A 288,358-nucleotide genomic window follows, 5' to 3' on the forward strand; every position below is an offset into this window, starting at 1 on the left:
TTGTGCGGCTCTGCCTTTGTTCCTAAAACAATACATTTTGTGTAAAAGGAGTGATCCTGACAAATCCTTTGGGTGCTAGAATGTGTGTGCCTACAGGCTCCAGACTACTAATGTACCTAATTTATCTTCTAAATTCTGGCATAAAATAAGATTAAGGTTCCTTCCCTAACTAGTAATTTTAACTTGTTTCGGACAGCTTTGGATGTTAACAAATTTATGAGATCTGCTAAATTACTGAAGCATTTTGCATCCCCTGAGGGTACCTAAGAAACAAACGTATTGGATGCCAATGTTTTGAATGTGGAATCCCCTAATAATGAAATTGAGGGATTATCCTTGCAGGCAAAATTGTCCCTAATTAAACTGTAGAGACTACACGAAGAATCTATTTCTGAGTGTATATTCAGAACAGTGGGGTTTCCAGACAACTTTGTAATTATGAATAGGGAATTTTATCTTGTAATGGTTGCTAATGGGTTTCAGGAAATTAAAGAACTGGAATTGATTTTTGAATCCATGTCAAATTTCTGTAAATCCAACGTTACATCTTTATAAAGAAATTATGTATAACGGCTGAAATATCTTTCCCTGAAAGATATCTTTTCAATGTTGAATACCATTCGTAGATAAGGGTTTGGTATGGATTTTGGGGGAATTTCACATCTTTTTTTTCCTGAGGACCCCCTCAAAATCCATAACAGATACCAATCAAGGATATGGATCTGGTTTTTAGTAGGTTTTGGGGGTAGCCAAGTTGTTTTGTTTTTTCCAGACAAGAAAAAAAGGACATTAATTCCCTCTCAAAATTCTCGATAAGGCCTCACTCTCATGATGATGGGGAAAGGGATCTGTGGATGGGACTTATCAAAATCTTGAAGTCCCTTTTAAAGTAAGAAGCCCCAAGTTACCCTGCTTCCCCAGGTGAATGAGTAAGGGGTACATAGTTCCCTTTGTTACTTAGGGGTTGATTTACTAAAAGTTGAAAGCACAAAATCTGGTGCAGCCATGCTTGTAGCCAATCAGCTTCTAACTTCAGCTTGTTCAATTAAGATTTGACAAAAAAACTGAAAGTTGATTGGTTTCTATGCAGAGCTGCACCAGATTTTGCACTCTCAACTTTTAGTAAATCAACCCCTTTGCCACAAAAAAAGGCAAATACTAAATTTAAAAAAAATACTGTCAAAAACATTGTCCCCCAATGTCAATCATTTCATCCAGTGACATACTGTAGATCCAAAGTCAATCACAGTGAATAAGGCCCCAAAGAATTTGCTAGAAGGTAAACACATCATTGGGGAACCTGAGTGACCATATTTGCTCATTAATGTCACCAGGGATTCCCTAAAGCTTGCTCACAATGTAAAACAAGTCAGCAAGCATAAGGCTGTGTATAACAAAGGAAGGGTTGTCAAGGTCTTGTGATTAAATTTGATGGGTGGTTATGTATGCAACAAAATTGTGTGACAATTTGTGAATGACCCTTGTGAACCATGTCTGAATTTACCAAGATGCTGTAGAAGCTGCCTCCAGTCAGCTGTATAGTATGATATAGTATGTAGTCTTATTATTTTCAGGTTCAGTAAATTTGGCTTTTACTTGCTATCAATTCTATTGGATCTTGAGAAAACTAGGTTTGATTAAATTATTCCCATCCTTGACAAAAATACCTCCAGTCCTTTGTTAAAGTGTCTTTTTAAAGCTTTATTGTAGTACTTGAGGTGATGATAAGAATACCCAAAAGCACAATACCTGCTGCTTCTGAGGTTGACAATCCCTGCGGATTCCTTTGCTAATTAGCAAATTGTTAAACCAGCCATAGACGGTTCAAATCTTGGCTGGTTCAGCAGGAACTGGCTGAGATTTGAACTATCCATGTATGGTCAGGCTGAATGCACCTAAGTTGATAGATCGAGCAACTTGGGTACAACCAGCCTGTTGGATTTTACGTGTGATTATTGCCAGCTGTTATAGCCACTAGCAATAATCACTGTGTTCTCCTGGCAGGGATAGCTTTCCATGCCCCCCCCGCCAGGAGAACACAGTGGCTCAGCGGGAGGGATTCCACCATCAACACTGAAATACTCCATTGTCCCCTAGCTCTGGTGTACCACGCATGAATGCCTTAAGTTAGTTTTTTTGTGATCACTTTCTGTTATGACTACGACCCCTGGTGGGTGATGCAGACTTACCCAAGGTGCAGAGGCTAAGCACCAGCAGATTTTCACCAGAAGCACCGATGTTGCAGATGGGTTTTGCTATGTGCTTGCATCAGGTCACAGCCCTCAGCATAGCCCCAACAAGGGGTGAGCGAGGAGGAGGTGGCTACAGTGCAGTGACCAGAGACTAGATCATGGTTTGGATCAAGCAAATGGTCTTGACAAACAGAAAATAATCAGTCAGGTTGCCAACAAGTAAGCAGTACACTAGGTTGAGAATGAGCAAGTAGACAAGTTCAGGCAGGGATCTTGGAAGGTAGCAAGCAGCGAGTCGGACATTCTGGGTCAATAACAAAAGAGGCAGAAGGCAAGACAGGAGATGAGAGAACTGTCAGGCATCTGAGTAAACAACAACAGGAAACAAACTTCAGTATTATAGCTCTTGCTCTCAGGGAGGTGGTTTGAAGACACAGCACCAGCCTGTTCAGAAGCTGGTGTTTAACTACCCCCAGGCTTCATCCAGTGTAGTTAGCATGTGCCAGGCATGTTGGAAAATCGGGACTGAATTGTAAGAAGTGGTGCAAAAAAAACAATGCTGTACCATGGCAGAAAGAGCTGGAGCAAGCCTGGAAGTGAACAATACCTGAGTTGAGCTGGATACATCTGTAATGAACAGTGTCTGAAAAGAGCTGGACAGAGTTGTAATGAATAATGCCTGAACAGAGATGGACATAAGCAATGCCGAAACCAAGCTGAAAATGTGCAATTTTTGACGAGGGCTGGACAGAGTTATAATAGTTTTTGTCCCAGCACAGAGCCCTCATCTCAGGCTTTAGGAAAAATACTCTCTTTCTCAGAACGTTTGTTAATGTCTGGTTCAGTCGACTGATGACAAGCTTTTTCACCGAGACATGCAGAGTTACAATATGCTGTATCTGTAATGTAGCACCTTGGATCACTCAACAGAGTCTGACAGATGATACAGTATAGAAAACGCAACAGCACAGAATTATGAAAGAGACATTTGCATAAAGCAAAACATTCAGGCCTTAGAGAATACACTCCTACACTCTTAAACCTTTGATTGTTCCAGGTCTTTGACTACATATTAACTCATATCATATAAGTAATTGTTATATTAAATGAACCTTCCTTCCTTTTTGCAGACCACAATTCCTCTGTATTGTGCATTTATATATCCTCTAGCACAATTGAAAGCTCAACTGTAATCTGGAGGGGCTGAACAAAGCCCATCAGTCACTATAGACAGTTGTAAGTTTGGAGATAGCTGCAGGCTATCAACAGATAATACATCAGTATTTCTTTTATTTTCATTATAGACTATCTTCATTCATCTAATTTAACAGCTCATAAGCCCAGCGGTGGGGGATAGAGGAAAAGTCTTCCAACACTTCTGAAATTTAAAGCTATCCATCAGCAAATCGAAGCTGGCCTTCTAAATCCTTCTTGTGTTTGTTTTTGTGTACGGATAGCACATACAGAATTTAAGAATATATGAATCTCTTGCTTTATTTTCATTGATGTTTATCATTTAGGCTGACCATCTTTTCAGTTTCATTTACAGGTGGGCAAGCTAGAAATTTGAAGTAATTCTAAGGGCAGATGTGTTGTCTTTACCATGAAGCATTCTATGCATTAAGGTAAAAAACCTTCTGAAACACCCCCCTCCACCACCCAGTCATTGGCACCCGCTGTCAATCACAGACAGTGACGAGGGGGGCGGGGCTGAGTCCCACTGTCCGTGTCAATAGACGCAGACAGTTTCTGTGTTAATAGACGCAGACAGTAATGCTCGGGATTAAGCCCACACGAGTGTCCCTATAGAAAGCAGCATTCTATGGGGGCACTTGTGTGGGGGAGGAGCCAGGAGTGTCTGCGAGGGACCCAAAAAAAGGAAGATCAGGGCTGCTCTATACAATTTTTTTGCACCGAGCAGGTAAGTTTGATATGTTTGTTATTTAAAGAAAATAATGTATAATCCCTTTAAATAAATGAGCAATAGTGATCATTTACTATGTGTGGCGATCATTTACTTTAGAAATCCATTTGATATGTGTTCTAGCTTTACTATAATGGCTTGATCAAATGTGAAAAATGTAAAAAGTCTTCTTTTTGAAACCTAAAATCGAAAGTTGATTTATTTATTATAAGGGAGATACTGTATGTTGTTTAAATTATTAAAGCTCAGCAGTAGTTTCAGAAAAATATTGCACTTAACCTGAAGGTGCATAAAATCTCTAATATTGAAATATGTTATTGTTGTCTTATTTAAAGCAAAACAACCTGAACCCCAGCATTATACTGCAGAGAGGGCTGCTGTTGTGTGTATGACACCTTTCACTGCTGAGCCAGAGCTAGAGTTGTGCAATCAGCAAAGCCCATTCTCCCTGCAGATTTCACAGCTTCAACTTTGGCACAGCAGGGGAGTTTCAGAACGATGCAGAGACACTGCTGCTCACTTACAGAAATAAAATGCTTGGGGTCAAGGTGCTTTGCTGCTGATGGCAATTTAATTATAAACAAGATAACAGTAGCCTTGTAATGCAGCCTCAGATTAAATACATGTATTTTGCAGCAGTAACAATTTGGCTTTAATAATGTATAATTATTTTTAATTATATTACCTCTATACCAGTGTTTCTCAACTCCAGTCCTCAAGAAGCCCAAACAGGTCATGTTTTCAGGCTTTCCATTATTTTACACAGGTGATTTGATCAGTTTCAACGCCTCAGTAATTAGAACAGCCCTTTCATCTGAGGGAAATCCTGAAAACATGACCTGTTGGGGCGCCTTGAGGACTGGAGTTGAAAAACACTGCTCTATATGTAGCGCCCACCAACTTGGGTGTGTGCTAAAAGGTTAGAGAGGTTTAGAGTTAAGTGTAAATTTCAGGCATTACACTGTTTGGTATAAGCCTGGCTGAGTTTGATTTATTGGGGAGGAATGATAGTGTAGGATGGGGGGGGTGTGACTACCTGCATTCTGCTGAAGTGACGCCTAGTCTGACCAGTGAGAGGTGCTGGAGGACAGGTTGATTTGATACAGGATGTAGTTAGTGGTATAGGTCACCCTTAGCCTATCATTAATTTGTATGGGCAGTGGCTAACAGGCCTATATAACTGTGGGTCACATGCTTCCTTGTCGTGCTTGCTGATGGGAAGAGAACAGCAAAGGAGTACAGAATGTAGCCGATGATTCAGCTAAAGAACTCTCTCCTTTTGGGGAGAGGAACCTTCCTTAACAGGAGGAGGGATGGAGGAAACAAATGCGGGAACCTGCAACATCTAAAAGGAGAGGCTGCTACCCCCAACAGAGGTAAAGAATTGGGAGAGGACCTTCTTTTGGCAAACATGGATGGTCGCTCAAATGTACACGTGAGTGCATACCCATAGAAGAAGTTATCTTCATAGGCTGAACTCTATTCAGAGTATTATTCTTGGGACTTAAATTGAAGATTCTGTGTCGGTTGGGAAGTAGTGGTTAACAGGAGGAAGAAGATGTGCAGTCCATTACAGGAACCAAGTGAATAAGGCAGATAATATTTCTAAAAGACTTTGTTTTACATTCTTTCTGCAATGTGCTATGGGAAAGAATAAGGTTATCGTTCATTTTGTTCAAGACTGTTTGCTGTGTGATCAATGCGGGGAAGTGGGGGATAATGGAACCAACCGGGAGAAAGGATCGAACTATTAGCAGCTCCTACGGGAGTAGTGCGCTTCATATACAATGTAGGCAATTCTAAAAAAAGAACAACAACATTTACGCAGACTAATAAAACGATAAAAGAGAAAATTGAGCATTTCTTATATAAGGTTTTAATCTAGATACAAAAATGGTAAAAACAAGACGTAAGACAATTAAGTATATAAAATTACAGTATACACTTTATAGCCAAAAGTATTGGGATACCTGCATTTACATGCACATGAACTTTAATGGCATCCCAGTCTTAGTTCGTAGGGTTTAATATTGAGTTGGCTAACCCCTTTCAGATATAATAGCTTCAACTCTTCTAGGAAGGCTGTCCACAAGGTTTAGGAGTGTGTCTATGGGTCCAAATCATTTGGTGGATGGAGGATTATGGTGTGGGGTTCTTTTTCAGGGGTTGGGCTTGGCCCCTTCCTGTTCCAACATGACTGTGCACCAATGCACAAGGCAAGGTCCATAAAGACATGGATGAGCGAGTTTGGGGTTGAGGAACTTGACTGGTCTGCACAAAAACCTGACCTCAACCTGATAGAACACCTTGGGATGAATTAGAGCGGAGACTGCAAGCCAGGCCTTCCTCACAAATGCGCTTCTGGAAGAATGGTCAAACATTCCCATAGACACACTCCTAAAGCTTGTGAACAGCCTTCCCAGAAGAGTTGAAGCTGTTATAGCTGCAAATGGTCGGCCAACTCAATAGTAATCCCTACGGATTAAGACTGGGCTGCCATTAAAGTTCATGTGCGTGTAAAGGCAGGTGTCCCAATACTTTTGGTAATATAGTATATGTGCTTTGCCAGTAGATAAGGTAAGAAGTAGTGTTGGCTCAGCAACTGAAGAGAATAGGTCAAAATATGTGCTTTGTGATTTAAGGCATAGAGTACCTACTCTAATATTCCTAAAAGTGAGGATCAGCAATGGCAGCAGTAGGCACATTTAAAGGTATAAATGTTGTAGAATTCTAAAAGGTACCTGGGGGTCATTTTAGGGTGGGTTTGGTAAACTTTACTGAAGTTCGAATGTCGCATCCAACCCCACTGTAGTCAATGGGAGCTGAATATTAGAAATCAGTAATGGCCATATTTTAAGCTAATTGACAATGTATTCTCAAACAAATGACACAAGCAGTTGGGCACTGCCCTGGGGGACATGTATCAAAGCAAAAAAAAAAAAAAAAATCCTTTAAATAACATGCTTGGAGGATTTATGGCATATACACATGATCAGAAAATTGTACAAAAAATACCACTTTTGAAGCAATTGTACAATAATCTCATCGTTAGTACAGCTTTCGAGAGCCGATTATGATAATTCATGCAAAATTATGGGTGGGGCGAGCATGAAAAATGTTCTCGTACAATACAAGATTGTACAATTTTAGTTTAATTAGTACAGTTGTTGTTTGAAAATACAATACTAATACACTACAACCCATTACAACACTTCCAAATTTTAATTGTCATACAAGAATTTTCATAACTTTAGTAAACTCTTCATTTTCGATATGAGACTAACATGCAAAAATAAAAACCACACGATCATTCATAATAATCTCATCATGTGTCTGCCTATGAAGAGGTGCATCTGTATAATGTATATGTCCTACTGTAGCAAAACTGACATTTGCAAAAAAATAAAAAACTGTTTAAATTGCTGGTAAATGATAGCTTCTGACAGCTTCCTTCTTTTTGTAAGCAAGTAGCTGGGGATTTTCTTTATCTTTTCCAGACCCTTATCCTAGAAGAGGGTCTGGTATAGATGTTAATTGGGGGCCCTACATACAAAGAAAAAAAACTGGTGTGGGGTTGCCCATAGAATGCATCCCAGAGCCTCATCCTTGATGAGCCACAAGGGAAAATGTTGTTATTTTTTTAAAGATGTACACCAAATAGATATAAAAGATATGAATTTGAAAATGTATTTTAATAAACTTTAAAGATAAAAAAAAAAAGTTTAATGTGAATTGAAAGAAATTTAGATAAGACCATCCTACATGAAACAAAATGAGTTAACTTACGAAAACTGGAACAATTTTTAATAGGCAAGTATTTTAGGGCAGCAAACAGTTTAAAAATATGTTAACCTTCTGCTACAGAATATTAATTAGAATAACACAGCTATTGACATTGCTTGCAATCATATGAACTCCATGGGGCAAAATGAATAAATGTGTATTTAAATGGACATGTATGACTGAATATGTCAATTATGTAACAATAAGAAATGTATTGCTTGAAAGCACACAAGATTAACACTAAATGCAACATATTGATTTACGCAAATTGGTCTTCTAACTTAAATCAGAAACCCTTTTCAGTAATCAATAGGCCTTCAGAAATAATTCCACAATAAAAAATATTTAAAAAAGAAGAATTTTAATAAATGTTCAGTAACTAACCAATACTGCTAAACTAGCTATTTTCATACCATTTTATATTTCAGTGAGTTATATCTCTAACTAGATTTTATTTTATTTTATACAGTATCTCAGAAAGTCTAATGGTAAGGCTAAACGTTCCCATCCTACTTTTCTGGGCATCCTTCTGTCAGCTTAGGAAAGCAGGGTCAGTTCCACCTCCTCACCCTCTATGGCACCCTCACATGATCATGAACCTAAACTGGACTCATACCCAGTGTTCTTCTTTCACCCTCGTCCAGAGCAACCCTGTTTTGTCATATGTGAAGATACTTCATCCTGCCCAGGTTCACCCTCTCCTAGGCAAATGGCTTAATGTGTTAATAGCAAACCTACTAGAATATTTATTTGACTTTAATGAAAATGGAGCTGGAATAGTAAAAGTTTATTGCGGGTTTCTTAAATAGAGCTCTGAACATTGCAATGTAGAACCCACCAACATCCATCCAATCCTGGTGGATCATTTTGGGTCAGAGCAACCCTCCAAAAATTATCTGAGCCAAAACCTTTCTTAGATCTTGGTTGCAAATCCAATTTTATCTTATCTTATACAGAAATATACTTTATGGAGCATTTAGATTTGAGTTATGCCATTGTTTTCACAGTGATAACATGCTTCTCACAAGGATCTCTAACAACCTACTTAGGTGTCATGAAATTGATTGGAATGTTATGTTTGTGGCAACAAGTGCAATTTGGTTGGTGAAGGGCTAGTAGGTTTTGGTGCTAATACTTGAGGCACTTCATAAGGAAATTGTTGACCTTTATGGATAAACATAGGATTAGGGATTTGGCTAAGGACTAGTTAGTGTTATGCCGCGTACACATGGTCGGATTTTCCGTCAGGAAATGTTCGATGGGAAATTCCGACCGTGTGTAGGCTCCATCGGACATTTTCCGTCTGAGTTACCGACAAACAAAATTTGAGATCTGGATCTCAAATTTTCCAACAACAAAATCTGTTGTCGTAAATTCCGATCGTGTGTACACAATTCTGACGCACAAAGTTCCATGCATGCTCGGAATCAAGCAGAAGAGCCGCACTGACTATTGAACTTCATTTTTCTCCACTCATCGTACGTGTTGTACGTCACCGCGTTCTTGACGTTCGGAATTTCCAACAAGATTTGTGTGACCATGTGTATGCAAGACAAGTTCGAGCCAACATCCGTTGGAAAAAAAACATGGATTTTGTTGTCAGAATGTGCGATCGTGTGTATTACAGTTATTAGGTTGAATTAAACCTGTAGCCGGACTATGGACATTCAAATATTTACACATTATTAACAAGCAGTAAATGAGCTGTAAAACAAGTTCAAGTGTATGTTTCTGCACTTCAGCTCACCCTGCTCTTCCAGTCTTCCTGCCCTGTGTCTACATTTGAGATTGCAAGGATGGAAGGCTGCTGAGTCATAGCTGGGTGGGAGCTGGGCTTAGCGAATAACATGAATGACTTTAAGGCTGGGTTTACACTGGTCCGGTGCGACTGCCAGCGCTATTTTCTCTGCCAAGAGAAAAAGCAGCTGTTCAGCAGTGCCTCTCCGTTGTATCTGCGGATCATCTGAGCAGAGAGAGGGGGAGGTGTAGTGAGGAGGGGGAGAGAATGCCTGTTCACAACGGAATGCATATGCGAATCAGATGCATTCCCATAGAAGAATATGTGCCTGCAATTCGCACCACGCTGCCTAGAAAACACACGTTTTTGGACAATGCGGAGTGCAAACGCAATGCACATATGTGAACCAGACTGATTGAAACCAATAGATTTTAAAATGTTTTGCAAATTGGATGTGGTGTAATCCGCATCCAGTTTGCATAGGTGTGAACCCGGCCTAATACTTCTGCTGAGAATTTTGAGGATACATTGCTCTACAGTTACAGAGGTCAAGGAGAGCTTGTTTATGGGTTATTGGTTATGTTGGTTAAGACTATGTAAATATTTAAATTTCTATAACCTGGCTACAGTTTCACTTAAAAGTTAAGCGTTAACATAAGGCTTTATGAGGTTTAGTCATACAAATAGTTTTTTATAACAGCTTATCTGTAAAATCCTTTTTCTTGGAGTACATCACGGGACACAGAGAACCATAGTACTAACTATATGGGTTATAGGTCACCTTTAGGTGAATGGACACTGGTATAACCAAAAAGGAAACAGGAAGTGCCCCTCCCTATACAACCCCTCCCATACTGGGAGTATCTCCGTTTTTGTAGCAAAGCAATATATACATATCCCAATAAGAGCGGAGTTACCTGTGTGTCCCGTGATGTACTCCAAGAAAAGGATTTTACAGGTAAGCTGTTATAAAAATCCTATTTTCTTTATCGTACATGATGGGACACAGAGCACCATAGTAATAACTATATGGGATGTCCCAAAGCAATGCCACCTGAGGGGAGGGAGACACAAAGCAAATAACTGCCGCCAGGCGTGAGGACCCTATACTGCTGCATGCAGCACACTGCACCCGAAGGCGGTGTCCTCCTGCCATCTTACACCCATTTGATAGAATCTTGTGAATGTATGTACTGACGACCAAGTAGCGGCCTTGCAAACCTGAGCCACAGAGGCTTGGTGATGCACTGCACCTGAAGCAATGACTGCCCTGGTAGAGTGCGCTTTAATCCGAAAGGGAGGACCTTTCTTTTCAGGCCATAGGGCTGAATAATCACCTGACAAATCCACTTAGCAACAGTAGATTTTGATGCTGCCTGACCTCTTCCAGGGGCCTTCCAGCAACACAAACAATACATCAGTTTTCTGTATCTGAGCAGTCGCTTTCAGATATGCTTTAATTGCTCTCACTACATCGAGAGGGTGTAATCATTTTTCTTCTGCAGAACGAGGTTCTGGGAAAAAAGAAGGTAAGGAAACATCTTGATTCAGATGAAAACCAGACACTACCTTTGGCAAAAATGTTGGGAGCGGATGCAGCACAACCTTTGCTTGTGAATGATTAAGTATGGCTCTTTACAGGAGAAAGCATCCAGTTCTGATACTCTTCTTGCAAAGGTTATCGCAACTAGGAATACCAATTTCCTTGTCATAAGGATCAAAGGAATATAGGTTCAAAGGGTTGTCTTTGCAACACCGATAAGACCAGATTCAAATCCCATGGGCACAAGGGTATTCTAACTGGCAGAGTTATCAGAGTTACCCCTTGTATGAATGCCCGGACTAAAGAATGCGAAGCAAGCGGTCTTTGGAAAAATACTGTCAAGGCTGAAATCTGACCCTTGATTGTACTCAAGGCCAGCTTAGAATTCTTCCTATGACATACTTACGAGGATGTCAACCCTTGGTTTCACACCAAGTGACATAGGCCTTCCAGACCCTGTAATAAATGGTGCTGAAGGCTGGCATTAATCAGGGTGGTTACTACTAAACCTGAAAGCTCCCTATTTTTTAGAATATGGGCTTCAATAGCCACACCATTAAATTTAGCTTTTGGAAGGCAGGATGGAATACCGTTCCCTGCGACAGCAGGCCCGGACGAGGTGGAAGAATCAAAGACTCCCCTACTGCCATTCTCATGATCCCTGCATACCAGTGTCTTCTGGGCCATGCCAGGGCCACTAGGATTACCGGCTTCCCTTCTTCCCTGATCCTGTGAAGCAGCCGTGGTAGCAGCTGAACTGGAGGGAATGCATAAATCAGTGAAAACTGATTCCAAGGAATCACTAACACATCTACTCCGAGTGCCAGTGGATCCCCTGTTCTCGCCAAAGTTGTCTAACTTCTTGTTGAACCTGGACACCAATAGATCTACATCCGGCGTCCCCCATCTTTGGCATATGGCCAAAAAGGCATCGGGATGTAGAGACCATTCTCCCGGCAACAACTGTTGACGGCTCAGAAAATCTGCCTGCCAGTTTTCCACTCCTGGAATGTAAACTGCAAATAGGCAAGGAACATGTTTCTTTGCCCAAGACAGAATATGGTCCACCTCCTTTAGGGTTGTGTGGCTTCTGGTGCCCCCTTGGTGATTAATATAGGCCACTGCTGTGGCATTGTCAGATTGTATCCTGACAGGAGCATTCCGCAACCTGGACGTCCAGGCTATTAGAACCAGACTTACTGCCCAAATCTCTATGATATTGATGGGTAAGGTCTTCTCGGACTCTGACCACTTCCCTAGTGGTCAACATGTACATTTTGTTGTCATAGTAGTCAACGCACAAGTTCACTATGTCTGCAAGCAGTTCTTCATAGCCTGGAATGACTTCCAGCTGCTGCTGTAATGACTGAGTTATCTTATTGTGATTTGCAAGAAACATGGAGAGATTCAGAGACTCCTGAATAGACTGAGGGTCTGTGCTGCCCTTTTGTAGGCCGAATGATCGTTTTGCACACTGCACTTCATGTTTTTCAGTTCATTCAAGACAGCAAACATGTTGATGAACTTGCCGAGGGTAAGTAAATAAGCTTCAGATACAGCTTCTAGAACTGCTCCCCAGCCCCATAAGCAGGCATCCATACTTACAACTTTCCAGGAAACTGGAATGAAGGATTTCCCCTTCTGTAAATTCCTGGTTATCAACCACCAGTTGAGACTCTGATGTACTTTTGGAGCCAGGTCCATTGGATAATCCAAGGCTTGGATCTGTTTGTTCCAAACAGACAGAATGCTGTGTTGTAATAGTCTAGAATGGAACTGGGCATAGGGAACCGCTTCGACAGAAGCTACCATCTTCCCTAGTAATCTCATGCAAAGACGAATGGAAGGACACTTCTTTGCCTTGACCGCCTGGACCAGCACTTTTAGAGCGTTTACCTTTGCCTGAGGCAAGAACACCCTTTCCTGGGCTGTGTCTATGACAAGGCCCAAATACTGCAGCTTTCTTACCGGCTGTAAAGATGATTTCTCTAGATTGAGAATCCAACCCAGGTGTCTCAGATGACTGACTGTTCTGGACACCCCTTGATTTAACCCTGCTATTGACTGATCTATCAGTAGCAGGTCATCTAGGTATGCTATTACTGTTATTCCCTGGCCCCTTAGTCTTGCTAGTACTGGGGATAACACTTTTGTAAACAGTCGGGGAGCGGTGGCTAACCCAAAACGCAAGGCCGCGAACTGAAAGTGGCGCTGCTCTACCGCAAATCGCAGAAACTTCTGTTGAGCCGGAAATATTGGCACATGTAGATACGCATCCTTGTTATCTATGGATGCTAGAACCTCTCTTCCCCGTAGGGAGGAAACAACTGACCGAATCAACTCCATTCGAAAGGAGCGGATGTTTAGGAAGTGATTCAGATTCCTGAGATCTAGAATGGGTCTGACATCTCCATTTGGTTTTGGTACCATAAAGAGATTTGAATAAAACCTCATGTCCCTCTCTTCTGAGGGAACCTCTGTTATCACTGCCTGATACAGTAATCGGTCCAGGGACAGAAATAAGGACTTTTTTTTTACTGGGTCCTTGGGAGCGTTTGATCTTAGAAAACTCTTGGAACTCTAGTTTGTAGCCTAGGGCTACTACAGAGAGGACCCACTTGTCTTGGATTTCCTCTTGCCAAGTTTCTGAAAACCACCCCAGTCTTTCCCCCACTCGATTGAACGCGGGCGCCCATTCACAAGGAAGCCTTGGGACTCTGTTTTGTGGACTTCTGACTCCAGGGCTTTTTGTAGACCTGTGTCTGGTTATGAGGCTTATCCTTTGCCCCTGGCGGTGGAGGCTGTCAAGACTGCCTGGAGGCTGTTGCCCCAGACATCTAAGGAGAAGGTTACAACCTTCCTCCATGAAATGGAAACCCAGCTAAGAGCTTCTTGCATGGTAACTCAGATGACTAGCTGTTTAGCCACAGAATCCTGTGCATATGTATCAACATGAGTGAGACGCCTGATGGATAAAATCCTTGATAGCATCCACTGCAAAGTATAGGGCCCTAGATAGCTCAGCTAAACTTTGGGCCTCTTCAGTTTGAGCGGGAACTTTTTTTTTTTTCTCTTAAAAACCTGCTTGAATTCATCCTGAAGGGATTTACAGAGGCCTATTGCTGCCACTGCAGGTTGTACTACCGCACCAGCTACAGCAAATGAGGCCTTAAGTAGAGATTCCAACTTCTTATCAGCTGGATCACTAAATGCTTGTACATTGTCCACTTGAACAAGTTAAACTCCTGTTCATAAAGGAGATAGCTGCATCTACTGCTGGCAAATCTCATCTCTTTTAGAACATTTTCTCCATAGGATAAAGAATTGAAACTCTTTTAGGAGAAAACTGCTTATCTGGGTAATCCCAATCAACATAAATCAGTTGCTCCAGTAATGATTGCATAGGGAAAGCATGAGAACCCTGTGGGGGTTTTAGCGAACCCAAGGAGGGGAAGGAAACACCCTCCACCTCTGCAGGAGGCAACTTGTATCCAGAATGAACCAAGTCCGTAAGGGATTGGATTAGCAATTTCTGCAATTGCAAAGCTGAGAAAGGTTCTTCAGACGCTGAATCCTCCGAAGAGGAGTCACCTGTACCTCCTTCTCTCAAAGATACCCCAATATCATCTGCCCATTGTTGCTCCAATACTGGAAGGTCAAGGGCAGGAGAGGGGGGTCTGCTGCATTTTCTCACCTCCTGGGAGGAAGACGCTAACATCTATTTTCCCTTCCAAACCAGCCATAGCCAAAGCCAAATCGTTATTAGTGACGTATGCAGAGGCTGGGACATTGGAGGTAGCCACAATGCCTGTGAGACAAAATGACTTTGATTTGCGAGATGCTCCAAGTCTTTCAGGGGAGGATGGAACTGTGGACATGCGACTAAGAGCCTCAGGCTCTGACCGCAGCAACTTTGCACTCCCCCCTGATGAATTACCCCTCCTGGAGGAAGACATAGTCCTAAGCACAAAAAAAGCAGAGGTACTAAACAAAGTGCATCTACTGCCAAGCTTTAGCCTAGCAATTACATAACATGCTGCTATAAATTCTCAGTCACAATGCTGCATAAAACGTTCCCCTTAAAAATGCCTTTATCCACACACCCATACAGCTTACATACCACTTGTATGCTCTGTGTCCCTCAGTCAGCCAACCAGACACTTCCACAGTGCAAACTTTTTAAGCCAGTGAGCCTTGCACCTGTGCCGTGTCTCACGTGCATTTCGCTCCATGTGCACGCCGGTGGCGTCTAAGTCACGCCCCCCGCATTCCATTAAAAAAAAAATCCCTTTCCCGCACTGTGTTCGGGGAGGGGGGGTGGGGGTCTCAGCAGGGGGGAACCTGACCTCTCTGATGGTGGATGGCTCCCCAAAAGCCTCTGATGGCTGACAGAGCAGGAGAAAAGAGCAATGCTGCAGCCTTTGCTGACGCTAAAGCACACACAGGGGAAGCATGGAATGTTGGAGCCAGGTATGTAGCTTTTACACAGCTTTTACACAGCTTTTACACCCGCTTTTAAACACAGGCAAGGCACGCACACTCACACCAGAAAGACCAAGTGAAATATAAAAAAATACATTACTTGTAATCTTTCTGACTTACCTGATCCTGCCGCAGGATTGCTGGAAATAATCACAGACAGATCCAGCCTAGACCCATCATGGCGGGCCGTGTCATGCCAGACCTTTAAGGACCGGGTCCCCTTTTACGGGTCCACTCCCTTGGACCTCTACAGCACCCTGCCGGAAAACTCTTTGGCTGTATCAACATGACCAGGTGGCTGGTCCCAGGGTCCAGCTCTCAAAAACCTTGTTTCTTCTCCCACGAGGCCTGGGTACCATCGGTTGGCTTTCAAGCATTTTAGATGGATCCGTTTGTACAGCTCCTTGATCCCATCAGGGATTGCTTAGTGGAGCTCTCTTAGAACTTCACCAACCGTGACCAACACCTTAGACACTGGTGAAAAAAAACTGAGATATTCCCGGTATGGGAGGGGTTATATAGGGAGGGGCACTTCCTGTTACTCTTTTGGTTATACCAGTGTCCATTCACCTAAAGGTGGCCTATAACCCATATAGTTATTACTATGGTGCTCTGTGTCCTGTGATGTACGATAAAGAAATACAGTTTCAGTCCAGGTTAAGTGTTACAAGCAAGCACAAATTAATTTTTTTCTGCTTCCCTACATCAAATGTCTTCTTCTACCTGTCCCTCTTTTGCCTCTTCACTGGTAAAGTAGCAAGAATGGACATCATAGCTGCACAAAGTATGCCAAGGCCAATAACTAGAAATGTGTCTCCTGGTTGTAAGAATGCAGTACATTTTTCCACCATCAAAAATACACAAACTGTGTAGTGACAGCAGCAATAGGGACAGAGAAGTAAGGAGTGAAGTTGCCTGAGTTTGATTTGTGGGGTTTGTAGAATCCTCCAAATTTAGCATCAAACCCCATTAAAGGCTATGGAAGGCAAATCCTGTTAATATGTTTTGACCTTTTTTAGGGAGGATGCAAACTGCTGTCAAACAGAAGCATGTGAAGCTAGAAACTGCCATGAAGGACATATATCAATGCAAAAAAAGTACAGAGGGGAGAAGAGTATTTTCATGTGTCTTAGAGGGTAACATTGAAAATACCAAAATCCTTTAAAAAATATGGTTGGGATTCCTTCAACCTGTTTGTGATGTTATGGAACTTTAATGAACAGATTCAGTGATTGTCTACTATGCATGTGCCCCCAACCTCTTCCTTTATCATACCAGGCTACATTCCTTTCAACAGCAAAACCTCAACAGTGGGACAAGGTCTTCTCCCCATCTTTGGTTCTACAGTAGGAGGTGGGGGTAATATAGGGGGACTCATTGTTGAATATGTGAGCTCTATTTATAATAAAGAGGTAAGCAGATATCCACCTTTGTCCCAATGTTGAAGCTTTGCTGCGCCCCCCCCCCCTGCAGTAGCAGGAAGGACAGCAGCATAGAACCATCTTTATAAAGGGAATGTACTTTATAACTGACAGACAGCACCATGAAGCATGTTTGCTATGTAGAATACCTGCCCTGGTAGGGGTTTATTTTAAAGGTTAGGTTAAGTGGTTTGGTGAGCGTTTATTGCTAGAGTAATGGTATGCAGTCCACCTAGTAGACTTATCTTTTTAATTTAAAACTGATAGTTTTACCGAGCTCTGGAAGTACAACTAGAGACGCTGCTTTCTCACACAACAAAAAAATTTAAAACCTTGTGAGCTGCCACACTAAACCTAAAATAACCTAAATCCCTATAAAAATAATAAATATTAAATGAAATCCGCTGCCCGCACTTCCCACACTTCCCCAAAATGTGATGATAACAATTTTTATGACACAATGTGCAGCGCTAATAAAATAAACAATACTAAATGCAAATGCATAAAACCTATATATAGCATCCTTTGTTTCCTTTATCCTATACAGATTTATGGAATATTGGTATGGACCACAAGGCACCTGCTCCTCCCGGTGATAGCCCAGCTCAAAAGCCACTATTTTTTCCTGGTATGTTCTACGAAGGAGCTTGATCGGCTGACACAGGAGGCACTAGGAAGTGTTACAGAGCAGGCACAGAACAGGGGGAACGCCGTGAAACCGGGGCTGCAGAACCGGACCACAGGTGACTCTATTACCCCTCAGCACTATAGCACTTTAAAGGCGTTTTTTATTTATTGGAAATGAGAGTTGTATGTATGTGGAGTTCTGTTTGGAATTAAATCTTTTTTAAACGTCATCACGCTATTGCATGCCTCTGTCATTTTTCACATGTAATATATATGAGGTCCCGGAACATACCAGGAGAAAATAGTGGCTTTTGAGCTGGGCTATCACCGGGAGGAGCAGGTGCCTCGTGGTCCATACCAATATTCCATAAATCTGTATAGGATGAAGGAAACAAAGGAGGATTACTGCAGGCTATTGTTATGAAATTACAGGCTTATTTTTAAGCCCTTAAGGTGAGGGTACACTTGGTGGGGGTCGTGTGCACACCGCATGAAGACACTATTATCGCATGTCAAATGTTATTTGGACTTTTGCTGAATAATTCAATACTCCAATAAGGACTGAGTGTGATTCACGGAGCACAAGCACTTTATATTTCATTATTTTTTATATATAGAATGTCATGTTATATATATTGATGCTATACATAGGTTTTATGCATTTGCATTTAGTATTTGTTTATTTTATTAGCGATGCACATTGTGTCATAAAAAATGTTTCTCACACAACAGCAACTCTGCACACCTTTCCTTCCACTGCCCAGTCACAGAAGGCTTTGTATTTTATGAATGGTTTACATAATACAAAGTGCTCTATGATTTGACAGGAGTAGAAGCATCAGGAGCAGCTGCCGGAGACACTGCAACTGCTGGAGCTGAGACCAGAAGGTCCAACATTGGAGCACTGGATATATAGTAATAGCTTTACTCCCAGCGCTCATTAAAATGGAAATTGTAAATTTAAAAGATATGTCCATGAGGTGGCATAAACTTTGTTGGACTTAACTTCTAGCAATTCTGCTCATTTTAGAAAGTGGCTATATTCATGGACCTCAGCTTTGATCACATTTGTAACAAAGCTGATATGAATACTGTCTTATACATGTACTTTACAATGAGGGTGGGGTAAGTATACAAATATTGACCTTAGGGGGCATGTGCTGTACAGAGCAGGATGGAAGCCTGAGCATGTAGTTTCACCACTCACTGGGACTTCAGCCAATCACTGGGGGTTACAACTGGCCTTCATTGGCTCCTTTTCAGTACCCCCCCCCCTGCACTAACAGCCTGTGCATGCCAACAAGCCATAAGGAGACCCAGAGCAGCGCTAAGAAATTTCTAACACACTATCTGCGCAGAACCAGAGAGCGGCTCAGCTTGGACCAAGATGGCACTGCCACTGACAATCCTGCTGTACCTGCAGCCAACCTATTCTCTCATCAGCAGCAGCCTGCTACCTCAGGGAGTGAGTACACTGCACCTCTAACAAAAGAGAACTTAGAGCACAGTCTGAAAGGCATGTATACTAAATTAGCTGCAAAATTCCAAACTGAGCTGCATAAGACAAGTAAAACTCTCTCTCAGGAACTTGGTACCTTAGGAAACCTTACTGATAGATTAGAAACCAAACACGATGAGCTTAGTATTGGCTTAAATGATCTCAGCAGAGAGTCCCTTGTCCCTGCTTTTGCACAAGTCCAATCTCTGGTGGAAGATCTTGATAACCGCAGTAAACACAACAACCCTAGAATCAGGGAGTTTCCAAAATCGGTCACAGATTTGATGGATACTGCTCTCAAGTTATTTAAATCTTTATTACCTGATCAAGAATCACTTTTACATGTGACCAGATCCACCGTACTAAACCTCCACTTGACTAACCACCTGAGGATGTCATTATATGTATGAAAGACTTCCTTCTCAAGGAGGACAACAACAAAATGGCAACAACATCCATATCTTCCTTGATGCTTCTCCAGCTGCTTTGGACAGGCATCACAAAATGAATGAGATTAATGCAGCTTTAACAACTGCATGGATCAGATATCACTGGGGTTTTCCCTTTTCTATTCTGGAGGCACAGGACATTCTAAATAAGCTCAACCTGACTGATGCAGAGGCTCTACCTAGGCCTCCCTCTACCTCATGTGCCTCTACTATCTGGAATATACCTTTCAATCTTAGAGATTTCTGAAGGATTCAACATGAAATCTGCTAATATTGTCGCACTCTCCTAACTTTTAAATAATTTCACTTGTTGCAAATGTTTTTGTTCTGTTTTTTTTTTGTCTTTTTTCTTCTCATGTTTGCAGTGCTCTGAATCCATATATTCACCCAATACATGCTAATAGCCACTACCATCTTATAGACACTCTCTGCAGTTTAACAAAACATCATTACCTATTCCATTGTTAACCATAATATACAGTTCTTCAAACTGTGAGTAATTGATGGGCTTGATATTTTTAACCACTTGCCACTAGGAATTATTTAGAGTCTTTACACCATGTGGAGTAATTTTTTTTGTTTTATTATTTTGTTTATTTATTTATTTATTGTTTGTTGTTTTTGTTTTGTTTTTCCTCTCTCTTTGGAAAAGCTGCACATTTTTTCAGGGGCTTTCTAGTATAACCTTTTTCATGTTAGCTGCTTTTTCTTACTGTATAAATATGTTAACAATTTACTCATGCAAAGACTTTACTATACACTTAACAGGCACTGTCTACTTGTGTCAAGGCAATGTTACCCCAATCATTCTATGTGCTTTGCGTTTGTGTCACGTACCTGATCCAAAGCCAATATGCAGAGAGGGGCTCCCCTTGCAGCTAGCTGCGGTATACCTCTGAAAGTGCCACAGAAGGTATACAGCCCGAAGTAGCACGGGTTGCCAGCAGGATCTGGATGGGTCCAGAAGAGCGTCACATTGTGAGGACTGCCAGGGCGTGGTGGTGCACAGGCGATCAGGAACTTCCCGCAGGATGGCCAGTGGACACCCGGCTGAGGGTCAAACACAGGATGACCAGTTAACACCTGGCTGAGGGTCAAACACAGGATGGGCAGAAGCAAGAGCAAGTCCTTGAAATAAGCTGAGGTCATAAACTGATAATCAAGCAGGAGCAAAGTCCATATAGCAAGCCAGGGTCACGCACAGGTAATCAGGCAAAGGCAAAGTACATATAGCAAAGATGGGGTCATGCACGGATAATCAGCAGAAGGAAGGTCAAGGAGCAAGCCAGGGGATGAGCCAGGAGAGGAGGTGAACGGGTCTGGAACAAGAACAGGAGATCCAAAAAGTAATACAGAGGTTCAGGAAGCTGATGACAATCCAGCAATTTGGGTCAGACAGTGGAACACATGGAATTGTAGGCTCATTCTAATAGCCTATGCTATTTTTTTGTTATTGGTAATTTTGTTTTTTGTCCCTTTGTAAAGAGTTTGTTATCAGGTTTTCCATTTTTTCCTGATCTAGATACTGTTTTTCTACAATCAATGTTAAATGTTTTTTTTGTATAGCATTCAATTTTTTCATTATTATTATTAATATTATTATTATTATTATTATTTTGATACAATTTAATGGTGATACTTGTGTATTCTGTATTCATGATGATGAATGCAAATTATTTTCTTCTTCTAATGTCCCGCTTGTGGATGTGGATGGTCAATTCTTTTTTGGGTGTCCTTGGAGTGTTTCATAATTGAATTTTTCAAATATGCCTTCTCCAGTTTTTACACTTTTCAATTCCTGTAAGAGGAAATGTTCTCCATGTTGCAAAAATGACTATTACCTGTATCATATTCAGGGATTCTACTCCGCACACAAAAGAAAAAAGACCGTTGTGCAATATAAACAGTGGGAAACTAAAATAATTTTGCTACAAAAGACACATTTTGCCAGTTCGAATAATCCTATATTTTCTCATTAAATACTGCAGTTAGGCTATTTATACATTGTTGTCCTCTGAATGCAGGGGTGTTACCATCTTTATCCACAATTCAGGGGTGTTACCATCTTTATCCACAATTTCCTCCCATGTGATGTACAACACTTGACAATAATAGTAGATTTTTTATTCTTAAAGGCCTTATAACTGGCTGTTCAGTGTTGAGTGCTAGTATCTACGCTCCTAACAAATCTCAAACTTCCTTCTTCAACCTTTGTTTTAATTTTAGATCAATACCATTCTCCCTACATGTTTGCGAGAGGTGATTTTATTATGGTAATGCATCCCTTTTTGGAAAGTAGTAATCCATCTCCAATCTCTAAAGCATTTTTAAAATCTGTAGTAAATTGTATACTCTCCTGCCAATTGATTAACACTCTCATTATATTGGGGTTAGAGAATTGAGCTTTATCTCACATCCTCATAAATCCTATGCCAGATTTCATTACATTTTTTGCACTTCAATTGTTTTATCCACTTGCAATTCTGCTATTATCCACCCTTGTCACTGGTCTGATCACCATATTACTTCATTTACCACTAGGTTCATAGGTCTTTCTACTACTCCATACTCTTGGAGACTCAAGTTAATTTACTAAAACTGGAGTGTAAACTCTGGTGCAACTCTGCAAAGAAACTAATCAGCTTCCAGGCTTTTTTGTCAAAGCTTAATTGAACAAGTTGAAGTTAGAAGCTGATTGGCTACCATGCACAGTTGCACCAGATTTTGCACTCTCCAGTAAGTCAACCCCAATGAGTCACTCCTTACAGACCCCTTAATTGAAACTGAGCTTTCCCAAGCTATCCCAGAATATTTATTTCTCAGTTCTTACAACATAGCAATACCGCTTTCACTATGTTTGCTAGGAAATTAAACCAAACTCTGAGACCCCTATAGATCTATAAACTCGCCAATGCTGCAGGCCAAACTACCAATCTCCTATGGGAAGTCTTTCAAAATTAACAATTTTATTCAACTTTACTTACCCCTCCACAATCATCTATCCTATAAGAAGCTTTATCCTGGTTTGCGGGGATTCCACATCCACCCTCTCTACAGCTCAATTATTTGCGCTCAATGCACTTTGTACAGAGGAGGAATTTCTGGCTATCATTAAATCCCTCAAAAAGGCCTGTACATCAGGTCCAAATGGATATTCATCTATATACTATAAAAAATATGCTCCTTTACTAACTCCTAAATTGGCACAGGTCTATTATCATGTTCTGCAAGGGAACACATTTCCAGTGTAGATGCTTTTAGCTAATATGTCATTACGCCCAAAATCAAACAAAGATCTCTCTCTGCCTCAGACGTATAGACCTATCTCAATTAATTAGAATCTAATATTTTTTAGTAGACTATTAGCTGACAGGTTAGTTTCTATTATTCTGATTTTTCTCACCAGATCATTCAGGCTTTATCCCTAACAGACAAATTACAGGAAATATTTGTTTGGAAACCAATGTCTTTCAGGATTCCAACATTCACTTCCATAAAGTTTTATAACCTAGACATTCACAAAGCCTTTGATAGCCTTACTTGGCAATATATGCCAGTACATTTACAACATTTAGAACTGAATTTCTTCATGGGTTTCAAAACCATGAATCAATATAACCAGGCTGTGAGTTCTTCCCACTAGGAAGGTTCTTGCCACTATTTGCATTGGCCATAGAACCGTTGGCGATAACCATAAATCTATATCATGGTATCATGAGATATACCAAGGGCAGTGCTGCATTTAAATATGTATGTACACTGATAACATGGTATTTTTTTTAACTCAGCCTTTGAACTCATTACCCAATCTTTTTACAGTTCTATCCACAAAATGCCACTTTTTTAGAACTATCTGTCTAAATCTATGGCTATGCCTATCAATATTTCCAGATCAACCTTTCCTTTTGTTTGGTTTGCCTTGTTTATCTCATACCTAGGGGCTACTTTTACTCCTCCCCTACAATCACTATTTCATCATAACTATCCTCCAATGTTAACCAAAATTTGTAACATACTTATAGGGCGTACACACGGTCGGACTTTGTTCGGACATTCCGACAACAAAATCCTAGGATTTTTTCGACGGATGTTGGCTCAAACTTGTCTTGCATACACATGGTCACACAAAGTTGTCGGAAAATCCGATCGTTCTAAACGCGGTGACGTAAAACACGTACGTCGGGACTATAAACGGGGCAGTGGCCAATAGCTTTCATCTCTTTATTTATTCTGAGCATGCATGGCACTTTGTCCGTCGGATTTGTGTACACACGATCGGAATTTCCGACAACGGATTTTGTTGTCGGAAAATTTTATCTCCTGCTCTCCAACTTTGTGTGTCAGAAAATCCGATGGAAAATGTCCGATGGAGCCCACACACGGTCGGAATTTCCGACAACACGCTCCGATCTGACATTTTCCATCGGAAAATCCGATCGTGTGTACGGGCCATTAGACTTTGGAAATTTTATCACATTTCTTTTTGTGGGCAGAATAACTGCCATCAAAATGAACATCCTTCCTAAGCTTCTCTACTTATTTCAGGTTCTTTCAATTACACTTTATAAATGCTATTTAATGCAGCTTCCAGATTTTCACAAATAGCTCAAGGGAACATAGTAGATTTCAAGGTACCTTGGCTTAAATGTGAAAGTTCCCATTTTTTCTTTGAGGGTTGTATCAATGTATCAATGCAAAATCACAACCAGTAAGGAGAGTTGGGGGGTGGGGCTGAGCCACACTCTGTGTGTCTTGATATGAGGGCACTTGACAAAGGTGAGGAGCCAGGAGCACTGGCGGGGGACCTGAGAAGTGTAGGATCAAGGCTACTCTCTTAATTTATATAGTATTGTCCTTTTTTTTTGTTAATACTTATGTTATATACAATACTTCAACTTTGGTATTGTTTCTCTGGCTACTACCCATTTTTGATGTGACATTTTTATAAGTCCTTTTTTAGTAAAAAGTTTGAAAACAAATATTTACCTTCTTAGATTGAAGTTTAGTTCAGGCAGTAACAGGGGCACTTTGACTGGATCCTACTCAAGTCTGTGGAAAGTATTCAAACAACTGCCAGTGAAGTAGCATGCAGTGAAATAGGTGGCAATCCCCTTAAAATATTTTATTGTCATCAAAAAGTACTAACCAAAAATACTGTAAATTCTCACATGATGTTACACCCTGCCTTTAATACAGTGTTTCTAATTCAAGCAGTTGGCTAACACCTTCATGTGTTCCCTAACAAAATAAAAAAAGTTAGTGGTTGTAAAGGCATAAAGTTGTAAAGACATAGATGAGCAAGTTTGGTGTGGAGGAACTTGACTGGCCTGCACAAAGTCATGACCTCAACCCAATAGAACATATTTGGGATGAATTAAAGTGGAGACTGCGAGCCAGACCTTCTTGCCCAACATCAGTGCCTGACCTCACAAATGTGCTTCTGGAAGAATGGTCAAACATCCCTGTAGACATACTCCTACACCTTGTGGACAGCCTTCCCAGAAGAGTTAAAGCTGTTATAGCTGCAAAGGGTGGGCCAACTCAATATTGAACCCTATGGACTAAGACTGGGATGCCATTAACCACTTCAATACCAGGCACTTTCGCCCCTTCCTGCCCAGGACAATTTTGAGCTTTCAGTGCTGTCACACGTTGAATGACACTTGCGCGGTCATACAACACTGTACCCAAACTAAATTTTTATCATTTTGTTCCCACAAATATAGCTTTCTTTTGGTGGTATTTGATCATCTCTGCGGTTTTTATTTTTTGCTAAACAAACTAAAAAAGACCAACATTTTTGAAAAAAAAAAAGTTTTTCTTAGTTTCTGTTATAAAATATTGTTTTCTCCTTCACTGGCAGGCACTGATGAGTTGGCACTGATGGGCACTGATGAGGCAGCACTGATGGGCACTGATGAGTTGGCACTGATAAGGTGGCACTGATGGGTGCTGATGAGGAGGCACTGATATGTAGAATTAATGGGCACTGATAGGCGGCACTGATATGCAGCACTGATGGGCACCAATAGATGGCACTGATATGCAGCACTGATGGGTACTGACAGGCGGCACTGATGGGCACTGACAGGCGGCACTGATGGGCACTGACCGGTGGCACTAATGGGCACTGACCGGCAGCACTGACTGGTTCTGATAGGCAGCACTGATTGGCACTGACAGGTGGGATTGATGGACACTAATAGATGGCACTGATGGGCAGGACTGATTGGGCAGGTACTGACAGATGTTAATGCTGGGCACTGATTGGCACTGTGATGGACACTGATTGGCACTATGGTGGTCACTGATTTGCACTGTGGTGGGCACTGATTGGCACTTTATTGGGCACTGGCAGGGGGTTATGATGGGGCACTGACTGGGCACCGATTGGCAGCTTATGGGTACATTTGATGGGGGCTGTGTTTATAATCAGTGTGCTGATTATTAGCACAGACCCCCTGACAGGGAGAGCCGTCGATCGGCTCTCCCTGTCAATGCGAATCAAGGAATGCCGTTTAACGCCACTTCCTGGTTCATGCGATGATCAGCTGTGATTGGTCACAGCTGATAACGTGGTAAGAAGCCTCTGTCTATTCATACACATCCAACCAAGTATTAGCTAATATTATTTATTTACAAACACTGTATGGTGCAAAATCTGATGCAGCTCTGCATATAAACCAATCAGCTCCCAGGTTTTATTGTCAAAGCTTAATTGAACAAGCTGCAGTTAGAAGCTGATTGGCTACCATGAACAGCTGCACCAGATTATGAGTGTTCCAGTTTTAGTAAATCTCCCCCACAGTGAGTGGGCTTTCTTAGACAAAACAGGCAAAGATCAATGAGATTTCTTATATTAGTGCCATAGTAGTATAATGGCCTAACCAAACTTTAGTTCTCAAAGACTTCAACATTTGAAATAAAACTTGCTTCTAATTAAAAAAAAAAAAAACAGAAGAATTGACTTGTGTAAATTATAAATAAAAATTGTTAGTCCTTAAAGCACTTTTCCAGCAGCTCTTTTAGTTTAGCACATTAATTGTTTATCATGCTGATTTTCCAGAAAAAACTCAGTCTCTAGGCTATGATTTTAACTACAGGGTTTACCTGATTTCAAGAACATTAAGAATAATTTCATTCCAAGAAGGGGTTGAGTAGACGTTTATCTCAGGTTATCTCAGGTTTTAATTTGTAGAGAGTTTCAGGTTTAGTATGTTAACAGCATTCCTGTTTATTTAAATTATACTGTAGCAAACAAAACACACAAAATGTTGCATCTTATTTTTAATTTCTGACTGTATTATCCATTAGTAATTTTTGCATACAGTATCTCACAAAAGTGAGTATACCCCTCACATTTTTGTAAATATTTTATTATATCTTTTCATGTGAAAACTCTGAGGAAATGACACTTTTCTACAATGTAAAGTAGTGAGTGTACAGCTTGTATAACAGTGTAAATTTGCTGTCCCCTCAAAATAACTCAACACACAGCCAATAATGTCTAAACCACTGGCAACAAAAGTGAATACACCCCTAAGTGAAAATGTCCAAATTGGGCCCAATTAGTCATTTTCCCTCCTTAGTGTCATGTGACTCATTAGTTTTAGGTCTCAGGTGTGATTGGGGATCAGGTGTATTAAATTTGGTGTTATTGCTCTCACTCTCTCATACTGGTCACTGGAAGTTCAACATGACACCTCATGGCAAATATCTCTGAGGATTTGAAAAAAAGAATTGTCGCTCTACATAAAGATGGCCTAGGCTATAAGAAGATTGCCAAGACCCTGAAACTGTAGACATATGAGTGCTGCCAGCATTTCTGCAGAGGTTGAAGGGGTGGGGGGGTCAGCCGGTCAGTGCTCAGACCATACGCCGCACACTGCATCAAATTGGTCTGCATGGCTGTCGTCCCAGAAGGAAGCCTCTTCTAAAGATGATGCACAAGAAAGCCCACAAACAGTTTGCTGAAGACAAGCAGACTAAGGACATGGCTTACTGGAACCATGTCCTGTGGTCTGATGAGACCAAGATAAACTTACTTGGTTCAGATGGTGTCAAGTGACAAGGTGAGGAATACAAAGACAAGTGTGTCTTGCCTACAGTCAAGCATGGTGGTGGGAGTGTCATGGTCTGGTTCTGAATGAGTGCTGCCGGCACTCGGAAGCTACAGTTCATTGAGGGAACCATGAATGCCAACATGTATTGTGACATACTGAAGCAGAGCATGAATCCCTGCCTTTGGAGACTGGGCTGCAGGGCAGTATTCCAACATAACAACCCCAAACACACCTCCAGGACAACTACTGCCTTGCTAAAGAAGCTAAGGGTAAAGGTGATGGACTGGCCAAGCATGTATCCAGACCTAAACCCTATTGATCATCTGTGGGGCATCCTCAAATAGAAGGTGGAGGAGCGCAAGGTCTCTAACATCCACCAGCTCTGTGACGTCATCATGGAGGAGTGGAAGAGGACTCCAGTCGCAATCTGTGAAGCTCTGGTGAACTCAATGCCCAAGAGGGTTAAAGCAGTGCTGGAAAATAAGGGTGGCCACACAAAATATTGACACTTTGGGCCCAATTTGGACATTTTCACTTAGGCGTGTACTCACTTTTGTTGCCAACGATTTAGACATTAATGGCTGTGTCTTTAGTTGTTTTGAGGGGACAGTAAATGTACACTGTTATACAAGCTGTACACTCACTACTTTACATTGTAGCAAAGTGTCATTTCTTTAGTGTTGTCACATGAAAAGATTTATTAATATATTTACAAAAATGTAGGGGTGTACTCACTTTTGTGAGATACTGTATATGGTGCTTACTTCCAAAGAGACCGCTTTATTCTTAGCTCCTCTGTTCCCAGTGCCCAGAACTCTTCAAGTAGTGTCACACTCTCTAACACTCCCAGGCTGAAGAGAGAATGTTTATTGTATCTATGTATATTTACTGTGCAAAAGGTTTGGGCAAGTGTGACGAAATGCTGTAACGTAAAAATGCTTTCAAAAATATTTATTTTATTTGTTTTATCAATTTACAAAATGCAAAGTGAGCGAACAGAAGAAAAATGTAAATCAGAACATTATCTGGTGTGACTACCCTTTGGCTTCAAACAAGCAACAATTCTTACACTTGCACACTTTGTACACTTGCGCTGTCCAGGGGCGGATCGAGGGGGGGCAACGGGGAGATTTGCTCCCCCCATTGAAAAAATATTACCGACTTTGAGGATCCCTCCCTCCTCCACCCAACCGCGGCAAAACTAAGACGACAGGCAGCAGCGCTTTCCCAGTGAGAAAGAAGTGGGCAGGGCTGTGAGTTCCACTGACGCTCTGAGCCAAACCTCATGGTACACAGGTGACAAGCAGCAGTGCTTTCCCAGTAAGCAAGGAGTGGGCAGGGCCGTGAGCTCCAGTGGCGCTCTGACCCTGCCCCATGGTACACAGGCAACGGGCAGCGGCGATTTCCCAGTGAGCAAGGAGTGGGCAGGGCCGTGAGCTCCACTGGCACTCTGAACCCGCCCCATGCCATGCTGCCTGTACATCGGGAGTCAGAAGGCCAGGGGGTGGAAGCAGTGGCACTGGTGAGCCCATGGATGGTGAGCAGAGCCCGGGTGGCAAGGAGCAGGTAGGTCAATATTTGAAAAAAATTAAGTGAAAACCCTGCACCTTGGTTGCTATGAATAATATGTGAATTATACAGTGGCAGCTTCAGTAACAATGTACACACATTAGCAATACAATTGAATTAGAAAAAAAATACATGCTAAATACTATAGTAACATATCACTTGTGCAATTAAATAAACAAACCTATTAAAAAGCAATCTGTTAATAAAATTCTAACATCAAAAAGATTTGCATCCATATCCAATCCACAATGCAAAGCCATATATACAAACTGCGTATGATCTTTATAATAATAAAGTTATATGTGGTTAAACATACCCTGTTTGTCTGTAATGTAATAATCTAATCTGGAATGATAAACGTGTCACTGTTTTAAGCAAGGTTAGGACTGTATGATACATTAAATACAGTTCTGTAAGCAACAACTTATGTTCTGGAAGTGCCCCTCCCGAGACTGGACTCTGGATCCACTCCTGGCGCAGTCAGAGATTTTGTAGGATTAAAGTCAGGTGTATGACTTGGCTGTAGCAGGAGGCAGTTTGTTTTCCAAAGGGCTGGAGAGCAGTACAATGAGGAGTATCTGCAGACGACAGTTAAAGCATGGAGGTGGAGGTTTCCTGCAAGTTTGGGGCTGCATTTCTGCAAATGAAGTTGGAGATTTGGTCTGGCTCAATGGTGTCCTAAATGCTGAGAAATGCAGGCATATACAGTGCCTTGAAAAAGTATTCATACCCCTTGAAATTTTCCATAGTTTGTCATGTTACAGCCAAAAACGTAAATGTATTTTATTGGGATTTTATGTGATAGACCAACAAAAAGTGGCACATAATTGTGAAGTGGAAAGAAAATGATAAATGTTTTCCACATTTTTTTTACAAATACATATGTGAAAAAAGTGCATTTGTATTCAGCCCCCTGAGTTAATACTTTGTAGAACCACCTTTCACTGCAATTACAGCTGCAAGTCTTTTTGTGTTTGTTTCTACCAGCTTTGCACATCTAGAGAGTGAAATTTTTGCTCCATCAGATTGGATAGAGAGTGTCTGTGAACAGCAATTTTTTAGTCTTGCCACAGATTCTCAACTGGATTTAGGTCTGGACTTTGACTGGGCTATTCTAACACATGAATATGCTTTGATCCAAACCATTCCATTGTAGTTCTGACTGTATGTTTAGGCTCGTTGTCCTACTTGAAGATGAACCTCCACCCCTGTCTCAAGTCTTTTGCAGACTCTAACATGTTTTCTACTAAAATTGCCCTGTATTTGGCTCCATCCATCTTCCCATCAACTCTGACCAGCTTCCCTGTCCCTTCTGAAGAAAAGCATCCCCACAATAGATTGCAATTCATTTCGTTCCAAATTTGTTTTTGAAAGAATTTCGACAAATTTGTTAATTCGGAAATATACAAATTAATGAAAATCCATTTGATGAATTTTTCCAGAATATTCGTAAATTTGCCTATTTGAAAATTCCTAACTTCCTAAATTCAAAAATCCATAAATTCGTAAATTCGAAAATTTAAAAATTCGGAAATGTTTTGCAGGCAAAGGGTGGTCACACCAAACATTGATTTGATTTGGATTTCTCTTCTGGTCATTTACCTTTTTTTTTTTTTTTTTACTTATTTTGTTATTTGATAAAAATAAACTATTAACACTTGTTGCAACTCATTTGTTTGTCATTTGTTGCAGCCTCTCATTCTTTTAAAGAAGCAATACATCTTTCTCTTGGTTTACATGTTTTTTCCAATGCATCCATTTTCTGTTCCTATGCACAATTCTCAGTTACCAATCGTTCATTCTCTTCTCTCTTTCGTATTGCGCTCCAGCTAAGAAACACAGCACTGTAGACGGACTTATATAACGTATCATTTCTGCTCTTTTGTTTTTTATGCTCTGTAATATTCTTTTAGATTTCTGTGATAGTGTTTCTTTGTAAATAAATAAGAACTTTGCTTCTTTGAGCAATGTGTTTATTTTTATAGCTAATATTGTTATTATGTCATCACAATTAATAATATTATCAGAGCTTTAACCACTTAAGGACCTGAAGGATTTGTCCCCCTAATGACCAGGCCATTTTTTTCCGATACGATACTGCGTCGCTTTAACTGACAATTGCACGGTTGCAAACAAAACAAAAAATGTCCTTTTTTCCCACAAATAGAGCCTTCTTTAGGTGGTATTTGATCACCTCTGCATTTTTTACTTTTTGCGCTATAAACTAAAAAAAGGGCAACAATTTTGAAAAAAAAACTATATTTTTTACTTTTTGCTATAATTAATATTCAAAAAAAAAAATGTCTTCATCAGTTTAAGCCAATATATATTCTTCTACATATTTTTGGTAAAAAAATCGCAATAAGCGTATATTGATTGGTTTGAGCAAAAATTATAGCATCTACAAAATAGGGGATAGATTTATGGCATTACTATTATTTATTTATTTTTTACTAGTAATAGTGGCAATCTGCAATTTTTTGTGGGACTTCGACATTGCGGCAGACAGTTCAGACACTTTTGACTTTTTTTGGGGACCAGTGACATTTACACAGCGATCAGAGCTAAAAATAGCCACAGATTACTGTATAAATGCCACTGGCAGAGAAGGGGTTGACACTAGGGGGTTAAGTGTTCCCTAGGGAGGTGTTTCTAACTGTGGGGGCAGTGTATTGACTGGAGGAGGAGAGAGATCGCTGTTCCTGATCACTAGGAACAGCAGATCTCTCTCTACTCCCCTGTCATAACAGGGATCTGTTTGTTTACATACACAGATCCCCGCTTTGGCTCTCTGTGGAGCGATCACGGATGGGCGGCGGACATTGTGGCCAACGGCCATGTGCATCGGCTCTGGCATCACACCTCCGGTGATGCGCGTGAGCCCCTATCGCTCTTAAAGTGCCGGATGTACACCTATGGCAGTTCACGCAGCTGTGCCAACCTGCCACAGTATAACAATGATGGCTAGTCGGCAAGCGGTTAATAGACAAGCGAAGTATAGAAATAGGCGAGATAGTACATATTTATAATTTAAGTAGGGGGAATCCAAAAGACCACCCCCTATTTATTGTAACACTATTTCTGAAAGCTTTGTTAATTTACAACATTTGTGCACTCCTGCCTAAAACATTTGTACAGTAATATATATATATATATATATATATATATATATATATATATATATATATATATATATATATATATATATTAGGGATGAGCTTCGAGTTCGAGTCGAACATCGGCTGTTCGTGGCAAATTCGAAAGCCACGGAACACCCTTTAAAAGTCTATGGGAGAAATCAAAAGTGCTATTTTTAAAGGCTTATATGCATGGTATTGTCATAAAAAGTGTTTGGGAACCTGGGTCCTTCCCCAGGGGACATGTATCAAAGCAAAAAAAAGTTTTAAAAATGGCCGTTTTATTGGGAGCAGTGATTTTAATAATGCTTAAAGTGAAACAATAAAAGTGTAATATTCCTTTAAATTTCATACCTGGGGGGTGTCTATAGTATGCCTGTAAAGGAGCGCATGTTTCCCGTGTTTAGAACAGTCTGACAGCAAAATGACATTTCAAAGGAAAAAAAGTCATTTAAAACTATTCGGGGCTATAATGAATTTTCGGTCCGATAATACACATAAATGTTAATTGATAAAAACAGCATGGGATTTCCCCAGAGGGGAACCTCGAACCAAAATTTAAAAAAAAATGGTGTGGGGGTCCCCCTAAATTCCATACCAGGCCCTTCAGGTCTGGTATGGATATTAAGGGGAACCCCACGCCAAAATTAAAAAAAAATGGCTTGGGAGTCCCCCTCAGAATCCATACCATATGGTATGGATTTTAAGGGGAACCCCACGCCAATTTTTTTTTTTTAAATGGCGTGGGGTCCCCTCAAAAATCCATACCAGACCCTTATCTGAGCACGCAACCTGGCAGGCCTCAGGAAAAGGGGGGGGCGCGAGAGCAGCCTTATTAAAATCGCTGCTCCCGCAAAAAGTTCCATTACAGCGATTGTTAAAAAGATGCCATTGTATCTCAAGGACCCTAAAGATACCATCCAATTGTTGAATCATATAATGTGGGATGGGAAGGGTCTACTAGTCACTGCTGATGTCACATCACTCTACACTCGTATATTCCATAAATTGGGTTTAGTGGCAGTCAATCATTTTTTATCTAGAGAGACTGACATGTTAAACATTAAAAAGGACTTCATTTTGACCTACTTATTTTTGCCACTATCCATAATTATTTTTGGTTCAATGACCAATTTTATATTCAAAAGAAGGGTGTGGCTATTAGGGCAAAATTTGCCCCTAGTTTGGCCAATTTGTTTTTGACCAAATGGGAGGAGGATGTTGTCTATGCCTGTGACCGTCCAGAATGTGTCCTGTGGGCAAGATATATAGATGACATCCTCCTCCTATGGAGGGGTGATTGTGATTCGCTGGATCAATTTATAGATTTTTTGAATTCCAACGATTGTGGTATAGCCCATACCTATGAGGCCCACTCTGAAATTATTCACTTTTTAGATCTCAAGATCCTTGCAGTGAATAATAAACTAATCACTAGTAATTTTTCTAAAACTATGGACCATAACTCTTATATACCCACTGATAGCTGCCATCACAAAACATGGCTTAAATCTGTGCCTCGTAGTCAATTTGTCAGACTTAGATGAAATTGTACTATGATAGAGGATTTTGATACTCAGGCATTTCTTTTAAAAGGTAGATTTGTGGAGAAGGGTTACAATATTGATGTTTTGAATGAAGAGATCAATCAGGTGAGGAGCCTATACAGAAAACCTCTACTTAACAATAAAGTTAAATTCATCTCAGAAATTCAAATCGTAATTTTTTACAACTTTTTTAGGACAACATTATAAAAAAATCAAAAAGTTTTAGGCTCTGTACTTCCTGATAAACCAGGGGTTATTTTTAGGGGCTGCCTTCCTTACAGCTTAGTGTGGCCCACAATTTTAGACCCACCGAAACGTACAACGTTCTTTGAAATTTTAGTGGGTTTTTATCCGTGTAAAAGTGTGCTGTGTATAGCATTCATGGAAGGAATAAAACATGTACTTTTTCTTCTACTGTTACTGGTAAGATTTATCCAATCAAGCATTTTATCACCTGTACCACAAAGAATATTGTTTACCTTATCACTTGTTCATGTGGTAAACAGTATGTGGGACGAACAATTAGGACCTTTTCTATATGGGTTAATGAACACATTAACAATATAAAAAAGATCAGAAAGCACCAAAAAGAACACACGGTTCCTAAACATTTTGCAAAATGCCATAACAGAGATTCCACCGGCACCTCTTTTGTGGCAATTGACAAATATATGCCACCTTGGAGAGGAGAGTCTATCAAAATGGAGGTTAGGTGGCGAATTAAAATCTTATGTTCCTTTCGGTATTAATGTTGATTGGGACATCAGTGCTTTTATTAATAATTTTTGATGTCCTGTTTTATATCCTTCTATTAATTGACTGCTGGATTTATTGTGGTATCAATGTACTGATAATTGATTTTGTTGGTCCATTGTGGAAAGATCATAGCTTCTTCTTTTTGAGATATATATATATATATATATATATATATATATATATATATATATATATATAGCAACAAGAGAAATGAAACAACCCCTCAAACAAGTATATATAAAAAATAAGGTATACCTAGCCCTGTACTGTTGATGGTCTTGCCTAAGGCGCAATGTTACAATAACAGTCTGTCAGACAGTATCAAATCCTTTGGAGCTCTCAGGATAAGTCCCTCCTAACTCATGTATATATGACTACACTGTGCAAACAATATTGTGCCTCTTTAATATGATGCAGTAGGGTTTGGCCAGCAGCTTCTCACTAACTCCTGGGGCAAAAGCTGGTCTCCTTCTGTTCTCCTTTGCTAGCTCAGTAAAGTCAGCCGACACAGCATCCTCCCCAATGATCAGGTGACAGCAACACTGTGACAGTGGCATTCTCATGTAGCAGGAGATGTCGGCTACTCCACTTCTCGGAATCTCTGATACAGAAGCAAAACATTCAGCTGTAATACTAGCTGCGGGTCCCAGAGGAAGTCACGAGATCTGTGACGAAACCGGTAGGAGGAGCCTGATTGTCTGATGTGTGGGAAGCAGGAAGTGGTCTGGAGAGGAGGCATAGGATAGACTGAATGCTGCAAAACCGGGGTGCAGATCCGAGATTCAGGTGACCCTATCCCCCTTTCACTACCACAGCACTACAGCACTTTACAAGCATTGTTTTACTATGTAAATGTGAGTTGAATGTATATTGAGCGTTTTTTAAGATTAAACATTTCTCAGACGTTATCACACCATTGTATGCCTCTATTATTTTTCCTTATGTGGCATATGTGAGGAGGCTTGTTGGAAGTGATCAAGAGATACTGGTATCCTTTTAACCTCCCTGGCGGTATGATTATTTCGGATTTTAGGTGCTGAAAGCGGTACAATTATTTTGCATGGAAATTTGGCGTTTTATATTGTAGGTCTGTAATTCTTAACAATAACACACTTAAATCTGTCCAAACAAGAGTCTAGTAGATATCCCCGGTATGATAAAGTTTGAAACACAAAAACATAAATTATAATATAATAAATAAAAATAAATAATTAAAAAAAATAAATAAATTAATAATAAAATAAATTTCCCCACGATTCACAAGTGTTCTAATTTACTATCGCTGTTTTCTAGCTGGTCTAAAGCCACTTTTGATGTAAAGGGACACTTTTTGGTTGCTATGGACAATCTCCAGTTTCCAGGCAGAAAGAACAGTATATATAACATAAAACTGCATGCAGGGCATAGGACAAAGCACTGGGGACAAAAGGGATGTGAAATAATTTCATACAGTACTGTAATCTGTAAGATTACAGTACTGTATGTGTTATGATTTTACACTTTTTTGAATTTGCTGCCAGGCTCCGCCCCGTGCGTCGCGCCGCTCGCAGGGAACAGAGCCTGGCACAGAGAGGCTTCGGAGGAGGACGGAGCCCGCAGACACAGCGGGGGACATCGCAGGATCCCGGGGACAAGGTAAGTAAAGCCACACCAGGATCCTGCGATGTAATCCCGAGTGTGGCTCGGGGTTACCGCTAATGGTCCTGAATTTTAACCCCGAGCCACACTCGGGAAAACCGCCAGGGAGGCTACAGCTGGGCTATTATCAGGAGCAGGAGGTGACCAGTGTGGAGTATCAGCATACAGCAGCCAGTATACTAATAGGAGACATAAGGATGGTCCAGGTTATCTGCTGAAAATATCTTTAGGCTTATTTTCTAAGCCCTTAAGGTGAGGGTACAACTGAAGGGGGAGGAGTGCACATTGCATGAAGACACCTTATCACTTTATTTATATGGACTGTGTTGATAATTTTTATACCATTATTGACTGTGTGTGATCCACGGAGCACAAGCACTTTATATTATTATTTTATTATTTTATTGTAATCCACTGTTTTATGGTACACATTTCATCTAGAGTGCTTTCCAGCATAGGTTGCATTGATTGTTGGTTAGGAGTAGCGCGGCACATTATATATACACATACCTTTTCCCGCAGATCCTTCGACAATTGCTTTCCCTATGACTCAGAATTCAAAAACGTCAGTGCAGCACTGGATGAAAGATGTAAGGGTCTGTCAGGAGTCCAGAAACTCATTGACCTTTTATTAACACACACTAATTACAAGCAAACAGATCACAGGTGAGGATGGTTACCTTTAATACTCATTCGAACCCCTTTGTGTCAACCTGTGTGCATGTTATCAGGCCAAAATAACCAGGGTATGTAAACTTTTGATCAGGGTCATTTGGGTAATTTCTGATGTGATTATGATTTAAAAAGAGTAAACACAGTTGATTGATAATAAATGGCTTCAGCTAAACACTAACCATGATTGAAAGAAAATTTTTGTGTTATTATTCTCTAAAAAATGGCCAAGAAATTCTGCCAGGGTATGTAAACTTATGAGCATAACAGTATATACAACACACCAAGTACATATATGTGATAAAACAGTAAATACGCTAAAAGATTGCTCTAATGTGTCAACAAATAAATCAAAAAAGCAGCAGCTTGAAGTGAGATACACAACAATTAGATAACAAATATAAGAAGCCGCGCTAGCAATAGTCCCAATTATTATAGGAGGAACCTTGATTGAATATCATCACAATGTATAATCATGCTTGGAGTGGTAAGATAAATCCCTTTCTCAATGGCACCACTGTGGTTAACATCAAAAAAAGTGCACCGTCAGACTTCCTTACCAGATAGTAAGCAAAATAGGCTTTATAGCTATAGCCCAGCCAAAGTCTTTGCTTGCACGGATGATCTTAGGAACGAATATCACAGGCTAAATGGCTATACCAGCTTTCACACACTGGCACCACTATGTAGTCTGTATGCATCTCTTTCAGCAAAAGACCCAGAAAGAAAGACTGGCCATAGTGTAATATTGTCTACCTTTTTTTAATTATATAAAAAGTAATGCACTTACATTTACTTGGTTTTAAAATTGCATATAAAACAGGGCCGGTCGGCTTTATAGCTATAGCCCAGCCAAGGCTTTTGCTTGCACGGATGATCTTAGGAACGAATATCACAGGCTAAATGGCTATACCAGCTTTCACACACTGCCACCACTATGTAGTCTGTATGCATCTCTTTCAGCAAAAAACCCAGAAAGAAAGACTGGCCATAGTGTAATATTGTCTACCTTTTTTTAATTATATAAAAAGTAATGCACTTACATTTACTTGGTTTTAAAATTGCATATAAAACAGAGCCGGTCGGCTTACAACAAATGCCCATCCTCCTAGTACAACAGTATGGTAAAGTCAACACATACCCTCCTCCAGACACGTTTCGTCATACGTGATGTTGTCAATGGGGAACAGGCAGCGTATTGACTCACCACCTTATAACAGAGCCAGACCTCGTTCTGAGTATCGAGTGTTTGGCCGTTAACGCCATATTGAATATGGGCAGCCTGTCCATAGTTGACTCAATTAATGTTACTCTATACTAATACATTTTTTGTATATTATTATTTATTAAATCTTTTATTTTATGGGGGTTACTGGTCTTATTATTAATTAAATGTATTCATCACATATTTAATTTACACTTAATGTTTGATTATTCAATTATATCTAATTCATATTTCATATTCTATAGAATTATTCACACTTGGATCCAATATTTGGTCTTCATATAAAATATTCACATTATGTTAGGGGTGTTTTATGTTACATTGGGTAATTGAAAAGTGTATTCATATTATTACAAGGTACATATCCACTTACCATGGTCCGTGAAAGGGTTAATGAGGTGGATTATTGCCCCTCATCGGACTATGTTTTCTTTTCTTTTTTGTTTTGTTCTATATTCATTTTATATATATATATATATATATATATATATATATATATATATATATTTTTTTTTTTTTATATATATATTTTTAAGGTTTGTTTCTAATCTTGCCTTGGGCCGTCTTTCCTGGTTTATGGTTAGGCTGCCCATATTCAATATACCGTTTACAGGCCAAACACTCAATACTGAGAATGATGTCTGGCTCTGTTATAAGGTGGTGAGTCAATAAGCTGCCTGTTCCCCAATGACAATGTCACGTATGACGTAATGCGTCTGGAGGAGGGTACGTGTTGACGTCACCACGCTGTTGTACTAGGAGGACGGATGTTTGTTGTAAGCCGGCTGACTCTGTTTTATATGCAATTTTAAAACTAAGTAAATGTAAGTGCATTACTTTTCATATCATTAAAAAAAAGCTAGACAACATTACACTATGGCCAGTCTTTCTTTCTGGGTCGTTTGCTGAAGAGATGCATACATACGACACAGTGTTATCATGTCATGATGTCATGTATAGAATACAAGAAAGCAACTCTTCATGGTGTAGTATTTAAAACCAGGATAAATTTATTTCTTAAATTTATCCTGGTTTTAAATACTACACCATGAGGAGTTGCTTTCTTGTATTCTATGCATGTACCTATGAATTCCCATTTGGTGGGACTACTAGACCCAGCCATCTATGATCCAATTGAAGTGGTTTCTTGGGCGCTGTGGACATATCATCATGTATGACCATCTGTAATTCAGTGGTCCATTTTCTTTGATAAGAGGCCCGATGTGTTGATGTTCGGTGGAGGATAATTTCATGCTCACCTAATTGTGTCTCTGTCTACACTGTGGGTGATTCCAGTGTTTTTTCCTGAACAAGGACTTTAGATATACTGTACTTAAAGATAAACTAAGTTCTATAATGACCCAAGACTTCCATGTAATAGTGGTGCCATGTTATCCCTTTGATTTCATTTATTTCCCAAGCAGGGGAAATTGCTGATTGACTAAGTTAAATGTAGCCTACAAAACTTGCATACTTGATGCTCTTCTGATCTCCCTGTGTGAACTTTTCCTCAGGGTCAACTCAGTGAGCTTCCAATGTTAGTACAACCGCAATGTTTCCAGAGGAGTCCTAAAGTTCTTTGATCATCCTTACTTGTTCTCTGGAATTACTCATGAGTGCAAAATGATCACACAAAAAGTATCATAATGCATAAAAAATCACCCAAAAATAAATAAATAATTTATTACAGAAAAATAAACAGAAAAATGTTATTTTGCTCAATGTGTTCATTCTCAGTTGGTGCTGAGAACACCCCATGGGTATAATCAATTTCATTCATCCTAGTCTATATCCCATCAATATTATCAAATTTAGCTTTGGAAAAACCTTTTCTTTGGCAGGCTTATCAGGAGAATTGCTGTTCTTGATTGCCATCAGTCTCATCTACTGTACACAAAGAAACAAAATGAGCCCTGGAAGATTACCCCAGTCACTCACGATGAACAGTTTCTTTCCTCTGAGCCTGGGGAATCTCAGGCAGTTGATCGGTTGAAGCAATTACTTCTACCAGTAGAAGAGCTTAAAAAATTCCCACAGCTAAAATTTTAGAGCTGAACCATAAGCTTGCGGCATCATCAAGCTTTTTCCTAATGAAAGTTATTTATAGTATTATTATTTTCTTCTATCAGGCTGTTGTTAATGCATAATATAGTAAAATGATAGAATTTACAAGTATGCAAGCAGTAGGATCTAGAAGATAAACTAATGGCTTTCAAGCATGCTGCTTTTTCAAAGTGTTCAAATGAGCATTAAAGTGTATGAAACCCAAAATCTATTTATCAGCATGTTTAGCACCATGCTTCACTGTATTTAGTTTTTTAAAGCAAATTACTTTTTTGTCATTTTTTTTTTTTTTTTTTTATTTCTTACCTGCCAGTAACAGTACTTCTGGTAGCACAGTGACAATGCTAAACCACTGCCTTGCAATCAATAGCAACATTGGGGTTGATTTGCTAAAACTCTGCATAGGAACCAATCAGATTCCAGGATTTATTGGCAAGCTTAATTGAACAAAGTGAAGTTAGAAGCTGATTGGCTACCATGCACAGCTGCACCAGAGTTTGCACTCTCCAGTTTTGGTAAATCAAACCCATTGTGCATCTACAGTATATATATATAAATATATACAGTGGGGACTCAAAGTATTCAGTCCCCGTTAAATTTTTCACTCTTTGTTATATTGCAGCCATTTGCTAAATTCATTTAAGTTCATTTTTTTCCTCATTAATGTACACACAGCACCCCATATTGACAGAAAAACACAGAATTGTTGACATTTTTGCAGATTTATTAAAAAAGAAAAACTGAAATATCACATGGTCCTAAGTATTCAGACCCTTTGCTTAGTATTTAGTAGAAGCACCCTTTTGATCTAATACAGCCATGAGTCTTTTTGGGAAAGATGCAACAAGTTTTTCACACCTGCATTTGGGGATCCTCTGCCATTCCTCCTTGTAGATCCTCTCCAGTTCTGTCAGGTTGGATGGTAAACGTTGGTGGACAGCCATTTTTAGGTCTCTCCAGAGATGCTCAATTGGATTTAAGTCAGGGCTCTGGCTGGACCATTCAAGAACAGTCACGGAGTTGTTGTGAAGCCACTCCTTCGTTATTTTAGCTGCGTGCTTAGGGTCATTGTCTTGTTGGAAGGTAAACCTTCGGCCCAGTCTGAGGTCCTGAGCACTTTGGAGAAGGTTTTCATCCAGGATATCCCTGTACTTGGCCGCATTCATCTTCCCTCGATTGCAACCAGTCGTCCTGTCCCTGCAGCTGAAAAACACCCCCACAGCATGATGCTGCCACCACCATGCTTCACTGTTGGGACTGTATTGGACAGGTGATGAGCAGTGCCTGGTTTTCTCCACACATACCGCTTAGAATTAAGGCCAAAAAGTTCTATCTTATTTCTCACCATCTTGGAGTCATTCAGGTGTTTTTTAGCAAACTCCCTGTGGGCTTTCATGTGTCTTGCACTGAGGAGAGGCTTCCGTCGGGCCACTCTGCCATAAAGTCCCGACTGGTAGAGGGCTGCAATTATGGTTGACTTTCTACAACTTTCTCCCATCTCCCGACTGCATCTCTGGAGCTCAGCTACAGTAATCTTTGGGTTCTTCTTTACCTCTCTCACCAAGGCTCTTCTCCCCCGATAGCTCAGTTTGGCCGGATGGCCAGCTCTAGGAAGGGTTCTGGTCATCCCAAATGTCTTCCATTTAAGGATTATGGAGGCCACTGTGCTCTTAGGAACCTTAAGTGCAGCAGAAATTTTTTGTAACCTTGGCCAGATCTGTGCCTTGCCATAATTCTGTCTCTGAGCTCTTCAGGCAGTTCCTTTGACCTCATGATTCTCATTTGCTCTGACATGCACTGTGAGCTGTAAGGTCTTATATAGACAGGTGTGTGGCTTTCCTAATCAAGTCCAATCGGTATAATAAAACACAGCTGGACTCAAATGAAGGTGTAGAACCATATCAAGGATGATCAGAAGAAATGGACAGCACCAGAGTTGAGTGTCACAGCAAAGGGTCTGAATACTTAGGACCATGTGATATTTCAGTTTTTCTTTTTTAATAAATCTGCAAAAGTGTCAACATTTCTGTGTTTTTCTGTCAGTATGGGGTGCTGTGTGTACATTAATGAGGAAAAAATGAACTTGAAAGATTTTAGCAAATGGCTGCAATATAACAAAGAGTGAAAAATTTAAGGGGGTCTGAATACTTTCCGTCCCCACTGTATATATATATATATATATATATATATATATATATATATATCTGCGCTTGAGTATGTAAGACCAATAAAGCTGCTGTGATATCATTACAAACATAAATATAAACAGTGCAGTGCTAAACCTTTATACACAATGAGTGAAAAAACTGTCCAAAAAAATCTGTGATAATAGTGACCAAAAGAAACAAATATATAGAAATAAAGTCCCAAATCTCCAGAATCTGAATGGTTAAGTAGAAGACTGACAATCCCACAAGAGGTGTTCAAGAGGTGGCTGTCAATAGGAAGAAAACCAGAGTGTCACCAGAGAGAGCTCCTATTGCGCTTACCAGAACTCGTGTGACCACTTAATTAAAAGTGGTCAGATCACACTCAAATTCAAGGGATATAGGTTCGCCATCCAGGTTGCAGAGAACTCCTATCCTCCTCCTCCTCCAGGCAACCAAATGCTATGGGGGGCTTGGTATCCGCTGTCACTATACCCACTATGAGTCAGGTGTCCAGATGTATTAGCAATCCATATGTCATAAAAAGAGAACACATAGTGTAGTATCATTGATTCAACTGATTTAATAAAAAGAGTAACACCCACAAAGGCAAAAACGATTCAGGCATGAAAACGCTGGAAGTAGTACTTCCTCCTGTAGCCAAAATGGCCGATGGTGATTTGCACATGCGTGGTTGTGTGTGTACATGGCTCCGTCCTACATGTTTTATCACATATGACGTCATAGGTATATCACTCATTGTGTATAACGGTTAAGCGATGAACTGTTTATATTTAAATCAAACCCATTGTCAGCTTGTTGCTCACGTTCCGTTAACTGGTGTTGTGCTGTCTATCTGATGGACCTGATTGGCAGCCCAATGACCAACTGAAGGAGCTCAAATGGAAGGTTGACATAGCAGGTGTGTAGTTTCTTCAGCAATCATGTTGCAAATTTCTGCCAGAGATAGGATTACTATTGTGACTAAAGGTAGGTTCACAGCAGAGCTGTTATGCTGCACTGGGCAATGCTGTCCAATGCAGTCACAACACAAAGAAATGGCAAAAGGCCTTGTTTTGAATGTTGCATGTTCACACCAACATGCTGCATTGGAACTTGGTTTAGGTGTTCTGCCACCCATATAATTCTTTTTTTTGTGTTGTATTGAACTTCATCAGGTATTATTGCTCTGTAGTAAGCTTACATCTAGTGGTAGTTAAGAGACACTGCAACTTATGTAATTTGATGTCTCCCTCCCCTGCTGTTTAGTGCTAATCAGTTCAGTCCTAGCTAGAAGCTATTTGTCTCTTCCATGTTCCCTCAGGGTTTAGGAAAATCATTGTCTTCTTAGGCCTCAAAAGACTGGGAAAAAAATCCCCTATACTGCAATTATCTGATGTAAAATTGCATTGGATTCAACTTCTGTGTCTTATGAAGAGTTAAGCTGCCAGTAGATGGTGCCAAGTCATCAGGTAACCATACTGTCCAGACAGACTGGGCCTAAGCAGGTATCTTGTTAAATAAATCAGCATTTGAAACAGAACAGCAGCATATTGCATGACACTGCACCACAGCACTTGACTGCTGAGGCACAATGGGCTTAGGTCCCACTTAACATAACACCAAGGGATCAAACCCCCCACCACTCTTGTCCTTTGCTCCATTAAATAAGACACTTACAACCATTAGGTTGGAAAGGGCAAGGCCACAGTTTTATTAAATTCCAACACATAAAATGTGAACATATTTAACCAGTACCAGTCACAGTTGTACTGTGAGCACTTAACCAAAAGAAGGAAATGGGGCCTGTCCTTACCATAAGTGCTGGACAGACAGCCTACTTCCAATTTTCCATCAAGGGCATAGCCCATTACAGCAACTTTAACTGCTGGCAAGGTCAAGAAAACCGCAGCAAGCTGTGAAATACCAAACATAGGAAAAAAGGGGCGGGAGGGAGGGCAGCTCTTCCAACGAATCTTCCGAAAGACCCAGAATTCCCTGGGGCACACAATTTCCTGAGCTCAGGCCCATCCCATCCCACATGTCCCAACCAATCGTTCCCCTTGTCACGCACCTACAGTAGCCATGCCCCCATCAGTCAAGGCTCTCTTTCCCTAGGGAGGGGCTCAAGAGGCCTTCATTTCTGCTGTGCAAAGACTTGAATCAAGTGTCATTTGTGACACTTCAAATAAAGTTACTGAAGAAGAAAAAAGTAAACTGTGGGGTTGATTTGGGGTTGATTTATTAAAACTGGAGTGCAAAATCTGGTGCGGTAGCAGTCACTAGAGTTGTTGGAGCTAAAGCTGTTTAACTAGCTATCACAATTTTTGATCATGAATGCTTTTCTGGAATAAGACCTTACATAGGACAATGTTTTAAGGGAAATAGGAGGTAATGCAGATGGTGTTCAAATAGACTTCTGCTAAGTGAATTAAATCAATTACAATGGAAACTATACAAAATAACATTCAAGTCAGTATTTAATAGATGAATCTTTGGCAGCATTTACAGCCTTGAATCAGTATGGAAAATACTTTATCACCTTGCACATCTGGATGCTGAAATTTTTCCCTACTCCGCTGCAGAACGTCTCCAGCTCTGTCATGTCGCATAGGGATCATGAGTGAACAACCTTTTCAAATACTGCTACAAATACTCTCATGGATTAATATTTGAAGTCCATTAGGCTTCTGACATTATTGAGCATGTTAATATTGACTTGATCAGTATAACAAAAAAAAAAGACAGTGGGGGTTATTTACGAAAGGCAAATCCACATTGCACTACAAGTGCAAACTGCAAGTGCAAAGTGCACTTGAAATTGCACTGAAAGTGCACTTGGAAGTGCAGTCCCTGTAAATCTGAGGGGTAGATCTGAAATGAGGGGAAGCTCTGCTGATTTTATTATCCAATCATGTGCAAACTAAAATGCTGTTTTTTATTTTCCTTGCATGTCCCCCTCAGATCTACAGCGACTGCACTTCCAAGTGCACTTTCAGTGCAATTTCAAGTGCACTTTGCACTTGTAGTTTGCACTTGTAGTGCAAAGTGGATTTGCCTTTAGTAAATAACCCCCTCTGTGCTTCAATGTTCTATGACAATTATACATGAAAACATTTAAGGGTAATATATATTTTTATGTAGTTCCACACTGAGTATTCCACCCAGATGTACAACCTTGTGCCATCCCGACCAAACAGGTTGCAGGAATAATGGGTATTAAAGGGAGATCTAATTTTTTTCTTTCTGCACAAGACCACTTTGCAGTCTATTTCAGCCACTCTAGCTACATACATAAACCGATCAATACCACTGTAGCTGTCAAAAACATTTACCAGTTACCTAGTAACAGTTGGCTAGTGGGGTGTCCCAGAAGAAGGTCAGTCCAGTAATTGATATGTGGTTCAGCAGCTGATCTGTGAAGTCTGACCAAGTGATAGGAACGCATGCTTCGAGAGCTACCATTTGTAGATTTGGGCTTCCCGCAAGCAGAAGAAGTACCAGGTGTTCTACAGAGCCATTGTATATGTGAATGTCATTACTGGACATTTTAGATGCAATCCCCAGGTTTACTCCACTGGAACTCACAGCAGCAGTTTAATGGATCTGCCCTAACTGAGTTAAAAAGTGTAGCGCATCACCACCTTAAAAGGTTGAATTATGATCAGGAACAAGCCTGGAGTCAGAACCAAAGATCTTAAAGTGATTATAAAGGCTAACTGATTTTTACCTTAATAAAAAAAAAAACACCCAACTAACTGTTCCCTCTAATCTCCAAACGCTTACCTAGTGTTCCAGTATAGATCCAGAAGACACACAGTTCAATTTTCTGCGCTGTGCAGTGGGCCTCTATACAATCATGAACTCTTTTTTCTGAAGCCTTAAATTGGATGATGCACTTCCCGCTGCCCTTCACAGACTGGGGAATCTGAAGCACCGTCACATGAAACAGACAGAAGGCACGTAGGCCTTGCGCATTATTCCCATAAAAGCATATCATAAAATTTCTCCACATGGGTCCATACAGCTGTCCACATCACATGGGACTATCCTGTAGAGGCTCTAATGTGTTTTTCGAGGAGTTCCTCTTTCTCAGAGCCTACCAAACAAGTCCAGCTTGCTTGCTTATATGTGGTGTGCTGACAGCCCTGGGGGTGCCCCCTGCCTGCCCTGTGGGCGTTGACAGATTGCCCTGCCAATCAGAACACATCACATCCACAATGCTGTAGTAGTTAAAACATGTTAAAGCATTTGTTAACCCAAAAAAAAGGATCCTGCTCCTTTAAAGCATGTTATATGACACAGTGCTTGTCCTGTGTCATTTAGCCCTAAAAAACCTGGCTAATCCTGCCAGTTTGCCCCACCCCTCTGTAAACTGACCACAGTGTATCTTGGCTGCTGAGACCAGACACCGTAGTCAGTTTACGTGCCTCTGTCATCAGCAGCCTGCTATCTGCGCTTTTCTCTGCTCCTGTGTCCTCCTCCCCCTCCCATCTCTGTCTGTGTGTGAGCCGCCCCTCCCCCCTCCTGCTGCTCTCATAACACTAACCTGTATACACCATCAGCACTGCCTCCTATTGTATTGTCCCCTCTGTAAATTATTTATAAATATACCTCATTTAAGAGCCGAGATTGCAATCACATGACCAGCCAGTTCTCTCCTCCTCTCCTCCTCCCCTCCAGACTTACATCAGCAGAGGAATCTCAGCCCGGCCCATTGCATCTCTCAGGGGAGGAAAGGAGAAAGCTGGCCAGTCATGTGATCACAATGCCGGCAGTGAAATTAGGTATTTGCAACATTTATTTTTGTAAATCACACACAGAGGGGGATACTACAATAGGAGGCAGTGCTGATGGTGTATACAGGTTATAGTGGCTAAACAACCAGTTTAATTACAATGTGTGGAGATGTCATCAGCACTATTATGCTAAATGGTTGCACACAGGTAAGGAGACTGGTATAGTTAATACAAGTGGTATAACTCGCAAGGGAAAGGGATATAGAGCCAGAGCTGTCCCAGGTGCAGCCCCGCTTTCCTCTCTTCGTGGTCTCACAGGAGCCACAGGCTCATGCTGCTGTCAGTCAAACTCCTATGAGGAGTGAGAAGGGGTTGAGTTTACTGGCACTGTGTGTGCCTATAGATGCACACAGCCCAGATTGGGATCCACAAAGCATATGGTTTGCTGAGGAGGCACCTGTAGGAAGTGAGAAGCGGACAGCATCAGCAGGGGACCCCAGAAGTAAAACTAAAGGACTGCTCTGTGCAGTATTAAGTAGGTAAGTAAAACATCTTTTATATTTGAATAAAAACAAAATAGCCTTTACTATCAATTTAAGTTCCACATCTTACTTTTAGTATAACAAAATTAAATAGGTCATTCTAACAAAATACTATATTCGTTTTAGTAAAAATCATTTTCTTTACTGTCGAAACTGCTCCTGATATTATCAAATGACTGGGTAGCTACTGCCTCTGCTTAGTGATTAGTCCAGTTTTTCAGAGTATATTGATGTTTCCATACACTTGTAGACTTCTCTTGGAGCACATTGGAAGGGATGGCTGGGTTGGAGTGTAGCCTTTGATCTAAAGGAAATAAAAAGCAAATTGTGCTCTCTGGCACTATCGGAAAATATTTTAGGGAAACAAATACAATGCATACTTTTGAAAATAGCCAATCAAAGACATTTTAAGCACTTGGGGACTGTATACAACAGATATATTACGGCAGAACGGCTCCCCTGTGCTGGATCATGTACATTTATGTGATCCGCTTCTTCCGGGTAGAGGGCACGTGAGCGCCCCATCCTGCCTGTGCTTGCATTTGCTGTTGCACAAGCTGATTTATGGCCGATACCTGCTGATCAGCTGAGCAAATGACAACACAGAGCTCTCTTCTGTCAACGGTGATGTGCTATTTTATTCTCCCTGCTAAGCAGGGAATAAAAACGGGCACGTCGCTTAGAGGAAACATTACACAGTACACACAGTAAACATTGTTAGTCACACAGTTAACCCTTTGATTGACCCTAAATGTTAACCCCTTCCCAGCCAATGTCATTATTACAGTGACAGTGTATATTATTAGCACTGTTCACAGTATTAATGTCACTGGTGATGTCATTGAAAGTTAAAAAAGAAGTATGGGTTTGGGCTGCATTTGTCCCCTGGTGCCTCTGCACTGAGAACCGAGCGATTGAACACCGCCGATCACTTGCTTTTGACAGCTCCCTGAGCAAAGAGCCGGTGACTGTCAGTCACAGCTCTCTGCTCTGCCCCCTCCTTGCTCACTGGAGAACTGGGCTGTGGAGGGGCGGAGAGGACTGCTTGCTGAGAGGCTGAGCAGGGTGTCAGTCCAGGCACATGGCAGATCCAGACTCCCATTGTCACGATGACGCAGTGCCTGGGCTGACTTGTGTGACATCAGCAGAGAGCAGACTTCAGCTCGCTCTTTGCTGAAAATTAATCATGATCATGAAGGGGGTCAAATCTTCCGGAGCTTAAAGCGGTGTAAACAGTGTAGCTGCTGACTTTTAATAAGGACATTTACCTGTCCAGGGAGCCCACGATGTCAGCTCCCCGAGGTTGATCCATCCATCAGATCGAGTGCAGGCGCCTCCATTCTAACTAAGGGAAACCAGCAGTGGAGCCCGTTTTCTACTGCGCATGCGTGAGTCACGCAGTACTTTGTGAATGGCCAGCTGTCTTCTGGGACACACATAGGTCCCAGAAGACAGCGGGGGGGCTCGCCGCACAAAAGAATATGATGTCCTGCGCCACGGACCGGATAGATCGGAAGTACACTATGTACTTCATAAAAAGATATGATAGAAGAAAAAAAAAATTTAATATCCAAAAACAAGGGGTGTAGAGGTGGTCTTTCATTTAAGACTACCTCTCAAAAGTGGGTGGAACTCCGCTTTAAGTGGTTAAAGTAATCCTGCAACAAAATATCTACTGTTGATAGTGATCATAGATATCCTAATAAGAAAGTATGAGATCAAGTTAAGCAAATTCCATAGAGAAGCCAGTCCAATATAAGAGCAGATACCTGTAAAGCAATGCAAAAAGCACCAGAAGACTAGTGATCCTTATTTACTGATGCTCAGATGCTGGTACTGTTGTATGAACATACACACGTGTCATGTAATTTAATGGTGATCATTATTTGCAAACACATTTGCTATGTATGTATATGCAGCAGCATGCACATGCAGGGGCCTGCATAAATTCAGTTTCTAACAGAAGCACACTATATGCTAATTCTTTTCTGGGATTCCAGAAACAAGAATGCCAAGCTTGTAGCCATCATGAATGATCAGCTAAACACGTTTATTGGCCTGCGCTCACCAGAGTTTATAATCTGTGTCTGCAAGAGGTGAAGTAGTGGCACTGGCATAAAAATACAATTTCTCCAAGCCCTTTGACATTGTTTTAAAGAGACAGTAGTTGACCTGTGAACCAGCTCTTCCTCAATGAAGCACATTAATTAAACTAGAAAATTAAACAGATTTTCTTAATATAATTTAGAATCAGATTGGCAAGCAAAGCCTTTGTTTAGTCCAGTATTCAATTTAAAGAAGGCAGAAGTCAAAGCACAGTGACACAATTATGTGCTGGCATGAAAAAGCTTTGATAGCAAGTTAGCAACTGTAGGTGCCTAGAATAAAAGTACCTTTGCATTGTAAGCTATGAAACTGAATGTGATATGAAACAAATTGATGGAATCACCCTGTTTTGTTGTAAATTTGTGTTTTAAATTAACTGACGCTTCTCTGCTTGTAACATGTATGCATATAATGGAATGTACAATTATAAACTTCAGCCAAAACATTTTTTCTAGTTTTGGATCAAGTGGGCTTCCCCAGAACTTCTGCCTGTTAGTGACGTCTGTAGCTTCACTGGGGAGATTTCCCTTCATATTTTGCTCCTGTGAAAGAAGGACAAGGAATAAGGGGAACAAACCCAGGCAGCAATTAAAGCTTACATCCTGACTCCCATGCCTTGGACTGTAAAGCTGGCCATACTACACTAATAGATTTTCGAACAAATGTTCTCAGCACATTCAATGACTTGACAAATGTCTTTTGATTGCACTTCAAATTTTTGCTTGCTTTTAACATTTCACTTTGGAATGAATAGACTATACAAAAAGGAAACCAACAAACAGTGTTGGAACTCAAAAATGTCCATGCTTCTCCTTCAAATTTTCTCATCACTGTAGTTGAAACAAAACATCAATTTGACCCTTGTGCACATAGTCCATGTCTGTATGATCTCTAGAGATTAAAGTACCCACTCAGTCACAGCTGTGATAATCCAAACAAAGTACTTTGGATGGCTGCATTCCCAGCGTAAGATCCAGAAAATGCCTTTATTTAAAACCCATAGTAGGAACACAATACACAGACATGCAGACAGAGGAGAGAAGAGGTTGATGCGTTCCATGTGGAAAATGTGCTTTCCCAAAATCAATTTGACTCTACTAACCATTAGAAAATAGAAGGAACCTTCTTAAAAATAAATATTTTGCCTGAAATTCTACTAGTTTATGGCCAGGTTAACTGCAAACTACTGCCCTCTCCCACCTTACTTTACACTACACAAGACCTTAAATCTCAACTCTGGTTTCCAGCTTTCCCCCTTGTCTGTCTACAGCCCACCCCACCCCCACTATACCCTTTTCTTTTTATTTTTTATACTTATGTAGCAGCCTCTAACCCCTTGAAAGCAGTAAGGGACCCTGAGAAGGCTTAGTGAGTTATCATTTTTCTTCTGCACAGAATCATTGAGGCTTTATGGAATGAAAAAAGGTGGGTCCTGATCTGGGACTATGAAAAGGAAAATTAATGTCACATTAAATGCAAGTAACAGCACAATGGTTTAGATTGCTTGGTATTCCCATACATCTGCTTTGAGAGAAAGAGCTGGATTCACAACATACTCTCAATTGTGTGGCTGAGTTGGTCAAAGCTATTCCATTGTTTTGTAATATCATTATTATTATTATTATTATTATTATTTTAATACATACAGTAGAAAATTATAAAAATATGGATGAATGAATGTACTATATGAAACAGCAATTAACCCATCAAAGCAGCGCTATTTTCAGTCCTCAATGCTGACTGATAAAACAAAGTCTTTGTAAATGCAAGCAAAACACATGCAGGCAGGCATATTCCAACAAAGACACAGCGGTTGGAGCTCGGTCTGGATTCCCTTATATGAATAGTAGATCTGATGAGTGCACCTTTCACCATCTATTGGGACACCTTGTGCTGCACACACCCCGTAGGGGTTCAAACTCACCGGAGCCAAGAGGTTAACAAGCCTTGGATCAAATCCTCTCTCTCTCTCAATTGGGCATTGAGCAAAAGGGAAGATCTGCCTCTGAGACAAAAAATATTTCTTAGAGATGCGTTAGACTTCTGTCTCTCTCACAATTACTTCTGGTTTGACCATCATTTCTTCACCCAAAAGAGGGGCGTTGCAATGGGTGCGAAATTCGTGCCCAGCATCGCTAACCTCTTTATGGGTGAATGGGAGGATAAAGAGATTTTTAGAGACAGAAGACCAGAACTCTTATATTACAAACGCTATATTGATGACTTGATATTGATATGGGCAGGTTCAGAACTGGCACTTCAAGATTATATGTCTCATTTGAACAGCAATACTCATAATATCAGACTTACGAGCCAGTGGAGCACTGAGGAAATACACTTTTTAGATGTGAACATCTACAGAGTTGGTGACAAAGTACAAACGAATGTGTTCTTCAAACCCACCGACAGAAATAGTTATCTTCCAGTGCATAGCGGCCACCATCCGCTATGGTTGAAAAATGTGCCCAAGGGCCAAATATTGAGGGTCAGGAGAAATTGCTCCGAATTAGAGGATTTTGACCAACAGGTTACAGTACTAAAAAATAGGTTTGTGGAAAAAGGGTATAAACCTGGGTTTTTAGACCCTATTATTGAGGAGATTAGGGCTCTCCCTCGAGATCATTGTTTAAGAGATGCACCCAGGATGGAAAGAAACTTAGATCACGAATGGAGTTTCATATCTCTCTTCCACTCACAGTACAAGGAGGTGGAGAATATTTTCCATAAGCATTGGCATGTCCTTTGTCTGGATAGGACACTGGCAAGTGTTCTACCTGACAAGCCCAAGTTCATTTACCGTAAGGCGCCAAGCTTTGGGGATGTTATAGTCAAAAAGATTATTGATCCCCCGGGAGAAATCCAACCTTCTGGGAACAAAATGTTTTTTTTGCGTGCCGGAAGTGCAAAGCGTGTAGAATGGTGGCGAGACCTATGAGAAAAATAGAAAAATTCACTGCAACTTCCAACAATAGGGAATTTGAAATAAAGCACTTTATAACATGTAATACATCACATGTAGTGTATGCCCTGCGTTGTCCATGTGGATTAATGTACATAGGTCGCACTAAGCGTCTTTTAAGAGTGAGAATCGCTGAGCATGTGCACAACATTACTATTGGCTATAAAGACCATAACGTGTCCCTGCATTTCAAACTACATCACGGACAAGATCCTTCTGGATTGTTATTTTGGGGGATTGATCACATCAAACAATCTTGGAGGGGGGGTAATATAATAAGGGATTTATCAAAAAAAGAAACTCAATGGATTTTTTTAACTGACACTCTTAGCCCAAAAGGGTTAAACATTGAACTCGATATTAATTGCTTTATCAGCGATTTTTAGGTTCACTAGAGTGGACAATTACACAATGGATTAGAGTTTTAATTGAGGGGTTCCTCATTCTGAGATTTTTGATCTGTTTTCTGTACAGATAACTTAATAACTATGCCCCGTTTGGATTACATATTTTTTTATTGTGTATGTACAATATGGAACTATGTGATACAGAGAGGTACTGTAGAATCTTTTATCAACTTCCGCTTTCTATCTACGTAGAATTTTAGATTATGCCGTGCAGGTAATTTTAATCTGATTAGATTTTAACCATCATTATTTTTGTGATTTTATCACAAGTTCCGATGTTGCTGCGATTTTATGCGATTATATGCGATTTTGTATGTAACATTTTTATTTTTTTGTTAATTTTATGTCAATTTTATGTCACAATGTGATAAACTTATCTGATTTAATATGATAATTATATCGGGTGAGGAACTATGGGTATTTTAATTACTTGGTCACTACACTGCGACATCCATATAGCTTAATTATGTTTGGGGGTTAAGCGACTCTCTCTCTTCAGTTGCACCTGAAATATATGGAAGAGGAGATGTTTAGTTTTAATCCAGGACATAAGCACTGTTTCTCACAAGGAATTGGGAGTTTGCAGATGTAATGCAGGATTTTGGTATGAATAGACCGCGTTTTCATTTAAATGTGCAGCCTGCAGCTTTCGGTTGGTTGGAGTATGGATACGTTCCCAGTTTAAGATAGAGACGTACCTTCCAATCAGACCTAGTGCTTACCAAGTATTGACTCATTAGGGCGGAGTGTTGGTCACGCCCCACCCCCTGGTTTTCAGATAAATTTTGTTCAACAAGCCGTGTAGTCATGCTCTTTGAAAAAGTCTTCCTGACTAAACTAGTCAGAGCACGATACCACGGCAACCGTTATCACGTGAGGACGCAGTGTGCTTCTAGCCTGAAGCTTCACACACGAGAAGGAATAAGTGCGGATCAGCTGTGCCTGGTTGACACGCAGTGCGCTCCAAGCTTGTAGTTGTATACTAGTGGAATGAAGGACCGATCAGCTGTGAGTGTGTATCATCTATCCAGTCTGCAACCAGTACCCTTGTGCTTTGACAGAAGCAGTTTGAGTTATCCACTATTACCAACCAACTGAAAGCTAGAAGGCTATCCTTTGTAAGGAACTGCGCCCACTGATTTTTACAGTGCATTTACTTTATTAGTATTTTTATTTTATTTGTGACTTACAATAAATTATCAAAACGGTACTGGACTATTCGGGGTCTCTTTTTTACATGTGGACATTGTTGCTGTTATTTGATCATCAACCCTGGAGGACTTCGGGAGTAAACAGAGAGAGGATTTGATCCAAGGCTTGTTAACCTCTTGGCTCCGGTGAGTTTGAACCCCTACGGGGTGTGTGCAGCACAAGGTGACCCAATAGATGGTGAAAGGTGCACTCATCAGATCTACTATTCATATAAGGGAATCCAGACCGAGCTCCAATCGCTGTGTCTTTGTTGGAATTTGCCTGCCTGCATGTGTTTTGCTTGCATTTACAAAGACTTTGTTTTATCAGTCAGCATTGTGGACTGAAAATAGCGCTGCTTTGATGGGTTAATTGCTGTTTCATATAGTACATTCATTCATCCATATTTTTATTTTTTTTGTATTAAGTGGCTGCTGAGAGATATCTCACTCAGGATATGGTGACATCAGGTTAAATCACTGCGGTTTATTACCATTATTATCTTCCATCTGCATATACCGAATATCCTTTAGCGCTGAGATAGGAGGATTGGAGTAGGGCTTATTGTCTCCTTTTTGTTTGTAAGTAGAAAATTATACATAAAGACTTACTTTGCCCAGAGTTTAAACTATGCCAATCTTTCTCAATATTTTTAACTTGGAGAAACCCTTGAATTAACTTTCTGAGCTCAGAGAACACATGCTAATTATTACTATATCTACAGTTCAGTGTAATGGCCAGTGGCAAAAATGTTCCTTACATTAATGGTCACTTGGGAGGAATCCCCTCTTACTAATAGCTAAAAAGATTTTGATCTAAGTGGTTAGGTTACTTATCTGAGAGGCAAAAGTTGCTCATTGCTTCAAGAACCCTTAGCAATATCTGGAGGAACCCTAGGGTTTTTCAGACCCCTGGTTGATAAACACTGTGCTCTGCAGTTAGTATATGTTAGGAGCTGGATCTCCTGCTGAGGCACTGTGGTCCATAGACCTGTAGAGTAAAAATCTGGTGTCCATCAGTGGATATCTCCCAAAAGTCAACAGGTCCCAGAAATTTGTTTTCACCTGATGCTGATGTTGGGAGGGTATTTAAATCCTCCGTAGTTAGCACTCAGAACCTGTGCTCTCTGTTCAGTGTTCCACAAATCCTGGGATCCTGATCATGCTGCTTGTACCTCCTTCATGTGAAATTCTTGATTCTATCAAACTTCCTGTATCTGCTCCTCGTGAACGTGACCCCGTTCTGATCATGTTCCTGACCTGTTTTACACATTGTTCCTTGTTGCGTGACATGTGAAATGAGAGCTGTCTTAATTAGCACTACTGAAGTCGCTCCGACTTTAAAAAAGGTTCCTGTACTACTTCAAGGCAACTTCTATCCGACTTGTGCCCATAGACTTTAATGGAAGTTGCCTTTAAGTCGGATCCTCACCATAATTGATGTGATTTGGATCCGGCATTACAGGAAGATTGCACAGACATTCCCTGAAGTTGCTTCAAAGTCGCACCAAAGAGCAGCCAATGTGAACGGAGCCTGAGGGAGTATGTCATCAAAAGTCACATTTCTGTTGAAGATGTCTAAATTTTACTTGTATTTTAGTGCAGATGTCGAAGAAAATGGTGAGCCAGTCACATCAGCATAAAATTACAATCCTGTTGGTCTCTTGGTATGCAGAATTCCTCCAGGTTGCCATAATGCACTGAATTTTTTATCAGTTTTTGAAAAGACAGAGGCTTCAGATTGAAATGGAATGGTAATTTTTAATAACACTTCCCTATTGGAACTTTTTTTATTTTTCAGCATTTTTGGAAAGAAAATGATTTAAAACCCTCAGAATATTATACATTTTCTGAAAACAGAAATCCTGTAACATAAAATAATTATAGAATTTTAATGCATATAAACACAATGCAATTCCTGATTTTTTTTGTACAGAATAGGATGGAGTTGTTTTGAGTAAAGAGATACCAAATGTGTTAGGCCCCAACACTTTGTGCACCTGCAAAATACTGAAAAAAAATCAGTACACAAAATTAGCAATGATCCACCTCTTCCTAGCCATCCAGATAAATTTCACAGTTATTTGATGAGCCCACTGGTTAAAAATGGCTACAGTAGCTTGTGTAACCTCTTCAGTTGTTCAATGTAGCAGGCGTGTCCAAAGAAGGGATTTAATTAAATTACAAAATAGGTTGTGTGACAATTTTGTATGCATTATTTTTTTTAAGAAAAATTGAGTTTCTCTTTAAAGTGAAACTAAAGTGAAAAAACAACACAACATGAACAGGCAGGCTCACAGGCTATGTCACTTCTGCAAAAAAATAAATGTTCCTGCTTGTCCCTTTACAGTGCAGCATACACAGCTCTGAGTACATTCTCAGCACAATGCTTGTGTGCTGGGATGAAAGAACTCCTGAGAATGCACAGGAGTTATGTCATCCTGTGCTGGGCAATCAGAACGACTGAAGACCTGGCAAGCCAGGAAGAAGAAGTCGTGCTGGCGAGGGACATAAGAAGAAGTCGTGCTGGCGAGGGACATGACGGATTGTTTGAGCAGAGGCAAGTATCTGTGGCTTTAGTTTGACTTTAAGGTTGGTGCTTTGGTGTTATCCTTTTAAAAGATTATGCATAGTTGTGGGCAAGAAGCTTCAAAAGCACTTTCATTGGGTGATTCTGGTTGTCCAAAGCGACACCTAAAGTGATTATAAAGTTAAAAATAACAAACATGTCATACTTACCTTACAATGGAATTGCACAGATTAGCCCAGACCCCCCTCTTCTCAGGTTCCACTTCAGCTGTACCAGCCCCTCCCTCCTGTTGAGTGCCCCCACAGCAAGCAGCTTGCTATGGGGGCACCCGAGCGGAGCCACAGCTCCGTGTGTCTATTCAGACATGGAGCCGTGACCAGGCCCACCCCCTTTCTCTCCTCATTGGCTGACTCAGCTAATGAGGAGGGGAGTCCCAGCCAGATGAGACAATCCTACAACATTGCTGGATCTAGATGAGGCTCAGGTAAGTATTAGGGGAGCTGAGGGGCTGCTGCACACAGAAGGCTTTTTATCGTAATGCATAGAATGCATTAAGATAAACAACCTTCTGCCTTTACAATCACTTTAATATTATTTAGCCTGGACTTACAGTATAAGGTGGTGCCCATGAGTGGATATTTTACACACTGTGCCAGTGATAAGGTAGAGGCCCTTACCAGCTAAGTACTGGTGCCCTTGCTGGAGGATATACCTTCAATACAGACTGCTTTGTTTACATGCAGGTATTTGGTTGGGATTGCGCAGTTCCAGTTATGTTAAAATGTGTCTAAACCCAAGAACAATGATGTAAGTTGTAATATATTGTAATATATTGTGTCCTTAGATGTAGAGAAAGAGAGAGGAGGCTCTGGGGAGAGGCATGCTTAATGTAAGTGCAAGTCCAGATCCCACCTCAGGTTTAACCCCTGAGGCAATCTATTTTTTAATCTAAAAATCCACCATGCTTCTCTCCCCAGTAGCCTTCTCTCCCTATCTCCTCTGGGCGAGTGAGACAACCATTCTATTCCTCTAAAGTGGAAAGAGGAAAGATCGCCCTGGTAACATTCCCCTAAAGTGATGTGTTGCATTCGAAATATTTTTAGCATTCGGATTATTTGTGTCACAGTAGTGTTCCTCTATACGGGCTCTCAAAGGACGTGTGGTACAGCCTACATATTGGCAGCTGCATGAAATACAGGTGATCAGGTAAATTACATAGTTTGTGCCACAGTTGATGTATTGCTGTATAGTAAACTCTTCATCTGTAGCTGTAGCAACAAATGTTTTACCCAGATCACACAAGTTACAGTACCTACAGGTTTTTATTTTACAAGGGTAACTACCAGGATAGGAGAGCCAGGATTGGCATTATTTAGATGAAAATAGACTAGGTGATAGTGCATACAGCAGTGTCCTGCTGTGATCCACCACTAAGCCAGGTCTGTGATGCTATCTTTTTTAATGACTTCTTCAGGAGATGGTTTAGGCAGCTAGCCCCCTGATTATGTATAACTTGGTCTGCCTTTAGCCACATAGTAGAAGCTGATGACAACACATATCCCAGGAGGCTTTAGGAGCAGGACCAATGTCACTATCACCTAGGTGAGCATGGAGGCAGGGGGCCAGTCGGAGCATTAATAAAAAGTTAAATGAACATACAAACAAACAAAAAGTGGACTTCAGTGCACTGGTCCACTTTAAGTGGAGGATCTGAATTTCTCTATGGCAGTTACAGACCTTACCTCACCCCAAAGGAGTAGTAAGGACTATAATCTAAAATATATGTGTCGGGCAGTATAGTGTATTGAATAGATAATGAGGAAACAAAGCCAAATGTTGGTATACAGAAATCAATAAAAAAAATGCAGGCTGCATATCGGGAAAAATTGCCCAGGGCACAGCAGCTAGCTAGGGAAAGTGTTGCTTTAAAAAAGTTTAGAGCAGTCCCGAGTTTAAATAGGCTGGACAATAGGTGAAAGCTGCTCTGCTTGGCAGCAGCTTGACAGTGGAAGGAGGTCACTGCACAGATTTCCTGCAGGCTGATATGGAGAGAACAACTCTGCTAGATTGGCAGCTGCTAGTCAGAGGGAGGGCACCATTTTGATTGGCCATGGCTTGTTGGGTGGAGTGCACCACTCTGATTGGCCTAAGCCACGACACTCCACTTAAAACATGTTAAAGGTAAGTAGCCCTGACAACACAAGATCTTACAGTTTGGCAAATAAATGTAGGTTGATATCTGGTACATCTGGATATTTGTAGTCCAAAATATATTTCACTCAACACAAATGCATTTTTATTTATCCTTCTTTGACACATACTTATCCTCCAACAAGGTATACAGTTACCCAGGCCTTTTTTTCAGCAGGAACGCTGGGGAACACAGTTCAGCACCTCCAGCACTGAATGTACAATATGCAATGGCAAGGGGTGCAGGGGTGCGATGGAGGGATGCTGGCTGCTGGGGAGATCTATTGTTGCTGGAGGAGATAGATTTTTGCATGTCAATCTATTGTTGCTGGTGGGAGATCTTTTGTTACTGGGGGGGTCAATTGTTCCTGGAAGGGACCTACTGTTTAGGGAGGGGTCTACTGTTGCTGGCTGCTAGAGAGTCTATTGATGCAGGCTGCTGGGAGATCTGTTGTTGCTGCTGATGGTCTACTCTTGCTGAGGGGGTCTATTGCTGCTGGCTGCAGGAGATCTATTTTATTGCTTTTCTTGTTATCATTACCAAATTCCATGCAAATTACTTAGCACCTACAAAATTATACTTGGCTCTATATTTTGTAACAGGGGCTGTACTGGGAGCTGAGTAGGGGGTGGAACCAAAGTTTGGTGCTCGGAGGTAGGTAGGGGGAGGAGACACAAAGTGACTTAGAAGGGGGGAGTTCCTGCACCTATTCTCTGAGAAAAAAAAGCATTGCAGTTACCTTATCTGTCCAATGACTGATATAAATTTTAGAACAGTAAGCACACTTCATATTAATGGTTTAAGTTATATTTCTGCTAAACCATCCTAAAGATAGCATAAGAGGGGAACACAAATCACAACATTAGGATTTATAGTCCCTATTTTCTTTTTGCATTCTTGCCTCTTTAGACTCCTAAGCTTAAAGTGATTGTAAAGTCTCCTTTTTTTCCTATAAAAATAACTAACATGTTATACTTACCTGCTCTGTGTAGTGGATTTGCACAGAGCAGTCCAGATCCTCCTCTTCTCAGGTCACTCTTCTGTGATCCTGGCTCCTGCCTCCTGTTCAGTGCCCCCACAGCAAGCAGCTTGCTATGTGGGCACTCGAGCTGAGTCACAGCTTCCTGTGCTCATACAGACACAAAGCCCTGACTTGGCCCCGCCCCCTCTCTCCCTTGATTGGCTTAGCTGACTTTGATTGACTGTGTCTCAGCCAATCAGGAAGGAGAATCCTGGATGGCTGAGACACTTGTGAACATCGCTGGACAGAGAAGGACCTCAGGTAAGCATTAGGAGGGCCAAGGGGGGCTGCTACCCACACAGAAGGCTTTTTATCTTAATGTATAGAATGCATTAAGATAAAAAAAAAACCTTATGACTTTACAACCCCATGTAAAGGACACTTGACTATATAATCTTTCATGGCAAGCTCTTGTGGTCGGAACTAATCAGCAGGAGTTTAACCACTTGCCGACTGCCCGCCGTTGTTATACGTCAGCTGTTTCAAGAGGAGCTAGCTACCATAACCCTGATATCCTCTTTAAGAGCGGGCGGTCGGCTTTCAGATAAAAGTAGTCTCTGTGGTGGATTCGCCACAAGATCACTTTTATTGGTGGCGGGAGAGGGCCCCCTCCCGTCGTGATCCGGGGCCCTCCGCCATTTACCGGAACCACTGGCAGCAGTGGAGGCTATCGGATCCTTCTTCATGTGTGGTATGGAGCTGAATGAGGGGAAGATGGCCCCCACCCAGCTCCATACCTTTGCAGGGTGGAAGCAACGTCAAAACGTCACTTCCCCCCATAGCTCTTAAAGGGACTTTTTTTTTTTCAAATGACATTTTTTTTATTTTTTTTTTTTTTTTATTGCATTTTAGTGTAAATATGAGATCTGAGGTCTTTTTGACAACAGATCTCATATATAAGAGGTCTTGCCATGCTTTTTTTCTATTACAAGGGATGTTAACATTCGTTGTAATAGGAATAAAAGTGAAACAATATATATATATTTTTTTAAGAACAGTGTAAAAATAAAAAATAAAAAAGTAAAAAAAAATAAGAAAATTTTTTTCTTTTTTTTTTTAGCGCCCCCCGTCCCACTAAGCTTATGCACAGAAGCAAACGCATATGTAACCAGTGTTCAAACCCCACATGTGAGGTATTGCTGCAATCGTTAGAGTGAGAGCAATAATTCTAGCCCTAGACCTCCTCTGTAACTCAAAGCATGCAAACTCTAGAATTTTTTAACCACTTCAACCCCGGAAGATTTGGCTGCTAAATGAACGGGCCATTTTTTGTGATTCGGCACTGCTGCACCCTAACAAAATAAACGTCCTTTTTTTCCCTCAAATAGAGCTTTCTTTTGGTGGTATTTGATGTCCTCTGCGGTTTTTATTTTTTGCGCTATAAACAAAAAAATAGCGACAATTTTGGAAAAAAAAAACAATATTTTGTATTTTTTGCTATAATAAATGTCCCCCTTTTTTTTTTTTAAAAAGCTAATTTTTTCTTAGTTTAAGCTGACTTGGTTAAATTGATGATAGGCAACTCCTATCCTCATATTGATTAGTGGTTCCAAATTAATAATAACTACTGCAGTAGGGAACAGACACAAAAGATACGCTCAGCATCTTTCCAAATAACTGTTCTGCTTTATTATGACACAATTGAAGGTTTTTATACACGTGATTACGTAGGTTTCACATTAATATTACAATTGTACGTTTATGGTAACAAGGGGCGTTACATAGGCAGGCTAATTATAATCAGAACTCGAAAGAATGTAAACATGTACTGAAAACATTATTAATGCTGTGTGCACAGTGAGGGCAGTGTGCAATACATACAAAATGGAATACAATTATATACAGAACTTACAAATTTCCATTACAGTCTACCCTCTTTTGATCAATATTTTAATCACTAACCATACCTGCTATCACCTTTAACCTGGAACCTCCACACACTTAGGTGAAGGTAGTCCTGGCCAAAGAGGCAAAAAACTCTATTGTGGAGAAAATAATAGCTGAGCAACTTTTTCATTACAAAATGACTTTTCATTGTGAAAAACAAATGATTGATAAGACATATTTACAGAGTACTGGCTGTACACTCCTGTGGCCAGAATGGCCTTCTAGCTGAATTGTGGGCATGCTGACTTATCAGCACATGTAAACACAGACAATTCTACATAAAATGGAAGATGTACAAAAGACAAATATGACTTCAACATGGCTAAACTACTTTTCAAATATATATATCCCTTACAATTAAAGTAATTGAATCAAAAAGTACCCTAGACTGTGATCACAAGAGGGAAACAAATCAAACACAGAGATTTCTTTAATTTAGTCATTTTTGCAGTGTCTGGTGTGGATCCAGGTGACTTTTCCTTCAAGTTTTGCAAAAACTGTACATGAAATAGATGCTGTATTGAGTCTCCAAACATTTCCTTATATATAAATGTCTCTTAACAATCCACAAGTCACCTGGCTTTAGTTTTAGATCCTTCCAAACTTTTAGGATGTGGAATTGGGGAGAAAACACATAAATGAGTTTGTCAAAAACCTTAAAAGATCAGCAACATTCTCTGTGAGATCCAAATGGAGGACTTCAGTTGCTGAGACAAAATATAAGCAAGTGAGTAACACACTCCCAAACAAAATCCCATAGGGAGAGAGTCCAACATCCCCCTTAGGGGCTTCATAAAATATAAGAAAACATTCAGGCAAAAGTTTTCTAGTTTCTTACTCTACTTTGTCCACTACATTGTAGACAGTAGGGGGTGTAAAAATAAAACCTCAAAACTTCTAGTAAGGACTCTCCTATAAAAAATGATTTCCTCTGTTACTCTCTGTACTTTCTGGCACTCTGTACTTACAAACTACTTCTGATAACACTTTTTACTGTGGCCTTTGCAGTAGCATTTGCCACTGGACATCCAAAAAACATGTCCATACAGTCAAAATGCATACTCTTAAGATCCTGACTTGGGCATCTGGATATATGTTTTTGTAATCTCTGGAAGGGATGTTCAGCTTTTGGTAACACCTTTGGTAACAGGTAAAACAAGAAGTGGTATGTTATAAAAACAACTGTGGAGAACCCTGACTCCATCCCATGCTCATTTACTAAGGCAGCCATAACTTCTTGTGACTGATGACACGGTCCATGTGTCAAGCTGGAGGGAAAAGAGTGGCTGGCAGACATAAATAAAACCTTTGTCCAAAGTCCTGTTTCATAAGAAGTTGCCCCCTGTGGACCACTTGTTCTTCTCGTTCTGGGGTCCTTAAAGTTGAATTATTAATCCCAGCTATACTGGGCCAGAACTAGGGTGGAATCTGTGAGTTGCACAGACCCATCAAGTGTCCGGGGCTGTAAATGCAGCATCCTTAGAGTGCCTGGTCTGCTTCCATGTGTGAAAGTTAATATGGCTACCTCAGCAAGAACCCGGAAGGCTGAAAACAGCCAATCAAATTAACTTGGCATGCTTTATTGGTTTACCTGCTGAAGTAAAAAACAAACTTCTGGCCCTTCAAATGGAACCAAAAGCTCTCGATATCTCGACTATCTATATAAATATACACTCTTTTTATAGCTCACAGGCTTTGCTAAAACATGGAGCTCTGCTTCTGGAGCTGGCGAAAAAAAGATCCAATGACTTTGAATACAGAGTATCCTTCTGGGTGATAAACTGCATCCTCAAATCTACAAAAAATGTAATATCTGGGTCTTCAGGGAGTGTGTCCCGCACTGGGCTCACAGCAGGTGATTCCTACGTCAATTTAACACACGTGTCTTCCTTTGTCTCCAGCCTCCTTCAATAGAGGCAATAAGGATGGCTGGATTCAAATGTACTCATTTTTCATTGTTAGATTTGTGCATAAGCAAACTCATATTTTAAACTTTTCATTAGACAAACATTTAGTTAGCTGTATATTTGCTGCACAGAATGTTGAACCATTAAAAAATTAAATGGTTGACCAAAACAATATCTAACTTTGTCTAATAGCACCTTTGCATAAAAGCTACAGCTCTGATATATCAGGGTGAACCCTTCATTACTGGGTCCAGCTTGCATAAATATATTACAATGGCTTGTTTTCTATCACGCTGTTTGTGTAAGAACTCCAGTTTCATGTTTCAAAAGACAACATCTTCCTGGCAATATTATAATAAATGATAACAATACCCTGCGGTCATGCAGAGATGCCCATAAATCCAAAATATTCTTCTGCTTATACCACTGTACTTACAAGGAAAAGGGGCACATCATTTCACAATCCACACATTCTGCTTTGGATTTCAAAAATAAAAATAAATAAAACAAAAGGATCAACAATCTGTATGATGGACCAGAAAGCATCAAAAACTATAAAACAACTGGCTACAGGTGGCATCTATCCTAACAGGGTGTGTGGACTTGATGTGATGGGTCTGTCACATCCAAATTCCACTTATTATTACTCTCACATCATGGACCGCACATCAAGTTATTATCAAAAACCTTAAAATTTCATTTTTGTAGAAAAACTTCTTATGTATCCCATCCATCTTGGCTTTGTTAAATATTATGGCAGCTGTATTCCAAATAACAACCTCATCTTAATCCTTTTTTCTCTCAATAAGGGCTTATTGAATAAATGTAAAATTACAAAATTGTTATCTTAATCTAAACTAATCCCATTTTTACAAATTTCCCCAATAACCTGGATTTTATTTCCAACCAAAGGTTGTCTAAACCAGTTTCAATATATCTATATTATTAATAAAATTGTTAAACTCATATTAGAAATGAATACTCATTATTACTTAATTTTAGTTTTTTAAATGCACTGTTTTCACTATCGAAGTATATTCAATTTGTGTAATACACGGTTAAATGTAACCTTCATTTTAACATGTCTGGAAAACAGATTAAAAAAATAATTGTGATCACATTGTTTACCATTAGATTCGTTAACCCGGAACATTTTGTTATAAATGTTTTGTCTAAAAAAACTGGAATTGGCATGGTGTCCTTCCAGCTTATCACTGACCTCTCATCTCAGCCACATTTCTTTCAGGAGAGCACAAAGGAGGGGGTCACATCTGCATACATGACACACACAAGCAATAGAACTAAAGGTCCCAGCATTCGCACACATACACCAATATCTCTCTAAAATTGCTTACTTTTTTCCCATTTGTACACAACACATGCATATCATTCTCTCACTTTCTTTTAACTCTCATTAAATTTCCCTGCCTAAATTCTGCTTTCCTTATTTTGTTTAGATATCTTTTATATCTAGCTTCTATGATCAGACGGGCAGCCATAGTGCTCATCCCATCTTCCCTCTCTGACAACATATAAAGTATTCTGTTTTACCTCTCATTTCTCTGTTTTGACTTTACTAGTTGTAGTACCTGACCCCAAATTCATCCCACAACTTAACATGAAAATGTCCCTTTCTGTCTAGTGTTAATGTCACCCTTGATCCATCCTGCTCACATAGATAACAGTTTCTCTAGCTGTTTACTCTGCATGATTCTTAGTCCCTGTGGACCTTAGTAACCCAGTTACCCATTGTGGATCACTGTCCACTTTAACCATTAATCTAGGGGCTCAGTATAGGCGGAACCACACCTTTGGTTCATATATAGCACTCCTCTTGCGCTGGGCATTTTTGAGGGTCTCTTACCCTTCATTCCCTTACTTAATTCAATGCCCATAATGACTGGCCAGTCTTCTCTACGTGTGCCTATACCCTCTTGCCTCTAAACTACTTTATCTAGCAGATGTACTACATATACCTGTGAACAGCACTATTCTTCCCTTTCTTATCTATAACACTCCGATGGACAATAGACAGGGACAACATAACATATAACCACCAATCAATACAGTTCGATTAAGGGGAGTAAAATAGGTACCCTTTATCCCGAAAATGCCTTACCAATCAAGGAAGTCTGATAACTCAAATGTAAGCAAAAGGCTTACCTCAGCCGGCTGATTATCAGAAATTCCCGGATCGTCTCAAGCTCCTCGTTTCGGATACTCAGGGTCACCTGGAATCCCCTCCTGGCTGGCTCGCCATACTGACTTGGTTAAATTGATGATAGGCAACTCCTATCCTCATATTGATTAGTGCTTCCAAATTAATAATAACTACTGCAGTAGGGAACAGACACAAAAGATACGCTCAGCATCTTTCCAAATAACTGTTCTGCTTTATTATGACACAATTGAAGGTTTTTATGCACATGATTACGTAGGTATAACATTAATATTACAATTGTACGTTTATGGTAACAAGGGGCGTTACATAGGCAGGCTAATTCTAATCAGGACTCGAAAGAATGTAAACATTTACTGAAAACATTATTAGTGCCGAGAGGGCAGTGTGCAATACATACAAAATAGAATACAATTATATACAGAACTTACAAATTTCCATTACAAGGCCAATATGTATTCTTCTACATATTTATAGTAAAAAAGATCGCAATAATCGTATATTGATTGGTTTGCGCAAAAGTTATAGCGTCTACAAAATACGGAATAGATTTATAGCATTTTTATTTATTTATTTTTTTTTACTAGTAATGGCGGCGATCTGCAATTCTTATCATGACTGCGACATTTTGGCGGATACATTGAACAATTTCAACACATTTTTGGGACCACTGGCATTTATACAGCGATCAGTGCTATAAAAATGCATTGATTACTGTAAAAATGTCACTGGCAGTGAAGGGGTTAACACTAGGGGGCGATCAGGGGGTTAATTTTGTTCCCTGGGAGGTGATTCTAACTGAAGGGGGAGGGGACTGACTAGAGGACGTGACTAATCGTGGTTCCCAGCTATTAGGAACACACAATCTGTCACTCCTCTCAGAACAGAACATGCATTTGTGTGTTTACACACAAACTTCTGTGTTCTGTCCCTCGTGGTCACGATCGCTCGTGGCCGGTGGTCATCGCAACCATCGGCCACGAGCATTGGCACCCCCACAGTGCAGCGGGCTTGCGCGCGCCTGCTATCCCAATCCTGCAAATCGACATATAGCTATGACGGTTCGCAGGATCGTGCCGACCCGCCGCAGTAATAATCGACCATGGAGATTTTTAAGGGTAAAAGTTTGTCACCATTCCATGAGCACAATTTTGAAGCGTGACATGTTGGGTATCAATTTACTCGGTGTAACATCATCACAATCAAAAAATTGGGCTAACTTTACCATTGTCTTATTTTTTAATTTAAAAAATTGCATTTTTTCCATAAAAAGTGCACTTGTAAGACCGCTGTTCAAATACGGTGTGACAGAAAGTATAGCAACGACCGTCGTTTTATTCTATAGGGTATTCTAAAAAATATATATATAATGTTTGGGGGTTCAAAGTGATTTTCTAGCAAAAAAAAAACTGTTTTAAACCAGTAAATACCAAATCTCAAAACAAGGCTCTGTCCTTAAGTGGTTAAGAAAAATTACACTTTAAGGGGCTATTTGAATTTCCATTGCCAGAATCAGGATCCACAGACAGATCTAGATCATATTATATTGGCTGCTAACTATTTACAAGAGGCTGCCAAAATTCATGGATTGGGTGATGCCTATGCAAAGAGTCTATCAGCTAGAGTATTGGAAGGGAGAAAAATAAACAACTTCTAACATCTAAAAGACACATAGATCTAATCAATTTTTATAAGTGATCGACATGCCCCTCCATGATCCTAGAATAAAATGCCCTTTTTTTCTTTTATAAATACAGCACTGCCTGTGGTAAAATGATCCATAAACACAACTTTGCATATAGTGGTTGATCTGCATTACGATTTCAGAGTAAGAAGCTCTGTAATTGTGTAATGTGCTTGTTGATTAAATGTAATGATACTCTTTCAGAGGAGTGTTTGTCCTTTTAGCTTATTGATTCTGCAGTCTGTAATAACACAGCTGATATACAATAAAAATTCTGTCTCATCCCAGGAAGTCAACACTATATAAAAAGGATGAGTAATTTCATAAATCAGGGAGCTTAACATTTGTACAGACAATTATAAATGGTCTATGCATCTCACGATGACCTTCATTCCATTTAAACAGAAAAATGTTTACTTGATGTACCTATCAGATCGAATATTTCAACTTAATAGAGTTAAGCTGACCTACATATTTTTTTTTTTAGAAGAAATCATATCTGTTAAACTGATGTTGTTGGGTACCCCTTAAGGGATTTAATTAAACCCAGAAAATATTGTATTAGCTGTATGAAATTGTTCCCTGAAAGGATAATTTATTAAAACTAGTGCTACTGTTTATGTGCAACCAATCACAATTCACTGTGATTAAAACAAACTATTATATAATGTATGCTGATTGGATGTCTTGCATTACAGTGCTGAGTCTGTTTTCAAATGACCAATTGGTGATATCTATTTCTCACAATTTAATTAAAACAACAATGTGCTGTTGGATATACCAGTTGTTAAGATGATTACTAACTGATGAATTCAATAATACTAAATTAACCAGTGTATTTATACAGAAATGCATTGTATACCAATCTGCCTCAACTACTACGATAGGCAAGGTGACAGATTAATCATTGCTACATATTTCCAAATTAATGTGAAAGACAATAATGAATGGTTCATTTGGAGGTGATATACCTCTTATAGATCAAGCACAATATACAGTATACTATATTGTCATTGGATTCAGGTGTTCCAATCACCTCCATGGCCCCAGGTGTATAAAATCAAGCACCTAGGCAAGCAGACTGCTTCTACAAACATTTATGAAAGAATTGGTCGCTCTCTGGAGCGCAGTGAGTTCAAGTGTGGTACTGTGATTGGTTGTGCAATAAGTCCATCTGCGAAATATCCTTGCTACTAAATATTCCATGGTGGACTTTTAGTGGTATTATAACAAAGTGGAAGCAACTGGGACAACAGCAACTCAGCCAGGAAGTGGTAGGCCACGTAAAATGACAGAGCGGGGTCAGCGCTTGCTGAAGCTCACAGTGAGCAATAGTCACCAACTGTCTGCAGAATCAATAGCTACAGACCTCCAAACTTTGTGTGGCCTTTAGATTAGTACAATAACAGTGCATAGAGAACTTCATGGAATGGGTTTCCATGGCTGCTGCTTTCAAGCCTTACATCACCAAGTGCAATGCAAAACTTTAGATGCAGTGGTGTAAAGCACGCCGCGCCACTGGACTCTATAGCAGTGGGAATGTGTTCTCTAGAGTGATGAATAACGCTTCTTTGTTTAGCAATTATATGGGCGTGTCTGGGTTTGGTGGTTGCCAGAAGAACAGTACTTGCCTGACTGCATTGTGCCAAGTGTAAAGTTTGGTAGAGGGGGAATTGGCCCCTTAGTTCCAGAGAAGGGAACCCTTAAGGTATCAGCATACAAAGACGTTTTGGACAACTTTGTGGGAACAGATTGGGGATGGCCCCTTCCTGTTCCAACGTGACTGCACACCAGTGCACAAAGCAAGGTCAATAAGGACATGGATGAGCGAGTTTGGGGTGGAGGAACTTGACTGTCTTGCACTGTCCTGACCTCAACCCGATAGAACACCTTTGGCATGAATTAGAGAGGAGACTGTGAGCAAGGCCCTCTCGTTCAACATAAGTGTCTGACCTCACAAATGCGCCTCTGTAGGAATGCTCAAACATTCCCATAGACACACTTCTAAGCCTTGTGGACAGCCTTTCCAGAAAAGTTGATGCTGTTGTAGCTGCAAAGGGTTGACCAACTCAATATTGAACCCTACGGACTAAGACTGGTGTCCCAATAGAGTGTGTCAAACTGAACATCACAGAAGCCTCCAATTACCCCTCTGATTGGTCAACTCTCCATCTAATCTAAAGGCTAATATCACAGTTTTACTTTGTGTTGTAGCTAATCCATATATTGATACCCGTTCACATTCTTCCTTCATCCACAATAGGTAATCTTGCTCCTTCCCTCACATCTCTCACCGCATTACTTGTCAATGGATCCACTCAGACAATACCATTTAGCATTTTCAGGTTGTAGATTTCAAGCTGGTTAAAGAACGCGTGTAAATTTGATATGTGTTGTAGTACAGATTTCAGTCTGGTCTGTAGTGAGCAGCGAGTACACAGGTAAAGGACTATTTGGATTAGTTAATTAATTAAATTAACTTTTGTAGCAACTGATACATGTAGCAAGAGGGAATTGTTTAAACCTTTGGGTGAGTGCTGTAGGTGAATATTGCATGATAATTCGTCGGGTTAAGAATAATATTAGGAGATAAAAAGCTACAAGCAATCAGCAGTAAAACGGGACTGTTGGAGATATTTTCTCTTTTCCTGTAAAGGTAAAGCAGAGCTCCAGGCTCACAGATAATGTGGAAAGGGAAGGTATATGGAGAAAAATGAAAGCCTGACAAATCTGTGACAAATTTGAAGTAACCATTTACCTTTACAAATGCAACCAGGAGTGAGCATACTGCCTGTGAAGCTTGTGCTGCTGCAAGGGACCTAAAAAAGGCCAAGTAGCTATCATCTAGGACGGCAGCTTTATAAAGAATCATACTAAGGGTGGCCCGTGAGTTACTAAGGAGAATAGTGCTGCCCAGGTGCTAATATGCTAAGCAGGCATGAGTGAAATTAAAAGTTTTTGCCTCATCCAAAAAGTTTAGCAAAATTTGGACCATTAGAGTGAAATACTGTATGTTGTACATTTGAGTCAATGGGTAGGTAAAAATCAAGGGTTTTTTTGTTCTGTGTTTTCGAATAGAGGTTACACGCTGCATTTTGTTGATTTTTGCTCTGGCACCCAGTTTAATGAGAATACCTCTGATGAACACTTTATGAGTGTTCCAATGCGTGTATGAGTCATTTACAGTTCCATGGTTAAGTTCAAAGAATTCTTCTAAGGTAGTTGCTGCTGGATATATTCCATATGAGGGGATGATTGCAGTAGGATCAAATTGCCTCTCTAGAGCCTAGTAGGAGACAAGGATGTATTGTCTGCGATAGTAATGGTGACAGGTGGTGACATAGCCACTTATTGACCAGGAAGTAGTCAACGTCAGTATAGGAGTTATGACGGTGGGAAAAGAATGTGTAATCTCTCTCTGTTGAATGATCGAAGCACCAAACATCATATAAGTCATTGGCGTTCAGAAAGGCTCTCACTGGAGAGGTATGATGCTGGGCATTGAAGGACACATCCAAGCATCTGGCACCATGTTGAAATCACCACATAATAGAAGGCGAACTTGGTGGATTTTTTTGTATTTGCTTCATTAGCTTAGTGAGAAATCTGATCTGGTGAGAATTTTGGGCATATACATTCTCAAAATACGATATAATTGGCTTCAGGGTTAAGCAGGCTGATGTGAAGGGTGAGGGAAACCGTATTGCTCTATGCTAATATTACTCCTTTTTGTTTCTGGTGTCCACAAGCTTTAAAGATATGGGGAAAGTTCCTATGGACACGGGTAGGTTTAGCATTGAGTTTAAAATGTATTTCCTGAAAACATAGGAGACTACATTGAAAGTCTTGTGCTGTCCTCCAAAGAGAGGCTCTCTTGTCTGGATGGTTTAGTATTTTCACGTTTATTGATACTAGCTTTATTCCCATGACTAGTGGAGTAAGATCTGAAGGTAACAGTAATGTGGTTACTCACTCTTGAGAGAGGTTTATGCTGGTGATGGATGAAGAAGAGATTGCTCAGAGCAGAGCACAGCGTTCTTGTAAAGGATGAACAACAATTGTAAACAAAAAAGGAATAAAAGGTTAATAACAGGCTGTGGTAATATAGCAAAAAATAAATAAAAAATAAAAGCAAACCTTAGCAGGTTATCATAGGTAGTACTGCTGGTCAAATATTGGAGTATGAGCTTTTAGGGATAATCGCATATGATGTGGAGCCGAGCCGGAATAAAGAAAACTGGAAAGATTATTCAGGTAGAGGCTTCTCATTTAGGTTTGTGTTTATAATGCTTGGAGGAGTGCTGCCAGTGTGGCCCAGATTTATCATGTTTGGTTTGAGAGCATCTTGCAGATGAAGGGTCTGGGATTATTCCCCAAGAATGTAGCAATTTCAAGCCTACCTCCATGGTTGAGATTGCATGTTCCACTTAATTTTTGGTCACAAGGATTTTTGTGGGGAAGCCCCACTGGTAGGCGATAATATGGTTATTGAGAGCTTTTGTAATCATGTAATCACATATGTTGTCATAAGTCAGCGTATAGTTGGAGATTGGCGTAAGGAGCAGGCAAGGTACCCAAGGCTCTGAATTTTGCCAGAAGATGGTCCAATGTGTGGGAAACATGGATTCTCATTAGGACATCCCTGGGTACTGTGTCAAGTACATGAGAGGGTTTTGGTAAACGGTGGATGCGATCTCTGAGTGTCTCCATGGGTGAGAGGTCAGGTAATAGAGCAGAGATCATATCTCCTATAGCTATTCAATTCAGATTGGTGTACAGTTTCAGTAATGCCGCATATCTTCACATTTTTATGGCGGGATCTATCCTCTAGATTCACCATTTTCCCTTTAGTCTACTAGTGTTCATCCAGCTTGTCCTCATATGCATCCACTAAATCATTTACCGTATCTGTGACTTCCCCAAACTTGCTTTCTATCAGATATGCCCGTTCTCCACTGATTGCATTTCTATAGTGAATTTGTGAAACATGTAGACCTACAGCATTGGTTCTCAACTCCTGTCCTCAGGACCCATTAATAGGCTAGGTTTGCAAGATAACTAAAATACATCACAGGTGATATCATTTTTTGCTCAGTGATTGCAGTATTCTAGTCTGCATCTCCCCAAGGTAATACCGAAAAAAACTGGCCTGTTAGTGGGTCCTGAGGACAAGAGTTGAGAACCACTTTCCTACAGAGACAGTATTAGTAGCAATCCTGGAGAGATCATGCAATATGTAGTTTTACTTCCCACCTGTACATCCCAGGTAATGCCCTGCTATCCAGCTAGAGTATATTGTTAATGCATGCTATTCCAACCTGCAGAATAAAAGTAGAAAAAACAGTTAATTGCACAATCTAAAATGTTAAGTAAGGATGTTAAATATAAATGAAAAATAAATGTTAGCCTTTCCATCTGTTTTAAAGGAATCCTGGACTATGAGCTGTATAAATACCAGTTCCACACCTACAATGCTTTCTGAATCACTGACATGAAACTTGCATAAAGAATAGCAAGTCAGGGTAAGTTCAGGATATCCGATCTACAAATATGTTTCAAGTCATTTCCTCAGAAAGAGTTAAAGCCCCTGGACAAGCATGCCAGCCAGGCAACTAGCATTTTCAGAAGGAAAAATCATCAGTTGCAGCCCCAGTATTTTCTCAGTACAGATTCCCTTTAACATGTAGACAATGACCATTAACAGCTTTAAAATATTCCTTCTTTTTTGTTGGCAGCAGATAAAGCATCTAATACTCTACTTCATTTGCCATAATAAAAAGTGGCATAAGGTAATTGTTTTCCCCGGGCAATCCATTTGAACCAATGCAAATAAAATGTGACATTTTCAGTATTGACACATCCAAAAACATTGCTGAATGTTTTGTGACAATATTCAGAGGAAGCCAAAAGTCGTGAATTAGAACATCAGAACCACTACGGCAAGTTTTAACAGCAAAATGAATAAATCTTTACAATAGACATTTTTTTCCCAATGAATTCATTTGCATATTGGAATTGCAGCTATCGCCTAAAGTACAAGATGTCTTGCACAAAGTTGTAAAGAAAGCACATTCATTATCAAAGAACAGCTTACTCATTTACATATTAAGATTCGATCTCTAATGATCTGACCTCTCCCAGGCAGTTCAGAAATGATAAGACATAAAACAGAATAATTCAAACTAAACTACTCTCTGGTATTTGAATTTCAAAACTGGACACTCCACTGGAGTTATCTTTTTATTCGCTTGCATTCATAGTCCCAGCAAAATGTCACAGCCCATGGTCTTCGATGCCATGCTGACATTACACTGGGACTATAAATAGTTTCTTTTTTAAATACAGTTTCAGTTAATAAGTATTGTGTAACATGTAAAAGTTAGAAGCATTGGTGACAAGAGCTGTGTCTCTCCCAAATAAAAACTACTTTCCTGTGAAAAAATTCGCTTTTTTTAAACAGGAAATGTGATCAAATTGGTCAGCGTGTTGGCCAGGTTTATCTACTTTGAATTGCTTTGCTTGAAATACACATAGGGGTTTATTTACTAAAGGCAAATCCACTTTGCACTACAAGTGCACTTGGAAGTGCAATCACTGTAGATCTGAGGGGGGACATGCAAGGAAAATAAAAAACAGCATTTTTGCTTGTACATGATTAGACTGTAAAATCAGCAGAGCTTCCCCTCATTTCCCATGATGTCATTGGGACGTCATGGGACCACGCCAGATGACGTCCCATTTATGAAACGCGTAGGGACTATAGGGACTATACAGCGTCATTGCATCACTTCCGGTTTTGAGCCATGGAGAGCAGATCGCTCCGGTTTCCTGTTTTTAAACACTGTTTTCGCTTTTAATGTTTTTTATTAAATGTGAGTACCCATCAGTATTATTAATACATTTTTGGATATTTGTACGGTATCACACTATGGAGTCTCTTTCCTTTCTACATGTGGGCAACATCTAAGAGGTTAACAGTGAGGAGACCACTTGCATCGCAGACAAGGAGGCACTTGGAGAACACAGGACAGGAAGTTTCCTCCCACTCCACAGGCTACACAGTGGCTCATACTGTGAAGGTGAAATACCTCCTTGTGGGGTGAATAATAGCGGTGAGTGCGTTTCTTATGGGGCACTGTTTTCCAAGAAGCACAGAACAATTTTAAGGAGCTAATTGTCACTTTATTGGACTTTTTTTATACACCAGGGTTTAACCCCTTCCCGCCGACCGTACGCAGATGTGCGTACTCGGCTTTTGAGGGTTATACCGGGATGATGCCCACAGCTGCAGGCATCATCCCGGTACCGTTGTTTACAGTGGGCAATTGGCTATCCATGTATAACAACCGGCTAAAAGCCGCTCGGCTGTTATACCGGAGCAGCGGGAGGGGACGCCCCCCCTCCCGCCACCTCCCGCTGCTCTTACCGGGCCGCCGGCGGCTGGGGGTGGGCTGGAACGAAGCTGTGGGTGGAAAACGCAAAGAAAACGCATACGGAAGTCGCGCACGCATATGTAAACGGTGTTCAAATCACACATGTGAGGTATCGCCGCGATCGTCAGAGTGAGAGCAATAATTCTAGCACTAGACCTCCTCTGTAACTCTAACCTGGTAAGCGTAAAAAAATTTGGAAATTCTTAGGTACCGTAGTTTGTCGCCACTCCACGAGTGCGTGCAATTATAAAGCGTGACATGCTTGGTATCTATTTACTCAGCGTAACATCATCTTTCACATTATACAAAAAATTGGGGTAACTTTACTGTTTGGATTTTTTAAAATTCATGAAAGTGTCCCTTTTCCAAAAATTTGCGTTTAAAACACCGCTGCACAAATACTGTGTGATATAAAATATTGCAACAATCTCCATTTTATTCTCTAGATTCTCTGCTAAAAAAATATACATAATGTTTGGGGGTTCTAAGTAATTTTCTAGCAAAAAATACGGATTTTAACTTGTAAACACCAAATTTCAAAAATAGGCTTAGTCATGAAAGGGTTAAGGACGGTATATGCATATTTCTGAACCCAGTTTCACAGAAACAATATACACCAGTCCTATATGTTGGATTTTTTTGCACAGAATTGTCACTTTGAATTGCAGGTTTTGCACAGGATTGTGTATATTTTATTTTATTTTCATTTGAACATAACAATATGTATTATTTATAAGCGGTTAGGAAGTTTACATAGTAGGATTTTTTTGTGGATTTTTGTTGAATATACAAATATTTATTTTCTGCACTTTTATTGTCACTTTTTGCACTAAATGCACCCATGACACACACCCCTCAAGTATTTAGAGGTTGTAGGTCACCTCTTAATAAGAGCAGCGCCATACCTATCCCCTCTTTTTTACAGTGTAGACAGTGCAGACTGGAGTCAGGATGTTAGTTTGTAGAAGGGATGGAGCTGAAAGGAGGAGTATCAAAGGAGTGCCTAGATTAAGGGGCCATGTGTGGAGTGCCTAGATTAAGGGGCCTCTTCCACACAGTGGGATATAAGTCAAGTCCCTGCATGCAAGAGTGGCTCCATTGGATGCTGCTAGAAAATGGAGACACCCTGAAACAGGAGGAAGGCTTTCTTTCTTCAGCTGATGGGGAGTCTGCTTATCCTCATGTCATTTGGTATAATAGCACAAACATGATAGGACTGAAAGATGAGTCAATGTATACCTGGGAGCAAACTCTGCCAACAATTCATATTAACAAGAACAAGAATTACTGATAATTAATCTATTAGCAGTTAGTAATATATGATGATAAGCAGATTATTTTTTTTAAACGATGGACTATTGCTTCATACATCTAATAGATGTAATTAAAAATAAAAAGTGTGGCTTTAGAACCACTTTAAACCTCAACATAATTCGTAACTCTAAACCTAATCCCAGAGCTGATCTTAATCCTCAAACCTAACCATAAATCTGAATCTGACTCCTAAAATAAAAATCCCAATCCAAATGGGTAGCTCCTGAACTATGTCCTCCCCTCCAGTCCTCTAACCAATTCCCGCTCCCTGTCATTTCTTTTTAAATATTAGTGTTGTGACACACAGTGGCAGCTGGTTCACAAGGGGCGCAGGGGCGCATCCCCCCAGCCTGCACCTTCTGTATGGCCCTGAACTGTGCGGTGTGCCAGACCAACAGGTCTCTACCAGGTCCGTCTCCCCCTTACAAGCACGTAACCACAGCCTGAGGCCCCAATTAGCCTGTTTCATGTTGTCCTCGGGCACAGAGCACTGCGCCCCGAGCCCAGCCCCCCCACCCTGCGATACCAGCGAATAGGTTTCCAGGTTCCTGCCCCAGCCAATCAGGTCAGTAGGCTGAGGACCAGGTTACACAGGGGAGCCATGACTGCTGTAGAGCTCAGCCCATAGGGTGAGTGCGGACCTGGAGGGGCCCGCCTGCGCCCCCCCAAAATCCTCCAGCACCAGCCGCCACTGGGTTCTGGGTTTCTTAGCTCAATGGTAGTGCCAAAACAGTGAGTTTACTGCACAGAAGATTTAGTTTTCAGGGCTTTCCTGCCCACTTTTCTTTAAAAGATCATCAAAACTTCGCACTGGTGTGTCTTCCCATGCAGGGGATTTTCACCATCACTGCAAAAACAAAGCATTCAGCCTCATGGCTCTCTTGTGGCAGCTTTACTGCTTTAGGTACCTGTTCAGGATCCTCCTGAGACTCAGCACCTTTTTGGTCCTCTTGACCATGAAACACGCCCCAGTTTTTATGCACAGATGCTGCACCTCAGCTCCGCATCTTCCTTACAGCTTCCTAGCTGTTCTGTCCCTCGTGGACCCTCTCTATGGCCTCCTAGCTGCTCTGTCCTGCATGGATTTTCTCCTTACAGCTTGCCAACTGCTCTGTCCCTCATGGACTCTTTCTCAGACTGGGGGCTTGGACCTGTCAATACCTGGACACTATGGTGCATAGCAGCACCTCTCATGGCTCCCTTCCCACACTGACCCCCTCAGGAGGGTGAGGCTCTGAGTTCTACCTCAGGCTCTCATATGAACCCAGCACAAACCTGTGCCATTAGTGTGCTTGCTTCTTAAAAAATCTGGCATAAACCACCATTTTACCCAGTGGCACGAGGTCACTCTGCCATAGTATATATAATTTTTTTCTGCTGTTGGTTACTTGGACATCCATAACATAGTGACCCGAGCCACTTTCTCTGTAACATTCTCCTGTGAGCCCTCCATAGCATGATGATGACCAGGAAGTGTGACCATGATGCCCTGAGTTTACAGGAAGTGGATTGAATCACACTGAGTATCATTAAACTTGGTAAAGAGGACCACTTGCAGGATGAAGCAAAATGTATTAAGCTGGCCATACAGGGTTCAGTTTTGTCATTCAGAAAGAAAAAAATTAAACCAATTCTCCCATCCATGCATTCAAGATGGATGGGAGAATCCTCCCTGGCTGCACTATTGTATTCTGATCCCCCCTGTCAAAATACACAGATCACCACTGTAGCCATTGTCTGCAGCTGCTGATCGAATGTTTTTTTTATCTGACAGGGTGGCTGAACAGAAGTAATTCGGTAGAACGACTTCTGTTCAACTGCAGTGGCCACACATAGGACGAAATTTAGCTGATTCCTGCTGAACCAGTCCAATTTTAGTCCATCTATGGCCAACTTTAGGGGGCCCAGTGCCAGAAAGTAGGTGAATATTTCAGTAAAAGTTGTTTTTTTCATTTTTTAAGAACAAGACCAATTTAGTTTAAAAAAAAAAAAAAACAAGCTGGAGTTGGGCTTTAACCCCTAACCTAAGCTCTAACTTTAACTTTAACCCCTAAATTAAATGTACAATATATGATGACATGATAAATATTATATTATGATGATGCATACTACTATTATAATGATAATTAAAGCTCAGATGACAAAATCTTTAGATTCAAATTATTGTGCCAAATTATTAACTGCAAAAAAATCTGAATCAATAGCTACCCGCCAAAGTGAAATCCATTTCTTTGACTGAGCTTAACAAAATATTCATGTCTGACTGGAGGGAACACTTATAAAAGTGACAAAAATACTTTCAATAAATCAACTTTCTAGTGTAGCGTGCAGTTTGTATTACTGGGGAAATTTTTCCTGTAGGAACCCTTTGTAAATTCATGAATCTGCATGGTTTTATTCTCGTTGTTTTCCTTTTATTAAATTGTTTGTAGTGGACACTGCATTTTCTCTCGCAGTCTCCAATGAGGAAATGAATTAAGTTCAGCAAGGCACAAACCCTTTTTTTAATGAGTCTTCCTGACCTACTGTGCTGCTTCTGTGCTGAGCAAAATGAACAATGTGAAGCACTGAGTTACAGTAAATTAGAAAGCAACAGGCAAGTTTTAAGGACAGCATGGCAGTATGTGTTAATTCAACCTCGAAGGTGAAATTTATTTTACTTGGAAGGAAAGTCTGATATCTGAGGGCATCGCTCTTCCTTTCTGTCTGTGAATTTAGCTCCTTCTTCTGTAGAAACAGTATGGTTTCTTTAAATTTCCTTTACAAGTTAGACATTTTATGACATATTACACTGAAAACATTGCAGGGAAGAAAAATGTAAAGTACATTTCATCAATATTATAATTACAATTCATTGGAATGGATGGATTTTTTTTCTAACTGATATTGTTGTTTCTTAGTATGCTTTTGCAGGAAAGCTTCACCGCCCACTGATATATATTGTAGCCAGGCTCTGTTGTTCTTGTTCCCCAATACTGTAATGTGATGCTATATGAGGCAAGGACCTCCCAGTTTAAAGTGACAGGGCCATGAGAAAGTATGGGAGCTGCCAATGCTGGACTTTACTTTGAGCAGGGGCAGCCCATCCATTAGGGGAGCCCAGGCACCGTTCCTTCTCTCCAGGCCACCCCCTATATGCAATGAATAGATTCATGCATAGCATGCATAGCATGAATCTATCCATGGCCCCTGCATCCCCCCCCCTCATTTATGCGCCCGACCCCTTTCAGGGCACACAAGCACATGAGTTACAGCAGTCAGTTTTTTTTTAAGCACCTGATTAGAGCCAGAGGCTCTAATAGGCTTTAAAATAGGGTGGGCTCGGGTCGCAGAGGATGTGTCTGGAGCCCACCCAGGTGTTGTCACATACCTGCTGGATGAGCCTGACGTGCAGTGGGAAAGCCTAATGAACAATCCTGGCTCAAGGGCCACCGATGTTGCAACGGTATTATGTATTATGTTATGTATTATGTTACTATGCAATATATTTGGTCAAAACTCACAATTACCCGACAGACACATTCATGCTGTGATGCCTCCCTGGCTGCATGTTTAATATAATGTCCCAAACCCATCTCTCATGTACCTCATTTAGAAAACCAAACATAATTGTTTTGTGTGCCAACAGTATTTAGATGTGGTTGTATATCCTAGTTCTGAATGGACAGTTTTGCCTATATAAGAGGACCCACAACAATATAGCATTCGCTAGACAATCCCGGCTGTTCCACATTCCTAGAAGTGGTGGGGACAAAATAGTTGGTGACTCGGTAGCTGAATTGTTGTAGACTTCAAAACCCAAGGACACTGTGGGCATCGTAAGGTGCTTTTTCATTTACAAGGGTTCCTCCTCTCAGTATCTGCATAGTAACTGGATGTAAGTTTGTCTCTAATGGACAACCCCTGTCTGTATAGTCTGTATACGATCTTGAGTTGCCCACTGTGGGATCATTCACTAGCAGATACCAATATTTTTACATCTTAAGTATCAATTTAACTGTATCCTGTGATCTTTTAAGGACATCTCTCAATTAGTAATTTAGAGCGCTGTTTGCATTTGGCTTTCTGATAAGGGGTATTCAATAGTTGTTTGCTATACCCCCTTGCGAGTTGACAATCCAAAAAAAAACCTGCTTTGGTTTCATAGTCCTCATCATTAGAGCAATTCTGTCTTAATCTGAAATACTGGCTGTATGGGGTGCTAAGAATAATTGGGGCCAGGTGCGTACTACGCACATGTAAAATAGTATTCCCGGCCGTTGATCTCCTGTGAAGAGTAGTAATGAGTTGGGATTTGGGCTAGCCCCACCCCCAGCCAACATATGTTAGAAACTATGTCTTATTGTTGACTTTTACAAATGTTGTTCTTTATAGTACATTATTGATATAAATATATATTTTTTTATAAACTGGGAGTGCGGCATAACCCTTCTGCATGAGGCTAATTTACTTGCTTGTGAATTCATTTTGGGTTTTACTGTGAAGCGCATTTTTTAAAGTGTATATGAACAAAAATGTAAATAAATAGTTTTTACATATACAGTATATGAGTGGGTGCCTTAAAGTCTGTTGGTACACAAACAATTCTGTTTGGTTTTCTAAATAATTCTTCAAAATAAGATGTGACACCCATTTATTGATAACCCCCAGTAGTTTCTTATAACCTTAGAACAGCTCAGTCAATCTTATTTGTTATTAGTCTGCGTTACCCTCAAGCTAAGTTCACCTACCTGTCCCGGTGTACAGTGTTTGTTAATGAGCTTTTAATAGCACTATTGCAACAGTGCAAGAAATGCCCTCATTGTCCATACTGATATCGGCAAATAAATGAAAGCACGTAAAGACAGCCTAAAATATGTATTAGGCCACAATACTACAATACTACAGTACTTCAATATTTTATTATATAGATTTCAAAAAGTGATAAACAAAACTTAACATAAGTAAAGGCAAATATATAGAAAAACACAGAAAAAATTGCCTTACTTACCAAATAATGTTGCAGCTTCATGTAGGAAGAAAAATAGTAGGTAAAATAACCACCTCCCCATTCCTTGTTGTAAGACCTGCATCTAATAACATAAGTGATACATATTGTAAATACCAGGCCTAATACAAGTAAAGAGCAGTTTAACGTAGTTTTACACAGTTTCCCCTTACTCTTCCTGCAAAGTCTCAGAAATACCCATGGGTCCACCCAATGCAGCTTTCTGTGATGGAGTGAAAGCCCTGTTGCACTGCTCCTGATTAGGGATGAGCTGAACACCTCTCTGTTCAGTTCACACCAGAACTTGCGAACAAGGAAAAAATTTGTTCGAACACGCGAACACTGTTAAAGTCTATGGGACACGAACATGAATAATCAAAAGTGCTCATTTTAAAGGCTTATATGGAAGTTATTGTCATAAAAAGTGTTTGGGGACCTGGGTCCTGCCCCAGGGGACATGGATCAATGCAAAAAAAAAGTTTTCAAAACGTCCGTTTTTTCGGGAGCAGTGATTTTAATAATGCTTAAAGTGAAACAATAAAAGTGTAATATCCCTTTAAATTTTGTACCTGGGGGGTGTCTATAGTATGCCTGTAAAGGGGCACATGTTTCTCGTGTTTAGAACAGTCTGACAGCAAAATGACATTTCAAAGGAAAAAAAGTCATTTAAAACTACTCGCGGCTATTTATGAATTGCCGGTCTGACAATACACATAAAAGTTCATTGATAAAAACGGCATGCGAATTCCCCACAGGGGAACCCCGAACCAAAATTAAAAAAAAAAAAATGATGTGGGGGGTCCCCCTAAATTCCATACCAGGAACCTCAGGTCTGGTATGGATATCAAGGGGAACCCCGGCCAAAATTAAAAAAAAAAATGGCATGGGGTCCCCCTAAAAATCCATACCAGACCCTTATCCGAGCACGCAACCTGGCAGGCCGCAGGAAAAGAGGGGGATGAGAGAGCGCCCCCCCTGAACCATACCAGGCCACATGCCCTCAACATTGGGAGGGTGCTTTGGGGTAGCCCCCAAAACACCTTGTCCCCATGTTGATGAGGACAAGGGCCTCATCCCCACAACCCTGGCCGGTGGTTGTGGGGGTCTGCGGGCGGGTGGCTTATTGGAATCTGGAAGCCCCCTTTAACAAGGGGACCCCCAGATCCTGGCCCTCCCCCCTGTGTGAAATGGTAAGGGGTTACACCTACCATTTCACTAAAAAAGTGTCAAAAATGTTAAAAATGACAAGAGACAGTTTTTGACAATTCCTTTATTTAAATGCTTCTTCTTTCTTCTTTCTTCTTTCTTCTTTCTTCTATCTTCCTTTGGTTTCTTCCTCCATCTTCTTCTTTTTCTGGTTCTTCTGGTTTTTCTGGTTCTTCCACCGGTGTTCTCGTCCGGCATCTTCCTCCGTGGCGTTGGCGTCTTCTTCCCTTCTTCTCCTCAGGCTGCTCCACATCCAGAATGGCATGGAGGGAGGCTCCCGCTGTGTGATGCTTATCTTCATCTTCTTGTCTCCATCTTCTTGTCTTCATCTTCTTCTCTTCATCTTCTTGTGTTCATCTTCTTTTCGGGCAGCTCCGCATCCATGATAGCATGGAGGGAAGCTCCCGCTGTGTGACGCTTCTCCTCTTCTGACGGTTCTTAAATAATGGGGGGCGGGGCCACCCGGGGACCACGTCTCCCTCTGACGCACGGTGACCTGACGGGATTTCCCTGTGGAAGGAGGAAGGAGAAGCGTCACACAGCGGGAGCCTCCCTCCATGCCATCATGGATGCTGAGCGGCCCAAAAAGAAGATGAAGACAAGAAGATGAAGAGAAGAAGATGAAGGGAAGAAGATGAAGAGAGAAGCGTCACACAGCGGTAGCCTCCCTCCATGCCATCATGGATGCGGAGCGGCCCGCAGAAGAAGGGAAGAAGACGCCGACTGTCTCTTGTCATTTTTAACATTTTTGAAACTTTTTTAAAGAAATGGTAGGGGTACAAGTACCCCCTTACCATTTCACACAGGTGGGAGGGCCGGGATCTGGGGGTCCCCTTGTTAAAGGGGGCTTCCAGATTCCGATAAGCCCCCCGCCCGCAGACCCCCACAACCACCGGCCAGGGTTGTGGGGATGAGGCTCTTGTCCTCATCAACATGGGGACAAGGTGTTTTGGGGGGCTACCCCAAAGCACCCTCTCAATGTTGAGGGCATGTGGCCTGCCAGGTTGCATGCTCGGATAAGGGTCTGGTATGGATTTTTGGGGGGACCCCACGCCATTCTTTTTTTAAATTTTGGCGCGGGGTTCCCCTTAAAATCCATACCAGACCTGAAGGGTCTAGTATAGATTTTGAGGGGGACCCCACGCCATTTTTTTAATTTTGGCCAGGGTTACCCTTAATATCCATACCAGACCTGAAGGGCCTGGTATGGAATTTAGGGGGACCCCCCCCCCACATCATTTTTTTTTTAATTTTGGTTCGGGGTTCCCCTGTGGGGAATTCCCATGCCATTTTTATCAATTAACTTTTATGTGTATTGTCGGACCGGCAATTCATTAACAGCCACGAATAGTTTAAATGACTTTTTTTCCTTTGAAATGTCATTTTGCTGTCAGACTGTTCTAAACATGGGAAACATGTGCCCCTTTACAGGAATACTATAGACACCCTCCAGGTACGAAATTTAAAGGGATATTACACTTTTATTGTTTCACTTTAAGCATTATTAAAATCACTGCTCCCGAAAAAACGGCCGTTTTAAAAAAAATTTTTTTGCATTGATCCATGTCCCCTGGGGCAGGACCCAGGTCCCCAAACACTTTTTATGACAATACCATGAATATAAGCCTTTAAAATTAGCACTTTTGATTTCTCCCATAGACTTTTAAAGGGTGTTCCGCGGCATTCGAATTTGCTGCGAACACCCCAAATTGTTCGCTGTTCGGCGAACTTGCGAACAGCCGATGTTCGAGTCGAACATGAGTTTGACTCGAACTCAAAGCTCATCCCTACTCCTGAAGTCAGAGCAGCATTGTCACCTTCAGTTAGGCCATGCCTGCTTGCACTACAGTGGATTCAGACGATCCTGAATGAGGTCATTGTTACTGATAATTCACAAATTTTTCAGCATATCAAAGAGCAGTTGGCTACACCTAACATTGTCTACTACTTTCTGGACAGCACTGACTCTGCTGCTGAAACCTTTCCTCTGTAAGCTGTAGTGTCTGAAAGGAGAAGTATGTGAGACACAAACGAAAGAGCATTTGGAGGTAAAGGATTTTTTTTTAACTTTGTGGCTTGTGTATTTGATAGTAACTGGATTTTGGACCTGTTTTAATTGTCACACAGGGGCCTTTAGATGTATTTTAAGATAAAATATTGTGGTGACGTTGTGGAATTTACATGTCCCCACCATGTTTAGAGTTTACCTTTATGCAGAAATTATTTCACATTATCATTCCTTCAGTGCCCAAATATTTATTGTATATTTAAAAAGCAAATGTTGCCACAAAACAAAAAAATTAAAAGTAAACTCTCATACTATGTTCTAAAAACAAATACTATTTAGTTTAATGGAACAATATTTGCTAGTGCCATGCAAGTGATATGTGTTGACATTGTTTAGTTTTACACTTCAGCATAAAGGAAATGAAGAAAATTAGTTTGAGTAAATTATACTGTTTATAAAAATGCATTCAGGCTCCTATTATAAAACGTTACTTTCTCAAGCTCAGATGGATTGTATTTGCGGGTACGGAAATGTACTTTTGGAAAAAGCAGGAGAAATATTTAACACCCATGGGCGCTGAGTTATTTACCATTGGATATACCGGCACAGGGACAAGTAGAATGCTTGGTTTGATTTAGAATTACAGCTATTAATCCCTGAAGGTTATGAAAACAGTGGCAATCTGTGGCAAGGCACAGTGATTTCACATAAAACACTTCTCTGCTGATCAGCAACTTTAAAGTAATTGAAGCAATTTCAGTCCAAGTCCCTTCAAATATATCTTAAATTAAATCAAGAGACAAAAGTCGGCATACATGTGTTTTATCATTCCTGACAGATTATTTTAAATGCTTTAACATTATGACAACATTGTTTCTTTGTTAGAGAGAAGCTTTTAGCGACTGCAGTACAATATGAATATCAGGAAAGACTATAGCGGATAAAGACGGAACACTTTTATAGCCTATTAAATTAAATTGTTTGTTTTTCAAGTTTGCTTCTGACATTATATTTTACAGTAAGAGAAAAGAGCCTCCCATCATATCATATAGAGTGAAATGGTCCCATCCCTGTAACTAGGAACAAAGGGAAAAAACACCCCCTCCGGTGGGACTTTAACGGAACATACGGAACAAAAACAAGCAACTGTATACATGAACGTCATACAATATAAATGCCCTAATGCCCGACGCATTTCTGTTATGAAGTATTCAGATACCTTCGTCAGGGGCTGAGGGTTCGAAAAATTTTTACATGTATATTGGTTCCATTTTAAAGGTTCCATGTAAAATAAGTAGGCATTGAAGATCAAAAGTCCATAATAATGTTGCGTGCCTGTCAGACTGTAAAAGAGTGGGCCAAATCTTGGTCACAAAATGTCTGTAATATCAATCCTATGGGGTGTACCAGTGTAACATCCACAGTAATGAATGGGACTGCTAGTCACTGAAGCCTAAAATGCTAGCTGCGTGACCAAAGGGGAAATATCCAACTGTCCCTGGAGCGGTAAGTCGTGTGTCCCTCTCAGCAGTGTATCGTGCTGCAGCCCGGTCCGGGCTGCAGCACGATACACTGCTGAGTAGGGATGAGCTTCGCATTCGAGTTGAACCCATGTTCGACTCGAACATCGGCTGTTCGATCGTTCGCCGAATTGTGAACGTTATGGGCTGTTTCCGCCAAATACGTGTGGCGCGTCACGGCCCATAATTCACTGCGGCATTGCAGTGCATTGCTGGCTGATGATTGGCCAAGTATGCACTATGACCCGCATGCTTGGCCAATCACAGCGCCGTCGGGTGGCTTTGGCCAATTATGGCTCAGGGGGTTTAGAACACGCCCCACACTATATAAGGCCGCCTGCATGGCGGCCTTGTGTAGTGTGTTCCGGCGTGCTTAGATAGAGAGAGAGAGACAGTGTCATTTCATTTGAGTTAGCTAGATTAGGCAGGACAGTCAGTGAGTTAGCTGCACTTATAGTGTATTGTGTATATGTATGCATCCCAGGTGTTGCACCAATGGCACCAACCTCCTCTCAACCTCCGACAGGGACAAATGAACCATGTGCCCTGTTTGGCTCACGTCCTTAACTTGGTGGTGCAGCGGTTCTTGGGCAGGTACCCGGGCTTACAGGATGTCCTGAGGCAGGCCAGGAAAGTCTGTGTGCATTTCCTCTGGTCATATAATGCCAGTGCTCGGAGTTTAACCTGCCCAAGAACCGCCTAATCTGTGACATGCCCACCAGGTGGAACTCAACGTTGGCCATGCTGCAGCGGCTGCACACACAGCAGAGGGCCATCAATGAGTACCTGTGCGACTATGGCACCAGGACAGGGTCAGGGGAGCTTTGTTTTTTTTCCCCACACTAGTGGGCAATGATCAGGGATGCATGCACTGTCCTGTCACCATTTGAGGAGGCCAAGAGGATGGTGAGCAGTGACAGTGCATGCATCAGTGACACTGTCCCCCTTGTCCACCTGTTGGAGCATGCACTGCATGGAATAATGGACAGGGACTTGAGGCAGAACAGAGGCAGGAAGAGGAGGACTTCCTTAGCTCTCAAGGCCCCCTTTATCCAGACAGTGTTCCTGTGTGCCTGCCGATCACACAGGAAGAGAACGAGGATGAGGAGGAGGATTGTGTCAGTATGGAGGTGGAGCCTGGCACTCAGCATCAGCAGCAGTCTTTAAGGGATCAGTCCCAAGAAACACATGGACTTGTACGTGGCTGGGAGGAGGTGGCTGCGGACCGTGTCGTCCTTAGTGAACCAGAGGACTCTGGACCGAATGCCTCAGCAAACCTATGCTGCATGGCCTCCCTGATCCTGCAAAGCCTGCGTAAGGATCCTCGTATTCGTGGTATCAAGGAGAAGGACCAATACTGGCTGGCAACCCTCCTTGATCCACGTTATCTCACGTTATCGCGTTACCCTCCTTGATCCACCTTATCTTGCCATCGCAGAGGGAGCAGAGGATGAAACATCTTCAGGAGGACTTGCAGAAAGGTCTGTGCAATGCGTTCCCAGAGACTGGGAGGTTTCAAATTCCTGTTTCTGGACAACGTGTTGCTGAGGCTTCGGTCAGTCAAAGAAGGAGCGGTGGAGAAGGTGGCCATCTGACCGATGCGTTCAGACAATTTTTTGGTCCGCAGCCCCAAGGTATGATCGGTTCCAGCAACCATCGCCAGCGTCTGTTTTACATGGTGCAGGAATACCTAGGGGCAAGATCTGACTTGGACACCTTTCCCACCGAAAATCCTCTGGGTTACTGGGTCTTTAGGATGGATCACTGGCCAGAGCTTGCACAGTATGCAATTGAGCTACTGGCCTGTCCTGCACCCAGCGTTCTTTTGGAACGCACATTCAGTGCTGCTGGAGGCTTTGTAACCGATCACAGGGTGCGTCTGTCCACCGACTCGGTCGATCGACTGACCTTCATAAAAATGAATCAGTCTTGGATCACCACCAGCTACCAAGCACCTGATGCTGATGTAACCAAATATTTTTTTTTTTAATCTCAGATCCCTTCAAAGACTGCCTATGCTGATGCTGAGTGACTATCCTGAGTAATTATCCTCTTCCTCCTCAATGATCATGCGCTTGTAAGAACATTTTTGGTTCTGGGCACCACCACAAGTGCCTAAGGCCCAATTTTTCAGCCCCTGTTTAACAGGGGCGTGTAATTACAATTTTTGATGCAATACTTTGCAGCAGGGCTCGTTTCTGCGTTCCAACTAGAGTATCTTTGAGGGGTTGCAGTGTTGTGGCACCAGTGCCTAAGGCCCAGTTTTTCAGCCCCTGTTAAACAGGGGCGTGTAATTACAATTTTTGATGCAATACTTTGCAGCAGGGCTCGTTTCTGCGTTCCAACTAGAGTATCTGTGAGGGGTTGCAGTGTTGTGGCACCAGCACCAGTGCCTAAGGCCCAATTTTTCAGCCCCTGTTTAACAGGGGAGTGTAATTACAATTTTTGATGCAATACTTTGCAGCAGGGCTCGTTTCTGCGTTTCAACTAAAGTATCTGTGAGAGGTTGCAGTGTTGTGGCACCAGCACCAGTGCCTAAGGCCCAATTTTTCAGCCCCTGTTCAACAGGGGCATGTAATTACAATTCTTGATCTAATATTTCACAGCAGGGCCCTGTGAGGGCTTACAGTGTTGTGGCCATAACAACACCTAAGGCCCAAATTTCTGCTGAGTATATAGGGCAGGCCCCTACTTTCAAACATCCAACTTACAAACGACTCCTACTTGCAAACGGAAGGAGACAACAGGAAGTGAGATGAAATCTACCCCTAGGAAGAGAAAGTCTCTCCTGTAAGAGTTAATATGGGAAAAACCTTTCTCTTTTCCACTGATGCTTTATCACCAATCCTTGTTTCACAAAAAAACCCAAATTTTCAAAAAACATTTGTCTTTGGGACAAAAAATGAGGTGAAATCTTCTGAAGAGGAGCACAGACAGCAAAACAAATGTCACAGGGGTGATAACCCTTCCCTATGTTTTCCAAAAAGCTTAAAATAGATTTTTTGGCTGGAGCTAAACACGTTAAAAATGTACCAGTTAAAAATTACAAACAGATTCTACTTAACAACAAGTAAAATATTTTAAACAGGGGAATTGGCGCTGTCCGGCTATATGTGCATAAATGGTGATTCGTACAAGTGCAAAAAAACGAACATACGTGTAAAAAATTATATAATAAAGCTATTATTAATATTGTGCGTGTAACCAATGTGTTGCGAGGGCTGAGGTATATCAAAGTACAAACAATACACCTGGCAGATGTAATGTAATAAGGTGCAACGTGCTCCTAAAATATATGCATATGTGCCAATATCTCAATATATACCAAATATCTATATGTGTATAGGGGAATGTGCCCATAGGTTGAGAAAGGGCAAAAAAACAGGGAATCCAATATACAAACAATTATGGCAATCAAAATAGTTTTAGCAATACAAACAAACAGTTTTAGCAATAAAAAATAAAAAATCCCCAGCATATGTGCATAAAAAGTCCAAATTTTTTTGAAAAGTGAAAAAAATATGTATAAAGAGAACAAAAAACCTATGAAAAGAAAGTGTCCAAAATCAAAGTCCTAAAGTTTCCTCCTAAACTGCTGGGAGGAAACTGCTGGAAGTGGTAGCAGAGGAGAGAAGGATAAAATACCCCCGAACGGAGGATCGCTTCCTGGATTCGCCATCGCAGGATTTTCTACAGATGCCTTTTACCCCTGCAGGGGTTAGGCAGTCCGGTGAGTGTAAGCACGAGTGGGGGTGCAGTGAAGGACGGGGACAACATCAGTTAATGCTGAGACCACGTTTTCTTCACCAGAAGGACACACTTTAGGACTTTGATTTTGGACACTTACTTTTCATAGGTTTTTTGTTCTCTTTATACACATTTTTTTCACTTTTCAAAAAAATTTGGACTTTTTATGCACTTATGCTGGGGATTTTTTATTTTTATTTTTTATTTTTTATTGCTAAAACTGTTTGTTTGTATTGCTAAAACTGTTTTGATTGCCATAATTGTTTGTATATTGGATTCCCTGTTTTTTTGCCCTTTCTCAACCTGTGGGCACATTCCCCTATACACATATAGATATTTGGTATATATTGAGATATTGGCACATATGCATATATTTTAGGAGCACGTTGCACCTTATTACATTACATCTGCCAGGTGTATTGTTTGCACTTTGATATACCTCAGCCCTCGCAACACATTGGTTACACGCACAATATTAATAATAGCTTTATTATATAATTTTTTACAAGTATGTTTGGTTTTTTGCACTTGTACGAATCACCATTTATGCACATATAGCCGGACAGCGCCAATTCCCCTGTTCAAAGTATTTTACATTTTGGATTTCACCTAGGTGATTTTCATTTTTAGGGGGGCAGCAGTCCTTTCTTGTCTCTATCCTCCTAAGCGTGGAATTACCGTCATACATTTAGATTCTACTTAACAACAAACCTACAGTCCCTGTCTTGTTAGCACCGCCTGTATACTGCTGTTCAGAGTCTATAGGGCCTGGTGGCCCCACGCCTTTCCTTTTTTTTAATTTAGGTGCGGGGTTCCCCTTAATATCCATACAAGACCCAAAGGGCCTGGTAATGGACTGGGGGTACCCATGCTGTTTGTCTCACTGATTTTCATCCATATTGCCAGGACCCGACATTACATTAAAGCCGCAAGCAGTTTTAAATGACTTTTTTTTCTTTAAAAATGACATTTTGTGCAGGGACTGTTCTAAGCACGGGAAACAGGCGTCACTTTACAGGCATACTATAGACACCCCCCCCAGGTACGATATTTAAAGGAATATTTCACTTTTTTTTTTTAACTTTAAGCATCATTAAAATCACTGCTCCCAAAAAAAACGGCCGTTTTTAAAAGTTTTTTTTGCATTGATACATGTCCCCTGGGGCAGGACCCGGGTCCCCAAACCCTTTTTAGGACAATACCATGCAAATTAGCCTTTAAAATGAGCACTTTTGATTTCGAACGTTCGAGTCCCATAGACGTCAATGGGGTTCTAACGTTTGTGCGAATTTTCGGTCCGTTCGCAGTTTCTGGTGCGAACCGAACCGGGGGGGGGTGTTCGGCTCATCCCTACTGCTGAGAGGGACACACAACTTACCGCTCCAGGGACAGTTGGATATTTCCCCTTTGGTCACGCAGCTAGCATTTTAGGCTTCAGTGACTAGCTGTCCCGTTCATTGCTGTGGATATTACACTGGTACACCCCATTGATATTACAGACATTTTGTGACCAAGATTTGGCCCACTCTTTTACAGTCTGACAGCCACGCAAAATAATATGGACCTTTGATCTTCAATGCCTACTTATTTTTACATGGAACTTTTAAACTGGAACTAATATACATGTAAAAATTTGTCGAACCCTCAGCCCCTGACGAAGGTATCTGAATACTTCATACCGGAAACACGTCGGTGATTAGGGCATTTACATTGTATGACGTTCATGTATACAGTTGCTTGTTTTTGTTCTTTTTTTTTTTTTTTTTGTTTTGGTTTGTTTATCAGGCCACATTTGTTATGCACCCTTGTGATGTGTAAATTTCACATGTATTTTATCCTACATTATTAAAGATATTTTTTTACATACACTGAGTGTATGGTCCATTAAAGTCCCACCGGAGGGGGTGTTTTTTTCCCTTTGTTCCTTATATTTTACAGTATGTCTCAACATTCTTAAGGTTTTTTTGTGTTTTAATATGAAAGAGGATGTTCTGTGGAAAACTGATGGATTTTGAAGTTCTGCATATATTTTTGCATTTCACCTTGCCCACACAGGGGAAAGTGATTGTGTCTTTACAAAGGAGCTCCACCACCCACTTACATTCACTTTGCTAGTGCTCTACTATCATTCTTTCCTCCTTTGCAGCCAACAACAGTACCTGTTGCTTTCAGGAATGAGTGGGTAGCCAAATGCTAAGTCTGAACACTGTCATGACAGAGAGAATGACCTCACTGCCTCCCCAAGTGTCTGACAACAACCCAATATGCTCATGTGGTTCTTCCTGCAGTGAAGACCACTCACAACAGCCAGGGTCTGGCTAACTACCCTCCCCCGGTTATTAGGGGCTGGCATCATCAGGCTAGCCCAGCTACTCTTGGCATCCCCCCAACACACAGAGGAAATCCTGCCCAATCCATGCATTGTTAGGATGATTGGTATATGTGAGAGCGGACCTGATAGTGACATTGGTGCAGCAACAAACACTCTCCCGCAAAATCCCAAAAATAATGTTGAAGTGGAAGCTTCGTTATTTTGGCACAGAAGCTTTCAGTACAGGATGAAGTGAGTGTGCAACAAAGCCACATGTTGGGGGAGAGGCATACATTTTTAAGAAAGACTACTATTAGAGTTTAGGGTTAGGTGTTAAGGGGTAAGTATTAAATAACAGGTTAATTTTTTGAGGGGAAATAAGTATTGTTATCAAAGCACAGGTGTGGTTTAAAGGGCACTTGTGCCCAAAGATATTGTCCATCACGATTAGGGATCAGGCTCGAAGACCAGTTGCTATAGCAGTAGCGGGACCACCACCGACCAGCAGGATAGGTACACAGGCAGTCACCCTGGCAGTTGATGTGGGCTCACCTGAGGTGTGGAGTCTAAGTACTAACTGATGTTCACCAGACCTCCTGATAGTGGAGATGGTATTTTGCTTAATACCAGGTCACAGTCCTTAGGATTACCCTATCAAGAGATGTGCAAAAAAAGTGACTAAACAAATTACAAAAAAATTAAAAAACTCACCGTTTCTCTTGTTAGTTACATTGGCTGTCTACTTTCCAGAAAGGGTCATTTGGAGTTGGGGGGGGGGGGATATTTGTACTGTCCTGGCATTTGAGGGCCTCAAGAAATGAGATTGGCAGTCAGTACATCTGGACTGATCAATTTTCAAAAACAAATATACCATAGTTTGTAGACTCTATAACTTTCACACAGACTAAATAATATGCACAGATTTGCAATATGTTTTTGCTAAGACATGTAGTAGAATATATTTTGACCTAAATTTATGAAAAAAGATTATTTATTAATTCATTTATTTATTGCTACATTTTATAACAGAAACTCGGAAAAACTGTTTTTCAAAATCTTCAGAATTCTTTCATTTATGTGACAAAAAACCCACCACAGTTTCACATTACTGAGCAATTGTCATTCAAAATGTGACAGAGCTGAAAACTGAAAAATGGACTGGACCAGAAGTGAGTGAAAGTGTCTGGACCCGAAGTTGGTAAAGTAACACGTACTTTGCATTTGGGTACAACTATATTGAATGCTTAACTGCTTTGTCCAGATACAAAACAGTAATTAAAGAATGTAAAGTAATGTATATCTAAATCCAAAACATTTTTATTAGATTTGGATAAAGTGGTAAGGAACTGAAACACTCGCAATATTTGGAAATGGGAGAAATCTTGTGCCACCAGAACAGGAATAGGGAAAATCTAATGGGTAAACTACCGTATATACTCGAGTATAAGTCGAATTTTCCAGCCCTTTTTTTTGGGCTGAAAGTGCCCCCTTCGACTTATACTCGAGTCACCGCCGTCTGTCTGCATGATCAGCGTGTCATGCAGGCAGACGGCGGCCAGCGGCCGGCGTGTAATGATACTGTTCGGAGGCTATTCCAGCTTTCAAAAGCCGCGTCTCCTGCTCGTCTGTGATAGGCTGAACAGCTATACAGCCTATCACGGACATTCTCTCATCCTCGTCCGTGGTATGAGAATGAGAGAATGTCCATGATAGGCTGACCGCTGACTGCCTATCACAGACGAGGCGGAGGCGCGGCTTTTGAACAGTGGAATGGCCACTGAACAGTATCATCACACGCCGGCCGCCGTCTGAGGATGGAGATCGCCACAGGGAGGATGGAGATCGCCACAGGGAGGCTGCACAGGACACAGGTAGGCTGCACAGGACACATGCACACAGGACATGTACAGGACACAGGGACACAGGACACATGTACAGGACACAGGACACATGTAGAGGACACAGGGACACAGGACACATGTACAGGACACAGGACACAGGACACAGGACACATGCACTGGATACAGGTAGGCTGCACAGGACACAGGGAGGCATGCAGCTGCAGATGGGCATTGTTGACCCTCTGCATTTCTCACCCTCGTCTTATACTCGTGTCAATAGGTTTTTCCCAGTTTTTTGTGGTAAATTAGGGGCCTCGACTTATTCTCGAATCGACTTATACTTGAGTATATACGGTAGTCCTGGTGACAACTGATAGCATTCCCCTCACTTTGTCAAGTTGTTTTCACTTCTTGCTGGGGGTATGGGGCAATAGGTAAAGAGAACTATTCTCAATGGGATGTAGATAGCAAAAAATAAAAAACAAAAACATTTGATAGGTGTTTTAAAGGGGTTGTAAACCCTCGTTTTTTTTAAATAACAAACATGTCATACTTACCTCCACTGTGCAGTTCATTTTGCACAGAGTGGCCCCTATCCACCTCTTCTGGGGACCCCAGGCAGCACTGGCAGCTCCTCCCTGCATTGGGTGTCCACGTTGGAGAAGCGCTCTCCTTGGTGGACACCCGTGCAGGCGCGCACCCGAGTCCTGCATAGAATGCATTAAGGTGAAAAAACACGAGGGTTTACAACCCCTTTAAGCAATTTGAACTCTGTCTAAAATTAAAATAGAAGTTGTGGGCTTAGTTATATTTTAACTCTATGTATCTTTATTATTTCCAGTCCCAAGCAGAAATAAAAATTACAACATCACTGATTTTTGTACTGCTGACCACTTAATAAGGAAGAGCATGAAATTAAAATATAAAAATAACAGTGACATTGCTTCAGTCTGTTCTTGAGCTCTGTGATTTTGCTTTATTATATGACAGCTTTACTTTGAAATGCAACTGCATTTCTACTAAAAATAATACATTTGTACCTGCCTCATCAATACAGTTGACAAGTTACCTTAAAGCCCAACTCAAGGATATTAGCAATGGAGTTGTGCTTTAACCAGATGTGCTACATTACCAGCAATACTGCCTACAGACTTCTGGTTCTGAGATCTTCCTTCTTTGCTTTGACTGTGACAACTGACTTGTCAGCTTGATAAATGGGGTCCCTGAATGGCCCCAAATACTGTTGGTACTATGCTTCCAAGAATGAAGGCGTTTAATGCAAAGTTATCAGTGTTTTGGTTTCTTTTTTATTTTGCTGGATTTGAAGATTTGCAGTGCTATACATTTTAGCTGTTACCAATTACATTATATTAATTTTTACAAAAAGGCCTAATGACAATATCCTAATTCATGGTCACAAGAAGTACTGTGGGTTTTTGTTTGTTTCTGTTATTTGCTTTTTTTTTTTTTTTTTTTTTTTTTACTAATATAGATTGCAGTTTAAAGGTTAGGTTCATCTTTTCAGGCAGAATTTCACTTTCATAATAAACAGAAGCCTTTTCTAATGTCTTTTCTGCCTAAGCCATTCACTTATTTAGTCAATGTCAGCTTTGAATCTTCACCTCTCTGTTAATTTTTTTTAAAATGTATTCTCAGCTCATCACTTCCTGTGGCATCATGTGACCTTCCAGGATACTCTGTATCCCATCATGTGCTGCCTTACTGCATCATAGAACAGGGCATGTTTTACTTCTATTGACCACACCTCCTTTATTAACCACTGCTTACTGGGCACTTAAACCCCCCTCCTGCGCAGACCAATTTTCAGCTTTCAGCGCTGTCACTCTTTGAACAACAATTGTGCGGTCATCACACTCTACCCAAATTAAACTTTTATAATTTTTTTCCCACAAATAGAGCTTTCTTTTGGTGGTATTTGATCACCACTGGGTTTTTTATTTTTTGTTAAAAAAATGAAAAAAGCCCGAAAATTTTGAAAAAAAAAAATACAAAACAGTTTTATATTTTGTTATAAAAAACAGGTAATTTTTCTCTTTTATTGATGCATGCTGATGAGGCTGCACTGATGGGCACTGATAGTGTGCACTGATGGGCACCGATAGGCTGCATTGATGGGCACTGATAAGGTGGCACTGGTGGGCACTGATAGGTGGCACTCATGGGCATTGCTAGGTGGCACTGATATACACTGGTGGGCACTGATTGGTGGCACTGATATGCACTGTGAGCATTGTTAGGTAGCACTGACAGGCGGCACTGGTGGGCACAGATGAGGTGGTTGTGCCTCGTCCTCTTTGAGACCGATGTCCCTTACACAGAAGCTGGTGATCAGCTTTCTTTTCACCTCACGCTGTCAGCGTGAGGAGAAAAAAACAATGATTATCGATCTTCTGTTTACATCACATGATCAGCTGTCATTGGCTGACAGCTGATCACATGGTAAGGTGCCAGGATCAGCCCCTTACTCTGATCTGTGATCACTCGAGTATCATGGAGTCAGTGATCACAGCAGCGGGGCACGCGGGTTAGCGTGCAAAGGGGAGGACATCTATTGATGGCCTCCCAGCAATGTAGTTCCACGCTGTGGCCGTCATTCAGCTATAGCACAGACTGGAAGTGGTTAATATATCACCTCTTTTTTATTTTCACCCATTTGCCTACTTCTTTTGTTAAGGTAGCCATACACTCTACAATCTCCTTTAGATCTACTATTCACTATGTAGCACAAGGGCCTGCCTCATTGGATACAAACTGAATAGATTGTTCAGGTTGGATCTCCTATTACATAATTTTGGTAAATCTAAAGGAAATTGTACATAGATATGGTCATCTTTACACAAGTGCATGGGATGGAGACATTCCGTTGTCAAGGTTCTTGTAATCTAGCTCCAGCTCTGGGAGGGGGAGGACATAAATACACTGATTTCACTTTCAGACCCCATTCACACAGTGTAGTAGTGGAAGCGTGTTTTTTGGTGCATTTGAGCCCATTGATTTCAATGGGCCCTACGCTCAACAAAACCAGCAAAGTGAAACTCATGGGGCATTTTGGCATATTTTGGTTTGTACATTATTTACCGCTCATTTGTTGCAAATTTTTGCACTCATCTTCTGCATTTGGGGTGCCATTAACAATTAGTGGCACCTAAAGTGCAACTAGTTCATTTTAGGTGTATAAGGGTGGTAATACACTATACAGTAATACAGTATCGAGTACACCCCTCACATTTTTGTAAATTTTTTTTTATATCTTTTCATGTAACAACACTGAATAAATGACACATTGCTGCAATGTAAAGTAGTGAGTGTACAGCTTGTATAACAGTGTAAATTTGCTGTTTTCTCAAAATAACTCAACACACAGCCATTAATGTCTAAACCGCTGGCAACAAAAGTGAGTACACCCCCAAGTGAAAATGTCCAAATTGGGCCCAATTAGCCATTTTCTCTCGTTAGTGTTACAAGGTCTCAGGTGTGAATGGGGAGCAGGTGTGTTAAATTTGGTGTTATCGCTCTCACTCTTTCATACTGGTCACTGGAAGTTCAACATAGCACCTCATGGCAAAGAACTCTCTCAGGATCTGAAAAAAAATAATCGTTGCTCTACATAAAGATATATTGACACTTTGGGCTCAATTTGGACATTTTCATTAACCACTTACCGCCCGCCATATAGCAGAATGATGGCGGTAAAGTGGTTTCAATACACTGACTGGGCGTCATATGACGTCCTCAGGATATTGAGCCGCTGCGCGCCCCCGGGGGTGCGCATCACGGCGATCGTTGTTGCGGGGTGTCAGTCTGACACCCCGCAACACCAATCTAGGTAAAGAGTCTCTAAAGGAGACTCTTTACCACGTGATGAGCCGTGTCCAATCACGGCTGATCACAATGTAAATAGGAAGAGCCGGTGATAGGCTTTTCCTCACTTTTTCCTCGCTTTTCCTCACTCGCGTCTCGGCTGCTCTCCTAACAGGGGGGGTCTGTGCTGATTGTTTATCAGCACAGCCCCCCTCGGATCCTACCCAGGACCACCAGGGAAGCCGCCCACGACCACCAGGGAAGCCGCCCAGGACTACCAGGGAAACCAGCCACACTGGACCACCATGTATGCCCCCTAGACCCCCAGGGAAATACTAATCAGTGCAAAGGCAGCTGCCAATCAATGCCAAGGCAGCTGCCAATCAGTGCCCACTCCAATGCCTACCACTGCCAGTGCCACCAGGGATGCCTGTCAGTGCCGCGTATCAGTGCCCATCAGTGCCACCTATCAGTGCCCATCAGTGCCCAGCAGTGCCACCTATCAGTGCCCATCAGTGCCCAGCAGTGCCGCCTATCAGTGCCCATCAGTGCCACCCATAAGAACCCATCTTTGCAGCCTTTCAGTGGCCATCAGTGTCGCCTATCAGTGCCCATCAGTGCCCACCAGTGCCACCCAATGCCACCCATGAATGCCCATCAGTGCCGCCTATCAATGCCCATCAGTGCTGCATATCAGTGCCACCCATCAGTGCCACCTACCAGTGCCCATCAGTGCCGCATATCAGTGCCCATCGTCAGTGCCCGTCAGTGCTCACTCATTGGTGCCACCTCATCGCTGCCGCCTTATCAGTGGCTGTCAGTGCCACCTTATCAGTGCCCATCAGTGAAAGAGAAATCTTACTTATTTACAAAATTTTTAAACAGAAACAAAAGCAAAACTTTTATTTTTTTCAAAATTTTCGGTCTTTTTTTATTTGTTTCGCAAAAAATAAAAACTGCAGAGGTGATCAAATACCACCAAAAGAAAGCTCTATTTGTGGTAACAAAATGATAAAAATTTAGTTTGGGTGCAGTGTAACATAACTGCGCAATTGTCATTCAAACTGCGACAGCGCTGAAAGCTGAAAATTGGTCTGGGCAGGAAGGTGTATAAGTGCCCTGTATTGAAGTGGTTAAGGAGTGTACTCATTTTTGTTGCAAGCGGTTTAGACATTAATGGATGTGTGTTGAGTTATTTTGAGGGGACAGCAAATTTACATTGTTATACAAGCTGTGCACTCAATACTTTACATTGTAGCAAAGTGTCATTTCTTCAGTGTTGTCACATGAAAAGATATAATAAAATATTTACAAAAATGTGGGGGGGGGTACTCACTTTCGTGAGATACTGTACCTTGGTTTGCGAGCATAATTCGTTCCAGAAGCATGCTTGTAATCCAGAGCAAATTTTCCCATAAGAAATAATGGAGCTCATCCATTTAAAGACACTGTGAAGGTCATTTACTATAGCGCCAAAAAATTCTCCTGCAGTACCAAAAAATAACTCTCAAAAAAGGCCAGGAAGACTTCAACTCTCAGAAAGTCAGCGCTAATGCAAATGGAAAGCAGCGCTATTGCGGCAATAATGCCTGTCAGATCACATATGCTGGAATAGTGGAAGTCAGTGGGGCTCGAACCTGCAAAATCCAAAGTTCTCACTGAAGGCTTATATGCAAGTTCTTTGCCATAAAAAGTGTTTGGGGACCCGGGTTCTGCCCCAGGGGACATGGATCAATACCAAATTTTTTTTTTAAAACGGCCGTTTTTTCGGGAGCAGTGATTTTAATAATGCTTTGAGTGAAACAATAAAAGTGTAATATTCCTTTAAATTTCGTACCTGGGGGGTGTCTATAGTATGCCTGTAAAGGGGCGCATGTTTCCCGAGTTTAGAACAGTCTGACAGCAAAATGACATTTGAAAGGAAAAAAAGTTATTTAAAACTACTCGCGGCTATACTGAATTGCCGGCTCCACAATACACATAAAAGTTCATTGATAAAAACTGCATGGGAATTCCCCAAAGGGGAACCCCGAACCAAAATTTAAAAAAAATGACGTGGGGGTCCCCCTAAATTCCATACCAGGCCCTTCAGGTCAGGTATGGATATTAAGGGGAACCCCGGCCAAAATTAAAAAAAAAAATTGGCGTGGGGTCCTCCTCAAAATCTATACCAGACCCTTCAGGACTGGTATGGATTTTAAGGGGAACCCCGCGCCAAAATTTAAAAAAAAAATGGCGTGGGGTACCCCCAAAAATCCATACCAGACCCTTATCCGAGCACGCAACCTGGCAGGCCACAGGAAAAGAGGGGGGGACGAGAGAGCGGCCCCCCCCTCCTGAACCGTACCAGGCCACATACCCTCAACATTGGGAGGGTGCTTTGGGGGTAGCCCCCCAAAGCACCTTGTCCCCATGTTGATGAGGACAAGGGCCTCATCCCCACAACCCTGGCCCGGTGGTTGTGGGGGTCTGCGGGCAGGGGGCTTATCGGAATCTGGAAGCCCCCTTTAACAAGGGGACCCCCAGATCCCGGCCCTCCCCCCTGTGTGAAATGGTAAGAGGATACAAAAGTACCCCTACCATTTCACCAAAAAAATGTCAAAAATGTTAAAAATGACAAGAGACAGTTTTTGACAATTCTTTTATTTAAATGCTTCTTCTTTCTTCTATTTTCTATCTTCTTTCATCTATCTTCCTTCGGTTTCTTCCTCCATCTTCTTCTTCTTCTGGTTCTTGTTCTTCTGGTTCTTCTTGTTCTTCTGGTTCTTCATCCGGTCTTCTTGTCTGGCATCTTCCTCAGCTGCGCCGTCTTCACTTCATCTTCTTTCCTCGGGCCACTCCGCATCCACGATTGGATGGGAGGCTCCCGCTGTGTGACGCTTCTCCTCTTCTGACAGTTCTTAAATAACAGAGGGCGGGTGACCCCGCCCCCCTCTGACGCAGGGCGGGTGACCCCGCCCCCTCTGAGGTCACGGGGAATGCCACAGGGAAGTCCCTGTGCGTCAGAGGGGGCGGGGTTACCCACCCTGCGTCAGAGGGGGCGGGGTCACCCGCCCTCTGTTATTTAAGAACTGTCAGAAGAGGAGAAGCGTCACACAGCGGGAGCCTCCCATCCAATCGTGGATGCGGAGTGACCCGAGGAAAGAAGATGAAGTGAAGACGGCGCCGCTGAGGAAGATGCCGGACAAGAAGACTGGATGAAGAACCAGAAGAACAAGAAGAACCAGAAGAACAAGAAGAACAAGAAGATGGAGGAAGAAACCGAAGGAAGATAGAAGAAAGAAGAAGCATTTAAATAAAGGAATTGTCAAAAACTGTCTCTTGTCATTTTTAACATTTTTGACATGTTTTTGGTGAAACGGTAGGGGTAATTTTGTATCCCCTTACCATTTCACACAGGGGGGAGGGCCGGGATCTGGGGGCCCCCTTGTTAAAGGGGGCTTCCAGATTCCGATAAGCCCCCTGCCCGCAGACCCCCACAACCACTGGGCCAGGGTTGTGGGGATGAGGCCCTTGTCCTCATCAACATGGGGACAAGGTGCTTTGGGGGGCTACCCCCAAAGCACCCTCCCAATGTTGAGGGCATGTGGCCTGGTACGGTTCAGGAGGGGGGGCGCTCTCTCGTCCCCCCTCTTTTCCTGTGGCCTGCCAGGTTGCGTGCTCGGATAAGGGTCTGGTATGGATTTTTGGGGGTACCCCACGCCATTTTTTTTTAAATTTTGGCGCGGGGTTCCCCTTAAAATCGATACCAGACCTGAAGGGTCTGGTATCAATTTTGAGGGGGACCCCACGCCAATTTTTTTTTTTTAATTTTGGCCGGGGTTCCCCTTAATATCCATACCAGACCTGAAGGGCCTGGTATGGAATTAAGGGGGACCCCCACATCATTTTTTTTTTAAATTTTGGTTCGGGGTTCCCTTGTGGGGAATTCCCATGCCGTTTTTATCAATTAACTTTTATGTCGGGCTGGTGTTCTGCCGAGAAAGTTCCTCTCGGCGGATAAGGACCCCCCTCTACTGCGCAGGCGCAGCGCCTGCGCAGTAGGAGCCGGCGGAAATAGCCGAAGCGAAATAGAAAAGAAATCAGCTGTACACGGCGCCTGTAAGAGGGTCCCCCACGGGCTCGCTTCGCTCGCCACGCTTCGGGCACGGCCTCGCTTTGCTCGGCACTTTTTTATTCCCCCTCTAGGTCCACTTGGATGGTGGGGCTTCAGCCTGGACCCAGGGCGCAGGCGCCGTGTACAGATGATTGAAGATTTTCATCTTTGGCTATTTTCGGCGGCTGCTAGTCGTTGGTACTGCACAAGCGCAGCACTTGCGCAGTACAGGGGGGACCTTATCCGCCGAGGGAACTTTCTCGGCAAGACACCGGCGATTCAGTATAGCCGCGAGTAGTTTTAAATTACTTTTTTCCTTTGAAATGTCATTTTGCTGTCAGACTGTACTAAACACGGGAAACATGCGCCCCTTTACAGGCATACTATAGACACCCCCCAGGTACGAAATTTAAAGGAACATTACACTTTTATTGTTTCACTTTAAGCATTATTAAAATCACTGCTCCCAAAAAAACAGCCATTTTTAAAACTTTTTTGCATTGATACATGTCCTCTGGGGCAGGACCCAGGTCCCTAAACACTTTTTATGACAATACCATGCATATAAGCCTTTAAAATTAGCACTTTTGATTATTCATGTTCGTGTCCCACAGACTTTAACCACTTGCCTACCAGGCCAATTCTGACATTTCTCTCTTACATGTAAAAATCATAATTTTTTGGCTAGAAAATTACATAGAACCCCCAAATTTAGCAGAGACCCTAGAGAATACAATGGCGGTCATTGCAACTTTTTATCTAGCACGGTATTTGCGCAGCAATTTTTCGAATGCGTTTTTTGGGGAAAAAAAACAGTTTTGGGCTTTAAAAAAAAAAACAAGAAAGTTAGCCCAATGTTTTTGCATAATGTGAAAGATGAAGTTACGCCAAGTAAATAGATACCCAACATGTCACGCTTCAAAATTGCACACGCTCGTGGAATGGCGCCAAACTTCGCTATTTGAAAATCCCCTTAGGCGACGCTTTAAAATTTTTTACTGGTTACATGTTTTGAGTTACAGAGGAGGTCTAGGACCAAAATTATTGCTCTCGCTCTCACATGTGTGGTTTGAACAACATTTTCATATGTGGGCGGGACTTATGTATGCGTTCGCTTCTGCATGCGAGCTCACAGGGACAGGGGCACTTTAAAAGTTTTTTTTTTTTATTGTTAATTTTACTTTTTTTATTTTAGCTTGACACTTTTTTCCCCCAAAAATTTTTTTGATCACTTTTGTTTCTATTACAAGGAATGTAAACATCCCTTGTAATAGGAATAAGCATGACAGGTGCTCTTTACAGTGAGATGTGGGGTAAATAAGACCCCACATCTCACCTCTAGGCTTAGAAGCCTGAAAAAAAAACAAAAAAAAAAAAAACAACCATCTCTGCTTCCCAGCCGAAGCGGCGCCGTTTTTTCTTTAATACAGAAGCCAGGCGTGACGTCATAACATTACGCCCGGCCTCCGAACGATCATAGAGATTCCGGCGACCATCTGGTCCACCAGAAATCTCTATGCTAAACATCCGGGGCTGGCGGATCCTGTGACCGACTCACCGATTGTAGCGGTAAGTCGTACAAGCACCGCAGCGTGGCGGGAGGGGGGGGGACGTCCCCTCTCGCCTCCTGTTAGAATGATCAAGCAGTGGAACAGCCACTATGATCATTCTTATGGTGTGCAGATTCGCAGGCTCTAAAAGACGATATCTGGATGATGTCTGTAGCTACAGGCATCACTCAGATATCCCCGCTCAAAGCCGAGGACATCATTTGGCGTACAGCGGGCGGGAAGCGGTTTTAATGGTGTTCGCATGTTCTGCTGCGAACCGAACAGGGGGGATGTTCGGCCCATCCCTAGTTCTCATTAAGAATCATGGAGGTACAACTTGTCAAGCAACTCGGAAGTCCAAAGTCGCCCAACTGTGAAACAAGTCATATATATTTTAATAGAAAGGAGCTCTCATTTATACTTGCATTTACATCAGCAGAACAAATGCAGGAAGTGATGTGTGCACATGGGCCAGAAGCAAATGTGTGGGGATGCCAAACAAATCAATGAACCCGACCCACACCAAATCTAACTACCAAATCCACCCCCACATTGATTAAACACAAGTACATATCATACCCTTATCCGGAAAATGAGCCGCACCTCCTCTTTGCTAAAGAGGCACCTCGCCATGTCCACCTAGATGGAGATCTTGACCAGCACAGGGACTTCTACGTGATTACAATGACTTATTTCTGGGTCAGAAGGCGAAACTACACTCTTTTAATCGCAACCACTATTACAATTTTATTATTTTTGTTTATTTTCAGATATGCAAATTTGTATTTCTACTTATGATATTTAAAGGCGTTCGATAAGAAATGGTGTCCCTGGGTTAGCAGCAGGAGGAAATCATTCAGCTGAAATCACACACTTTCATTCCCGCATGTCAGTCCTGACTGCAGGGGCAATTTCAGAGACATCTGTGCAGGTTTCTGCACTGATATCAATACAAATTGCACCCCAAAGTCACACCAATTAAAACAGTGCAATTGTCACCACTTTGACATGTCAAATCGCACCAATGTGAACTAAAGCTGACACAAACACTGCCTATCCACCAGCTGAATTCATTACCTGCAATTCTCCACAGCCGTTATATATAAAGATTCTACCTTTATCATTTACTTGCAGGTGTGCAGAAGCCTAGGTTTACATTGGAGCAATTTGTCATGCAATTTGAGAGATCAAATCGCATGACTATTAGCAGCAATGGCACTGTTCCAATCGATGCAACATTTTTTTTGTGGCACCGCACCAATTTGCTAAAGTAGTTCCTGCACTACTTTTGCCGATTTCTGGTGCGACTTCAATAGACATTTGTGTATGAAGCCACACGGATGTCTATCAAGTAGCACCTAAAATCACTCTGACCTTGCTACTTTGAAATCGTGCTACTTCAAGTGAAGTAGTGCGATTTCAAAGTAGCATCAATGTGAACCAGGGCAAAGACTTTAGTTTTTTGGTGCACAAATACATATTGAAATAAAATATAAGATATTGCACTTTCCCAAAACCACCACCCACAAACTAAAGAGAAGAAAGTAGAAGAAAAAAAAAAAAAAACCAAAACACAACAAGGCTCAATAATGTACTTTTATTTTACCAGCAGAAAAACAAAAAATTACATTTACTAGCTTCAAAAAATTTTGGACAGGATATATGGTGCTACATTTAGCAATGGGATTTTAAGGGCCCTGCTCATAGGAGCTTACAATCTAAAATTAGACAAAACCTTAGAGTGGACACAGCTTTAATTTCTGTGTATAATGGGAAACACATCACATTGTTATCTGCAAGATTATAGAAACATACTTAACAGTCATTCTTACAAAGCATTCCCACATAATATTACAAAAGACTTATTCAAAACACCCACCACCAGCCCACAATCCACACATACATACATTAGTGACCATGTTCTGCTGGAAGCTGCATTTCGGTGTACATGATTAAACGAGATAAAAAAAAAAAAAAAAAAAAAAAAGAGTAGGTCAGCAGATGCTTACAAACAATGTTTGCATGATCAGACAGGAACAATACACACACAACATTGACAGCATGGCCACATAAACCCACTTTTGATTGAAAAAAATGCACAAGAATTTCATCAAATCTCCCAATAGCATTCCTTCTCCCCCACAAATCACAGCAAAAAACCTGACCTTCTCAGGCCAAACGAACCCCCTACTGCAGGCCTTTATATAAGAGAGGTTGTATTGTTAGCACACTGACACACCCAATAGAAGTACACGCCCACCAGTATCTTTCAATCTGTCTCTTCATGTATGTCTAAAAGTGATTGCACCTGATGGGCAGGAACACATAATAGTGTTCGCAACTCTGTTAGCCCTTGGCTATGTGCATCAAATCTCCAACTACAGGACAAAGATCAAAGTCCATTTGCATCCACATAAACAAAGCAACAGTTTTCTAAGCATATGTACCCGTGCAGTGTAAACCCTAAAATTTGAAATGTCCAAGTCCCTGGGCATAATTAGTGCTAATAAACATTAACATCAGTCCCTGGCTGCAATGAGCTTCCAATATAAAGTCCAAAATTAACGTTCTTACATTAGAACCTATTTCGACAGGAGACAAATAAAATGCCAGCATGTCTTTGGATTGTGGTGAGAAACCCACACAGGGATAACATATAAACTTCAACACAAGGATTAGCATGTTGGGGAATTGAACCAACATCCCAGGTGCTGCTAGACAGAACTAGCCCCACACATGTTCTCTGCATCTCTGTGGTGTGAACCAGCCCTAAGTCCATAGCCATTAGGGATGAGCTTCGAGTTCGAGTCGAACTCATGTTCGACTCGAACATTGGCTGTTCACAAGTTAACCGAACAGCAAACAATTTGGGGTGTTCGCGGCAAATTCGAATGCCGCGGAACACCCTTTAAAAGTCTATGGGAGAAATCAAAAGTGCTAATTTTAAAGGCTAATATGCAAGTTGTTGTCATAAAAAGTGTTTGGGGACCTGGGTCCTGCCCCAGGGGACATGGATCAATGCAAAAAAAAGTTTTAAAAACGGCCGTTTTTTCAGGAGCAGTGATTTTAATAATGCTTAAAGTCAATCAATAAAAGTGTAATATCCCTTTAAATTTCGTACCTGGGGGGTGTCTATAGTGTGCCTGTAAAGGGGCGCATGTTTCCTGTGTTTAGAACAGTCTGACAGCAAAATGACATTTTGAAGGAAAAAACTCATTTAAAACTACCCGCGGCTATTGCATTGCCGACAATACACATAGAAGTTCATTGATAAAAACGGCATGGGAATTCCCCAAAGGGGAACCCCGAACCAAAATTTAAAAAAAAAAATGACGTGGGAGTCCCCCTAAATTCCATACCAGGCCCTTCAGGTCTGGTATGGATATTAAGGGGAACCCCGGCCAAAATTTAAAAAAAAAAAATGACGTGGGGTTCCCCCTAAATTCCATACCAGACCCTTCAGGTCTGGTATGGATTTTAAGGGGAACCCCACGCCAAAAAAAAAAAAAAAACGGCGTGGGGTCCCCCCAAAAATCCATACCAGACCCTTATCCGAGCACGCAACCTGGCAGGCCGCAGGAAAAGAGGGGGGGACGAGAGTGCGGCCCCCCCTCCCTCCTGAACCGTACCAGGCCACATGCCCTCAACATTGGGAGGGTGCTTTGGGGTAGCCCCCCAAAACACCTTGTCCCCATGTTGATGAGGACAAGGGCCTCATCCCCACAACCCTGGCCGGTGGTTGTGGGGGTCTGCAGGCGGGGGGCTTATCGGAATCTGGAAGCCCCCTTTAACAAGGTGACCCCCAGATCCCGGCCCCCCCCCTGTGTGAAATGGTAAGGGGGTACATAAGTACCCCTACCATTTCACGAAAAAAGTGTCAAAAATGTTAAAAATGACAAGAGACAGTTTTTGACAATTCCTTTATTTAAATGCTTCTTCTTTCTTCTATCTTCCTTCATCTTCTGGTTCTTCTGGTTCTTCTGGCTCTTCTGGTTCTTCCTCTGGCGTTCTCGTCCAGCATCTCCTCCGCGGCGTCTTCTATCTTCTTCTCCTCGGGCCGCTCCGCACCCATGGCATGGGGGGGAGGCTCCCGCTCTTCTCTTCTTCTTTTCTTCTCTTCTTCTCTTCTTCTTTTCTTCTCCGGGCCGCTCCGCAATCCATGCTGGCATGGAGGGAGGCTCCCGCTGTGTGACGGCGCTCCTCGTCTGACAGTTCTTAAATAACGGGGGGGTGGGGCCACCCGGTGACCCCGCCCCCCTCTGACGCACGGTGACTTGACGGGACTTCCCTGTGACGTCACGGGGAATGCCACAGGGAAGTCCCGTCAAGTCACCGTGCGTCAGAGGGGGGCGGGGTCACTGGGTGGCCCCGCCCCCCCATTAGAGGAGCGCCGTCACACAGCGGGAGCCTCCCTCCATGCCAGCATGGATTGCGGAGCGGCCCGGAGAAGAAAATGAAGAAGAGAAGAAGAGAAGAAAAGAAGAAGAGAAGAGCGGGAGCCTCCCCCCCATGCCATGGGTGCGGAGCGGCCCGAGGAGAAGAAGACAGAAGACGCCGCGGAGGAGATGCTGGACGAGAACGCCGGAGGAAGAACCAGAAGAGCCAGAAGAACCAGAAGAACCAGAAGATGAAGGAAGATAGAAGAAAGAAGAAGCATTTAAATAAAGGAATTGTCAAAAACTGTCTCTTGTCATTTTTAACATTTTTGACACTTTCTTCGTGAAATGGTAGGGGTACTTATGTACCCCCTTACCATTTCACACAGGGGGGGGCCGGGATCTGGGGGTCACCTTGTTAAAGGGGGCTTCCAGATTCCGATAAGCCCCCCGCCCGCAGACCCCCACAACCACCGGCCAGGGTTGTGGGGATGAGGCCCTTGTCCTCATCAACATGGGGACAAGGTGTTTTGGGGGGCTACCCCAAAGCACCCTCCCAATGTTGAGGGCATGTGGCCTGGTACGGTTCAGGAGGGAGGGGGGCCGCACTCTCGTCCCCCCCTCTTTTCCTGCGGCCTGCCAGGTTGTGTGCTCGGATAAGGGTCTGGTATGGATTTTTGGGGGGACCCCACGCCGTTTTTTTTTTTTTTTTTTGGCGCGGGGTTCCCCTTAAAATCCATACCAGACCTGAAGGGTCTGGTATGGAATTTAGGGGGAACCCCACGTCATTTTTTTTTTATTTTGGCCGGGGTTCCCCTTAATATCCATACCAGACCTGAAGGGCCTGGTATGGAATTTAGGAGGACTCCCACGTCACTTTTTTTTTTAAATTTTGGTTCGGGGTTCCCCTTTGGGGAATTCCCATGCCGTTTTTATCAATGAACTTCTATATGTATTGTCGGCAATGCAATAGCCGCGGGTAGTGTTAAATGAGTTTTTTCCTTCAAAATGTCATTTTGCTGTCAGACTGTTCTAAACACAGGAAACATGCGCCCCTTTACAGGCATACTATAGACACCCCCCAGGTACGAAATTTAAAGGGATATTACACTTTTATTGTTTGACTTTAAGCATTATTAAAATCACTGCTCCTGAAAAAACGGCCGTTTTTAAAACTTTTTTTTGCATTGATCCATGTCCCCTGGGGCAGGACCCAGGTCCCCAAACACTTTTTATGACAATAACTTTCATATAAGCCTTTAAAATTAGCACTTTTGATTATTCATGTTCGTGTCCCATAGACTTTAACGGTGTTCGCATGTTCGAACGAACTTTTTTCCTGTTCGCATGTTCTGGTGCGAACCGAACAGGGGGGTGTTCGGCTCATCCCTAATAGCCATGCTCAGTGTCACAAGTAATATACAATATATTGGCCTAAGTATTGGGATGCCTGCCTTTAAACGCACATGAACTGTAATGGCATCCCAGTATTAGTATTGGGTTCAAAACTCATTTGGCCCACCCTTTGCAGCTATAACAGCTTCAACTCTTCTTGTCCACAAGGTTTAGGAGTGTGTCTATGGGAATGTTTGACCATTCTTCCAAGTGCATTTGTGAGGTCAGGCACTGATTTTGGATGAGAAGGCCTGACCTACAGTCTCCTCTCTAATTCATCCCCAAGGTGTTCTGTTGTGTTGAGGTCAGGAATCTGTGCAGGCCCGTCAAGTTCCTCCACCCCAAAATCACTCATCCATGTCTTTATGGACCTTGCTTTGTGAACTGGTCCAAATGATTTGGTGGAGGGGTAATTATGATGTGGGGTTGTTTTTCAGGGGTTGGGCTTGGCCTCTTAGTTCCAGTTAAGTGAACTCTTAAGGCATCAGCATACCAAGACATTTTGGACAATTTCATGCTCCCAACTTTGTGGGAACAGTTTGGGGAAAGCCCCTTCCTGTTCCAACATGACTGCACACAGTGCACAAAGCAAGGTCCATAAAGACATGGATGAGCAAGTTTGGGGTGGGGAAACTTGACTGGCCTGCACAGAGTCCTGGCCTCAACCCGATAGAACACCCTTTGGCTGAATTAGAGTAGAGACTGCAAGCCAGGCCTTCTCATCCAACATCAGTGCCTAGCCTCACAAATGCACTTCTGGAAGAATGATCAAACATTCCCATAGGCACACTAAACCTTGTGGACAGCCTTCCCAGAAGCTGTTTTACCTGCAAAGGGTGGACCAAATCAAATTTTACCCCTACGGACTAAGACTGGGCTGCCATTAAAGTTCATGTGTGTGTAAAGGCAGGTGTCCCAATACTTTTGGCTAAATAGTGTATCTGGAAAAGACTTACAATGGTGGTGGAACCCTCCTACACATAACTACTACATTTAGACATAATCATAGGACCTGGGAGATGAGACAACTTCTTTACATGAAGTAACATGGTCGGGATTTGAAGCCAGACCCTCAGAGATACTAAGCAGAAGTTCTAACCTCTAAGCCACAGAGCTGCCACATGTGAGACCCACCTACACATAACTACACATAAATACACATAAAAACACATAAATACTGCATTTCTATGGACATACAAGTGATGGAATTACATTACTCAAGAGTTATTCTTCTTGATTTATTCTGTGATATTTGGTGTTTTTGTGGGTGAGAGTCATAGGCGTGCGCAAGGGGTGTGCCAGGTGTGCCTGGGCACACCCTAATCCTGCAGTTGGCAACCCATCAATGGTGAGCAGGTGACAGGTAAAACGCAATCCTTCCTTGCCGACCTCAAACTGGACAGGAAAAGTGGTGGGGGTGGAATTTAGTGGAACCGATCTGTATTTTCCTCCTGCAGCAGCTGAAAGTAGGCTTCTCCTCCTCTCCCTCTCGTCGAACATTCAGCTGCCACAGGAGGAAAATACAGGGGATCGGTACCAATATATGCCACCCCCACCACCCCTCCTGTCTCTGTTACTCTTCTTTCTGTTGTCCGGGTTCCCCTGTGTGCTCCCCCTTCCTCTCATTGTTTCAGGATGGAGAGTGGGGAAGAGGCCGGTAAATATGTCAAACGCATATGTGTTGGAGCTTAGGGGTGCACACCCTAATGAAATAGGCTGCGCACACCTATGGTGAGAGTAGAATATTACCCTCAAATTTCTGGGAATTACATTTTGATTTCTGATGTTGGTACATATCACATTTTTTGGGCTCAAATTATGAATATTTGGAAATAATAAAAAGCACAAAAAAATGTGATTCATTTTAAATTTGCATCAGCAATGGTATTGTTTGTGGATTGTAAAGACTCCTGTGTGAGTTTAGGTTAAAGATTGTTGTGAGATGAAGAGTAACAAGTGAAAGTGACAGAGAAAAATATATTTTATCAAAACATCAAAACATTCCACATTGTAGCATTCTTAAAATCAAAATATTTTAAGTAGAAGCAACAATGTTGCAAAGGAAAATTTATTTCACAGAAAGATACATTTCATCTCAACATTAAAATGTTTTTTTTGAAAGTTAGAATTGTTCCATTAGAATCAGTGACTGAAACTTCATTTGGACTAAATTAGAGCAGATTTTAACAGATTTTAACTCCCAAAAAATGTTCTCTAATTAGCTCTCATTTTGGTATTTACTATAGCTCCAGGTAAAAAAGACACTGGAGATAAAATGAGAGTTATTTTCAGGTCTGAGCATGCTCAGTGGTGTTGGCACCTAGTTGTCCAAAACGGGGAATTTTTCGCTTTTCAGACTTTTAAAGATATTTCAGTGTAGAAATCACTTTTTCACACAGTTTAAAAGCAGATCATCTTTAAATAATATAACGCATATTTCAGTACCATTTAGACAATTATATCATGTTCTAAACATTATTTCCATGTGCAATTCTCTAGGTTTTAACAGAGTAAGGGTTTGGGCACTATTTAGATTCAGGGAGCTATAGTAAATTCGATTTTGGGAGAATTTTCTCACCAGCGCTATAGTGAATACCGTTTTAGCACGAATTAGTGCTATTAGCGCTAATTCGCGCTAAATTGCCGCAAATTAGCGCTAATTCGCGGCAATTTGCGCGAATTAGCGCCATAGCGCTATAGTAAATGACCCCCTGTGTGTTTTACAGTAAAGCTGCTGGTGTACAGTATACAGCGCTATATGTGGCCAGAGGTTTGGGGACGATGGTTGCTGCCAGTGCCTCCTGGAGAACTAGGAGACACTCAGGAACTGTTGACATCACTTCCGGGTGCTCCGAACGCACGTTGCGCCCGCCCCACCCAGCAGGGAGAGTCTCTGGGTGTCTCGGACAGCTTTACTGTTAAGACTCCTTAACACTGTGAGTGTAATTCTTTGGTTTCTACAGTAAAACTACTGCTTGTATATCAAAACAGTGCTCATATATCAAGACAACATCTTTCAAAAACTTTGCTTGTCTTTCAAAAACGCTTGTATACCGCGTTACTCGTAAACCAAGGTATTACTGTACAATCTGATTGCACAATCTCTGTACAACTTACATTTTCCAAAATTATATAATAGGAAGACACATTGATCTATGCAATCACTCTGTATCCAATCAGGCAAGCCCTTGCATGACATAGTTGATGGTGGATCTAAAGGAGATTGTACAATCAGATTGTATAGTGCATGGTGAGCTTTACAGACTTCCAGGGACACACTTATCATTTTTTATTGCTACAGCTCTTCTTCACATAGGCTGTTATGAGATTGCTCAGTTCATGCACATTTTGTCAAATGAACGAGCTGTGCAAGAAGGTAAGTTACATAATGATTGATCAGCAGAGGAAGACAATGGCTGTATATTTAGTAAAAAACTGTGCTCACTAAAAGTGGGTAACTACAGAGGTGGGCAGGAGCAATGTCCTGGAGGGGAGGGCAGATGCAGGGTGTGTGTTAATGAGGTCAGCTGCTGAAGTACTTCCTTCTAATGGTTTTCACATCCCAAGGGTAAGATAGCAGGGCGTAATGGAGGAGTTTTTATAAGAGACAGTGGAGGCTGAGGTAACTCCTGTCCTATAATATAAAGTTTTTTTCTTTTCTGCAACAGATGTACATTAATGGTATATTAGTGACTAGGGAAGCTGGAATTAAAAAAAAAAGTGCACGTGGCCTTTAATATGCAGTGTATTAAAGTGGATGTAAACCTAATTCATGAAATCTGGGCACATATATTTACAGTGTTTACCTATCTCTCTCCAAAGCCCTAAGTCCCATGTGTTTCTGCTGCTCCGTTCCTCTGTTATCAGCATGATAACTTCTGACACGTTCTCTAACAAAGGAGATAAAAGCAGAGATCTGGTCTATTCACACTGCAGCTCTGGTTGTTTCTTCATTCCTCTACCTGTGTGTGTGTGGGGGGGGGGGGTGCCTTTCCTCCAATTAGCTGTCAGACAGTGTATGCCAAGACTCCCCACCCACTGCTGGAACAGGAAGAAACATTTCTAACACAATGTTCACTTTCTAAACAGTGTAGAAAGTGTAGAAAGTTGAAGACAGCAGATATACAAATAAAACTTATATAGGGAGATTTGTTTCATCTCTGTGTATCATCTGAGGCTGTTCACTTCATAGGGTATATGTGAGGGTTTACATCCACTTTAACTCAATCTCTGGAGATGCTAAATCAATACATTATATTTATAATTAGGGATGAGTAAAACACAGTTTCTGCATCATGGGAATTTCTGTTACAGACCTAAACATTTCAACAATATTGATAATAGAAAGAAAGTGAGCACTGAATAACTTATATAAAGGCTAGCACGTACAAAAGGTTAATATACAACCTTCAAATAATCATAAAATAGTAAATATAGTGCAGCTCTTCACAATGATAAATGAATGTCCATATGTTAAATAAATATACCCATTAGTGAACAAATTATGTAACCAGAAAAATATTTTCTGGACTCAAAAACCTGCTGTAATAGGGCAGTGTGCAAAACCACTCACCTGAGAGTGGAAAAAAATCCAGCATTCAGTTATAAACACATATGCCGTGTCGGAATTTCCGACAGCAAATGTTCGATGGGAGCTTGTTGTCAGAAATTCCGACCGTGTGTAGGCTCCATCTGACATTTTCCGTCGGAATTTCCGACAAACAAAATTTGAGATCTGGATCTCAAATTTTCCGACCACAAAATCTGTTGTCAGAAATTCCGATCGTGTGTACACAATTCTGATGCACAAAATTCCACGCATGCTCGGAATCAACCAGAAGAGCTGTATTGACTATTGAACTTCAATTTTCTCAGCTCATCGTACGTCACTGCATTCTTGACGTTTGGAATTTCCAACAAGATTTGTGTGACCGTGTATAAGCAAGACAAGTTTGAGCCAACATCCATCGAAGAAAAACATGGATTCTGTTGTCGGAATGTGCAATCGTGTGTACGCGGCATTGAACAAAAAGTGCTACACAGTGCTCATTCTCCATGGTGTCCTTCCACCATTCTATGCACTCACCAGATGGCAAGTAATGACAAGCCTTGAATTGCTCCTATTAAGTTTGGTGACATCATATTCAGATCTGTAGAAGACACAGCAGGTTTTTGAGTTCAGAAAAGATTTTTCTGGTTATGTAATTTGTTCACTAATGGGATTTTGTTTATTTATTCAACACATGGACATTCATTTAGCATTGTGAAGCGCTGCACTATATTTGATAATTTATGATTTCAACAATATTCACTGTTCAATGTTCATTTTGGCAAAATACTTTGGAGCCAATGATGAAGGTGACAATAAGTAGACTTTTAGCAGTGTTTAAGGATGTGATAGTCTTTAAATGCTTCTTGAGGGCTAAAATGTTACTAAACCCAGTAATTTTACATACTGTCACTATGTACTTTTTTGGCTGATCTGTATACCATGGTTACATGATAAACTGCACAGTTTCTCCAGTGCTGAGAGTTCAGGTAGGAGGAGATTTCCACTACAGCCTGTATACACGCCCACATGTGTGATGTCAATAGCATGTGACCTGACTTTCTCTGAGAACAAGTAAATGTTCTCTCCAGCATAAACAGAGCATGTGCAGGTCAGCTACCCTGCCTGTGTTAGCTGGCCGTCCCCAGGTAGACTGTGTAGGAGGGGGATGATCTATGCATACAGCATAAAACAGCCTTTTTACACAATGCAGAGAATTAAATTCTTAAGTTCCACAGTGAGTATAACAAGCATGCTATGCTGCATATACAGACTGATTTTACTGTTGTGGGCTTAGTAACACTTTAAGCTCCTTTCAACTATCTTGGACCTGTTCTTATTCCAAAAAAGTCTCCTTGCCTTTAAAAAAAACAGTATACACATTGAGTATACCTAAAGCAGAGCCAGGTCACAAGCCAAGTTCATGGAACTTCTGCTTTAAGTACTGGTGACCCCCTGACATGCCACATTTGGCATGTCATTGTTTTGGTGGGAGCGGGTACCCAGTTTTGACAGGCACCCAGCTCCCACTTCCTCCCCTGGCGCCGGGAGGAAATTCACCTCCCCCTCCCTCCATGCAATCTTCTGGGACACATTACAGGTCCCAAAAGATTGCCCGGCCATTCACAACGCGCAGCGCAGCTCACACATGTGCAATGTGTGCCCGGCTGTGAAGCCACAGCCGGGCGCCTACAGTTACAATGCCTGCGCCAGGGAGAGGAGGGGGAGAAGAATGCGGCTTTGTGCGCCCCCATTGCTTGACCATGGGACAGGTGAGTGTCTGTTTATTAAAAGTCAGCAGCTACACTTTTTGTAGCTGCTGACTTTTAACTGGGTGGAACTCCACTTTAACATTTGAGCAGAAAGGTGCAAAATCATAAGCAAGATCAAGATCAGGGATCAGCAGATGTTGGCAATATGCAGGCAGCGAAGTACAGAATCGTTAGGAAAAATCTTAATCAATAAAAAAATTTTAATAAAAGTAAGGCGCTCCCACACAAAAAACAGAACCATCAATCCACGTATTGTGAAATAACAAAAGCAAAATAATAAAAATATTTCATATTTAAAATAAAAAGTCCATGTCTTCTGAGACTCCAACCACCGTGTCTTCTAATATAAAAGTGCTCAGATAGTTGCTTCAAGTCACGCTCCACCACTGTGTGTACAAGATGGACCCTTGCCAGCCATATATAATATGTGCACCTTTGATAGGTTGGGGTATGACCCGTTTTCTAGTAGCAGTAGGAACCAGCCACTGATCTCTCAGACTCCTTTTCTCTCGTACCTTTTCTCCCAGACGTACTAACCAAACTCGACAGGAAGTGATGTCACGGATGGCGGTAATGCTGCCTCAATTCATTTTGCATACCAGCATCATCAGGAAGCTTCGAGCTGGTATCCGAAATGCATTGAGTCTGAGCGACCGCCATCCATGACATCGATTCCTGCCGGGTTTGGTTAGTATGCCTGGTCATTGGAATGCATGCCGGCTTGTCCAAGCAGCTTGCGGGAGTTATTGCGAGCAAGGCTGTTTATGTTGGTGACCTGAGCACCACAGAATGTAAATGCATGACTTTTTTTATCTTTTCCACATTTTATTAAAAATGAAATGACACTATTCTGGAATTTTATATATTTTCTGGGTCTGGGCTGCTGGGGAGAGAGAAAACGAGTCTGAGAGATCAGTCGCTGATTCCTACTGCTACTAGAAAATGAGTGATACCCCAAGCTATCAAAGGCGCACATATTATATATGGCTGGTAAGGGTCCATCTTGTACACCCAGTAGTGAAGCACGAAGTGAAGCAACTATCCGAGCACTTTTAATTTAGAAGAAACAGTGGTTGGAGTCTCAAAAGGACTGGTTTACATGGACTTTTTATTTTAAATATGAAATATTTTTATTATTTTGCTTTTGTTATTTCACAATAAGTGGATTGATTGATGAGTCTGTTTTTTTTATGTGGGAACGCCTTACTTTTATTAACATTTTTTTTACTTTGAGGTAGTGGATCCACCTAAAGCGGCAGTTGCGCGCTTTTCGTTCTTTCAGGTTGGCGCCAATTTTACTCACATTTGCTCAAAAATCTTAATCAATAGTCTAGGCCGAGCTTAGTAAAAAAAGTAGGCAGAAAACATGGACAGACAAGGGAAATCCAGAAACAGGTCAGATAAAAGCTAGATCAGTAACAGCATCAAGCAGATTCGGGATCAAGAATAATAAGAACTCAAGCTGAAAGATCATGCAGGGCCCAGGTATAAGTAGGCCACTAGGCCCCAGTATTTGAGGTGGACATGCTATTGCATCTACATGCCTGCCTCTGTATGCTTATGATCTCTCTGGCAACTAACATGATGTTCCCTACAATGAGGCTACTTTGATTATATTTTAGCAAGAGGTGAAATTGCTCATCCTTCTGCAAAATCTATTTTAAATAAGTAACTCTACTCGAATCTCAATTTCTACAGTAATATTTAGTGATGTGTTACCATTATTAATACAATAAATAATAATTACAGGTAGTAATTGAAAGAGTTAAACAGAATCTCAAAACACCTTTATTATCATTTTATTATATTTATATTCTTTTTTTATTTCTAAGTATTTTATTGATGAGTATGAAGTCATTACAGTAATCATTCATTATGTATTAAACATTGTAAATGATACAGTCATAAGGTAAACAGTAACAGAATATCCCAGCTAGTGTTGGTAGTCACTTCCATGCTGGGTGAATTGTGAAAGGGATATATACCCAACTTATTTAGTTAATCTGGTTTTGATTGACTGATAATCGGCTTGCTATAGACATTGTATTCTGTTTGCATTAAGAGAGTCGATATACAAGTCTTGAACTGAGAGAAACATGTAAAACTTCTGTCGGAAGTGAGATATAGTTCTTATTGGGTCTCACAGTGGGTCCGGTTAGTGAGCTTTTCGAGTATCTTTGTGTATGTTTAGAGTTCGTTTTGCCGGTTGGGTATTCAATAGGTATGTGAAGTGGAGAAGTTATTTGCCTACGTGGGTGTCTGTATGAAGGACGTGGGGAATGGAGGAAGCGAGGGGGGGGCGGCAATGGGAGGTGGGGGAGCATGGAGGGAAAGGAAGGGAAAGAGGAGGAGAGGGGCAGAAAAATGAAAAAAAAAAAAAACGAAAAAAAGGGGGGAAGATGGGAATGGGGGGTCTCTGACTTCCCTTGATATATGTTATCTGGTTGTAATGTTTCAAAGGGATATTGGGTCGATCTTGGGGAAAAACCCCGATGTAGTAAGGAAGAATTGATGGTGGAGAGTTTGGATTTTATGACCTATGGGTCATCAGATTTAGATCTACTTTAGGAGGGTGGGTTTAGCGTTTCTTTGTATTCAGGTGAAGATTGGTAATGTATCCAGCAGGCCCACTTGTGACTAAATTTTGTCGGCGTATCTCGTGAAATATGTATGAGCTGTTCCATTTCTGCTACTCTGTTTATTCTGGCGAACCATTCTTGGAGGGTGGGTATTTGTTTTGAATTCCAATGTATGGGTATACATTGTTTTGCTGCATTGATCATGTGCATCATTAGCGATTTGTGATACGTAGTGTGTGACAAAGATGAGAGGTGTAGAAGAAATTGGGCAGGAGTGAAGTCTAGTTTGTGGGTGGTAACTTGCATGATTATGCGATGGACCTCGGCCCAAAAGGTTTGCAATGGTGTGCAAGACCACCAGATGTGAAGAAGGGTACCCTTTTCTTGGTGACATCTCCAGCACGTTTCAGGGATGACAGCTTTAAATTTATGTAACAGCTCTGGAGTATGATACCATCTAGCCTGGATTTTGAACCCATTTTCTTGGGTGGTGACATTAATTGAGCCCTTATGTATGTTCAGAAATATTTGTTCCCATCTGTCTTCCGTGATTTGGATGGATAAATCTTCCTCCCACTTTCTGCAGGACCGGCTTTCATTTGCTTTGAGATCAGCGAAGAGGAGGTTGTGTATGTAGGAAATAAGATGTGATTGTGGTGTTGTCTTGATACATAGTGATTCGAAAGGATTGAGCGGTCTGGAGCAATGACCGCTTTTGTCTAGGATTTTGAGATAATGGGCTATCAGCATGTATGTCCATGGAGGGATAGGTGATTTTTCTAGACGGGCGGCAATTTGAGCTGCCGTGAGTAAGTTACCTTGGTGATAAAATTGGTGGGCTCTGATTTGTTCCTGCGACCAATTGGCCGACAGATATTGGTGGTGCATTCCTGGGGGGGAAGTCGGGGTTCAGCTTTATTGGAGTCAGTGGGCTGGGAATAGAGGATATGGATGTTTTTTTACATGCTTGGCGAAAGCATTGTATGGTGGGTCCTATCGTTGGGTGTGAGCGAATGTCCGGGGTGAGATGGTTTGGGGAAATCCAAGGGAGTGAGCTCAAGTTTAATTTTGTGAAAGAAGCCTCTAACGAGACCCAGTCTTTCTGTTGAGTATGGACATTCCAGTCCACTATCCTGGCCAGATGAGTGGCTGTGTGGTAGTGAAGAATGTTTGGAAGGCCTATGCCTCCCAGGTTTTTCGGACGGGTAAGTTGGGTGTGACCGATCCTATGTCTGTGTTTCCCCCATAGGAAGCTGGAACATATCTGTCTGTAAGTTTTAAAGAAGGAAGGGGGGATCTGTATCGGGAGCGTCTGTAAGAGATATAGAATCCTTGGTAGAGCGTTCATTTTTAGTATGGCCGCCCTACCAAACCATGAGAAGATCGACTTGTTCCAGGTTTTGAGATCCGAAGTTAGTTTATTTAGGAGGGGGAGGAAATTTTTGGCATATAAATCAGTGATTTTGAGGGGATTTGAGTTCCCAGATATGTGATTGAGTCATGTTTCCAATGGAAGGGGAAATTTTCCTTGCATTGATCTACTTGACTTTGGGGCAGTGATATATTTAGGGCGAAAGATTTGGTGAAGTTGATCTTTAAGTTGGATAAGGTCTGGAAGAGCTTGAATTCGGATAATAGTATTGGTAGAGTGGTTAGTGGTTGTGTGAGGAACAGCAATATATCATCTGCGTAGGCAGCGTATTTGTACTCCTTCTTCGGAGACCTGATTCCCTTTATATCTGGGTTAATTGTGAGTTTGCGGAGGAAGGGTTCGAGGGTGAGTACAAAGAGAATAGGTGACAGGGGGCATCCCTGTCTTGTTCCATTGCGGATAGGGAAGGCGTTTGACAGAGTGCCATTGACCCTTACTTTAGCTGAGGGGTTGCCGTATAACGATAGGATTAGCCCAATCAACTTCGGTCCAAGACCTATGGGTCGTAAGACCGCCGACATGTATTCCCAGGACACTCTGTCAAACGCCTTCTCCGCGTCTAGTGACAAGAAAAAGCCCTTTTGTTTTGTTTGGGACATCATATGGTGTAGATTGATTGCTTTGATGGTGTTGTCCCTGGCTTCTCGTCCAGGGACGAAACCAACTTGATCTTGGGAGATTGTGGAAGGCAATATGGGTAGCAATCTGTTGGCTAATATCTTGGAAAATATTTTTATGTCCACATTTAAATTGGTCTGTAATTTCCTGTTTGGGAGGGGTCCTTTCCTTCTTTGGGGATGACCACAATGTGGGCCTCCAACATTCCCTTTGTAAGAGGGTTTGTAGGGGAGAGTGAATTAAAGGTCTTAAGAAAGGGGGTTTGGAGAGTACTTGAAAATGTCTTGTAGTATACCGCTGGGAGACTGTCAGGCCCCGGGCTCTTTCCAGGTTTAAGCTGTTTAACTGCCTGTTCCCATTCTATGGGAGAGATCGGTAAGTCAAGGGATGCTATTGTTTCTCGGGGTATTTTCCCTGGGGCATATTGTTCTAGGAACGTGTCAATGTTCAGAGTTCTTTGGGGTGCTGGGGTCGAGTCATGCGCAGAGGTACGCAAGTCGTAGAGGGAGGCATAATATGTTTCAAATTCCTTTGCTATTTCCTCATTGTGCGTGAGGGGGTGTCCCTTAGCAGAATGTAACTGATGGATTGTGTTATAGTTTTGTTTCTTAGGGAGGGCCCGTGCGAGTAGGTGGCCGCTCTTGTTCCCAAATTCGTAAAAGAGTTTGTGGGACAAGATGAATCTTTTTTTGAGATTGTGATGTAACTCTTCCTTAATAAGTGTGCGTATCTCCGTTAGTTCGGAGTGCGTTTGCTGAGCTAGAGTATGTTTATGTAGGGTCTCAAGTTTTTTCAGTTTAGCAAATAAGTTGGATAGTGTAGCTTTCTTCGCCCTTTTGATTGATGCAGCTAAGGATATCAGTTTGCCTCGTATGACGCATTTGTGAGCTTCCCATTGTGTCTGGGGAGACGTGTCCGGGGTGTCATTTTCGATGAAATAGTCCTTTAAGCAGGAGCGGATCTCCTGTACGTGTTTTGCGTCTGTTAGGAGGGTAGGGTCTAATTTCCAAATGTAAGTTCTGTGGTGCATGTCAGGAAAGGTAAGAGTCATGGAGATGGGATGGTGGTCCGACATTATCATGGGGTCTATAGTTGCCGCAGACAGAGTTGAGAGGTCTTGTTGTGAAAGAAATAAATAATCAATGCGAGAAAATTTGTTGTGGGGAGCGGAAAAAAAGGTAAAGTCTTTGTCTTTTGGGTGGAGGATGCGCCATGCATCATGGAGAGAAAGTTCTTGGAGGCAACCCTTGATTTTGTTTCAGGGCCCTGTATGGTAAATGAGATTTGCCTGTGGAAGTGTCAATTAGAGGATCTAAGGGGACATTGAAATCGCCCCCCAAGACTAAGAGGCCTTCCTGGAAGGCTGCAAGTTTCCCTATCACTGTTCTGAAAAAGGGGACTTGGGCAGTGTTGGGGCTATATAAGTTTGCAAGAGTGATCGGTCTCTTTTTAAACGTGCCTTTAAGGAAGATGAATCTGCCTTGATCGTCTAGAAGAGTGTCTGTAACTTGCAAGGGTACGTTTTTGGAAAGGAGTATGGAGACTCCTTTAGTTTTTGAGGTTGGGGCTGTGGCATGAAAGTGGTGGGGGAAAGAATGGTTCATCAGTTTAGGTATATTGTTACCGTCAAAGTGGGTCTCTTGGAGGAAAACCACATCTGCTTTTGCGCTTCGCATGTGGGCTAGTAACTGCGAACGCTTTTTCAGGTATGTTTAATCCTTTCACATTGAAAGAAATTATTTTCAAGGAGAGCTTAGCGGGTGATGTTTGGCGGTGTGCCATTGTCAACTAGCCTAGGTATAAGCTACCTAGCTTATTGTTTATCAGCAGGGAAGTCAGACACGGGGGATGGATATGAAAGATAAAAAATGTAGTGGAGGGGAGGGGAGTAGTGATATGTGGAGGAAGGTGGGTAGTAAGGGTAGTATCGGGTGAGGAGTGTGGATGTTGGGTATGAAGGGGGCAATCTGGGGGATATACCGGTTGTGGGGATTGACCCGCAGTCCACCTTACAGAGTCTGTGGGGAACCGGTTTGGGTCAGCGGTATCTACCTGAGTCCGCTGGTGGTGGAGGTGGCAAGTGACGTTCAACCAAGGGAGTGAGTCCCATGTCCCATTGAGGTAATCAGGGCTAAGTTTAAATTTCCTGTGTATCATGTCAGGGTTTCTAAAGAGATATGAAGTTGTCTCTTGGATGTTCCCGACAAAAAGTGTATGATTTCTTACTATGGTGAGGGAGTGTGTTATAGGCTTGGGGAGAGAGGAGGAGGATGACTGGTGTGTAGAGTCCGTGGGGTGCCAGAGATCTTATAATCATTGGGGGTCTATCTGTTATTATTTCAGTGGGAGAGTTCTTACTGACGCTTGGGCCCTGTGTAGGTGTCATGTGGTTGAGAAGTATTGAATAGGTCAAGGTACATCATAAGCTAGAGATTACCACTTTACATTTGAGTGGTAGAGATCTAGGATGTTTTATTCATTCTTGATATTGAGAATATTGAAACTATTAACTGAGTGTAAACAGTCTAGTCTACCTGACACAGGGTGGAATAGAAGGCATAGGCTAAGAAATAGCTTGCAGGTTCAACCATAACAGAAAGGTAATGAAATAACTGTATTAACTGCATTGCGTGCATACCTGTGAAAGAAGAAGAAAAACTTATACAGAGCATCTCCAGGACCGAGGGGGACATGCTCAGCTGCGATCTAATGAGACGTGCCCTGTGTTTAATCCCCTGGAAATGGGAATAAGGGTGTGCTTTAAATGTGAGTTAGGAGGAAAGTTTTTCTCCTCTGGGCCTTATGTGTGTAATGGCTGGTTGTAGTGTTCTGTCTTTCTTACCTGAGCACGTCCCTCTCGGCTCCCAGTTAGCTCTCCTCAGATCTTAGTTCTAGCGATTTGATATGATAGAGCTATCTATAAGAGGAGAAAGAGAAAGGGTGAATGCTTGTACAATAAACATACTATGAGGACATTTGAATGCCTTACTTGAGAGAGACACAACGGAAGGCAAAGTAAGTGTGAAAAGGGGAGAGTTTTAGTAGGATTGAAGTGATACAGTATGAGTTAGAAGAAGGTGGTATGGGAGGAGAAGGGAAGATAAGTAAGAGGCAAGAGAAAGAGTGAGGAAGGAGGGAGAGGAAGGGAGGAGTTTCAGGTGGGTATTGAGATACTGCAAATGTCTTCAGAGGGGGATCCAAAGAAAGTTTCTTGATCGTGTTGTTGTAAATTGGGATCCAGAGGCGGTATGACATCTGTTGGAGATTAACACATCTCGCTACCTGTTAATTCAGTGAGAGGGTAAGTTCCAAACTTCAACTCCTTTAGTCGGGCAAAGTGATTAATGGAGGATCAGAGTCGGTTTCTTGAGTAGGGGGCGGGAGAAAAAGTGGGTAGAACAACAGATGGGGAGTGTGTCCTCTCTCTGCGTGGGGTGAATCACCACCCAATGCAATGACAATGTTCCCTTCTGGCTGAGTTGTGGGGATAAAGATAAGGCACTATGTGGTTATCTCTTCTGGAACTTAAGTATAGATGTCATCAGAAATTCCGAGGTGGTGTTGTAGTGTCTGGTAACAGGTCTGCTGGTCTCTCACAGGCTCTGAGGGTGTACAGATGAGGGGAGCGTAGTGCTTGGTGTCAGCCTTCCTGTGTCAGGTAATTTTGATAAACCAGAGAGTGAGAACGAAACAACGAAAAAAAAAAAAAAAAAAGAAAAGAAGAAAAACCCATGAAAGCAGGCATGGGTGTTCTATTTAAGTGATGCGGGCTCTGCGGTGTGCAGGGGAGGCCGTGGGGCTGCCATTCCGTGGCATTCCTGGATCTCTCAGTGGAGAGTGAGGGGGTGCTGGGTGAGGGTGGCGGCGGCCCAGGTTAAAGTTGCCGGCTTCAGCGATGCCATCCATCGATGTGGCTCTTTGCATTTGTGGTTGGCGGAAATCGCTATACCAATCAGGTAGTGCAACTACTGGCACGTCCAGGGTGGAACAGAAGTGTTCTAGGTCCTCTGGAACCCTGAGAAGCGCTGTGCGACCCATGTGCGTTGCTGAGAGGCCAAAAGGAAACTTCCATCGATACACAATCGATCTGGCTCATAGTATGTCTAGTAGTGGTCTCAGTTTGCGCCTTCTTTGCAGAGTGATATTTGAAAGATCTTGGTATATCTTGATGCTTGAGCCTTGGAAAGAAAGTTGGTTGCGATTTCTGGATGCTCGCAAAATTTCTTCCTTAAGGGGGAAATCATTGAGGCAACAAACCGTATCTCTAGGGGGATCTGAATCTCTTCCCCTCGGGCGTAGTGCTCTGTGGATACGTTCAAAAGCCACTGGGGTGTCCTGGGGCCTCTCGAGTAGCTCATTAAATATGGATGTCACTGTTTGAGGCAGTTGATTGGAATCGATTGATTCAGGGATCCCTCTTAGGCGGAGGTTGCGGCGTCTCCTGCGGTTATCAAGATCTTCCATGTGACGGTTTATATCTCTCAGGTGAACTGCATGAGATTCAGTTATTTGCTGGACATGGCATAAAGATGCTTCCTGGCGTGTCTGTGTCACCTCTACCTCCTCCATTCTGACTGACATGGCATGGAGGTCAGACCGCATGTCCGAAATGGCCGCCATAAGAGTGTTTTTTATGTCCGCAGCCACGCTGTGTAAGTAATCCAGGCTGACAGCCGGCGGCTGTCTCTGTTCTGTCCCCATATCTGATGGGCTCTGGGCTCCGGAGCGGTGGGGGCTGTCACTCGGGGAAAACGCCGTGCTTGCGGAGGCTGACTGTAAAGCCTGCGTCCTTCCCCTAGGCCGGGATCGGAAGATCTCGGGAATGTGTCTGTCACACTGGGTTTCTTGGCTCCGTGGAGATCGGGACCTGGTAGCCGAGGCGCTGCGGGATGTTCTCACCATAGTAGGGGAGACTCGAGAGCTAGAAAGCTGAAGATGCCGGACCTCATGGACGGGAGCTACGGATCTACACGTCCATCTTAGAGTGGCACCAGCATTATATTTATATTCTATGATATAATAATATTCTCCTGATTCATTTTATTTATTTTAATATTATAACTACACGGTACACATAATTTGAAAGTACAGCTTTTAAGCTGTGAATACAGTGCAGGTAATGGATTTGTCCTTGTTGTGTGTTGTGTGACCTGCAGCTGTGATGTACTGTATATTTGGCAAAGTAAATGCTAAGCGATAAGATGAAGAACCTAACAAATAGAGTAAACGTCAGGCTCAATGGGGAGAGATAAGATGCAGAAAACAACAAGCAAACAAAGTAAAGAATGCAAAGTGAACGGGCAGCATAATGAATTAAAACCCGGAGAATTAAAATGAAGATAACAGAAAAGTAAGTAAAGCAGTAATACCAAACAGAAAGGATCACGAATAAAGATGCCCCAAGAAAATTTTTAATCTTGGAGGTGTATTTTTTTATGTTGTCAGGGCCCTTATGTTTTTTGATTTTGTTTTTTTTTTTTTTTTGTTGCAAGTCTTCCCTTAACAAAACACAGGGTTTTCTTTCAGAGTAAAGTCCCAGCCTTTGCTCTTTGTCACTAGTAAATTAAAGTCTAGACTGGAAGTGGAAAATTGCTGATGGCCAATTTTATACTGCTGTGTCCTCTGTGGTCTCATAATTCTACTAGAAAACACCTGCATGTGCAACTTTTCTCTAGTATAGCTCAGCCAATCAACCCTCATTCAAAATGTCCCGCTGCTGGCCAATTTTACACTGCTATGTCACCTGGGGTATCTTAAGTCATAATAAGAGTTTGAAATTGGCAAGTAGCGGAACAGTTTTGCATCCATATTGACTGCTTTAGTGGACCTATTAACGTTTGATGAAAAAGCATGTGTTGCTGTTAAAATGACAAGAATTTATATTTTTTCAAACTGAAATGAATCAGACTGAGGTGCTGCTGCTGTATGTAAACCAACCCAATTGAAAAAGAAAAAAAACACCAATTCAATACCCCAAAAAGTTGTATGTAAATTTTTCAGTTCTGTAATGCCATGTAAATGCCATGATTTTGTGTGAACCTATTACACTATGGGAAGTCCTCTGTTTCATTTATATTGCTGAGTGACACACTTCCAGAAGCATTGTTTGGATACCTGCTCCTACCTGGTCCTTGGAGGATTGCTGCAAATATATACACCCAAGTGTCTGGGACAGCTTGTTTTGACCTTACCAGTGTATAGGTCAACCATTGAGGTAAGCGGCAGAGGAGACGGGTGGTGGACACACAGAGGTGGAGCACTTTTGCGTGTCATTCATTGTGCACAAGAGATCTGGAATTTGGCTCCATTGAATATTATATGTTACTTATGCATCACTAATGCATGACATTTCCACTTAAATTTACTTTTTTTATTCAATTGGACTTCGTGTTTAGCACATTGTTATTTTTATACTATTTATATTTTTTGGCAAAATAAATGTGCATTTATATGGGCATTGTTTATGTGACAATATGAGGCACTTTTAGGTGATCTATGTATACTGTATACTCATTATATGTTATTTTATATATTTATATACTTTTCTACACTGGTGTTGCACTTTTTTGTGGTTTAGGTTTTTGAGTTGCATTATCAAAGTTTGGAGGTAGTTATTATCTGCTTGAAAAGGCCAACGTCCCTCTAACACTGTTTTCCCCTAGGAGTGGGACTTTTAAGGCACAGGCATGTAACAAATGTTTGTAAAATTCTAATTTAATGTTATCAAAAAAAGTACATGTAATAAGAAAAAACTCTGTATAAAAAACAATTCAAGCTAAAAGTGGCAAGCTAACACACAAAGGAATAGTGAAAATGGATCATGTATGTATAACAACATGAGGCAATATGTTGAAAGGCTGGCCGCAGGCCAGCCTGGATTTGTGGGAGGAGTCCGGGGCTATATATCCCTCCTTCACAGCCAGGTTCAGCGTCGGCTTGAATTCCAGCGTCACATCCGGTGGATTCAGTTCCTGTTTTTTTCTTTCTGGGCCTCTGCGTGCACCGCGGCACCCTGTAGAGTCTATCCAGTCTGGTGGGCGAAAGGTAGGTGGGGGGCCCTCTCCGATGGCTCGGGGGGTGACGGGGCAATGTGGCTTGAGCGCTTGACTCGGTTGGATGGCCGAAGAAGGGGGAGGGGCGGTCAGTCACTTCATCCACAGTGGGCGGTTGATGCATAGCTGGGCGGCCGGAGGGGGGGTGTTGCTGGCTGGCCATGTTCCAACATTGAGGTACAGAGACATAAGCGGGCTGGGTTGTGCTGGATGGTGGCAGTCCTGGGGGGGGCATCTGAGCGGCCTGTAGGAATGCTGGGGGATGGGGCGCCCTTCTCCATGTGCTCTGGTCACTGGGGGTTCAGACTCGGCATGGAGGGGTGGACGGTGGGGGGGCGGGTGTTCACAGCAGGAGTCGCTCTCTGTATCCGTCAGCATCCTGTGTGTGGGTCTGCAGGCATGGGCAGGCTCTGCGCAGGGGGTCTAGTCCAGCGCTACTCTTTCTGTTGGGCCACGCACTGTGGGGGTGGGAGTTTGCCACGGTATGTCCGAGGTGTCCTTGCTGACATGTCATTTCTCATGTTCATTTTCATGTTCTGTTCCTGTACAGTGTTTGTTCACAGGGATCATTGTGTTGCTCAGGAAGCGTCAGGTGTGTTCAGGTTTTGAAAAAAAAAAAAAAGAGGGGTTGGAGCAGTTGGCTTGTCAGGGGTTTTTATTGGACACATTTCTTTTGCTGGGTAAGTGTTCCGGTTTGGTTTACCATGTCTGTCATTTTCCGTTTAGGTGCATCACCTCGTGATTCGTTCGTGTTGGCCCAGCTTTTACGCTGAAGCAGCAGGTGTGTGTTTGTCATTTTGGGTCACGAAGGGTTGCAGTCAGTTCACAGGTCAAGATCTATCACGGCTTTAGATCCTTAAGGGCCAGAATTCACTTGTAAGTGTCAATACATGTTCTCGACCGACATTCATACGTCATACTTTGCACTTTCACTTCCTGCTCTCATTTCTGTACCCACCACACTCTGTGTGTATTTGTAGCCCTGAGTGTTCATTTTTAATTGCCTGTCTTGATGCTACAGGTTGCTCAGGCTCACTCAGTACACACACGTAGGGTGGTTGCGCATTAGGTTTCATTCACGCGCTGTTTGGCACATTACTGCACCCACGTTTCTTTAGGTTAGATCATTTGGGGGGGGGGTTGGATGGTCAGTACGTATCTTTTCTCAGAGTGTTTCTTGTTTTTTTTCATCCTAGATTCAACCATGTCACACGTGTTAGAAAGCGATGAGTTCGCGTTGATTCCTCCATCCCTTACTGGGGGTTTGGAGCACGGCAGAACCCTGTCACTAAGGAGTTGGACTGTGCCCAGGCTCAAGGCGGAGCTTCGCTGTAGGGGCATTTCTTTTCCAGCTACGGCCAGGAAGGTGGAGCTTTTTAGGTTATTGTTCCCCAATCTGGTGCAGCCACTCCCTTCTACCAGTTTGAGTCAGGTGTCGGTGCACAATTCACTTACACAGATGGGTTGCTAAATACACTTTCCACTTCCATGTCTCAGATGCAGGATAGAATGGAGGTGGTGGAAGCACATGCGGACAGAACCTAAGTGTCATCTGCACCCCCAGCTCCAGTTCTTCCCAGTGCTCCTGCAGGTAATGTTGCTGTTTCCTTGCCGGTGGCAGCTCCATCACCTTTAGCAACATTCCCATCTGTATCGCCAGCTCATTTCATTCCTGCCAACTTAAAGAAAGAAATATTGGAAGGGAAGGACGTTAATTTGGCTTCTCTGCTGATAGCTTCACAAGATATCACGGAAAACAAGTCCTATGCTTGCGGTGATGTGTCGGTTGTGCTGAAGACTAAAGATCCCAGGCTCAACCGCAAGCTTAGTGTGGCGGAATTCATGCTCGCATTCGGCATCTTCCGTGATATCATTTGTGCGGTCAGTCCAGATAGGAGGGTGAAGTTAGATTTGTATCTTCACAAAGTGGTTGATCTGGCATACAAGTACGGAAGGTGTAGTTTTTACGATTATCACCGGTATTTCTCGGCCAAAGCGGCGGCCACTTGGGCTCAGTTCCAGGTGGTCATGTGTTGGAGCAACGTCGATATGGAACTTTTCTGTAGGCACTTTGCCAGCCAGAAGTCCCCGGTATGCAGCACCTGCCAGTCCTCTGCGCATACTTCCACTTGGTGTCCGGTTTTTGAGGCCCCAGGTCCATCAGGGGTTAGCAAGCAGGGGGCTGGCATGTCCTCCACAGGACCTTCTGGGCAGGTGGACAAGTTGGGTAGGACTATCCATTTCTTAGGCAAATCGCAGGTATGCAACAATTTCAATCATTCCGGCTGTAATTATAATCAGTGTAGGCTCCTGCACGTGTGTTCTAATTGCTTTCGGGCACATCCCAAGTCTTCCTGTTTGGTTAAACCCTTCAGTTTGGCATGATTAGGCCGAGTGGAGGTTTCCACTTTAGGGGCTTTTGTAGAGGGTCACCCATCCTCTGGTGTCAGGCAATTCCTGTTAGATGGGTTCACGTTTGGGTTCCACACAGGGTTCATCACGTTGCCTACTGAGACCTTTGAATGTAGGAATCTTTTGTCTGCAGACCACCATGCTTCGCTGTTGGCAATAGAGGTGGATAAAGGGTTTGTAATTGGGTGATTCAAGTCATCACCTTTCAGTATGTGGAGGGTCAGCCCGATTGGGGTTGTGTGTGGAAAATTTTCTAATAAACATCATCTTATTTATGATTTGTCAGCACCTCATTTTTCGCACATTCCAAGTCTCAATTCACTGATCCCCTCTGAGGAATTTTCGTTGATATATTCTTCCATGGATTCAGCCATTTAGCTCATTCTTCAGTTGGGTAAGGGGGCTTGGTTGTCAAAAGCTGACAATGCCGATGCCTTCAAGCTTCTGCCTATTAGTCCTGCGCTTTGCAAAGGCACGGCATCGTATGGCGGGACCATTACTACTTTGCTACCAAATTAACTTTTGGGTCGAAGAGCAGTCCCTGTTTGTTTGACATTTTCTCCCAGGCTCTCCATTGGACCTTGGGTCACTGCAAAGGTTGTCTTGGAGTGGTACATTACCTTGATGACTTTTTGCTCGTCGAGGACCCTGGCCGGCCACCCAGGGATTTGCAGTGTCTCACGGGTCTGTTTGCCACTGGCAATTCACAAGGTGGAAGGTCCTGCCAATATAATCAATTTTTTAGGTATCACGATCGCATAATTGGTAGTCTGCCCAAAGAGAAGTTGGACAAAATTCATCTGACATCCACACATTCGTCCGGTCTCCAGTCTGCTCAAAGAAGGAGTTGCAGTGGCTCTTGGGCATGCTAAATCATGCGATGAGGATCATTCCGCAAGGTAGGGCTTTTGTCTCCAGGTTCTTGGCCCTTTTGCCCCTTTTTCAGGATGGTGATGCAGGTGTCAGCTTGCAAGCGGACGCATGCGATGACCTGACTATGTGGGACCAGTTCCTGTGGGACGGGAATGGCATTTCTTTGCTCATTCCCAAGCCTTCCAGCACATCGCCCAGGGTTTTCACTGATGCAGCTGCGTCAGTGGGGTTTGCGGCCATGGTTGGGGGTTGAATGGCTGGCTAGCCATTGGCCCCGGTAAGTTTTCCTTTTGCCTAAGTTTGCACTGACTTCAGCGTTATTTGAAATCTACCCGATTGTGGTGGCAGCTGTCACTTGGGGGCCAGGCTGGGCAGGAAGTTCAGTCATTTTCTTCACGGACAATCTGGCTACTGCCAACATTATCAACAAAGGCAGGTCTGGGTCCCTGGTCATCATGTCCTTCTTGCGCAGGTTGACTTGGTTAGGTTTGACCCACAGGTTCCATTTCCAGGGGGAATTCATCAGTGGAGATTTCAATAGGGCGGCCGATGCATTGTCTCGTTTTAAATTTGATAAATTGTTCTTGCAGCACCCAGAAGCAGAGAGGGTGGGCAAGCTGGTTCCTCCATTTTCCGTGCTCACCATGGACTGACAAGGTTCTGGACACAGGCAATCGGTTTGGCCAATGCATCTTTAACCAGCAACACGTTCAAAGCCTACTCTACTGGTTGGATGAAATTTCAAAAATTTCTGGGGCTTTATCCTTCTAGCTGTCCGTGGGACATCAAATCTGTAATGGCATTTGCGGCCTATTGCCACAGTGTGTTGGCTTTGTCCACCATACCATCAAGTTGTATCTGGCAGGTGTACAGCATTTCAAGACCCTTCAAGACCCTTCTAGTCCATCCATCTTTGTTGCTCACCCTCTCAAGGCCTTGTTGAGGGGTATTCTGAAATCACAGGGTCAAGCGCAGGTTCCAGACTGCCTATCACTGGTCGGATGGTACGGGATATTTCGGATTTACTGTCATCATCCCCTTTTGGTATTGGTCCCAGTCTGGTGCTTAAGGCTACTGTGTACTTAAGTTTCTTTGGGTTCCTCAGACCAGGGGAGGTTTCACGGGTCAATCTTCAGGCACCTTTCCTATCCAAGGGTAGTCTTAGTAGGTATCCGGACCATTTCGCCCTACAGCTTAACAATAATAAAACTAGACAGGTGGGTCAAGGTTACGTGGTCAAGTTTTACGGCACCAATAGCAGATGGTGTCCGTTCAAGGTACTGGACTCACTTTCCAGATTTCTGGCTACTTCCCCACCGGACAGCCTTTTGTTGCCATTTCCCTTAGATCCTCTAACTTCCAAAGAGTTCATGGCACATGTTAGATTCCTGATCGCAAAATTAGGCTTAAATCCAATACTATTTACCCGCCATTCTTTCAGGATCGGGGCGGCATCTGCCGCTTCCAAACAGGGGGTGCCTCCTTTCATCATCAAGCACATGGGGCGATGGAGGTCCTCCTGTTTTAGCAGGTACATTCCTGAACCACATACGGAGGTCATTAGGGCATTTGCCTCTTTGTTGGATTGATCTTTGTTATCTCATTTCCATTACACTTTCTGTGTTTCACACCTACTCATGTGTCTTTTGCCCTCTTTTCAGGTATACCGACCAATCAGACCAAGGCACACCGCAGGTCTTGGTAAGTTACTATTGTCAGTCTAGGAAGACTCTGACTACAAGTTGAAAGGCTGGCCACCGGCCAGCCTGGATTTGTGGGAGGAGTCTGGGGCTATATAGCCCTCCTTCACAGCTGAGTTCAGCGTCGGCTCGAGTTCCGATTTCCCACCATCCCAGTTCCCACACTCTTTTCAGTCATACTTACTCAGTCATACTCATAGTTTCATCCATACAGGGTATGCCCTCTTTTCAGGTATACCGACCAATCAGACCAAGGCACACCGCAGGTCTTGGTAAGTTACTATTATCGGTCTAGGAGGACTCTGACTACAAATATTGTATAAGGAATGGTAATGGTTTGCATTCACAGTTCTAATGCGTTTCGGAGTAACCTTGACTCCTTCAGGGATAGTCCGTTATGCAGTTTAGTATAACTATAATCTTATGCCCTGTACACACAATGGGATTTTCCAACAACAAATGTTGGCTGTGAGCTTGTTGTCGGAAAGTCCGACCGTGTGTATGCTCCATAGAACATTTGTTGTCGGAATTTCCGCCAACAAATGTTTGAGAGCAGGTTCTCAAATTTTCCGACAACAAAACTTGTTGTCAGAAATTCCGATTGTGTGTAAATAAGTCCGACGCACAAATGTCCGCGCATGCTCAGAATCAAGCAGAAGAGCCGCACTGGCTATTGAACTTAATTTTTCTCTGCTCGTCGTAGTGTTGTACGTCACCGCGTTCTTGACGTTCGGAATTTCGGAAAACTAACAGAAAGCACTGAAAAACAGAAAGGCCTGAGAAGAGCGAGCTGAAACGAGCGGACAAGAACGCACTGAACATCAAATACGTACTATAATAATAATAATACACACTGACAAACAAATGCGAACTGACTACAGGCACTGAAGAACAGATACGAACCCACAAGCACAAACTGAAGAGCAGTAACGATCTGAAATGCACGAGGCTGAAAAGCGTGAATCGTCTCTCACCAAATTTCTACTAGCACGAGATAAACACAAGGTTAGCAGAAGTAGCCCAAAGGGTGGCGCACTTGATTTGAAACTTCCCTTTTCTAGTCCTGTCGAACGTGTTGTACGTCACCGCATTCTTGATGTTTGAAGTTTCCGACTAACTTTGTGTGACCGTGTGTATGCAAGACAAGTTTGAGCCAACATCCGTCGGAAAAAAATCCACGGTTTTGTTGTCAGATAATCCTATCATGTGCACAGGGCATAAGAGATAAAGAACATATTATACATATGTTATACATTGGATGGCAGCTCCAATAGTAGTGGGTGAACCAGTTGTTAATATGATACTCACAATGCCCACAGTTCCATGAATCGCAATCAGTCAGCACATGAGAACAGTAAAAAGATATGAGTGACCACAGAGAGCCATAGGCTGAGCATATGGTGGGTACACCCAGAGAAAAATAGCAGATACAAAAAAGGTGAGTCTCAGAACCTTGAACAGGAAATCACAATCATGTATACTGGCACCAGAGGGCATCCCTGAAGAGGGAAAGTAGACAATTTATATAAAGTACCGTATTTATCGACGTATAAAACGCACTTTTTCCCCCTTAAAATTAGGGGAAAATCCTGTGTGCGTGTTATACGCCAAACGGCTGCCTCGGAGGCAAAGGAGGAAACGAGCGCCGCCGAAATAGACAGAGCGGAATCTCCTGTGTACTCAGCTCCCCTCTCAGTCACTCCCAGTCCTGCCTCCTAGCATTGACGTCTCGCCATTGGACCAGTGTTATGTCCATCATAGGAGCCGGACCAAAGGGTGGGACTGAGCGGAACTGCGAGCCGAGCAGAGTACACAGGAGATCCGGCTCTGTCTATTTCGGCAAAAACAAGGCTGCAGATGCGCACTGATCATGCTGCAAAGAGGGGCAAGACTGCAGTTGGGCACTGATCATACCACAATGATGGGCAAGGCTGCAGATGAGCACTGATCATGCTGCAATGATAGGCAAGGCTGCAGATGGGCACTGATAATGCTGCAATGATGGACAAGGCTGCAATGATGGACAAGGCTGCAATGATAGGCAAAGCTGCAATGATGGGCAATGGAGAGGCTGCAGATGGGCGCTGATAAGGCTGCATTGATGGGCACTGACCCTTATTTTGCTTCAAAATTCTTTATTTTAAATGTAAGTTTTTTTCCTGAAACTTCTCTCTTTAAGGTGCGTGTTATACGCCTGTGCGTGTTATACGCCTGTGCGTGTTTCATACGTCGATAAGTACGGTATATTAGTAAGACATGTCCATATAAGAATATACAAAAAGTGCAGAGATATATATGATGCAGACTTGTTTTGCTTCCATATGTACACATACCTAAGATGGAGTAGGTGGAAATAAATGAAGGTTTCCACTGGATATTTGATAGAAGGTTGTATGATCTAATAAGTGATATATTTGGTGGACCAGGCACTCATCGCCTGAATTCTGCCTGAAAATCTCTGATAGGGAAAGGAAAGATGCAAGATAGGTATGCATTAAAGTAAAAATGTCTATGTATTAGAGTATTATAATGACCAAGTGTGGAGAGATGCCTATGTAAAATATAAGGCCACATACCTGGAAAGCTTTCAAGTCCTGGTATAATTACAGGAATTCATATGGAGCTATAGAAAACAGCTCACTGGAATCCCATTGCTGAGAAACAGCAAGTTTTGTACAATCTAGGAACATGGGGAGTAAGCAGATAGATCTCTGTCACAGATGATGATGATGATGATGATGATGATGATGATGATGATACAAAGTCCATAGCCAGTACGGCCAGAAATAAAAGAGGGGAAAACATACCTGTATATATTAATTGCCATAGTTTGCATTAAGGTGTACGAAGGCACCAGTAGCCTACGTAGGTGCACCACACAAAGTGATTAGGGCGTGCCCAGGCACACTTCCTGCGCATGCCAATGCCAATGAGCATCATGGGAAATGTAGTTCCAAAACATCTGGGGTGCCAAGGTTCACCATCACTGACCTATGATAACTACCATCATCAAATCATGTGCAAACAAAAATGCTTTTTTTTTCCCTTGCACGTGACTAGCCATTCTTTGCAAAGTGAAATTTTGCATGTACTAAGTGTAGAAGTGATATTTCTTTAACCTATAACAACTAGTCCTGAATATCACCTTATTATCGTCTACTTACATTAACTTATTGCCAGCATCACTCCATTAACCACACCCAGATCTGCGCAGGTAACATTGTATACAAAAGTGACTCAACAAAGATTAATACTACACACTGTTCATTTATTTTTGGCTTGTACACAGGATCTTAAATACACAGGGTCAGATGGGCATTATTAATTATTTTTCATCAATAAGGTGTACATGTTCAAATTACATGTTTCCTTTACCTATTCAATTAACCAATTATAATGATACATGTATTTAGAATTCTTTACATATCTGTAGCTAAGCAAACTGTTATGTCACTTAGAATATATGAAAAAAAAAACCCTATAATTTTCTGTTAGCCCAGATACATTGTCTAGTTACATATGCAAGTTCCTCATATCGAGTTTCAATTTCAACACAAGCTTACTTGTTAAGCAATAATATATTTAAAATGTATTTCTAAACAAAGTAATACATTTAAAGGAGCAATACAGCCTTAGGTTCCAATAACATTGCACAACACAGTATAGACATTAGAGAGGCTTTTTACAAGACCCTTTCACTAAGCTCTAGGGAAAAAATTCCTTTACAAAATGCGCAGCCTATTTGCCTAACTTAGTAAATCAACCCCTAATTGTTGTAAATTCAGACATGTGACTGTCTGCTGGGACAGCCAACATAGTTTTAATTAACCAATGTGACATAATAAATAAATTCATTCACATTTACTGTACCCTCTAAAAAAACCTTGGTTAGTGCAGTGAAGAGTGAACAGAGGATGATATGTAGAAAGTCTCACACATACAGTAGACACTTGGTACATGTCTGTACAAAAGTGACTGTCAAATGATGCAACGTTTTCAGCCATCTGCCCTGACACACAGACATGCTGATTGTAATGGGAGATGAAAGATCTTCTTGTCTGATCACATTCTTTTTATTGTTTTACATTAATACCTAAAATGGATTTTGGCAGAAAAAATAAATTGCATTATAGGGATGACATATAGCATATATTATAAATCTTGTTGATATCTATACATTATAGTAGGTAGATACATGTAATTTTCCCATACAACAAATTTGTTTTATTTCAGGCTAAGTTTAGGCTGATTGTGTAAAAATAGATACAAGCAAAAGGTTTATAGTAGGTACAGGTTAATAAACATGAATTATTACAACTATTGTAAAAAACAAAAACAAAAAAAAAAAAAAAGTATGTAGCATGGTCCAAGAAACTCGCCAAAATAAATGCCATGCAGTCCTTGCCAAAATCCGTATAGTCAAGGAGTGGTTGCAAAGAGGCTGTAGGTAAATAGTACCACAATGGTACTACAGGGGAAACTCTCAATTTTCCTATTTGTGCTGCTTAGGCAGAATTTACTTGAGGGAAAAAATGTCCTTTCTTTTGAGAGGACGTGTTTTTAGTCTTTTTTTGGGGAAGGTGGGGCTGGTAGTCATGGGGGGGTTGGGGGAATTTAAGCTTGTGTGCATCTAATACAGTGCCTTGAAAAAGTATTCACACCCCTTGACATTTTCCACATTTTGTCATGTTAGAACCAAAAACATAAATGTATTTTATTGGGATTTTTTGTGATAGACCTACACAAAGTGGCACATAATTGTGAAGTGGAAGGAAAATGATAAATGGTTTTCAAATATTTTTACAAATAAATATGTGAAAAAAAGTGGTGTGCATTTTAATTCAGCCAATACTCAATACTTTGTAGAACCACCTTTTACTGCAATTACAGCTACAAGTCTTTTTGGGGATGTCTCTATCAGCTTTGCACATCTAGAGAGTGACATTTTTGCCCATTCTTTCTTGCAAAATAGCTCAAGCTCTGTCAGATTGGATGGAGAGAGTCTGTGAACCACAATTTATAAGTCTTGCCCTAGATTATCAATTGGATTTAGGTTTGGACTTTGACTGGGCCATTCTAACACATGAATATGCTTTGATCTAAACCATTCCATTGTAGCTCTGGCTGTATGTTTAGGGTTGTTGACCTGCTGGAAGGTGAACCTCCTCTTTTGCAGACTCTAATAGGTTTTTTTCTAAGATTGCCCTGTATTTGGCTCCATCCACCTTCCCATCAACTCTGACCAGCTTCCTTGTCCCTGCTGAAGAAAATGATCCCCACAACATGATGCTACCACCACCATGTTTCATGGTGGGGATGGTGTGTTCAGGGTGATGTGCAGTGATATTTTTCCGCCACACATAGCGTTTTGCATTTAGGCCAAAAAGTTAAATTTTGGTCCCATCTGACCAGAGCACCTTCTTCAACATATTTGCTGTGTCCCCCACATGGCTTCTTGCAAACTGCAAACAGGATTTCTTATGGCTTTTTTTCAACAATGGCTTTCTTCTTGACACTCTTTCATAAAGGCCAGATTTGTGGAATGCACAACTAATAGTTGTTCCGTGGACAGATTCTCCCGCCTGACTTGTGGATCTCTGCAGCTCCTCTGGTGTTACCATGGGCCTCTTGGCTGCTTCTCCAATTAATGCTCTCCTTGCCCAGCCTGTCAGTTTAGGTGGACGGCCATGTCTTGGTAGGTTTGCAGTTGTGCCATACTCTTTCCATTTTCAGATGATAGAATGAATGGTGCTCAGTGAGACGTTCAAAGCTTGGGATATTTTTTTATAACCTAATCCTGCTTTAAACTTCTCCACAACTTTATCCCTGACCTATATGGTGTGTTCCTTGGCCGTCATAATGCTGTTTGTTCACTAAGGTTCTCCAACAATCCTCTGAGGGCTTCACAGAACAGCTGTATTTATACTGACATTAACTTGCACACAGGTGAACCCTATTTACTAATTAGGTGACTTCTGAAGGCAATTGGTTCAATTAGATTTTAGTTAGGGGTATCAGAGTAAAGGGGGCTGAATACAAATGCACACCACACTTTTCAGATATTTATTTGTAAAAAATTTTGAAAACCATTTATCATTTTCCTTCCACTTTACAATTATGTGCCACTTTGTGGCACATAATTGTAAGTCCCCAAAAAATACATTTAAGCTTTTGGTTGTAACAAGACAAAATCTGGAAAACTTCAAGCGGTATAAATACTTTTTCAAGGCACTGTAGCTGTGTACTCTCTGTGGACTACAAGGCACGCCATCCCCCCCCCCCCCCCCCCCCGTGATTTAGAGATGAGTTGAGAGAAGTGTTCTGTAGTAAAGGCACATTTCCTGTTCTCAGGTGGCAACAGTCCTCCATACAAAGAGTATGGTGAGTGAGCATTGTCACCCTAGGACAGGAAGTATGTTAATGACAGGATCACCGGGTGAAAATTAAGGAGCCAAAGGAAAGTTAGAATGCAAAATCAAGGTTTTTGCTGTGCACATACATACAGTTACAGAAGACAGGGTTTCCCCCTCAGTCACATTGCACATCCATTAGAGGCCAGAGGGAGTACAGGGTGGGAAAGGGTTAGCAATGAAAAGATATATAAAGGTACACAAAAATGGCTCCTGACTATACAATAACCAGACAGCAACTGTGATTCTTTAATAATTGGACAGAAACTAGTGGACTGTCTGGTTGAAAACTGAAAAAACACTAAGATATACAAAAGACCCTATAATATGTCTAGATCCAAGCAACTAGCACTTTCATACACGAGACTGTATTTCTGGCTGAGGTCCTTTAAAACTGTATTTTATTCCCAAAATCTAAAACAAGAGCATATTAAAATGAGATGGGAAAACACTGTCAGTAGCAGCTTTACTGTGAATTGAAGTCACATTACAGAGATATAAACTGTATGCATATGGATTGGAGGGGAACGTCACGCAAGATTTAGGTTCTAAAACTCTCTTCTGTAAGCACAAGAGATAAGAGCTCAGAAGCTTAAAATTCAAGAAAGGAGGATTATAAGCAGATATATGGCCGAGTGGAGCATTTAATTCATTCAATGTGATTACAGGCAAATATGTCATACAGTAGAAATGATGAATGTGCACACATTTTAATAGCATTATCTACACTATACACACTGATTTGTGTAAAGCATTTGAATTGCATACATTAAAATTGTCACTTCTAGCCCACTGTCTATACATTTATGCTTGTAGTGGAATTTCTTGAATTAGCTGGTTTAGAAGTCTGCTAAAGAATGTATTCAGCTAAACTATTGACATAGAACAACACTAAAAATAACTGCAACTTTATATGTGAAAAAATTCTAACTCTCCTACAATTAGATACATCTGGAAATATCGAACATTTTAGGACCTTTGGGGGTTGTTTACTAAACCTGGAGAATGCAAAATCTGATGCAGCTCTGCAATGAAACCAATCAGCTTCCATGTTTTATTGCCAAAACTTAAAGCGGTTGTTACCTTAAAAGTGTAATTCACTGCCAGCCCCTCTATTATATCTAGGCATAACACACAGGGTAAGTGTTTTATTAACACAAAGCTTGTAAATACCTTTTTCTGGCTATATTCAGGCCGGTCATGTGACTCCAGACCGGTCTCCTAATCTGATCCAGAGCTACAGCGGGAGGGGCTGAGATCTCCCTCTAACGTTAGCTGGGGAGGTCACATGTCCGCTCAGCCCTTCCTGCTCTAGCCCTCGATCAGAGTAGGAGACCAGTCGGGATTCACATGACTAGCCTGAATACAGCTGAAAAAAGTTATTTACAAGCTTTGTTTTAATAAAACACTTACCCTGTGTGTTATGCCTAGATATAATAGAGGGGCTGGAAGTGACAATTTGTAATCTTTTATTTCCTACTAAAAGCAGCAAGGGGGTGCGGGGGGTATGGAGGCAGAGACACAGACACATGATGCTGACAGGCAGGGTGGGGGGAGGGAGGGGTGAGGCGGACAGAGGAGGACAGAGGAGAGCTGCAGATGATGGAGGCATGTAAACTGACCATGGTATCAGGGGCTCAGCAGCCATGATGATCATGGTCAGTACACAGAGGGGACACAGAAAGTGGCAGGATCAGCTAGGTTTTTTGCAGCTAAGAGAGGAGCAAGTTAGACAGTGACACCACAAGCACTGGAACAGAAGCTCACTTTTTTTTATTTAGGGTTACAAACATTTTAATTAAACAAGCTGAATATAGAAGCTGATTGGCTATCATGCACAGCTTCACCAGACTCCTCGCGTGTAATTTATGTCAGGGAGGTCACACCAGTGTGTACAAGCAGCTGTGCATAAGAGCAGGTTGGCTTTGCACTATTTCATACATGAAAATGTGCTCAAACATATTCTGTTATTCTTGACACCAAGAGGAGTAGACTGGAGACATGACCAGTGCTGACTTGTCGTCAGCAGTACCTGTAACCTGTGTCCAATATTTTCTGATTGTCTTTCTAATCTCAACCCAGCTTGTGTTGTCCTGCTCTTGCTATCCGCCTGTACCGACCCTAGTTTGCTTCATGGCCACGCTTTTATCTGCTCCTTTTGCTCTAAATCTGATACCGACCTCACCTGCACTTGCTACTGATTCTGCATCGGATCTTCCCGCCAACAACTGACCCAGCCTGTTCACCCTTGGAACAGACCTGAGCTCTTGCATGTCTTCTGTTTACTTCCCTGCATGTCCATTTATACATTCCTTGTTCCCCTGAAGATGTAATTTCCGATTAAATATGAAGGGCGGGGTGCTGAATCTGACGTCACTGTGTATTGTATGGCGGGATACAATGTGCTATTTGTTAGCTGCTGTTTTGTGAGCATTCCAGGAAAGAGTTTGAATTTTGGAGTAACAATTATGCCGCATACACACGAGCGGACTTTTCAGCATCAAAGGTCCGACGGTCTTTCCGACGGACTTTCAATGGGGTTGCCAGGGACTTTCTAACGACCAGACTTGCCCACACACGAACGGACTAAAGTCCGTTCGAAAGTCCGTTGGTTTGAACGTGATGACGTATGAAAGGACTAGAATAAGGAAGTTCATAGCCAGTAGCCAATAGCTGTCCTTGCGTCCTTTTTTGTTCGTCAGGCTAGCATACAGGCGAACAGATTTTTCGACCGGACTCAAGACCGTTGAAAAGATTTGAAACATGTTCCAAATCTAAAGTTCATCTGAGTTTCATCAGAAAAAGTCAGTTGAAGGTCCGATGAAGCCCACCCATGGTCGGATTGTACGACGGATTCGTTCCGTTGGACCAGTCCGGTCGAAAAGTCTGGGGTCGTGTGTACACGGCTTTACTGGTTACCATTTACCCAGTGTTTTGGAATTAGCACATCAGACCTCTATAAGGTAAGTGTTCTTTCATTTTAGTAAGAGGCGCATATTTGTGATGGCGACGGCAAAAGAATGTCCCCGGCTGCAATTCACATGGAATTCAATATTTACAATGTTGTCACTGTATATTTCTGAGGACTTTTTTAATATTGTTTACACAGTCAATTTGATGGACTTTTGTTTTTGGATTATTTGCACTCTGGTAGTAGCATTATGTTTAGGATATTTATTTTGGATATTTAGAGCCATACAGTAGGTATCTTTATAATATCTGTTTGTGAATATTGGTGCAAACAGCTATCATTCTTCTGGAAGAGCACATTAGGACATATTTTTTTCAGGGTTTTTTTATGTTGTGAATTTCCATATTAGCGCACAGTTCATTTGGGTTTAGTATTGGTCGACTTGTACGCCCCTGCCTGCTCATCGGTCTGCTGCTCTTGTACTCGGCCATCACATCTGTTGCATTTTTGCCACTCCTTGCCCTTGCACTACTCGTTCACCCTATCAGGGTTTCTGGTCTGGAAGTGTAAAGCCTGGTACACACTATGAGGTTTTTTTTTTGGCCAACCCAGCGGGTTGGATGAAAAAAAACTGTCAGCTCCAGTCTGAGCCACTGTGCTCACTATGCGAAGTAAGTACAACGATCTCTCCCACTGAGCTGTTGTGTTCTGATAGGGGGACGGCCCCCCGCCAGAACACTTCAATCAGTGCTCTCCACCATTGGCCAAGAGTGCTAATCAGGAATCGTTCAGCTGCTGCTTTTCCACCATTTATGTCTGACAGAAGCCAGCCAAACGGCACACGGGCTAAATGTCGGACGTTCTTTTTTTAACTGGCAAATGTCTCCCGACATTTGGCCCGTGTGTGCCTTGCTTAAGAGTGCCTATCCTCTACTCATCAGACTTCCCTGCCAGGAATGTGGCAATGTCATAGCTAAACGTCTGAGCTAGAAAAAAATCTTTCCTCTTTTCCTTTTCACTGTTTTTGTCTCCTTAAACAATTTATAATATGAGAAGGAAAGCCAAGACCCACAGGTACTGACTTGCATATTAGCTTTCTTCACTTGCAAAGAAAGGAAGAAAAAATAATAACTGGTTTAATTGAATCATTATAATAGATCCTCATTTTTAAATTGTACATTGTATTTATCCATATCTAATAATAGTTAGTCACATTCAACTGTAATTTTAAGATGTTTCAAAATTATCCAAGCTGCTTCTTCAGTTCATTTGAATAAGCTTTGAAACATTTTTAATACCACAAAACAATTCAAGTTAAATGTAATTGCTGTTATTTGACCACAGTCTGGGGACATAGATGTCATCTGCTTCTGTTCCTGATCTCTTGGAGTCCTGGACCGGATTGTGCTCACTCTTATATGGACTCCTCTGGCCACCAATTTTGGCTGGCAAATAGTTGATGTGTGCCCTGGGGTACAAAGGCTTCGCCAATTTCAGCAGTTTCTCCAGCATTGCTCTTTATTTCGTTATGACCCAGAATAAATGGCTATTGGTCATACAACAGCCTGTGGTCATACAACAGCCTGCATCTTTTGCCAGACCAGACTGAACCCAGGCCATCACTTTTTTGTCTTCCTTACACGCTTCCTTCCAGTGTGTGGCTGTGGTGTTGGAGGTGTGGCAGGAGGTGGAGGAGGAGGATGGCCAAACTCACACAGGTGTGTTTTGGTTGTGAGTTGGCCCCTCAACCCCTTATTTTGGGTGATCACCATAAGTTCCTCACACAAGAGGCCTTGGCCCTCCTCCATTTGCTGCATTTTGTATGCAGTCATGCATGCATAGGCCTCTTGGAGAGTGGGGTTGGCTTTGAGGGCCTCATTAGCCTCCCTAATCAGCCTGAGCGCTGCCTCCTCCACGCTACTCCCCTTCCTGGCCCTTTTGGTTGGAAGGTAGAGGGGAGGGACCTGTGATTCTTTGAGGCTCCTACTGGGCCCCGCCACCTAGGCGGTTCAGTTCGCATTTGCAGCGCTTTACAAATCATTCATTCATTCACCTCCTGGCTGCCACTTACCCCCGCCACCTCCTGGCTGCCACATTCCCGAGCCTCCTTCTGGCTGAGGCTTTCCTGTGTATGAAACAGGGACATACTTTTAGTTTATTGTTCATCAATCACACACAATTTTCAGCTCATGACTATTGCAAATTGAATGTTATTAAATAGAAAAGACTATCATTCTGACCCTAGCATTTTTCATTCTTGTCCCAAACATTTTTGGCCACTACTGTCTATTTATGTATAAAACACTTTATTAAATCAGCAATTAGTGATCAATAATAACATCTATTTCACATAATTTATTTTACAACAAGAAATATGTTGAACAATGCTATACCTGGCTTAAGCTGGGCTCCTCCACTTCTTCCTGGCTGGAAGGCCCAGGGTGGGCGTCTGAAGCCTCAGCTGGGGCGGAAGGAAGCGTGGAAGCTAGGGTTGAAAGGGATTCCCTGACTTTGGTCTGGTCTGCCAGAAAATGAAGTCTCTCATAGTACCACAGCCTGGGGACATAAATGTCATCTGCTGCTGCTCCTGTTCGCATGGATTTCTGGACCTTAGTATGCTCATGATTATATGTGCTCCTCAGGCCACCAATTTTTTTTTTTTAAATAGGGGATGTCTGCCGTGGGGACCTGCGGCTTCAACAACTCCAGCAGTTTTGTTATTATAATGCGGGTGTTTCACCTCCCATAGACAGAGCAGCTCCCTGTATTTATCAATGACTATTGGGAGGAAACTGTGGTCTTTGAATCCATCCATTTTCTCTGTAAGACACAACACAAGACAAACCCTAATATCAGGCGACACAATATAGGCCTCAATCTATAAGAAGTATAGGCCACTGATGCACCAAGTTAAAATTGTACCTTCGTTGTAACGATCCTCGTTTCCGCTACTCCATCCTCTGCTCACAGATCGTACGTACGACGCACGCATATTACGCTTTATATATACTGCGCATGCTTGAAACTCCGCCCGCCCCTGACGTTCTTTCTAGTATATTCCCCACCCCTTCTCTTTCGGCGCAGTGGGTAGAGAACATGGCAGAGACACAGCAGGTGCATGCACAGGAGCCACGAATGTCCCGATCCCGGAGGAGATTTAAGGCCTCAAATATGTCCTTTGTAGAGATGATGCAGATGGTGGACATCTTGAAGAGGGCCGACTATGATGGGAACCTTACCCAAACCCAAATGGGAGAAAGGCCAAGATCATGACTAAAGTTGTGAGAAGTCTGCACAGGAATTTTGGGGTACAACGATCCAAGGGAGCACAATCAGTACAGAAGGATCAGGAGAGTTCTTCAAAAAGTAAGTTGTTGTGTGTGTGTTCCTATTATTATTATTACTTGCATGCTGCTCCATGTGCTTTTCTTTACTGCTGTACAGTTTAAAATGGCAACTTTCATGTTCATGGGCACAGTAATCGGTCATAGGAAACATCGTTCCTTCACCCACTTATAAGATGATTTGGAAAGATGCAGGTTAACTACATTTGTTCAGGCCTATTTGTATTAAAAGAAGTTTCTTGTCTAGATGGGTTTGTAACTAGAATGAAATGGAAAAATTATTCAGTGTAAGGAGAGGACACTCAGCAGCTGTTTACACATCTGGACGCAGGAGCACTAGTGTGGGACACCAGAACAAACTTTTTAGGGTGTCCCACACAGGTGCTCCAGTGGATACTAGGAGTGTCTCCATGTGTGAAACTTGTACAAAAAAGGAAGTATTCCAGCTTTAGAAAGGAACTAAACATTTCTTCAGCTTGGAATTCTGCCAACACAGACAATTGGACAACACTTCCAATCAATGTTTCGTATTACTATTTCTGGCCTCAAATATCTGTGTGCTAAGTATACAATTTTTTTTATTCACATAGGGGAGAAAAGACTCTGGACATCTGAGGATACCAGGGACCCCCCACCTCCTAAAGAAGGGGAAATCCCAAAACCACAAGCAGAGGATGAGGAGGGAGACGTTTATGAAGTGGGCGTGAGTTTCTGAGACCACAGCTTCAGGTACCGTAATAGATGGATGCCTGCATATTTATGATACATGGTGTGTTTTTGTATTTATTTTTAGGTGATGTGGATGTTGTGGAAGAAGAATCTCATTTCACAAGTGAAAGTGCCCAGATCCTCATCGGGGAGATAATGGGGTGCAATTGTTATTTAGAAAATATAAAGGAAAATATCAATGATGTTTACCAAAAAATGAAGAACATTATTGATGTTTTAGGCAGAATATAAAACACACAAAAATTGTACAGTTTTATCGTGTATTTTTGCTCTTAAAAACAAGTTTTAAAGTATTTTAAAAGCCAAATTTTGAAGATGCAAACGGTGTGTAAACATGTGCTATCTGCCATCAGGGGATATCAAGGTACGCGTTTTGTGGGTGCAACCCCTTCCTCGCAACTCAAGTAGGTGAGAGGAAGGGTTGCACCCCCAAAACACGTCCATTGATCCCCCATGATGGGAGCTAGCACATGTTGACATTGGGCATGGGATCAGGAGGGAAATCCCCATTTTGAATCCCAATGTGTGTGCATCTTCAACATTTTGCTTTTACAGGGGTGACATCACCCCATCTGATGAAGGCAAGATCAACACAGTTTGGACATACTAATGTCTGATATTGCCTTCACTTTATCAAAGTTGAACTTTGTAAGTTCCTGAGTTGTGTATGTTATGTTTTGAAATATGCCTGTTTAACCAAAAATGTAACAAAAAAAAAAAATGTTATACAACAAAGATGTTGGTTTGTTCAAAAACCCTTTTCTAACGCACATGTGAATGTGCTTTGAGTAAAATGTTTTCTACTCAACAATGTGTGACTTCTTATTGCAATGCTCAAAAGCAGTTTTTGTAGTAAGTTGGTGTTTACAGTGCCAATGGGGGTTATTTACTAAAGGCAAATCCACTTTGCACTACAAGTGCACTTTCAGAGCAGTTTCAAGTGCACTTTTGCAGTGAACTTGGAGTGCAAAGTGGAATTTCCTTTAGTAAATAACTCCCACAGTGCTTTATAATTTGCCACAATCAGGCCATTTTTGTGACTCCACAAATTTCAGTCATGGTGCTGAAAATGATGAATATTTTTATCAGTAATGCGTTACATACATTAACAACAAAAACGAGGTGTGTGTGTGTGTGTGTGTGTGTGTGTGTGTAGCAGACCCGCAACATAATAGTTCGCTGAAGAAGAGATTGTCACCTCATGTATCCAAAAAACTACGTTTGAAATATTTAACAAAAAGGGAAAAAAGAAAAGCCCATTGGATAACCTAGGAGCCAACTAAAAGAAACACAATCAGTAAATCAAAGTCTGTTCAAATAAAAAATGTATTTTTCACATGTTTGTTAAACATTTTGTGGCATATCAATGGCCCCCCTACCCGCAAAGTACTCTAGATACTTTTCACGAACTTCACGGGAGCTTTGGGGGGGCAAGCCAGGACGGCCAGCTTCAAGAGCCGTCAGGGTTGTTGTATCTGGTAATAAGCCGGCCTCAGTCCCAACTGAGGCCATATAGTTCGATGCATTTTTTCCCAGTTATGCAATATGCAGCATGCCATAATGATATGATTGATTTTATATTCCGCCATGTTTATTGCAGTGAGGAATAGGCGGAACCGGCTGGCCATTATTCCAAAGGCATTTTCCACCACTCTTCTGGCTCTGGCCAGCTGGTAGTTAAAAACCCTCTGCTCCGGGGTGAGGGTCCTCATTGGGAACAGAGGTCTGTAAAATTTGGTCTGGGCGATGACTACTATCTGACATCCGGCCATTCTTCCCCACGTCCACATACAGGAACTCATATGTCGCTGACACCACCGCCAAAATCACAATAATATTAAACCTCTTATAGTTATAATAGTATAACCCCGAGTTGGGGGGGTGGGACGATGTGGACGTGCTCCCATCTATTGCCCCTCCGCAGTTAGGAAAGTCCCACTGCTGGGCAAACTGGGATGCCACAGTCTGCCATTCCTGTGGTGTTGAAGGAAACTGTGGAGTCAAACAAGGAAAAAAAAATTAGTCATTTTGCACATAAACATTGCAAGCAGATTAGACACAAACATTCTTGGCCAAAATAAGTATTAACATTTATTTGAAGGCGTATTTAAAGACAAAAAGAGAAGGTCCACTTATCAGATTCCTCACCCCCTCTGATGGCCCATTGTAAAAATTTTAGGGGGGGATGTTTTGGACAGGTAACCCTCTCCACTTCATTATGCGCTGAATGCATACATAATGTGTGTTACTTTGGCCAGCCCCCCCTTACTTACACTATTGGCAGCCCACTGGACAGGTAAGAAGTGTCATAATACAAAAATATAAATACACACTGTACAAATTGAAGCACTTTTTTACATTCTGCAATTACCTATCAAGATAATAGGAGAACAAAACTTTAAACGGTACCATTTGAAAGTATTCAGGCAGGCCCTTTCAGTACATGCCTCAGAGGATGTAGTACATAACTGGTGGTCCTGTCCCCGCTTTACAGGGTTCTGGTCTAGGGTGTTTGGTCTCCTACATTATTTATACCATATACCCATACATAGAGAAGCCAAAACCGCCTTGTTGCACTGCCTAATTCAGGGTTTGTTCTCCTACCAACAAAAATTGGCTTCTTATCTGTTCATAGCTGCTAAGCGGGTAATAGCTAGAGCTTGGAAGAGACCCTCTGTTCCGTTTGCCATGGTAAAGAGCACTTTAACCAACCTCATGATTAATGGGAAAATGTCAAGCATTCTTAAAGTGGTTGTAAACCCTGTTACACCACTTGTACCTACAGGTAAGCCTATAATAAGGCTTATCTGTAGGTACCATATCTCCTAAACCTGCACAGTTTATGAGATATTCACCATATACGATTGCACCGACTTCATCGGCGCATGCGCACTGAAGAAACGGCTCGATTATGCTGTTTCTAAAGGGCCTGTGCCGTGACATGCGCACATGCACAGGAGTGACGTCACCACGGCTCCGGCCAATCACAGTGCCGGAGCCCGCGAACCTGGAAATAATTCCAGGAGACATGTCGCTGGGCACATCGGTGTACAGGGACCGCTGCAACAGCTTCGATCTAAGGTAAGTATTTCATAATGAGCTAGTATGCTATGCATACTAGCTCATTATGCCTTTGTCTTGCAGGTTTTTTTATTTTCTTTATATGGGTTTACAACCACTTTCATGATTCCCACTTAAAATTTCACAAAGTATGGTCACCTTGGTGGTGCTATGCTCTTTCCACCTTGCATCCGAGCAGCCTGGGTCTCTCCTAAGAACTAGCTTGTTCCCTTCTCCTCCTGCAGGACTCAGCTCATACTGACATCATGGGAGTATCATTTTTTTCAGACCTGTCCAGCTATGACCTAATAATAAGAAGAAATGACCATGCGGAACTTCCTATATTTAGATTTTTTTCATGAGTGACCATTGTAACCAAAGCTCATTTTAACCTTCTGTAGTTAATACTGCAGTGTATGTATTGCAGTAGTGCAGTCAGGCTGCATATACAGTAATAAATATGCTTGCCTTTTGTTTTCCTCACTCGCTGAAGAAAGGTTTAAAATACTCTGTGTTAACAACATAACAACACACTTGAGATCTAGACCACTGCCCTAGCACAAAATGTAGCAGCCTGGATCTCCAGTGGTGAAACACAACCCTCGTCCAATGCTCTCCGAACAGCACTGTTGATTGAAGTACTGTACTGATTTGGGGGAGATGGGGGCTGTCGGGTCACTGAAGACATGGACCTTTGCGCTCTGTGGTGAGCTGTGGTCCAGGTTTCTAGCTTGAGGGTACTTTAACGCTTGCTGCAAGACAAAGTAAGAAAAATAGACTGTCATAATTATTATGTCACACAATATAACAATAAAAACGGTGTAGCATACATAAAAAAAGTAATGGAAGTGGGTGGGGCAAAATTTTGCTCTACAAAGCCGACCTATGTGAGTATTGCAGGCCTGAAAAAATTATTGAAGTTACATCTTTAAAAAAATAAAAATAAATGTAATTAACATACTTACCTGGATGATTTGATGTCACTAGAGGTATAACAGTTCTGTCTCATGCTGTACCTGTAAAATAAAGAAACTGCATATTATTTCTGACAGACGGCACTGGCCTTCATGAAGAACAGAACTCCTGCCCTCCCTCCCACCATTACTTTCTTTGTCCTGGCTCCTTTTTATGTGGTTTTAGTCAACTTCTTAGGAGAAGGGACAGTTGTATTGTTCAACGAGTCAACCTGTGCTATGCCTATCTCTGGGATCCTCTTCATCTATGTGTAATCAATTAACCATGTACTCCTGTATCCTCCAGCTGGGGGCCTATCTAGATAATAGTGACCGGTTGGACACATTGTTCCACAGTGATTTTCACCGGGACTTGTGAGCCAATCCACTGCCACTTGTTTTGCATTTTATTATTGCAATCCATCTTTGTATATGGTGTGTGCTTGCTTTACATGTGACGCAACTGCTTTTTATTAGACAACGTTGTCTCACTTTTAATAACAATCCAGGTGTTGATGGTTGGTGCCTATTTTTTTGCTATCTGTAATACTTAAATTGTGCAATAAAATATTTCCTTTTCTTTAAACAGCTTGGTCCGCTCGTGACTCTTTTCAGGGGGTCCCTTTCCCCGTTTCATATTATTTAATTTAGTAATCCTAGTCCCGGAGACTGAGCCATATTTGGTGAGTCTGTAATTCTAGGAACGCAGCACCTGTATGCACAACTAATTAGTGGTGCAGCGGACACACAATAGTGAGTTTATGACCTCCATTTTTTCTATAAACAGTTGTATTGTTGGGGTAACTTGAGCTGCATGGCTAAGTTAATGGTCATGGAATTGATTAAAGGGCTTCATTGGTGTATCTTATGTGATAGTATTAACAATTGTTGTATAATTGATGGTTTAATATTAATCTTTACACAAATAATAAAGGGCCGCGGCCATTTCAAACCAATAATTAGTTTTGTGTGAATTTATTTTATAAAAGTGTTTACATATTTTAATGAAGGTTCTGCATATGATCCCATGAATACAGAAACGAAAACTGGGCTTTACACGCCGGGCTGAACCAACCTGGAACTTTCACTTTTCCTTAGAGCCTTTGCTTGGCCATGAGCACTGAGGAAGTAGGAGGAAGGGAAGTATCAGCAGTGGAGGAGTTCAGCTATCAAGCAAACTTTCCGTCCTGAGTTTGAAAAGTACACCTTTGCCAATTCACCAAATCGCCTCTACGGAAGTTTCTTTTGTACAGTAACTGGCAGTAGTTCCTCTTTAATGAACTGAAGCTTCATCCACACTAAATCTATACTGCTGGCTAAATGTAATATACTGTACTATGTAAACATCATAAGTTAAATGAAGTAATACTTTGTGCAGGCAGTTAAGGTCATTTATTGACCCACCATGCCAGAGATACTGACTGTAAATGTAATTTATTCTTCTCCACATCCCTATGCCTTGCAGCTCTATACATTAAGATATAATTAACTGACCTCACCTCTCTATTTTTCTCCAGAAGAACTGTGTGACTCCCTGAGAAGAACAGACTTTGTATGCAGCATGTGTTACCATGCCTGACAGTCTGTATCAGCAAAATACTTATGCACAATAGGTACGCCTTGTCCAACACACATAATGGAACAGTCAAAAGGCAAAGTACAATGCAGCTTAAACGTTCAACACTGATAGGCAAAGGCGCAAACAAAAGACTAATTGATTTATTAAAACTAGGGTAGGGTTGATGAATGTAAATGCAGCATAATTGCCCATTACAACGAATCAAGTTTTATCCTTTGACTTAGGCAAATAATATTAAGTCAACTGCCCCCATTTAGCCTAATTTTTTTCTACACCAGTTTGTGCACATCTCACCTATACTATACAATTTTAACAAGCTGGTAAATATGACTTGTAGTGGTCCCCCCCCCCCCCCCCTACACTGCAGGGTAAATAGATATTCTGAACCCCTCTTTAGAGCTCACTATCATATGTATGTATTCTATGTATGTGTGTTTCCTTTTGCCAAGATTCCACCTAGCTGAGAACTCATAAACAACTTAAACAGGAGCTTCATTCTGGGCAAAAAAAAAATTAAAAGTCAGCAGCTACAAATACTGTATGTAGCGGTACCCCCGTAAGGGCTGCTGAGTGTTGTGGTCCATCTGTCACCCTGCCCAGCCAGGTACACACTTTTCAAGCATCCAAAGGCATGAAACAATCCTTGCACTTGTTTTTATGTTTTTATTGAGGGGAATAAACTTGGATGGGGATAGGGAAATTATGAGATGCTCATATAGAAAGAAAAAAAAATTTGACTGGGAGTCTGATATTCTTTAGATTGGAGTGCCACCCGTCATTTGGGCAGGGTGTATTCACAATGCATATTATTCAGAAAATAAAAAAGGAAAAGAAAAGAAAAACGTGAACACTCACAGGCTGACTCTCAAAATGAATTTATCAAAGAGACAGCACAGCGACGTGCATGTGGTGCATTATAGACGTCTTCAATGAAGTGCAGTGTCCCTAAATATTGCGTATCCTTCTAGATTGCAGGACTCATCCCGCCTCTAAAACGGTACCCCCCAAATATAAGAGCCCACCTTTACTAATACCTAACCCCCAGTGATCCTACCTAAAACCTCCCCTAGAAGCTAGGAGAGCACGGCTGAGACTACTACCGTGGAACAGACTCCCCAGATGTTGCCCCTGTGTGTGATGGACCTGCACTAAACCACTAGGCCAGCTAGATTATGGGACGAGAACTATGTATCCCTATGAACCGATCCCTGAGAGCTCTATACCCTGAACCTCAATGGGCGGATATAATGAGCACCTCAGTACTAAGTCTTCCGGGGCGGGAAAGGCAGTCCGCAATGTGTATGATTGTTCCCATATGAGCAATGTAGACCTTCCCAAAATATGGATACCAATAGAAGTCCAGGGCATCAATTATGCCATTATGGAGGTATCAGATATCTACACACTGCTGTTTGGGTAGCTCGATCCACACATTGGCTTAATCAACACTGATATTCAATCATTAAGGCATAGCACTTCAAGTCACACAGCCACTGAAAAGCTGAAGCTGAAAAACTCACAGTGAGTAAAATACTTGTATATTAAAGATGTTAAAAGCATCTGATCCGGCCAGTACACAGCTGGGTCCCAGCACACCAGGTACCTCAAATGTTTCTGCCGATATGATCAGTCTGTAATTGATATAGTACTCACATGCCGCTTCCTCCGATAAGGGCTAGATGTAACTTGGAGTCCTCCAGTCCCGGGATCATATATCTACTGGCTGGATGGCAGTATCAGCACAGTGCTGTGTGTTTGAATCAGCTAATGCAGTACAGCTGGCTCCACTTGCAGCTGCAAGGGGTATTCACAGTCCCGCTTCCCCTAATAAGGGCTTAAAGTATTTTTCAGGTCCAAAGTCGTGGTCTGCTGGTTAGATAGCAGTAATAGTGCAGTACTGTGATTTTAAACAGCTGATGCAGTACAGCTGACTCCTCTATAGGTGCCAAATGAACAGACTGCTGTGTTAGGACACACTCCCATCATGGAAAGAAGATATGGCTAGCAAGTCCAGCATATTTTGCAGCTTTTCAGTGACTGTGTGACTTGAAGTACTATGCCTTAATGATTGAATATCAGTGTGGAATAAGCCAATGTGTGGACCGACCTACCCAAACAGCATTGCATAGCTATCTGATACCTCCATAATGGCATAATTTATGCCCTGGACTTCTATTGATATCCATATTTTAGGAAGGTCTACATTGCTAATATGGGAACAATCATACACATTGCGGACTTCCTTTCCCCTGGAAGACTTAGTACTGAGGTGCTCATTATATCCGCCCATTGAGGTTCAGGGTATAGAGCTCTCAGGGATCAGTTCATAGGGATACATAGTTCTGGTCCCATAAATTAGCTGGCCTAGTGGTTTAGAGCAGGTCCATCACACACAGGGGCATCATCTGGGGAGTCTGTTCCACGGTAGTGGTCTCAGTCGTGCTGTCCCAGCTCCTAGGGGATGTTTTAGGTAGGATCACTGGGGGTTAGGTATTAGTGAAGGTGGGCTCTTATTTTTGGGGGGTACTGTTTTAGAGGCAGGATGAGTCCTGCAATCTAGAAGGGTATGTCAATACTTAGGGACACTGCACTTTATTGGAGATGGCTGTAATGCACCACATGCACATTGCTATGCTGTCTCTCTTTAGCAGAGTAATGCTGGCCATACACTATACGAAAAATTGGCCAAAATTCGGTCATTTAGACAGTTTCTTAGTTTTTCGGCCAACCACTTGCCGACCAGCCGCCACAGTTGTACTGCGGCAGAAGGGCACGGCTGGGCAAAACTACATTATGTAACGTCTCTTCGCTCTGTGGCCACTAGGGGCACACGCGTGCCCGCTGCTTGCCCCTGGAGCCGATGCGAGTGCCCGGCGGTCATGATCACCGCCGGGCTCCCGCAATCGCGGCTGACACAAGGAGAACCGGGATCTGTGTGTGTAAACACGCAGTTTACGGTTCTCTGAGGGGAGAACAGAGAGATTGTCTGTTCATACAGAGTATGAACAGCAATCTGTCATCTCCCCTACACAGTCCCATCCCCCCTTCAGTTAGAATCACCTCCCAGGGAACACAATTAACCCCTTGAGCGCCCCATAGTATTAACCCCTTCCCTGCCAGTGACATTTTTACAGTAATCAATGCATTTTTATAGCACTGATCGCTGTATTAATACCAATGGTCCCAAAAATGTGTCAAAATTGTCAGTTGTGTCCGCCATAATGTCACAGTCCCGATAAAAATCGCAGATCGCCACCATTACTAGTAAAAAATAAATAAATAAATAAAAATGCCATAAAACTATCCCCTATTTTGTAAACGCTATAACTTTTGCGCAAACCAATTTTACCAAAAATATGTAGAAGAATACGTATCGGCCTAAACTGAGGAAAAAAATTATTTTTTTTTATATATTTTTGGGGGATATTTATTATAGCACAAAGTAAAAAATAATGTTTTTTTTTTCAAAATTTCGCTCTTTTTTTGTTTATAGCACAAAAAATAAAAACCGCAGAGGTGATCTAATACCACCAAAAGAAAGCTCTATTTGTGGGAAAAAAAGGACAAAAAAGGACAACATCGCATGACCGCGCAATTGTCAGTTAAAACGACGCATTGCCGAATCGCAAAAAGTGCTCTGGTCAGGAAGGGGGTAAATTCTTCCTGGGCTGAAGCGGTTAATGGGCACAAAATCCATAATCATTGGGACGTTTTTGAGCTGAAAAAACGAAGGACAAGTTTGGAAATTTTCTGCCAAACGAACGATAAATTAAAAGGTTAATGTGTTTCCCATCCGAACTGTTTGCACTAGGTATGTGTGAAAAAGCAAACAAAAAATTGATTCATTTATGCCCACTGAACGATTTATCAGTCATGATGGCACTATCGTTTGCTCTCACGGCCGAATGTTCATTTTTCAAAACTGGGTTCGGCCAATTTTTCGTATAGTGTATGGCCAACATTAGGCTGTGGGTGTTCGTGTTTTTCTTGTCTTTTCATTTTTTTATTTTCTGAAATTATGAGATGCCCAGTTTATTATTAAACAGTTCAGGGACTTGAGACTATATATAAAACTAGTACCACATCACTTGCTTGCAAACTATCTCTCCTCAACAACTCCAACACATCATTTGCTTGGACTTCCCAGACCAGCTAGCATTGATTTGTAGGCCTGACTTTGACTCAGCCAGGCCTTGGCAGGCAGGGACCACAAGCCCCTTTTTGGTGCAGCAAAATGTAGGTAGACCCAGTGCTAGCTGTCCAGGTGGCTACTGAGCCCAGTACCACATCTTCAGGCCCTGACAGCCTTCCTGGCTGCATCTGCCCCTTTCCCAAGCCACCACAATCATCCTGATTGGCTCTGCACCCATCCCAGACTGCTCCATCCCAGTCCTCTCAGGTGTGCCTCCCAGTCCTCCTGACTGTGTGTCACTCACCAGCCCTCTTGGCTGCCTCTGTTGAACTCCTGGAGACTTGCCTGGCAGTGTTCTCCTGTTGTCTTCTCTTGCTCCTCCTGTGCTTCCTGGTCAGGACACCTCTGTGGATTGGTCCCGTCTACACCCGAGCCCAAGCCCAAGGTCACCCCCCCAGACTGGGGGGCTCCCTCAAAAGCCACGACAGCCTAACACTTCATCTCCATCTTCCACCCGATCAGCAACTCCTCTCCAGCTGGGCTGACCCTGGGTATTTAAGGGGGCCTGTCTCCTGCCAATCCAAGTTGGGGATTGGTCGGGGCTCCTCAGAACACCCCAGGCAGCTCCACCTCACCTCTCCTCCTTCCTTTCCAGAAGACACTAGAACATTCTGGAAAGAAGTGGGAGGTATTGGTGATGCTGCCTGTGAGTCACCCAGCTCTACACTGAGTCACTCCCCAACTCAGATCAAAACAACACCCAGGCTTGGCTGCAAGCCAAGCCTGGAAATTTACCTACGCTACCAAAAACTTTCTGTACACATCCTACTACCACTAGATGGTGCTACATGTAGTTTCTTACTTTTAATATAAGGACACTTACCTGTCCAGCAATCCAGTGATGTCAGCACCCTGAGCCTATTCAGCGGGGGGGAAGGAGAAGGGGCCAGACATACTCAGAGATTGCTGCAGCGATCTTACCCGAAAGTGAGAGCAGGTACCTTGCCCTTTTGGGTGGAGCTCCACTTTAAATCAGTGGAAATGCAACAAACTGTTTGTGACATGTGACATACATCATAAAATTATTAAGAAAAAAATACATACAAGGCAAAATTTCAGTAGTGTGAGATCTTGGCACTAATTGTTTCTACACCCAACAAGGCAAATATGATCCTTTAGGATTAAACATATCTAAATCAAAAACAAAAATGTTCTAAATTGCAGCTTACAAGTCCTTAGATGTGATGGCTAAATTAATTTACATTGTCAACAAGGACACACAATATCTGTTGATCGTGCCAGAAATGAAGTGCCCTTATCACTTCCTGTGAGTTTAAAAGAAAGCACAAGCGTCCTTATCTTTATTTTGTTAACTATTAGGCCCCTTTCACACGGACGCCTCCGCCTAATGGAATCTGCTTGCTCAGCGGGGGATCGCTCCAGCTGATCCCCGGTGAGTAAGCAGATGGCAGATCCTGTCCCCTCCCCTGTGCAAAAGCGGATAAGGACACAGTCCCACTCTCCTCTATGGATGGTCCGTTTTCACCCGATCCTATCTAATCTGATCCGCCAGACGGATGGAAAATAGGACCACCATCCGTCCTGGATTTTGCGAACAAGATCGGATCAGATAGAGGTGGATGTCAGCGGACATGTGTCCGCTGACATCCGCCACTCCATAGGGGAGACTGCAAAGTCTGATCAAGTCCGCCTGAAAAACTGACAGGCGCACCTGATCGGACAGCCTGTGTGAAAGGGTTCTTAGGCCCCATTCACACCTGAGCTTCGCGTTTTCAAGCAGAAAATCGCACAATTTTACCGCGATTTTGCGGCATTTTTGCAGCATGTTTTTACCGCAATTTTGCGGGGGGGGGGGGTTTACAGCGATTTGCCGCGATTTTGTGCAGGGCAAAAGGTCACACATGTAAAAAGCAGAAAAATGCCCAAATCTGCCCGAATTGGCGTGACAAAAAAGGGTCCAGAACTTGTTTGAGCTTCAGGCGTAGGGCTTCAGGCATTTTGGAGTGGAGATGTGAACCATCTCCATAGAAAATAATTGATTTTTTACCCTCCAGCATTTTAAGTCCCAAGGTAGCCAAAAGCACACATGTTTGAAGTCCAACCTGTGGGACAACCATGGCTTCCTCATAGATACAGTGGAGAAATTAGTTTAGACACGTAGGATTTACTAAAACTGGTGCACACATTATCGAATGCAGCTGTACATAGTAGCCAATCAGCTTTTAGGTTTTATTGTCAAAGCTTAATTAAACAGGCTGAAGTTATCAACTGATTGGTTATTATGTACAGTTGTACCAAGTTCTGTGTACACCAGTTTTAGTAAATCTCCCCCATTAGGACAGGATGTGTGTTATATTCAGGATCTCTAGGTACAAATAAATGGAAAAAGCTTAAAAACGAATGCAGCCTCTGCATCTAAAGACTGGTAAGCAGTAATAGTATAGTATAATAGTACATTTCTGCTTTAGGGTCTAGCTATGATTTACATTTGGCAATATGGATTAAATTAAAGCTGCAAACTGGGAAAATAAGTTTCCCATTCTACCTGCCCCTTGGGATTTTGTAGCTCTTGTTTACAGAAAAACAATTGCAAGTGTAGCACTTACCCCTGAGGGAGCTGCTGGTTATTATTTTGGGTCTTTGCCGTTACCCCTTACTCATAGTCCACCACACTAGAAACCTAGAGTCCATACTGGGCCTCGCACCCACCTATATATGCACAAGTCATTTAGTTCTTTTTTTCCAATGCTTTTTTATTGAACAACTTGAGCAGCAGAGGGATGGAGGTTTTAAGGGAAAGTTCAGATACCTTGTGCAAATCACTGAGGAACTTTTAGATCCTGTAGACAAGTAATCCTTTAGTCAACGGATCTCTCACTGACCTAGCAGCCGGAATGACGCATGGACAAAAGTCTCTGCCACAGACTTGATAGGAACAATAATGATTGAACAATCCTCTGCCACAGGATTTAGTATTAGTTGGACTGTCCTCTGCCACAGGATTTAGTATTAGTTGGACGAACCCCCAGCCACAGGATTTAGTATTAGTAATGAACACAGCAACACAGTACCAATAATTCCTTTAAACCATCCGGCAGTACTGTGAGGTAGATTTGGTTAGGATGGATCCTCCAATTGAGTCACCAGGCTCCTCCTGAGATACCAGCCTTTCGCTCGATCCTCTCCAAGATGAGTCCTCCCCCGGATCTTTCAATTGCTCGGCTTCTTCCCGCAGGACAGACAGCACAGGACCACCTCTGAACCAGTAGGCCCCAGATAGCTTCTGGGCCTACTTGCGGTCACATAGCCTCGGACCAGCAGGGCCCCAAGACAGAAAAGGAGTTGTCACATACCTTTGGCCAGGAGGGCCAGGAGGCGAGTGAGCGAAAAATATGGCGTCTGCCCCTTAAGTATCCTTTCCCAGAATGCACAGCGGTGAACCACTCCCACTGGACTGTTTCTGGGGAAAAAAAAGGACACTCAATACACCTTAGCCTGTTGCCCTCCCATTGCTGGCCTGTGGTGACAATGACAACTACAGGCGACAGTGTGGAACTGCACGCAACACAGCCAATGCTGGAACAGAGGCTAATTTAGCCATATCATTGAATCTGAACTATGTACAGAACAGGTAACCCACTAAATTTACATGCAAGCACCTGATCAAAAGGAGCAGGACACTGCACAAGATTCTATTTACTTACCTAAATCCAATGACCATCCATGATGTCTGTTTTGGTAAACCAGCTAGTCTTGTTACCCCCCTTGTGTTATGACTAGGGATGAGCTTCGAGTTCGAGTCAAACTCATGTTCGACTCGAACATCGGCTGTTCGCCAGTTCTCCGAACAGCGAACAATTTGGGGTGTTCGCGGCAAATTCGAAAGCCACGGAACACCCTTTAAAAGTCTATGGAAGAACTCAAAAGTGCTAATTTTAAAGGCTTATATGCATGGTATTGTCATAAAAAGTGTTTGGGGACCTGGGTCCTGCCCCAGGGGACATGGATCAATGAAAAAAAAGTTTTAAAAACGGCCCTTTTTTCAGGAGCAGTGATTTTAATAATGCTTAAAGTGAAACGATAAAAGTATAATATTCCTTTAAATTTCGTACCTGGGGGGTGTCTATAGCATGCCTGTAAATGGACGCATGTTTCCCGTGTTTAGAACAGTCTGACAGCAAAATGACATTTCAAAGGAAAAAAAGTCATTTAAAACTACTCGCGGCTATTAATGAATTGCCGGTCCGACAATACACATAAAAGTTCATTGATAAAAACGGCATGGGAATTCCCCACAGGGGAACCTCGAACTAAAATTTTTTTTAAAAATGGCGTGGGGGTCCCTCTAAATTCCATGCCAGGCCCTTCAGGTCTGGTATGGATATTAAGAGGAACCCCGACCAAAATTTTAAAAATTTCAGGGGCACCGGGGCCACCCAGTAAAATGATCAATTTACTAGATGAGTACTAATTGAGTGAGAACAGAATTTTTTATGCCCAGAGTTAAGTTTTAAGAATGGGGTTAATGTCAAATTAAAGTGATTGCAAAGGTATTTTTTTAACCACTTGCCGACCGCCTCACGACGATATACGTCGGCAGAATGGCACGGGCAGGCAGAATCACGTACCCGCGGTGCCCGAGGAGGTAGGCTTTTGTCCAGCGGCGATCGGAGGTCAGGGGGAGGCCATCCATTCGTATTCCCCCCCTCGCGATCGCCGCCGGCCAATGAAATCATTCCTATGCTGCTGTATGGTAAACAGCAGCAAAGGAAATGATGTCATCTCTCCTCGGCTCGGCATTTTCCGTTCCGACGCCGAGGAGAGAAGACTGTAATGTGAGTGCACAACACACACACACACAGTAGAACATGCCAGGCACACAAAACACCCCCGATCACCCCCTAATCACCCCCCCCCCGTCACACTGACACCAAGCAGTTTTTTTTTTTTTTTATTACTGCATGGTGTCAGTTTGTGACAGTTAGTGTGGTAGGGCAGTTAGTATTAGCCCCCTTTAGGTCTAGGGTACCCCACTAACCCCCCCTAATAAAATTTTAACCCCTTGATCACCCCTTGTCACCAGTGTCGCTAAGCGATCATTTTTCTGATCGCTGTATTAGTGTCGCTGGTGACGCTAGTTAGGGAGCTAAATATTTAGGTTCACCGTCAGCATTTTATAGCAACAGAGACCCCCATATACTATCTAATAAATGTTTTAACCCCTTGATTGCCCCCTAGTTAACCCTTTCACCACTGATCACCATATAACTGTTACGGGTGACGCTGGTTAGTTTGTTTATTTTTTATAGTGTCAGGGGAACCGCCGTTTATTACCGAATAAAGGTTTAGCTCTCTGATCGCCCGGCGGTGATATGCGTCGCCCCAGGCAGCGTCAGGTTAGCGCCAGTACCGCTAACACCCACGCACGCAGCATACATCTCCCTTAGTGGTATAGTATCTGAACGGATCAATATCTGATCCGATCAGATCTATACTAGCGTCCCCAGCAGTTTAGGGTTCCCAAAAACGCAGTGTTAGCGGAATCAGCCCAGATACCTACTAGCCCCTGCATTTTGCCCCTCCACCTGGCCCAGCCCACCGAAGTGCAGTATCGATCGATCACTGACACTTACAAAACACTAAACACATAACTGCAGCGTTCGCAGAGTCAGGCCTGATCCCTGCGATCGCTAACAGTTTTTTTGGTAGCGTTTTGGTGAACTGGCAAGCACCAGCCCCAGGCAGTGTCAGGTTAGTGCCAGTAGCGCTAACACCCACGCACGCACCGTAACCTCCCTTAGTGGTATAGTATCTGAACGGATCAATATCTGATCCGATCAGATCTATACTAGCATCCCCAGCAGTTTAGGGTTCCCAAAAATGCAGTGTTAGCGGGATCAGCCCAGATACCCGCTAGCACCTGCGTTTTGCCCCTCCGCCCGGCCCAGCCCAGCCAAGTGCAGTATCGATCGATCGCTGACACTTACAAAACACTAAACGCATAACTGCAGCGTTCGCAGAGTCAGGCCTGATCCCTGCGATCGCTAACAGTTTTTTTGGTAGTGTTTTGGTGAACTGGCAAGCACCAGCGGCCTAGTACACCCCGGTCATAGTCAAACCAGCACTGCAGTAACACTTGGTGACTTGGCGAGTCCCATAAGTGCAGTTCAAGCTGGTGAGGTGGCAAGCACAAGTAGTGTCCCGCTGCCACCAAGAAGACAAACACAGGCCCGTCGTGCCCATAATGCCCTTCCTGCTGCATTCGCCAGTCCTAATTGGGAACCACCTCTTCTGCAGCGCCCGTACTTCCCCCATTCACATCCCCAACCAAATGCAGTCGGCTGCATGAGAGGCATTTTCTTTATGTCCTCCCGAGTACCCCTACCCAACAAACCCCCCCAAAAAAGATGTTGTGACTGCAGCAAGCGCGGATATAGTCATGACACCCGCTATTATTGTCCCTCCTGTCCTGACAATCCTGGTCTTTGCATTGGTGAATGTTTTGAATGCTACCATTCACTAGTTGAGTATTAGCGTAGGGTACAGCATTGCACAGACTAGGCACACTTTTACAGGGTCTCCCAAGATGCCATCGCATTTTGAGAGACCCGAACCTGGAACCGGTTACAGTTATAAAAGTTAGTTACAAAAAAAAGTGTAAAAAAAATATATATATATAAAATTTTAAAAAATAGTTGTTGTTTTATTGTTCTCTCTCTCTCTCTATTCTCTCTCTATTGTTCTGCTCTTTTTTACTGTATTCTATTCTGCAATGTTTTATTGTTTTTATGTTTTATCATGTTTGCTTTTCAGGTATGCAATTTTTTATACTTTACCCTCTACTGTGTTTTATTGTTAACCATTTTTTTGTCTTTAGGTACGCCATTCACGACTTTGAGTGGTTATACTAGAATGATGCCTGCAGGTTTAGGTATCATCTTGGTATCATTCTTTTCAGCCAGCGGTCGACTTTCATGTAAAAGCAATCCTAGCGGCTAATTAGCCTCTAGACTGCTTTTACAAGCAGTGGGAGGAAATGCCCCCCCACTGTCTTCCGTGTTTTTCTCTGGCTCTCCTGTCTCAACAGGGAACCTGAGAATGCAGCCGGTGATTCAGCCAGCTGACCATAGAGCTGAACAGATACCAGAGTGGCTCCAAACATCTCTATGGCCTAACAAACCGGAAAGCTATGAGCATTTCATGACTTAGATTTGGCCGGATGTAAACAGCGCCATTGGGAAATTGGGAAAGCATTTTATCACACCGATCTTGGTGTCGTCAGATGCTTTGAGGGCAGAGGAGAGATCTAGGGTCTAATAGACCCCAATTTTTTCAAAAAAGAGTACCTGTCACTACCTATTGCTACCATAGGGGATATTTACATTCCCTGAGATAACAATAAAAATGATTTAAAAAAAATGAAAGGAACAGTTTAAAAATAAGATAAAAAGGCAAAAAAATAATAAAGAAAAAAAAAAAAAAGCACCCCTGTCGCCCCCTGCTCTTGCGCTAAGGTGAACGCAAGCGCCGGTCTGGCGTCAAATGTAAACAGCAATTGCACCAAGCATGTGAGGTATCACCGAGAAGGTCAGATCGAGGGCAGTAATTTTAGCATAGACCTCCTCTGTAAATCTAAAGTGGTAACCTGTAAAGGCTTTTAAAGGCTTTTAAAAATGTATTTATTTTGTTGCCACTGCACTGCGCAATTGTAAAGTATGTCATGTTTGGTGTCCATGTACTCGGCCTAAAATCATCTTTTTTATTTCATCAAACATTTGGGCAATATAGTGTGTTTTAGTGCATTCAAATTAAAAAAAGTGTGTTTTTTCCCCAAAAAATGCGTTTGAAAAATCGCTGCGCAAATACTGTGTGAAAAAAAAAAAACGAAACACCCACCATTTTAATCTGTAGGGCATTTGCTTTAAAAAAATATATAATGTTTGGGGGTTCAAAGTAATTTTCTTGCAAAAAAAAATAATTTTTTCATGTAAACAAAAAGTGTCAGAAAGGGCTTTGTCTTCAAGTGGTTAGAAGAGTGGGTGATGTGTGACATAAGCTTCTAAATGTTGTGCATAAAATGCCAGGACAGTTCAAAACCCCCCCAAATGACCCCATTTTGGAAAGTAGACACCCCAAGCTATTTGCTGAGAGGCATGTCGAGTCCATGGAATATTTTATATTGTGACACAAGTTGCGGGAAATGGACAAATTTTTTTTTTTTTTGCACAAAGTTGTCACTAAATGATATATTGCTCAAACATGCCATGGGAATATGTGAAATTACAAAAATATAATATATAATATAATATAAAATACAAAAAATACATTCTGTTGCTTATCCTGAGTACGGGGATACCATATGTGTGGGACTTTTTGGGAGCCTAGCCGCGTACGGGACCCCGAAAACCAAGCACTGCCTTCAGGATTTCTAAGAGCGTAAATTTTTTATTTCACTCTTCACTGCCTATCACAGTTTCAGAGGCCATGGAATGCCCAGGTGGCACAACCCCCCCCCCCCCCAAATGACCCCATTTTGGAAAGTAGACACCCCAAGCTATTTGCTGAGAGGTATAGTGAGTATTTTGCAGACCTCACTTTTTGTCACAAAGTTTTTAAAATTGAAAAAAGAAAAAAAATGTTTTTTCTTGTCTTTCTTCATTTTCAAAAACAAATGGGAGCTGCAAAATACCCACCATGCCTCTCAGCAAATAGCTTGGGGTGTCCACTTTCCAAAATGGGGTCATTTGGGGGGATTTTGTGCCACCTGGGCATTCCATGGCCTCCGAAACTGTGATAGGCAGTGAAGAGTGAAATCAAAAATTTACACCCATAGAAATCCTGAAGGCGGTGATTGGTTTTCGGGGCCCCATACACGACTAGGCTCCCAAAAGCTCCCACACATGTGGTATCCCCATTCTCAGGAGAAGCAGCTAAATGTATTTTGGGGTGCAATTCCACATATGCCCATGGCCTGTGTGAGCAATATATCATTTAGTGACAACTTTGTGCAAAAAAAAAAAAAAAAATTGTCACTTTCCTGCAACTTGTGTCAAAATATAAAATATTCCATGGACTCAACATGCCTCTCAGCAAATAGCTTGGGGTGTCTACTTTCCAAAATGGGGTCATTTGGGGGGGGGGGGTTGTGCCATCTGGGCATTTTATGGCCTTCAAAACTGTGATAGGTAGTGAGGAGTGAAATCAAAAATTTACGCCCTTAGAAATCCTGAAGGCGGTGATTGGTTTTCGGGGCCCCGTACACGGCTAGGCTCCCAAAAAGTCCCACACATGTGGTATCCCCATTCTCAGGAGAAGCAGCTAAATGTATTTTGGGGTGCGATTCCACATATGCCCATGGCCTGTGTGAGCAATATATCATTTAGTGACAAATTTGTGTAATTTTTTTTGTTTGTCATTATTCAATCACTTGGGACAAAAAAAATAATATTCAATGGGCTCAACATGCCTCTCAGCAATTTCCTTGGGGTGTCTACTTTCCAAAATGGGGTCATTTGGGGGGGTTGTACTGCCCTGCCATTTTAGCACCTCAAGAAATGACATAGGCAGTCATAAACTAAAAGCTGTGTAAATGTACCCTTCTTACCTTAATGCAGAGAATGCATTAAGCTAAAAAAACACCTTCTGCCTTTCCAACCACTTTAAGGTTAGGATAGTGTTAGCTATATTTTAAAGAGAACTTTAGAAGCAGACATCACAACATGGCTTGTCTTTATTGGTGAGAAAAGCTTGTTCCATCCCCCTATCTTATTTAGTTTCACTTTGTTGCTGGTACCTGACTTTTCCTGATGGCATAGCTGAGCTCCATCAACTGCCATCCTGTTCCCTGTCAAAAAACTATGGGGTTGATTTACTAAAGGCACTTGGAAGTGCAGTCGCTGTAGATCTGAGGGGAAGATCTGAAATGAGGGGAAGCTCTGCTGATTTTATCATCCAATCATGTGCAAGCTAAAATGCTGTTTGTTATTTTCCTTGCATGTCCCCCTCAGATCAAATAACCCCCATTGTCCTAACTGATCACTGAGGCTGTCTCTTTGGTAAAGGAATAAAAACTGGCATGGCCAAGCCATTAAATCTCCAGTAACAAAGTTAAACTGCTCTTAGGAAGGTTTTACTTTCCAAGATTTGAAGTTAAGTACAGATGCATTTCAACTGATGCATTTGATTTTAGGGTGCCGAATAAGGGCTCATTTTTAGGGTTGGGTTCATAGGTGTGCGCAGCCTATTGCATTAGGGTGTGCACCCCAAAGCTCAAACACACATGCCTTTCTCTGCAGCCTCAGCTGCACGGGACAGTGAATGAATGGGAAGTGTTCTGTGCTGAGTGGATTCCTGTTCATTCACAAACTGAAGCATAGTAAACACTTAGTTACTCAGCTATGAATGAAGACAGTAAGTGAGTGTGTTCACTATGTTCATTTAGAAAAAGAAGAGGCTGGTAAATGACATAATGACTAGCCCCTTCCCCCACTCTCCATCCCGAAATACCCCCTGCAGCAGCCAGGGAAGGAGGAGAGGTAGGGAGGGAAGCCAGGAGCATTGTGTGGGGTGTAACACAGGGGGAAGCCCTGGCAGCAGGGGAAATTGGCACGGCACAGAGTGATTAGGGTGTGTCCGGGCACTCCTGGCACATACGATGCGCACACCTATGGTTGGGTTAAATGTCAGGTTAGTTTAAGTGGTAAGATATTTTTAAAATGTTAAAATATATCTAAACCAATGAACAAAAAGCAATGCAAGGAGAGGTTTGGATCCGCTCGAGCACCACAATGTGATTTTTTAATGCACTTTGTATTATTAAATATTACAGTCCATACTCAGAGGCGCCTGTGTTTTCTCTCTCTCTCTTTGCATGTTTGGAGTCTGCTTCTGCTTCCCCTGCAAAGCTTGCCCTGACATGGCGGACTGATCCCTAATACAGACCTGGTTAGCTCAAAGGACTTTTAATAGACTTGTGTTATATTTACAACACCCAATAGGCTGCGCCACTACCCCATGTAAAAAGCAATACAAGGTCTGGGGTGTGACAGTAGATAGTGGACCAAAGGATCCCAAAGAGCTGGCCACGGATTTCTGGTAAAGCTAAGATTTTTTACCCAATAAGAAAATAGAGAGAGGTGGAAGAGCCCTTATAGTGTAGTACATGGGTGCTCAACCTGAGGCCCTCCAGCTTTTGCAGAACTACCAACCGGCCCCATTGGATGGTGACATTGAGGTTTGGTTTTCTTGAAATTAAACCATCCCTCATTGGTTTATCTGCATTTTACATGATGACGATAATGACGCAGTCTTTGCAAACCCGGAAGTTAGATTCCACATCGTGATAGCAGGTGTGTAATGTTTGTATTATATTCTTTATATAAATAAGCATATCAGTGGCAAGCAAGCATATACCCCAGTTGAAGTCTCCTTAGACGAAATGCGTCGGGTCCGATATGCTTGCTGAGCCACGATTTTTATAGCGCTTTTTTACCTTGTCTGATTGAATTCAATTATTATGCCCTTTTTGTGTGGGGGCTGGAAATCATTTTTGTAAATAAATTTCCTCATTTATATCTGGATGTATACCATGTGGAGGCATTTTTTTCCTTTTTCTTTTGAGAATTTCCACTGATATTGAGAGGATTGGAGATCAGTGCTGGTAATACCGTTTGAGTTTTCTACAACTATGGAGGTTTCCAGTTGCTAACATCCATTTTTGATGGTTGGTGAGTAGCACATCCGTTCAAAGTGAACTAAATTATAAAGCTTTTCTGAGAGTTCAGAAAAAATTGGTCTGAGAGCTGAAGATGCACTCTGCAGAGAGCAGTGAGGAAAGCTCTGAGAGCTGATTGGAGGGGAGGGACACCCCCTCCCCTTTCGCATAGCACCCAGGAACAGAGCTGAGGCTGTCAATCACTTTCCAGAAGTGATTCATGCTGATAGCGTATGAATGAAGCAGCAGACAAAAATTGCACTTAGTGCTCTTAATTGAGACAAATACCCACTATAGAGGGATATGCTTTGTTCATATTTTATGTCTGAGGTTTACAGCCACTTTAACAGGTGATGCTGCAATATGCTTTTTACCATATGTTGCCATGTTATGTTACCACAACACATAGGTATAACGTCACATAGGTATAAATATAGTAAGATTCCAGGCAGCTTTCGTCCTTTCTTTAAAAACCTAGATTGCTCTGTGAAATCAGTGTCATGGATGCAGTCTGCATTAAAGTGATTGTAAACGATCACCTTATAAAACAATCCATTCAGTTTAAAACAAAAATGAAAGGCAAACATTTTTTTATAGATATGAAAATACATTAAAAATATATTTTTTCAGTTTTTCCGTTTTTTCTTGAGTGATTGCATTCCCTCTGTTCTCAGTTACATAAAAGCTGGGGGGAGGAGAAGCCGCAACACTCTGAGCTTCCCAGTGAATGGCTGTGCAGCAGGGGCGTGTCAGGACAAGTCTGATCATTGGAACTAAAGAACTGACCACTCTCCTGCTGGGCTCTCCTGCTTAGTGTGGTCAGTTTTTATTAGGAAAGCAGAGAGACTGTCAGGAACACCAGGGATTTCACATAAAGGAAGCAATACAAAGAGAACAGGATACTTTCTCATACAAAGTACATGGTAAAGCAGCACATATCAGGAATATGATGTGTTCGGGTCATAAAAAACACTTTAAATGTGTATATGTGAAATCATTTTTTTTTTATAAAAATATGTTACATTTTTTTATTAAAATTATATATAATTAATAATTTTAATGAAAACTATTTAAAACTTCTTTTTTTAAACCCCCTCCCCCCCAAAAAAATAAAACATACATGAGAGATTCCTACCAAAAAGTGTAATTTGTTACATTTAAGAGTTTTTTTCTAGGAAAGGGAAATTATGTCTAATGTTGGTAAATAACACACATTTTTTTTATCTCATAAGTTATTTCCTGTTTTAGTTTTGTATTTCATTCTATTATACAATAATGAAAGAGCTTAGCAGATTAAAAGAGAGGTGTTTTATATCAAAATAGTGCTCAGATATGGGGTACGTACACCTGACTGATTCTCCTAATCAAGAGAGTTGCTATTTTAAAACGACAATCAAAATTGTTTGCAATAGCAATTGTATGCATGGAAGAACTTCAATTACTCTGTACAGGTCCTGACTCTGAAAAGGCTGACATTACCTTTTCTGCTGTTGGTATTGTAATATAATAAATACTAAGTCCAATACATATTGAACTGTATTTGTTTTTTTTTTTTCCATTTTGCACCTTATGTTCTTTTGGTGAATTTCTAAAAACCATAATGTAAAACAAAGATGACTAACATATAGATTAAGATACAAATTCAAAAAGCTAATTTTAGTTGAAATAAAACTCAAGGGGAAAAAAAATTATTTTCATTAATTTGAAGTTACATCAATATTAAGAATAATTTTTTTTTTAAATACGGTTGTAAATATTTTTTTAAGATGATAGTTCTATTCAGCAAGCTGCAGGTCCCAGGGCAGGCCTTCAGTTTTGTACATTCGTGGCAGCTCATCAGCAGGTGCAAATTAGTGCTCAATGATGCGGCCAGCTACATGTCAGGGGAGCTGAAGAGTCCCTATGGCATGGTTACATTAACCGCTTCAGCCCCGGAAGATTTTACCCCCTTCCTGACCAGAGCACTTTTAGCGATTCGGCATTGCGTCGCTTTAACTGACAATTGTGCAGTTGTGCGATGTTGCACCCAAACAAAATTGACGTCCTTTTTTTCCCAAAAATAGAGCTTTCTTTTGGTGGTATTTGATCGCCTCTGTGGTTTTTATTTTTTGCGTAATAAACAAAAAAAGAGCAACAATTTTGAAAAAAAACGCATTATTTTTTACTTTTTGCTATAATAAATATCCCCCAAAAATATATAAAAAAACAACTTTTCCCCTCAGTTTAGGGCAATATGTATTCTCCTACATATTTTTGGTAAAAAAAATCGCAATAAGTGTATATTGATTGGTTTGCGCAAAAGTTATAGTGTTTACAAAATAGGGGATAGTTTTATGGCATTTTTTTTTTATTAGTTAGTAATGGCGGCGATCTGCAATTTTTATTGGGACTGCGACATTATGGCGGACACAACAGACATTTTTTACACTATTTTGGGACCATTGTCATTTATATAGCGATCAGTGCTATAAAAATGCATTGATTACTGTGTAAATGACACTGGCAGTGAAGGGGTTAACCACTAGGGGGCGATGAAGGGGTTAAGTGTGTCCTAGGGAGTGATTCTGACTGTAGGGGGATGGGCTACTAGTCACATGACAGTGATCACTGCTCTCGATGACAGGGAGAAGTGATCACCGTCATGACACAAGCCAGAATGGGGAAGTGCCTTGTTTACATAGATACTTCCTTGTTCTGAGGCTCCGTGACATGATCGCCGGGAGACCAGTGGACATCGAGTCCGCCGGTCCCGCAGGCATGGTCACGCTGTACGCGGCGGGAGGTGCGCGTGTAGCTGCTATCCCCGGCTCTTAAAGGGGACGTACAGGTACGCCCATTGGGCAACTGGTAATTTACAAATACGTAAATTAAGCAGAATGTGTCAGTACACTGTGCACTGGCATGTCAACTTGTACAGCAGTGTCCTAGGGTCCGGAAGTTCCAAAGGAAACTAATGTTGTTGACAGGATCACCAGGTCCAAACTAAAGAAAAAGAAGCATGCATCAAAAAATGACAATAACAATAAATAATGGAGGGGGGTAAGTTAACGCAAAACTGATATTATAAGTTGCTACAATTAGCATGGTTTTTGTCAGTTGATTTGTTTTTGGCTTCTTTAAAGCGTAACTCCACTTTTGTTGAGAAAAAAAATTCCCCTCTGGGTGATCTATGTACATTGCAAGGATTTTAACAAACTTTGTTGCATATTCCTACCTTTTGTTATTCTGAAGAAATCACTGTTTGTTCCTCTGTGCCCATGTGCTGAGAGAGTCTAATAGGAGTGGTTTCATAATTATCAAGCAGCTGCTGCAGCTGTAGGGCTCTAATGAGCAAAATTGCAGGGCCTGCATCCATTTAGATGTGATTTCCTATTGGGAGTATCTCACTAAAATGAAATTTTTGTTGCAGGTGGTGCCAAAAATCTGACTTGTATCTTAGAGTAGACTTAGTGTATCTTAGCGTAGACTCCTGGGAAAATCCTTGAGCCAATCACACAAGCAGGAAATTATGTTTTTAGGGGGCGTTTTGCACCCATTCTGTGTACAAAACTCTTCCAGGTAGCCATATTGCATTGAAAAGGAAAGATGATTTTTAAAATCATTCAATTACAATATGACGTGTGTCGCAATTGTATATGCTATATTATAATTTTTTTATTTGCAATTGTTTTCCCTATGAAAGTGGAGTTACCCTTTGAGTAAACCTCCTGTTAGGAAGACAAGCTCCTGGTTCCGCAGGAAGTCCTGGTTCTAAGCTGACCAGAGTAGTGGTCCACACTACAAATCATATGGGAATTTTCATACTGTGGACTTGATTCATCAACCTTTAACCCTTCAATCCTTATCACTTAAGACATGCTAAAGCTGATAATGTTATCATTACCACAATGACTATAACTGCAGGTTTAATATTGCTTCGTTAAAGTGTTACTAAACCCACAACTGTAAAATCAGTGTGTATATGCAGTAAAGCATGCTTGTTATACTCACTGTGGATTAATAAGGGGTTAATCCTTCGCACTGTGTAAAAAGGCTGTTAGATCCTGTCTTCTCTGATCCTCCCCTCCTTCCACTGTCCCCTAATAATTTCCTGATCACACCGAGTCTATGGAGTCAGGCTGCACATGCTCAGTTTGGTGTATATTGCAAGAGAGATTTTTTTTTTCTTGGGAGCATGTGATCAGGGGTCTTGCAGTCTCATAGGATAGTGAGAAAATTCCTCCTACAAGCTTTAACCAGTGCTTGGCTCGACACTGATAGAAGTCACAAGACTGCTCTAATTGCTGATGAAAATTGGTATTTAGCAGTTTATATTTACTAAAATAATTGCATTTCCATGTTCTGTGTACTGTGGGAGACCAGATACAGTGAATGAAGGCTTCTGGGTTTAGTAACACTTTAATGTGAAATAATTAAGGTGTATCTAATGTTAAATCCAAATGTTTAATATATTGCAACTTACCAGTCCCATGTTAGTTTTCTTGTTTCATTTTTTTTTTCCTTTTTTTACCTGGTAATCCTGGAGATAACAGGGACCTGTCTGTTCATGTCTACACATATTTCTTCACTGTATCTATGGGTGTAGTCTTGGTCACCAGACAGGCTGGACTTCAAACCTGTCAGGCATGGTTCATATCCATTAAATGGTTAATTGATTAAAGTAAAAGGCAAGAAAAACCCCTAAGGGGAAGATGACTTTATCGGTACTCCAGGGACAACACATGTATAATAAAAAAAACAAATATATGAAGCATCTATAAACCCACAACCAGCCGAGACAGAAATAAACTGCCTGGAAAAAAAGTGGCAGTGCAAGTGCAGATTCCCCCAAGAAAAGCACCATGAGGTGCTTTATATCCTCCTACTTAAAAAAAAAAAAAAAAAAAGGTTAAATGGTGTTATGATTGATTAGCACGCCTATTCTGGAAAAGTACTGCCTGGTCCACTTTACAAACAATAATAAATTCACACACCAATTAACCTAAAAAATAGCTGATACAGTGTATCAACTCTATCAAGAAACACATTAATAGAGAAAAGGGAAAGTAAATGAAACATCATGCTGTAGAAGGTAACAAAAATGTTTATTTCACTAAAATTGTGCTTTCAAGTAATCTGTACTGAGATAAGGCTGACATTGTAGGCCTCTCCTTCAGAAAATGCTAGTTGGTTGACCCATTTGGCTTCCATCGAGGCCATAGGAGTCAAAAAACAGACTTTGGGGCTGCTGACAGAGGTTCAAATCTTTAGCTTCATAGCGTATTTGTATTTTTTGTACCCTTCCTGCCCAAGCCATTTTTCAGTTTTCAGCGCTGTCGCACTTTGAATGACAATTGCGCGGTTATGTTACACTGCACCCTAATGAAATTTTTATAATTTTTTCCCCACAAATAGAGCTTTCTTTTGGTGGTATTTGATCACCTCTGCGGTTTTTACTTTTTGCGCTATAAACAAAAGAAGAGGGACAATTTTGAAAAAACACTTTTTTTTTTTACTTTTTGCTATAATAAATATCCAATTTTTTTTTTTTTTTTTACAAATTTTTTCCTCAGTTTAGGCCATTATGTATTCTTCTACATATTTTTGGTAAAAAACAATTGCGATAAGCATATATTGATTGGTTTGCGCAAAAGTTATAGCGTCTACAAAATAGGGGATAGATTTATAGCATTTTTATTATTTATTTATTTTTTACTAGTAATGGCGGCGATCTGCGATTTTTATTGTGACTGCGATATTGCGGCGGACACATCAGACACTTTTGACACATTTTTGGGACCATTCACATTTATACAGCGATCAATGCTATAAAATTGCATTGATTACTGTGTAAATGTGACTGGCAGGGAAGGGGTTAACACTAGGGGGTGCTCGAGGGGTTAATGTATGACCTAAGGAGGTGATTCTAACTGTGGGGGGAGGGGACTGACTGGGGGAGGTGACCGATCGGTGTCCCTATGTACAAGGGACACGCCATCGGTCTCCTCTCCTCTCTGACAGGACGTGGATCTGTGTTTACATGCACAGATCCACGCTCCTGCTCTGTTACCCGGCAATCGCGGGTGCCCGGCGGACATCGCGGCCACCGGGCACGCGCACTGGGTCCCGAGCGAAGCAGTGGGCGCGCGACGCCGGCGGCGCGCGCGCTCCCCCTAGTGGCTCGGGAGGGCGAGGACGTCATATGACATCCTCCCAGAACAACAGAAGCCTCGTCCCGCCGTCATATGATGGTGGGCGGTGGCTTAGTGGTTAAATGTATTACATTACATTTTCCTATTCATATAGCATCATTTTAAAGTGATATTAAAAGGTCACTTTTTTTTTTTTTTTAAAGGAGAAGTGTGGGAATGCAAAAAAACAAACATACATGCAGACCTCTGGTGGCAGCATCGCTGTAATGCTGCATCTGTCCCCTGCAGGCTATAAGGCCAAGAACTGAGCAATCATATGACTGCTGATCAATTCGTTCTTGGTCTTCCCGATGCAGAAATTGGGATAGCAATGTAGATTTTACCTCTTTCTTATATTTATCATTGGTAAGGATAGAGGAATTGTGTCTCCAGGGTGGAGCTGTGCGGGGAGAGGCAGTCGTAAAGGGTTCAAGAAAGATTGGTGCATGATCTGACCAGGTAATTACCTCAATTTGAAGGGTGTGATTTGTCTAACCATAAGGAAGAGACCAATTATGGAATAAACTTTTTGAGTGTTTAAATAAAAGATGTAATCCCTCTCAGTGCTATGCACACAGCGCCATGCATCATAGTTACAGAATCTTCTGAAGCAAGGAGTGATAATAGGGGAGTAGAATATCTCCTTGATAGGTTAGTAGAATCAATGGAAACATCAATGACTTTGTTACTGCATAAAAATATCTCTATATGGCTGGAGTTTTTGTAGAAGGGGCTCGAAAACTGTACGGTATGTTGTGATCTCACAGAATCTTGGTGATGGGGTCTTAAAGAATTGCTGCAAATATGGTATTAGTTCAGTCACTTGTATTTATTTATTTTTTAACATAGATTTTATTGAAAAGAATTACATTACAGGATATGGCAAAAGGGATGAAGTACATTTTTTCATGAAATAGTAGACATAAATCAAAAAACATGTAACCTAGGTATTGTGTGCATAGGTGTAGTACATAACAATGTCAATAATGAATGACAACATATGAATAAAGACACTCATGCAGTGATAACTGGATGGATCATCTGTGGGGGGCTCCCTAGAAACAAGAAAAACAGGGTGGAACTACAGAAGAAAAGAGGGAGAGGCAGGGAGGGGATTGGGGGGGTTGTACCAATTATGTTGCCTAATGACCTTAGGACAGTGAAATAGAAACAGAGCAGGGTACTCTTAGAGGGGCGCTTCAATGGTTGAGATACCTGTAAGGTGGGGATAGGGTGGACCCATTGTTGTGGAGCGGAGGATTTCGAGAACCCTACAGGCACAGTCACTTGTATTGATGTAGGAATGCCGCTAATTTTAACATTGTTTCTTCTTAAGTGATCCTCCAGATCAGCGAGTTTGTTGGTGATATATTGGAGGTTGGTGCTTTTCTTCTTTACTTCTACCTCTCAGAAGTTGCGTATTTATGAAAAATGTCTTTGTGTTGTGTAACATACAAACCTATGGCACCCACCGGGGATCAGACAGGAAAGTATAATTTTCAGAAAGAGGTCAGAAATGGCAGCTTTTATATTCTCTCATTAGACATGTGCATTCGCTTACGTCCGAATGCATTTTCGTCCAAATTTCGGGTATTTTCATTATCGTTTTAACAAGCAATAACGAATGTGCAGAATCCGAAAACCGAAAGATCCAACATAAACAAATGCTTTATTTTCGTTTTTGTTGCGACAACAGTTCGATATAGATAGGAGATTCGACATGAGGCTGGCAATAGTGATCTGTGTCCATCAAACCTGTGGTCGAATGTGTCTAACCTTAACTCTATTAGTCCAAGATTATTCTACATAGAGAGAAAAGATTCGACATAGAGAAAAAAGATTCGACATTATAGAGACAATAGAAAAAAAGGTCGAATGTGCCTAACCTAACTCTATTAGTCCAAGATTATTCGACATAGAGAGAAAAGATTCAACATGAAGATTCGACGCAGCAGTCTATTTATGGTCAAATGCTCCGCCCATAGACTATAGAAGAATTCTAATGTTGGTTGACTAGTAATAATAATTAATAAATATAATTATTACTAGTGTCATACAACATTAGAATTCTACTATAGCTTGTAGGCGGAACATTCGACCGGAAATGTACGATTGCGGCGTCGTACAGTTTAGCTGCTCTGTCGAATCTTCTTAGAACATTCGACAGACACCATAAGCCTTCAATGACAGATTCAACCTTAATTATTTTGGATTTTCGGACGAATGCATTTTTCAAGGAAACAAAATAAATAAAAACGAATTTCGGGAGTAACTAAATAAATTTATTTTTTGGACGAAAACGAAATTCCGAAACGAAATATTTTAGTGTGCACATGTCTAGCTCTCATTACAGTTTATTTAAGTATGATTTTGGATTGCAGATACTGTATATGCTGAACTATATAGGCTGAACTGGGAAAGACAGCCATCAATAATGACCTAAAACATGCTATTAAACTAAGAACTAATTGAAAAAAAATGGTAAAAATACATTTTGGAAACTAGATAATCATTTGAGCACATAAAAGGGTGTTTTCAGTAAGAAAGCTTAAGAATTCCTCTTGGTCTTAAAAGTGAAACATTTCAGCTTCAATTATTTGCCTACAACACATTTCAGAAAATAAAATACCTGAGGGGGCGTGGCGACCGGACTCCAAGATGGACGCTTAGCCCAGGAGCTCCGCTCGCCCACCGGAGATAATCCGCCAGCATCAGAGCCCACCAGCAACATCCACGGCTCCAAACACTGCCATCTGAGTGCCAAATCCCCGCGGATCAAGAAAAAGATGCCACGGCACCGAAAAACACCACAGCAGCCGCAGAAGATGACAAGCTATTATGCCTCGCGCGGGCCTCAGCAAAATGGCGGCGGCGCCAGAACTGACAGGCCGGACCAGGGATCCGGACGGAACAGCGGAGCGGAGGCATCAGCGGCTTCCTCCTGCCTGACCAACCCTCCCAGCGAACAATCCTCGGGCCCCTCTACCCCCACAACACGCAGCCCGGCAAAATCGCGGCAGCGGAGGGACTCACCAGTCAGATCACAGGCCGATCCGGCCATGGAGGTAAGCGGGCCTTCCAGCACTACAGGCCAGAGCGTTAAGGGCCGGGATCCTATCACAGATTTCCCCACAGCAGATAGGCCAGTGTCAGATACATTAATGAAAGATATGCTGCTGTCCCTGCGCTCCTCACTGCAGACAGATCTGATGAGAGGAATCACTGAATGCCAGAGGGAAGTGCAGACGCTAGGCCGCAGAGTGAATCAGGTAGAACACAAGATGGAGGAGTACACCTCATCTTATAATGTTATGGTAGAAGCGCACTCAGCACAAGGGGAGGACATCTTATGGCTAAAAGATAAAATAGCAGACCTCGAGGACAGATCCAGGAGGAACAACCTCAAAATGAGGGGGGTTCCAGAATCTGTCCCCCCTTCTCAGCTTCTGCAATATGCCCAGGCCTTTTTTTCCACTTTAATACCTGAGGCAACTGCATCAGACCTTCTAGTGGACAGGATCCACAGGGTACCTAAACCATCGTTCCTCCCAGATGACACACCTAGAGATGTCTTAATGAGAATACACTACTACCACATAAAAGATCGTATTCTGCAAGTTTCCCGCAAACAGGAAAATATTCCACAACAGTATGCCGCCATCAGAGTGCTGCCTGACTTGTCTAGACACACTCTGCAACGCCGCAGAAATTTATTGACCATCACAAAAGCCCTGAGAAACCACAATATCTTGCACAAATGGAAGTACCCTGCTACCCTGTCGATCATTCACAATGGCCAAACCATCTCGGTGTCTACCTTAGAAGAGGGACTTAAGGCTTTAAGGAACTGGGGCATAATATCTGACCAACCAGTACAACATGCGCAACCTCAGGGACTGACCCCTATACAGAACGAGTGGCAAACCGTCTCATACAAGCGCTCATCCAAGAAAAGCAATGGTGGAAGCTCATAACACTCCACACAGATATAATTCAGTTTATCTCCAGGGAAGAGCTTAGGATTAACTCTTACCTACACCCCAGTCAACCAGTAGCAGTTACAACTGCACAGGGATCAATTCATGGATCCATTTCTTATCAAACCCCTGTTGACTTTCTGTTTTTTTTCTCCTTGTTTTTCTGCACCCTTTGTTTTTGATATACACAGTTTTATCCACGAAAGTAACGGACCAGTCAAGACACACGAAGAAATGAAAAGACCTACCTTTCATCATCAACCCACAAGGATCTCCCCCTCAACCGGGCGCAGTGAGTACATCTACTACATCACCCCACAAAACCACAAGTACCTTTCACAATGACGATAACATGCCTTTCAATTAATACCCGGGGACTAAATCACCCAGCTAAACGATTCTCCTTGTGGAAGGAAGCTAGCACACACAAAGCGGACATTCTTTGTGTCCAGGAAACCCACTTCCAATTACATAATGCTCCTCAATGTAAGCACAAAAACTACCCAATCATATACATGGCCAATACACCAAATAGCAAAAAAGGAGGTGTCCTAATGGCTTTCAAGGACTCGCTATCCATACAACCTAAAGATGTCTTTACTGACGCTGGAGGCAGGTACATCATCTTCACAGGAGACATTAATTCCAAACCATACACAGTGATCACACTGTATGCTCCGAATACACGCCAAGTCAGATTCATCAAAAAAGTCCTACACAAAGCAAATTCCATGAAATATGGTAACCTATTAATATGCGGGGACTTCAACATAACCTCAGATCCGACACTGGACACATCATCAGGCCAGTCAAAAGGAACCCTATCCCTTCAGTCCATACTCCACCAAGAGGAACTATACGACATATGGAGATGCTTACACGCCTCGGAAAGGGACTATACTTTTTTTTCCAACAGGCACTCTTCTTACTCCAGAATAGACATGTTTTTAACAGATAAATGGCTCCTGCAAAACGTGAACATGTCTAAAATACATGAAATTACATGGTCTGACCATGCAGCCATTTCCCTGTCTATTGTAGAGAAGGGAGTCTCCTCCTCACCACCCATCTGGCGTTGCAACACCAGGCTATTCCAAGATAATAAATATCACAAAATAATCTCCCAACATATACAAAATTTCTTTTCAGAAAATGAGGGCTCTGTGGATGATCCATTTGTTGTATGGAGCGCTCACAAGGCCTTTATGAGAGGAATCCTGATCCAATTGGGAACTAGAGAAAAAGGGAGGCGAACTCAGCAGCTGAACACTATTATTGCAGACATACACCTTATAGAAACTCAAAACAAAATATCCCCATCCACAGCACTTATCGACAAACTCAATTCTCTTAGAGAACAACTCAGAACGCTCCTAACTCAACAATATGACAAACACTTAAAATACCTACGACAAAACTACTATACCAATGCTAACAGGGCAGGTAAATACCTAGCGAATAGACTGAAAGCGGCACGCACCAGAACTAGAATAGCATACATCCAACACCCTACGCTAACACACAGAATCACAAATCCACAAGAGATAGCGAACCAATTCGCTACATACTATAGCTCACTATACAATTTACACGAAGATGCACATACACCACACCCAACTATAGACAAAATAAATTCTTTTCTGGAGCACCTAAACCTTCCAGCCCTCTCTGACGATCACTTAGAACACTTAAATGCTCCGATAACACACAGAGAAATTGAAATGACAATACATACACTTCCAAATGGGAAATCCCCAGGCCCGGACGGATTCTCTAATGAATACTTCAAAATGTTTACCAATATTCTATCTCCACACATGACAAAAATCTTCAATAAAGCTGCTGAGGTTGCCTCCTTTCCACAGGAAATGCTAAAAGCACATATAGTGACTCTACCAAAACCGGGTAAGGAACCTAACACACCAGCTAACTTCCGACCCATATCACTGCTGAACTCCGACACAAAAGTATACGCGAAACTACTAGCTAAGCGACTAACCTGCATATTACCTAATCTCATTACGAGAGACCAGATGGGCTTTGTGAGAGGGAGACAAACTTCGGACGCCACTAGAAGGATTATTAATGTGATAAACCAGGCTGAAAAGACTCGAACGCCTTCTCTGCTGCTATCCATTGACGCAGAGAAGGCGTTCGATAGGGTCCACTGGACATATATGGAACAAACATTGCGGAAGTTTGGATTCAAAGGCCCAATTCTGCAAGCTATTATGGCATTATACTCTTGCCCGTCAGCACAGGTGTACTCTACGGGGTTCCTATCCGCAACCTTCCAGATCAAGAATGGAACCCGACAGGGGTGCCCCCTATCTCCTGCAATTTTTAATTTGATGATAGAGCCGTTAGCTGAATCCATACGCTCCCACCCTTTGATAACAGGCTTCCAGTTTGGGTCAGTGAAACATACCATTAATCTATTCGCAGACGATGTAATCCTGCTACTTACTAAACCCTCCATATCTTTAATACAGGCCCATAAAATCCTCATAGCTTTTGGAGAGATATCATACTATAAAGTCAACTTTACTAAATCTCTCATATTAGACATGGGTATCTCACCAAATACCCGAAAATCGCTACAAGCAAAATTACCATATATGTGGAGTAAAGGAAATATCACATATCTGGGAATCACACTCACAAATAAAATATCCACAATAATAAAAGCCAATGTATTACCACTCATTAACAAACTGGAAGCCCAAACCAAAAACATGTCCAACAGCGAAGTATCTTGGTTAGGCAGAATTACAGCTTACAAAATGATGTTATTGCCACAAATACTATACATATTCCGCTCTCTACCACTGTCTATCCCTCAACACCTATTAAAAAATATAGAGAATATTGCTTGGAAATACATATGGAAGGGAAAAAAAGCTAGATGTTCACGAAATAATCTCACATCACATAAGCAAGCGGGCGGAGCAGGTTTAGTGGACATACACGACTACTATTGGGCAGTACGCCTTGACCAAATCAAACACTGGTTTCAAACAACTGACACACCATTATGGGTGGACATTGAAAAAACGACAGCACCAATGAACAATCTACCCCTACTACTCATGACAGACGGGTGGATACCGTGGGACACAAAAAAACTGCCTCCTACTACGCAAATCTCGTTAAAGGCGTGGAGAGTTATACGGGAACATACGTATAAAGACAAACAAGACATACAGTATAATATACCCTTATCGTTCTTGGAAACAAAAATCCCAATGCTGACAATCAAAGACCTGTCAAGAAAGGGCATACTACACATATCAGACCTATATAATGGCACACATCCCAAATCTGTGGAGCAACTCATGACACAATACCATCTTCCAAAGAATTCACAGTTTACGTGCGTAAGAATTGTAAACTTCCTTAAATCTAAGCCTACACCTACCATACGCCTTCCGAGCAATATTTGGAAATTTTACACCACATCCAAACAACATACAAAAGGAATATCTTTCTTCTATAATATCACCAAAGATAAACTCACATTTACCAAAACTACTGCAATGAAGAAATGGGAAGAAGAACTAGGTATATCAGCCTCAGATGAACAGTGGCAACAAGCCTTTAGAGCAATACACAAGGCTTCCCACTGCATTAAGCATTGGGAATTAACTATTAAAATAGCCAATAGATGGCACTACACCCCATATAGAATAGCGAAATTCTTCCCGGGAACATCCCCAAATTGCTGGAGAGCCTGTGGGCAAATAGGCAATTTACTGCATATGCTCTGGTGTTGTCCTGCTGTTAAATGCATTTGGAACCAAGTGTTTAAATTGATTTCCACGTTAACGGGAGTAATATCTCATCCAGACCCAGCGCTGGCAATATTGCACCTGAACATAGAAAAATATCATATAGACTTTAGACCAGTCGTAACTCATATTTTGCTTGAAACACGCTTAACGATATTACGAAATTGGAAATCCACAAATGCCATTAACCTATCAGACATAACCAAAGCAGTTCATAGAAATTACACTTTCGAGCGCCTCTTAGCAATAAACTCTTTACAATGCAAAAAATTTGATAAACAATGGTCAATATGGTCCAAAAGTTAATGTTTTTATTGATGGTTCTGTTTCTATTAACGTTTGACTAATGAAAACAAGAAAAACACAACGCACAGTGAACATACTCTGCTTATGTTAATGTTTACATGCCTCTTGAACAACTAATTAACTAAATGAAAATTTCTGAGAATGTATATCACCGGATTGTATACAACCTGAATGTGTATATCACTTTTCTCCCTTCCTTTTATGTTGTAAAACATATTCTTTTCTAAAAACTTCAATAAAAATCATTGAAAGAAAAAATAAAATACCTAAACATTTGTATTTCTGCCAGCTGCTTATTATAAGAGGAAATGTTCAGCTGAATTTTATTTAAAAACAGTTCAAGGCCAGTCTAATTCAAGGCCAACATTTTTTACAGTAAAAAGCGCCAGACCTTCTCTTTTACAAAACTTTTATTGGTCAGGAAGCTATATTGTGCACCTTGCTGAACCAAAGGCCATGATGCTTTCTGCATCTAGAGCCAAGCATTGGAATTACTTACCTTTGTACAGTTCACAGCAGTATAACAATTTGATTGCATATTTCATCTGAAACATATTTAATCTGTAATACACAGTTGTTTTAAATTTAAAGCATAAATAACCAGACAGTGCCAGATTAAACTCTGTAGAGGCCCCTAGGCAGTGGAAACCTTGCGGTCCCCCTCACAGGTTTCTGGAGGTTTCTCATGTGCATGCTCTAGGGCGGGGGTTAGCAACCTGTAGCTCGCAATCTACCAGTAGATCGGTGACAGGTGACTGGTACATCGCAGTCTGGGCTTGCTGACCCACCATTTCATAGCATCACACAGAGTGCAAAACAGAGGGACTACTTGTAAAATTTGAGTTGTAGTAGGTAGCAAGAGCCACATAAGCTGATGCCTCCTCTAAGTGATACCAACTTCACTCCACCTCTTATTCAGGCTAGTGGTCTTCAGAGTGATGCCAGCAGCAGAAAAGAAGAGTGAAAAGCGATCTAAGTGTGTTAGACATGTGGTGAGGAGGCGACATGTTGCCTCCTCACCACCTGATTTAAACCCATGATTGCCGTGCAATGCACGCGATTGCAACACTGTAGTATTACATTAAGAGGTTTAACCACTTGCTGCCTGCCATATAGCAGAATGACGGCGGCAAAGTTCAATATCCTGACTGGGCATCATATGACGTCCTCAGGATATAAAGCCACTGCGCGCCCCCGGGGGCGCGCATCGCGACGATCATTGTTGCGGTGTGTCAGTCTGACACACTGCAACTCCGATCTAGGTAAAGAGTGTCTGACGGAGACTCTTTACCACATGATCAGCCGTGTCCAATCACGGCTGATCACAATGTAAATAGGAAGAGCCGGTGATCGGCTTTTCCTCACTCGCGTCTGACAAACGCGAGTAGAGGAGAGCCGATCGGCTGCTCTCCTGACGGGGGGGTCTGTGCTGATTGTTTATCAGCCCAGCCCCCCCTCGGATCCCACCCAGGACCACTATCATGCAACCCAGGACAACCAGGATGGCCATCCACACTGGACCACCAGGTATGCCCCCCCTAGACCCCCAGGGAAATACTAATCTGTGCCCAGGCAGCTGCCAATCAATGCCCAGGCAGCTGCCAATCAGTGCCCACTCACAATGCCTACCACTGCCAGTGCCACCAGGGATGCCTATCAGTGCCTCATATCAGTGCTGCATATCAGTGCCCATCAGTGCCCAGCAGTGCCACCTATCAGTGCCCAGCAGTGCCGCCTATCAGTGCCACCCATAAGAACCCATCTTTGCAGCCTTTTAGTGCCCATCAGTGTCTCCTATCAGTGCCCATGAGTGCCCACCAGTGCCACCCATGAGTGCCCATCAGTGCCGCCTATCAATGCCCATCAGTGCTGCATATCAGTGCCACCCATCAGTGCCCCCTACCAGTGCCCATCGTCAGTGCCCATCGTCAGCGCCCATCAGTGCCCGCTCATTGGTACCACCTCATCGGTGCCGCCTTATCAGAGCCTGTCAGTGCGGCCTTATCAGTGCCCATCAGTGAAAGAGAAAACTTACTTATTTACAAAATTTTATAACAGAAGCAAAAGCAAAACTTTATTTTTTCAAAATTTTCGGTATTTTTTTTTTGTTTAGCAAAAAATAAAAACCGCAGAGGTGATCAAATACCACCAAAAGACAGCACTATTTGTGGGAAAAAATGATAAAAATGTAGTTTGGGTACAGTGATGGATGACCGCGCAACTGTCATTCAAACTGCGACAGTGCTGAAAGCTGAAAATTGGTCTGGGCAGGAAGGTGTATAAGTGCCCTGTTTAGAAGTGGTTAAAGTAGGTGTGAGGAGGCGACACTGTGCCCGGTGATCTTTTACTTCTCCCATGTTGTTTAGGTAGATCTCCACCTCTTTAAGGTTGCCTACTCCTGCTCTAGGGGATAACATTGAACCAAGTAGTGTGCACATCGGCCACTAGATGGAGATGACCTTCACTACTGTACTCTACAAGTACATAGGTTGCACCAAAATGAAAGCTGAAAGAAGAGAGAGTTTTTAAGAGACAAACTGTAATGTGAATCTGATGTCTATGGTTTATGTACTTTAAGTTGTTATTGGGTACATTACATTAATATAGTATTTTCTCTGTATAGTCTTTAATGTAAAGTTTTCATTTCTTTGAACTGATTATGTTTTTCTATCTTTTGTAAACAATTTAATAAAGCTTCATTCTAATTTTCTTTGAAGATCAAATCAATATTTTTTTTTGATACATTGTTCGGTTAAATCCTAATATTCAGGGATTGACGATGGAGGGAACTCAGCATAAGGTGTCGGCTTATGCCGACTATATGCTTTTCTCACTGACTAATCTGACGATGTCACTTCCAAACTTTTTTAGTGAAGTGTAGATCTATAGCTCACTATCTTTAAGCCGATTAATTGGTGCCGACATGGAGATTTAAAAACCTGGCCGAGATTGGAGCAGGCACAGAGTTGTGCTGTTGTATAGGGCTCCATGATGTTATACAGATCTTTCATCTTTTCCATCTATTAGGACACACTCACTCATTGGGCCAACATTGCGTATGTGCCAAAGCCTTTTTTCTAAAATTAAGTTATCCCCAAAGGAATCCCCTTTGTTCCCTATTTTGGGAAACCGGCAATTTACCTTGGGCCTACGGAAGCAAACTTTTGATACACTGATAAATTATGGCCTATACCAGGCTTCTCATTTTGTTACAATAGGACTTTGGCCTACGTTTCAAGAGTTGATATCTGGATCTGGTCCATATTGATTAGACTTCTGGCGAGTAGCACAATTAAGACACTTTTTACATAATTTACCTCCTCCTAATTCCTTTGATCATAGTTTACTTCCATTTGAAAAATATTGTACTGAGAGAGGAACACTCTCTCATACTCTTTCAAAGATGTATGCATTGCTGGCTGCACCCCCAGAGGACTTTCAGTCACCTTTTTTGCGAAAATAGGGATTAGATTTTAGGACCTTTTCGGAAGGTCAATGTACCAACATAATAGACTCTATATTTGTATCATCAATCTGCATGAAAAAAATTCTTTCCCAAGGGTATAGGACCCAAGTTGTACTTCATGAATGTTTCCCAAATGTCTTACTTGCCATTGCCAAGAGGAACAGGGGAAACTATTACATATTTTTTGGTCCTGTCCTAGAATTGGGATTTTTTGGAAAGAGGTCTGGAAGATCACTCAAAAATTTAGTGATTATGAAATTCTGGAAGACCCGGGCTTTTCTTATTGTTTGTTTTCAAAATTCCTGTTAAGGCATATAGGAAGTCCATTTTGTGCCATTTATTGAATGCAGCTAAGGCCTGCATTCCCCTTATCTGGAAACAGACACAACTCCCTTCAGTGGTATTGTGGCTTAGGAAGGTAGAGGAATTGAATAGGATGGAAGATTTAGTTTGGACATCTTGACAAAAATGAGAAGTATATATGGAAACATGGACACTATGGAACCTCTTTATTAATTCAGAGGAAGGAAGAAATCCTATTGATGTGGGTCCTACTAGTTGAGGAATTAGAAACTGGCACCCCCAGAATTGACCGGCTCTGGCTGAGGATGTGTTGCCCCCTGCCAGCTACCCTTTTGAGGGGGGAAGAGAGAGGGAGGGGAAGAGAAGAATATTTTTATTTTTTTGTTGGGGGTTGGGGGAGGGGAAGGGGAGGGGAAAAAAAGAGGAAAGGAGGGGAACGGTCTGATATTTTTCTATTACACTGGGATTACTCCTAGGGGTTATGATCACACCTGGTCTTGGATCTGGGGTATGTGCTTCTTCATGACCAAGACTAGCTAGCGATTTGAATGTCTCATTGATATAAACTTATTATGTTATCCCAGATTGGCTTTAATTTTTATCGCTATATGACATTTGATCTGATGTTTGCTCTTTGTATTAGATGTACAGTATATCAGTTTTAGATGTCATTCATGAAGATGCCGTTCTTTTTTTTCCTTTGTTAAAATAAAATAAAGAAATAAAAAAAAGTCAGTTAGCCAATTAGGGGAGATAGGGGGCGGGGCCAAATGTCAGCTGCGTGTCTGAATGGACACAGGGAGCTGCAGCTTGGCTTGGGTGCCCACATAGTAAGCTGCTGGGCTGTGAGGGCACTCATCAGGGGGGAGGGGCCAGGAGCAGCAAAGAAGGACCCGAGAAGAGGAGAATCCAGGCTGCTCTGTGCAAAACCACTGCAATAGAGCAGGTAAGTATAATAGCTTTGATATTTTAAAAAATTGAGACTTTACAATCACTTTAAGATTGTATAGAAATCTGTAGTAATGGCTAAATGCATCAGAAATCGCTTGCGGGTGATACAATTTGGCTTAATTGGTGGGGTGCAATATATGGGATCTTAGTTTTATATCTGTAATCCCAAAGTTGGTTAGCTAAGATTTTCCATGCTCTGTTGCGTCCACACAATAATACATCTTTAGCCTTCTAGAGGCTTTTTAAAAATCTTCTAATAGAATCAATCTGAGACCGTGGCGTGTTTTCTTCAGTTGTTCAGATAAAAATAGGCTTATATGCATGGTATTGATATAAAAAATGTTTGTGGACCTGGGTCCTGCCCCAGGGGACATGTATCAATGCAAAAAAAAAGTTTCAAAAATTGACGTTTTTTCGGGAGCAGTGATTTTAATAATGCTTAAAGTGAAACAATTAAAGTGTAATATTCCTTTAAATTTCGTACCTGGAGGGTGTCTATAGTATGCCTGTAAAGTGGCGCATGTTTCACGTGTTTACAACAGTCCGAGAGCAAAATGACATTTCTAAAGGAAAAAAAGTCATTTAAAAGTACTCGCGGCTATAATGAATTGTCGGTCCTGGCAATACACATAAAAGTTCGTTGATAAAAACGGCATGGGATTCCCCCACAGGGGAAGCCCGAACCAAAATTAAAAAAAAAAAATGCATGGGGGTCCCCCAAAATTCCATACCAGGCCCTTCAGGTCTGGTATGGATATTAAGGTGAACCCCACGCCAAAATTTTTTAAAAAAATGGCATGGGGGGTCCCCCTCAAAATCTATACCACACCCTTATCCAAGCACGCAACCTGGCAGGCCGCAGGAAAAGAGGGGGATTGAGAGAGCGCCCCCCCTCCTGAACCGTATCAGGCCACATGCCCTCATCATTGGAAGGGTGCTTTGGGGTATGTTGGGGTATGTTGATGGGGAGAAGGGCTTTATCCCCACAACCCTTGCCCGGTGGTTGTGGGGGTCTGCGGGTGGGGGGCTTATCGAATCTGGAAGCTCCCTTTAACAAGGGGACCCCCAGATCCCGCCCCCCTATGTGAAATGGTAACGGGGTACAAATGTACCCCTACCATTTCACAAAAAATGTGTGAAAATGGTAAAAAAAAACACAATACACGCCTTGGGACAAGTACTTTATTTAAAAAATAAAATAAATAAAACTGTCCCACTGAGTCTTCTTCTTCTCGTGCTCTGATGGATCGAAAAAAAAAGTAGCACGCCGCCTACGATCTGCCTCTATGGGAGGCACCCTCCGTAATGACCGACCGCTCTCAGGTGACAGCTCTTTTATAACTGAGGGCAGGGCCATGTGATGATGTCACTGGGTGACCCCGCCCCCCTCTGACGCATGGGGACATCCCGTGCTTCCCCGTAGCTTCCCCGTAGCGTCAGAGGGGGCGGGTCACTCGGTTACGTAATGTTGAGGGTATGTGGCCTGGTACGGTTCAGGAGTGGGGGGCCGCTCTCTCACCCCCCTCTTTTTATGCGGCCTGCCAAGTTGTGTGCTCGGATAAGGGTCTGGTATGGATTCTTGGGGGGACCCCACGCCATTTTTTTTTAAATTTTGGCACGTGGTTCCCCTTAAAATCCATACCAGACCCCTCAGGGGTCTGGTATGGATTTAAATGACTTTTTTTCCTTTAGAAATGTCATTTTGCTCTCGGACTGTTGTAAACACGGGAAACATGCGCCACTTTACAGGCATACTATAGACACCCTCCAGGTACGAAATTTAAAGGAATATTACACTTATATTGTTTCACTTTAAGCATTATTAAAATCACTGCTCCCAAAAAAACGGCCATTTTTAAAACTTCTTTTTGCATTGATACGTGTCCCCTGGGGCAGGACCGGGGTCCCCAAACACCTTTTAAGACAATACCATGCATATAAGCCTTTAAAATTAGCACTTTTGATTTTTCATGTTTGTTTCCCATAGACTTTAACAGTGTTCGCGTGTTCAAACAAATTATTTGCCTGTTCGCATGTTCTGGTGCGAACCGAATCGGGGGGTGTTCGGCCCATCCCTAAGTAGGAGCATCCTGGAAGGGCCATGAGTTGGATCTCCAAATAAAAGTAGGGCTAACCGAAGAGGAGTTTCCAACTGACAGCAGCACCGAGGCATGATCCCACCAAGTAATAGAGTTAATTACAGAAGATTTGATTCAGGTTAGTACCCACTTGTCAATGAGAAATAAGTAAATTTGCCTATAACTGCGATGCCTTGTAGAAAAGAACGAGTAGTCCCTTTTGCTGGCATGAAGACACATCCAGGCATCATAAAGCTCATAAAGTGTGCAGCAGCGATTGTAATGATGGTTGAGGTCTTATGGTTTGTGGGGTGGTGTCTCATGTCGGGTCAGGCGTGAGATTAAAGTCCTCGCACAAAAGTAATGAACCTTGCAGAATTGTACAAATCTTCCATAAAACTTTATGTAGAAAGAGAACTTGATGTGTATTTGGTGCATATATATTGGCCACTGTATATGTGGTGGAAATAATGTCATGGACCAGAATCAGGTAACGGCCTTGGGGATCTACAATTTCTTTGTGAAGTGTGAATGTGACCATATCTCTTATAGCGATCAGCACTCCCCTTTTCTTGGCATCTGCATTCACTAAGAAAATGTGGAAACTTAGCATTAGTACACCTAAGGGGTGCTTGGTTGTGAAAGTGTGTTTCTTGAATGCAAAGAACGTCACAATCATGCTGTATCACCTCTTTCCACAGAGATATGCATTTTGCAGGATAATTTAGGCCTTTTGCACTAATGGTGAGGAAGTTCACTGTTATTGTAGATACAGATGTAGGATTTATAGGTGTGGAGTGCGATATTGACACTTACTATAAGTGGAGAGCAGTGGGTGTCAGTGGACATGTCACCGCTGACATCCCCCGCTCCATAGAGGTGAATGGAGTGTTCGATCAGGTCCGCCTGAAAAACTGACAGGCAGACCTGATCAGACAGCCCATGTGTAAGGGGCCTTACAGTACTCTTCAATCTGGATCTCATTACACATCATCAAGCACCTCTCTTTGCAGTTAACAAATATCTAATTATTCTGCCCTCATATTTCTTTTTCTGAGTGCTGTGGTTATAATGTGGTGACAACACTTTTCCCTGTACTAGTATTCAGACTAATCATGCTTTAAACCTGCCACAGTTTTAATAACCTACAGAATAACCTAAGCTTTTATTAGAACTGCTATTATTCAAATGATGACGTTTTTATTTAGTTGAAATGTCTGTTTACAAAATTCTAGACCTTGGAAATTTTGAGCTCAGAAAATTAGCACAATTATTTATAAAAGGTTGTTTTTCAGACCACAAAAAGTTTGTTATTTACACTTCAATCTAGTAAGTTGAAATTTATAAAAGTGTCTGCTTGCACAGAATTTTACAAGAAACTAGAATGGTTTTGTGATTGTCATGTTGATCATTTAGTTCTAACCCTTTCACCCACTTGCCTAAACTGGGCTAAGCTGACCTCTCCTGATGAGCCTGCTGAAATTCTCAATGTGGGTATCCCTGTCGCCCTGAGAATGAAAGGAACAGGATGGAAAATAATTTGGTTGAACAGCAGCTGAATCATATACAGCTGTTGTTTGTCTATTTTGACAGCTGGCAGTACTGGTTGTCAAAATACAATAACCGCAGTGAGAGATTTGGCCAACCATAGAGTGTGGATGAAGGATTCTTTTATCTATATGTGTAATGCTGTCTAAAGTATGAGCTGTACATCTCATCTCCATCTTCTCTCTGAATTGTATATGAACGCCTGTGCCTCCCTTATACTGCACATTAACCCCATTCGTCTCCATTCTCCTATTGTATGTGACCTGTACATTAACCCCCTCACCACCTCCTCTCTCTGTGTATAAACCTATAGGTTAGCCAGTTTCCACCCACACTATAGCCAAAAGATGGCTACAGAGCGGGCTTCCAGTGCTGGGAGAGCATCCATAGAGAGCAGCGCATTCTGTGATTGATGAGTCCTTCGAACTTGGCTGATCACAGAACAGGGTAAAGGGCCAATCACAGCAGCTGTTTACCACGTGATCAACTAATCACAGAAGTAAACAGAAGCCAGTTACCGGCTTTTTTTTCCCTCATGGTCAGCGTGAGGAGAGAAGAAGACTGGCTTCTGTTACAAGGACATCGGTCCCAATCAGTGCCCACCAGTGTTGCTAATCAGTGCCCACCAGTGCTACCTATCGGTGCCCACTTGTGCTTCTATTCAGTGCTCATCAGTGCAACATATCAGTGCCCATCAACGCCTCATCATCCATCAGTGTCACCTATCAGTGCTGCCTATCAGTGCCGCCTACAAGTTCCGCCTATCAGTGCATATCAGTGCCATCTATCAGTGCCGCTTATCAGTGCCCATCAGTGCCACCTCTCAGTGCCCTTCAGTGCCGCCTATAAGAGCCAATCAGTGCCACCTACTAGTGCCCATCAGTGTCACCTATCAGTGCCTCCTTATCAGTGCCCACCAGTGCCGCCTCATCAGTGCCTATCAGTGCCATCTCATCAGTGCAGCCTATCAGTGCACATGACTGCAGCCTCATAAACATGTCAGTGAAGGAGAAAAATTACCTGTTTGCAAAATTGTATAACAAAACTATAAATTTTTTTTTTTTGTTTTTCCAATTTTTTGGCAAAACCTCAGTGGTATTTAAATACGACCAAAATAAAGCTCTATTTGTGTGCAAAAAATGATTAAAACTTTGTTTGGGTACCGTGATGCATGAACATGCAATTATCATTCAAAATGCGACAGTGATGAAAGCTGAAAATTGCTCATCATGGACACAGACAGTAATTACTGTATTTATTGGCGTATAACACTCACTTTTTTACCCTGAAAATTGTGTGCAAATAGTGTGTGCATGTTATACGCCGATACTGCAATTTGGGTTGCCTAGGAGGGAACGGGGAGGGGGCGGGACGAGCGCCATCAGATTACATACAGTGAGAATCTACTGTTTACTCAGCGGCCTCTGTCATAGGAAGTCCTGTCTCCTGGGCAAGCATTGGACCAGTGTTCTGGTCCAGGAGGCAGTACTTTGTATTAAAGAGACCACCGAGTAAACAGGAGATTCTCGCTGTATGTAATCTGAATCTAAAATGTAATCCCGCCCCCCTCCCTGACCCCTCCGAGGCAGCAGTAATCTGATGTGAGGCTACAGATGGGCATTGATCAGGCTGTATTCATGGCCATGGTGAGGCTGCATATGGACATTGATCAGGCTGCAGATGGGCATTGATCAAGCTGCAGATGGGCGTTGATCAAGCTGCATTGATGGGCAATTGTGAGGCTGTAGATGGGCATTGATCAGGCTGCATTGATGGGCAATTTTGAGGCTGTAGATGGGCACTGATCAAGCTGCATTGATGGGCAATTGTGAGGCTGCAGATGACATTGATCGGGCTGCAGATGGGCAATGGTGAGGCTGCATCGATGGGCACTGACTCTTATTTTGCTTCAAAGTTCTTTATTTAAAATTTAAGTTTTTTTCCTGAAACTTCCCTCCTAAAATGAAACTGCGTGTTATACACCTGTACGTGTTATATGCCGATAAATACGGTAATACCTGAAAGGGTTTATGCCCTTTACCTACTTTCTCCAAAAAAAAATTTTAAAAATCTTTACATTTTAAAACTACAAGTCAAAAACTGATGTTTTGGATTGAGATATTCAAATAGAGACTATTAGGCTTGGTTCACATATATGCCTATTGGATTCATTTTAACCATATCCAATTAGCATAACATGTGAGGGTGGCCGGCTTTCAATGGAGCACACATGTCCGGGGAGGCTGCGGTGCAGGTTTGAAAAGAATCCTGTGTATTTTTGGGTCTGGTTCAGATGTGAATTCAGGGAAAAATCTGCACCTGAATCCCACTTGAACCAGTGAACAGAAAGCCACATATATGTGAACCCAGCCCTATTAAAGAAGATTAAGCAGAACAATGCAGGGTCCAATTAATACTGTACATCAGGTCTCCCTCATCACAAATAGAAGCTTAACAGTTAAATTTCCAGAAAATGCTGAACATACCAAATTTGGTGAGACAATGCTTCAGCACAGTGCAGGATCGTGTTCTTATGAGATTTAGGATACGCATTCAGCATTCCCGGGGATCTTGGCGGATGACATCACTCAGGCTAAAGCCATTTTTCACTACAGTTTTTTTGTTTTATACTACAGTAAACATGCTATTTGTGATTGGGGAGGCAACCCTAGTATATTAAGCAGAATTTGCATTTTTATTGTAAGATCTGATTTAAAAAGTAACTCTACAGGATGAAGTTACCAAATTGACATCATTGTGATCGATTGGATTTTAAGAATCACATCTTGCAATTCTTCTCTGCCATAGTACAGAATGAAAACATCTCTTAAACACAGTATCAGACATTAAATGTAAAATAAAGCTGAGTAATTAAAAACCTAATTTTTATAATAAAATATTTGAAAAAGCTTCTGGTCATCTGCTGATTTCTTATGCATTATGTTTTATTCATTCCATTTCAATATATTATTTATACATGAATGCAGAGCTAATTATTGAGACCTTAAGAAAAAAAAGTGCTTTCCAACCTTTTGGCTTAAATGGAAAAGTAGGTACAGTACTCTATCTTTCCTTCTTTCTAGAGAAAATTAACCTTTAGCAGTAAAAGACCTATGCAATTTCCATAATCTTTGTAGTGAACTATCCAAAAAAGGCAAATGCCATCTGAATTGATGGTGTTTCCTATTTAAACAAGAATAAGATGCAAATGCAGTTCTTATGCAGGGTACCATTTCTTTTTTGTTTTTTCAAATGTCAGAACAAATGTCATTCCTGCTGAGGACTCGTCCGTGATAGCCTGAATCTAAGCACTCATCTGTCGCTGACATTCAAATACGCACGCTCCATCTGATAATTCCAGAGAGTGCTTCATTTGTAAAGTAAAAAAAAATCATGCTGGGCTAATTCAGACATAATCCATGCTAATGCGCCAGGGAACATGTGAGTATTATCACATTAAACAGCAATATTTGCAACATAATCTTAAGGGTCAAATGTAATCATGGTATTGCAGGTCTCAGTAATAGGTAGTATGTAGTAAACATTCACACTGGAGTGGCAGAGGCTGAAGAATATATGCCATCTAACACAGCCCTTATGTTCATCCATACATGAAGTAAAATGATGCATTTCTAATTAACAAACTAAACAAATTAACCAAGATATGTAGTAAAAGGATGATTTCTAAGGCTTATCTTTGACTTTTTGTAAGTTTTAAAGCTACAAGTCATACTATGTTTAAAGAAAAACTCTATGTAAGGTAGTATAAAATGAACAGTTTCTAAAGGTATAAAAACATTTGGAATGTGAGTGTCAGAGAATGGTTCATAGAATGACTGGCACCTGCTAATGCCCAGTGGAACTAAAGATCGGCAATTTGCCAATGCTAATGCGCATGCGTACACGGGCTTGAACTGACATGAGGATCTATGTGACAGAGCACACGCAATGCGTGACAGATTCTGGCATCCAGTGGCCTATTTAAACCCAGCAGCATGAGCCATTAGATGCTAGATGATCTTCAGCTCCCCCGTGTGTTCCTGTTCTTGATATTATTGGATTTCCTGTTACCGACCTGGCTTGCCTCTGACCCGTCTTGTCTCCATTCCTGGCTTTGACCCTTGGCTTGCTCAATTGACCCCGATTCTGCCTGCTGATCTGTGCATGACCTTTGGCTTGCTCTTGGACTCCGCTGCTGCCTGATTGCCAGTGTATGACCTCCTTACTCCTGATTCTGCTTGCTGCCTTACTGGCTGACATTCCATGTATGACAACTGGTCTGGCTCCTGACCCTGCTTCTGGCTCTTCTTTCTGCCAAGTCTCATATGGTACATCTGAGGGACTCCTGCCCTGCAGTGCATCCCACTTGTCCAGCCGCTATCCAACAGACATCACTACATCACTCAGCCTGTCACAGCTGGCAACCCCTGCATCTTTGGGCATAGCACTCCCTGTTACCACCTTCAGGGGTGCCTTGCACTCAGCCACAAAGGAAGCCCTCTCAGCATTTCGGCCTCTGACCAGGTACATGACAATGAGTCAGCAAATGACCAGGGATGGGCTAAACTTCCCTGGGTTGTGATCAAGTAGGGTTTAGGGAACTTCAAAGTTTGAATGCTGAACCCAAAACTCCATAAAAATCAATGAGAGCCAAATCTGTCAAATCAAAAATGCCAATTTTCTGGGTTACTAGGCAAAGGGTTGTCAAATAATAGCATTGGGAGGCACTGCCCTGTCAAACGTACCAGTGGAAAAAAAAAATATTCAACAATTCTTTATAATTTTTTTATAAAGGAAAGGTGTTTTAAATTGCATTCCTTTCTGGCTTCCTTTAAAAAAAAAAAAAAAAAAAACAGCACACAGACCTTTCCAAAGGAACCTTTGGAGGGGTCTTTGTGCCTTAAAAAAAAGGCACCGCGATTTGACAGCGCCGAGGTGTGAATGACAAATCATGGGACTCGCATTCGAGATGCCATTCATTTGAAAGACAGCTCAAATCACGGTGTGGGTCTGCAGCGATTGTCATGTGATAATACGTGCTGCAATCGCAGCATCCCACATTGCGGGACTCATGTCGCCCAAAAATACTTGCAATTTGACGTGTCATTCAAATGAATGGCATCTGGAATGGTAGTCCCGCATTTTGTCATTCACACCTCGGCACATTCAAAGGGCGGGCAAATCTGCCCGCAATTCAAAATGCTGTAGTGTGAATGCAGCCTAATGCCCCGTACACATGATTGGACATTCCAACAACAAAATCCATAGATTTTTTCCGACGGATGTTGGCTCAAACTTGTCTTGCATACACACGGTCACACAAATCTTGTCGGAAATTCCGAACGTCAAGAACGCGGTGACGTACAATACGTACGACGAGCCAAGAAAAATGAAGTTCATTAGCCAGTGCGGTTCTTCTGCTTGATTCCGAGCATGCGTGGAGCTTTGTGCGTTGGAATTGTGTACACACGATCGGAATTTACGACAACAGATTGTGGTGTCGGAAAATTTGAAATCCAGATCTCAAATTTTGTGTGACGGAAATTCCAATGGAAAATGTCCAATTGAGCCTACACACAGTCGGAATTTCCAACAACAAGCTCCCATCGAACATTTTCCGTCAGAAAATCTGACCGTGTGTACGTGGCATAACAGTGCTCTTGCATTCTCACCTATCACACGGACTTCTGTTGTACTGTAAGCTATGACTGACCATTTCTATATACATTATATATGCATTGTCCAGAGTTACAACCATCAGGAAACCTACCTTGAGAAATACGATGCAGCTTTTGCTTGTGTGCATATGACCACAGAATGAATTTGAAGAGGCTGCAGGTGAAATAATGAGATAATAAAAAGGATGAAAACAAGTACTTTACTTAAACGTAAAGTGATTGTAAATGATCACCTTCTAAAACAAACCATTCCATTTAAAAGAAATAAAAGGCAAAACATTGTTGTATAGATTTAAAAAAGAAACATTCTACACACCTTTTTTTACATTTTTTTATAGGTGATTACATTCCCTCTGTTCTCAGCTGCATAAGAGCTGAGGGGAGGAGAAGCAGCAGCACACTGAGCTTGCCAGTGAAAGGACAAGTCTGATCATTGGAGGGGAGCACACTAGAGAACTGACCATGGTGTGCTCTCCTTCTTAGTGTGGTCAGCTTTCAATAGGAAAGCGGAGGAACTGGCAGGAACACCAGGGATTTCACACAAAGGAAGCAATACAAAGAGAACAAGATACTTTCTCATATAAAAACATAGTACAGCAGGCATATATCAGGAATTTGAAGTGTTGGGGTAACAAACTCATTAATAAATATTTAAGCAAACTAAAGTGATACAACAGTGATGGATGCGTATATTTCTTTGTGCAGGTTTTCTGATATTGACAACAATGGACTATGCTTGTGTAATTTTTTGAAACAGCCACTTGTAGTTTGTATCCAAAGTCAATGTGATAGGATGACAATGCAGTGGCACAGTTGTAAGACAAGGACAGTGCTGTCACTTTATAATAGGAAGTGTCTGAATAAGAAACTTCATGGCAGCATCACCAGGCATTACTTTAATATTACTTGCAAATATAACCATATTAAAATAACTTTTGAAATGACATTAAAGTGGAAGTAAACTCTTATTTTTTAACTTAACCAATAATAAGGCTTACCTGTGGGTACTGTGAATATCTCCTAAGTTTACACGGTTTAGGAGATATTCCTAGTGCATGCAGCCGATGGCATCATCGGCGCATGCGCTCTGAAGGTGCCGGACCTTTAGAGCCCGTGCTGTAAACGGTGGCTCTCGCGTGCATGTGCAGGAGTGACGTCATCGCGGCTCCGGCCACTCACAGAGCCGGAGCCCACAAACCTGTAAGAAACACCTGGGAAAATACAGGGGTGTGCGGGCGCCACTGGAGGGCTTCATTCTAAGGTAAGTATTTCATAATGAGCAAGTGTGCGATGCATACTAGCTCATTATGCCTTTATTTTACATTTTTTTGTTGTTGTTGTTGTTTTTTTTTCTCCAGGGTTTACAACCGCTTGAACAAAGATGATATGAGATTTAATTAATTAGGTTTGCATAATATTATTATTATTATTATTATTATTATTATTAATTAATTATTATTTTTATCATAACCATTTCACAATAAGTTTGGTAAGGTACAGCTGTAAATAAATAAAACATAAACAGAATATGGTTTTAAAATTAGGAACCTGCTTACATCATTATTTATAATCAGTTAAAGCTCTACCTCAGTTTTTTTTTCAGTTTTATAGTTAATATAAAATGACAGCGAATTTATGTCATGTATTGTGGAGATTTTGGTTGTCTGTGTGTTTACAGACATACATTGATTTAGGTAAACTTAAAGTCTGCTAAAGAATGAGAAGCTGTGACTGCCATTGACAAGCTAGATCTGGAGAATATCCCAATAATTTTCTATCAGAGTTGAAAATAAAGTACAAAACATATGCTCTGACGTGTAACAGTCCTGAAAACAAACAGCCTGTATTCTCCAGAGCTTACTGCCAAATGATGTCTGAATCCATTTATGACACTTTGTCAATTTTGATCAACTACCACAATTTCGTCTTGTTAGAAGCTTGATTTAATCTTTTGCTTTTCATACCGTGTAGTATGTTAGAGAGAGCAGAGGTCATGTGGGCAAGAATTCGCATGTAGGAGCAATATGACCACAATGCATCAGCTTATCTGACATATAGAAATTCTGATAGATAGTGTTTATTGCTGTGAGAGATGTTTAAAGACATTTACAATTTTCCCCAGTGTGGTTTATGTAGTTATGGATCACAGTGAATCTAAATCCTTGGTACAGTAATACGACAGTTTGAAATATGGTGGCTGATGAATACTGTAGTTTACTGGACACGCTGAAAAATACTTATGAAGGCTTTAAAGTGTAACTAAAGGCAACATTTTTTTTCTTTTTGGATTAAAGTGGTTCTAAAGTCAGAAGTTGCACTGTATGCATTAAGATAAAAACCTTCTGTGTGCAGCAGCCCTCCTCAGCCCCCCCTAATACTTACCTGAGCCCCATCTCTATCCAGCGATGTTGTACGAGAGTCTCAGCTGTCTGGGACTTTCTTTCCTCATTGACTGAGACAGCCATTGACTCCTGCTGCTATAAGTCAGTGAGCCAATGAGGAGAGAGAGGGGGTGGGGCCGAGCTACGGCTTTGTGTCTGAATGGACACACAGAGCAGCGGCTCGGCTTGGGTGCCCCCATAGCAAGCTGCTTGCTGTGGGGGCACTTGACAGGAGGAGGGGCCAGGAGCACTGGCAAGGGACCAGAGAAGTGGAGGATCGGGGCTGCTCTGTGCAAAACCACTTCACAGGGCAGGTAAGTATTACATGTTTGTTATTTTTAACTACTTTAAGACCAAGTCTTTTTCTGAAATTTGTTGTTTACACGTAAAAATCTGTATTTTTTGCTAGAAAATTACTTAGAACTAGGGATGCACCGATACCATTTTTTTACAATGAGTACAAGTACTGATACTTTTTTTTAGTACTCGCCGATACCAATTACCGATACCTACCGCAACTGTTTTGTTTCAACTTCAGCTGTCAGCAATGGTACAAAGCATTGAAAAGTTATTTAAAAATTAAATAAATGGATTTTTTTTTAAATTTAGCGCTTTTTCAATTTGAAATGTGTAAATATATGTTAATATATATGTGTAAAAATATTCACTAACAAAGCAAACAAAAAAAAACATTTGTTCATCTCTTTCATCTGCAGATGAAGAAACAGAAATATACAAAAAGAAACAATGTTTCTTTTTATTTGAGCGTTTCAGGGCTGAGCAATGTTGTTAATAAAGATTGCCAGCTGTTTTTTTAACACTGGGGAGACCCACTGACACCTCAAAGAACCGAGCCTGAAAGTATCGATTTCAGGTATCGGTGCATTTGCATGAGTACCAATACTCGTGCAAATATTCAGTATTAGCACCGATACTAGTAGCAGTGCAACCCTACCTAGAACCCCACACCTTATATATATTTTTTTTAGCAGATACTCTAGAGATCAAAATGGCGGTTGCAATATTTTATGTCACATTGTATTTATGCAGAGGTCTTTCAAATGCAATTTTTTGGGGAAAAATACACTTTAATGAATAAAAAAAAAATTATTGAAGTTAAACCAATTTTTTGTATAATGTGAAAGATGATGTTACGCCGAGTAAATAGATACCTAACATTTCATGCTTTAAAATTGCACACGCTCGTGGAATGGCGACAAACTACGATATTTAAAAATCTCCATAGGCAACGCTTTAAAAGTTTTTACAGGTTACCTGTTTAGAATCACAGAAGCGGTCCAGTGCTAGAATTATTGCTCTCACTCTAATTATGGCGGCGATACCTCACAAGTGTGGTTTGAACACCATTTACGTATACAGGAGCAACTTATGTATGCATTAGCTTTTACTTTTTATTTTTACACTGTCCCTTTTATTCCTATTACAAGGAATGTAAACACCCCTTGTAACAGAAATAAGCATGACAGGTTCTCTTTATTGAGAGATCTGGGGTCAAAAAGACCCCAGATCTCTCATTTACCTTTAGAAGCCAATAGAAATTTAATTTTGCCTTTAGCAAAAGACAAAAAAATCAGCCCTTTTAGCCCGAGAGGCGGAAGTGATGTCAGACATCGCTCCAGTCCTCCAAGAGCATAGAGCTGAGTGGGGGCTATCTTGCCCTCACTTGGCTTCCTGCCTAGTCATCGGCCTCATCGGATCATTTCTAAGGATGCCGACAGCTCTGGTAAGCTCAGGAACCCCTGGGAAGTGGCGGGAGGGCTCTGCCTCCACTGCATATAAAAGTGATCTCACAATGAAACCACCACTGGGACCACTTTTATATGAATGCCGACCACCTGCAGAAAAAAAAGATACTGGGGTTATGGCAGCTAGCTCCCGGTATTCAACTGTAAAGTCATGATGTATATTTACAGTTCGGTGGTCGGTAATATAATACAAGACTTTAATATCATTTTAAGTTATAACTAAAGGCAAAACCTTTTTTAGTTTTGGATAGAGTACAGATGTTTCAGAACCCCTGTCAGTTTTTATTGTTGTCTGTCCCCCCCCCCGTTATGGAGACTCATCCTCTCTATTTGCCCTGTTTAAAATGAAAGTAAAACAAAAACCCAAATTTTGGGTTGTCCCCAGAAAAGTAGTAGAGGGGAAGTCTTTCCGAAGGGGACACTAGTTCTAAAGTTCTAATGACCTGGGGGTCCCTAAGAAATCCCTTTAATTTGTAGGGATTTCCTCTCACTTCCTGTTTGGCTATGAGACAGGAAATTAGGGAAATCTCCGCAATGTGACAGATGGTGAAACAAAAATCTGACAGGGGTTATAGCCCTCTCTTGTGCTATCCAAAATGGAGGAAAAAATGTCTTTGCCTATAGGTCTAATTTAAGGAAGGGAGGGTTATAACACGTGTTAGGTTTTTTTTTGCCATTTGTGTCCAATTACTTCCTGTGCCATACCCAAAACGGGAATGAATAAAAAAATCCCAGGATGTCACCAGTGTCACTAGTGTGCCCATTAGAAATTTTTTCCTCTATTACTGTTCTGATGTTAACCCAAAATTTGGGATTTTCTTTTACTTTCACTTTTCATGATAATGGTAAAACAAGAAAAATAGAGAGGGTGAATCTCCCTAATTGTTGAATCTCCCTAATGGGGACACAGACAGCAATAAAAACTGACAGGTATTCTAATCACTCCCCATGCTATCCAAAACTAAAATAAATAAATAAATAAAATGTAACCTTAGTTACACTTTAATTAGACTGGGTATAAGTTAAAACAGGTGTTTAAACTTAGACAGACACTTAGCAATGAAAAAAAAAACCTTATCATTGTCAAGCTGAAGCCCAGTTTCAATGTCGGACTTTGCAGGAACTGTTATGGGAAAGCAACAAGAAGATTAAACCTTCTTTTCCTGCCCCTCAATTTGCCTAGGGAGCTGACAATTAGAGCCAAGCATCCACTTCCACCACACCCTGCCACCCCCTTCTTTACTGCTATGTATTGCGTACAATAGCCACTTAGCTCTGCACTGCTGCAGCCTCCCAGCCACTAGAAGGTGGTGCAATATAATGTGTATAATGTGTATTGTCTGTGTACAGATCATACATATACAATATACGTCATACAGCTCCACCTTCCGGGTTTTATAGGGCGTACACACGGTCGGACTTTGTTCAGACATTCCGACAACAAAATCCTAGGATTTTTTCCGACGGATGTTGGCTCAAACTTGTCTTGCTTACACACGGTCACACAAAGTTGTCGGAAAATCCGATCGTTCTGAACGCGGTGACGTAAAACACGTACGTCGGGACTATAAACGGGGCAGTAGCCAATAGCTTTCATCTCTTTATTTATTCTGAGCATGCGTGGCACTTTGTCTGTCGGATTTGTGTACACACGATCGGAATTTCCGACAACGGATTTTGTTGTCGGAAAATTTTATCTCCTGCTCTCCAACTTTGTGTGACGGAAAATCCGATGGAAAATGTCCGATGGAGCCCACGCACGGTCGGAATTTCCGACAATATGCTCCGATCGGACATTTTCCATGGGAAAATCCGACCGTGTGTACGGGGCATTAGAGAGAAGGGCTTTGCTACCTCATTTAAAAGATCCACCAGATGAGTAGTGATCTCATGACTGTGGAAGAATGATGAAAAAGCAGCATTAGAGGCTCTGAAAACACAGATCAACATAATGATCCACATAATTAAGTATTTTCTTCAGCATAGAGAATAGTTAGCAACACAGTACTGACATCAATAAATCAAACTCCAAACCTAATAAGACTAGCTGTCAAAAGTACAGTGCCATAGATGATCTCGCACTGTAGATATAAAGATATTAAGCTAAAGACACAGGGGTGCCCTGTACACTTTTTTTTTTTCAGGGGGAATTCAAGACAAAAGGTCGATTTTTAAGGGTAAAAATAAACATTTCTAAATGTTTCTCCTTCTAAAATAGCACATTTTCAGCTTTTCAGTTTAGGTTCCCTTTGGGTGTTCGGATGAGTGTTTGTAAAGGCTGAAGGTTTTTTCATTTTATGTGCAGCTTCTCCCCCAGCCCCCTCTAATACTTACCTAAACCCGATCCCGATCCAGAGATGTGCACGTGACCCGAGGCTCTCCTGGGTTTCACCCTCCTGATTGGCTAAGATGCAGGAGCCATTGGCTCCCACTGTTGTCAATCACAGCCAGGAGCGGGAGGCAGGGCTAAGCTGCACTCTCTTTGTCTTATGGATGATGAGAGCTGGCTCAGGAGCGAGCAGGCACGGGTGCCCCTACAGCAAGCGGATTGCTATAGGGGCATTCGGTAAGGGGGAGGCCCCAGAGCGCCGATGGGGGATCAAAGAAGAGGAGGATGTTCTGTGCAAAACCACTGCACAGAGCAGGTAAGTATGATATGTTTGTTTTTGTTATTTTTTAAAGAAAATGTTTGCCTTTACAACCACTTTAAGTGTTATTTGCCCACTTAAAGCATAACTCCCCACTGGGTGATCGATGTACATTACAAGGATTTTAACAAACTTTGTTGCAGATTCCTTCCTTTATTCTGAAGAAATCCCTGTGTGTTTGTCTGCGTCCATGTGGGAAAGTCTAATGGGAGTGGTTTCATAATTATTAATCAGCTGTGCACCTGCAGGGCTATAATGAGGAAAGCTACTGGGCCTACATCCCTTTAGACGTAATTTCCTATAGGAAGGATCTCACCAAAAATGACATTTTTGTTGCAGAGGATGCCTGAAATCTGACTTGTATCTATGTGTAGACTTCTGGGAAAATCAGTGAGCCAATCACACAAGCAGGAAATTATGTTTCTGGTGGGCGTTCTGTACATATTCTGTGTACAGAACACCTCCAGACAGATATATTGCAATGCATTTTGAGAAAATTACAAAGCTGCAGATTGAAAAGCAAAGGTGATTTTTAATAGCAATCAATTCCGATATGACTTGTGTCGTAATTGTATATGCTATATTATTTTTTCTTTATTTGCTATATTTTCCTCGGGAAAGTGAAGTTATCCTTTAAGGGTTTAGAAATATCAATTTTACAGATTTTGACTGTAAAGTGACAGGTAAAGATTAATTATGCTTCCCCTGCTCTCGGTGCACAGAACCCCATGCTGAAAACTCCATGTGCTGGACTCCCAGGAACCATGTACTGTATATTGAAAGGCTGGAGTAAGTGAGACACAGCTTGATTTTTGGAACCAAGGAAGCCAAACCATAACTGATGCTTCTGCATTCTGCAAGCTTTTGGTGCTTGATTTCTATATCAGCCGTCCATTCACAGGATTCAAAGACAAGAATAGTATCTAATTAGCTATTGTTTTTTCCCTGCAGTTCTGGAACCTAGGTTCTACTCTTATCCACAATCGGTGGCAGCTGGTGGTATATTTTTTGTGGGGGCGGCAAACAATGCACCCACAAACAACCCCCCGGTCGGTTGGGTTACTCGCTCAGCCCAAATCCACCATTTTTAAGCCTATTAGAGCCTCTGGCTCTGATCACCTGCCTCAAAAAAAAAAAAAAAAACATTGGAATCCAAGATCCAAAGATTAGAGGGCCAGACGCATGGATAGGGGGGCATGGATAGGGGGGTGGCCCTGTGCCCTGCATTATGGGCCGCCACTGTTCACGATGCTATACTGTATGCTTATAAGCATGGAGTTTGTATATGTTTGTATATATTAATAGGTTGTCTTCGGGTGTTCCAATGGTTTTATGCAATCTAAAAACACACTAATATGTTAACTGGCATCAATTTAACATGCCGTAGTGTGGTAGGAACAATATGTGCTCTTTTTGGGTATGAGGGTGAGTCAAATATTGCCTTCAGTAAAGTCATTTTTAATTTGTCTGCATAGTACAAAATACAGAAAATAAACCTTGTGCAGCTGCTTGCTAAAATCATGATTACTTACATACTTACATACCTATATGGTATTACACACAAAATTGCCACAGTGGCAGCTGAAGTTCCCCTTCCACAGAATTACCCCTTCTAACACAGAGCAACAACAATATAAGTGAAGTGTTATAATTCACAGCTTGTAATATTGATTTACGTCATTAAAGGTGGAAGAAGGCATTAATCTAGTCTCTCATTTTCCTTACATTTTAATTTAATTTTACAAGACACTTTAAAAATTGATTAGATGGTAGATAATTTTCTAATGATGTTAAATTATACATCATGTCAATGGAGCGCAGAAAGTTCCTTTCTGATATTCATGTAGTTACATTTCTCTGTGTATCATGAGTAAGGCTAGATAATGTCTCATGATATATCAATACTCCATATCAGTCATTTCTCTGGAATGAACATCTTTTGCTCCTCTGAAAAATGGTTTCCTTAGTGACCTGAACTTAACAGTCTTATTCTGAAAAATCTGTCAGCAAAACTGATTTACTAAAAACGAAGAGCACAAAATATTGTGTAGCTGTGCATGGTAGACAATCAGCTTCTAAATTCAACTTGTTCAATAAAAGGCTCAGTTCACCATTTTTTTTCTAAATTCCAGCTCCCCTATGTACCAATATAGCATTCATGTTCTTCTTTTGCAAAAATGAAACAGCTTTCCATTTGTTCTACACACGCTCACCTCACTGTCTTCATGGCTGTTTAAAAACACTGATCTATTACTTCTGTCTTACTTCCTGGACAGACTTTAGGCCTTGACACAGGAAGAAGTTGACCAGCTGAGGGTAGCTGATGCAGGGTATGTGCTAAAGAGATCAGCTGATCATCACAGAACAACCTGTTTCTGTGATATGCCATCTGTTTTGAAGGCTGGTTATGACTGATTAATGTCAGCATGCTGCTAGCACAGTGTTTCTCAACTCCAGTCCTCAAAGCGCCCCAACAGGTAATGTTTTCAGGATTACCCCTAGATGAAATGGCTGTGGTAAGGCAGTAAAACTGATAAAATCACCTGTGCAAAATAATGGAAAGCCTGAAAACATGACCCGTTGGGGTGCCTTGAGGACTGGAGTTGAGAAACACTCTGCTAGAGAACCATCTTGCTTTTTGCTGGGTAAGAGACTCCAATTAGTGCTGGTGGGGAAATCTTAGGGCTGATTATTGTGCTTGCCCATGGAATACATATGACACAATTTGCAATGGTGGTTGAACCCTCCTACACATAAATACTTAATTTAGTCATAATTTATGTAAGGACCTGAGTCAGGAGTTATGTTTAAAAACATAGGGAGAACAAACAACTTCTCAACATGGAGTGGCATGTTTGGGATTTGAGCCATCGATCCCAGTGCTGCTAGGCAGAATGCTAACCTGTTAGCCGCTGTGCTGCCACATTGATGGAGGCTGCACCTCTGTGGTGCCAAACAGTCTGAAGTCTCAGGTATGGATGAGACCATTTTTCCAGTCGACTGTAAGTTCGATATAAACATTGGGTGTTCTCTCCTGAATTTAGAACAATATGGGGCGGCCAATTCGAGCGCTCACAGAACGCCCCATAAACTGCGAGACTGTCAATGCACTGCGACATCGCAGTGCATTGGCGGCTGCTGATTGGCCAAAACATGCACCTGACCTGCATGCTTTGGCCAATCACAGCTCGCTCTGCTGTGAGAGCCATGACTGGCCAAAGGCAGGGTGCCTTTGGCCAATCATGGCTTAGGGGGCTGAGCCTAAAGCCTAAAAAATTGTAAAAAAAAAAAATATATATTTTTTTGTACAAAATTAATACAATTGTAAAAAAAGTTATAATAAAAAAATAATAAAAATAAACTACTGACATCAATCTCTGCTTTACTGACACTGTCCACTGCTCTACTGACGCCAACCTCTGCCCTACTGCTATATATATATATATATATATATATATATATATATATATATATATATATACATGCACACATGTGTATTTGAGCTTTGGGGTGCACACCCTTATGCAATAGTCTTCGCACACCTATGCCCACTAATTGGACCTTCGTCTCGATCGGAGCTCGTCCTGATGAAAATCGTTTTTTGGCACTGCAGCAGGCTCCGAAAACATGGCCGCGACTCAGATCCTAGCAAGTCTTTTTCCCTGTGTTCAGTGGAGAGAGGAGGGGCCTCCTATTCGTGCAGCCCATCAGCTTCTCCCTTCAGTGTACAAGTAGACAATTTGCTTGTACGCTGATACCGATTAGCTGTACGGATCGGAGACCCCACTCCTCTCCACTGAACACACAGGGAAAGATGGGAAATGGAGCTGCCCCCAACCCTTGGCCCCATGTGACCGATGAGAGGGGACATCTGATGTAAGGAGCGGAGAGGCTCCGCTGGGCACTTTTAAGGAAGGGCTCCGCTGGGCACATGTAAGGAGGGGCTCCGCTGGGCACATGTAAGGAGGGACTCCGCTGGTCACATGTAGGGAGGGACTTTGCTGGGTACATGTAAGGAGGGGCTCCGCTGGGCACATGTAAGGAGCTGAGGGACTCCACTGGGGGCACCTGATGTAAGGAGCAGAGGGACTACGCTGGGTACATGTAAGGAGTGATTCCACTGGGCACATGTAGGGAGGAACTTCGCTGGGTACATGTAAGGAGGGGCTCAGCTGGGCACATGTAAGGAGCGGAGGGACTCCGCTGGAGGTACCTGATGTAAGCAGCAGAGGGTCTCCGCTGGGCACATGTAAGGAGGAATTCCACTGTGCACATGTAAGGAAGGGCTACGCTGGGCACATGTAAGGAGGGACTCCGCTGGGCACATGTAAGGAGCAGAGGGACTCCGCTGGGGGCACCTGATGTAAGGAGTGAAGGGACTCTGCTGTGCACACCTTATGTAAAGGAAGGACTCTGCTGGGAATGCCTGATGTAAGGAGGGACTCTGCTGGGGACACCAGATGGCATCTGGTGGCAGGCAACGTGGCAAGTGACACACTCAGGGCTCCCACTGATTCTGCATTATGGTGAGTTGAACTTTTTCTTTTTATGTTATCATGTAATAATAGAAATAATGCTCTTCATTCATCCTGACACCATAACAATCATGGTGCCAGGATGATTGAAGCGCTAACACCAAGTGTTTGGAGTATCTTTATCTGCTGATTGTTAAACTTTCTGGAATACACATATTGCTATTGTGGTGTAGGATCTGGGCCTGCTGTCCCTCCATCCCTCGTTCTTTTCTTCCTTCTCTCTCCTTTCCTCCCTCCCTATCTTTCTTTCTCTCTCTCTCTCTCCCTCCCTCTTTCTCCCTCTATCCCTCATTCATCTCAGACTCTAACCACACCCCCTTTGAGCCACGCCCCCTTTAAGCTACACCCAATATTTATCTTAAACCAGGCCACATTTTTCTTTCCCAGCTATGCCACGCCTACAAACTAATGTCCCGCCTCCTAATTATAATAATACTCCGCCTACAGGCAAAAAAGTGTCCCTATACATTTTTTTTACAATATTGGCAACTATGCATTATTTTCATGTGCAATTCCGTGTTTCTAGCACGACTAATGATTTTGACGGTCTCTGTTGTCTGTGACCTAAAGTGAATTCCATTTTTGCGCTAATTTACAGGGTTTGGCTATTTTGCGAGTATTTATTTGCGCATTTGCATATTCGCGCTATAGTAAATCAACCCCTATGTGACTTACATGTATTTCTGTTTTCCTAACTTTTTTCCACTGTACCTGTGTATAAGAAAGGAGGTCCTGAGGTCCCAAGAAACATGTCGACCGTTCTTACCTAATCTCAAAAGACTACCTTGTTAAACAATCTCCATCCCCTCAATGGGGGTTGATTGGTAATACGAATGTTCTTGCATTTTTGATATATGATTTTATCAAAGTTTTTTAATTGGATGAAATTAAAGATTTGTATTGATTTTTAATATTATGTGAAGTATTTGTGTCCATTGAAGGGGTAGTTGAAATCCTACTACTTATCTGTATACTATTTTCACAAGAAATTATTCTTCGCTGAAGGTTGTTTTTTAAAAGTTTGCACTAGTACATGTATAGCAATGTCCAGCTAACAATGCCATTTTCTACCAAAAGCTTGCAAATGGCCTTGAAAAAGCCCAGGAAAAAATACCAAGATTCAGCTCCCCTAGACTTCAATGGGGTTTGCATGCAATGTTCAGGGTTTGCAAATGTTTTCAATTGTTTGTAAAGCGTCCAGTGAACCACATTTTGTACAGTTTGCTTATCACTGTTGGCAGGATCACCAAGCAAAAATGAAGGAAAAAAAGCCTGGAAGAAATAAGAAAACAAATGCAGCCACTACATTTAAGGACTGGTAAGTTGTAATATATGACATTTTTTTTCTTTAGTTAAAGTGGAGTTCCACCACCCCCCAGCAAAAGATTTAAAGTCAGCAGCTACACATACTGTAGCTGCTGACCTTTAATATTAGGACACTTACCTGTCCTGGAATCCAGCGATGTCGGCACCCCAGCCGATATTTCCATCGGCTCTCGGGTGCTGCTGCTGCCATTCCTGGTGAGGGAAACCAGCAGTGAAGCGTTTTGACTTCCTACTGCGCATCCACAAAGCACGCTGCACTTTCCGAATGGCCCCGCGATGGGGGAAGGAGGAGGAGGAAGGGGGGCCAAACTTCCAAGTGATCTCACCATGGTGAGATCTCTCGGAAGTGGGGATGGGTACCCGTCAAAAACAGGTACCCACTCCCCCCCGGAAGGTGTCAAATGTGGCACCAGAGGGGGGGAGGATGCAGATAAGTGGAGCTTCCACTTCTGTGTGGAACTCTGCTTTAAGATATACTTTAACTGGTTGCAAACATTCACTGCAGCAGGGAGACATGGACCACATACATACGCCATCCAGCTTGGGGGGGGGCACAGCACACCTTTCCCGCGACCTCTGTGGTCACCACAGTGTTCACATCTATGTGACCACATAATCACAATGTCAACAAAGCTGCTATGAATGAATTTCATTCATAACCGTTGCAATTCCTATAGTGATGCTGTGATTGGTCCACAGCTATCACATGGTACCTGGGCCAATTACAGCATCCTGTACCATGTAATGACTTTGAGTCAATCACAGCACTTAATAGCAATCACAGCTGTTATGAATGTAACCTATTTATGACAGTTCAAACCAAACCATTGCTGTTACAGTGATTGAATATGTTTTATAACAGAAATTTGAAAATATTTTTTTTTTCAAATGTCCTGTCTTTTTTTGCTTAACTAGCAAAAAATAAAAAGCTCAGTGGTGATTAATTACCACCAAAAGAAAGCTCTATTTGTGTGAAAAAGAAATTGCGTACGGTGTTGTATAACCGTGCAACTACCAGTTAAAGTAGCACAGTGCTGAATAGCAAAAAATGGCATGAAGGGGGTAAAACCTTCTGGAGGTCAGGTGGTTAATGCTTCAATATCACACATGAAAAGCAAAGTTTTTACATTTCTGTATCCATAATTTACACAGATAAAAAAAAAACAGTGAGTAATAAAAGGAAAATGCTGTCTGCATAAAATTATGTTATCTATTCATAAAATAAATTTTGTGTAGCCAAAGGTATTTTTACAAGGAGGTAAGTATCATCGATAATTGTGAAGAAGAGTTTTCTACCTAAAGATTTATTAGATAATTTGGAGCACTCTGATTAAAAAAATGCTTTTTTACAAATGGTCTTGCAGATATTCACACTGCCCTTAGCATTTTCTACCTCATTATGTTTTCTAGCACTGTTCAAAGCTTGGTCAAGGGGGAAGATTTTGTAAAAAGCAAAAAAGAATAGGACTGTTAACTTTGATAGCAAAGGGCAACTGTCAGTGAGAAGAATTAATCAATAGAAAAAGCATTATATATAAGCTGGGATAAGAACACTATAATGTTAAAAGCATGCAAAAGCTTTGTTACCTGAATGCTATATACAACATACATTAATATTATTGATATGTTACTTTGCCATTTTAGCATTTGTCTACTTTTCATTTTAAAGCAAATGTAACAAAACTGTAATCTGTTTTTATTTTATTTTTTGTGAAGTTTTGTACCTGCACCAACCTAGCCACTTATGCCTGCAACACTTCACTTCTAGCCTCACTGGACACACTGGCTCCCCTCACTACACACAGAATTAGGCCCCGTCCCCATCAACCTTGGCAAACAGATGACACTAAAGTCTGAAAAAACATAGCCGTGCTCTTAAATGCCTGTGGCATAAGACAAAATCACAGAAAATTTTCAACCAGTATAAATCTGCCCTCCAAAAATACCTTCCTGCCTCCTCATTGCTAAGCAGACCTATTTTTATCTCTCTCATTAACACCTTATCATCCCGTCCCCATCAACTATTCTCTACTTCGGCCTCCACTGCCTCCACCCACCAACTCACTCACTGCCCAGGAGATCGCCAATCACAAACAGAAGAATGATACAATTTGTGAGGAGATCTCTACTGTTCAGATATCCTCCATGCTTTACACTTCATGCCCACAGGTACAATTACTTCCCTCTTTCAACCCCACCACTATAGACGTGGCTGCTAAACTACTTGCTAACGTCCATCTTACCACCTGCCCTCTGGATCCTGCTCCCTCGCAAATGCTAAGTTCACCCTCTGGCTCTATTCTACACTCTCTATCCCACATCTTCAATCTCTCCCTCTCTTCTGGTATCTTCCCCAACTCTCTAAAACATGCACTCTTGTGATGCCCCATACTTAAAAAGCCCTCACTGGACCCATCCAGTCTTAACAACCTATGCCCCATCTCCTTGCTTCCCTTTTTATCCAAACTCCTTGAACATCTGGTCTACAACCGACTGAGTGACCACCTTGCTGATAATAACCTTCTTGATCCCCTTGAGTCTGGATTTCGTCCTCAACACTCCACAGAAACTGCTCTCCTAAAACTAAGAAACAATTTACTAACGACCAAAACCAATGGACACTATTCTGTACTCCTACTCCTGGACCTCTCTGCTGTCTTTGATATGGTTGACCACCCCCTCCTCCTCAAAAAACTCTATGCCTTAGGTCTCCGTGACTGTACTCTTCTCTGGTTCTCTTCCTACTTATTCAACCACACCTTTAGTGTTACTCACAATTCTACTTCCTCCTTTCCTCTTCCTTTCTCTGTTGGTGTCCCCCAAGGTTCTTCTCCTATTTTCAATCTATATCTCCTCCCTGGGTCAGCTGATAGCCTCCCATGGCTTCCAATACCACCTCTACGCTGACGACACCCAAATCTATTTCTCTACCCCTCCGCTCACTCCTTCAGTCTCCTCATGTATCACTATTTACTATCAGATATATCAGATATGTCTGGATGTCACACCACTTCCTCAAACTTACTCTATCCAAAACCAAACTTATCGGGGGGCGTGGCTTGGAGCCGAACGAGCATGGCTGCCTGATCTCCTCGCTCTGTCCCACGGAGGTCCTGTAAGCTGCCTAAAGGAGCCCAAATCAGCCGTTAATATGGGGAAACTGAAAGACAAACCACCCCAGTCTCGGTCCCGATCCCCCAGGGGCCCGGATCCGCTCACCGGTCACAACATACCGGAAATCTTCCGGCCGCGATCACGCGAGGCCCCGGCTTCATCTCCGGCCTACTCCGGAACACGGGCCTCAAGCCTCAGCCCTGCCAGGAGAAGCTCACAGCGTGCAGAGAGCCCATCTACCACCCGACCACTTACCATGAATGACCTCAGGTCGGTGGCCACAGATATAAAAGACTCTTTTGCTGCTGCCTTCACAGATCTCAGGAGGGAGATTCAATCGATGCACATGAGAATTGATGACCTAGAAACAACCACTACCCGCCATGATGCCGCCTTACAACAGCTAAAGCATTCATCCCAGATCTGCAACAGCCAGCTCAGAGATCTACACAGGCATATGGAGGATCTGGACAACCGCGGACGCCGCCATAATGTAAGGGTAAGAGGCATACCTGAGTCCGTTGAGCAGAATCACATTATACAGGCCACAATCCAGATTTTCAATGATTTATTAGGAAGACCCCCCCGAAACTCCCATTGAATACGAGCGTCTACACAGGGCTCTCAAACCCAGAAGCAGAGACACAGACCCTCCCAGAGATGTGATATGCTGCCTAGTAAATTTTAGATTGAAGGAAGACATACTGAGAAGAGCCAGAGAGCGCCGCAGCTTAATGTACCAGGGTGCTGAAATCAAGATCTTTCAAGATCTGTCCCCCATAACCCTACAAAACAGAAGAGACTTACGCCCGTTACTCGACCTACTCCGCCAAAAAGGGATCCAATATCGTTGGAAATTTCCCTTCTGTCTGTCTGCAACAAATGCTGGACGCACTGCAAATCTGAAAATCCCGGAAGATCTAAGGGGGTTCTGCAATACTCTGCAGATACCATTCATCGAACTCCCAGACTGGTATAGAGATTATCGCTCCCCCCAGCTCCAAAGAACCAACTCCATGGAAGCTATCCCGGTGAGAGATGAATTCCACATTAGAAGACGCAGATCATCCTCTCCAAGGCCGTTTCCTCAGAGGGATCAGCTGGACAGAGACCGACAGAGCCCAACAGCGTCCCCAGCCCACAGGCGGGCTAGGCCAGATCAGCCGTAATCAATCCTGTCCAAATGTTTGAAAACAGTTCAACTCATGTTCAGAGTTGCAGTCTCTCTTAGGTCGCCACCCAAACCCTAATTCCAGGAACACAGTACCGGGATTGAACAGCACTCCAATCGACACTTGAAATCCACCTGATAACGGCTTACCTCAAACCGGACCCGAACTGAACTCACCAGATACAGATAGATAACAATATACTCATACAAACTCAGGAATCCATGAAGACCCCGCGCTACTCACCTCCACTACAACCCAACTCCAGGACACTCTCCACAGAGAAACAGCCCTCTTTCAATGACTCCAACAGAACTCATCCCATTCTCTTAAGTAGCAGAACCTGAGCTGCTTACACCATCAGTGGAATTATGTCTGGTTGAACAACAGGCCTCCACACAAGCCACCTACATCCTCATTCAACTGCCAGCTTCTACTGAGTCTAGGAATGACAACTCGAGATGGTCCCCCCTCCTTTTCAATACGGGGTCATCCACCACAACTCACTACTCAACCTGGGTACCCCCCACCATCCCCCCCTCTCCCCCCCTCTCCCCACACCCCAACCCCCCCCCCTCTTCTCAGGTACCTTCTTCAGAATGAAGACGACGCAACAAAGAGTTGAACTGAACCTCTGGAACCAAAACCAGCTAGATGCCTAACGTACGGTACTCCACCGTGCTCCGAGATACATTTAGAACTTTCTCCCCCCCCCCCCATTTTTTTTTTTTTTTTCTTTTCTCTTTTCTCCCCCCTTTTTTTTTTTTTTTTTTTTTTTTTTTTCAACTTTATTTACTGCTTTTGAAAATGCTTATGCTGAATGTTTTGATTTATTTATAGGGAAGAAGAGGAGCTCCTCCCGCATGGATAAGGGCTCTTACCCCTCCTGACATATTCCCACTTGCCTTACATTCGCCAGGGATATCCATGGGGGATGAGCTTCCTAATAGTGGGCAGGCTATATTAAACCAACCACTCTAGGGCCACAGCCGTCGAGCTCTGTACAGGCAACTAGACACCAACCAAAGACCACCTCATTCCTAAGCTACCGCTAAATTTCGCTAGAAGCTACCATAGACTGCTCCGGGAATGAGCAACTGCTCGAGGTATAGCCCTATCCTAACTCGATGTCAAGACCACACTTAGACTAGTTCTTACACGTAAGCATCGATGGATCCTTATTTACTTCCCCCCATAGTCAAATGCCCCCCCAAGTTATAGTAAGCTAGCCTCTTAGAGGCTGAGCCATCCCACGCCCCCCAGGTAGCCTTAATACTTACCACGAGCTCACGATTTGCACTAAACCCAACCTCTCCTCAAGATTATTGCTGCTACTAATATCAGTAATTTCGTTTTTGTATCTTTTTTCAAGATATTTATATAAATGGTCTAGCAAAGCCACTCTTCCTGAGCCTTGATGTTTACTGTTTGGGTGGCGACCTCCACATGTTCCCGAACATAGCTAGCCTATTTCTAGGACCACAGTTTAAGGTTCAATGTACCAAATGCCTATATTATTGTTTATTGTTTGTTTTTGCTTTCACATCATCAATCTGAGATCTCTAACCACAATCTTTCCCCTTGATACATAAGCAGGCTCCCTCCTTACAAGTCGAATAGACCCGAGATGACCTCCCACGGACAGAACATATCTCGAACCTTTCTTCGAGCACCTTCCACTCCTCCACACAACAGGACAGTGACTATCCTAGTTGACCCACACCGGACATTTCAACCCATAACAGGGTAAGGTAGCCGGACTACGTTTACCTCCGGTAAGTACATCTTATTCCCCGTTACTAAACCCCACTTGTTCAGCCCCCCCCTCTTTTTTCCTCCCTCTCCCCCCCTCTCTATACACTCTCCTTCCCCCCTCCCCCCTCCCACCTTTACTTATCTGGGCCTCTCTCCCTCCCTGGTCTCCACCGTAGCATTACCCACTATAAAGCCTAAATATCCTTGAAGAGTGTAAACCTCTCCACAGATTACTCTCACCCACATCGGCCACATCGGTAAATTACACCCCTTCCCCGTATCTTATATACCAACTAGACTATACCCAACGATCATGGACCCCCCACACTCAACTACACAACACAACACGTTTAAAGTTGTCTCTCAAAATGTCAAAGGACTAAACATCCCTGAGAAACGTAGTCAAATTCTCAGCATGATGAGTAAATTAAAAGCAGATGTGGTGTTTCTGCAAGAAACCCACTTTCGCACGAACAATACCCCTAAACTGGCAAGCCGCAGATACCCCACCTCCTTCCATGCCACGAACCCTCTAACCAAAACAAAAGGGGTTTCAATTTTGATTTCTAAAAATCTTTCATGGCAACTGATAGATTCCCTAGTAGATCCAGAAGGCCGCTATATATTCCTGAAGGGAACCATCCACAATCGGATGGTCACTTTAGCAAACATATACAGCCCCAATACTGCCCAGGTCAGCTTTTTCCGTTCCATCACAACCATCCTTGCAGGCTTTCAAGCAGGGACTACAATTCTTGGAGGTGACTTTAATGTGACACTTCAGCCAACCCTAGATTCCTCATCGGGGTCTTCCACCCTTCCTTACAGAGCACTGAGACAAATCAAAATACAAATACAGGAACTTCTTTTACACGACACATGGCGTACACTACACCCGAATGGGAAAGATTACTCCTTTTTCTCTGCACCTCATAATAGGTACTCTAGACTTGATTACCTCTTCCTCTCCCAAAAAGATCTCCCCTTTCTAAAGTCTGCTACCATCGAACCCCTACTCATCTCAGATCATCACCCGATCACCCTATCCTTATCCTTCCCGGAAAGAAACTCGGCCACAAAGATATGGCGTCTTGACCTATCTCTCCTCACCTCAGAAATCGACACTAACCACATCCGCACCAGCCTAAGCAACTACTTCAGGGAGAACGACAACTCCGACACAGCACCCCTGTCCCTATGGGAAGCACATAAGTGCGTTATCCGAGGGGAATTTCTCACACTTCAGGCCAACCGGAAAAAAACACAACAAATAACTTTACAGGAACTCACCAACAAAATAAAAAGACTAGAAGTACTTCACAAGCAGTCTCAAGCACAAGACACATACCTAGAACTTACTCAAACCAGGAAACTTCTGCTGGAAGCCCTCAACCGTAAAACCCGACGCAAATTTATATTAAACCAAAAGCTATTTTATGAACAAGGGAACAAGTGCGGGAAGCTACTAGCCAGAGCGATACAATCTAAGAAAGCTAGCACCAACATTCACACCATTAAAGATCCTCTAGGTAACTCAAGTTCAAACTCCACAGACATAGCATCTCAATTTGAACGCTACTACACAGAACTTTACAACATACCACTACAACCCGATACAACCATAGGCCAAAACTCTAGAAAAGCCATTATCGCAGACTTCCTCAAAAAACATAGCCCCAAACCCATACCCCGGGAAGAGGCTCACGATCTGGACAGCCCCATATCCGAGGAGGAACTTAAGAGAGCAATTAAACAACTAAAAGCAGGCAAAAGCCCAGGCCCCGACGGCTTTTCAGCACCTTATTATAAGACCTTTATAGACATACTATCAGCCCCTTTCCTAAAGACTTTCAACTCCCTAACATCATCAAATTTACCTTTTCACAGACTACTTGAAGCCCATATCACGGTCATCCCGAAGGAGGGGAAGGACGCCACCTCCGTCACTAGTTATAGACCAATCTCCCTACTCAATGTAGATATTAAATTATTCGCAAAAATCCTAGCAAACCGACTCCTTCCCCTCCTTCCTACAATAATAGGGAAAGACCAGGTGGGTTTTGTTCCTGGCAGAGAGGCCAGGGACAACACCATAAAGGCAATTAACTTAAACCATTGGCTAACCTCCCATAAACAAAGAGGCTTCTTTCTATCCCTGGATGCTGAGAAGGCGTTTGACAGGCTGGCCTGGGACTACCTGGGGGCGGTTTTACGCCACCTAGGTCTGCAGAACCGAATGTTCAACCTAATTATGTCCCTATATACCACTCCAACAGCAAGAGTCAAAGTCAACGGCCACCTGTCAGACGCCTTCTCCATCCGGAACGGAACGAGACAAGGATGTCCATTGTCCCCTATCCTTTTTATCTTAACTCTAGAACCACTACTACGCTGCCTACGATCAAATGAGAACATCAAGGGTATTCCCATCGCAGGACGTACGTATAAAATAGCGGCTTATGCCGATGATATTTTGCTCTTTCTAAGTGACCCACTTACCTCGATCCCAAACCTCCTCAGAGATTTTAACCTATTTCGTCAAATATCCAACCTAAAGATCAACTTCTCAAAATCCCATGCCCTCAACATCTCCCTCCCGGAAGACCTAGTATCCCAATGCCAAGACAATTTCCCCTTTGTTTGGAAACAAAACGCCATCACTTATCTGGGAATCCAATTGACCACACGCCTGTCGGACTTGTACACTAAAAACTTCACCCCGCTGATCCGCACAATCTCCGAGGACCTTCGCAGGTGGGACAAACCCCACTTTTCTTGGTTTGGCCGCGCAGCCATCCTAAAGATGAACGTGCTCCCACGTGTCCTATATCTGCTACAAACAATACCCATCAAACTCCCTGTAGCCTTCTTTCACACGATCAAACAACAATCTCTGCAGTTTCTTTGGAAACACAAGCGCCCAAGGATAAGCTACTCCCAACTCTCAAAACCCAAAAACAAAGGGGGTATTGGGCTACCAGATTTACAGAATTATTCCAGAGCGTGCCATCTGGGAAGAATTGTAGACTGGGCAGTACACAAAGGGGTTAAAGACTGGGTGAGACTAGAAGGCTCGTTCTCTCACTTGCCCATTAGAAGCACCCCATGGATTCTCCAATGCCACATCCCCAAAACCCTAAAGGAACACCCCCTAATAGAGGCCACCCTCAGAACCTTTAGGGAAGTATGTAAAAAATTCCAAATCTCCTCTAACCCAGGGCCCCTTACGCCTATCCGCCTCAACCCAGCCTTTGTCCCGGGAATGTCCGAGAACTTTCTTAAAGGTACTTGGCCACACAAAGACATACTAGCTCAACACTTCTTTAGAGAAGGTAATTTCATAAACCGTGAGGCACTTCCCCTAAATACGGGGGGTGAACCCTTCCCGCTATGGACTTACTTTCAGATTCGCCATTTTCTTGAAACAACACACAGAAACATGTCTGTATCTAGAAACTTAACCCCATTTGAAAACTTATGCTCCCAAACCACACCGCAACAACACCTGATTGCAAATACCCACTCCATGCTCTTTGCCCTAACTTCCCCCAAAGACACCAAAGCTTGCCAGGCGTGGGAAAGGGAGCTGCAAATAGACCTAACAGAAGAGAACTGGGAACGAATTTTCACAATAGCACACAAAGGCTCCCTCAATATCACGACACAAGAGAATAATTACAAGACCCTTTGCCGTTGGTACCGTACACCTGAACTTCTAAACAAATTTAATCATGACAAGTCAAACAAATGTTGGAGATGCCTCAATGATATAGGCACATTTTTACACATCTGGTGGTCCTGCCCTCTTCTCCAGACTTTCTGGAAACAGGTTCATGATATCACGTCCCAGGTAACCACATATTCCATGGATTATACTCCTACCAGACTCATTTTACACCATTCCTCCACCTCAGCCCACACATACAGAAAGTCCCTGGGAATGCATATGATCAACGCAGCCAAATTATGCATCTCAGCCAAATGGAGATCCCCCTGTAGCCCAACTATGTCTGAATGGTTTTCCCGTGTGGACAAAATCGCTGAGATGGAGGAATTAATCCACATTGCAAAAGATACACCTTTAAAATACTCCCGAACGTGGGCTTGTTGGACCCACTTTTGCACCACAGAGAGATATTCCTCCATTATGAAGACAAACCGTTCCGACACCTCCCACAACGACTGATTGAAATAAGCCAAAAACCCCCTTGAGTCATACACCTACTCATCGAAACTCGCTGGTTCGCTCACTCCTGCTCTTATGTGGATCCCGGGGGGAACCCCCCTTCAGACAGGGACCCACGCACGAGAACGTCCATGCTCTTGAAGCCCGGTGGAGACTGGGGAGGAGACACCCCAGTTCCTATCTTACCCCCCCCCACATACTCCTATCTTCCACTTCATCCCCCAATCCCTTTCACGTCTATCTCTTCCTCCTTTCCTATTCCCATACCCCAACTGAACCGACGACGACAACCATCTACTTCCTCCCATGACTAACCTAACTCCGTGATGTAACTCGCCATCTAATCCTCACCTTTCAAAAAATTGACGAGACTAACGTACCAGACAGACAGACTCCACCCTACAAGCCCGACACATCCACACGTGTTCAGGAACAAACATATGGACTCATAGTTGACTACATTTGTCCATTTCCTCAACTAGCCCCTAAATTCTGAATTTACATTCAAGGCGATGCTCCCGCCCAAAATGGTTCCGGATCTCAGATGATGAGGTAAACCTCGAGTTCGAGGCTTTCTTATTCTGTCAAACGTCTGTCTGACTTACAGTTGAATACATAACCGACTCGTTTCACTGTAGCGAAATAAGTCATGTTAATAAGAACCATGTTGTCTTTCCACTTATTGTTTGTAAAAACCGTGTAACATGTTTTGTTCACAATAAAATATTTATGGAAAAAAAAAAAAAAAAAACCAAACTTATCATTTTTCCTCCCTCACGCGCCTCTTCCCTTGATCTCTCTGTCAAAATCGATGGCACAACCATAAGCCCATCCCCGCATGACAAGGTCCTAGGTGTAGTCCTGGAATCTGAACTCTCCTTAAACCCCACATCCAATCACTGTCCAAATCTTGCCAACACAACCTCCGCAACATTTCCAAAATATGCCCCTTTCTAACTAATGACACAACAAAGCTATTAATTCACTCCCTGGTCATCTCTCGCCTCGACTACTGCAACTCCCTCCTCATTGGCTTACCTCTACATAGTCTATCCCCCTTTTAATCCATCATGAATGCTGCTGCCAGACTCATCCACCTTAACAACCACTCTGTGTCTACTACTCTTCTCTGTCAATCCCTCCACTGGCTTCCGCTCAACAAATTAAATTCAAAATGACCTAGTCTCAAAATACCAACCTAATCAATCTCTTCGTTCTTCTCAAGACCTCCTGCTCTCTAGCGCCCTCATCACCTCCTCCCATGCTTGCCTCCAGGACTTTTCCAGGGCCTCTCCAATCCTATGGAACTCTTTACCCCAATCTGTCCGATTATCTCCTACTCTATTAGCTTTTAGATGATCCCTGAAAACCGTCCTCTTCAGAGAAGCCTATCCTACCCCCACCTAACAACTGTATTTTCATTTTCTCCATCTGATCATCCCCCACACCTATTACCTTTTGTTCCACTTGACCCTCCCTTCTAGATTGTAAGCTCTAACAAGCAGGGCCCTCTGATCCCACCTGTATTGAATTGTATTGTAATTGTACTTATCTGCTCCCATGTTGTAAAGCACTGCTCAAACTGTTGGTGCTATATAAATCCTGTATTATAATAATAATAATAATAATAATAATAATAATAATCTTTGTTTTAAATTTCCAGTAAGATTTAGAAGGACAATATCATGCTGTATGTCATTCTTAGTAAGAACTACAAAAAATTTGGAGGTGGGAGGTTAAAATACGAAACTCCTTAACACCTTAATGGGCAATATGAGACTCCATTTGCACTTACATGCTAGCAGTGGGAAGATTGCTTTGGAGAGAGAAAATAGAGCTGACCCCTTAAACACATTCTTTCAACCATGTTCACAAAGGAAGTATACCTATTAAGAAATATGTTGTATAGTGGTGATAACCTATGCGCACGATTATAAATTATTTTGTCTAACTTAGAGGCTACTGGTGCTACTTCGAACCAAAGTTGAGAAGATAAATTATCTGAGTCAGATGGCATACACTGCATGTTTGAGAGTGTTATGTTCAGGATAAGATATAATACAAATTCTTATGTTTGTAAACACCTTCAGAACAGGGTCGGTGTTGGTCTAAAGCAAATAAGTAACCTACGTTTAAAAATAGAACAAAGCAAAACATTAGATTTTATAGACTGTTAAAAATAATATGTCATATAGAAAGCATTCAGAAGATATCATTTAGAGAAAATAAACTCATAGAATCTTCAATATGGAGTTCAGTTTTGAAAATTGGAAAAGGACATTGCTGTTTTGGAGAGTGTTCAAATATGTTTATGTGGATTAGCAAAAGGAATGGAAGACAATGTTGTACATATCGGGCAAGTTCAAACTGGGGAAACAAAGATCTCTTATGCCGCGTACACACGACCGTTTTTTCCGTCGGAATAAACTCTGAAGGTGTTTCCGACGGAGTTCTGACGGAGTTCCACTGAAACTGTCTTGCCTACACACGATCACACCAAAGTCCGACAGTCTAGAACGCGGTGACATACAACACGTACGACGGGACTAGAAAAAGGAAGTTCAATAGCGAGTAGCCAATAGCTGCCGTCTCGTACTTGCTTCAGAGCATGCGTCATTTTTGGTCCGCCAGAACAGCATACAGACGAGCGGTTTTCCCAATAGGAATTGATTCCGTCGGAAAGATTTAAAACATGTTCTATTTCTAGGTCCATCATAATTTTCGGGAAAAAAAAGTCCGATGGGGCCCACACGCGATCGGAACGTCCGATGAAAAGATTCCGTCTGACTTTTCCTGCCGGAAAGTCCGACTGTGTGTACGCGGCATTAGAGGCACCTTAAATGTTAAGTCCACCCAAGAGTAATATTTTTGTAATAAGTAGAGCTTGTTAAGCTGAGCCAGCCCCTGGCTTCTAAAATGGCTTAAATATTCTAATAACGCGCTACCAGGCTATAATGGGATCCTATGCAGAACTTACTATTATTAATAAATAATCTCAGATGACCAAACAACCTGTGGATTGAATATTCCGTGGCCCGGGGAGATGGGCGGAGCCTAGCGGAGCAGACATGCATTGTTAGAGCTCTGCACCGCTGAGGAGAGAAGAGAAGGACAAAGCGGAGCCTGCAGCCTCAAAAGGTATCCATTTGAACCTTTTTGCCCCAGGGAACAAACTGTGAAAGTTTGGGCAGGAAATATGGTACTGGGAGGAAACCGTGGCAGAAATAAAAATCACCTCACAAAGAGCTCACAGGCACTCACTGCAACTAAAGCAGCTCCAGTCACCTCACAAGATATAGCATCAGGGTGCTCTCACAGACAGAAAATGTCACAGCAAGACTCTCCATTTGAGTCAGATACAGAACAAATCCTCTCACAAACTTCTCCACAAGCCTCCTCAGCATCCCCAGTAATATTATTACAATTTGAAAAGATGCTTCATAAGGCTTTAAAACAAACCTCAGACCAAATAACAAAAAGCCTAACCAAAGAAATAAGAGAGCTGGGAAACCGCACCGCAGCCTTAGAAATAAAAATGGATGAAATTGAAATTACAACCCAAGTAAATATAACAGAATTGGAACAATTAAAAGAAGAGAATTTAATACTTCAAACTAAGCTCGAAGATTACGAAAATAGAGCCAGACGTTCAAACTTGCGCATAAGGGGAATACCTGAAACTGTGACAGACCTGCAATCTACTATTACTGCTCTATTACAAGAACTAAAGCCAGATATCCCTATTGAACGTTTAGAACTGGACAGAGTACACAGAGCCCTCACAGCCAAAAAGAAAGATGGACCCCCACGTGATATAATCACAAAATTTCATTATTACAGAACGAAAGAACAAATACTAATTGCTGCAAGAGAAAAAAACTTAATTTTCAAGGACACAATTATCAAAATTTTGCTGACCTATCCCAACTTACTATTACTAAAAGACGATCCATGAAACCCCAACTAATGGAACTGCAACGCCACAACATTATGTATCAATGGGGCTTCCCCTTTTCAGTCAGATTTAACTACCAAGGTACAATTTACAGAAGCAGATCAGCAGATGAACTACAACAAACCCTTTTAAAATTAAATCTGACAGAATCCACAAGCAGCAACTCTCCCACACGCAGAAGAATGGCATCATCTTCACCTTCAGGCAGCACCCAGAAAATTTCAGAACAAAATTGGAATCATCATTCTCACAAAAGAGGCCGTTATGCCACATCATCCATGGACCAAGAAGATTCAATGGACTGACATCCTAATTCCTGATATCTCTTCATTTATTATACTAAGAGATGGTTCTCTATAAAAAAACTGTATTTATAACTGAATGTAACTGCATTCTGATAGTCACACACTGTGTGGGATCATGTTACATTCCAGTTATATTTCTTATTACTTCTGATTCATATAGCCTTAGAATATATAAGTGAAATAAGGAAATTCTTGTTCAGTTATATATTATCAGGTAATAACAATAGATTTATTACTTTTTAGGATAAATATGTTCAATAATCCAGAAGTAATGGAAGCTTTTTCTTTCTTTTCTTAAAACAAATATATTATTACCTAATTAGTTCCTAGAATTATGTTTTTGTTTATTCTAATCTGAAGCAATACAACCTCAATTTTATGAGTTAACATATCTAAACAGTTACATATGAATAAAATATGTAATTGTTTACTCTAAAAGGGTTAAAATCCCAAAATAATTCAAACTATCTTCATCAATACCAAAGTTATTAACAGTACCTTTCTAACTGAATTATTTAGCCTAGGGCAAGACTAACTATATACAACCACCCTGGAATAAATAATTTCAACAAAAACTATATTCTGCACCCCAATTAATGAAACATCATTTTGATGTCTTTTGACATAGCACTTCTCTCCTGTAAGCGGAAGATCCGTGTACCCCCATTAGCCCTCCTCATTCTCCCAACCATATTATGTGGGAGTGTGACGAAGGCACTTATTCCCCGGAGAGAGATATTTATTCTCTTTCACGGGTAAATTGTGATTACTTGCAAAAAATAATTTATACAATGTATCATCTAATCTCATATGTTTTTTGTTTACTCTTTACTCCAGAATTCACTGGTTTCTTTTCTATCTATTCATCTCTTCAGTCCACACAGGTTGATCTGCGCAGTCAGCTCTGCATAACAAAAAGTAAGTCAAAACTATTTGATCTGTTGCCATGGCACCACTGAATATACTTTCCCTGAATGTTCAGGGAATAAATGTCCCTCAAAAAAGGACCAAAGCCTTCCGTACTTTCCATAACAAGAAGGCTCACATAGTATGCCTCCAAGAAACACACTTCACCAAAGATTCTACTCCAAAATATATTTCTCCTTTTTATCAACAAATTTACACGGCTTCTGCCTGTACCAAGCAAAGGGGAACTCTAATTGCATTTCACCGATCCACACCATTCACCTTATCATCAGAAATTAAAGACCCAGAAGGTAGATACCTGATACTCATGGGTTATATAATGGATATAGCAATCACAGTGATTTCCTACTACGCTCCTAACAAACAACCTACACCATTCCTCTCACATATATTACAAGTGATTAATACACACAAAATAGGAACAGTGATAATGTGTGGGGATTCGAACCAGGTCCTCCTCCCATTTCTAGATAAATCACCTTTTACACCATCCAAAATAACCTCTAGATTACCTTTTTCTCAACTTCTTTCCAAATACAATCTGGTAGATTCGTGGAGAGAAAGTAACCCAATGAAAAAGAAATTCACTTATTTCTCGCACCCTCATCAAACCTTCACCAAAATAGATCATATTTTTCTAACAATAGGAATGATACCAGAAATTATTGCATCAGATATAATTCCGATTCCGTCGTCTGACCATAATGCAGTATACACTACTATAGCCTCAGCCATACCAAAAGCGCATGACCCAACGTGGTACTTACCGGACATAATGCTCAAACACCCACTACATCAGATGGCCATTGAACAAGCTTTAAAGGAATACATATCAATTAATAATACAACAGACATTTCCCCAATAACACTGTGGGAAGCTCATAAGCCTGTCTTGCGTGGTACAATACAAAGACAAATGGCACTATTTAAACCAGAACGCAAAAATCTAGCAAAAAAACTAGAACTCAATTTTAATGCAGCCTACATATCATTTCAAGATAATCCATCTCAGAGTACAAAATCTCATCTGGAAAAATCTAGATTGGAATACGATCTATTTCTCACTGAGTCAGTTGATAAATCCCTCAAACGCTCCAAACACAATTTCTACATGAATACAAACAAACCAGGTACATATTTGGCTCGGGCATTAAATTCAACTAATCAAATGTTTACACTTGTAATCCAGTTAAAATAGTCCATAAATTTCACTCACATCTCGCAACTTTATACAAGACAAACAATGAATTTAATCCTAGAGAGGCTGAATCCTTCTTCTCAAAAATAACCTTACCTGAGTTATCTCAGAATCAAAAAAGCAGTTTGGATGAGCCTATAACTATAGATGAAGTTGCTAACGCCATAAAAGACCTAAAACAAAACAAAAGACCAGGCCCAGATGGCTACTCGGCTTTATACTATAAAACATTCTCAGAAATACTCTCTCCCATTCTCACTGAAACTTTTAACAAACTTCTAGATGGACATTCTTTTCGGCAAGAAACACTAATGGCAATTGTTTGTATGATCCCAAAACCCCTTTCTGATGATACTTCCTGTGTGAATTATCGGCCTATCTCTCTGTTAAACCTCGATATTAAATTATTAGCAAAAATAATAGCAAAACGCCTCAATAGCATTATAGGAAAATTAATACATAGAGATCAAGTAGGCTTCATGCCAAATAGACAGGCAGGCGATAATATACGCAGGGCAGTGTTATTGGCACATATTGCTAAAAAACGGAAAATCCCTTTATGTTTTCTATCTCTCGATATTAAGAGGGCATTTGACACAGTATCCTGGCAATATATGCAATATTCATTACAAAAATGGGGTTTTGGACCCCACTTTTTAACATGGATCAAAGCATTATATAATAAACCCAAAGCCTATATAAAATATGCTGGATATAAATCTGAAGCCTTTAATATCGAAAGAGGTACCCGACAGGGTTGCCCATTATCTCCCTTATTATTTGCCCTTATACTCGAACCCTTGGCCCAATACATCAGAACAAACCAAACTATAACTGGCATTGAAGTAGGAGGTATTACACACAAATTATGTATATTTGCAGACGATATATTACTTTTTCTATCATCACCACAGGTCTCTGGTCCTAACTTAATACCAGCTCTTGATGGATTTGCAGCCCTATCCGGCCTTATGATTAATCCTAAGAAATGCCTAGTGCTTAATATTTCACTCACAAACATGGAATTGATCCCGGCTAGGGCTGCACTCCCATTCACATGGGCAGAAAAATCAATCCCATATCTTGGAATTCATTTAACAGCATATCTTGGAATTCATTTAACAGCATTTCATGCTGACTTATTCTCAACCAATTATCCTCCTGTATTAAGACAGATCACAAATCTAATAAAACAATGGTCGCAACTTCCTTTATCCTGGATAGGGAAGATTAATGCAATCAAAATGACTATTCTACCCAAATTGCTTTATCTATTCAGAGTCCTCCCTATTCCAATTCCTTCCTATTTTTTGAGAATAGTACAAAAAAGAGCAACTTCGTTTATATGGGGCTCTTCTAAACCACGTATACCTATACACACACTACATCTTCCCAAAAATAAAGGAGGCCTGGGATACCCTAATTTTACTAACTACTACAGAGCAGCACATTTGGCCAGTCTGTCCAAATACCATGCAAAACAGGAAATCCCATTATGGGTATTTATAGAGGCTTCAGAAAATGACCCTCTATTAATATCAAATTTATTATGGCTTGATCCTAAAGACTGCTTTAAAATTCATAATCCCATAACTAAACACTTCTTATCTCTCTGGGATAAACTAAAAACCAAATATCAGTTACAATCTCCACACAATCCTCTCCTTTCTTTTATCAGAAATCCGGCCTTTTATCCGGCATGGATCTACCCAAATTCTTTTAAAGCTTGGACAACATCAGGCATTCAGACACTAAATGACTTCATAGCATCTAAATCATTCCTTTCATTCCCATCGCTTAGAGAAAAATATGATCTACCAAACTCTGAGATATTTAGATATCTCCAAATCAAAAATTTCTATACACCATTCCTAAAGGGGGATACACCATTATCCCAATTATCCATTTTTGAATCAATCTGTACAAAAGATCCATTTGCTAAAGGTACAATTTCATCACTTTATAATCAATTATATGGAGTAGCAAATCTTAATAGACCCTCTTACGTTCAGAGGTGGGAGGAGGACCTGGGACGAACTTTAGAAGACACGGACTGGTCTAACATATGGCTCACATCTAAGTCATCTTCACCCAACATCTTAGCACTGGAGACAAATTATAAAGTCCTAACTCGCTGGTACCTTGTACCCGCTAGAGTGGCAAAATATTCACCTAATACATCAGCTCTTTGTTTTCGAGGATGCCCAGAAATAGGCACATATTTACACATATGGTGGACGTGCCCAGTAATCCAAACCTTCTGGAAGGAAGTCTTCGTGATTGCATCTAAAATATTTTAAAAAATAATACAACCAGATCCATATTTAACTTTACTTAATCTAAAACCGGAATGGTTAACACTCTCTCAATTCAAGCTTATGATCCAACTAATAACGGCTGCAAAACAAACAGTGGCCAAGGCATGGAAATCTCCTACATTGGTACTAGCAGAAACAATTCACAGAATGAATAATACAATGTCCCATGCTAAGATGGTAGCCATCGATCAAAATCAAATTCCAAAATTTGAAAAACTTTGGCATCCTTGGATAAAACAACAGTTCCTGTCAAACTTCAATGACTCTGTCCTGTTGCCATGGTAACAGATTAAATGACTTACAGAGACACCCATTCTAAGGCTTCAAAGAGAACTAAAAAGAATAATAAACTGACGAGCGGGACAACCTTGTGGACCATACCTCTACCTTTCAACCCTTTTTCTTCTTTCTCTTTCCTTTTCTCCACCTTACGATTAAAGCTCATTATCAGAATTTATTTGACCTATATACACTCTACTTGTAAACAATATGTATAGTAGGTATAAATCATTTAAATACCTACAAAAGTAACTAAGGAAATGATATATATCTTTAATTTAGGTTTACATGAACCCAATGTTTAATATTTGAAATTTCATGATATTTACCTATATAAACCCTACTGTAAAACAATGAGCTTACTTTATAGATCCTTGTAAACTTACTTTATGTATCTTTATAACATTGTATACTCAATAAACTTCTTTTGACAAGGAATAGGCCGTGGCCCTTTATTATAGATATTAAATAATGAATGTACCACAGATAAATCAGAAATCAACTAATACTCATAACGTAACTATAAAATGTTATTCATAAGCAAATAGCTTAGCTATTTAAGCCATCTAACTATTTAACATAAACTTAGCAATCCTCATAAAAAGAGCCACGACAGGGGTGGGGGTGGGATAAGCTTTCTTCTGGATATCCTCACCGACTGCCAGTAAATAACGCATCCTCTTTTCTTTTATAGGGGCCTGCTCGTGCAAGAGGACTGTTTTTTACAGTTTCCAATTTTTTCAACCAATCATAGGTAAGTATTCACATTTAAAAAATGTTTTACAGTTACTTAGCAACTTCCCACGTCTGCCACTCTCCCAAAGGTCGTGGGATGGGGACATTTTACGCCCCATCCTCCACCTTTCATTGCCAACTCTTTTTCTGACAGCTTGGGAGTTTGAGGTGCTCCTACTTACCTTACCCGTTTCCAGCTTCTGCTAATACATTCTGCATGTGCAGTTACAGAAGGTATCTGATAACCTGGCATTGCTACCACTCACATGCTAGCTATCAGAACCATACCTCCTTACATCACAGACAATACTGCATATAAGTGAAAATCATTCAGCAATATGGCAGTGAAAATCCACACATTCAAGGAAGCAGTAGGGCTTGTAAATCTTGTAAATTAAGAAGATTTACAAGCCCAGTGAAAAAAAAAATATATAATGTATAAAAATAAAAAAATTAAAAAAATGTAAAAAAAATGAGAAAAAAATTATTTTCATACATTATATATATATTTTTTTGTTTTCACTTACACAACACACATCCTTACAATACATTTATACATTCACATACTTTTTTCAAATTTTTTGCACATTTTTTTCACCTTTTTTCCATTTTCACTATTTATCAATTTCACACACCACTCACCATACAATCATTATCTTCCAGATTGGTGCTGATTGTTATTAGATCATCTATCCTCTCTGGGATTGCATTGCGATGACCTGATCTGCCTACGAGCTGACCCCCTGACTTGGTTTTGGGTCTCCTGCCTCAGCTCCGGGCCGGGCATTTGATGGGACCCCTCTCCCTCTCCCTTCATCCTCACCAGCGCACAGGCACCGCCCCCCATCCATGCGCCCGGCCCCTTTCAGGACGCATAGATTCCTATGGCGGGGGTGGGAGGGAGTGGTATATTTTGAAGCACCTGATTAGAGCCAGAGGCTCTAATAGGCTTCAAAATGGGGTGGGCTCGGAGAGCAGAGAGTGCGCCCTGATCCTGCCCAATTATGTGACCATAGCAAATTAATTTTCGCTATTTTCACACTAACCTTCCTCCCCGCCAATCAGGAGGCAGGACATCAGACCTACTTGCTGATTGGCCAAAGCGCCAGTCTACTCTATTGGATGCCTGGCGCTTAGGAAGAGGAGCGAGGAGACTCGTGCTGGAGCGGAAGTCGCCGCCGAGTGGTAAGTCCCCTCGGCTGAGTTCCCCCCTGCATGGATCACGTCTCTGGCACCCCCCTCGGGTGTCAGAGCCGTGATCCATGCGCTGGGGGTTTGCCAGAGCCAGGATCCGCGCGCGCGGGGTACAGGGGATGCAGCCAGAGCTGCAAACCCTGCAAGTGGGGGGGGGGTCGGTGGGCATAGTGGCTGCATTTGATGGGCAAGTGGCTGCATATGATGGGCACAAGTGGCTGCATTTGAAGGGCACAGGTGGTTGAATCTGATGGGCAAGTGGTTACATATGATGGGCACAGATGGCTGCCTTTGATGGGCACAGGTGGCTGCATTTGATGGGCAAGTGGCTGCATATGATGGGCACAAGTGGCTGCATTTGATGGGCACAGGTGGCTGCATTTGATGGGCACAAGTGGCTGCATTTGATGGGCAAGTGGCTGCATTTGATGGGCACAGGTGGCTGCATTTGATGGGTACGTGGCTGCATTTAATGGGCACAGGTGGCTGCATTTGATGGGCACAGGTGGCTGCATTTGATGGGCAAGTGGCTGCATATGATGGGCAAAAGTGGCTGCATTTGATGGGCAAGTGGCTGCATTTGATGGGCACAGGTGGCTGCATTTGATGGGCACAGGTGGCTGTATTTGATGGGCAAGTAGCTACATATGATGGGCACAGGTGGATGCATTTGATGGGCACAGGTGGCTACATTTGATGGGCAAGTGGCTTCATTTGATGGTCACAAGTGGCTGCATTTGATGGGCACAGGTGGCTACATTTGATGGGCAATTAGCTGCATATGATGGGCACATGTGGCTGCATTTGATGGGCACAGGAGCCTGCATTTGATGGGCAAGTGGCTGCATATGATGGGCACAGGTGACTGCATTTGATGGGCACACGTGGCTGCATTTGATGGGCAAGTGGCTGCATATGATGGGCACAAGTGGCTGCATTTGATGGGCAAGTGGCTGCATTTGATGGGCACAGGTGGCTGCATTTGATGGGCACAGGTGGCTGCGTTTGATAGGCACAAGTGGCTGCATTTGATGGGCACAGGTGGCTGCGTTTGATGGGCACAAGTGGCTTTAATTTGATGGGCACAAGTGGCTGCATATGATGGGCACAAGTGGCTGCATTTGATGGGCACAGGTGGCTGCATATGATGAGCACAAGTGGCTTCATTTGGGCACAAGTGGCCGTGTTTGATGGGCACAAGTAGCTGCATTTGATGGGCACAATGGATGCATTTGATGGGCACAATGGCTGCGTTTGATGGGCACAAGTGGCTGCATTTGATGGGCACAGGAGGCTGCATTTGATGGGCAAGTGGCTGCATTTGATGGGCACAATGGATGCGTTTGGGCACAAGTGGCTGCGTTTGATGGGCACAAGTGGCTGCGTTTGATGGGCACAATGGCTGTCTTTTATGGGCACAAGTGGCTGCATATGATGGGCACAAGTGGCTGCATATGATGGGCACAAGGGCTGCATTTGATGGGCACAAGTGGCTGCATATGATGGGCACACGTGGCTGCGTTTGATGGGCACAGTGAGGCTGCAATTGATTGGGGGTTTCAGTATTTTTCAGTTTGTTTGCGCCCCCCCAAAAATTTTGAACACCAGCCACCACTGATCCTCACACAAGCCAGTTTAGTTCTTGGGCTGATCTGTAAGTATTAGTTTATCCAAATACTCCCCAAGGGAACTTTTTTGTATTGTTCAGAGAGTTTTCCCTCCCTCATTTTTATGAAGGGTTTATTATATTTATATATATATATATGATTTTTCTGTACTTACAGTGAATGAATTTTGCATCCATACACGAAACACATAGAGTTTTTTCTATTCATGTGATGCCAAGACAGTTCGGCTTTTATACAGCATGTACTCAGTTATGAATATGTATAATTATGTATCATCGTTGTATACAGTGTATGTGTTTATGGTATATTTTTACCAAAATGTCAGCCTTCATATATGGTTATGTATGTTTTTAAAACATTATCATGCATTTCTAGACCATGGAATTGCTTTTGATACACTAAAGGTTTTATCATATATTTACTCCATACACTCATTTTCAGTAATAAGCCTCATTTAAAGTCCCATTCTTTTTCTTTGTTTCTATTTAATTGTAACTTGAACTTGAATTTTGTAAACGTGTTCACGTTACAGTTAAGCTTTTCTATTTGGCATTGGATTGTCCAGGATAAACAAACCCAAATGAATTTGCACCTTTGGTTGGTGAGTGAGCCACAAGTCAGCCTGGAGCTGTAAGCTTTTTCTGTGTATATTTAAGTAAAATCAATTTCTTTCTTTTTTCTTTGTCTAAGGTAAAACTGCCAGTGCATTTTCTTTCAATTTTTTTATATATATTATATATTGTGTTCAAACTTTCATATCAAAAAACAAATCACAGAAGTGAGGCAGAGAATTTTTTTTTACATATTTCTCATAAATGTAACAACATTTTTCATTTGCCTCAATATTTATCTTTTACTAGCATGGCATAACGGGGAATGCAATTGTTCTATCCTTTCTGGAAGAGGATCGCTAATAATTACAGAGGAGAGGGAACAAAATATGTAGATGGAAGAGTAAATACCCGCACTCGTCCTGGGCTTGTAAATCTTGTAAATTAAGAAGATTTACAAGCCCAGGATGCCAATAATTACAATATAATTGGATATATAAGGCTTACGGGAGCCTTCACCATAGTATGGCTTATTGCATACAGATATGGGGTCTGGCCGGGTTGAGCACAGTAAGTTTTTTTTTTAATGTGAACAAAATATGTAACCAAATCTGTGGCTGAGCAACATACAGTTGTGCTCATAAGTTTACATACCTTAGCAGAATTTATGATTTCTTGGCCATTTTTCAGAGAATATGAATGATAACACAAAGACTTTTCTTTCACTCCTCATTATTGTTTGGCTGAAGCCATTTATTATGAATCAACTGTATTTACTCTTTTTAAATCATAATCACAACAGAAACTACCCAAATGACCCTAATCAAAGGTTTACATACCTCAGTTTCTAATACTGTGTATTGCCCCATTTAACATCAATGAAGTCTTTTGTGGTATTTGTGGATGAGGCTCTTTATCTTCTCAGATGGTAAAGCTGCCCATTCCTCTTGCCAAAAAGCCCTCAGTTCCTGTAAATTCTTGGGCTGTCTTGCATAAACTGCACGTTTGAGATCTCCCCAAAGTGGCCCCCCGCCCGCAGACCCCCACAACCACCAGCCAGGGTTGTGGGGATGAGGCCCTTGTCCTCATCAACATGGGGACAAGGTGTTTTGGGGGGCTACCCCAAAGCACCCTCCCAGTGTTGAGGGCATGTGGCCTGGTACGGTTCAGGGGGGGGCGCTCTCTCGTCCCCCCCTCTTTTCCTGCGGCCTGCCAGGTTGCATGCTCAGATAAGGGTCTGGTATGGATTTTTGGGGGGACCCCACGCCGTTTTTTTTTTTAATGTTGGCGTGGGGTTCCCCTTAAAATCCATACCAGACCTGAAGGGCCTGGTATGGAATTTAGGGGGACCCCCCATGTCATTTTTTTTTTTTATTTTGGTTCGGGGTTCCCCTGTGGGGAATTCTCATGCCGTTTTTATCAATGAACTTCTATGTGTATTGTCGGACCGGCAATGCATTAATAGCTGCGAGTAGTTTTAAATGACTTTTTTTCCTTTGAAATGTCATTTTACTGTCAGACTGTTCTAAACACAGGAAACATGCGCCCCTTTACAGGCATACTATAGGCACCCCCCAGGTACGAAATTTAAAGGGATATTACACTTTTATTGTTTCACTTTAAGCATTATTAAAATCACTGCTCCCGAAAAAACAGCCGTTTTTAAAACTTTTTTTTGCATAGATCCATGTCCCCTGGGGCCGGACCCAGGTCCCCAAACACTTTTTATGACAATAACTTGCATATAAGCCTTTAAAATTAGCACTTTTGATTATTCATGTTCATGACCCATAAACTTTAAAGGTGTTCGCGTGCTCAAACAAATTTTTTTCCTGTTCGCATGTTCTGGTGCAAACTGAACAGGGGGGTGTTCGGCTCATCCCTACTCCAAATGCCTGTGTGCCAGAAGGTTTGGAGCTTGTCTCTGTGCTGTTTGGTGTATTGTAAGCAGGATTTTTTGTGGCATTGTTTTTCTTGCGTCTATCTAGTAAAGTTACTTTGTGGTATAAGCAAGGAAGCTGAGAACTTTGCGGTTTGTAAATGTGCTTTTACTATATAAAAATGCTGTACATACAAAACTATTACAATATTAGGAATACAATAGGAGACTGACAAATATCTATTACAACCTACATGCCTAGCAAATAAACAGTAGAAATGCACTTAAAAGTTACTTAGCTCTAGTTACTGTGTTCTAGACATGTGCGATTCGTTTTGCACGAATCGAAAATTCGAAGAATCTGAGATACGAATTGCTATGCTTACGAATTTTATACGAAATACGAAATTTCGTTGACGAATTTCGGATCCTAATTCCGTTACAACGGAAACGTGACTGGTGTTTTGTTGACCAATCAGAGGTTTTCTTCTGTTGCTGAGTGAGGGTTGGGAAAATGAACTTTTTTAATATGGGAGTGGGAAACTGGTACTGGTAGTTAATGGGGGATTCAGAATCAGACAAAATAAGAATGTTCGTTAATATCGTTTTATAATTGTTATAATAATTACGATTATTCGTTATGATGAAGCTGAAAACCCAGGAAGTCAGCACAGCACAGGGATGGTGGGAGCCCCTCATAATGAGCACAGCAGGGGTACAGCCCCAGGAGGAAGTCAGCACAGCACAGGGATGGTGGGAGCCCCTCATAATGAGCACAGCACAGGGATGGTGGGAGCCCCTCATAATGAGCACAGCAGGGGTACAGCCCCAGGAGGATGTCAGCAGAGCACAGGCATGGTGGGAGCCCCTCATAATGAGCACAGCAGGGGTACAAACTCAGGAAGTCATCACAGCACAGGGACGGTGGGAGCCCCCTCATAATGATCACAGCAGGGGTACAAACCCAGGAAGTCAGCACAGCACAGGGATGGTGGAAGCCCCTCATAATGAGCACAGCAGGGATACAGCCCCAGGAGGAAGTCAGCACAGCACAGGGATGGTGGGAGCCCCTCATAAAGAGCATAATGAGTCCGACGACTGCCATATTGAGAAAGGTATTTTTTGCTTTTTAAATTCATCATAACGAACGTTCGTAATTGTTACGAAAAGTTAATGAACCTAACGAAAATTCGTATTTCATACAAATCCAAATTGAATTTCAGACACTAATTACGAAATGGTACTGGTAGTTAATGGGAGATTCAGAATCAGACAAAATAAGAATGTTCGTTAATATCGTTTAATAATTGTTATAATGATTACGATTATTTGTTATGATACATAGTTACATAGTAGGTGAGGTTGAAAAAAGACACAAGTCCATCAAGTCCAACCTATGTGTGTGATTATGTGTCAGTATTACATTACATATCCCTGTATATTGCGGTCATTCAGGTGATTATCTAATAGTTTCTTGAAGCTATCAATGCTCCCCGCTGAGACCACCGCCTGTGGAAGGGAATTCCACATCCTTGCCGCTCTTACAGTAAAGAACCCTCTACGTAGTTTAAGGTTAAACCTCTTTTCTTCTAATTGTAATGAGTGGCCACGAGTCTTATTAAACTCTCTTCTGCGAAAAAGTTTTATCCCTATTGTGGGGTCACCAGTACAGTATTTGTAAATTGAAATCATATCCCCTCTCAAGCGTCTCTTCTCCAGAGAGAATAAGTTCAGTGCTCGCAACCTTTCCTCATAACTAAGATCCTCCAGACCCTTTATTAGCTTTGTTGCCCTTCTTTGTACTCGCTCCATTTCCAGTACGTCCCTCCTGAGGACTGGTGCACAGAACTGGACAGCATACTCCAGGTGCGGCCGGACCAGAGTCTTGTAGAGCGGGAGAATTATCGTTTTATCTCTGCAGTTGATCCCCCTTTTAATGCATGCCAATATTCTGTTTGCTTTATTAGCAGCAGCTTGGCATTGCATGCCATTGCTGAGCCTATCATCCACTAGGACCCCCAGGTCCTTTTCCATCCTAGATTCCCCCAGAGGTTCTCCCCCCAGTGTATAGATTGCATTCATATTTTTGCCACCCAAATGCATTATTTTACATTTTTCTACATTGAACCTCATTTGCCATGTAGTCGCCCACCCCATTAATTTGTTCAGGTCTTTTTGCAAGATTTCCACATCCTGCGGAGAAGTTATTGCCCTGCCTAGCTTAGTATCATCTGCAAATACAGAGATTGAACTGTTTATCCCATCCTCCAGGTCGTTTGTGAACAAATTAAATAGGATTGGTCCCAGCACAGAACCCTGGGGAACCCCACTACCCACCCCTGACCATTCTGAGTACTCCCCATTTATCACCACTCTCTGAACACACCCTTGTAGCCAGTTTTCAATCCATGTACTCACCCTATGGTCCATGCCAACGCACCTTATTTTGTACGGTAAACGTTTATGGGGAACTGTGTCAAATGCTTTCGCAAAATCCAGATACACCACGTCCAGGGGCCTTCCTTTATCTAGATGGCAACTCACCTCCTCATAGAAGGTTAATAGATTGGTTTGGCAAGAACGATTCTTCATGAATCCATGCTGATTACTGCTAATGATATCATTCTTATTACTAAAATCTTGTATATAGTCCCTTATCATCCCCTCCAAGAGTTTACATACTATTGATGTTAGGCTAACTGGTGAAGTTGAAAACCCAGGAAGTCAGCACAGCACAGGGATGGTGGGAGCCCCTCATAATGAGCACAGCACAGGGATGGTGGGAGCCCCTCATAATGAGCACAGCAGGGGTACAGCCCAAGGAGGATGTCAGCACAGCACAGGGATGGTGGGAGCCCCTCATAATGAGCACAGCAAGGGTACAAACCCAGGAAGTCATCACAGCACAGGGATGGTGGGAGCCCCTCATAATGAGCACAGCAGGGGTACAAACCCAGGAAGTCATCACAGCACAGGGACAGCGGGAGCCCCCTCATAATGATCACAGCAGGGGTACAAACCCAGGAAGTCAGCACAGGGGTACAAACCCAGGAAGTCAGCACAGCACAGGGATGGTGGGAGCCCCTCATAATGAGCACAGCAGGGGTACAGCCTCAGGAGGAAGTCAGCACAGCACAGGGATGGTGGGAGCCCCTCATAAAGAGAACAGCAGGGGTACAGCCCCAGGAGGAAGTCAGCACAGCACAGGGGTGGGAGCCCCTCATAATGAGCATAATGAGTCCGACGACTGCCATATTGAGAAAGGTATTTTTGCTTTTTAAATTCATCATAACGAACGTTCGTAATTGTTACGAAAAGTTAATGAACCTAACGAAAATTCGTATTTCATACAAATCCAAATTGAATTTCAGACACTAATTACGAAATACGAATTAACGGCTAATATGAAACGGAACGGAACAAAACAAATTTATTGACGGCGCACATGTCGACTGTGTTTGTTACCTTTGACAATGAGGCTTCTGGAGATAAGGCACCTTCTTGTTCGCTGTTTACAGATTCTTCCTCCTGCTATGTTGTTAATCCATGTTGTGGTCTCCAGCTTGTACCTGACAATCCCTTTTATATGTCCCAGTTTGTTGACAATGGGTACAAACTCATTTACCTTAACAACCGACTAACAGAAAAACATCTATGCCATTCTTTCAGTTTGAGAGACCCTCTCTTACCTGTTTAGACAGGGCTCACAGGAAAGGCAATCTAGATAAATGTATTAAATTCGAATGAATATTTATTGGTACAAAATTGAAAAACATGGGGATATATACAAGAGCATTACCTATAAGTAACATTGCCGTGATAATAATTTAATCAGGGCAATGTTACTTATAGGTAATGCTCTTGTATATATCCCCATGTTTTTCAATTTTGTACCAATAAATATTCATTCAAATTTAATACATTTTTCTAGATTGCCTTTCCTGTGAGCCCCGCTTTTCTTTTGGTCCCCCCCTGTTTGGGACAACTTTGGGTTACAGATATATGGGGGCTGTTAGGCAACCATTGATCTAGGGTACAGAACTTATATACATGGTAAAACAAGCCTCATTATTCTTTGTTTGATTTCTGTTTAGACAGGGATAGACAGAATGCATCCCAACATTGGACCAGCGTTCTGTCTATCACAGACGAAGGTCAGGAGAAGGTGGGGCTGTGTCGAGCAGAGCAGAGACAATTGTAATCTAAGCTGTAACAGCGTGCTATCCTGCTCTGTGATCCCAGGGCTCTCCTCTTCCTCCATGCTCTCCTCCCCCCTGGGGCGATCGCTGGGAGAATGGCTCCCGATCAACCCCGCCCGCTGGAGGGTGCTCGCCCCCCCACTCCCAGGCAGCTTGCAAGCCCTCATTTTCAATGCGAGTAGACGAGTGGAAATTTTGAGGGCTGATCTAGTTTGAGCATGTGTGGTTTGGAGACCCATAGCATGCAGTCACATGAGCAGCCCATAATATTTATTTCCAAGGCAATCAAATGTTTTGAGGAGGAATGCAATGCCAATCCCTGTCTTGAGAAGAGAATGCTTGATTCTCCAAACCATTATTATTCTAAATGTATTTGGATTGTATTATCTTTTAAGCAGTGGTACGGCTTAGATAAGGCCTTACCAATACCTTATAAATTGGGCCCTAAATGGCATTTAGTTAGGCTTTACATGCTCTTTTACTTACTCCATCCAGTCATAATGTTTTAGCAAACCTAGAGGTAGGAGTAGACTAGGAAAACACCTATATGAAGATAAGTCAAAAGGGTAATCATTGGGAGTTTGCACCCTGGCAACCAAGCTACTTGTCTGGCCTTCACGTACTTATACTGTAGTTTGAGCTTCCTTGTTAAAGCTCCTGCTAGTGAAGTGAAGTCAGGAGAATTTTATGATCCTCCTGAGTGCTTTAATCCCTGTCTCTATGGAAAATAAGGAGCACTGTAATTGGGAGGATTACATAGTTTACTACAAACGATATAATCCTCCAAATTACAGTGTTTCTTATTTACCATAGAAATATGGATTAAGGAGAATCATAAGGTTTGTTCCGAACCCTCTACCTTTTGTTTCAGTACTGAATTCTGCAATCAAGTGTATAAACTAGTAATTGCACCATCAGTTCATATAGATTGAAAATGTAAAAAGAGCCAACATTAAGGAGAGAAGATGGCTCTATGTGGTCTTGCACTAACCAGAGAGAAGATAATGTCTTGTATTGATGTCTCCACGCATCCCCCCATCAGTGAGAGAATGGTGAATGTTCAGCAATATGCAAAACTTAGCATTATGTTTAAAGCTAACCTCCAGATGTTTTTTTTTTTTTTTTTCTTTTGTCCTTTCCTCATCTATTCCACCCAACCCTCACCTCACTATCATCATTCAGTAATGTTTTGAAACCATTATTTAACTCAGCTGAATGTGCCTGCATGTTTCCGTGTTTCCCCCACTGCTGCTTCCTCCAGGAGTGTAGACTTATGTTTTAGTCTGTGCCCTCGCAATGTCATCATATTTTTTGAAACTTGGGAGGACCCTGGGAGGACAGACCTTCCCATTTTGCAGCCTAGAAGAAAGAAGACTTTGAGCCTGGCACCTCAAATGACCCGGAATTTAGGTACATAAAGGGTGTTCATTTGTTGTTTTATTATTGCAGTGATTAGTTATAGGGGGTGGGAAGTATTGTTTCAGAGGAAGGGGCTACAGCACAGCTTTAAAACCAAACTCAAAAACTTTTTTAGAAAGTTCTCATTTTAGTGTGGAAAAGTTAACATTTCTGTCATTTTATTTTTTAATTGCTTTGTCTGCCTTGGAGACATTTCTCCTCAGTTTCTATTTGATAGAATAGAAATGTCCTGACAATATCCCCATTCCCTGGCTATTCAATGAGTATCAAACAGAACTGAAAGTGTGGAAAATCCCCCCAAGGGGTTAATAGGCAACAAAAATAGATAAATGAATAAAAATATTTTCTAGTACAAAAAGGGATTTATGGAACCTCTACTAGAATATTATGGCTCTTGCATCCCTATTAGGAAAATTTCCCCTGACTTTTTTTTCTGGCTTGATGGGAGTCAAACAGAAGTGGAGCAAAAGTAAATCTCTATTGGGACAATAAAATAAACTTATACCAACTAACCGAAAAACCTCATTAATGAGGTCACATACAGTACATCATGTACAACTTGACAAAAGCTCTAACCCCTATAAAAAAAAACAAAAAAAAAAACAGTTTTAGCACTGTTAGGCTTTAAGCCACAACAATTATTGTAGGGACACAGGGGGTTTATTTACTAAAGGCAAACCAACTATTCACTTTACCAAACTGTTCCCACAAAGTTGGGAGCATAAAATTGTCCAAAATGTCTTGGTATGCTGATCTCTTAAGAGTTCCCTTCACTGGAACTAAGGGGCCAAGCCCAACCCCTGAAAAACAACCCCACACCATAATTCCCCCTCCACCAAATGATTTGGACCAGTGCACAAAACAAGGTCCATAAAGACACGGATGAGCGAGTTTGGGGTGGAGGAACTTGACTGGCCTGCGCAGAGTCCTGACCTCAACCCAACAAAACAACTTTGGGATGAATTCGAGCGGAAACTGGGAGCCAGGCCTTCTCGCCCAACATCAGTGCCTGACCTCACAAATGAGCTTCTGGAAGAATGGTCAAACATTCCCATAGACACACTCCTAAACCTTGTGGACGGCCTTCCTGGAAGAGTTGAAGCTGTTATAGCTGCAAAGGGTGGGCCAACTCAATATTGAACCCTATGGACTAAGACTGGGATGCATGTGCCCCGATACTTTTGACAATATAGTTTATATTACAAACTATATATGTATATTTGTCTGGAGTTAGGCTTTAAACTCCATTTAAACAAAGCATGTTGATTTTGCTTTGTGTTTCTATTGGTCTTAAAAAGGGTAAGAATAAAAAAAACAAAACAAACAAAACACATGCACATATTTAATATGTCCAAACCCTGCAAATTTATCAATTGCTCAGCATCTTTCTTATATATGTTTTAGTCAATGATTTGACAAGTCATTTTGGTATATTTGGAAACATGTACACTGCTAATGACAAACTTAGGTCTATAAAACTAAAGCTGTCAAAGAACATTCCAATAAAAATTTGATTTACACCGTGTAATTTAAAGCAGTTGAAGAAGGTGTCAGTCATTTCAACTTGCTTAGCCCAGGCTCTATCATTTAAATGGCTTCTTCTCAATGTCACCTGTGTCTAGCAGGAGCAGATAGAAGTTAAATGGTATTTAAAATATTATTAATTCCCCCAATTTTCTAGATGCCAATTTAGAAATGTGCTTAAGTTAATATGTTTAATGCTACCATAGCCGAGAAATGTCAATATGTGAACCTGTGTTAAATACCTAAATTGATTTAACAAGTCCAAGAATGAAGCATATCAAGGAGACATGAAAAAAATGTCATGTGACTATCAGGGTGTTAGTTACAGTAAATGCAATTATTTCAGCTCATGGTTCCAAGTGACACAATCCTGGCGAATTGACTTTTTTTTTAGTATATTGTATGTTTATATTATTAGTATATTTTTTATTATTATTATTTAATTAATGAATAGACAATAGGCTTCAGACAGATATAAAAAAGACACAAATGAATGCAGCTCTGTATTCATTAACCTCTTCCGGATTGCCCCATGCATATATACTGCGGCAGGTGACTCTCCTGGGCAAAATCACGTACCTGTAGGTGCTTCTGGTTCCGGGGTAAGCACACGCGTCGCTGGTGACCCGCTCCCACTGTTGGACACAGCAGGTGCCAATCAGCAGGTCCAGCGGACCCGATGTCAGCGATTGTTCCCGAGAGAGGCAGAATGATGGTCTGTCTATGTAAACGAGTCAGATCGCCATTCTGTGGGAGGGGAAGATGAAGATCTTGTGTCTCTGCTAAGCAGGAACACGGATCTCTGTCTTCCCCTATTCAAACCATCCCCTACAGTTAGAAAGCACTCCCAGGAAACACATTTAACCCTTTCATCGCCCCTGATGTTAACCCCTTTTCTGCCAGTGCCATTTATACAGTGACAGTGCTTTTTTTTTTTAGCACTGATCACTGTATTGGTGCCACTGGTCCTCAAAAAGTGTCACTTAGGGGTTGATTTACTAAAGGCAAATAGACTGTGCACTTTGCAAAGTGCAGTTGCACTCTGCAAGTGCAGTTTCTCTAGAGCTTAGTAAATGAGTATTGCAAAAAATACCCAATCACGTGCAAGGAAAATTAAAAAAACAGCCTTTTTGCTTGCATATGATTGGATGATGGAATTCAGCAGAGCTTTTTCTCATTTACTAAGCTCTGGAGCAACTGCTCTCGCAGAGTGCAACTGCACTTTGCAAAGTGCACAGTCTATTTTCATTTAGTAAATCAATCTCTTAGTGTCAGATTTGTCTGCTGCAATGTCACAGTCCCGCTAGAAATCGCTGATCGCCACCATTCCTAGTAAAACATATTAAAAATATAAAAAGCCCATAAATCTATCCCATAGTTTGTAGATGCTATAACTTTTGCACAAACCAATCAATATACACTTATTGGGATTTTTGTTACCAAGAATATGTAGCAGAATACATATTAGCCTATATTGATGAAGAAATTAGATTTTTTAAATATTTTTATTGGATATGTTTTATAGCAGAAAGGAAAAAATATTGGTTTTTTTTTTCAAAATTGTCGGTTTTTGTTTATAGAACAAAAAATAAAAAATGCAGAGGTGATCAGATACCACCAAAAGAAAGCTCTATTTGTGGGAAAAAAGGATGTAAATTGTATTTGGGTACAGCATTGCATGACCGTGCAATTGTCAGTTAAAGCGACGCAGTGCAGTATCACAAAAAATGGCCTGGGCAGGAAGGGGGGGAGACCTTCCGGAGCTGAAATGGTTAAAAATTTGCCTAGTGATTTTTCTGCAATAGGTCTGATTTATTTTAGCAAACTACTTGCAAATATGTTGCTTATCTTTAGGGGTGCCAGGGCTGTTTAATTTCTTAGAGCCCTGGGACTAATCATGTAGTCAAATCATAAGGATACATTCACTAGCTTACAGCTAGTGAAAACCCAAAATTCAGTATCTCAGAAAATTTGAATATTATGAAAAAGTTCAATATTGTAGACTCATCGGGGTTGATTTACTAAAGAGTAAATAAAAATGCCGCGCTGGAAAAAATACACCAAAGAATAAAAAAGCAGCAGTAAACAGTGCGACAACACAAAAAATCAATATTAAATAATAAGCTGCGCTAGAAGTTCAATAAGTTACTTTAAATCAATATCCTGAAATAAATTCAAATTATAATTAAAAAGTCCAAATTTTTCTTCAAGCGAATATCATCTTTTGGTTTATGTGCACATCAGGGTGTTGGTCACAATTGAATGTCCACATATGATATATAGCAATACTACACTATGGCCAGTTTTCTTGTTATTTCCTTCTGCCGGTGTATATGAACTGAGGGAACGGTAACCTGAACCTGGACAGAGCGGACCACTCTCTACCTAAAGGCCCTGGCTGGGTTTAAGCCATCTGCCCACATTGTCTGCTCTTCTGGTAAGGGCAACTTACTACTATGGTGTTTGGGTTCTTCAGTTGGACTGTTAATCAATTCTGTGTACATTGAAGTGTTTTGGTGATCCGGATTTCTTTCGCTTGAAGAAAAATTTGGACTTTTTAATTATAATTTGAATTTATTTCAGGATAATGATTTAAAGTATCTTATTGAACTTCTAGCACAGTTTATTATTTAATATTGATTTACTAAAGGTAAATCCACTGTGCACATCAATTGCGCTGCAAGTGCACTTGGAAGTGCAGTCATGTAGATCTGAAAATCTGAAATGAGGGGAAGCTCTGCTGATTTCTATCATCCAATCATGTGAAAGCAAAAATGCTGTTTTTTATTTCCAAGTGCACAGTGGATTTGCCTTTAGTAAATAACCCCCACCCCGTGCCACACTCTAATCAGCTAATTAACTCAAAACACCTGTCAAGGTTTCCTGAGACTTTAAATGGTCTCTCAGTCTGGTTCAATAATCATGGGGAAGACTGCTGACTTGACAGTTGTCCAGAAGACAGTCAATGACACCCACCACAAGGAGGGTAAGTCACACAGGGGTTTATTTACTAAAGGCAAATCCACTTTGCACTGCAAGTGCACTTGAAAGTGCAGTCACTGTAGATCCGAGGGGAACGTGCAAAGAAAATAAAAAACAGCATTTTTATTTACCGCGACTGTACTTCCAAGTGCACTTGTAGTGCAGAGTGGATTTGCCTTTAGTAAATCAACCCCAAAGAGTCATTGCTAAAGAAGCTGGCTGTTCACAGAGTGCTGTATCCAAGCATATTAATGGAAAGTTGAGTGGAAGGAAAAGTGTGGTTAAAAAAAAGGTGCACAAGCAACAGGGATAACTGCAGCCTTGAGAGGATTGTGAAGCAAATATCATTCAAGAATTTGGGGGAAATTCACAAGGAGAGGACTACAGCTGGTTTCAGTGCTTCAAGAGCCACCACACACAGACATATCCAGGGCTACAACTGTTGCATTCCTTGTGTCAAGCCACTCCTGAACCAGAGACAATGTCAGAAGCATCTTACCTGGGCTAAAGAAAAAAAGGACTGGACTGTTGCTCATTGGTTCAAAGTCCTCTTTTCGGATGAAAGTAAATTTTGCATGGAGTCTGGAGGAAGAGTGGATAGGCACAGAATCCAAGTTGCATGAGGTCCAGTGTGAAGTTTCCACAGTCAACGATGACTGTGTTTTATCAAGTCCAAAGTCAGCGCAGCCCTCTACCGGGAAATTATAGAGCACTTCATGCTTCTCTCTGCTGACCAGCTTTATGGAGATGCTGATTTAATTTTCCAGCAGGACTTGGCTCCTGCCCATACTGCCAAAAGTGCCAATACCTGGTTTAATGATCATGGTATCACTGTGCTTGATTGGGCAGCAAACTTGACTGACCTAAACCCTATAGAGAATCTGTGGGGTATTGTCAAGAGGAAGATGAGAGACACCAGACCCAACAATGCAGACGAGCTGAAGGCCACTATCAAAGAAACCTGGGCTTCCATAACACTTCAGCAGTGCCACAGGCTGATCGCCTCCATGCCACGCTGCATTGATGCAGTAATTCATGCAAAAGGAGCCCCGACCAAGCACTGAGTGCATACTATACTGTACATTACATAGTTACATAGTAGGTGAGGTTGAAAAAAGACACACGTCCATCAAGTCAAACCCATGTGTGTGACTATATGTCAGTATTACATTGTATATCCCTGTATGTTGCGGTCGTTCAGGTGCTTATCTAATAGTTTCTTGAAACTATTGATGCTCCCCGCTGAGACCACCGCCTGTTGAAGGGAATTCCACATCCTTGACGCTTTTACAGTAAAGAACCCTCTACTTAGTTTAAGGTTAAACCTCTTTTCTTCTAATTTTAAAGAGTGGTCACGAGTCTTGTTAAACTCCCTTCTGAAAAAAAGTTTTATCCCTATTTTGGGATCACCAGTACGGTATTTGTATATTGAAATCATATCCCCTCTCAAGCGTCTCTTCTCCAGAGAGAATAAGTTCAGTGCTTGCAACCTTTCCTCATAACTAATATCCTCCAGGCCCTTTATTAGCTTTGTTGCCCTTCTTTGTACTCGCTCCATTTCCAGTACATCCTTCCTGAGGACTGGTGCCCAGAACTGGATGGCATACTCTAGGTGCGGCCGGACCAGAGTCTTGTAGAGTTGGAACATTATCATTTTATCTCTGGAGTTGATCCCCTTTTTAATGCATGCCAATATTCTGTTTGCTTTGTTAGCAGCAGCTTGGTATTGCATGCCATTGCTGAGCCTATCATCTATTAGGACCCCCAGGTTCTTTTCCATCCTAGATTCCCCCAGAGGTCCCCCCCCCCCCCCAGTGTATAGATTGCATTCATATTTTTGCCACCCAAATGCATTATTTTACATTTTTCTACATTGAACCTCATTTGCCATGTAGTCGCTCACCCCATTAATTTGTTCAAGTCTTTTTGCTAGGTTTCCACATCCTGCGGAGAAGTTATTGTCCTGCTTAGCTTAGTATCGTCCACAAATACAGAGATTGAACTGTTTATCCCATCCTCCAGGTCGTTTATGAACAAATTAAATAGGATTGGTCCCACCACAGAACCCTGGGGGACCCCACTACTCACCCCTGACCATTCTGAGTACTCCCCATTTATCACCACCCTCTGAACTCGCCCTTGTAGCCAGTTTTCAATCCATGTACTCACCCTATGGACATACTTTTCAGTAAGCCAACATTTCTGTATTAAAAATCCTTTTTATTGGTCTTATGTAATATTCTAATTTTCTGAGATACTGAATTTTGGGCTTTCACTAGTTGTAAGCCATAATCATCAAAATTAAAAGAAGAAATGCTTGAAATATATCACTCTGTGTGTAATGCATCTATAGAAAATATGAGTTTTACATTTTTAATTGAATTACTGAAATAAATTAACAATTTTGATGATATTCTAATTGTTTGAGATGTACTTATATATTTGCTTGCAGTTGCTTGGATGATAGAAGTCAACAGAGTTTCTCCTCTTTCTATAAGGGAAAATTGCTTTGCATAGTTAACAGCCTCTTTACCTTTAGTAAATCAACCACATAAAAGAAGACTTAGCAATCTCTTTTTTGACTGCACTGACATGTTTACTGTAATCACAAATATACGATGAAAATAAAGAGAGACAGTACAATAAAATAACACGCTATAATGATGCAGTTGATGACTACCAAAAATAATAATCATCACCCTCATTATGAATTTGTGAAATAGTTACATTTACTGCAACAATTTTTTCAGGGATCACGTGATATCATTTTAACATGTTTTGTTTGTTTGATTTGTTTAATAAAAACAATAACTAAAATAATAAGCACCATTCAGTCACTAAAGAGGCTCCCCCTTTAAAGTCCATGTAATTGCAAAAGCCAGACCCAATTATACTTACCTTCCTGGTGGTCCCATGACGCTCTGTTGCCAATGCTCTGAAGTCCTAATACTGTGTAATCTGTTGAATAGTGTCAGAGTTTACATTTTAAAATGTCCCCCCTTCTTCACGTAAACCAGTATTAAACCCAAAAACAAACATGTAATATGTTGCAGCTTACTAATCCTTTTATGTGCATTTTTTAAGGATTTTTGTTTTATTTTCATTTGGTGATCCAGGCAGTAACTCTGTTTTTTTCAACTCCCTTTAACAGACCAAACTGTACAACAAAAGTGGCAGTTAGAGGGTTGAGATAAACCATTTACCACTGACAGAGGTGCTTACAATGCTCATCTTTTATTCATGTATAGGGCTAAAGGGATTGTAAACCTCAGACATGACATATGATCAAACCATATCCCTCCATAGTGTGTACTTGTCTCAATTCAGAGCACTAAGGGGTTTATCTACTAAAGCTAGAGAGTGCAAAATCAGTCACAATTATTCTTCATAAAAACCAATTAGCTTCAAGGTTTTGTTGCCAAGCCTTAATTGAACAAGAAGTTAGAAGCTGATTGGTTTCTATGCAGAAATGTGACTGATTTTTACAACCTCCAGCTTTAGTAAATTACTACCTAATTGTCATTCCTGTCGGCTGCCCTATTCCTTTGCTACCTGCATGAGTCACTTCTGACAGGTTTTCCTGACACCAAAAAGTGACAGGGGAGGAATCTCTAGCACATAGCCTGTGATTGAAAGCTTCAGCTCTGTTCCTGTGTGCTGCGTGAAGGGGGTGTATCCCTTCCCTCCAATCAGCTCCAAGAGCTCTCCTCACTGAGCTCTGCAGAGTGTAACTTCAGCTCTCTGTCCCTTTTTTTCTGACAGCTCAGACAAGCTTTTAAAATTCTGAACTTTGAACAGATGTAGAGAAGAGAAAACTGCAGATAAACAGGTATAACTTATGTAGGATATGTTTCATCTCTGGGTATCACCTGAAGCCAGTCACTTCACTGGACATATGTAAGGGTTTACAACCACTTTAACTGTAGTTCAGCTTTAATTTGTTAATCAAGTCTATCTAAATCTGCTAGTACAACTAATACCTCCCCCAGACTGAGAATGCTTCTGTCCAAAGGTGTCTCCATTGCTCTTCTATCCCAAGATGGGGACATCCTAACACAGGAAGTGTGTCACTAGCCAAATCAACAGGTGAAAATATAGGAAAAAGGCCTAAAAAAGAAAGCAAATACAGCAAGTACCATGTAAGAATTGGTAAGCTGCAAAATGTTTAAGTGTTGGACCTGGTGATTGGCTGCTTATGCCTAAGTGCTGCATCTGGAGAGGAGGCCACATCCATCCCCATACTCAGAGAAGAACCTCTAAACCTGTACCTGTAGATAAAGAGCTGTACCTCTTTATCTGCAGTCCTCTCGTCCATACAGCCATTCAGATTGTAGAATCTGTACAAATTGTCTGAGCTTTCAGAAAGCAGGGGGACTGGGAGCTGAAGTTACACCCTGCAGAGCTCCATGAGGTGAGATCTGAGAGCCTATTGGAGGGAAGAGACACACCCTCCTTTACACAGCACACAGGAGCAGAGCTGAGGCTGTCAATCACAGGCTGTGCTGGATCTCCCTTCCATGTCACCTTTTTTTCTCTTGGTGTCAGGAAAACTGAGAGCTGATTGGAGGTAAGGGACACACTCCCTTTAACACAGCACAATGGAACAGAGTTGTTGCTTTCAATCACAGGCTGTGTGCTGGAGATTCCTCCCCTGCCACTTTTTTCTCTTGGTGTCAGGAAAACCTGTCAGAAGTGACTCATGCTGATAGCAGAGGAACAAAGCAGCAGACAAAAATGACACTTATGCCACGTACACATGACCGGTCTTTCCGTCGGACCAAAGTCTGACGATCTTTCCGACTGAGTTCCGAAGGAGTTCTGCTGAAACGGACTTGCCTACACACGATCACACCAAAGTCCGTTCGTTTAGAACGTGATGACGTACGACGGGACTAGAAAAAGAAAGTTCAATATCCAGCAGCCAATAGCTGCTCTTGCGTCGTTCTTGGTCCGTCGGACTAGCATACAGACAGTTTTCCTGATAGGAGCCCATCGGAAAGATTTGAAACATGTTCTATCATGTTCCGTCAGATTTTTCGAAAGAGAAGGTCCGATGAAGCCCACACACGATCAGAATGTCCGACGGAATCGTTCCGTCTGACCTTTTCTGCCGGAAAGTCCACTCGTGTGTACGCGGCATTAGTGCTCTGGATTGAGACAAGTAAACACTATAGAGGGAAATGCTTTGTTCACATTTCATGTCTGAGGTTTACAACCACTTTATCTAAAATAGTAAAGTGACAGTTTAGTTACAAACTCAGAAACTAAGAAATTTAGTGGTCTATTTTTAAATGTTTTCATCGAAAATTCACACATTTTCCAAACCAAATCAAATTATAAAAATATGTGTGAATATGAGGTGAATGTTATGTGGATCTTGTGTGCTACATTTATAATTAAGCTGCATAGTCTTTTCACATTCATTTTTTCTGATTATTATAATATATTGTTGTTAATAATAATAATAATAATAATAATAATAATAATAATAATAATATTGCCATCATCAGTATTATCATCATGTATATTATTATTTTTATTTATATTTTTTGTTGCTAAATAAAAATGGTATCTCAGGCTACTTTCACACTGCAGCGCCCGGCCGTTAGCACTAAAGCGTTGCTCGTTTTTGCAGTGCTTTTGCAGCCATTTTCGGCCGATAGCGGGGCACTCTTAACCCCTGCTAGTGGCCAAAGAAGGAGTTAAAAGCTCCCATGCTGCGGCGCTTCCAAAGCGCCATTTCATTTTAATGGGCAGGGCGTTTTGGAAACGTTGCATACAGCGCTCCCAAACTGCCCCAAAGATGCTGCTTGCAGGACTTTTCATAAGGTCCCGCAAGCACACCGCCCCAATGTGAAAAGTCACATTGAAATGAATAGGAGGCGGTTTTCAAGCGTTATTTAGAGGCTATTTCTAGTGCTAAAATGCCTGAAAACCGCCTCAATGTGAAAGTAGCCTAAGTATTCAGCTGAGAACAGGTAAAGAAACAATGTTATTGTACATCTCCTGCCAGATGAGAAAAGCAAACACTTGTTTTCAATAAGATAAATGCGCTTTGTTTTGAAATGCCACCTGGTATAGGGAATAGGACATGCCTTAATGAAATATTTCTACACTAATGCATCATCATTAATGGCTTATTAGTAAAAAGGGCACTGGAAGATGAAGGACAGTCAGGAACGTACATGTGAATAACCAGATGTCAGCAATAAAGGCTTTTTTTTTCCAGTTCTAATTTTTGCTTTAACCACAAACCCCTGTGCTGTTAATGAGGAAGTAAACACTGCCCTTTTTTTCTTTCTTTTTTCTGACCTGTAAGGTAAAGCCATAATGTGCTAGTATACATCGCATACTAGCACATTATGTGAAACTTACCTGCAAACAAAGCCCTCGTTGTCACCGCTGGAGGCCACATCCATCTTCAGCCGTCTTCCTTCCGGGTCCGCGGACTCCGGCTGTGTGACTGGCCGGAGCCGCGTGACGTCGCTCCCACGCATGCACACGGGAGCTGCAGGTCATGGCACAGGCTTCTGAAGAAACAACACGAGCGACCATTCCTTTAGCGCACATGCGCTGATTACATCATCAGCGGCGTATACAGTAAATATCTCCTAAACGGTGCAAGTTTAGGAGATATTTACAGTACCTATAGGTAAGCCTTATTATAGCTTACCTATAGGTACAAACAATCCAGGGAAGTTTACTTCCTCTTTAATAACAGGGCTATTTTTCTCAGAGAATAGGTGCAGGAACTCAACCATGCTTTCCCACTTTCCCCTGTGAAGGGAGTGGGGTAGCACGCCGAAACAAATGGTGGGTGTGGCTAAATTGCACTAAGAGTGGGAGGGTCTTAAAAGAGGCATTAAATACCAGAAGTTTGCTTCATACAGAATGCAGAGTTTAGAAGTGAGCAGTGTACAGAGTACAGGGTTTAGGAGTGCACAGAGTACAGAGTGCAGGGTTTAGGAGTGTGCTGTGTGCAAAGATCAGGAGTGTACTATATACAGAGTGCAGTTTAGGAGTGCGCAGTATACAGCGTGCAGAGATCAGGAGTGTGCAGTGTACAGAATGTAAAGCTTGGGAGTGCGTGGTGTACAAAGTGCAGGGTTTAGGAGTGTATGGAGTACAGAGTGCAGGGTTTAGGAGTGCGTGATGTACAGAGTGTAAGGTTTAGGATTGCGTGGTGTACAGAGTGCAGGGTTTAGGGGTGCATGCTGTACAGAGTGCAGAGTTTAGGAGTGTGCAGTGTACAGAGTGCAGAGTTCAGGAATGCATGGTGTACAGAGTGCAGGATTTATGGAGTGCGCAGTGTGCAGAGTGTAGAGCTCAGCAGTGCCCTACTGTACAGAGTGTGGAGATCAGAAGTGTGTGGTGTAAAGATAGCAGGGTCCAGGAGTGTACTACATAAAGAGTGCAGAGTTTAGGAGTGTGCGGTGTACAGAATGCAGAGTTTAGACATGCGCGGTGTCATAGGTGTGCGCAGCCTATTTCATTAGGGTGTGCACCCCAAAGCTCAAACAAACATGAGCGCCACCTGCTGTCACATGGAGAAGGCTCTGGTGGCGGGAGACAGCTGATTGGGAGCATATTACATTACACCTATATTTATGGTGTAACATGTTCCTAAAGATGAACCTAGCCTTTAATGGTGGCATTTACACTGGCACCCCCAACCTGGTGCTGCCCCTGGATAATGCTAATGCACATGGGGTGATTAGGGTGTGCCTAGGCACACCCGGCACACCCTGTGCGCACGCCTATGCGCGGTGTACAGATTGAAGGATTTAGAATTGTGCAGTCTACAGAGTGAAGGATTTAGGAGTGTGCGGTGTGCAGAGTGAAAAATTTAGGAGTACGAGGTGTACAGAGTGAAGAATTTAGGAGTGCGCGGTGTACAGAGTGAAAAAATACAAATGTAATACTGCGCTACGCCCTTTAATAAAACACAGCTGCGAACACGGCAAACAGACAATTGCAATAATAGTGATAAAGGTAAAGTGCAGCGCTAAAACTTCAAGTGAACAAAGACCATTTGAATAGGTCTCACAATGATCAGTACAAATAATGTGAAACTCTAATTGAATGAATACACAGTGATTTTGCATGTAATTGAATAAGGCTTAATGTACACTGGACGTTTTTACGACCTCTCCTGAACGATTTAACTTGACAGATAGTAACCCACGTTTAAAACATCCATTTTGCCGCGTTTACATGCCGCGTTTAGCGCCGTTTTGCCACTTTTTTTTTTTCAAAGTAGCCAAAAATGAAAAACGCCTATAAATAAGGCTTAATGTACACTGGACGTTTTTACGACCTCTCCTGAACGATTTAACTTGACAGATAGTAACCCACGTTTAAAACATCCATTTTGCCGCGTTTACATGCCGCGTTTAGCGCCGTTTTGCCACTTTTTTTTTTTCAAAGTAGCCAAAAATGAAAAACGCCTATAAACGAAACGTGGCTAAACGCGAGTTACCAGTGTTTAGCCTAGTTTAGACGTGTTTGGCGTTTGAAATGCCTCTAAACACAGCTTCTGAACGCATTTTTTTGGATTCCAAAAAAAGTATTTGAATATTCCATTAACTCCAGCAGAGGATACTTCATCTGGACTGTTATCTATGCCTTTTAGGGCACATAATCGTATTGCCCAAATATTGTACAGAAGCCAAGTGATGGACATATGGCGTTTACTCCACCCTACAGAAAAAGATTATACTTTCTATTCTTCCCCTCATAAGTCTTACTCCCGTATAGATTGTTTTTTTGTTCCACACGCCCAACTTCATTCAGTACGAGCCGCTACTATAGGCTCCATTAGGTGGTCAGACCATGCACCTATTTTTCTGACATTTGACTTATATGATTTTTGGATGACTAGACCTATTCAGTGGAGACTGAATGAGAGCCTTTTACATGATAAAGACGTCCTAGAGGATGTAAGCAAGGAGTTAGATTTTTATTTCAGCACCAAAAATTATGGGGGTTAATTTTCCTAGGACATCAATTATGCATCTCAAGCAAAATTTTAAGTTTAAATGGACTGATAAAGCCATAAAATATCTAGGTACATTGTTACCATCTAACATAGTTAAGATGTTTGAGTTAAATTTTCCCCCTCTGCTGCAAAAAGTCATTATTGGGTAAATGGAATACTGACATTCACTCATGGCTTGGATGCTGTAATATCATTAAAATGAGCATCCTTCCCAAATTTCTTTATCTTTTAAGCACTAGCGATACACATTCCACCTACATTTTTCAAACAGAGCCAGAAGTTAATTTTTTTATTTTATCTGGGTATTTAAACACCCCCGGTTGCAACGTAATCAATTGATACTTCCTAAAAGATATGGGGGATTAGCAGTCCCAGATATACGCAAATACTACCGAGCCATACATCTGAGTCGAGTAGTTGATTGGAATAGACATATAGGCTTGAAACTTTGGGTGAGGATTGAATATGCTCAGTCGCCTGTCCCCCTGGGCGGAGCTCCTTGGTGCTTTGTCCATCTTCCTAGAGAACTTATCAAACATCCTCTAAAAGGCAATACAGCCAAAATATGTTCGGCTTTGCTCCCTACTATGGGCTTACCACCTGAGACCTCTCCCCTATATCTGATATTGGGGAACCCTCTTTTCCCTCCAGGGACAGAGGACGTTGCTTTCAGGCATCTATTGAACATGGGCTATACACAAGCGTCTAGTTACATAAAGGCGGGGGCGTGGTTGACAATCTCGGAATTGACTAAACAGGCGGGTATGTTTAGACTAAGATTCTGGAGTGCTCTTCAGATTATCCACTTTTTCGGTACTCTTCCAGCCCCGGGACGGTTTACAAGGTCCCCCACTACTTTTGAGAAACTTTGTTCGGAAAGGGGAGCAAAGTCCCATACCTTATCGGTCAATTATGAACTACTAATTACACTTATGAAAATCGACCCTCTGACCTGTGTTCGGGAATGGGAACAAGAGCTGGGTAATTCTTTTAGCACAATACAGAGGCTGCTGCAAAACAGTATCTTATTGGCTTGGAACAAGAAGATACAAGCTCTAGATTTCCCAACGTATCTGTCTCCAGGGTGCGCCAAAGCCTCAGTTGGTGGTTGATAACCAAGAATCTGCAGAAGGGAAAATCTTTCCTACCAGTTACCTGGAAGATGGTAACAATGACCTTTCACATCAACATTCTAGAGATCCGGGCAGCACGTATGGCCCTGAGGGCCTGGAACTCCAGTGAACCACGGGGAGAGACATTATCCACAAATAGAGATAACTTGGTACAGTGGTGAACCTTCCCAGGAGTGGCCGGCCTACAAAAATTACTTCAAGAGCATGACGACAACTAATCCAGGAGGTCATAAAAGAACCCAGAACAACATCTAAAGAACTGCAGGCCTCACTTGCCTCAGGTAAGATCAGTGTTCACGATTCAACAATAATGAGCAAAAATGGCATCCATGGGAGAGTTCCAAGGCCAAAGCCACTGCTGACCAAAAAACACAAAGGCTCATCACACATTAACAAAAAAATCTTGATTATCCCCAAGACTTTTAGGCAAATATTCTGTGGACTGACGAGACAAAAATTTTACTTTTTGGAAGGTGTGCGTCCCATTACATCTGGCATAAAACGAATATAGCATTTCATAACAAGAACATCATACCAATAATCAGATATGGTGGTGGTAGGGTGATGGTCTGATGCTGCTTTGCAGCATCAGGACCTGGACGACTTACCATAATTGATGGAACCATGAATTCTGTGCTCTACCAGAAAATCCTAAAGGAGAATGTCCGACCATCAGTTCTTGACCTCAAGCTCAAATCCACCTCCAAATGATTCAAACAAAGGAAAATTTAGTTTTGGAGTGGCCTAGTCAAGGCCCGGACTTAAATCCAATTGAGATGCTGTATCCTGACCTTACACAGGCCATTCATGCTGGAAAACCCTCCAATGTGGCTGAATTAAAACAATTCTGCAAAGAAGAGTGGTCCAAAATTGCTAAACAGAAATGTGAAAGACTCATTGCGTGGGGCAGACTAGCTGCTTTCAAAATGATTCATTTACCACAAATCCTGTATTTATTCAGAACTCTCCCCATCCCCATACCATCCAGTTTCTTTAAATCCCTTCAAACCATGCTATCGTGATATGTCTGGAATAGGAAAAAATCCAGGAGCTCCTACGCCAAATTAATCAAACACAGGATGTACGGGGGAGTGGGTTACATAGACTTTCAGGATTACTTCTCGGCCTCTATTTTAACTCAATTAAAGGAATGGTTCCTTCCCTCTCCCACCACATTATGGGGGGCTATTGAATCCACCTACAGCAACTTCGGCCCAACAAACCTATGGCTATTTGGGACCCAATTGGGAGCGAAAATTCCGTCGCACTTACCTCCAACCATGAAAATTTCCATTAAAACGTGGCTGAACCTTCTAACCCATAACTACTCCAACACACCCAACACCATAGTGAAAATTCCTTTATCGACTCTGCACTACAACATAGATCAAATTTCTCTCCTCTCCTGGATTACAAAAGGCATTAAATTTATCCACAACTTATACTCCCACGGAACTCTTAAACCATTTAATGTCATCCAAAAAGAATTCAACGTTCCTCATTCAGACTTTTACCAATACTTACAGATCCAATATTGTCTACACAAAACTGCAAACGCCCTACACACAGTACATACATCAGCTTGGACATACCTATCTTCTTGCATACCTTCTCGAAAGGGAATCACATTATTTTACAACATTCTCCACCAGAAACAAACCTTCATCAAATCTACCTCTCACATCCAATGGGAAAAAGATTTACGACAATCTTACACTCCAACCCAGTGGCTTAAGGCCTGCAAAACCACACAAAAAGCCTCGAGTTGTTCCACTTTATGGGAATTATCGGTCAAAATTACACTTAGATGGTACTATACCCCTACCTCTATGTCCAGATTCAACTCCCAAATCCCTGATGGCTGCTGGAGACAATGTGGCATTCAAGGAGACCTCATGCATATTCTTTGGACGTGCCCCAAACTCCACCCATACTGGTTGAAAATCTTTGATATAATTTCTGATATAACCCTTCAACGGGTACCACCAAACCCAGCCCTAGCTATTTTAACCTTAGGGATAGACGACTTTCCCACTACACTACAACACTCTATTGTCCACTTGCTTTTGGCCGCAAGATTAACAATCACCAGAAATTGGAAAGACAAGAACCCCCCTACAGTAGTTCAAGCGATAGATTTAACTCAACTAAACTACACATAGGAGAGAATGGTGGCGTCCTCCTCGGGGCGTCTCCAAAACACCCTTAAACATTGGGCACCTTGGATCTCCTGGTATACAAATGCTGATCTGAATTCTTTTCCCTAGGTGGGTATGACAAAATAATATTCCACGATGATATGGCTCGGCTCCCTCGGGCACAGTATGCTCCCAGTGGAGTGCCTGAGGGAAGCCATGCCAATAAGCTAATAATGGCCAACTCTCCCATGCTCCAGACTGAGAAGGGAAACATGATTCTATAACAACACAACGATGTGGACTTCCACATTGATGCACTGTTCCTTATCTTTCTTTGCTTGCTTTACTGCCTATATCGCAATTTACTAGTGTCACTGTGTATATGTATATGATAACACCATTATACTTATCTCAATTACTTACTGTATTTTTTGTTGCTATATTACTAAAATACCAATAAAAATTTATTGAAAAAAAAAAAAAAAGACTCATTGCCAGTTATCGCAAACGCTTGATTACAGTTGTTGCCGCCAAGGGGGCCACAACTAGTTATTGGGTTTAGGGGGCAATTACTTTTTCACATAAAGCCAGGCAGGTTTGGACAGCTTTTTTGCCTTACTAAATGAAACCATCATTTAAAAACTGCATTTTGTATTTTCTTGGGTTATCTTTGTGTAATTATAAAATTTGTTTGATGATCTGAGTCATTTAAGTGTGACAAATATGCAAAAAATTAAAAAATCAGGAAGGGGGGAAATAGTTTTTCACATCACTGTAGGTAGAAATAAAAGAATGTTTGAAAAAAAAATGACTGCAGCCACCACTTCTAAGGACTGATAAGTTATGATATATCCATTCCAAATCTCCAGTTTTTTTTATTTTGCTGCTGTGATTTGACTTTATGTTAGAGGGTGGCTATGTTTGCTCTCTATGGTCCCACTGTATGTTGCAATGTAGCCACTGCCCTGTGCCCATTGATACATACAGCGCGGCTCGGCCCTGCTTCCCGCTCCAAGTCAAAGGATTTGTTGGATAGCAGCTCCCAACGCCTCCCACTACCTTAGCAAAGCCTGTGAGACTGGGAAGCGATGACACAGTGCTGGATCCAGTCGATCAGCCCAGGTAAGTATTGGGGGGGGTGAGGGGGTGATATTTTTACCTAAACATTTTTGCCTTAATGCAAGAAATGCAGTAAGGTATATAAGTTTAGGCTTTACTTGGAGCAGTGTCACTAACTCACCAAACTAACCAACACTGTGTGGACACAGTTGATGCAACATTATGCACATGGTTATCTGTGACAACAGCATCTTCATATAATCAATAGCTCCATCCCTTTGATGTCTCTAACTCTAGCTATTCCAGATTTACTGTAGACTTAAAATCTTGAAATGAAGCAGGAATTCACATGATCTCGGAGCTATACTCACGGAACCTATTAGACATTTACTTCAAAGGCTGATGTGTATAGACAATCCCTTTCTTTATCTACTTTATACTTTTTATGAATCAGCGGCCCCTCACAAATGTGCAATAACCTTTATATATGGATTCCTGCTTCATCAGATGCTTTCGGATAAGCCTCCAGCAATGCAAAAATGGGCGCATGATTTAGAGATTTGTGTACCTATTTTACCTTGCAACAATGGCAGTCAGCTCTCCACTGGTCTAGGAAAGCATCCAGATGTGTTTCCAACTGGAAGACAATAGAAAAGCTATTGCATAGGTGGTATCTCACTCTGCAACTACTAGCAGCACACTCCCTTCACCAACATCCTGTGATCAAATGGGCTCATTATTTCACATCTGGTGGAACTGTCCGAATATATTTTCTTTCTGGAATCACGCTTTCTCTTGTAGAAAATTAGTTACTAAGATAACTCATGCACCTGACCCAGCCTTAGCTCTTTTTGTATTAGGCTTTGTGAAATGGCCTTTAAGCACCAGATACTTTCTCATCCATGTTTTGATAGCGGCTAGATTGGCAATATCTAGATCAGTGTTTCTCAACCAGGCTTCCTCCAGTGGTTCCTTAAGCAATGAACAATTACTGCCTCTTAGATAAGTTCCCATTTACACCAATTATCTTTTTACATATCTGTAAGTCTTCTCAATGACCAAAAGTGTAAGGAGCATTCATCCCATTACACAAATGTATCATGAGTTGTAGATATAGTAATTTTTATCAGAGGTTCCCTAATACCGAAAACTTATTTTAAAGGTTCCTCTGTGTTGATAAAGTTGAGAAGAACCGATCTAGATCATAGAACAACTAGCAGCCCCATCCCTGTCTTCTGTTATAGATATCTTGAATATACATGTTAGCTATGAAAGAACCTTTGCCAATATTCATGATACAATGGACACATTACAATGAGTATGGGTCATGGCTTGCCCATAAACATAGCTTTATTCTATAGAGTAGTTGTTGTCACCCACCACAGACACATGTCATTATATTACATTATATTGTGTTTCAATATTTTTACTCTTTGAAGCTTTGACTTGACAAAGTAGACATAAGGGGGAAGTTTTACTAAAACTGGTGCACGCAGAATCCGGTGCTGCTGTGCATAGTAACCAATCAGCTTCTAACTTCAGCTTGTTTAATCAAGCTTTGCCAATAAAACCTTGAAGCTGATTACTATGCACAGCAGATTCTGCGTGCATCAGTTTTAGTAAATCCCTCCCATGGTGTTGTATATTTTGATAACTACTTGTGATGAGACCCCTATATGGTTGGGTCTGCTCTGACTTTTCCTCTTCTCTCTCTTTGACTTTCAAGCTTTTCTCCCTCTTTTATCACCCCTTCTATTCTTCTCCCACCTCCCTTCCTTGCTTCTGCTCCTGTTTTATTGCCACTTTACAATAAGCATTGGGTTCTGTTCTCTTTGGGCCCAATTTGTCAGATATACATCTTCTTTTTGGATACTTCTCATGATTATACTGTCTTAACAAACTTTTCTGACAAACATCTGTAGTGATTATGGTATCAATCTGTACTGTCTTTATTTAAATATAATAGATTAATAGTTACAAAAAAATATTTAGGCTTAGAACCACTTTAAAGACATGGGCAGCAATAAAAGCACTGTTAGAACCTATAAACCAATCTGCCACTAATAAAAATATGTTTAGTGAGTTGGCTCAAAACAGTACTGTGTTTGGCTGCTACTAATAAAATGGCCTATACCTGCCCTAGCAACGGGGCAGGGAAGGGTCACCATGTTGTAGTTCCACCCACCACTTAGGGATTAAGAGAGTTGGGATTCATGTGCTGGGCAGGTATGTGTCGGGAGCAGTGCTGAAGTGAGCACAGGAAGAGGAGCTTTGATCTGTATCTATCCTGAATGTGGTGACAGCCATTGCTGTAACAGACTGCACCTGGAAGGACTTCATTCGAGTTGAAGTCTATTGGAAGTGTTTGCCTTTGCTGCTGTCTGTTATGCCCTGTACACACAGTCGGATTTTCCGACGGAAAATGTGTGATAGGACCTTGTTGTCGGAAATTCCGACCATGTGTGGGCTCCATCACACGTTTTCCATCGGAATTTCCAACACACAAAGTTTGAGAGCTTGCTATAAAATTTTCCGACAACAAAATCCGTTGTCGGAAATTCTGATCATGTGTACACAAATCCGATGCACAAAGTGCCACGCATGCTCAGAATAAATTAAGAGACAAAAGCTATTGGCTACTGCCCCGTTTATAGTCCCAACGTACGTGTTTTACGTCACCGCATTCAGAACGATCGGATTTTCCGACAACTTTGTGTGACCATGTGTATGCAAGACAAGTTTGAGCCAACATCCGTCGGAAAAAATCCATGGATTTTGTTGTCGGAATGTCCGATCAATGTCCGACCGTGTGTACAGGGCAATAGAGATCTGCCGGTGGCAGGGGCGGACTGACAACTCATGGGGCCCCCGGGCAATAGGAGATCGTGGGGCCCCCAGGTTTAACCACTTGCCCCCTTATGTTCTGCTCCTCCAGGGTGCCCCCTATTTAACCACTTGCCTACTGAGTACTTTTATCCCCTTCTTGCCCAGTCCAATTTTCAGCTCTTAGCGCTGTCACACTTTGAATGACAATTACGCGGTCATGTAACACTGTACTCATTTGAAATTTCTATCATTTTTTTTCATACAAATATAGCTTTCTTTTGGTGGTATTTAATCAGCGCTGAGTTTTTATTTTTTAGTACTAAATGAAAAAAAGACCAGCATTTTTTTCATAGTTTGCTATAAAATTTAGCAAACAGGTAATTTTTCTCTTTCACTGATTTGTTCTGATGAAGCTGCACTGATGAAGCTGCACTGATGAGGAGGCACTGATGAGGAGGCACTGATGAGGAGGCACTGATGGGCACTTAAAAAAAAAAAAAAAAAAGAGCAAAAGCCATTTATGGGTGGCAGTGATAGGCTCCACTGATGAGGCAGCACTGACGAGGAGGCACTGGTAGGTGGCACTGATTGCAAGCACTGGAGGGCACTGATTGGCAACATTGGTGGGCACTGTTGGGACTGCACATATCAATGTAGATGTCCCTTTTACAGAACCTGGTTATTAGTTCTCCTCTCCTTTCCTCATGTGGCCAGGCCAGCAAGGGAACCAGATGTACCTGCTGCTCACTTACAGCAGAGTGCAGGTAGCAGGACCAAAATTTGTAATGACTGACCAAGCTATTGCTGAGCAAAGACAGGTGCTCTTAATGTCCCCCCCATCCCAATCCTATTGTGGTGTTTGAGGGAGCTCAGGGAGATTCACAGAACACAGGGGTGGGAGATGTACTGACTGGAATGCTGAGAAGGATCCAGTGCAGTGACCTCTTATCAAGCCGGAGAAGAGCAGGGGGAGATCACGGGAAGGAACACAGAGAAACGTGCAGTGGCTGGGACTCCCGGGAGACCAGAAGAGACAGTAGCTGGCCGGAAAGGATTTCACCTCCTTCTTCAATCACAGGGAGAGGAGGGGTGAGAGCGCAGGAAAGATCACAGAGGCATCTGTGCTGCGGCTGCAGAGCTACAAGAGACAGTGACAGGCTGGATTGGTGTGAAAGCGGGGGGTACTCACAGCTCTTGTAGTAATGCCCAAAGTAGTGCTGGAGGGAGAGAAATGTCAGCAGGGTATGTGCTGTATCCGGGAAACCTGCAGATCGGGGGTATATGCTGACAGACAGCAGAGCTCTCTCTCTGTGTCCGCTCCGGATGTTTGGCAACAGTCAGGGGCGGGCCCCCTGCTGGCCGCCGGGCCCTCGGACAGTGCCCGATATGCCCGAATGGTCAGTCCGCCCCTGGCCGGTGGAGACTATACCATTCATTACCTAACTCCGTGGATTCCAAATCTCCCATTAGGGGAGTAATCTCTCCGCAAGAGTTAAGGGCTCCATTGTCAGCAGGACTGTGTGGCGAATCACACTGGCCAGTGGCCTAGTTAGGGCCTTTGTATTTCAGAAAAGACTTACAGTAACTATCGATCTGTGCTTCACAGTGCCTGTCTTAGATTGAGCTAATTGGCCTTCATAGTCTTGTATGGTTTACTGTTTTCTATCTTTGTATAACCCAACCTCTCTTGCAAGGCTTTTTCTATTAATAAAACCAACTTCAACAGATACAGGTGTGTTGATGGTTCCTGGGTCCAGGTACAGGGCAAGTCATTACTAGGGATGAGCTGAACACCCCCGGCTCGGTTCGCACCAGAACATGCGAACAGAAAAAAAAAATTGTGCGAACATTGTTAACGCCTATGGGACACGAACATGAAAAATCAAAAGTGCTCATTTTAAAGGCTTATTTGCAAGTTATTGCCATAAAAAGTGTTTGGGGACCTGGGTACTGCCCCAGGGGACATGTATCAATGCAAAAAAAAGTTTTAAAAACGACCATTTTTTTCAGGAGCAGTGATTTTATTAATGCTTAAAAAGAAATAATAAAAATTAAATATTCCACTAAATATCATGCCTGGGGACCCCCCAAAATTCATACCAGACCCTCATTCGAGCAAGCAGCCACGCTCAAATTTGCCACAAACGCCCCATAGTATTCGCTGTTCGGTGAATGGGCGAAAACCCGATGTTTGAGTCGAACTTACGTTCGACTCGAACATCAAATTCATTCATAGTCATTACTGGAGTAGGGCAGGAGGACCCAGACAAATCCAGCGGGGGTAGAACTACACCTGCAATGTGCTTTTGAACTGGGTAGCAAATTTGACTAATTCAATTTCTAGCACAGCCTTTTCCTCCACTATGAATTTTTGCTTACTCTCTGTGACGACCTATCTACTCCACCCCTTCCATTACCTCCCTATATAACCTTTTACGTACTACCTGGGAGAAGAATGAAGGAAAATACTATAAAGTGTCAATAGAGGGACAGCTCTAATCACATTCGAGATGGCAGCGCCCAGCAGCAATCTCTGGGCTTTTAGTTGGATCTATAAAAAGAAAGCTTTTACAAGTAAATATTGTAAGGTCCAGATAACAATCACAGTCTGCTCTAATAGATAGTGAGGCAACTTGCAAGGAATTGATACACAAGTTTCATCCAATAGAACATCTTCAAGGGCTGATACTATTGGACGAAACATGTGTAGGGCATAGTTGGTGCCTGCTGACATCACACGCTGCTGGGTGAGGCAGTTGCAGTCTTGTAAATGTTATGCTAGATTTCGTATAACTTTTATTGATATGGTTTAAATAAAGAGCATTTCACACTACAATATAAATGCCTCTTTCCCTGTCCTGTCTGTTGTGCCATGGCACTGCTTTATACTAGTCGTACTGTGTATCTTCTGGAGATGGACTTGTGTGGAGTGGGCTGTGCGGTAAGCAGAGCAGGGAGAGATTCATTCACCCTGGGAAGAGTTTAAATACACTGCTTCTGACTGGAAGGTTATACATTCCAGTAAGCACAATACTTGCCTTCAGATGGTGGATGCTGCAGGCCTGTTTCCTGTGGATCTGGGCTAGAGAAGCTACGGTGTACTTTTCACTTTTGTCGTTTTATCACTGGATGGATTTGTCACTTTGATGGACACATTTGCTTGAAATTTGATGGACATATTATTTTATTTTTTTGATACGTGTGTTTTATATTAACATTTATACTTTACATGTGTATGACCCAATCTATTACGGTGAATAATGTGTGGCACATATTTGTATCTTGATATAGTTTGGCTGATTGCACATTTTTTTTTCCCACAGTTATTTTAATATTTATTTTTTAGATGGGCACAGTATTTACTTTATTTAAGTAAATAAGGTGTCTAAAATACATTAAAGGCACATATAATCTTATGAAAAGATTGTTGTTGAAACAAATGGTCTGGTGCAGGGTCTCACCAATGATTGGGGGGGGGGGGGGGCTGGTAAGAAAGTGGACAGGCCACAGAATATTTCAGGACAGAAGAGTAAAGCTGGGTATAAATGTATCAAAATTTGGCTGATTCAGCAGGAACCGGGCATATGTTGGTTTGTGTACCCCTCTCTGGTCAACAGAAGACAATCCTTAGGCCTGCCATACACAGAGCAAATTTCTTCTGCAGGAAAGAATTTAGCTCGATTCCCCCATCAAAACAGACAGTGTTGATGCAGGAATTCTTCCTGCTTAGCCATTGTCTTCTCCTGGCGGGGGGGGGGGGGGGAGGGAAGCCATCCCCACCGGGAGAAGACAGTGATTATCGCTAGTGACTATGGCAGCCACTAGCAATAATGCGGCAGGCTGGTTGTACCCAAGCTGATTGGTCGATTAACTTGGTACATTCATTCTACCTATTAAAGATTTGAACCGTGTATGGCTGGCCTTAAACTGGCTTCTATTGAACAGCTGTGCTGGAAAACCATCATTCGATCAGGCGCTGATCTGAGTATTCCGATGGGGGAGGGAAGTCCCCGCTGTCAGAATACAACAGTGCAGCAGGGGAGATCCCTGCAACCACATTGCTTGCGTGGATGTGCAGGGATATTTGAGTTTTTTTCATTCAACCTGCTGGTTGATCAAAAAAAAAAAAAATTCTAGAGGGGGAAATTCAATAAAACTTCAATATACAATAATTCAATAAAGTTCATATCTTACAAAAGTGAAGCTATATGAGACCAACTCTCTTTTGACTTTCATAGATAGAAACTGGCGCAGACAGATTTTGTAAAAGTGTCTGACGTGCATTCCACATTGTAAAAGTTTGCATTATGCATAAAAGGTAAAAGGTAGCTTTAGAAAAAAATACCAGTCAAAGACCATTGGGCTCCTTTTGCATCCTCACAATAGAGATTTGTGTGTGTTATAGGATGGTTATGCAGATGCCTATATGTAGATAGATAGATAGATAGATAGATAGATAGATAGATAGATAGATAGATAGATAGATAGATAGATAGATAGATAGATAGATAGATAGATAGATAGATAATGCAAGACTCAGCATATACTGTAAAAAAAAGGCTGTTTGTTCCTGTAAGTTGTAACGCAGGCTATATATTTTTCCCTATTGATGTTCTGTCTGAATGAAATACTAGTTATACAAGAAAAGCTGTCACCGCTGCTCATTCTGTACCCTCATTTGGGACTCCTGTGCAACTTCATTACGCCTCCCACTCAAATCTGTGCACTTGTTCAGCTGTAGGTCAAGTCACCACCACTTATACTGCAGAACAGATGGTCACATTAAGAGACATAGAAAATGCCATAGCAGTTCTCCAATTGCAAATGAAAGGAAAGAAAAGTTTTGCTATTGGACTAAAAGCTTTTCCTACACACCTAATGCCATATTGTACTGTGGGCATAATGATAGCTGTCATTGGGAAATAATGGTAGATCGATGTGGGCTGAATAGCACATACAGCTTGAGCTAACACTTATTGAAAACAAGACATTTCACATGAATTCAGCAATGGTCAAATGTGTAACTTTGCACTTGACACATGCCTCTAGATGCTGTGGCTGTTGAAACATATGCTATCAGACAGGTATAAAAGCAGATTTTAATCCCAATTTTCAACTGAAAACAGATAACTACTGCAGATAAGATGATATAAATGTGTTGATATCAGTGGCGGCCAGAAAAGTAGGGTAGTTCAGCTTAGCTTCCTTTTATGAGATGAGAAGAGATGAGCAGCTGGAGTCATCCCCAATGGAATCTGACCTGGGCCAGGTTGATTTGGGGATAATAAATATCGGAAACCACCAGCTTAACTTCCAGCCAATCCATCACTTTCACATATCGTTTTATTTTTGTTTATATTTTTTTAATTAGAAAAATGTGTATCCCTCTACTCAAAAGTTACTGGCCTGGCATACCAAGCATATAGGCACTAAGATATTATTTATTATGCATAGCTCCCAACTGCCCTTTATTCAGAGGAACTGTCCTTCTTTTGAATCAAATACCTCTGTTACTCTTTCCTCCTCAGTTTACTATCTTTTTGATCTAAAGAATGAAACTCTGGACTTTTAAAGCTCAACTCTGGACTTTCTTTTAATCCTCTGGAGTTAAAGCGGAGTTCCACCCAAAGGTGGACCTTCCGCTTATTTGTCTCCTCTCCCCCTCTGGTGCCACAATTGGCACCAGAGGGGGGAGGGGGGGCAGGATGCCTGTCTTTGACGGGTATCCTGTTCCCACTTCTGGGAGTCAGGGCCGTGGCCCATGACATCACCGCAGGGCTCCCTCCTCCTCTCCCTGTCACCAGGCCAGTAGGAGAGAGGATCAGGGCCTCGTGCATGCGCAGTAGGGATCCCGGCGTGAAGCTGTAAGGCTACACTGCCGGGTACCCTTACCCGTAATGGTGGCGGCAGCACCCGACAGCTGATGGAAACATCAGCTGCGGTGCCAACATCGCTGGACTCCAGGAGAGGTAAGTGTCCTATTGTTAAAAGCCAGCAGCTGCAGTATGTGTAGCTGCTGGCTTTTATTTTTTTTATTTTTTGAGCGGAACACCGCTTTAAAAAACAGACAGCTCTGGTTACTGTACAATACTAACCTTTAGCCTGGAGCTTTTCCTGCAGTACCACTTTTTGAATACAAGATGTTCTCAACCTTATGGGCAGAATGATACCTAACTTCACCTAACCTGGAAGACCATGGATATACTATGAGTACGTGGTGTCAAACCCCATTCATGAAATTTGAGCTGGGCACATATATCTGCAGAGTTTTCTTATCTCTCTTCAAAGCACTGAGGGGGTTATTTACGAAAGGAAAATCCACTTTGCACTACAAGTGCACTGTAAGTGCACTTGAAAGTTCACTGAAAGTGAACTTTCAAGTGCAGTCGCTGTGGATCTGAGGGGGACATGCAAGGAAAATAAAAAACAGCATTTTAGCTTGCATATGATTAGATGATAAAATCAGCAGAGTTTCTCCTCATTTCAGATCTTCCCCTCAGATCTACAGCGACTGCACTTCCAAGTGCACTTGCAGTGCACTTGTAGTGCAAAGTGGATTTGCCTTTCGTAAATAACCCCCTGTGTCTCCTGCTCCATTCCTCTGTTATTAGCCTGATAACTTCTGACAAGTTCTCTGTTAACTGATGTAAAAGCAGCCTAAGTTTTGTGTTGGGGAGGATGCTATAAATAGATTAGCAGAAAGCTGAACTATTCAATGAACAGAGCTGAAAGTCTCTACCTATGAGGAGAGGTGGTGTGTGCCTTTCCTCCAATCAGCTGCTTTGGCTGTATGCCCAGGCTTCACTGCAGTGCTAACCAGGAAGAGAAAATCTCCTAATAGGATCTGAACATTCTACAGAATATATAAAGCTGAAGACAGCAGATATGCATGTAAAACTTATGTAGGGAGATTTGTTTCATCTCTGTGTATCATCTGAGGCTGTTCACTTCACTGGGTATATGTGAGGGTTTACATCCACTTTAAGCACTGTGAGCATGTCATCCTGCACTCACCGTGTATTGTTGTAAAGAGTGGTGCTTGGATGATCACATCAGCTCCAATCTGCAAAGTCTATGACCACGAACTGCTGGGAGAAGACCAACAAGAACACACATCCTAATGCACCCACCCCCATATGGATGTCATATGGCTGTGTCCGTGCTGCCGCTGTATCACCATTGACATCACTGGGACTGCCTGCATAGAGCTGCTCAGAAAACCTGTGCATCCTCGTTCAGGTAGATGCAGCCCTGCACCGGCATATGGTATAGTACGCCCTGTGCAAACAAAGCCTTAAATGGTTTATCTCAGCCCTCTAACTGCTACTTTGTCTAGACATCTTGGTCTGTTAAAATAATTAAAAAAAAAAAAAACATATTTACTGGCTCTATCACCAGGTAAAAATAAAAGAAAAAACGTTAAAAAAGAAAACAAATGCATCCACTGCATTGGTAAGCTGCAATTTAATAATCATTTTTATTTTGGGGTTTAATACAGCTTTAATTTTTTTAACTACCTCAATGCCAGCATGTTTCTTCATTTCCAAAATATTGTAGAAAAAAAAAATCAGCTCACCTTCGGTGTCCACTTTTCAAGAAGGGTTTATTTTAGTGGTGTTGGTACTGTCCTATAATTTAATTAGATATGTTTTAGAAAAGAAAGTAAGGGAAACAAGCTTTTTTTTTTAAAGTTTTGGTATTTTTTCCCTTATATAGTATAAACCCTAGTAGTTATTACCACTAAAATAAAGCTCTATCTGTCTCAATACAGTGTTGCACGAGTAATTGTCAGTCAAACTGAAAACGGCTTAGGAAGGAGGGTCCATGCTGGTCCTGAAATGGTTAAACCCCCCCCCAACAGCAACTGTGAACTAGCTTACAACACTTGAACCAGAGTGGAAATGTGCTTGCCTAATGAAAGCTCTTATAAGGAAAACATGGAGGCTAAAACATGCTTGTGAATAGGGGACGTCCGACACTTCTCTGACTTCTCTAATCTGAAAGCTTGTTCCAGGTCAGTGGTGTCTCCAGCTTTCATATTTAGGGGGGGCACATGGGGGGACAGGGAAAAAAGTAGGGGAGCAACTATAAAATGCAATTATATATAGATATATATATATCCTGGGGCCCTTTACTACGATCCCACAACAGGCCCTTTCACATGTTCTGCAGTGAGCTCCCTTCCTACTGTATTGGGGCCCCCAAGGGTGGCAGAAAACAAGAGATATATGTCACCAGCATACCAAGAAAATATAAGGGTCCAAAGCAGTGGGAGAACTATCATGGTTGCAAAGGTTGTCTTGCCACTGGGCCCTGGTGTTCTGCCACTGTGGGGTTCCCCAGCCTCCTCTTGCTTTCCTGCCCCTGCTATTGACAGCACTGGTCTGGCATCTCTTGGAATTTACAGGCTGGTTCTCCTGTCCTTTCTCCTGTCCTAAAGACGTGAGAAATCAGTCTGTTTTTACAGTAACTGAGAGTCCTGGTGGAGTCCTTCCTGCAACTCGCTCTTCTCCCTGAGAATGCAGGGGAAAGAGCAGATCGGGCGGCCATGGTTGTATGAACGCTCGCATTATGCAGTGTCAGCGAAAAAAAAAACATAAAAAAAAAAAAAAATTGGGGGGGTACATGGTGGGGCACAGCATAATGTTGGGGGGGGGGTCAGGGCCCCCTCTGCCCCCCCTAGTGACGCCATTGACTGCAGACAGTGGATCAGTACATCCAGAGGACTAGAAGGAGGTCAACTTGTGCAGCTCATTTTTCCCACGGCTAATGCCGCGTACACACGATCGGACTTTCTGGCATACTTGGTCCGTCACACTTTCCGACGGACTTTGTCCGCCAGGTGTGCCGGACTTTAATACGGACGGACTTGTCCACACACGACCAGACTTTCTGGCGGACTAAATCCGCCCGTCTTTTCGATGGACTTTCGCCGGAGTTACAGCGGACTTTCAGAACGAACGGACTTGCCCACACATGGACAAGTCCATTCATTTTGAACGTGACTCAGGTACGACAGAACTAGAAAAGGAAGTCAATCTTGCCGCTTTTATCGGCGAGATTGACACCTTGCGAGCCCCGTCGCGGGTCATACCAGGCCCTTAGGTCTGGTATGGATTATAAAGGGAAGCCCCTACGCCGAAAAAATGGCATGGGGTCCCCCCTAAAATCCATACCAAACCCCGATCCGAGCACGCTGCCCGGCCAGTCAGGAAAGGGGGTGGGGACGAGCGAGCATCCCCCTGAACCGTACCAGGCCGCATGCCCTCAACATGGGGGTGCTTTGGGGGAGGGGGGCCCTGCAGGGCCCCCCCAAAGCACCTTGTCCCCATGTTGATGAGGACAAGGGCCCCATCCTGACAACCCTGGCCGTTGGTTGTCGGGGTCTGCGGGCGGGGGGCTTATCGGAATCCGGGAGCCCCCTATAATAAGAGGGCCCCCAGATCCCGGCCCCCACCCTATGTGATGATTGGGTGATGTTGACCACGCCCCCTAAAATGTCACAGTCCCAGCATGCCCAGGGACTGTGACATCATAAGGGGGCGGGGTCTCCACGTATATAAGTCACAACGGAGCGCTCAGAGAGCAGTCCAGCCGGAGAGAGCGTCGTGTCAACATCTGGAGAAGAGGGAAGAAGACAAGAAGCCCAGGAGTCCGGACCTCCGCTGGCAAAAGAGCGGCCTGAAGACAGCGGAGGAGCCGGCCGAAGAACTGGAACACCGGGAGAAGAGGCCGGAGGGAGCGGAGAAGAACCAACTGGACGCCTCGAGAAGAGGAACCGGAGGGACCCCCGAAGCCGGAAGAAGACCCCCGAACCCGGAGGAGGACCCCCCCGGAGCTGTTTAATAAATTATTTTAAAAACCTGTGTAGTGTGTTTTATTATTGACCATTTTTCCCTAGGTGAATGGGTAGGAGTACCATGTACCCCATACTCATTCACATAGGGTGGGGGGCCGGGATCTGGGGGCCCTCTTATTATAGGGGGCTCCCGGATTCCGATAAGCCCCCCACCCGCAGACCCCGACAATCAACGGCCAGGGTTGTCGGGAAGAGGCCCTTGTCCTCATCAACATGGGGACAAGGTGCTTTGGGGTGGGAGGGCGCCGCAGGGCCCCCCTCCCCCAAAGCACCCCCCATGTCGAGGGCATGCGGCCTTGTACGGTTCAGGAGGGGGGGCGCTCACTCGTCCCCACCCCCTTTCCTGACCGGCCGGGCTGCGTGCTCGGATCGGGGTCTGGTATGGATTTTAGGGGGGACCCCACGCCGTTTTTTCGGCGTAGGGGCTTCCCTTTATAATCCATACCAGACCTAAGGGCCTGGTATGCCCCGCGCTCGCCGCAATAGGAAAATTTGTTTTTCCTATTGCAGCAAGCGCGAAATGCAATACCCTGCCCTCGCGTCGTATCTGGTCCGTTGGACCAGCATACAGATGAGCGGGCTTTCCTTCGGACCAGCACACAGACAAGCGGACTTTCCGCCAGAAACTGAGTCCAACAGAAAGATTTAAAACATGTTTCAAATCTAGGTCCGGCGGGCTTTTGGGAAAAAGTCCACCGGAAAAGTCTGAGCCTACACACGGCCGGATTGTCCAGCGGACTCTGGTCCGCCAGCCAAGTATGCCGGAAAGTCCGCTTGTGTGTATGCGGCATTACATTAACATAGAAAATATTTTTTTTTCCCTTAAGAAGTGTGTCTGGCCCAAATGTGAACCTGGCAAAATGTATACAGACACACACAAATGAACCTCAGCTGCTGCTATCAAAATCTGGCCATGAGTCTTTTTTTTATTTTTATTTTTATTTCTTTTTTACTCACTGCATATAAGATTTATTTACAGCAATTTATAGGCAGTATATTTATTACAAGATGTTCAGCTTACATGTCATAACAAATACACAAAAATAGTTGAAACTTAAAAAGTTTACTTTTTTTTTTCCTTAAACAAATTCCTGAACCAGAAAAGTACATAAAAGTATATTAAAAAAAAAAATAAATAAATAAATAAAAAATTTTAAAAAAGACTTCATATACAAAAGAAGAAAAAAACATGTGCAAAGTGTCAGTTTCACTTACGGCAATTGATACAAAAAACTTCACACGTGCCTTCATTTTGGGGGTAATAAGAAAATTCTTGTTGGCAGAATTTTTTTTTTTTTTAAACTTCTTTTGGCACTGAAGAGGACACTGACAGCTCATTAAAAACAAAAAGGTTGTGGTCATAAATTAATAGGATTGGCTTTGTCAGAATAACGATAGAACCCGCTACGGCAAGAAACTGGGGGTGGCAATGCGGAAAATAGATAATAAATTTACACACACAGCTTGGTCTGAGACATAAGAAGATACAAAAAACTATTTATATACAGTACAAACTTTGTCATAGAAGATAAACAAATTAACAGTTCAAATTTGAATTACTCCAGTCAAGTGATATTACAAGTGGTCATATAAGTATTCTTACTTTTTTTGACACAACAAAAAAAATACAAATAAAAGGAAAGCAAAATTAAATAAAAACAAATTTATTTACAAAGGAATTAATCAGGAATGTCCAAATATTTTTTTTTGGTAAAAAACTATGTACATATTGGATTTAAATCGGGGGTCCACCCATCTATTGTTTTTTTTTTTTGGAGTTCATTCACAAACTTTTCTTCTCATGATTATCTACTCACATGTTCTGTGTAATAAGTCCGCCTGTGTCCGATTTAGTTGTAAAGAATAACTTATAAAATTCACTGAAGGCGGTTTCCATCTTCATTGTGGGCATTTGAAGCCCACAAGCATGTATTTCCTGGATGCGGTGAATGCTGTGCTCCCAGCATTCACCGAGATGTTGTGATGACTCTGTTGCACAATGCATGCTGGGAAGCCTGAGACTAGCTCCCAGGGGACTGTGGGAGGTCTGGGAGAGGCTAAAAACACGCCTACTCCCATGGGAGGAAAACCAGGAAGTGCTAAGAAGATTAGAAAAAAAAATGTAATTACAGCGATTTAAATTTTTTTACACAGCATGTCAGCATCTAGGCAAGGAAGAGAATGCATAGAGATAATGTTCAAAATTTGGGTGGAACCCCGCTTTAAGTTGATCCTTCCTTTCCGTCCTTCATGAATTTAAGTGCATGTGCTTGCATTAAATTGTGTAGTGCATTTTCAATGAATGTACAATGAGAAGCCGGCCTCGCCTTTGGCAGTTAGCAGTTAGGTCCCCACCTACTGATCCTTCCTATAGTATTCTGCAGGTGTTGGACTCTATCTGATGTGACAAGTATAGTATTAGAAAAAGAAAGCACCACACCGCACTGACGCTACTGACTGATTGAGGCTGGTTGTTGAGCTACTAAAAAGAAAAAAAAAAAGAGAAGAAAACAAAAAGAAAACACAGTGTCTGTAAACGTGTCAGTCTGACTACATCAGACCTACTTCTTATTCTGCCCCATAATTGACTTCAAGTCCCCATCATGACCCTATCATAGTAAACATATTGGAAATGTATTAAACTGCATAACACTTTATTTGAAGGCTTAAAGTCTCCACAATTCTGCTACATTCTATATAGTGAAAAAAACAATACGCTTTGTAAATAGTGGTAAATCGACCGTCTTGGTTCCTTATGTTCCTTAAGTTTTCAGGTCTCAAGGAACCCCTGGTAAGATTAGCCCATCAGGGGTTATTGGGAACATACCCCTTACATTGGTGGTGGCTTATAGAAAGAAGTCAACGCTTTTTGTGGAACTACACTGTTTTTTTTTCTGCCCATGAGTCTTATCAGACATCCACTGGTAGGAGTTCTTAAAATTGGCTTGCAGTACCCAAGAGTGTTTTATTCAACTAGAAAGCACAGTGTACAACCAGCATCACATGAATATTTTGACATATTTCATACCTTTAGTCTTAAGCAGCTCACACATTCATCATTTTTTTTGTTCAACCTGTGAGTTGAACAAAAAAAAAGTGATCCAATTTCCCCATCCACACATTTGATGTGGATGGTAGAATCCTACCTGATATGTGATTGTGTTCTGATGGCGGGGAGCCTTCTCTGCCTTGAGAATACAATGATCAGTGATGACGGCCATAGCCAGTAAAATAGATCAACTTTTGTACAACCAATGTGCCCAGATATGGATTGAAATTCAAATATGGATTGATTTCGATCCACGTATAGCCAGCTTTACTCATTGGATCATTATGAGTAAACATTAGTAATGCAGCTTCTGATAACACAAAAACTTATTGTGTATGTATGTATCCAGCAAAAATAGATAATTGGACCAGTTTAAGTGAATAGCCGGTAGACCAAATTTATTTATTTACCATTAGTTATGAATCATGTGAAGGTGCTGTAAGGCCTCAGTATATGTCTTCCCTTGGAGCCGACATGCATTCCACCAAACTTATCAATTGCATTTTGTATTTAAATAATTCTGTTTTAAAATGTTTATCTTTGAAAATACTTTTTTTGCTTACATTTTTTAAAAACTGAGAAAAATATTATAGAGTATCGTATTTATAAATTTACATATTTTTGTGTCTCTGGGTACAGGAAATTAGGAAAAATCTTTACAATCAAAAACAGAAACAAACTAAAAAAAACTGACAGGAGTTTAAACATTCCCTATTCTAGCCAGAAATGGCAAAATAATTTTGCATATAAAATACTCTTTAAAGGAACAAGGTCACAAATTGCAAGAAAAACATCAAAAAACTATTCTATGACTCTGGGTTGAACACACAAGTGATTAAATGATCAGAGATTATTTTATATAACAGATTTTTCATCTTGTCTTTAACTAGCTTTCCCATATTCTTCTATAATGCTTATGTTGTCCTAAAGTATAACCAATATACAAGAAGGGAACCAACACAAATGAGCATGCAGAAAAGAATGGGGTTACACTATCAAAGCATACCACATAATTATTTCTCTAAGCAAAAGACATCTGTACTGCTCAGAACAGAGCTAACTTTTTTGTATTCACAAATAAGTTTTTTATTCTCAATAAATGTTTATTTATTATTAAATAATAATAATAAATACATAACAAAGATATTGTACTTTTAAGGTGCCAAAACATGAAAACACATAATATATTAACAAATATATTAAACTGTTATGCTAAAAATGCTAATTTGCCATGGACTGGCCAGCTTTTATCCCCCCTCCACCCCCACCAGCGTCCAATGGTGCCGGTGGTGGCATGGACGCCAAGAAAGGGCAAGTGTGCATGCCCGAGCCACGCCGGAGATGACATCAAGCGTCATTTGAGGCAAAATCATTTGATGCCAATAAAATCATTTGATGCATCTTTGTGCCTCTCTGTGATTTCACCAAATATCCATATTGGTCTACCCCTGTGGTTTTGGAGCCAAACATCGATTGAATTTTAATGCAAATTACTTATCAACATCCAGGTAATGGACCTATGAAATAATGCACAGACCTTTGCACACTTGAGAAATTAGTCTAATATTGTGATATATGTATAGTGATCATGCATGCAGTGCCTGATAAAAGGTCTCCTGAGGAAGCCATTGTTATGGCGAAACATGTAAAGATCCAATCAGTTGCATCTGTTCCATGTATTGTATGGTTATTTCTGACAACAAAATGTTGATTTTTAGATGTTTCTAATAAAAATTTTTTGATATATTTTTTAATATAACATGTGTTTTCGTGTTTTGGCACCTTAAAAATCCCATATCTTGGTTCTTTGTTATGTAATTTTCAATCAAGGGATGTGGTACTGATGATTCTTCAGCAATTTTCGCTTTTATTAATAATAAATAATGTATTAAATAATTTTTTTTTTTTATTAAAGTAGTTACAACATTACCCAAGAATTACACACATATCCAATTAGCAACTAATTGTATAGTTAAAAAATTATTTCGGACTATCCCCAATATGTGTATTCTTTTCCATCAATAAACAATTACACAAATGGACAGCTATAAAAGGACTCACCATGACTACTGCCCTGAAATGGCCACAGAACTGAAATGGATATACAGAATTGTATGGGGTCATGTAATCATGTTATACCATTTTCAACATTCTGGTCTGCATGGCCCTGGATGAAAAACTGGAAAAATCTGTAGTGGCATCATCAGGATAAGTGATGCGTTATGGCTTAGCACTGCCCAGACTACAATCATGCAATGCAGAGAAGAAGGATTCAATTCACCTGCTGGTGGCACTGTGGTGCTCCGGGGCAGATTGCTGCAGTTCCAGTGTCCACTAGCAAATGCCTCCCAGCAGTCAGCAGGTTCCAGCAATTAGCTCCACCTGGTCACACCTGCTGGGAAGGTACTTAAATTCCTGTTCTGCTATGGCTTCTTGCCTCAAGCCGGGTTCACATTATAGAAAGCAGTGGCTCACAGCAGGAGTCCGGTGTGTCTCTATTCACTGTTTCAGGTCTGCTTTCAGCCCACAAAAGACGCACAGGACTCCTGTGCAATACGAAGATGTGTGAACCGGCTCCATATAGAGCCAGTTACAATCTCCTGCTATGCAAATTGGATGCGGAGAAGTCTGCATTCAATTTGCAATAGTGTGAACCCAGTCTTAGTGTTATGCCAGAATTCAGCAGCTGGGAGACCAGATATATATATACATATATATATATATATATATATATATATATATATATACATCACCCTTTGAACTTTTATATATATATATATATATATATATATATATATATATATATATATATATATATATATGTATATATATGTAGCTACACCAAGAAAACTGGAACCAGACCATGTATGTATATCTTTAAAGTGAGATTTATTTCTAAGTGAATGAAAGATAATCATACACTAACAATCAATACACATGAGAATCAAAACTAAATAACATATGCATAACCAGCAACCTAGTAAACTAGCCATATACACTATGTATATATATATATATATATACAGATATATACACATACCGTATATAAGCACAAATGAAACAATGAAACCCAAGCACAGCTGGAGGAGCAGGAAGCAGATGAGAAGGGGGTTCTGGGTTCAGGGCAAGATCAAGATTAAATGGCAACAGAGTTTGGCAGCAGCAGAGTGAACATCACACAAGGCAGGAGCATCCAAAACACTGAGGCAAGGAGCCATAGCAGGAATGGAATTTAAATACCCTCCCAGGAGGTGTGCCTAGGTGGAGCTAATTGCTGGAACCTGCTGACTGCTGGGAGACACCTGCTGGTGGACACTGGAACTGCATAATTTAGCCCACAGCACCACAATACCACCAGCAGGCGAACGCAATCCTAACAAAGGAAATCAATCACTTTTTATTATCATTTTAATAATACCCCACCTGAACTTTATCAGGCCATATGCCCTCAACATGGGGGGGTACCTAGCCAGCAGGGACACCCTCGAGCAAAGCACCTTGCCCCGATGTTGATGAGGTCAAGGGCATCTTCCCCATAATCCTGGCCCAATGGTTTTGGGGCTCTGCAGGCAGGAATTTAGAAGCTCCCTTTATAAATATGGGGACCTACAGATATCATGCCCACCCCACATTAATCAAAGTATGTGGTGTCTGTATTTAGTATTTGCATTTGCATTTCTTTGTGAATACAAAGGGCTATAATGTACCCCTTATTCCTGTGTGTAAGGCAGTAACTGTGGGTCCCTTTATTTTCAAAAAGGGTTTCCAGATTCCGATAAGCCTCCTGCTCACAGAACCCACAACCATGGGCCAAAGTTATGGGAATGAGCCTTTGTCCTCATCATCATGGGGACAAGGTGATTTGCCAAGGGTCTGTAATCAGAAGTCCAACTTGGTTGAAAACCCATTTAGTTCAGCTGTTCATAAACCTCTAAAAAGCTGAAATTTGGTCTGAACCAGGGTTTTAATTGAGCCCAGAGCTCATCCCTAGTATCATCTATATAGTGCAAGAAAATAAACGCGTCTTTGCTGAATACAGAGAACAAGTACTACTCCTGGAGGAGAAAAAACAAATTCCATCTAAGACAGTTGTCACTGGAACACATATCCACATTGGAATTTTTTTTTTTGGTTTGGGGACAACACATTTTTCTCACTCACCCACAAGTAGAAGGACAAAATAGATAGGCGTTCAAACCACTCACCAATCTATCCAAACTAAAAAAAAATTGAATATGGATATACTTTAAAATCTAATGTCCACACAAATCGAAACATGAAAGGAGGCAGGAATATCTTGTTTCACAGAGAGAACGTTTATGAATACAATAGTGGTTTAGAGATTAGAGCGTAACCTAACAAGTTCTAGCTATTTAGCCACTATACACCCACATTATGGGGAGTCAGCGACACTTTCCTGACATAAATTAAATAATAAAGACACATAATTCATTTATGTGTCTGTGCTAGTGCTGGTTTCCTGTGCCTGAAATTAGAGCTGGTTGTTGTGTGACAAACACTAATTGGATGATTCCTGGAGTTCCATGTAGGAGTCATTTTGTTGTGTCCTACTGAGAGCACTTATCAATCTTGTCTATAAAGTCTGCTTTTTGTGCCAGCTTATAATACTTCAGTTTGCTGCTTTTCTAAATGCAGATAGAAAAATGTCTTTTCTGCATATGAATGTGATGGCCTTTTTGTCAGACTTTTTGTTTTTTTGGAAGCATTCCTAAAAGCGAAATCATTTATCCACTACAATATGAACACTTTCATGGTTATCTAATCCTGGCATACAGCTTGGCAAGAATCTAGAATAAAAGAAAAAAAGCAAATATTGAGATAGTTTTCAGGTAACGTGATGTTAAATGGTCTCCAAGCCTTATGTTTATCTTACAAAACACACCAAGAGTTGAAGAAAAATTGTGTGGATTGACTAGCGATGGCGGTAGGCCAAAATACAATTCTTTTTTTTTTGTCTGGTTAGTTGTAGATTGCTTTAATCCACATCACACATTTTTTGCAGAGTTGTAACGTGACTTCAAAGAATAGCATACCTTGCATACACGCAAGGGTTTTCTTCCATGCAATTAAGAAAGTAATTATTTTTAGAATACATTCAAAAAGAATACCTGTTAGAGTTGGCAATGGTACTGGCTTATTGGCACTACAGTGCTATAGTTCTGTCCACAGTGGGATAAATTCTCCTTCATTTAAGACATAATATTTCATTTAAAGCAGCTCTTTCAGGGTCCCTAAGGTAAACTGCTCATTAAAGGATCACAGCTAGATGTTTCCGAGCTTCACAGGTAACCCCAACTGTACCAAACAGGATCCCTTGACAAGATAGCATATTGCTGTTTTTCCCTCGCAGCTCCAACTGACAGCATGCTGTCTTCTCTGCCATCCACATTGGCCTTGTTAGTCTGTTCTCCTATGCTGCTCTCTGTATTTTACTACCTTCCCTAACATCTCTCTCATTAGAATATTACAACTTGCTTTTCCTTCCTTGAAAACCTGAGCATGGCCCAGATTTTTGCAAACATTGTTTAGCAGGCTAAAGCAGATATCTGGGATATACATCTATACATTGTAATTATGAACATGAGGCAATGCACGCTGAAGTGTTGCTGTGCTTTTAGTTATTAACCACTTGCTTACTGGGCACTTAAACCCCCCTCTTGCCCAGACCAATTTTCAGCTTTCCGCGCTGTCACTCTTTGAATGACAATTGCGCGGTCATGCTACACTGTACTAGAATGAAATTTTTTTCATTTTTTCCACACAAATGGAGCTTTCTTTTGGTGGTATTTAATCACCACTTGGGATTTTATTTTTTGCTAAACAAACAAAAAAAAAAAACATGCTTCGTAGTTTGTTAGAAAATTTTGCAAACGGGTAATTTTTCTCCTTCAATGATATTCACTGCACTGATGGGCACTGATGGGCTGCACTGATAGGCACAGGTAAGGCGACACTGATAGTCACAGATAAGGCGACACTGATGGGCACTGATAAGACGGCACTGATGGGCCCTGATGGATGGCACTGATGGGCACTGATGGGCTGCACTGATAGGCACAGGTAAGGCGACACTGATAGGCACTGATAAGATGGCACTGATGAGCACTGATAAGATGGCACTGATGGGCCCTGATGGGTGGCACTATGGGTGGCACTGATGAGTGGCACTGATGGGTGGCACTGATGGGCACTGATAGATGTCACTGATGGGGACTGATAGGTGGCACTGATGGGCACTGGTAGGTGATATTGATAGGCAGCACTGGTAATGAGGCACTGATTGGTGACATTTATAGGTGGCACTGTGGGCAATGATAGGTGGCACAGGTGGGCGCAGAAGCCACTGCAGAGGCTCTCCACAATCTGGACTGATGTCCCTCTCACAGCCGCCAGTGATCGGCCTTTTTTTTTTTCTCATGCTACCAGCATGAAAAGAAAAAATAGTCGATTACCGGCTCTGTTTACGTCACATGATCAGCTGTCATGGGCTGACAGCTGATCGCGTAGTAAGGTGTTGGGATCTCCTTACTACTATTTGTGATCACCTGAGTCTCATAGACTTGCTGATCACAGAGCGCGCCGCGTGTGCCCTGCAGGGGGCGCACAGGCCGCTTGAGCACAGGAGGACGTCTATGGACACCCCCCCGGCAAAGTAGGTCCGCGCTGCAGCCATCTTTCGGCTATAGCGCAGATGGGAAGAGGTTAAGAGCACCAAAATGCACTAGGGCAAATCATTGCAACACATGAATATGCACTAAAATGAGATTTTTAGGATGTTTTGGTACCTTGAAAGCCCAGTGATTTCAATGGGTTGCCATAAAGTGATTGTAAAGCCAACATTTTTTTTAAATAAAATTAAAAAGATGTTATACTCACCTGTTCTATGCACAGGATTGTCCCTCCTCTCTTCTCCTCCTCTCCCCCGGGTACCCCCTCAGCAAGCACAGTGCTGAGGCGCACCCTTGTGTGCACACTCCGGATCCAAGCAGTGTACATCCATAGACACACATAGAGCCTCCTCCCTCTCACTCCTAATAGCAGTTTGACTGACAGCAGCAGGAGCCTATGGCTTTCGCTGCTCTCAGACTCTCCTGTGAAAGCAAGAAGAGGGGAGAGTAGTGCTGCAGCCAAGGGCAGGGTGGTTCGTGACAGGCGGCAGGTATTTGTTTATGGACCAGGGGGGCACATAGTGGGGAGTTTTTTATTTTTTACTTTAGAATCACTTTAACCTTTTTACTGCCAGGTCTGTATAGCATACGGACCTACAGCATGGCTCCCAGCTGGCGTACCAAGTACGGACCTGACATTCCTGCTCTAAGCTCACGGTCACTTCAGTGCCAGTGTTCTATGCCCCCCCACACTCTTATGTGCTCATTACCGATTCACCCCCAGCACCAATCCCCCCCCCAGCCGCCGCCTTCCCTCCTCTTCCACTGGCTTCAGGTGCTGCAGGGCAGACACAGGAACTTTATATTTTTTTACATACAACCCCAATTCAGTCACTCTGACCCCTTCACAATACCCCCCAGTCCCCTGGCATTGGTCATAACTGTGCTACCGGCTGACGGTATTCCTTCTCCTCCAACTCCCGCTAGCTGCAGCTGCTGCTGGGACACATAAGGAAACTGTCAGGATAGAGAGAGTCTCTATACAGACTCCTATTAATTTTATGTACAGCGCACCTGAGGCTACAGAGAAATGGACTAACTTCTCTGTCTCAAAAAAAGAATCTCACCAAAGCCCCACCCCCCCTAATAAAAATTTACAAAATATAAAAAAATAAAATAAAATAAAAAAACATAGTAAGGCCTTGTTCACACAGAGCATACTACAGTGTACGCCCCTACAAGGCTGTGTTTACCTGCGCAGAGACACACAGGTGTTCCATGTAGCCCTGTGCAGGAAGATCTATTGATGTCACAAACAGCCAGTGCTCCCAATTTGACATCCATGTGGGTCCGGGTGCATTTCCCTGAGCTCACACTGTCTGCGTTCAGGGTCATGCACCCACACCTAGACACGCACAGTTCGTTTCGTTCTGATTTGAAATTCGGACTAATTTAAATTTTTCGGAAATTCGGATGTATCCAAATTTCCGAATTACAATAGTACCGAATTTAAACGAGTCGGAAATAATGAAAAAAAAATTCGGACGAAATTCTAATTGTTTTCTAACAGTTTTTTTTCAAATTTGAATTTGAAACGTTTTTGAATTCAAATCGTTTTCCATTTCCAAAGAGAATAAAATAGAATAGAAAATAAAGGAATAGAATAGAAAACAAAAATAATAGAATAGAAAAGAATACAACAGGAAATAAAAGAATAGAATATAATAGAGTAAAACTGATCAAAATAAAATTGAAAATAACAGAATAGACTAGAATATAACAGAAACAAATAGAATAGAATAGAATAGAATAGAATAACATGGAAAGAATATAACCATCTTCTGAAATTTGAATTTCAAATAGAATAATATAGAAGAAAAGAATAGAATAGAAAAAAAAAAGAATAGAATAGAATAGAGTATAATAGAATAGAAAATAATATAATAAAAAAAAACAGAATAGAATAGAATAAAAAGAATATAACCATTTCCCAAAATTCAAATATAATCAATTTGAATTTGAATAGAATAGAATAGAAAAGAATAGATTAAAATAGAATAGAAAATTAGAAAATAACAGAATAGTATGGGAAAAAAAACAACAGAATTGAATAGAATAGAAAGAATCTATTTGAATTTCAAATAGAATAAATGTATATTTGAATAGAAAATAATATAATAGAATAGAAAAGAATAGAAAATAAAATAATAAAATAGAAAAGAATAGAATAGAAAAGAATAAACAAATAAAAGAAAAATATAATTTAAAAAACAATAGAATAGAATAGAATAGAATAGTAAGAATATAACTATTTCCCAAAAGTCAAATAGAAGTAATTAGAATTTGAATAGACTATAAAATAATAGATTAGAATAGAAATATGGTTATATTCATTCTATTCTATTCTGTTGTTTTTTTCTATACTATTGTGTTATTTTCTATTCTATTCTACTCTTTTCTATTCTATTCAAATTCAAATTGATTCTATTTGAAATTTGGAAAATGGTTATATTATTTCTATTGTATTCTATTCTATTTTTTTTTAATTCTATTCTTTTCTATTCTTATCGAATTTCAGAAGATGGTTATAATCTTTCTATTTAATTATATTTTTTTTTTAATCTATTCTGGTCCTTTCTATTATATTCCATTCTATTCTGTTCTTTTATTTTCTATCCTATTTTGTTCTGTTTTACTCTATCATATTCTATTCTTTTATTTTCTGTTATATTCTTTTCTATTCTATTCTATTTTTTCTATTCTATTCCTTTATGTTCTATTCTATTTTATTCTCTTTGGAAATTGGAAAGCTATTGGAATTCGAAAACTTTTCGAATTTGAAAACTATTCGGAATGAATTAGAAAACCTTTCGGCAAATTGATCATCCCAATTGACATGGTAGGACTGCCTGCACGGGGATGCACAGAACACCTGTGCATTCCCATGTGGGTAAACACAGCCCTCCATGGGCATACACTTTAGTATGCCCCATGTAAACAAGGCCCTAGTAGCAATTTAGCAGGAATTTTGCAAGTTATATTGTGTTTGTGTGCACTAAGACCCCATTCACACTGAGGCATTTTTCAGGCACTACAAAGCTAAAAATTGCGCCTGTAAAGCTCCTGAAAAAAGCCTTAGTTGCAAACCCAGTGTGAAAGCCCGAGTGCTTTCACACTGGGGCACTGTGCTGGCAGGGCGTCACAAAAAGTCCTGCCAGCAGCTTCTTTGTAGCGGGGGAGGAGCAGTGAATACACTGCTCCTCCACCGCTCCTCCCCATTGAAAACAATGGGGCAGTGCTGCTATACCGCTGGCAAAGCGCAGGCGTTTTGCAGCCAGATTTGCGTTTTGCGGGCAGATTTAACCCCTTTTCGGCCGCTAGCGGGGGTTAAAACCGCCTCGATAGTGGGCGAATAGTGCCGCTAAAAGGACGATAAAGCGGCGCTAAAAATAACTCCGCTTTACCGCTGACACCTGGGGTGGCTCAGTGTGAAAGGGGTCTAAGTCCTCATGTACACGGGGCAGTTGAAAACCTCTTCTGAACACTGGAAACTGACAGCTGATAAACAACGTCTATTTAACAGCTTTTACATACTGAGTTTAGCAGCAGTTATCTGCATTTGAGGTTAGAAGCTTTTTTAAAGATAACCTTTAGGAGACCCTCCCAAATGTCCACAGTGCAGGAAAAACATGTAAATGATTAACTATTTCAGCCATTCTGTGAGAGAAGAGAGAGCAGTGTGCTTTAACTATGGATTATCTCTCTGTCTCTCTGTCTGTCTCTTTCTGTCTGTCTCTATCTGTCTCTCTCTCTGCCTGTCTCTCTCTCTCTCTCTCTCGCTCTCTCTCACACCCTTCCTCTCTCTTTCTCTGCCTGTCTCTTTCTGACAGTCTCTCTCTCTCTCTCTCTCTCTCAGTGTCTGTCTCTCTCTCTGCCTGTCACTTTCTGCCAGTCTGTCTCTCTCTCTCTGCCCGTCTTTCTCTCTGCCCATCTCTCTCTCTGCCCGTCTCTCTCTCTCTGCCTGCCTCTCTCTCTCTGCCCGTCTCTCTCTCTTTCTGCCAGTCTCTCTCTCTCTTTCTGCCTGTCTCTCTCTCTCTGCTGTCTCTCTCTCTGCCCGTCTCTCACTGCCTGTTTCTCTCTATCTCTCCACCTGTCTCTCTCTCTCTCTCTCTCTCTCTTTGCATCTCTCTCCCTCTGTGCCTGTCTCTCTCAGTATCTTTGTCTCTCTCTCTCTCTCTGTGCCCCCTCTCCCCCATCCTCTTTCTCTCTCTCTCTCTCTCCATGCCCCCCTCTCTCTCTCTCTGCCTGTCTCTCTCTCCCTCTGCCTGTCTCTCTCTCTCTGCCTGCCTGTATGGTGAAAATTGTGTTTTTCACATATCTTACATGATCCTCTTTAAAGCGGGGTTCCACCCAAATTTTGAACATTATCTCTATGCATTCTCTTCCTTGCCTAGATGCTGACATGCTGTGTAAAAAAATTTAAATTGCCGTAATTACCTTTTTTTTTCTAATCTTCTTAGCACTTCCTGGTTTTCCTCCCATGGGAGTAGGCGTGTTTCTAGCCTCTCCCAGACCTCCCACAGTCCCCTGGGAGCTAGTCTCAGGCTTCCCAGCATGCATTGTGCAACAGCGTCATCACAACATCTCGGTGAATGCTGGGAGCACAGCATTCACAGCATCCAGGAAATACATGCTTGTGGGCTTCAAATGCCCACAATGAAGATGGAAACCGCCTTCAGTGAATTTTATAAGTTATTCTTTACAACAAAATCGGACACAGGCGGACTTATTACACAGAACATGTGAGTAGATAATCATGAGAAGAAAAGTTTGTGAATGAACTCCAAAAAAAAAAAAACGATAGATAGGTGGACCCCCGCTTTAAGAACGCTTATAAACTAAAACATGCCTAAACTCAGGTTACAGCTTTTACACGAGTTAACAAGCAGTTACAAACATTTGGCGTTTGAAATGCCAGTAAACTTCCATCCTGAATGCTTAAAAAAAAAGGCCACTAAACTCAACTGCCTCTAAACAGTATACATGGACAGATAAGATAACATAAAGGAGAGTTCAGGGGCTGCTGAAAAAACACCCAACTGCTCCTAAACATCAGCTTCAGTGTACATGAGGCCTAATATTGATTTTTGGTGTATTTTCAGTAAATATAGCGATTTAAAGAAACATTTTTCTCTACAGGTTCTTTGCTTTCAGGAAATGTATGGTTCGGGGGGTCTTTTACAAACTCTGAAAGCTGTAAGTAAATTGTTTTTATTTACAGTTTTGCGCACCATCCGTTTTCACCATTTACAAATATTTGTTATGTACTAACTTAATACGGTTTTAACTTTTATATTTAGAAGGGATTTAGCAGGAATTTTGTACATTTTGCCCTGTATGTATTCACTAATAATGATTTTACTGTATTTTTAGTAAAAATAGCGATTTCATGAACATTTGCATGTAGCACCCCCTAGCATTGCTAAAGTGCTAGTGATAGGATTTTTGTTGTGTTAGTGTAGGTACATTTTCAGGCTTGGCTTGGCAGCCAAGCCTGTGTGTGTTTTTTCGGGTAGGGTGAGTGACTCAGGTAGGCTGGATGACTCATCAGCAGCTTCTCTGGTGACTCCCTCTGCTATTTCTAAACTGGGAAAAGATTCCAGAAGCAGTTGGGAGGGGACTAGGAGGAGCTATCTGGAGTGTTCTGAGGTTCCTGACCAATCCCCAACAGAGGGTTGGCAGGGGGCAGGCCCCCTCAAATACTCAGGGTCAGTCCAATTGGGGGGGTGAAGTTTAGGTGAAAGCTGGAGATGGAGTGGCCTAGGAGGGAGCTCCCCAATCTGATAGGGGTGACCTTGGGCCTGGGCTCGGGTGCAGAGAGGACCCTCTTCAAGACACACGGAAGTATACTGGTCAGGAGGCATGGGAGCAATTAGAGGACAGCAGGCGAACACTGCCAGGCAAGTCTCCAGGAGGAAAGGAACAGCTAAGAGGGCTGGTGAGTGACACACAGTCAGGAGGACTGGGAGGCATACCTGAGAGGATTGGGATGGAGCAGTCTGGGGTAGATGTAGAGCCAGTCAGGAGAACTGTGGTGACACATGCAGGAGAAAGGAGCAGCTGCAACCAGGAAGGCTAGCAGGGCCTGAAGAATTGGTGCTGGGAGCAGTAGCCACAGATAGGACAGCTAGCACCATAGACTTCTATTTTTGCTAAACCAAAGGGGCCTGCGGTCCCTGCCTGCAAAGGGCATTCTGCTAAGATCCAGTTGAGTCTGTGTTGGATCTAGAACCTGTGTTAGCTGATCCTGGGAGTAACAGTCTGAAAGCAAGCTGGAGGTAGAAGAGTAAAGAAAGTGTATACTGGATGTATATAGTATATACTATATAGTTCAAGTCCCTAAAGAGTTCTACTGATCAAATGGGCATCCCATATCAACTCTTCTGTATCTAAGTTAAATTCCCCTAATAAATAAATAAAACAAAAAAAACAAAGCTGCAAGGACTGCTTCTTGTCTCTGAAGTGAGTGGAAATTTGTGTGCCCACGGGGGTAGCGCTACATGCGCAAATATTACAGGGCCCAAAAATCAGTAGCTTCTTCCTTTTTTTCTACTGGTCCTATGCTTTCAGAAAATGTATAGTGGGGGGGGGGGAGTCTTTCACAGACTCTGAAGGCTGTACAGGAAAAAAAGCAATAGATTAATTAAAAAAAAGGCTTGACCACCTGAGTTTAAAAGTGAAACGCAGGGCCTGGCAGCAAAAAGATTAATACAATGCACATTAACACGTGGCATAATGAGCATTGAGCAACAATGCAAGTGTGTTTATGTACCACACAAATGTAGAAAGGTCTTAAAAGCTCTGCCGGGTCAGACTATCCAATACACTTACAAACAGGATCCATCACCTGTTCTCCAAATTTCACAATTTTTTAATTTTTTTTAATAACTGTCCTTCTGCTCCTCTCCATCAAACTCTTATTTAATGGATAAATTATTTTAAAACGAATTATAGAATATCAGCAGGCTGTATGTACTTCAGATATTGTATTCAGAATAGGGTGGTCCTGACATCCAATCAGAACACAAAACCATGATTTCCTTCTTAGTGCTTTATTCATTTTCTTCTTTTTTAGCTCTTTCTTACTGCTCTGACTATGTGAAAAAACATGGACATCTTAGAGAATGGATATGGAAAAATCTAAGATATATTCATTCTTTCATTTCTAATAAATAAACCTTACAACATTGTAGTTGTAAGACCACATCACTGCACTAGCAAGCAGACCTTGAATGTGATTCACACACTTTTTGTACACCAGTTAAACTAAAAATGTTAATAGCCTCCTTAGTATGTCACTGCTGACTTCCTGTTGAAAATTATAGCTCTTTGACTATCCCTGCCTTTAGTACTTTGTGACCTCACTAACAAAAATTGCATGTAGATAGAGAATACAGTTAACTTTTCTAAAGCTCTAATATCTACCATAAATATTAAAGTGATATTAAACCTTCATTTTTTTTTAAAAACTAAAATAACAGCCCCGACCCCGGCTCCCTTGCCACAGCATTTGATTGACAGCAGTGGGAGCCAATGGCTGCTGCTGCTCTCAATCTGCCTAATATATATATATATATATATATATATATATATATATATATATATATATATATATACAGTGGGGACGGAAAGTATTCAGACCCCCTTAAATATTTCACTCTTTGTTATATTGCAGCCATTTGCTAAAATCATTTAAGTTAATTTTTTCCTCATTAATGTACACACAGCACCCCATATTGACAGAAAAACACAGAATTGTTGACATTTTTGCAGATTTATTAAAAAAGAAAAAACTGAAATATCACATGGTCCTAAGTATTCAGACCCTTTGCAATGACACTCATATATTTAACTCAGGTGCTGTCCATTTCTTCTGATCATCCTTGAGATGGTTCTACACCTTCATTTGAGTCCAGCTGTGTTTGATTATACTGATTGGACTTGATTAGGAAAGCCACACACCTGTCTATATAAGACCTTACAGCTCACAGTGCATGTCAGAGCAAATGAGAATCATGAGATCAAAGGAACTGCCTGAAGAGCTCAGAGACAGAATTGTGGCAAGGCACAGATCTGGCCACGGTTAAAAAAAAATTTCTGTTGCACTTAAGGTTCCTAAGAGCACAGTGGCCTCCATAACCCTTAAAAGGAAGACGTTTGGGATGACCAAAACCCTTTCTAGAGCTGGCCGTCTGGCCAAACTGAACTATCAGGGGAGTAGAGCCTTGGTGAGAGAGGTAAAGAAGAACCCAAATATCACTGTGGCTGAGCTCCAGAGATGCAGTCGGGAGATGGGAGAAAGTTGTAGAAAGTCAACCATCACTGCAGCCCTCCACCAGTTGGGGTTTTATGGCAGAATGGCCCGACGGAAGCTTCTCCTCAGTGCAAGACACATGAAAGCCAGCATGGAGTTTGCTAAAAAACACCTGAAGGACTTCAAAATGGTGAGAAATAAGATTCTCTGGTCTGACGAGACCAAAATAGAACTTTTTGGCCTTAATTTTAAGCGGTATGTGTGGAGAAAACCAGGCACTGCTCATCACCTGTCCAATACAGTCCCAACAATGAAGCATGGTGGTGGCAGCATCATGCTGTGGGGGTGTTTTTCAGCTGCAGGGATAGGACGACTGGTTGCAATCGAGGGAAAGATGAATGCGGCCAAGTACTGGGATATCCTGGACGAAAACATTCTCCAGAGTGCTCAGGACCTCAGACTGAGCCGAAGGTTTACCTTCCAAAAAGACAATGACCCTAAGCACACAGCTAAAATAACGAAGGAGTGGCTTCACAACAACTCCGTGCCTGTTCTTGAATGGCCCAGCCAGAGCCCTGAGCCCTGACTTAAACCCAATTGAGTATCTCTGGAGAGACATAAAAATGGCTGTCCACCAACGTTTACCATCCAACCTGACAGAACTGGAGAGGATCTGCAAGGAGGAATGGCAGAGGATCCCCAAATCCAGGTGTGAAAAACGTGTTGCATCTTTCCCAAAAAGACTCATGGCTGTATTAGATTAAAAGGGTGCTTCTACTAAATACTGAGCAAAGGGTCTGAATACTTAGGACCATGTGATATTTCAGTTTTTCTTTTTTAATAAATCTGCAAA

Source organism: Aquarana catesbeiana, linkage group LG02 (assembly GCF_042186555.1).
Source record: "Aquarana catesbeiana isolate 2022-GZ linkage group LG02, ASM4218655v1, whole genome shotgun sequence".
NCBI lineage: Eukaryota > Metazoa > Chordata > Amphibia > Anura > Ranidae > Aquarana > Aquarana catesbeiana.